This window comes from Anopheles maculipalpis, chromosome 2RL (assembly GCF_943734695.1).
Source record: "Anopheles maculipalpis chromosome 2RL, idAnoMacuDA_375_x, whole genome shotgun sequence".
In the NCBI taxonomy this organism is placed as follows: domain Eukaryota; kingdom Metazoa; phylum Arthropoda; class Insecta; order Diptera; family Culicidae; genus Anopheles; species Anopheles maculipalpis.
Window position 1 is genome coordinate 36,795,718 of NC_064871.1, and position 288,358 is coordinate 37,084,075.

At 41.1% G+C, this 288,358-nt stretch overlaps 11 protein-coding genes across 21 annotated transcripts; 6 read left to right on the plus strand and 5 right to left on the minus strand.

Moving 5' to 3' along the window:
- Positions 1-15,092: 15,092 nt before the first annotated feature.
- On the plus strand, positions 15,093-224,365 carry LOC126556869 (chloride channel protein 2). Of its 7 annotated transcripts, none has more exons than XM_050212410.1 (10): positions 15,093-15,097; positions 211,827-211,954; positions 220,778-220,885; positions 221,105-221,270; positions 221,339-221,969; positions 222,037-222,138; positions 222,215-222,449; positions 222,519-223,865; positions 223,946-224,042; positions 224,112-224,365. In XM_050212410.1, the coding sequence occupies exons 2-10, from the start codon at positions 211,871-211,873 to the stop codon at positions 224,351-224,353; spliced, it is 3,012 nt and encodes a 1,003-aa protein (XP_050068367.1). In that variant the 5' UTR covers positions 15,093-15,097; positions 211,827-211,870; the 3' UTR covers positions 224,354-224,365. The 7 variants fall into 7 exon arrangements, with proteins under 7 accessions (XP_050068367.1, XP_050068366.1, XP_050068368.1 ...); XM_050212408.1 differs by lacking the exons at positions 15,093-15,097; positions 211,827-211,954 and adding exons at positions 213,137-213,328; positions 213,417-213,615; XM_050212409.1 differs by lacking the exons at positions 15,093-15,097; positions 211,827-211,954 and adding an exon at positions 203,681-203,837.
- LOC126567099 (GILT-like protein 2) lies at positions 23,935-29,156 on the minus strand. The gene is made up of 5 exons (XM_050223332.1): positions 29,051-29,156; positions 24,609-24,832; positions 24,371-24,535; positions 24,119-24,265; positions 23,935-24,041 (listed from the first exon to the last, which is right to left on the minus strand). Exons 1-5 carry the CDS (start codon positions 29,154-29,156, stop codon positions 23,949-23,951), a joined length of 735 nt encoding a protein of 244 aa, XP_050079289.1. The 3' UTR covers positions 23,935-23,948.
- On the plus strand, positions 48,566-51,916 carry LOC126558530 (uncharacterized). Its single transcript, XM_050214554.1, has 4 exons — positions 48,566-48,734; positions 50,750-51,181; positions 51,299-51,664; positions 51,762-51,916. The coding sequence occupies exons 1-4, from the start codon at positions 48,647-48,649 to the stop codon at positions 51,863-51,865; spliced, it is 990 nt and encodes a 329-aa protein (XP_050070511.1). The 5' UTR covers positions 48,566-48,646; the 3' UTR covers positions 51,866-51,916.
- On the plus strand, positions 68,094-69,026 carry LOC126559022 (GILT-like protein 2). Its single transcript, XM_050215118.1, has 4 exons — positions 68,094-68,366; positions 68,440-68,604; positions 68,710-68,856; positions 68,934-69,026. Exons 1-4 carry the CDS (start codon positions 68,094-68,096, stop codon positions 69,024-69,026), a joined length of 678 nt encoding a protein of 225 aa, XP_050071075.1.
- Positions 86,966-94,472, minus strand: LOC126567100 (uncharacterized). The gene is made up of 3 exons (XM_050223333.1): positions 90,693-94,472; positions 89,481-90,485; positions 86,966-87,085 (listed from the first exon to the last, which is right to left on the minus strand). The coding sequence occupies exons 1-3, from the start codon at positions 94,470-94,472 to the stop codon at positions 86,966-86,968; spliced, it is 4,905 nt and encodes a 1,634-aa protein (XP_050079290.1).
- Positions 130,766-187,958, minus strand: LOC126558396 (allatostatin-A receptor-like). The gene is made up of 4 exons (XM_050214408.1): positions 187,333-187,958; positions 146,386-146,655; positions 142,974-143,132; positions 130,766-131,001 (listed from the first exon to the last, which is right to left on the minus strand). Exons 1-4 carry the CDS (start codon positions 187,885-187,887, stop codon positions 130,900-130,902), a joined length of 1,086 nt encoding a protein of 361 aa, XP_050070365.1. The 5' UTR covers positions 187,888-187,958; the 3' UTR covers positions 130,766-130,899.
- On the plus strand, positions 189,753-190,432 carry LOC126559881 (28S ribosomal protein S23, mitochondrial). Its single transcript, XM_050216055.1, has 3 exons — positions 189,753-189,808; positions 189,872-190,033; positions 190,101-190,432. Exons 1-3 carry the CDS (start codon positions 189,765-189,767, stop codon positions 190,387-190,389), a joined length of 495 nt encoding a protein of 164 aa, XP_050072012.1. The 5' UTR covers positions 189,753-189,764; the 3' UTR covers positions 190,390-190,432.
- Positions 190,582-195,080, plus strand: LOC126559794 (heterogeneous nuclear ribonucleoprotein H3). The gene is made up of 6 exons (XM_050215968.1): positions 190,582-190,741; positions 191,219-191,714; positions 192,331-192,475; positions 193,814-193,956; positions 194,029-194,244; positions 194,367-195,080. The coding sequence occupies exons 2-6, from the start codon at positions 191,225-191,227 to the stop codon at positions 195,071-195,073; spliced, it is 1,701 nt and encodes a 566-aa protein (XP_050071925.1). The 5' UTR covers positions 190,582-190,741; positions 191,219-191,224; the 3' UTR covers positions 195,074-195,080.
- A 1,661-nt stretch (positions 224,366-226,026) lies between the features above and the next one.
- Positions 226,027-228,294, minus strand: LOC126557837 (lipid storage droplets surface-binding protein 1). 5 transcript variants are annotated; one of them, XM_050213739.1, is made up of 7 exons: positions 228,269-228,294; positions 227,849-228,159; positions 227,567-227,771; positions 227,281-227,451; positions 226,543-227,096; positions 226,297-226,362; positions 226,027-226,158 (listed from the first exon to the last, which is right to left on the minus strand). In XM_050213739.1, the coding sequence occupies exons 1-7, from the start codon at positions 228,270-228,272 to the stop codon at positions 226,027-226,029; spliced, it is 1,443 nt and encodes a 480-aa protein (XP_050069696.1). In that variant the 5' UTR covers positions 228,273-228,294. The 5 variants fall into 5 exon arrangements, with proteins under 5 accessions (XP_050069696.1, XP_050069695.1, XP_050069694.1 ...); XM_050213738.1 differs by lacking the exon at positions 228,269-228,294 and having other exon boundaries at positions 227,879-228,251; XM_050213737.1 differs by lacking the exon at positions 228,269-228,294 and having other exon boundaries at positions 227,849-228,251.
- A 1,270-nt stretch (positions 228,295-229,564) lies between these two features.
- LOC126559463 (NADH dehydrogenase [ubiquinone] 1 subunit C2) lies at positions 229,565-230,211 on the plus strand. The gene is made up of 3 exons (XM_050215626.1): positions 229,565-229,728; positions 229,830-229,973; positions 230,058-230,211. The coding sequence occupies exons 1-3, from the start codon at positions 229,578-229,580 to the stop codon at positions 230,105-230,107; spliced, it is 345 nt and encodes a 114-aa protein (XP_050071583.1). The 5' UTR covers positions 229,565-229,577; the 3' UTR covers positions 230,108-230,211.
- A 54,296-nt stretch (positions 230,212-284,507) lies between these two features.
- LOC126559340 (uncharacterized) lies at positions 284,508-284,967 on the minus strand. Its single transcript, XM_050215485.1, has one exon. It carries the CDS (start codon positions 284,958-284,960, stop codon positions 284,508-284,510), a length of 453 nt encoding a protein of 150 aa, XP_050071442.1. The 5' UTR covers positions 284,961-284,967.
- Between the last annotated feature and the right edge of the window lie 3,391 nt (positions 284,968-288,358).

Consider the following 288,358-nt stretch of genomic DNA (forward strand, 5'->3'; position numbering starts at 1 on the left):
AAATTTACAACATCTCATGCGTATACCAACAATTTGCAAACCGTGCTTCCTTGTTCGACTTGCTTCATAACGAACGAGCTCGGTGGTGTTTTTTGGTCTTATAGCACAACGTTTGCAGACACATTCTCTCCCTGCTCAGTATGATTCACTCGTCGGTGGAAATGTGTAAAAGTAAATGAAAAGGAAAAGGAATATAAATTGGCTCGCATTATCAGCAAAGCCAACAATCGATTGCATTTTGAGCTTATCAATCTTCATTTAAACGATGATTGCGAATTGAAAATGTTGGTTTGTGATTTTGTGTCTTTTTCTTTGAAATCGATTACATTTTTCAATTACCACCTTTCGCTCTTGTCGCTTCGGAGCGAACGATGATGAGCCACTCAGCGAAGGAATATCCAAATTATCTTCATCTCCTTTATTATTTAGATTATGTTTCCACCATCGCCATCATTACCATTATGGCAAGCTTAATTGATTGTAGCGAGTGTTTTGTGTGAATTGAGGAATTTGTTTCACGTAATTTTGTACGGATAATAATATTGAAGAATTAGTTAAACGTGATAAGTGTGAATGTTAACGATAAAATATTTTGCATAGTCAGGAGGATCGATGTAGAATTGCTTATTCACAAGTTTAAAGAGCTAGGGCAAGGACTAAACTATATGATTGGACAGCAAATGGCCTGCTATTTCACCTGCTTACTTGTTGACATGGTGAACGGAGAGATAAATATTCAATGAACATATCACTTCACTAATTGCTGATGACCGAACGATAGCCACTTACCGAAAAGGGGTTCAAACGGATAAGTTGTCCTTTGTGTCAGTCCATTCTCTCTTTCCAATTCACACGGTTCCTTATTGTTTGATCGCTTTCGATAGGGCCCTAATATAGAGCATAAAACACCTCTTGAGCAAATGACCACCCCTCCTTGACGTTATCACTTAAGTGGCTTAGTGACTAGCTTTGAATAAGGACACGGAGCTTCCAACAGCAGACGAACTCAATTCAAACATTACAGCTCTTAAAGTATCTGGGAGAATGAGCAAATCATATGAAAAATATCATGTTTCCTATTTAACCAAACATATGATGTTGGTAAACTCAAGGATCTAAGAAGGTTTGAACTTAAAAATGATGTTCCCGAAGCGCTTTTATTGTTTTAATCTATTTATATTGAATAGTATTTGTAATTATTTGTGTCACAATTCTTGTAGGTTCTGCAATTAAAGCTACCAACAGCAATTCTGGAAAGACGCTACTACTCGCCCATCCGTGTCAAGCGTCAAACGTGTGTGAAACAAGCTGTGAAAGCAACAATCACGTCCTAAATCTGCCCCCTTCCTCGTACGAAAGGAAGTAAAATTAGCAACAGTCACGATTGCTGCACGGAAGAAACTTTGCCTATGATTGTCATTCAGCAATTTCACTCCATGGCGGCTGTAGGAAGCATGGAAACAGGCATGGAACTGAACTGTTCACGAAGAAAGTAGATAAACAAAGATATGCCAAAGTCGGCACGTGCTTCAAGTAAAGGAAGCGGCTGTCGGTCACATGGAACACTTGGAATATTTGGAACCTTGTAGAACAGGAAATAACAAACCGAATGAGTGGCTCGATTTATCCGATCTAGTCGATATTATCCTTACCGTTCCACGGAGGGTCATGTCCAGCATGTTGAGATAGAAAAAACGATGACGATCCGTGATTTGTTTAGCACTAATTAACACCGATCAGTCTAATTAAGTGTAACAAGTTGGGATTATCTAAAAGATTGAACAGAAAACTTATTATTCCATGAGTGTTGTTTGGTACGCTGCAGTCCTTAAAGTTCCTTTGTTATTAGAATATTTATTTCGTGTTCGTTCACGTCCATTTTTGTCACTTAAAGCAGTGTTTCGACTCTTTTATGAGTGTACTTATTATAGGCGCGTGGTTCAAGGCAACCAAAAATAAAATGGTTTACATGGAGAAGCATAAAAGTCCACGACTTCTTCCTTATCTGCCGTATCAACACCACGAACCATGAATTAGAAACCAGTGGTAATGAAACGTTTAATTATTCAAATTACCTGGAACCTTTTGCCTTCCAAGCATAAACCACCCCACACTCGTCGCTCATCCCCATGACCGAAAGTTCGTTTAATATTCGCTGTTATCCTCTGGCTTTTTGATTTGTATCTTTAGATGCTTCATTTCTTCCACCCATAGGTTCGTACCCAACAACAAACAATTGCTTCCTTTGGCTCTCGATATCAATGTTCTTTAAAGCTAATGCTTTACAGAGAATTCTGGAGCAAATTTAGAGGCCCCTGTATGCTCCAGAGCAGCTAGTAAGTATTTCTATTCGCTCGGTAATGCCGTGTGCTAACGATTTGTCTGCGCCACATCCTGAAGCTTAAACTTTAAGCGAAAAAGGTATTATTTTGAAAGCCGCAACACCTACCTCTCCTAGGTGTGAACATCGTGCCACTTTTTGGAAAGCAGCCAAAGAACATGCGAGTAAAAAAGTTTGTGAGACCTCGCGGAAACGGAAAAATTGTGAGTATGCGGTCTGCTTTTCCGGTAACTGGGCAATTGAAGTCGTACTCTGTCCCAGAGGGATTTTTTCTTCCCTTTGCACCCATGAAAAATGGTAAATCCTTAGCGTGGCTCTATTAACGATCAGACTTTTCAACCCAGAGCCCAGGTGGTTGCGAAATCAATGTTTTTTCTGATTTTCTTCTACAAAGCGCGCATTACAATTCTACTTATTTTTAATCGCGATAGTGAAACCGTAGCAGTCCGCTATCTTGACGGTACGAATTAATCGCGCCGTACGAATCATTACTGCAACGATGCAAAGGTGTGGGCGTGGCCTGAGATCGCCCTTTTTCCTTGTGGACTAAACGAGGTCACCTTAAGCTTATGTAAATTGGTCGTCCATTATTGGTGAGAGTCATTTTCTTCCGCTTGAATTTTTCGTCCAATTTGGAAAAAAATCCCTGCCCGACACGATGTATCGCCATGCATGCTTTTTGGGCAGCGAGCACCTTCAAATTCTAGCCTCCACTACGTATCCCTGTTGGCTGAGGTCGTTTGCATGTTAAACGTTGGAAGAACAATGCAGAACATACGAGTGTCTTGACACCTTCTTTGACGATAGCGTGATTCCAGCCGTACAGGAGCAACATTTGCATTTGCGTCTATCTCAAAGACAAATAGCTTATCTTAATTGAGCCTTTGCTTGGTTCTTTCATCCGGGTCGCGGTTTGCTACACACTCATTTCTGGCGTTAACCACACCGTCGACCGGCAGCAGTGTTGTGGTTTGTCTGAAATGAAATCTCACCCAAACGGCTGGTACACGTGATTTAACAATATTCCACGCTTTGGAATGCTCCGAGCATTCTTTTCTGGTGAATTTTCGACAAACCACATAGCCATGCCCACATCTATTTGACATGCACATTTGTATTCATTGTAGGCTTTGTGAGAGATGAGCATTATCTGCACAGATGCAGATTGTGTTTCATGTTTTTTTGTAGTCTGACAATCAGCGTTTAGTACATAAATTGTTAAACAGAAAAGTGATGATTATGAATTCATGTTCCAATTAAACGAGTCCAAGAAGGTATAAACGCTCAGTCGTAGGGCGTATTCATTATTTTGATATCAGTTTTAAGGATATTGCTGCATAAATTGATCCTATTAGGTTAAAATAAATCACGAATTTTAAGAATATTAACATCAAGCTCAAGGGTTTTAATGGAAAAAGTCCTGACCGATTTATTGAAGCATTTAGCATCATATTTTTGTTTTCATTTTCGTTTCAATAATTATGGCCACTTCACTTCTACTTAGCACAGGAACAATTTTTCCAACATATTATCTAATTGCACTGTTCGAACTTGTAGTGCATCATTGAACCATCCCGAAAGCGGATACTCATTATCTCAACCGTCGCTGGAGAACACGCCGGCCATCTATCAATGAACGGCCGCAGTGTTCTGAGAAAGTTTTTCAATTAGAAATTCTGTTAATGCTTATTACGCACGACAACCTCTCAGCTACGTGCCTGGGTGTCCAGGAATCATAACAAGCTAATGGAAATCAAAACTTGTACCGCAGCTCCACGATCGACTCCGGATCGGATTCTGATCCAAACACCGTGCATCCGTTCTACGCTGCGGTTGCAGTACTGCACCATGACATCGCCCTAGGGTTAGCGAGTGCAATGTTTTTTTTTTTTTATTTTGTTTCCACAGTACCGAGTTTGTTTCGTTTTCGAGGTGGTGGTTCAGGTTTATGCCGCTTTTTGTTTTCCTTGTGATGTTCGCATCCATGCACGAACAAGTTCCTCCTTTACTATCCCGTACAGTGAGGCATAAAAACAGCGTGGTGAAAAATCGCGAAACTTCATCCACCGCCGAACCGCAACACTCTTGGATTCGCATATTGGAGCATCTTCGCCAGTCAGTCTTCCGTTTGCATGACACCGCCCGACACGGCGGATAGTGAAAGTTAATAAACTAATTTAAACTAAGAGAAAACTTTACTCCTCCCGTTGCTTGATTCCTGGCCAACCTTTTCGTGTCACACACTCTGGGTTTCTCTGGGTTTTACCAAGCCCCTGAAAAGAGGAAGAATTAGTTCGCCCAGTTGGTGGTGTAAGAACTATGGTGAAATTCAACCCCAACTCTCGTGACATTGTGGTGATAATTTATGAGTGCAGTTTTCATTCGGGTATTATCTTTTTTTTGGTCTATTTTAACTCGCCAAGCATAGCAATGTATGATACTGGTATGTTTTCCCGGCGACCAAGTAAACAAGCAACATAATTTTTGGTCACCTTGTGTCAGCGAAACTAATGGCGATTTGGCGACGCATCCCAGGGCCACCGCACTTAAAACATGTGCTCGATGACAGGTCCACATTAGCTTTAGCGAGATAAAACTGTTGAAGAAGTATAAACCATAACCCATAATAAAGGTTTGTTAAAAGAAGCTAGAAAACATATAATGGTTGTTATATTTCGAGGCCTTTCTTATGGAGCGGTTGAGACAATACTGCTGGAATTGCAATCGTGTTTTGAGGTGTCTTCGATCTGACTTTGCATGATTGACATAAATTGGTCAGTTGATGGATGTATTCACACAAATGCAATCCACTTCATTGCTTCGAACTCTTTTCATTCCCTATCTTGACAGAAAATCCTTACAATTGCATGCATGTCAACTTGTTCCCCAAAACAATTGTCCACAGCCAGAAACGACGATGAAAAGATGCAAGAGAGAATTTTCTAAACCATCATTCCTCGATCATTCTCCAGCTAGCAGCCAGCTTATACACAGTTGATTTCTCGTGTATTTTGTTCGTCCTCTAAGCATCTGACCAGACCACTGTCAGGGCTATTGCTTCACCAACCGTCCGCATAAGTGACCAGACTGGTGGCAGCAAGTGCAGTGCATGAACTTAAGCCTGAATAGATCCGTTCTATTGAAATAGTTGTAGCAGAATGGACGAGGGTGGACAAGTGAGTGTCCTTGCCAGCATTCCATTCAAGGCACAGTTGTAAAAGATTTACAGGAAGATGCCGAAAGAAAGGAGAAGCGAATAAGATGAGCAGATATGCGGTATGAATTTATCCTACCATACATCAACGTCATCAGGGAAATGGATATATACTAGCATGAATATACTATGGAAGCAATAGAACTAAGTACAGCATAATCCATGCCCCTTTATTTAAGGCTCTTTTTGCCAGTGATTTGATATTACTTTGCATAAATTGCACTCCCAATCGTACGACTTATGTCTTTTAAAATAGCTTAAAGAACTGCTGAACGATAAGTCCTGAATGGTAAGGGTATATTTATTCTTCTTTGGAGCATTTATGATTCTTGCAAAACTTTGGATTACCATATCAACCTTTGAAGGTATCGAGAGTAATTCATGCATGCCGTACAAATGCAATTGGGATTATTTGTGCGCTAGGCAGGCTAAACTTTAACTTCGCTTGGACTGAGAGTGGACAGTGAACCAAGTCCTGTGCATAGTTAGTCGAGTCGATAAAGTTCAAGAACAAGGAACAGGGAAACCCTACTGAAGAAATACCGGAGCCGTGCGTTTGTTAGACTAGCCTTAAGGTTTGACGTAACCATGCTCTGATTTTGCAAGGAATTTTATTATTCTGTCAGCATATTACTTTTAATACCCTCATTACCTTCCCACTGCCGCTTCAGTCGCTGCTCTTGTGAAGAAAATATATTTGTTTTTGCTGTCGCGCTTGTCGTCCGCGTTTTATGCTACACTCCACTTTGCACGAGAATCCTCCGCAATGTGAATCACAAAAGCTTCAGCTCGTCCATCTAATCCTTTACTTCATCCCGGTTTGCGTCATGAAACAGTCGTCAGGGTAGGAGGGGGCAGCCAGGCAAGAAGCCCCAAAGTGAGACATTCTTGCTTTCGGCAGCTTTCTTAAGCCGTTTTCAAACAAAACACATGCACAAACACCATGTCTCTCTCTTTTCACAAAAGCTCACACGGTTCAGCCGTTCTGCTAGGGACACTTAATTGCTGATGGCGCGATAACATTCAGTTGATATTAATTGCTTATTTATCGTCCGCTAAGCATCTTATGTCATCTTCTGATAAACGACAGCATTGAAAAGTCTTGTGTCTGACTTTTGATTCCACAATTTTTCGTAACACCTCCAGCTCCGTAACACACCGCCACCAGTTACCAAAAAGTAAAAAAATGTTTTCAAAATCAACTGCTTTGATGAGATGTGTAGTACAAACATGATCGTTTAATTCATGTTTTGTGTAGTTTTTGCTTGTTGGTTTCTTTTAGAAAAGTTTTGCATTTTTAGCAGCAAACAAAAATTACAATCCATTTCCGAATCCAGATTACTGCAGAAATGTGTTGAACCAGTTCTTCATTTTTATATTTTTTATCTGAAATAACTGAAAATTATCTATGAAATAACTGTTTTTACATGCAGCTGTTATTTTTTTTTCATGTTAGCTTATATATTATTATTAACATAATTTTGTTATTATGATTTCTTCATAATTTTATAACATATTTAGTACCTTAGCATTCTTTTGTTGATTACTAAAAATGAATAAAATGAGCAATTTTTTTGTTATTGCTTTTATTATGAATCAAGATTGGATATGCTTTCAACTGAGACGACTGATGCATGCGTGTGAATTAGCTCCGTAATCAACCGAAACGTCCGAGGCACTGGGCGCCTCCATCGATGCTCGGTTGTAGTAGCTGTCGGGTATGGTTTTACCATGGATATGCTGCATCCGGAATGAAATGTCTCGTAAGAAAAAATGTAACGTTCCACTGAACTCCAATCCCGTTCCTCTCCACTTCAGTACGATCATCATTCTTGTACAATAACGAGTCTGCAGGGCTTTGCTAGCTTACAAACGATACTGACCATTGTCAACTTTATAAACTATGATAAAAAAAACCACCCTCTAGTCCAACTTGCTGTTGTTGTTGGTTGGTGTAAATTTGAAAGTATTTCACATGCTGTTCATCCGTTTTCTTGGCACTGCATTGAACTATCCTCAGCTTCAAATCACCGGAATTTAGTTTACAATGAACATTTGCAACGACTCTTTGCATTATTTGGTGTCATGTGGCCAAACTGTCAAGACGTGCAGTGTTGTCCGGTTCTGTGATTGCTCTGTTGAATAGAGTGAAGTTTATTTTTTCAAGGAGAAACATGAATGAAACATAAATCGACATTATTTACGACGCGATCGAAACATTGATTATGTGGCCTTTCGTACGTTTTTCGAGACATGAAAACATGATTCTTTTCCACCAAAATCTACCAAATATACCAGCCAGAGAGACTTCCTCGTGAATGGTGTTTAGTAAAATGACCAACCAAAGATATCCGGTTAGCTTCTCTAATCATCCAGAACTGTTTGTGAAAGTTTTTCTCTCCGGAACGTCATGCACCAGCAAAACGAACACCCAGCAACACGCTGTTCCTTTGCTTGCATCGGATGTTGGTTAAATCCCATAACACAAGAAAAGAAACATCCTTTCCGGTGGTAAGAGATAATTTTACCTTCCGGCATGTGTTTGTGTGTATGTGTGTGACAGGATGCTCACCGGTTGGTCAGAAGGTTGGTCTGCCTTCCGTTGTCCGCACATCACACCTGATACTGAACTGAACGGAACTGTAAGATGTCAAAAAAGTTTTTATGGGTAGCTTCCGTAGAGAAAGTTTTGTAGTCAAACAGACAAAGAGAAGGTGAAAAGTAAAGGGCAGGAACTGTTTGCTACTCTGGTAACCTTTTTAGTGCAAAATCTTTGACCGTATTTGAGCCTGATGCCTTTATCAATATATTAATCTTATGCAGTATTAGTGGTTTTAGCATAAAACGAGAAGAACGTTATTTAGTAGAATGGACAGTGCATTGAGCATCACAATGAATGTAGCCTGGTCGTAATTCATATATGTTTTTAGTAAAGTAGAAAGGTAATATCTTCACGATGACTGTAGTGATGAGAAACCAGTGGAACTATTTGCAAAAATTCCGTTTAGAAAAGAGGATCATAAGATTAATGCTTTATTAGACTCGTTGATCGCAAAAGAGTTCTAGGCGCATCCTTAGACCATATTTATCCCTAAAGATCGCGATAGTTCTTATGTCGACCTGTTAGTTGGCAACAGAACCCTTGAACTGAAAGAAAAAATGTGTGTTTTACGCGTATAATCAAACGCTGTTTACAACAACGCCATAAAAGTATACTTTCACTTTTAAGATTTCTAAGCTATGAGAATTGTTATGGTATGCACGTATCGGTTTGCTAATTATATTTTCACTCTGTGTTCCTTTCTTTTCCTTGTCATTGGTATTGCATTTACCATACACCATAATGAAAACTCCACCGTTTAGATTATTCCTGACATTGCCGGTGACAATTTACGAGCGTCACAGTGAAAATATTTGATTGAAGACGCTCGTTTTGTCCGACGCTCCAACATCAAGGGCTCTTCTTGTAAACGAACGCTTTAGGCCAGGCCACATCCTGGCTGCATGGAATAATATCCTGCGTTTGGTTCGGCCCAAGCGAACGTGAAATGGAAGAAATGTGATGAAAATTTTCGGTGATGATAAAGCTATATTGTCAAACCGTGTGACGCTTGCCAAGGTAGAGCAACGAGCGGTTCGATATTAAACCAGAATGAGAAGGTGACGGGCAGCCGAGGTGAAGTCAGCACGCTCGTTTGCTTCCGTGTGAAGGCTTATACGCTTTTTAGCTACGGCGTCGTTCCATTCCATGATGCTCCGGTAGAAACTGTTGATGCTTGTGCAAAACAAGCTTTACAAAGCGTTGGCTTTAACCTAGCGTGCACTCCTCCATGTCCAGAAGGCGAGCCAACTGCATCTCGGGCTTTTGTGGTGGGTTTGTGGGCTGCGGATATGAAGCATTTTCCTTAAAACCCGTGGATGTATGCTACTTTTCATGTAATGGCAACGCTTTCTCTCCTTCGAAAAAAGCCACTGTGACTAACGGTTGACGAAATATCGGGAGAACTTTTCGTACTCTGTACTTTTCACATAGGATGTAGAGGTACAGCCTGAGTGCCTGCAGTTTTCGTTACTAGATAGGTTTATAGTATACTTGATTTGATGTATTAAGGCAGAAAGCTTTTAGTATTTTTGATTTGTTTCTTATTTCCTTTGATACTTCTTTATGGTTTGTATTTATTTTAAGTTAAATTTATTAGTATTTTTGGCATAAATAGTAGGCACCTTTCAAGCACCTGAAATGAACTTTACTACCTTTTTATGCGGTTAAACTTAAGGATCCCATTCAAGCCTCCGGTCGCTAAACCATCAAAATTTCAAAGCCCAGAGGCTGTTTATTGCGGGACTCAATGAACTTCCGAATCAACTCGCTGGCCTTACTGCCTTCACTTATACGTTTCGCCGTGCAAGATCGATGCTCGAAGTAGAGGATCACTGAACCATATGTTGTGCCTCTGATTTTTTTTAATGTATGAACCGTAAGTTAATTTTTAAACACGTGATCAACTAGGGGCGGCCCTGTGGTATAGGCGAGAGCGGCGCCGGTCTTCAAACGGCAGGACCGGGTTTCAAATCCCAATCGGACCGTCCCCCCGTAGTGAGGTCTGAATAACATACTACGTGGTATCGGCAGTCTAGAAAGCCATTTTGATGGCCGGCATGACCTTAGAGGTCGTTAAGCCAAGAAGAAGAAGAATCAACTAGAAATTTATCTAACTTTGCTTCCGATCGGCCTCTTCCGAAACGTGACCGAAGCATTCTCGCTGTCTTATTTGATCGTGCTTGATTCGCACGCTGATCTTGCCGTTGCCGAAGCCTGAAAGTTGACCCACCACGTGTATCCTGTCTCTCTCGTGCCGAGCGGTGTTTCTGATCAATTGTAGATTAATGACACGGCCTTGGATCACAAAAGTTAAACAGACACCGTAAGCATGAGCACTTGTGCGTGCGCATGTAACGCAACGCCAAGCGATCAATCGCAAAGCTTATTAACGGATTTAACGGAGGACGAAGTAGGTGGCCGCCAACGACCCCAAAAACTGCCTCGTAACAAGGGCCTCGTGTTGGAGTTTTGCTGTGATAGTTTCCTAGCTACTAGCTTTTTCCAAGCCAAAAATATGACGCGCGCTCGTTAACCAACCAATCTGACCAAAGGAAAACTAGAACGTAGAATCGATATGTGCCCGCGTGTTACAGGGAATCCTTGGGCAACTTAATAACCACGTAGAAATCTACAAACACCAAAATGCGTGGTTATCTTTGTGTAAGCATCATTTTCTTCTTTTTGGCTTCAACGGTGGTAAACGCTCGTGCGATGCGTTTTGCACGCAACTCTGCACGAAAAAGAGGTAGTCACTCAACGATCAACGTTGCATTTTTAGCTGTTCTATTATATTTACATAAGCCAAACTCCATTACGAAAACGGATTTTATACGGTTTAACAAAGATATACTTCAAACTAAAACTTAAATCAAAGTAAAGTAAGGGTAACTAGGAGAAAGCGAGAGAATACAAGATTAGAGAAATATGCAGTTGGTATAGCAAGTATCGATCAACTTATTTAAAGAATGTACACATTTCCAATTAACTACTGCCAATCGGCAAACACAAGCGCCTATGTAAAAAAAATATGTTTCTTCAATTTCTATAAATTTTTATAAACGCAACGTATAATGCAGGATCGCTTACCTTTGCCTTAATCATTTTCTAGGTGCCTTATGCCGGTCATCGAATGGCATCGAATAAGGGTAGTTGAATTCAGTAATGATTCCATGAAAACGATCCGTATGGGATTTGAACCTCGGCCCTGCCGTTTGAAGACCGGCGTCGCTGTCGCATATTCTTACCGAATCCCACAAAAGCCTCTGCTTTATAGCATTCCATTTTCTGTAACTACCAGAGAGAATGATATATTAAGGCGATGATTCTGCTTAACCATAGTCTCTTTTTTGCGTCTTGACAAAAAACTATGCAGGTGTGTTTTGGAGAATGTTCGTGTTTGCTTCTTATCTTCATCGCAAATACGAAGCAGGGGTTGTTTTTACGCTTCGACCAGTTTTTCATGCCCTTAATTATACGAAGAACCAATCATGAGACGCAGGTGCCGGATGTCAAGTGGTGCGTATAGAAAACACTGCGTTCACAATATACATAAATAGTAACCTTTAGCAAGGGTACATAATCGTGATTTATCAACTGTTGTTTTGTCACGCATGGTGCAGATTTTTCCGCGTTGATTAACAAGAAGTAATACTTGGTTTATTAATTTATTTAACAGGTAAGTACGTTGTATATTTTTTGTTTAGTAAATTATATTCTTCATAAATCATAGGCAATTGTAGCACCGGGTCGTCACGGTGGTGAGTCAACAATGGCGCCGGTCTTCACACGACACGATAGGAGTTCAAAACTCATCCGGACCGTTCCCCAATAGTGCGGATTGGCGATATATCTAGTAAGTCTAGTAAGCCATTAGATGACCTAGTAGGACGTTAAGACAAGAAGATGAAGTAAGCTCTGATTAAGGCATGAATTTAATTAAATCATTGAGCAATACATTTCACACAAGATATTTTAGCAGAGGTTCACCGTTGGAATTCCTAACACGATTTCTTCATTCTGTTTCGTCTTGATCGTCTTGCTGTGAACGAGAAATATTTCTTTTCAGCGGGACACTAGTAAGAAAAGGGAAATAAAACTCTCTTGTTTTTGAAAAAAGGCTTCAAGCGACATAATCTTGCTACACTGTAGTTCGATCAATCATGTAAAACTGTGTATTACAGTGCATACACTGTATGCAGTAATAAATCAGTAAAATATGCTTCACTTGGAAAACAAGCAACTGGCTGTGTTAAGAAGTTTGATGTTCAAATTGAATTTGAAATTAAATGAAGAGCAGCACACAAAGTACGCTTAAACCAGATTGTTCTACAATACTTTATAATTAAACACAATTCTTGTATAATATTTATGACTTTGCAGTAAGACAGTTCTGCAAAACAAATCTAGTTTCAGAGAAGAAAGAAACCAAATATTTATTCATCATTTCTAGATAGAACAGTAAGTGTTCCACGTATCAGGAACCTAACCTTCACACATTAATACAAGCGCTACCAGAATTAAAATGTATTTTCTGCATCCGTTCGGCGATTCCACCTTCTGTTAATTCCCACCACAGCAACGGTCCTGAAACTATTCAAAATGAATTGTTCGCTCGAAAAGAGAATGTCTCCGCCATCTGTACAGAAGTGTGCTGCTGTTTCCCGCTTAGTACCGTGTTTCATTTCCGGACACATTTGTGAGAACCATTTCGAAACTGGAGCTTGTTGACATATGAGGAAAATTGTATTGAAACAGTTCCATTGTCACTTTGCTGAATCATTAATCTCGCGTAGCGTCTATAGTAATGCTGCAATGTGATGGTTCAACCACGGTATGTGAACATTAGTGCAGCTTGGAACATGCTCCAAATGAGAGAAAATCATCATCAATAAGAGTCTCATACGTATGGTTCACGTTAGACGGGCTATGCCTGTACAAAAGGCTTTCTCAGTTGTTGTTTCTCAGTAATTATGTTACTTTTTAGGGATATGTGAGGTACAAGGTTTATTACAATGTGTACAAACATCATTTAGCTGAGCATGCATTCATCAATTAGTTTCCGTTACGGAACTCACTTCGTATGAAGCGCAAATCAAAATATGATCAACACGGTGCATATAATAGAGCAATTATCCAAGGTTCCTTACTGTTTGTATGATAATAATGCAAGAATTTACACAGATAGTTCAAAGAAAATGATTTTTAAATTTGAAATTTTAAATTTCTTTTTTATAATTTATTTCTTTATTTATAACTTGCAAATGTTTCGTACTATTTGCTACTTTGCAAAGCTATGGATAATTACTTTCAAACCAATGACTTACGAAAAAAGACTTGATTTACTCAAATACTGTTGTATATTACATAACTAATAAAAAAAACATAAGCATGATGAAGATTTATTGATCAGTGTAAAAGTGGAGTCGCTGAAACCCTGATACGGTGCTTTCCAATTGGCTAAGGTGTGGCTTGCACGCAACAACTCTACGTAACCTTACTGTTTGTTTGTTTACGGAACTAGTATTTAATGGACTGTTCTATCGTGTTCCACCATCATTTTCTTTTTACATGTGCCTTTGTAGTATTGCTTGTGACGAGGTATGAACGTATTGCCAAGACTCTGTGCGTTTTGTGCTGATAGTTGATGTAAGGCGGGAATCACGCATAGACGAAAATCAAGATAACAAAACGAAAAATCAATAGACTGCGTTATGCTCATCAACCTCATCAACCCCATCTGGGCAAAATCTTTTGCGAAATTTGTGTGATTGAAGCATAAATTCGTGTTTTGGATTTATATATTGTTCGGAATAACGCAACGCAGATTCTTAAAACATATAAATGAAGAAACATCGCTTGCGTTGCGCTGTCCATGAAACATATAGTTTAAAAAATATTGGGTTAACTATCCCTTGGAATTTGTCAAAAATATGTCCACTTTAAAGAAAAATTAATGTGCTTTTTACAATTTTATGAAACTTTTCTGAACATATGCGATTGTTAAGTGCTCCGTTAAGTGCAATCAGAGATTGTCCCTCCTAATGGTTGTTTTAAACAAAGCTTTATGAAATTTTACGAATGATTTATTTCATTTTGATTTTTAAAGTGACAAAATTCATTAGCAAATAAATGAACCCATTGACAAATGATGTTCTGCGCTTAATGAAGATAGATGTTGAAAGGAGAGGCGAGAATGTTTATAATGACTGCTTTGAATGCGACCTGCTATCCTCGATTCCAAATCCTTTCAAGCCAATGATTTATGGACGCAACGGGTCGCTGTAAAGTCAAACGTTAGCAGCACAGATCATTTCATCGCATCCTATCAGACGGCTTACTGGCGCCATTCTTCCGATTGTTAAACCTCAAAATCTGATACGATCATGAGAACCGAGCAAGATGGATACTACAGGTAACAGTAACGAAGGGAATATTAAATGAATGCATGAAATATGTGGCTTTTATTTGTTCATAAGCTTACAGCTTATGAATGTCGCCTAATCTTAAGTTGAAACTCCAATGATGGTTTGGGGTGGAATTTTTGTAATAGTCTCGTATTTGGTTAGTTTGTTTGAGTTCGTACCAAGCTTTTGTTGTTATTTTTTCGTAAAAGAGTTCATATCAATCAAGACACAAGCTTCTGCTCAATACTGAATCGGACGTTGATTATTCCGTGGTCGATCGTGCGTTTGTCCTTTTATTAACAAATACAAATTACAAATACAAATACAAAGTTTTATTTACAATAAAAATTAGATATTTATGTTACACATTTTCAAAACTGCAAGTTTTTTTTAATATACTAAGAAAGAATAATGCCTTTAATTACCCCTGATTTGTTTTTATTGGAAAGGTTTATGAAAATTCAAAGAATATTAAATATTGTTATAAAAGCTTTTGCATCATTGAACTTGTATCATTGAAGCCATTGCAATTCTTCGTGACAGTTTTACAAATGAGAATTATATTTACGCTTATTGCTCACGACATCTTTACATCTTCTTCTATAAATGTAAAGGAAATATAATAAGTGTAACGGATTTTTAAACGCATACCGTAATCGTCGTCGGTTTTGGAATAAAAAGATTGCTTTAGAAACAGGCTTAAACCATGTGATACGTTGGAAAAAGTTTTTGATTTATTTACATCAAACCGTGCTTGCTGGTAATGTTCAAATGGCGGGACGTGATTATATTACCGATTTTACAATACACTGTATACTAAACGATACATATTTGCGCCCGAGCGCTGTTTAGTGATTTAAAATAAAAAATATTCCAATCTTCTTTTATGTGATTTTATAAATGGCATAAGTTCTAACTTAAACCGAGTGTTCCATTTAAAATATTCACCCTTTTTCCTAGTAGGATTTGTATTGTTTCATAGCTTTTTGTTCTTTTGAATACGTTTCTCAGACCAAATGGTGCTGCCCTGCCAAAAGTTATTAATAATTCAATGGCACCACTGTTAGCGCTGTGGAAGCAATGAGTTCAGCAGTGCAGTGAAAAATGTCCTTTCCTTTAGCTGGAACGAGGATTTGAAATATTATCGCACTTATGAATGTTATACCTCGTGCTTTGTTTAAGTTGAAAAAAAAGTAGTTTTGCTGTAATGATCAAATAGTGAATCGACAATCCATTTGAAATATTTAAACCACTGGCACCAAACGGTACGAAGCATAATGACAATTTATGTTACTACTTGGTACTTGGTACATAAGCTTTCGATGCTTTTGAAGCTTAAAATCTACTACATAAAAATGCTTATCGACTTGTTTCTGGAGAAAAAAGAGAAAAACACGGTTTCTTGAGTTTGTAAGGCTTCGGTGGTTGTGCTGTATACACCGAAACCTGTACAAGTCTCTGCTGATGAACAAGTGAATCAGTGTAGAGTGTTGGCTAACTAAATGACCGTGCTTATCCACGCACATGCTGGGAATGATCATGCAGCCTGGGATAGCTGGAATAGTTTTAGTTTCCTCTCTTGGCAAGGGATGAATGCTTAAAAGTTAACTGTAAGTCTCTAGGGGCGCGACACGATTGGTAGTTTTTGCGGAGCTAGGGTGTTACGGTATAAATTTATGGTTTTACTTTTGGATTGTGTCTTCAAGAGGAACATAATGATGTTTTCAATTATCAAAAGGTTCGGACAGAGCGAAAGACACAAACATTTTAGTTTTTAGGGCATTTCAGGGGCCAAGCATATGTTATGAGTTGCGTTCATGTTGCCCATGGCGATCCTCAAGCTGCAATACTGAATTCTTTCTGATGTTCTTAGATGCGTCTTGGATGCCCAACGAATCTGTGGAGTGTGCTGTCCAACAGAATCTAGAAATGGTTTCTTAAACGTTGATCCTTAAAAATTACTTTTGCACTAAATATCTTTCGTGTTTATACCAGTGAAAATTAATCCCGCAAATCAAACCAAATCCATAGGTATCTAGAACATTTGGTAACGTCCATCTTTTGACCATAGTCCAGAGCGGTTTATAAAGAGTTCTGGACTTTATCAGCGTTCCTATTTCCGAGAGATGAAAAGCCGCCATCAGTCAGTTTTCGTTGGCCACAATTCAAGAATAAGAACGCAAAAGTTGTTTAACAGTGGGCTCAAAAATGACCACTGTGCTAGTCCGTGAAAACAGTTCCTCTCCAGCTGAATATGGTCGTTATCAAAGTTTCATTGCCTTTTCTGAAATTAAGTTGCATAATTAGGTATAATGTTTTGTATTAGTCCAAAACAGAATTTTACCACACAGCTCCAGAAAACAGTTCCAGAATTTTACCACACTTTTTTCCTTACTATTGAAGGATATACTGAATCAAATGCACCCTGTACGTATATGAAAATGGATCTAATGTTCTGTTTTCTAACATGTGCCCAATTCTAGTTGTGACTATTGGCTTTACTGTTGGTGGAATGCGTGCATATGCTACTGTAGCTACACAAAGTTGAATTGAGGGAGAAGGAACTGTCTACCCTGAAAATAGGATATAAGTTTAATGAATTGTTAAGGAAAGCGCTAAGCAGTAATTCGAACCATTACATTTACGAAAATAGAACTGTGTACTTGAGAGAAAGTTATCACATTACAGTTGAACCAAATTGCAGAAGAATATTTTTTTCAAAGAATTTACGAAAGCATGAGAGCACAGCTATTGGCCAATATGACAAATAATCTGATGTTAGTTTGCGCGGTTCACCTATCTCGAATCCGCCAGAACGATATTGTGTTCAAGCTAGCTATTGCGTTCAAGTCTCAATAGGCGTTGCTTGGTTTCACCCGGTAGACTTGTTGACCATATAGCGCTTGATCTGATCTACGCATGGTGAAAAGTTTGAGAGAGTGAATCTAATGTTCTGTTTTCTACCATGTCCCCCAATTTTACCATTTGAGTTACCCAATTTTAGTTGTGACTGTTGGCTTTACTGTTGGCGGAATGCGTGAGTTGTATGCTACTGTTGCTTAAGAGAAAAATCTCAAAAATACAGTAAGACCTCTGATTCAGTTTAAAGGCAAGATTTTTTTTCATAGGAGACATAAAAAATATATGCTTATTTGTACACATTGATTGATAATTTTGTAAAGACAAAACAAGAAACAACCAACCAAAGCTTATTCGAAGTTTTTAAACCCCATGGTAGCCTTGACTTTATGAGCCACCAGAGCGTTGTTTTTTTTTTTGCGCTGAATATAATTGCGTAGCTCGCATTTGCTGTCAAAACAATGTTCCAGTGAACGATTGTGGAATACATAAAAAAAACTACTGCAAAAACCGATAACATGCGAATACGATTTGAAGACATAAAGTTGAACGAGCAAAGGTCGTGTGATGTGTCCGTTGGGAAAATTTAAAATGAGTTTTTACTGAAGCGACACTTCGAGCGTAAATGGAAATTCAATTTTACTAGCATCAAACATTTTATCGAATCGATGAAAATTACGTCAATCCAAACCATTTGATTTTAATGGTTGAAAAAAATAAAAACTAATTAAAATTTCTCGATCATAAATCCCCAAAAGGGGTTTATACGGCCTGGCCGTTGTAACTTGAATGTTTGACACGTTTTCTCAATACAGTTAGTACTATAAAACTCTCTATGCAGTATTCTTTCTTTTTAAAAAAATCGCTACAACAATGAGTTTATTATGGCGAAAATAGAATAGGAAAATAAAGAAAACATGTACATTTACTTATTACTTTTGAAAACATGTTGAAACCGAATGTGTAAAATCTAATGGGTTTTTGTTGAAACAGTTATTTATCTATTTAATTTATTTATAATTGATTATGACGGTCCAGTGCGGTATTTTCAACACCGTTTTTGTTGAATACATTTTATAATCATATTGATAAGGCATTTCCTCCTTATTCTTTGCCTTATCACGGGCATACTCGGTTTGTTGAAACAATTCTGCAATATGAAAAAAATCATCCTAATAGTGTTGTTTTTTTTTTACAAAATAAAATCAATACAGCTATAGGAATTGAGTAGGATTGATGGCGCTCAAACGCATACTCTTATAGGTGGAAGGAAACCAGTCACATGCGGCATTCGGCAAAATTTACTTCGCGGCAGTATCATGAATCATAGTTTGTTGCTTTCCAGGATTTTACCCATGTAAAGCAACGGCAATGTTGGCTAGAAAAACATCGCTTTCGGAGCAGAACGTAGAGCACAGGAAGACAGTTGCAATGGTACCTGGTGTCATATGTGAGCTATAACGACACGGTGCTATAGTGTATGTTTTATTACGATTATACCCATAAACTTCTGTTTATTCTAATAAAGGCAGCAAAAGACAATAAATATTGATTATGGCAATGTGCGATTTCGCTATCCAGTTACACTGCAAAAAAACATCTCGCATCCGACACCGGTGGCAACGAGGAGATCGGAATCTGTTTTGCATTTGCTTTTCCTTTTTATTGCATCTGCACTGTATGAGGTTGCATATCGGCTAGGATAATGCGTAGGAGAGTCTTCATAACATTTAGTTGGAATCATAACTTTTGCAACCAAAGTTATGCATAGTTATTGAAAACAAGAAAACAAAGTTGATAAAACTCTTCACATAGTTTTGTTCGGCGTACACGCATATGTTCTGTGATTGTGAAAGCAATTGTGCAATGATACGATTACAATAGAACAGTGTTGAAGCATCACAGACCACAGCACGGAAGTGGTAGAAAGAAGTTAACGTTATGTCTTTCCACTTCCGGTATAAATGCTTTCAGGGAAGTCTTGTGGCTTTAGTTGTTGATGAAGAATAAAATGTTTAACAGCATTGGCGTTGTGGTGTTGTATTTCGTTCTGATTTCTCATATCCAAGCGTTTGTACTGAACAATTCCCAGTGTCCATCGTACTGGGGTAACAATCTACTGCCCAGTAACGATATAAGCTTCCAAGGTTCGCTGACTTACATGGAGTTGGACAATTTTGGAGTGGAGGATACGATTGAAATCGATCGCAACAATGGATTGTGCATGGAAACATACGTGTCTTATGCGAAAGGTCTGCTCAACGTAACAATAGTGTGCAACGGGTACAAAAGCCGCAAACAGCAAAGTTCTAGCGTACTGCATTTAGGAGCATCGAAAAAACGCGTCAAATATATTCTCTTGGAGGATGCGCTGGAAATTTTGATTTGCGACCCATCTACCAGAACTATGGGAGGCTTAGCGGTGAATGAAAGGTTTCCATTGATGATGGTGAATTATGCGAATATTTCTAGAGTAAAATATACAAATGATTGCAAATGTAATAGTCACGTCGAGATGATAATGTATTTAAACTTTGTCGTTTCGATGCGAAAAGGTGTGACAACAAACACGATAAAGAACAATAAAATGCTGAAACCCACGGCAGTTTGGTTGATCGTCGTATTGGTAATGATGCTGATGGCATTAGGGGTATGTTGGTTTATCTGATGATCTTGCTGATCAATGATAAACGATATTTATTGACGCGAAAAATCAATAAAATATTTTTATCAACTACTTCGTATGATTTTCTACATTTTTAATTAAATGAACTACATTACCTAGTTTTGGATCTTTGTTCTACGTTCTGAAATTTTTAAATTGACAGTATGTGTAGTGTATGTAGTCATACCGCACTGGTATGGGTATGAATCCGACGCCTCTTGAAGAATAAAATAGGTTTTTTCATATCCTACTCCGACTCAATACGTCCACGGCGTACAAAACAGTAATGTATTTCTTCAATTATGTGAGACTGGGTATTACGGGGAAACCGAACCCCTTGGGAGGGATTGTACGGAAGGGGATAGCCAACATCTGTTCTCTTAGTGAGACTTGGCTGGTTGTCCTTCTATCCTGGCATCATAAGTGACTTCAAACAACTAGGAAGCGTAGGCCTCCCGACGAAACAGGAGGTTGTTGGAGAGTTCTTACTGTACCAACGATATCAACCTGATACCAATGTTCGGATGTGCCCTAATTAATTATATTTATTTCATGCATTGTACCAATTCATTACGATAAATGAATAGTTAGACAACTTTTTTTTAAGTTATATATCAAATTCATCCGTAAAAGAAAACCAGAAAATATCTATCTGTTTGTGATGCTCAGAGCACGACATCGTAATGAACGCTCTTAACGACGGATTATTTCATTTACCCATTTTATGTTGCATAACATTCACACTTTGCATCCATCACTCTCTTACCAAACTTGAGCAGCAGCATGTCCTAATTATGTGCAAAGTGGTAAAAGCTTTAGTGAAAATATTGGTATCGTCACATCAGGCTGTATTAATTGGTACCTGCGTGTTAAAAAGGATTCTGCCCACAGCGTGACATGAGCAGACACATTTTATCTGTAATATCGGTTACAACAACGTTTGGTTTGTGAAAAATGTTGCTCAAAAACACCCTGCTATGTTTGGTCACGCTGGCCAACACAGTGCACGGCGGTTGTGATTTATCCATTCGACCGGAAGAAGCTGATGAATATTTAACTCTTTCGGGAACTCTGGCTGCCATTGAGATGGAAAGCATGGATCCTGTATTTCAGCGTATAAACAACGACCTTCTTCAGTGTATCAAAGCTACCCTGCACTTCGAGCGGCCTACAATGCGAATTATGTTCTACTGTCAACACGGTCATAATACGCCGCCCGATAAATCAATCATTACGTGGAATGCCACTGAAGTTAGATCAGCATACCACCGTTCCAATACTCCTACAACACGTGGAGGAGTGTTTCAGTTACAAGTTTGCAATGAAATCGACAACACAAATGGGTCACTGGCCATTCATTATGAGGACGACACTAAGAAAGCAGATTACTCATCGTTGGTCAAGTCTTATAACGCGATGTGTACGTGTAATTTCGTAATTACAGTGATTCTTTCCGTATCCAGTGAATGGCAGAAATATAATGTTAGTACGTTTTTGAACGGTGTTGTAGTGGTACTTGTTTCGCTGTTTGCTGTTGTCGTAATCGGTTTTGCAGTTTATGCTAAATTAAAAAAGTAATTTAGCAAGACATCCTCACATAATATCTATATATTACTTTCCTTGGTGTTTGGTTATAAGATTAAGGGTTTTATTATCAACTTCATTGAAGTTCTCTTAATTAACGATGATTTAGGGGCAAAATTTGAATGTTATTGTCATATTAATTGTTAAAATAATAAACGGTTACTGAATGTCGTAATGAAGTGCGAACGCGAGAATAAAAGAAATCCAATGTAAAACGTGTTTGAGATGCAAAATGTAAATGTAAATGTAAATGTAAACTGTTTCATTGTATGACAAATCAAATAGCAGAAATACTGTCTAAAAACGTTCCTACGCTTGATTTATCGTTCAGCATAGGTATGTAAAGAATGCCAACGCATACACATAAAAAACATGGGCTCGATCGAACGGACTAATGGTCCAGCGAATGTTTTATGCGATCGCTGGACCGATCCAATTGTGGAAGCAGTTCGGGAAGATAGGTGCAATACTTCGAGTTCGGAACCGTCCGGAATCGTCGGAGCCGTTCGGAGCCGTCCAGAGGCACTAGTCGACAGCCGGAGCCGTTGGAGCCTTTGGAACAGTCCGTACCCGCTGGAGCCGTTTGAGCCGTTGGAGCCGTCCTGAGCCGTCCGAAGTCTGAAATGAATTGAAATTCCGAAGCGCTTCAAATAATAAAAACGCACGAAAAGTCTGTTATGAACTAATTGACCAGGAAAAAGCTTATCAAACTCATTCCAGCAGATTTGACAACGCAACTGCTCGAAAGTTTGCAATCGATCAATCCTTCACGTGATCTGCTCAACAATATTATTTGTAAGGTTTTACCTTTGTCTTGCAGACATAATGATGGCGTGGTTGATATGACCGAATTTCATCATCGGCAACGATTATTTCACATAAGAAACATGATCAAAAGGAAAGTATTGCCAGAAACACAAAAAGTGATAATATAATTTCGATCCACTCATAAGGTGAATGTTATTACTAAACCATAAACGTTATTCTGTCTGTTCTGAGGCACTCACAGACCTCTTTCACTATTGATATCAGTTGTAGCGCGAGGCTCAGATGTGCACATGCTAAGAGCTATTTTCCATCCTTTCTACGGAAGAAATGATACTTGTAAAACAACTCATTTTGATAGCCGTCATTACCAGCACAGTGAAAAGTTTTTGTGATGATTCAACAGCACCAAATGCAACTGAATTTGAGTTTAAAGGAAATATAACAAACTTTCAAATGGCTACCATGCACACAATGTATCAGGGAACGTTCAACAGCATTCTTCACTGCATCCGAGCAAATGTGCTATACGGCGCGTCTAAACTGTACTTGACATTTGTCTGCTGTAACACTAATGATAAGGTGCCGTCATTATCAATTATCGAATGGAATTCGTCGCTTGTTAGTTCTATGTTTACTCGCTATGAAGATCCAAACACTCAAGAAGATGTGATTGAACTAAGCGTTTGCAGCAAAGTCAATAATACAAACGGAACGCTTACTATTCATCGTAGCCATTTCGAACAAACAGAAGTGAATTCTACCAACTGTGCGTGTAATTTTGTGAACGCTTTGGTTATTTCCTTTTCAGAAGAAGATTCACAAATAGAATCCGAAATTACAAAATATGTCAATGTAATAGCCTGGCGCCATTTAGCAGAAATAGGAATAATATTGATGTGTTGCGTTTTAGCCATTTTGTTAGCAGTTTATTCAAAATTCAAAACTGCGTGAGTAAACAAAACTTTTCGTACAAATTTTTATAACTAAGCTTTGCGAATCTACCAAGTTTGTTAACAATTGAAAAAGTTTGACACTGATGGTACTAATGTCAATAAACAAATGTCCTGACAAATGTTGATGTCTGAGACGCTGTTGATGTCGTTGTAGCTCATCCTTGTATTTTCGTCGTTGTCCTTGAGGCGGACATTTTTTTACACCACACACAAACACAAGTTTTTTTTTACACAAATACAAAGAGAAAAATTATTTTAAACATCTTAGATTTGGCTTGACACCTAATGGTTTGGGCTGTAAAGAAACTACGGTACACACGGCAGGATCGGGATTCAAATTCGGACCGTTCCTCAGTAGATGAAGACTCACTATCTAACTATGTTCCTAAGAAGTTCACTTTATCAAAAAGGTGAGGACAAAAAAGGGAAGGAGAGAGGAAAACATCCATCCTTCAATGCATGAATATTTATGTTTGAATTCTAACGCTTTTTGAGATCAAACTGTGTCTAACTTTTCATAGAATAACCAGAACAACTAAACCATTTTCAGCTCACATATTATAATTTGACACCTAACTTTGCTTCATACCGCTCAACAAACTTCCTTTCAAAATGCTGAAGCCAATCGTCTTGCTCGTAAAAGTCGTACGGCTGCAAACAAACATAAAAAGGAAACATCGCTTTGCTGTAGTATTCGCATCATTCATTTGACCCCTTCTCGATCTTACCTGATCGTCAACGATAGTCGGTACGAATGGAAGCGGCCGGTGTACGTTGTCTGTTTCGTTGGCAAACTTTTTGAACAAACTGTTTCCCTGTTCCCCCTGGCTGCAATTAACGATGGAGTTTTTGAACGATTCATGTCCTTCGATGCACTTTTGAACGAAAGTGTGGAATATCATCAGAAAGAAACAAACAAAAATAGGGTTAGGGAAACATTTTCCGAAGGTATGCATCAAAGTATTTCTTGCATCTGCTACCTGTTCGAAGGTGGTGCGGAAGTTTTTCATGAGGCATGCCACTACCGCAAATGCCTTTTTCGGAGGCAGTTTTTTAAGAATGCAACCGTGCAAAATGTTCAGCTGACATTCTCGAGGACCGTGTTGGCAATGAAATTTGGGCTGTTCGTTAGGCAGCTCTTCAATCTGCAACGATGCAACGAAATGACATTAACGCTACAGCTGGCTGTGTACGCATAGTTGAGCAGACGATAAATACCCAAGCCTTGCCGAATGGTACCAGGCGCAATTTCATTTCTTTCTCGTGTCGCAACCATGACGGATATAGTTGATGGGTGATGAAAACCATGCTGTCACTGCAAAGCGTTTCGTAGTAGATAGTGATTGGTAACTTATCAGTTTTGTTGAGGGTGTTCGGCCTTTGGCTGGTGACATTTTCGGTCGTTCGATGTTTCAACCTTCCGATATGTCGATCAAGGACAGCTTTGTTAAAAAATCAAATGTATTTGTATTACAGTGAATAATAAATGCAAGGGTTCGTTAAGCAGAGAACATTCTACCTTGAGATAGTTGTTTTTTTTTTTGTTAAAGTTTTATTGCCGTCTTAAAATACGCTGGGCATATGTGAATCGCAAACGCTAAACTAACAGTCATCCGTTCCATCAAGAATGAACTTTTTTGGCTTCAAAGCATCTACACCTTGAATTTTCCACGTGGTGTAAGCTTTTTGCCACAACATTTCGCAGTGCTTTTGCAAACTATCATATTGATCAGGATACTTAAAGCGCATCCCTTTTTTCTGTTCTGCTAAATGTGAGTTTGCTTACAATAACCTATGCTTTACTCCAGTCGCTGTGATGTCTGTCATAAAAAGAATGAAATCCTCCAACAGTACTGAACCTATTGGAGTTCCATCGAGAGTGTTATTAAAATACACTAAAGAGGTATGTGTTTCACTGATGAAACTTCTTCTAGAGGCATGGATATTCATTTATGACTCCAATCCACAAAAAAGGGTCCTTAAAGTGACGTGAATGGAAGCAAGTGAAAGAATTGTACATAACCCATTTGACAAAATCTTTGTAAATCTACCAACTAAGGCGCTGTTAAGGCAAATTTGTGTTGAAAATACTTTAGTAGTGGTGAATAAGGAAATTTTGCCATAAGGGAACTTGGTAAATTATTTTTATTTAATAGCATTTAGGACTCTGAACTCTCATTACTATTCTCAGGAATAACACAAAAATAAAAACTAAATAAAAAGGAGTTGAAATCAACGGACAGCAGCTACTCGAAGTTGTAGTGCTAAAGTAAGAAAAGCTCATGTTGTAAGACACAATAGTACATTCATCAATACAAATAGGTTGTGGTGATGATTGACCAATTACGATTACCCCATATAAGAACCATGATCAAGGGGAAAGTATTGTCAGAAATACAAAAAAGTGTTGATATAATTTCGATCCAACCATAAGGTAACGCGTTGGCTGTTATTACTAAACCATTAACGTTATTCTGTCTGTTCTGAGGCACTCACAGACCTCTTTCAGTATTGATATCAGTTGTAGCGTGGAGCTCAGATGTCCATGGTTTGTGTACGGAAGAAATGTTACTTGTAAAGCAACTCATTTTGATTGCCATCATTACCAGAACAGTAAAAAGTTTTTGTGATGTTTCAACAGCACCAAATGCAACTGAATTTGAGTTTAAAGGAAATATAACAAACTTTCAAATGGATAACATGCACACAATGTATGGAACGTTTCAAAACTTTATTCACTGCATGACAGCAAATGTGCTATACGAAAAGTCTAAATTGTACTTGACATTTGTCTGCTGCCACATTGATGATAAGGTGCCGTCATCATCAATCATCGATTGGAATTCGTCGCTTGTTAGTTCTATGTTTACTCGCTATGAAGATCCAAACACACAAGAAGATGTGATTGAACTAAGCTTTTGCAGCAAAGTCAATAATACAAACGGGACGCTTACTATTCGTCGCAGTCATCTCCAACCTGAGGATAGTAACAAACCGTTAGTGAGTTCTACTAACTGTGCGTGTAATTTTGTAAGCTATTTGGTGATCCACTTTGCAGAAAAACATTCACAAACGGAATATCAAGTAACGAAATTGGTCATTGTATACAACGAAATAGCCTGGCGCCATGTAGTTGAAATGGGATTACTTTTGCTGTGTTGCGTTTCAGTAATTTTGTTAGCAATTTATTCAAAGTTCAAAACTGCATGAGAAAACAAAGCTTTTCAAACAAATATATTTAATTTCGGTGAATATGCTTAGTTTTTTAATTTATTTACAACTGATTTTGACGGTCCAGTAACGGAATCTGCTTAGTTGACTAATGACAATAAAATAATCAATTTTAAACATCATAGTATTGGCTTTACTCCTATCTCACTATATTCCTAGCGGGTGCCTTGGGGTTCGCTAAGTCGAAAAGAAAAGGAAGTTTTACGGATGCAAAAAATCATACAGAAAGATTTCGCTTTGCTTTAAGACTTTGCACAAACAAGATTGGGGAAACATTTTCAATGCATTCAATACAACACCGAATGCTTTCTCAAAGTATTTCTTGCATCTACTACCTGTTCGAAGGTGAGTCAGCTTTTTAAGAAAACAACCGTGCAAAATATTTAGCTGACATTCTCCAGGTCCGTGTTGACTAGAAAATTTGAATATTTTCATTTCTATTGAAACCCTCAATAGTAAACGGGCACCAAACTACACATTCGTTCTCAAGTATCCGCCCAAGACTGCAATATAATGTCCTAAGATAAGTAAAATATCCAAGCGCCTTGATGGCTGTCAGTATAATTTGATCAACATGTTCTTTGAAGTTGAACTTGCCATCTAGTATCACACCAATGTCACGAATAGAAGCAACACGAACAAGAGAAGTGTTTGGACTGTGTATAATTGAAAAAAAAAAAACTACAAAATGGACCAGGACGGCCATGGGGTGTGGGCGCCGGTTTTCACACAACAGGAACGGGGTTCAAAACCCATCTGGATCGTTCCCCCAAAGTGAGAACTGGCTAAGTCTAGTAAGCAATTCAATAGTAGTAGGGAGCAATTCCGGCGTGACCTAGAAGGTCGTTAAGCCAAGTAGAAGAAGACGACGAACGTTGCATCAACATTTAACATTGGATAACATTCGTTGTACATTATTGAGAAAGAGTACATTGAATCTGAATCGATGAATGCAGTAAAATAAGTTTCAATCGTAAAACGAGCCTTGTATTACATAACTACACGCTTGACGATTACCCTCTTGTAAGTAGAACCGAAATTTTAAACTATTTAACCATTTTACAACTCCAAGATGACAGCTCTATGCTGTGATTATCATCTTTCCAAAGAAATCATCGACCGAACGCGCCTTAAATCAATTATTGCCCCGCTTGTTCGCTTAACTTTGGAATTTATCTCCGTGACTTGGTTACCTTATTCATCAGTATGCATTAATGGACTGGAATTGATTTAACTTAGATTTACTAGACTAGCACTTATTATTGAACCGATGTTTTGTCCAACTGTACATATAAGTTATCTTAACTGCTGCTCACTCTTTTTCGACGTCAACGGGTTCGGCGAAATTGTTAGTAAGAAACGTAGTGACGCTCTTTGTCTCAGTATTATTCTACGATGACACTGCACGAAGAGAAGAATCACGAGGAAGTAGGTTATCCTCAATGACGAAAAGTTCATGCCTAAATACGAGTATGAAATTAGAAAAGTGGGCACGATTTAGGACAGGAAAACTCATGCCCATATTAGGGCAGGAGCATAAGAAACACCGTAGGCACGAGCCTGGCGAGGAGAACCAGCCACTACAGAACTGTACAAACCGTTGCCGCGTTAAGATAGGAACTTGAAGTGGGAAATAGACATTTCTTTTAGCCACGACACAGCAATATTAAACATGGGCTGAGAAGTGTATGTGGTATTTCTGTTATCATACATCCGGAAAGGTCTGCACGCGTTAAGAGCAAGTTAAGGCAGCTCAAGCAACGCTCAAAGCTAAAATTTTATCAACTGAAATTGACGGATTCATTAGAGTAAATAAACCTATGTGAACCAGAACGAAAGCTTAGAATAAGGCAGATATAACGAATATCTCACTTGAATAAATCCTGAATAATCCATTAATGCCCCGCTGACAGCGATTAGCAGAAACTTCAATGAATTTAGCGCCCTATACGTCTACAATATTAACATCGCTGTTTTCAAGAACAATAGTTACTGAGATGGACCTGGGTGAGAAAGGTGCAACACGTTGTATTTATAACTATCGATTTTGAATGTTCAATCAGACGTTTTGTCCGTTTAACTAACATAAATAATAATAATTAATCCAGTAGCAACCAACCCCTTAACCGTACTCTTTCAATAAATTCTTTCTATTTTAGTTGTAGCTTACCTCTTATTTATTGTCCTCGAAACACATGCTGCATGAATGTTATTAATGAATGAACTGCTATACACCGGTGATCAATGACACTCCTTATTAAACTTTTGTTTCTATAGTGTCTGCAACAGCTTACAGGGCAGTTTTAACGGTACATCTTATCGGATCCAATTTCTCATTTTTCATCTCTTGTCAGAGAAAACTACACTCCCGGCTGCAACACCATGCCTGTTCAACGGTTAGTAAAGTTATATAAAGCACAGTCAATTACCTCTTTCTGGCAAAAAGTTTCGCATGCGCAGGCTAACAACCTCTGTCCACATCCGGTCAGTATCAGTTCCCCAAAGGCCCTCGGTGACGTCCAGCACCAGCACCATCAAGGATGTCGTATGACAAAGTTGGATAGTTAGGAAGTTATTTTCGTTACAAACGAGATGAAAACTAATATTTGTAATAAATAAACCGACCATGCAGAGAGTCACCAGTTGTGGTACCCCCTGTGGCAAGAAAGCTGTGCTGTAAAATCGGGATAACAATGCCTCGGAGTTATTTTTCACACATATGCGTTACTGCCGAGACCCACGTGTGCTCGTCCACGCTACCGTAGGGCTAGAACAAGTTGGAACTCGTGATAGGAAAACTTTCCTCCACCATCGCTGGAGACGGATGCTTTGTCTGCAACAGTGCAACCAAGAGCGAGGATTAAAAGAATGAGTGCCCCTGTTTCAAAGCCTGCGTCCTGTGTCTATTGATGTGTGCGTATCTTTTTATCTTTACTTCTCGTTATCGCTCCATCATGCGCAGCATTGCTTCTGTTGAAAAACATCTTTTGGTAGACCATCTTCTCCCAAGAATATTTCACTTTTTACTGAAATAAAGTGGAAATGTGGAACGGAGTGTATCATTGACGAGGGAACAAGAAGAACGGGCCTTTTATTGTTTATGGAGTATTAACTGATTAACACAATCAACGTAATTGATGCATATGGAATCAGGTGATCGATGATGAACAAAAATATGATTAGCAAAATATATCCTTTGGAATGGTAATTTTTAATTTATTTTACTAATGAATTTCATAAACAATATTTCTAACAATATTTTACCGCATGCAATTGACAAAGAGCATTAAATTAATTAAAATTATAAATAGATGTTAGAGGGCCAAGGGTTGAGGGTTATTTTTGTTTATTGCACTATCGTACCATTGAACTAAAGAAGGAAAAACAAACAGAAGATACAAGTTGAGGAGTTAATGTATTTTTCTGTGACAAATTTTTGTTATTATTTTTAAAAAATTGTATCAATTTTCGTATTTGAAATACCTCGTTTGCATATTGAATATATGTGAAGGACTCATTTTAAAGCCCTAGATTTTTTAAAGCTGTAACACAATTCCATTTTCAAACTCACATTTAGTAGCCGCGACGGTGTGGAATCGCTCGCTCATTCAATACTTTCCTCGAGGCATTAATTTCACTTGGTTGTGATTATAATTGGATTATAATTGTTTATTGTTCTAATTAACATCGCATTGAGCTAATTTGCCGGCCCAAAACTCGTAACCATGCTGCCCAGCTGAAACTGAATCATTGTTGAGAATTAGATAATCTGGCAGATAGTGGCGGCATCGTCGACTAACGAGTTTATACGGTCGCTCGTACGGAGTGTTGATTTATGCACAGGCGTTGCAGGTGAAAGGCTGCATTCAATTATGGCGGTCATCAAACAAAGACAGCGTCCAAATTGCTTCATGAGAATTTAATGCCACGATTAGACGGGAACGAAAAGTTGTTTGATCTTTGGCCAGCGTCGTTTGTTTTCCATCCCACGTCCTTCCTGCTGGTTGCATTATTTTGATCAAAAATTATTCCATAACTGATTTGGGTGGGGCCGGGCAATATATTTGAAGATGTTGATAACGATTCGGGCAACCTTGTTGAACCAATTGCAACATGATTGGTTTTTAAGCAAAAATAATCATTCGATCCCAAAACGATTCAGTGAAATAAAACTATTAGGATATTTGGGATTATTTCAACCTAAGGATGGGCTCTTATCTGTGCCAACGAATGATTTATTATCTCTTTCAAATAGTTGATTAGCTATCTACGCTTGCAATACGTTTGATATGTGTAATTTTTTCTTGTTGATGATGAAACTTCATTCTGCAGAAGTTAATTCATATCTTTCAGCAAAATATCTGTAGTAGCATATCGTATCGTATCTGTAGTAGTAGTAAATATGTTGTTAGTAGCAGTATAAGCAATTATTAATAGTTATTTTTAGATTGGAAATTTAGACGATCGTTACTTAACCGAAGAATTAATGCTGTATGCTAGGACAAAGCCTCTTCAGTATTAAATGTTAATTTATTAAGTTGATAACCGACCCTACATTCCATTGTAGCATCGTATTGAGCTTCTAACCGAATACTTATGGGGTTGAGGGTACCATAAAAATAAGTTAATAAAACAAATGTCATTTATTGGTTGAACTGCATGAAAAGCTTATTGTGTCCATGCACGATAGAGCTACACTTTACTTTGGGTGAAACACGATACAGTTTTTGCTCTGTTAGATATTTGTAAAACTTTAAGAACTGTCCCAATTAACTAGTTTAAAGGCACCCGTACCGTATCCATTTCCGGGTGATGACTATTCCATCCCTTTTCATTTGCAAAGCCGTCCAACGCACATATAAATGGGCGAAATCAATTGACCGTACTGCTGGCCATGTCTGTCAGCAGGTCATAGAAAATGAAGCTCGATTGCTTCTATTTAATTAAACATTTTTATTGCTTACAGCACTGCACGGATTGAAAGCCTAGCTACACATTGATCAATTCGTTGCCAAAAAAGGTTCAGACGGCTTAGTGTGGTCATTCCACTCGTCCCAGTAGCGGATATTTGCTAACGCAGTGACTAAAAAAAGTTGATCAACACTGGAATGGAGGTTATTCAATTTAACAGGAAACAGGCTTTGTGTGTCACGCACGCCATCGTCCATGTTTTCACATTTCGCTGGGCATGCGGTTGTTTGAGATCAGCTTGAACGGGTGAATAAGTGTGGGTGGTGATGCATACACATACTCACCGACAGACAAATACGCTCGCTTGTAGAGTGCACACCGTGCAGAACTATTCAACCGTAAGTGGATTTGTTTGGATGGACAGGTATTGTAAGGGTGTAAAGCCATGATATAGTGCTGAAATAAAATTAATTTGTTTTTTAACGAATTATAAAAGTATCGTTGTTTCATGTGCTATAAATTCTGTAAGGATACTACATGGCTTAGAGAGTTTAAATTAATTTTTTTTTTCGTTAATGAAGGATAAATAAATGAAATAAAAACAACATTTTTTAGGTAAAGTTTAACGTAATGTTTTGTTATGTTTTTGTTTGCTTTTATTCTTCTTCTTCTTCTTATAAAGTCTCCGACAGACAGACAGATAAAGACGATCCGGATGGGATTTGAACCCCGGTCCTGCAGTTTCAAGACCGGCGCCGCTGACGTCCATACCACGGGGCCGCCATTTATTAGGCTCTATTTAAAAAAAAATCTTTGCTCTCCGAAGAAGGAAAATTTATTACTTTTTTATGTTTGTTAATTATTGGACTGACTTATACGTTGTGAAGCGTTTGTTTCGTCTCCTAAAGTCAGACGTTTTGTGTACATCCGTACACATATCTTTGGATCGGATGAACAATTCGCAATGAATGCATCCGTAGCAGTCGTTATCTTTACCTTGAGAAACCAATCATTCGCTAGATTTACAATTCAAATAAGCCAAATCCACATTCTTGCCAAAGGCAACGCAAGCGCAGGTATTTTCCTCCGTAAACCAACACATCAGGTACAAAGCGAAGCAAACGTTTGTTTCGCATTTGCTTTTTAAATCATTCCCTAGAATCTATTCGGCTGTATTTACATTGGCTCTGGCTTTGAACCACTGTGGAAACACAAAGAAATATTGTTTCGCTTTGTTTCGTAACGCTGTTCGCAACCACAGTGCGTTCGTTCTTTACACTAACTATCACTGGTGAAAGCATTGTTTCAATCCAGGGATGTACTGTGTATGTTATTTGTTTTGGAAATATTTTCACTTGCGACTTATCAGAGATCTTTTAAAATTTTTTGCAAAATTTTAGATTTCTTATATTGAAAATGACTTTTTTATTTCCCTGTTCATCCAATAAACAAAAACAAATGAAAAATGATGTTTGAAAAATGAGATGTACGATTGGAAAAATCTATCTTCCAAAACGGATACGGATTTATCATTTTCTGAACGTACACAAGGGTTACCCAAAATCCACTCTATGGGCAAGTTGAACACAACCGGTCATGTGCTAGAGCTTACGGGAATAGTGAAGTGAGCTTTTATGTTTTTCAGCCTTGAAAAAGACTGAACTATTTCGAAAACATCTTCATATTGTTCGGTTGTACTTTGCTGCACAACCAAATACTTTGTCTGAATAGAGGTTACGGTGGTTGGTATACTTGGGCATCTTAGCACCAGAAGTGGTTGAGCTCTCTAAAAAGTAAAGTTTTCCTCAAAACCACAAATAGTTAGGACGTTTTAGGCATCCTCGCCAAAGCCACTTAAACAAACGAGTTCGTACTATCTATTGCCTTTTGCTTGATAGTGGGTTTGAGGCAAAAATTGTATCATTGTTGCTATTTTAGCAGATAATTTATCGCAAACTAAATGAAAAAATGTAACAAAACTATCAAACTATCGCTTTGGCGTCGTAGATGTTTCATTTTTCGTATAGTTTTGTTTTTTGATCATGAAAAATTCATTGCATTGAACTATGTGTGCAAACAGCATCTTTGCCTTCGTTTGAAGCAACTATGTTCATCATGAAGTACGGCAAATCCTATGAAGAGAACGGGATAAATCAACAGCAGGAAGCTGAGCGTGGTTCAATTGAGCACGAAAACCACGTCTTTGTAGGGCGTGCGGTAACTCGACTACGATCTGTAGACTAACTACACACCATTGTGTCATATTGTATGATTTTCTCTTGTTTGTTACTGGAGGTTTTTACAGATTGAACATAAGAAGTTTGATTGTTGTATTGTTTTTAAGAACTATTGCTATAGCTATTGTAAATAATTATAAGCAACATGGCAGATAAATACACGTATTTAAACATGACTTACTACCATTTAACTTTTAACGGTCTCCACTGTGTGTTACGCAGTGGAGACCAAATGTTTCTCGTGGCGAAAGAATTTGAAAATTTTACCTGATCACGCCATTTCACGATTAGTACACGCTGTGCTAATGCGTATTCCTTTTTTCAGACCTGACCGTGTTGCATAACATAATTTTTTTCGGATTCAAAAACAAATCAATTGCACCTAGATACCAGTGTAATTTTGCAGAAACAACTACAATAGGTCGCTCGAGGGTGTTGATCCCTCTCGTAGGACAATGAAATGATGCAATCAAAGATTTTTTGTATTATCTTATTCTTGGTTTTTCCCAATATTATTGTCTCACTGCCGTATGGTCAACACCGAGTGTGTTAACTTGCTACAAATTCCGCAAGGCATTTCCTTTCGGGTTTGTGCCTTATTTCAATGTATGATGGAGGTGTATGTAATGTTGTTTAAGAATAATGCATTATTTTCAATACGTTCTGTTGGTTTTTTGCAATACTATCTTCTAAACCTTGTTTCGTAACAATGACTTGTGATGATAAAAAATGCCAAGCGTAAAAAGGGTTTTAAAATAGTTTTATTTTCATTATCATTTAGCAAAACTTCGAAAGTAGAATTTCGTTTTCAACTAGTTTAATATAATCGCTCAACTAGCAAACCATACTTTAGCATAATAAGGATAATAATAAGGATTATCCGCTTCAACATTCTATATGAACTATTATACGAGCACAGCATCTTTTACACAATGTCCGCAAAAAGCAAAACGTTTTGCTTGTCCAATCCCGGCTTCATCGTTCAACCAAGATAAGCTTCACTGCTTCCGGCGTTGTTCGCTGAGATGCTTGGCGCACGACAGAAGAGCTTCCACAGTTTCGGCACTGTACTTTTGCTTAGCCAAGCCTATTAAAAAGTTCCTGCCTATTCTATGGTTAGAGGACCGATGTGTTTAAGCCTATTTATTTACTGCTTTCATCGGTCACAATACAGCAACTCGGAGAGTATGGTAATTGGTGCTGTCTAAGTTGGTTGAATGTCTAATAATAATAATTGGATGATAATGATCCCACCTCATTTCGTTGCGGATCAAATAGAAGATGAAGATGTGGAAAACAAATGTCGCGTTAAAGAGTGATAAATATGGCGTTAAGAAAATTAAAGCGATAATGAAAAAAAAAAAACAGCCTATAAATGTTACCCCAATGACTACTGGCAGAGTTATTTCACACTCCAGTGGATGGATAAGTTTTGTGTAAAGATGAATAATAGGCTGTTTCTTGCTGAAGTGAAGAGCGATGAATTGTACAATTGCTTGAAAGGAATATCAACAAATGAAACAACAGATAAAGTCAACTTTACTGTGCAGAACAACTTCGATTGGAAAACTTTGCGTACTACACAAATTAGCGTACCATTGTTGGGAAAGCAGGTGCGAAACACAAAGCTGTCATAAATAAATGCAATAGGTGGTATAGTGTTATCGCATTCTTTTTGATGAGTTCAGCTCATATTTTACAAAATGTATTATTTTTTTATCATTAAGTATGATGGCACGTCGCCGTTTTGGCAGAATTTCAAAACAGTTGGAAAAATAACGTCAGTACTCGGCTGTTACAGCGAACTGTGAATTTTTGTGTTCCAATTTGAACAACATGGTACAAATAGCGATCACTGTAACATATTTGACGCGATTTGTCATATTAAGATACGCATGCAGTTAAAAGTAAACATTTTGAACCATCATCATGTAAAACAAAAATGAAAAGGAAACCGTATAATTGCCTCGTATATATTATCAGCTGAACTTTAAACAGGAATTTAAATGAAATAAATGCTGTTCAATTAATTTAAAGCTATTTCTATAACACACGCTTGGGGGAATATGCTCTTTGTTCCGCTAAAGATAATTACAAACTGATACAGACAGCATTTATGGCGGTTTTACTGTTGCAAAATACGCAACGAGTATTATAACGACGCCGCCCTTGGCATGCTCAAGCCGCATTTACAAAAGGTCTAGCGCTCAAGACGCAACTAGAATAGTACCAACCAGAACGTAAGAGTCGATCTTTTCGTTCACGGCTTGAAGAATACGTTCCAAGAAAGCACCAGCGAACACGTAGCGTATGGGGTAGTATTAAAGCTTAGAAAACTTAATGCCTCGGGGTGCCTTGGGTGTACGGTCTTGTTTGAAGGAACTTATCAGAGCGAACGAGGCAAATAGTACAGTATGTTTCCAAGGTTTTATAGTTTGTGAGGAAGCTTAGCTTTGCTCATAAGTGTTAACATATGCTTTTGCTGTGTAAATTGCGATCCTTCCATTAGCAATTTGGAAAATTATGTTTTGAACAGCAAAGTCTGTTGAAATCAAATAGAATATATCAAAATGAAATTTGGGCAGCAATCATTGAAAATTATTTTGATTTTTTATTTTTGAATCGTTTAGATTCAAAACTGATACTGTGTATTGTGTTTTTTAACTCGAAACTCGAGCAAATTCATCATCGCAGTTTGTGAATATAATTTTCAAGCATTTTAAATATTAAACTAAGAATATTATTTTAATATGCTTTCACCTACTTTCATCACCTAAATTGCTGTACTTGCTGCATTAAAATATGCGGGATTTTTTCAACCACTTCAACGTTCTTACGTTCCGGAATGAACGTGATGTTTTCCGCGTTCCGATCACGGTTACTAAATCGAATGAAATTAGAAACCTGTTACGTGCGATATTTATTCAGGTGTTATTATATTTTCTCTTTTTTTATTATTAAAGTGTGACCGACAGTACGAATTGCATGGCTCGCTGCCAAAGTGCGGAACTAGGTGCAATGTTTTGAACAAACATAGACTACAAGCGCAACTAATTGAAAAGTGTCATGTTTTACTCGGCACTTTATTTTCACCTCGCGTTTTCCCTTCTGCACAATTGCCCTCGCGTAACGAAACGCGCAAAAGTTGTTACGTTTGGGGTTTTTGTAAAGCGGGAGAGCGTTTCGGCAGTAGCGGGCCTTTTTTTAATTACTTTTATTTTTTGTTTTGTTGTATGTGTGTATGTAAGTGTGTGTGTATTGTGTCAGGTAAAACTAAATAAAAATGATCTGAAAACAGAATGTAACTATAAATCGGAAAAATCACATCTGAACTATCGAAGGGATACGTTTGCCTAGCCGCCCGATCGATGTTATCCTCAAGGACAATTAGATTTCACTATCCATTCTGCTCGTGCGGTAAGCATTAGATCAACGTTGCATCTAATTCCAGATTACATAATTTGACTCGTGAATGTTAATTACAACGTGAAGTTGAATGATTTTTTCGATTAGTGTTGGGAAATTGGTTGAAAAAAAAAAGGAGCGGAACTGGCACAAATTGCAAAAGGAACGGAACAGGGCGCTTAAAAATCGGTAAAAACATTAAAACTTAAGCGAGGCGAGTGCGAGTGTGGTTGGTAGGCTTGAACATTGTTTCACACACTACAATTTTTGCAAGGGAAAGCCAGAGTCAACCGGATTTTTGATTAGGGCAAAATGCACTTACTGAAGTGTATTGTCTGCATTCAAAACGGTAAGGATATTCCAAACGGATTGAATGGATAAGAATGATTTTGAAAAAAGAAAGGATCAAATCTACCAAAGAAAGGAATGGTTTATAATTGAAAAATTACAGCTTTAAAAGTTGAGTAAATCAAAACCAGCTTTTGAACACATTTACTTGAATGTTTTGGCCAAAATTACGTTTCTGGACAACCGTTTCTTTGCTTCTTCTTCTTGGCTTAACGACCTCCAAGGTCATGTTGGCTAACGAAATGGGGTACTAGACTGCCGATACCACGTAGTTGGTTTATCAGTCCTCACTACGGGGGGACAGACCCCGGATGGGATTTGAACCTTGGTCCTGCCGCATGAAGACCGGCGCCGCTGTCGCCTACACCACCGGGCCGCCGTTTTTTTTTGCTACGGAAAAGAAATTTGTATGAATGAGGATGATGCACAATTAAAGGGCTTTAAAGGTTGTTTCACAATATCTATTCTTTGAATTAAGTATTTTTTTTCATATGAAATAGCGCATGTTTTGAACTATTTATTGTTTTGAACTGAATTTCCTGTGATATATCAAAGTTGGAAACCTATGATGCACTCACTTCACATCACTCCAAAATTGATGCAACACAGTATCCGGTTCCGGCAATTAAAGACGCACCAGCACTGCAGCCATGAAACAAAGTTGAAACTTTACAATCAAACAATGCGCCGTATAATTATAGTGTCAGACTTTTGCGAAGTTTTAACCGATCTAGCCCACCTTTACACACGTGCTGCAGTTACTTACACGATGCTCGAGATTCATAATTGAATATCCGAGCATCCGTGTATGTTCATCCGTTTTGCACATCAAAATTCCGTATTGCACCTTTGTTGTGGCAGCTTACGTTCATTTTGCAAATGAACATAATTAGCGATAGCTACGAATTACTTTTTTAAACGCTAACAAATTGCTCTATTAGACTGTGGTATAGCAGGAAGCCCATTTTACTTTTGCGATATCCGGCGTTCAGATTCTGCTTTCTATAATCCACTCATTTTTGCGTCTACTTTGGAGCTGCTTTTTCTCATTTTCATAGCAAGCTTCAAGCATTAAGCTTAGAAGTAATGCACGGACAGTGCGATACCCAAAAAAAAAAAGACTCCATGGAAAAGTTTTCCAAAGAAACATTGTCTGGATACTCAAGGCCCAACGCAGCAAAAACAATGCGGTAGTTAATTCTCTATTTCACAAGTTTTTCTCCTTTGTTCGTGTTCGCGTAACAAAGCTTTACCGAACCATACTTCATCACGATGGATGTACTTGGCCGTGTAATGGATATCGTACGACGGTCGGACCTGAGAGCTATTAGTCGTTTGGAAACCGTACAAGCTACGTGCACGTTTTCCGCCTCTACATTAAAAGCTCAACCTGGCCTAGGTACGGCAACACTCCCACACCGCGAACAATATCATTATTTTACTATTCTTGCCTCGGTGGTGTGTTGCGTGTTTTCATGCTCATTTTCATTCTTTTCCACTGTTTTAGTTGCTGCGTTTCCGACTATCGGGTTTCTTTCGCAGAGAAAGAAAAGTTTGATCGTAAGTATTTGCATTGAAGGTGCGTTTCCATGATGCAGGTGAGAATTTTCGTTCTGCTTTGTTATAATGTCTGGTATAAGTACGTCATAATAATAAGTAAGAAATTAGCTTGCTTGTCTGAATTTCGAGAACACTAAAGTGTAGAATGAAGTAAGTCATTTGCTAGTATGAACAGTGGCGGTGTATAAAAATATTTAACAACAATAATGCATTCTTTTAACAAATATGCTCCTTTAATCAAGATATGTAAATTTTTCCTTTGCGAATAAATGTTTACCCTTGCCATGAAGTAGTAATGCCCAAAGCAGAGTACTCGGCAAATTATTCTGCGAACCACAAATTATGCCCAGAGAGCCAAAGTACCGAAGTTACAATCAACCTTACCACATCATGAATCTTGAATGATGTTGGATGAAAGTTACGACGCAAGGTAAGAAAAAGTTCTCCCATTTTTGGCTTTGCAAGAAGCACCACTTTCGGGCGTGAAAATGTGTAAATGATGAGGAGCCTAAGCCTTTGCTAATGTTATGACACAGAAGATAAACACTTACCAATGTTCTTTTGTTTCTGTGTTGCTTTTCTGTGCTGCTTTCTGTGCTGGTGATCTTTCGCGGCTAGGCTGATAGTGAATGTTGCCTTTTTATTCTTCGTTAGATATTTTCTTGCTGAAGTAAAATAGTTGTACAGTATGATAGACTAAAGTGTTGAAGTACATGAAGTGATAAAGGTAGAGTGAAGAGAGGCTTTTTAGAAGATCTTTCTATGCTAACAAGTTTTGATTAATAATTTAATAATTAAATTAATGTAATTAATTTTAAATTATAATATGCTCTTTTTTTCTTAAATCAATGTTATACACTACATTTCGAATATTTTGAAATTACTATTACTTCCATCGCGTACAGGCCACCATGCGCCTCCATTGAAGTTACGCACACATATTTTAAAAGCTCTGGAGTTTCACCAATCTATTTTTATGGTACCACTACCAGCTTACTAGTATTAGCGAGTGCTTCTTATTATTCATATTGTTTCGGCAAATTGTAGTAGAAGGTCAATTTAACAATCCAAGAAAATAGTGTAAAATATTTACGGCCCTACGTAGAGGCTGGCGCAACGTAAAACCCTTTTCCATGCCATTGCGCGACTTTTTCAAAGATTTTCTGGCACTGACATTCTACCTGACAATGGCACCTTGCTACACCTAATAAAGGTTAGAACACGGGTTAGGGTTCATAGCTAGGCATTCACTGCAAGGAAGCATAACCTTTCACAGCTGAACAAAGTAGTAAGCTGTTGCAGGAAGCTTCTACCGTGGAAGATAACATTTACGTAATAGCAATTAGGTAGGTAATGTTATGTGTTGAAGCAGTCTGCAGACGTTTTAACACATGCAGCTTCTTTAAACCATTAAGAAAAAAATCTTTGAAATATTTTTGCAATTTAATTGTTGCAAGGTAAAGTATTCACCTAACGTATCCTGTAAGGCTAAATCAACATAGCAATATTGTAGTGTTAAATTGTTGTTTATATTGGAAATAATTGCAAAAGCCCATAAATGAAACAAATCGTTTACGTTGTATCCTCTTTAAACAACAGTAAAAAAGCGAAAAACACCTATTGTGAAGCTTTTGTTTATCTATTACTAATATTTTCTTCAATTTTCCTCCCTGAGTCACTTCAACCCGAACTGATTCTCAAGGCGATGGAAGGAAAGGTGATGAACGATGTACTTTTACAGGGAGGATCAATGAGCTGGAATTGGGTTCATTTTTTTAGAGCTACACTCCGCTAATTGACGGATGAAAGTGATGGAAGGGTAAAAATAACAGGAGTGTGCGTTTGTTTGAAAGCCAGTCAGTAACACCTTTACCAGCAACCCGCTATGGAAATGACACACTTGCGAGAGCACGATCATCCAATGGAGCATAAGCATTGCTTGAAGATAAATTCGTTAGGTTGATATTTTCCCGAAACCGTTCGAAGACCGTTGGAGCAACCGTCGACGGTAAAGTAAGTTGAGGAAATTTAATTTGCGTGTTAATTTGACGAGGGTCGTTATACGGATATTGCTGCTTTTCAAACGGAAAGCATTGGTTGTGAAACTAAAGCGGTCGGATAGTCAAATTAGGATTTTGTTGGCGTACCGTGTGCAGGGTGCCGGGTCTGCCATTATCGTCAATAGTCCGAAGAAGTTTCTGAAGCGGCTACCACCTGAACCTACGGCGAACAAATGGCAGGAATGGAAAGAAATGGTTACGTTAATTGCGGTAGGATCACTGAACCACTTCTGTCCTTTATAAATGATCCTTAAGAGTTCTATCGGATGAAATCTTTTTCGTTACCAGTAGCAATCAGTGTCCTTAGCGGTTATACAACTGTTAAGAAATCTTTTTCGTCTCTGGAACATTTTCTGTGCTGTGACTGGTGTTTTCGCCTTTCTTTGTTCGTGTAGCTTACAATGGTGAGGTAAAGCCATGTTTAAAGTAGAAAAGTACTTGGTCCTTCCCCTTGTAAATCAGCAGCTCAAAGTTTTACTTAATTTAAACATTTTCTTAGATTATTTACTTCTTATTTTATTCTTATTTTCGAAATTGAATAATTTTTGTATGTGGTAAAATGTGCTGAACAATGTTGAAAAATATGTTAAGCCCAATGGAGTAACAGCTTCCATGGACAAATATTTGTTTTGTATCCCAAACCTGAGACCCTGTTACCTTTTTCACGAAATACTGGCGAATTATAGTCAAACGTCATACCAACCTGTGTAAATACGGAAACCAAACTGCTTAAGTCCTGATGATTTTGGCTCGCCAAATAAAGATGGTTTATTTCTGACCTGCTGCACGGTTAGCTTTTGGTCCTGCCTTATTGTATTAAATCTTTCACATTCTATCTTAATCACCGAAAGATAATTATATTGCAGACGTGCCCACAACTGTTTGTGCGTTTTCTATTTTAAATAAAGTATTTTGATAAATCACGTCTTAATGGATTAAATGTTTTCAAAACATCAACCTCTTTTGAATTTCCTTAATCAAATATCATAGTCGGAACTATGCCATCCGGCAATGATAAATAAGTTTTGTAAGTCATACCATGTGCATCGTGTTTTCAGTAAAACTAATATTAGTTTTGAAAGTTTTTCATGCTTTCAGACGAAAGCTAATAAATGCAGCCCAAGGTAGAATTTTTACTCCCGAGCTTTATTCAATGCTCTTAGATTGGTTGACGCATCGAGAGAAAGAGTGGTTTGTGACACGAATTGGTCATTTGATTGATGGGTTGTACCGATCACTCCATGAACATGTCAATCAGTATGGCGTACAGTAGTGATGCATCCGACGAATTGAATTTACCCATCGAAAGCAACGATGATATTTCTGTTTTTCAATCGTATAGAGACTGAAGTCAATTCAGTTATCAACGCCCGTTATACCGTTGAAGCGAATGCTACACTTGCATATGGAAATTGATTGTTGGTATCTCTTTACTCGATGAAATCCTCAAAATCCTCGACGCTTTTTGGCATCCAGGACAGTGGCAAGATCGGTTCACTTGGAATGGAAGTTTAATGAATTTAAGAATATCTTTGCAATGAAGTTAATCAACCAAAGGAAAGAAGATGTAGATATTATTGAACAGACAAACGTTTCACATATTTCAAGTGCTCTTTTCTATGGAAACCGAGCACTTGCCTGCCTGAGCCTAATTTTATTTATTTTATTACCATGACATGACTCAATGTTTTGTGCCAGGCTGACAGGCTTGTCGGTATTCTCTTCAATCTGGAGAGTTCTATCCATAACCTAGCGACACAAATGTCGGTCACTTTTTACAAATCAATCTACATCCTGCAATATGTTTATGGGGCAAAAGTGATTTGAAGCTCCTATATGTGGCAAAAGCAGAGCAGAAGGACGGATATACTTCGAAATGAATTAATAAGATCCGAAATTTTGGTGATCAAATGCTTGAAGTTTTCACCTTTTTTTTGGAACAAAAACAATTTCACAGACTTTAACGTAGATGTTGAAGTAAGCGCAAGGATTTTCAATGATGTTTGATTTTGATGACGGACTTTACATATAGTCATGCAGCGAAGCATCGAGCATCGTTCCCGCGGGTGATAACGATCGTCATATTGCAGTACTTTTCCGTTGAACGACGTCACGCTACTCCCTGTACTATTCGTCACGTTTGGTAGAGTCTTGCTTCGTCTACAAACAACATAACCTACCCCACTGTGATGCCACATCATGCCAAGCCATTCCCCACAGTACTGTAACGACAGCAGACGCAATCGATATAAAGCGTTATAATTGAGCAGTTGGTTCAAAAGGGTTAAAAGAAAATCAGTCTTTTTTGTACAATTCATCAATTATAATTATACATGCTCATAATTCTCGGAATTATAAAGCTTACTCCCGAAAAGAATTGCAATCACAGTCAAAATACTAAAAACAGTGCTTTACACTTATAGTTGAGACTCATTCAACTGTTTCTAAAAGCAAACCCACATGCTCTATTGGTTCTTTAATTTATGAAATAATCCCAGTTATAAGCTTATCTCCTACACAGTGAAAGATACAAAAAGCTGTTTGTCAATTTGTCTTATTCATGATGTTTGCAAATGGGAAATATTCAGTTAGCTTAATTGAATCGACAGCACAAATGTCACGCAACATCACACAAAAGACCACCAGCCTTCGCTCTCTGTATGTTCATTGCTAATGTGTCCATTACACAGTATCTAATTATTCAATTACAGCATCCATGTTCATTATCGACGCACGACGTGCAAAATCCGTGCTCTTTGGAGAAAAATTGCATAAAGCTGGCGGTTGCTCTTATCGTAAATAAAAGTATCTTAGTGTCACAACATGTCAGCTTGGTAATTATAATGTAATTTATATATGCATTCAACAAATTCATCATCAGCTGCATGCAATGCGTAAAAGAGGGAAAACTTAGATTATTAGTTTATTTTAACAACGTTTACATTTTAGAATTGCAGAATAGCTCTCTACTTTTTGAATGAAGGCATTGGAAAAAAGGGTTTTGAATATAAGATTACGATTTTGGCATAGTGATTTGTTATATTCCCTTTATTGGGCTTCCATTTCCTGTTGGGAAAAACCTGTTTGGAACAAAACAATGCTTTAAATATGAACTTGCCTGTGATGAAAGAAATCCTTACGAATTTTAACTATCCTTCAAGCTGTCCCTAAAATATTACTAGTAAGTGAATTCGTACCCAGTCCGAACGTTACAGGTAGTCGATGTTTGATAGAAAAAGAGCACTCCTAACACCAATGACACATCAATGTTTGAAAGCGTGTAAACGACCCATTAATCATTCCGCTTCACGGGAACGCCATCACTTCGAAATTGTGGATTACGCGAGGTAACGCTGAATATAATCCGAACATTCAGAAAGTGTCATCGTGATTTTGTGCAGCGTGACAAAATTGAGACAAAATGACTAAACTATTTATTCATCAGCAATTGGAGGGAACGCCCGCCATTTCATTTTTAAATAAGCTGGTGTATAACAGCAATTCCGAACAAACACTTAACACACTGGGTAAGAAGTTTCATTTGATAACAATTGATGAGTTTTTTATCTTTTTTAATGGTGCTTTTATACGTAACTCGTTGAAACATTTGAATAGCTTGAAATAAATTCACAAATTAAATAATTTTGTTTTATTTCTTTACAACGACCTGGTAATATTGCCGAATATAAAACATTATTAGATTATATGATTGATTAAACGAATTTTTAAACATAATCATATCATGATGATTTGCAGTATCATTCCTGTTATTCTTCTTGCAACTATCTCTGTGAAAGTTCTAAACCTGCTAATGGCTTCCCGTTGCTTTCTAATTCGTCCAACGTAGAGAGAGATGGTCCGAATAGGATTTGATGGCGCCATTATACCCTTAGGTCCCGGCTTGCTCCTTTGTTTTGTTTGCTAAAAAGCATCAGAAGAAGAGTGCAATATAAATAAAAATCCAAAAGATATTAATTTCCATCGTAAGAAAACTACATTAAATGAAAGTATCGCCTCATCAAATCACCGCTCATCATGCCATAAACAGGCGACATTTGCAGCTATAATTCAATCAAAAATCAACCATAAAAACTCCAGGCACACGCATTCAATGTAACCAACAACATATGTATATGGCATGATGAATTTACGATCCAAGTCCAAATTAATGGCGACTTTAAATGTACACCATGTGTGTTCCGAAAATCAGAGATTTTTTTCCCTCTTGGTGTATGCACTCTTGAAGATTCTAATGACTTTTGTTAAACGAACTTAAAGCGTCGTAAAATATAAAAATGAACTCTAAACTTCCAAACAGGACCTTAAATGGAGCCCATAAATACTAAAGATTTTATTTTGTTTGAAAATTCCATAATAATAATAATTTTTGTTTTGTTTTGTAAAAAAAAAAAATTATAATTTTTGTTTGAGCGTTTTCTCATAACATCAGAAATAAATTTACTCCCTTCTTCTTGGCTTAACGACCTCTACGGTCCCGCCTGCAATTTAATGGCTTACTAGACTTACCACGCAGTTGATTAATTCGCTCTCAAAATGGAGGAACGGTCTGGATGGGATTTGAACTTTATTCCTGCTGTATGAAGACCGGCTGACTGAAAGAAACGAATAATGTGATTCTAAAGAGAGTAACAAACATTTAATACCAAAATATATTAATATCAGAGGTTTGTTGAAATAAAGTTTTATGATCAAGTCAATTTTACTGCTAACTGCTATTCAATATTAAAACATTTTCATCAAGATAAATGAATAGACAAAATAGTTTATTTTCATGAATACTTCGTAATGATTACGAAGGAGAAAACAAACGGAAAAATTGTATTCCTTATAAGTGGCATCCCAATTCCATCCACACCACAGAAATTTTTTTTCAATATTTGCAAACTTCAGTAAAATTAAGTGACATGTTTTTTAATTAGTCATCCATGCTACGATCATAAAAAAAAAAACAGTTATCCGCTAAACAAAGTTGACTTTATGGCATTGTAGCGTCATAATCAATTATAAATAAATATTACCACGAAGTCAAAACATTCCTATCTTGATTGTTTACAAACCGAATTTCGTTTCATAGGTATGAGATACGTATTTGCTGTATTTAACGGTCCATTGAGTTGTGCATTTGAGGTCATTACAATTTTCTATCACACAGTGCATGATGCGTTTATCTACAGGAAGCAGTGAATCCTTGCTGCTAGGTGCTAATGAACATTTCGCGCTGTATTGAATGCAGTATCCGTTGGGGAATAGACAATGTATGTTACGGAAAATCGAATGTTTTCGAATCGAATCGAATTGAATAACACATACGGGTAATTGAAACACAGGATGCACAGAGTAGTATATCTCAACGTATTTTGTAGAAGAAAAAATTCAATCTTTTTAACCTTATCCAAAACATATTTTTAACCTTAAAATCAGCATTTTGATGGTTTGGTTTCTGTTCAAACGACATTTTTGTGAAAATCAACTCCAGTGCACCATAATGTATAAAATCAAGACAAGAAAAAGCTGCATTTTCCACACATTTCCAACGATGCAGTGAGTTACTCAAGAGAGCATTCTAATCGCTCTTTGAAAAAGCAGAGATCTCTCCCTATTATGCTGGAAATCAGATCTCTCACGTTCTTATTTACAATAGTGCGAACATTTCGTCCTGTTTTTCGTTTTACCGTCGGTAAAAAAACCGAGCAAACAGCGACGATATCCGAAGAGCCACGGACAACGTCGCGATGGCTGCGTGAGTGCCTCGTGTGTACGCAATCCGGGAAATCTGAGTCATTCATATTTCATTCGTCAGTTTTGTCTGAAACGTGGTGCAGAAAGGACAAGTGTTTGATTGTTGCCGAGACTTGTGACTGCTGAGGAATATCGTCCCACGGCATGTTGATCACACGCTCGTCTCCCCATGCGTGATTCGTGGTTCCAGCTCGGGGAAAAGTTGTTGTGTGACATAAAGTAGGTCCTGTTTATGACAAATGACCGCGTAGTGATGTAAGAGTGTAGTGCCCCGTTATAGTAGCACTGCAGTGTTAATGCCAGTAACGCCAGTAAATCATTGCTGTCGAGTTTGGTGCAAGCGAAAAAGGTTGACTGCGACTGTAGGAATATGTGAGTTTTCCTTCTGCCGGTAAATGAGTCTGGGATTTTCCAGGCTGCTTTAAAGGCTTGACGGTGGAGCAAATGTGAAACGACTTGCGTTACGGATTCAGAAACAATTTGAAACCCTTCCTTTCTGCAATGTGAAAAGTGCTTCCAGTCCGAACACTTATTGATGCTACGGAACGGTTCCACTGTTTGTGTGCAATGGTGCGGTTGTGATTCTAATTAGCCAACACTCACAATCATGCCACCTGGGTTGGCAAAAGGTCAGCAACGGACTTTCAATTGATTATGCCGAAGGGTGCAAGTAGCCTTCTTCCACCAGTTCGATAGCTGCTTTGCTCACCATATGCAGGCAACTCAGCAGAACCGGAAACACTTTTCGATCGTTTGAGTTTCCCCTTTTCCTGGCGTCGAGGATTATTGAGGACTGAAGGAACAATAATTAAAATCAAACGAAACGGAAGGTGCTTCAATGCTACGTGAGCATACTAACTGGTTACCATGCTGACAGCCAGGGACTTAGCCCAGTGACACGCTGCTCGACGCTGATGCGTTGGCAACCGGCATCGTCAAACGCATGACGATGAGTTCCACTCACTTCTTCATCATCGTGGTGCTACAGAGATGCTCATAAAAGGCTTCGTGCGATAGTCATACTTCTTCGAAATGATAATCCATTTGACACAGTTCCTGCCAGCGATGGTGACGTGTGCTTTTGCTGCGTATGCAAAACAAAGACAATCGGTCTTTGTTTCTACTAGCGTCAACACTTATGTTCATTTTCACACAATACTAAGACGTGAAATGTGTGCGTGAGCTCAAAACAATTATGGTGTGCGTGTTTATGGTTAGAAGAGTTGCTGGTTGTTGTTTTGACCTGCTTCCAGTACTATGTGCTAAAATAAACGTGGTGTTTAACGTTTGTTTTTGAAGTATCTCATTTCTCCGATTTTTCATTAAATAAATATTCTCAAAAGTACTTTTGTTTCCTTAAAGATTACATGTTTTTTTGTCAACTGCGTTAAGCTTATGGATTAATATGTTGTTTGTTTTGAATTCAAGACCCATCACGAGAATAAATCAAACGTAAAATTTTTACTGAACGATATTAAGATACAATTCAAATCAAAATAATAAATATTAAAACTTATCATCAATTTTTTTAAAAAGTATTTAGCCTAGAAGTGCAGTGAAACGAGCATATTCAATGTTCGAAAGTGAACACAAGAATACCAAAAACCGGAAAACAGAGCAATCTTGAGTAGGAAAATTTAAAAAAAATGTGCAAAGTGATAAGTGACATAGTGAAATATTGAAGCGTTCCATGTATAGAAGTGACGCAAAGAAAGTTGATGAAAATTGAAAGCGAGCCAAATTGATGTTCGAATCGACACAGGAAACGGATACAATGCTGCTGGTGTTGAACAGTTGGATCGGGCTCCTCCTTGGAGTTCTCTCGATTTCAGGTAATGTCATTTAACGCCCTGTTTTTACTTCTTGGTCCCCTTTATCCTTGCTGAAACCCTCCCCCAACAACAGTCATTGCCCTTTGGTGCGTTCGTTCTGCTTTATAGATTTTTGTTCATCGTTTTACTGCGATCCTTTGGGATGGTTTGACACTGAAGGGTGCTCCGAATGGATATCCGTAAGAGCATTTCCGTTCACTTTAGCCATTGGAACTTTTTATCTTGTGCTCAAAAAACTGTCACCATTCAAGTGGTGTCCCCAAAGACGGACAGAAAAAAAGTATCCCTGCTTTTCAGTTTATCTGGTCCCTTTTTTTTCGTCATTTCATTCCTTGTTGCTGCTTCAGATCGCTCATATGACACTTTTCAAACCTTAATTGGGTATTTGATGTCCGACGTTCGATAGTGAGACGACCAGATGCCATCCGCCTACTGGAAAGGGAACTTTTCTTATTCTTTTGTTTAAAAGAACGTAACATTGCATGGTGACTGAAGACAATTTAAAAAACGGAACATTAAGTCAACTTTTGCTAGTTTGAAGCGTTTATAAAATAAATAAGAATGCTGAGTTCTGTTTATTTAGAATTGTAATGAGTGTTTTAGACGAATACTTTATATAGTTTGTTTCTTTCAATAAATTTTTTTTTATTTATTTACAATTGAATATGACGGTCCAGTGCCGTATTGTCTTCTTTTAATAAATACAGCACTCAAAATTTAAACTGTATTCAACATTTCCTTAAGATCTTTTGACTTTTCATTGCTTTTAATTTATTTAAAATTTAATACAAGGTTCTGTTCGATAAATAGAAGAACTACAGAACTACCGGACCAGTCATTTTAACTGGTCGCGGCAGAGTTGCACGCATAAGAATCGCGGTAGACCTTTTTTTAATGGTCTCTCCTTCTTGGCTTAACGAGCTACTAGGCAACGCTGTCCATGCAATGGCTTACTACTTGCTGATACCACGTAGCTGTAGGGTCTGTCCTCACTACATACATTTACAATAACGCAAATACGATTGCAATTTTTCAATAATTTAAAATGACTAGTTACATCCATGCGGCGGAGCTTTTTTACCGTTTTTTTTTAAATACAGAGAGATTTTATTTTACTAATAACAATCAGCTGTTCTCGTAGATTCGAGCATTGGTCATTTTTGCAGGTTCTAATACTTCTCTAGAGCTCAATAGAAAATTCCATCATTCAAATTTCGAATCTTGCGTTTTTGATGGACTCATGGCCTACACAATGTATGCTATTTGTTTTTATGCACCTTTTTTGGCACCTGCGTGTGAGAGCTCTTTTACACATTACTACTAGACTTAATCGTTTCGAACAGGCTTTCAGTATTTGTTAAAAAAGCATACCCCGTTACCACTTCCTTTTCCTTTTATTTCCGTTAAAGTTAGCTTAAAGATACATTGTTAACCGTACCCCCGTAGTTTGGACGTGGTATCTACCAGGGCGATGCGAGGCACAGTTAGCCATTAGATGGCCGGCTAACTGTTCTAGGATAAAAGGTCGTTAAGCCAAGAAGAAGAAGAAGATTACGTAGTCGTTTTTTTAAGTGTCTTCCACCCAAGAGGGTAGCTCTTGGGCTTCGCTGTACGAGTAGAATGATTCTCAACGTTTTGAGGCTTGTCAAACATTGAAACTTGTTTAGGAGCAATAGTTCTTGTCTGTTATTGTTTATTTCACTTCACATTTCGCATGACTGCTCAACCTTCGATGCTCAACCGATAATATTCGATGTTTCACGGGACTTGACATCGTAAGAAAGTTGCCGATAGTTAAAACCACATGTAAACTAAAACTTTTAACTCATAAAACCCAATCCAAACCATACATTATGTTTACTATGCAAAGTTATAGCATATTTGAAGCCTTCTAGGAGGATCTCACTTCAACAATGACATTTGAAACTTTATCCATGATAATCTATTTCACAAAAAAACATGTGTCACAAGCATTTCCCCTTTAAAATAAAAAGTCAACTTCATATGTTTTGCAGCATCGCTCGGTCTGAAACTCAAAACGGTACGTATACCACCGTACAAGTTTCGCACTGAATCCGCTCTCCTGGAATGTCACTACGAGCTGAACGGTCAACGGAAAGGGCACAGTTCACTAGACGGCACTAATCGACGACACCATGCCTATCAGAGTGACTATCTAAGTGAACGTTACGAAGAGGAGGAAAAGCTCTACTCCATCAAATGGTACAAAGACAACGAGGAGTTCTATCGTTACGTGCCGTCCGCTTCGCAACCGATTAAGAGCTACAAAATCGAGGGTATCCGGGTTGATCCGAACCATTCTGACGGGACGAAGGTGTTGCTGCGTGGTTTAACACTCAAATCCTCCGGTATCTATCGTTGTGAGATCTCGGCGGAAGCGCCAAACTTTGATTCGGTTCAAGGCGAAGGTCGGATGGATGTGATATGTGAGTAGCGGTTCAATTTTATAATACGAATTGAATCCTTCTATGAAGCCGATCTTGTGAAACTGTTTTTGCGTGTTTCCTGTTTTTTTTTGTTTCTGCCCGCCCATCATATACCAGATGTTCCCAAAGACGGACCTCACATAAGCGATAATGAAGTTAAAAGTTATCAAATAGGGGAAACGATGGAGCTGAACTGCACTTCTGGCCGTTCCTATCCAGCCTCAACGCTCCAGTGGTTCCTCAACGATCTGCTCGTTACAGACCCGAACAACATCATTCACTACCCATCGGTACAAAATCAACATGGGTTGATTACCACCTTTCTTGGGCTGAGTATGGTCGTCAACCATCGGCACTACATCGATGGAATGATTCGGATAAAGTGTGTGGCAAGCTTATCGCCCGTCTTATGGCGCGGCGGACAGGAGAGTATCGTCCAGTGGGAGCAGCCGACGATCGACAATCGTGTTGCAATGCTTTTGGGTGAGTTCGTGAGTTGTCATTGAAGCAGTTAGGCTTCCAACCGTAGAATGCGTAGTATTAACTTGTCTGTTTTGAATTCTTGTCTTGTTTCTTCCAGTTAAAAGTTCTGGGAACTTGCATAGCCAAAATCGTTGCTTGTACATCATATTAGTAAGTCTGTTACTTTATCTACAAAGCGTTATAAGTACACGAATAGAATAAAAGAGAGCGAAGAGTAAGGATCATATTCACCGTGTACATTCAAATCATGATTAGTGATAATTAGTATGGTATTTTGTTTACACATCTTTAAACTCCGTAAACAACAACACACACATTCACACCAATCTTGTTACACATGATTCGTAGAGTGAGGAAAATGGCAGAACCTTTCTCAAGAGCTTATTGTGACGGAACTAAACCAATCTGCAATCCATGCTATTTTCAAGCGGCATGCGTACTTAAAGTATTCCAGTTTTCCAGAATGCAGTGTAAAACATTCTACATCGAATCAATTTTGTAAATATTACACGAATCACGAATAAGTTAAATATTTACTATAGTACGCCATAGTACTGTCCAAAGCTTAAAGGTATCGGGATACCTGCTAGGGAAAGCGTTTGTTGTGCACGTATGGCAATCGTCTCGCACTAAACAGAGGTGCAATCAAAAACAAACGAAATGTAGCATTCGCAAGCGGAACAATAAATTATATAACGTTCAGATAGGGATACAAGTAGAACCTGAATTCAAATAGTACGTTTGCTGCAGTTGGTCACTACACAGGCGAAGGTGAAGAAAATAACTGGCGGGTTGTTTATGCGAAGAAACGAAAAAAAAAATGCAAGTAAAAGTAAATAAACTTGTTTTTTGGGGAAATGAGTGTATGGTGATTTGTTTTGCTTTGCTTGTTTTGATTGATGTTGTTAGTTTATTTTAATTCTGATAATTGTTTACATCTACAAATTTACTATCTTACAACACACCTTTGTTAAGCAATGCGACGAATTGGCCGTTATAAATGGAAAAAACACATCTTTCATTTTATTATCTGTATCGCACCACGAAATAGCATGTACCAATTTAATTTTTCATATGCATACATCGTTGCAAAATAGGCCATAATAGGTTCAGTTGGTTTCTATAAAGTTGGTTTCTACAAAAGTCATAAATTTGGAATATTTTACTTCTAATCAGTGATCAAAAACAGGCTATTTTGAAGCTTCTTTACCTAGAAGAGCACAGTTACATGTTTTTTTCCTCGAAAAATTACTTTAAAATGACTATCCCATTTAACATTGAATAACTTTTAATGAATATAATTACATTTTTAATAATCAAGCTAATTTTGTGATCTTCATCCTTAATAGAATCATTTTGTCTTTATTCTATCTAAAACTTTGATTTGATTTCAGATAAACCTTTGATTGTTTCGTCTTTAATAATAACGCCTTTATCACATGTCATCGTTCTCATTGATTTCCATGTTCATCAAACATATATCACGTAGTTATTCCCTATTTTAGACAGCACAGCTCCTTTGGCACGTTTCCTGCAGCTTGCTGCTTGTAAAATGCTTCTCACACATTCGTCCCACCAGCTCCCCGTTCATCGGCATTTGTGTGTTCTGTGAATGAAGCAAAACGACGTTATTGCATTATGTGCTGTATGCCCCCTTTGTTTTGCGTGCTTACCCTTAAGCTATCCACTTGATTCGGATATTGCTCGCAGAAGGTAGGTGTACACGTATCGTGGTGCGGAGTAAGTACATTACAGCTCAAATAACAGTAGGATAAATCTCTGCACTGATATTGCATTCTCGCTGCGGTTGCTATTTGATACTGGAATCATCTGTCCTTCGGCTGTGGTAGTCTGCATGGTATCAACAAATATTAAGTTCGACAGTGGGCTACAGCTTCAGCAATCAGACGGGAATGAATGAAACAGCAGCTATTATCGCTCTGGAGGGAAGCTTTATTCATTCATGTTTGCGGTTTACGGTTTACATTCGAGATGGACAACTACGCAGTGTGGTTCTAAAAGAGTTTCTGTTGAAAAAATCATTTCCATATCAATCGAATGAAGTGAGTCTTCATATTGACTCTTTTCGCATTTGTCAGTTCATTTAAAAGCTCCATATTGACAGTTTTTAGATTGGTCAGTTCATTTACTACCTCGAAATACAAATCAAATGCTTGAACTCAACTTGGACAGACGAAGAAGAATCGAATCTCGTCCGAAAAAGTTCTAAGCTTGGTTTGTGTACGGTTCTCACGTATTAAATGGTTGTTTCAGGATTGGCTCTTGTGCTATGTGTTAACCGTACGGATCTGCTCGCTTGTTCGTTTTCGACCGATTATAATTTATTTCAGCCTTGATAAGTGACTCGCTTGTAGTTTCAAAAACTCAAAGCCTCTTTAAATACATGAGAAATGTTTTTAAAATTTCTTAAGAATTTCCTAACAACTCATCGGGACACATGGTGTCAAACTCTGGGCATAGATGTTGGCGTAACAGATTGTCTTTTTATAGTAGTTTAGTCCATATTTCTTTCTAGTTATATGTTCTATCTACTTCATCAAATCGTATTAAATTCTTACAGTTCTACGAAAATAATAAGCAATTTACCACAGTTGAATTTCATTTGGCTTACATGTAACAACGCTAGTAATACTTGGTTTATTTGCAAGAAATGATATAAATTGTAATATTAATATGTAACACACTTAAACACCATGAAAGAGGAAAAATGTAGTGTGAAAATTCAACACAGGTTCAAGGATTAATCTGCCAGTGGAACACATCATCATGCGGTAAATTGGAATATGGTTTCATCCAACCAAACACTCCCATTTTACACGATGCTACACACCACACCACGATGATTCAAACATCTTTGACGCGCCGTCATTCGGATATGGTTCAAGAAATATTAATGAGCTAGAAGCATCTTCGAACGTTGGCGCATTTGTGTCACAGTTTATCTACATGTACACACACACACACACACACACACACACAAACGCCTAATCTCTGGTGATGTTCTCTTCAACAACTTTCACCGTCAGCATACGTCTCTCATGCTCGAAACCGCTTCAACAGCGTGTTGAATTCTTTATGGATCGTTAGGTGTTTAATTGCTTTACATTTGGTAAGTTCTATAATGAAAGACTGTTAAAAGAGGAACAGCCCTTTGAACCGTACAGTGATTTTTTTAAAAATATTAGATGATAAGCATTCAGGAGAGTGAATCAGTGAAGTGAACTTATGAAATTGTTATTGGTAAATAATTAATGTTACAATGATAAAGATTCATTTCGAAATGTGTGCTATGGCAAAATAAGATTTAAAAATTAATGCTCAAATTAAAGACCCGATTTGTTACGCTTAATTCGTTGGGAATTACTTAATATATTACTTGACATTCAGCTAAACTTTTTGTTTTGAACATTTACCCACATTGATGTAAGAAATGATTCTTTCCTTTCTTTTAGATAAACATTCTTTTGTTAATTGAAAAAATAATGCGCGTTGGTTTTTTCATTGGCAGGCCCGGAGTTCAAATTCCATCCGGACCGTCCCTTCGTAGTGAGGACTTGACTATCAAACTAGTTGTTTTCGAAAGTCTGGTAAGATATTTTATGGCTGGCGTGAAAGGACGTTAGAAAGGTCGTTAAGCCAAGAAAAAGAATGTCAACATTGTATTACTTGTTTTTAGTACTATTTTCTGTAGTACTGCTGTTGTTCAAATATATTTGTAGCATTTATGACTTGTTAATAGCTATAAAGGTGCTGATTTTGTAATTCATTTTTATTCTTTGGTTATTTTGTTTTACATCATGCAAAATAAGAAATTGGAGATATCCTATTGAACATTGATTTTTCTAGAAGAATTTTGAGTAAGGTTCCAACTTCCTGTCATACGTAAAATGCTTAAGAAAGTAGGAAGTCCGCGAAAGAGAGGAAGAAGAAAGAGCGCAAAAGGGCAGGAAGCGCCGGCCCTGGGCACAGTCAAGGTTGTAAACAAAAGCCTGTTTGCATACTAATTTTTTGGACCTATAAATTAACGAATTTCAAAAAAAACTCCACGGCGTTTTCAACACATTTCTTTGTTATTTGTTTCTTCTCTCCTGAAAAATCGCAAAGAAAAAATCCTGTCTTCTATATGACATTGAGGAAGGTTCAACGATAATAGCACCGACAGCGACGGTCGTCACACGGCAGGACCGGAGTTTAAATCTCATCCTGACTGACTATAGACTGTCTATTCAACTACGTGGTACCAATAAGTCTAGTAAGACGTTAGATGGCCGGCGTAACCTAGCATGTCGTTAAGCCAGGAAGAAGGAGAAGAAGAAGATATGAGACTATAGTTTCCATCTTTGCTGTCATCTGTTGTTCTTGGATTTTACTATCACTTTTTTTTCTCAACAAACCAAACAAATAAAGAATTATTTATTAAGCACAATGAAAGCACTAGGAAAACCTAGAAACCGCTACTAAAAAGACACATATTTGCCCTCAGGATTCGATTGAATTGTCCGTACTTTTCGCCTCAGAAGCGCAAACCAAACCATTCCAAGAATTCAAGTAAAAGGTGAACAACTTTTCGCTGGTGCAATTTTTTCTCTATCATCCAACATTATACTTTTTAAATAGTTTCCGCCTGCGAATGCTCGTTTGCCGTCTTCGTCAGCAGCAAACAACCGAAAGCTCGCCCGTTGTTTGCTCGTTTACCTCAATAAAGTGTCCTCCTTTTGCACTCTTTTGTCGATGCGCTGAAGCCGATCGTCGCCTTGCTAAACCATCCCTATCTCAAGTATAAGAATTATGTGACAACAGATTAAGGGTGTGGAAGGGTGTGGGTATGGGCCGTGATGCAACGAGCCTTTGGCTTCTTTGTGTTTAGAGCAGTGGGCACTAAAGTTTCTGTTTTGTCTCTTGACTACTTTGGATGGAAAAAAATTCTCTTCCCTCTTGGTTGTCCTTTGTCCTGTGCTAGCAAAAAAAAAAAAACGTGCATCTGGCACGTGCAAGTTCGGTGTGCGCTTTCAACCGGTGCAAGTACGTGAAAGTGCCGCATTCGGGAAAATGTTAACACATGGCTGTACTGCAGCTGTACGGCCCACCAGGAACCTTTTGCTGGTGAGTATTGGAGAGACTGGATCAGCCAAAGGTAGAACGTAGTAGAAGAAAAAAAAAAAAGATCCAATGCTCAAACATCAATTTCATTTTGCTGATGCATGCATCATGTGTACCTGATTTTGCGCCCGGAAGACATTTTTCACCGAAAGAATGCTTCACTAAGTTCGAAACAGTAATGCAATCTACGTTTCGATAGCTCCTTTTTTAGCACGATTTTTCCTTTTGTTAATATGTGTCACCAATTCTGGGAAAATTGGTTTGTTTTGCATTCAGATTGATATTGCGTATTTTCAAAAATTTGTCTGTGTTATTACACTGCTGTGATAAATATTTCTTTTTACCTCTATTTTGGTACACTCTTGTTGAATTGTGTGCTTTAAGTTAATGTTCCTAGATTTTTTGAACATTACATATACATACGCCCAAAGATCTTTACGCTTTTACGATGCACATTTGAAATCAAAACCAAACACGAGTGGTGAATCTTTGAACTGTTTTTATCTAGCCATTCTCCTTCCAGTACCAGAACAATACCATACGATTGCAATTTTCCACTGCACTTCAACTTACCAACATCCATAAAAATAAACCCCCAACTGCAAATGCTTATCGTGTGCAAACTACTTATCGCTAAGGAAGAAACTTTCTCCTTTTACAAAACTTTATTGCGACCTACACCAACCCGTCGAACCGTCCCATACCATTACTAAGACGCCCACTTTCCGAAATCGCTCGTACACTGCAACACTACTACCGTTTCATAAACACATACCGTGCTTGATCCTCCGCAAAGCCTCCCTAGCCTGTGGCGAGCGAAAGTTCATCCGAAACGATATGAAGATGTTCTCGAAACGGTTCAGTCTCGTTCGTGCCTTGGAAAACCGAACACCAACCAACCCGGCACACTCACACATCACGATTTCCGTAAACTCCACCACCCCGTCTGACCGTTCTCGTTTCGTGCCACTTTCTCCTCGTCGTAGAGTGGATTTCGGGACAAACCCCTTATGAACTTTTGGCTTTCTGGTACTGGTAAATCTATATCTCACTTGAGCTTTCTTTGAGGTTTTCTTTTGTTTTTTTTTATGGTCTGATCTTTTCTTAAACCATTTCCACTCGGTTCGAACGATCATAAATTGAGCGATGGTTTAGTACTTTGCCAGAAAGGAAAGAGTGCTGTGTATGAGAAAATAATTGCAGTAGCTTTGTGTAGAAAGGAGTACTGAAGTTGTGTTCTTAGAAGATCTTCTTCTTGTTATTCTTATCCTTTTTGGGTTTACGGTATGCTAGGTCACGCTGGTCATCAAATGGCTTAGTCTTAGACTTATCGATACCACGTTAGATAGTCAGTCCTCACTACGGGGGAAATGTCCAGAAGGGATTGACGGTTAAATGTACTAGCCAGTAGCTTACACAGCTTAGAGTGTATCTTACTTTTTTTTGTTATTTGCATGTAGACTAACAGGTTGGCTGATAAGTCTCCGGTCTAACAAAGAAAAACACATTTTTTTTGTCAAAATTCGTTTTTATTATTCAACATAGTTCCCTTCAAGAGCGATACAACGATTATAACGACCTTCCAATTTTTTTATACCATTTTGGTAGTACTTCTTCGGTTTTGCCTCAAAATAGGCCTCAGTTTCGGCGACCATCTCTTCATTGCAGCCAAATTTTTTCCCTGCGAGCATCCTTTTGAGGTCTGAGAACAAGAAAAAGTCGCTGGGGGCCAGATCTGGAGAATACGGTGGGTAAGGAAGCAATTCGAAGCCCAATTCATGAATTTTTGCCATCGTTCTCAATGACTTGTGGCACGGTGCGTTGTCTTGGTGGAACAACACTTTTTTCTTCTTCGTTCTTTTTTCGATCGTCAAGCAACCAAAAGTTGCTTGACAAAAGACGCTCTGTCTCACAAACTAATTGACATACAGACGTCAAATTTTGACACGAATCATTTGAAGGTTGGTGCTGTATAAAAATAATATGCATTTAATACTAGTGGCGCCATCTATGTGTCAGACCGGGGACTTATCAGCCAACCTGTTACTCATGAGGAATAAGAAATTCGATTGCACCTGATAATTACGATTCCAGAGAGTAATAAGAAATTTATTTGTATAAAACGGCATGGCCGTATTGCTAATAAATAAAGGCTTAAAGATTATTTTATTCTAGATTCATGTACTTTAAATAACAAATTATGTTTGTACAACCGAGTATGCCCGATATAAGGCAAAGAATAAAGAGGAAAGGCCTTATCGTTATGTTCATATAAATTAGTCACCACAATCGGTGTCGACAGTACGACATACTTCGGTCAAAAATAATTATAATTAATAAATAAAATAAATAAAAGGGGTGGATTGGTGGTTCAGGCGACAGCAACACCAGTTTTCAAACGGCAGGACCGTGGTTCAATTCCCATCCGGACCGTCCCCACGTAGTGAGGACTGACTGAAATACACAGTGTGGGACCTACGTGGATTTTCACCTTATGTGTACAATGCTCTGAATCAAATTATGTTTGAAGCTGTTCCAACAAATTTTGGAAATCTAAAGAATCCAAGGTTGAGGACTGATGAGTGCAAAGTGTCCCCATAGAAAAGGGCTAGTGAACGAGAGCAAGCTTCTCATCTCTCATCTGAAACTTTTGTTTCTAGTGACTGAAAGTTTCTGATCTCGTGCTTTCTATACACGACATACAAAAATTGTACTGGTTGTTAAGAACTGTCAAATGTTTATATGTAAAAGCGTTTAAAAACGGTAAAAAGTTGGATTATTTAGGTAAAATATCGCAATAAAAAATTTTTGTATTTTTAATAATCGATTGAAACTCTAGAATCGAAAAATAACACGCAAAACATAATTAAAACGAAAGCTCCCCTCTCATTAACGGCAAAAATTCAAAACTTCCATCCATTGGCAACCGAATCAACAGCAAACTTTCACAGCTGTGAAATATTAACGAGCCATCGTCATTAATGGTAATTTTAGTTGCACTAAGAAAAACTTCTACCTCTGACCAGATCTTTACTATGCGGCAGATCTTGGAAAAGATGACTGAACAGCGGTTGAACACCTACCATTTCTTCATAGATTTCAAGGCTGTATATGATAGTATAGCCAGGGTAAAACTCTACGAGGTTATGAGCTCATTTGGAATCCCGGCCAAACTGATCGGGCTTGTTTAGAATGTCCATGACCAACGTCACATGCCAGGTGAAGGTGGATGGAAAACTCTCAGGGTCCTTTGCAACCACCAAAGGCCTACGTCAGGAAGATAGGCTCGCCTGTCTCCTTTTCAATCTGGTGCTAGAGAAGGTCATCCGTGACTCGGAGGTGGAGACTTCGGGAACCATCTTCTATTCTATTCAACTACCATTCTTCTAAGTCAATCCAGATCCTGGCATACGCTGATGATATAGACATCATTGGTTTGCGGCTCTCCCAGGTAGCAAAAGCCTTCCAAAGGATCGAGCATGCGGCAGAAAACCTCGGGTTGCAGATTAACGAGGCAAAGACCAAATTGATGGTGGCACCATCAGGTGACTGATAGGTGACCGCAAATTTGAAGTCGTCCAAAACTTCACCTATCTCGAGTCACAAGTCAGCACCGAAAACAACATAGAGACGGAGTTGTGCGCTAGGATGCTGGCGGCCAGCCGCTCATTCTACAGCCTGAGGAAACATCTCACCTCAAAAAACCGCGACGGTCGAAGCTGGGACTGTATCATACCTTTATAGTCCCAGTGCTCACATACGCCTCTGAGACATGGACCATGTCCAAAACAGACGAAGCCCTCTTAGCCGCGTTCGAGAGGAAGATGCTCAGAAGGATCGTTGGCTCCGTAGGTGTGGAAGGACAATGGAGGAGCCGCTACAACACCGTCGTGCAGCGAATTAGGCTCGTCAGGCTCCGTTGGGCTGACCATGTTATACGCATGGCACCAGACGACACATCTCTGAAAGTCCTTTTAGGCCGTCCACACGGACAGAGGAGGCCTGGTAGGTCCAGATTAAGGTGGGAGGATGGCGTGGAATCATATGAAATTGGCGGACGACGACGCGGGACCGCGACCGGTTTCGGATTCTGCTGCGGCATGCCAAGACCGCAAAGCGGTTGTAGCGCCTGATAAGTAAGTAAGAAAGAAAAACTTAATCCCAACAGCGCGTTTGGACGGGTTCAGTTCAGTTACACTCTGGTGAGATGCGATTTGACGATTCGGTTAGTGAAACACCTAGCTTGAATGAAAATCTCAAAGCCGAGATTATGTTATATAAGAGCGAGAGCTCAAGATTTTTATCGCGAAGAACAATCATTCATCAATCAGCCAATATGCACTACCTACATAAAATTTTGTGTATTGATAGACCAATGCTGTTGAAAAACATTCGATTCCCTGTTTGAAATACAAAACTTAAAAAAAAACGAATAAACGAATTTAGTTTCGGACAGTAAAAAGTTAATGCAGCTGAATTTGCAACGCGACAGTGACAATTAACACGTGATCAAATTTGCTATCTGAATGGTGCCATCAACTACCGATACTCTATTAGTGCGTTATATCATTTATCGTTATCCTTTTTACGATCGGACTCATGGAGGAGCACTTAAACCAAGCTTTAAAAAAAGCACAATGCGAACGAATACACACGCATCACCGGGTGAAATTTTCATACTCCCTCCAATAAGTACACTTTGTCGCTGAACTATATTGAGCCCGTACACTCTACTCACCCGTTAACCCATCCAAATCCACTTATGGTTGAATATGTGAGCGCTGTATGTGCGTATATGAACACCACTTGCACTCGTTCACTCGTTCAAGCCGATCTCAAACAAGCGAATGCCCAGCGAAATGTGAAAACATGGACGATGGCGTGCGTGACACACAAAGCCTGTTTCCTGTTAAATTGAATAACCTCCATCCCAGTGTTGATCTACTTTTTTTTAGTCACTGCGTTAGCAAATATCCGCTACTGGGAATGAGTGGAATGGCCACACTAAGCCGTCTGAACCTTTTTTGGCAACGAATTGATCAATGTGTAGCTAGGCTTTCAATCCGTACAGTGCTGTAAGCAATAAAAATGTTTAATTAAATAGAAGCAATCGAGCTTCATTTTCTATGACCTGCTGACAGACATGGCCAGCAGTACGGTCAATTGATTTCGCGCATTGATATGTGCATTGAGCGGCTTTACAAATGAAAAGGGATGGCTCAGTCATTATCGGTACAATCGAGTTATGCATTTGAAAGATTTAAATTCATCACAAACAACTGATACCTTTACAGAGCACACCTTTACTGAGCTGTAGGCAAAGTTTTACTGGGTTTTACTTTAAAAAAACTTATGCAACGTCCATCATTTTCTTCTTGGCTAGCTTCTTAGCTCTTGCCCTCAACTTGTGAAGTCTTCGTCAGCTAGTTTGTGGTTTCCATTTTCCCACGATTGCTGGTGCGCTTTACCCACACCAGGCTAGAAAGTGTGGAGAGGCAGCAAAGTTTCCGGTACTTGGAAAGTGCTTAAACTTTGATTGGAAGTTAATCGACGGCTAAAGTGAATCAGCCAAGGTTGGCCAAAAGGTGAAAGAAGCGACTGTTTGTACTCAAAGTATCGACTTTCACGGCATACCGACGGAAACAAGGTTTTTTTTTTGCGTTGTGTGTGTGTGTTGTGTTCTGTTGTGAAGTTTGTGGTTGAAGTGGCTGCCAGTAAGAACGTGAACGAGCATCAACGTTCATCAACATGGGAAGGACAAGGCATCGGTCGAGATCAAAGATTGAAGCATTTAGCCGACCCGTCGTAAAAGCGCAAAGTGAATAAGCGATTCAGATACTTTAAGTGGACGACCACTTCGGCGACATGCTGCGGTCGGTATCGGGAGTCTTTTTGACTGTAATATTATGTAGGAACCCAAAGTAAAATCGTCGTAAAGTCGAGCCATGCAATCGATGAACCAGCACTTATACTATTTAATAAATTTCACGATAAGAAGCAATGGATGAAATGTTTAATTATATAATTTTAGGTACCAGCAATACGGCCTGGCCGTCCCTGATGAATAAAAAAAAAAAAAATTATTTTAGGTACATTTTGTTTTACTACTACTAGAAGTTTTTCTTTCATTAAACGTACATTAAAAATGAATACAATATATCACAGAAGTTTTATTTAAATTTATTAAGCTAATATCACAGTCAAATAAAAAATTCTCATTAGATAATAGATTATAAATAGAACCCCTCAGTGAGTCGCAGTAAGAGTGAGTCAGAACTATACTATGAAGAGAATCAAAGGTAGATACGTGTGAAAGAAATGTAGAATCAGACAAAAACTTCACAGTGTACGAGTGTACGTATTTAACAATAAATGAACCTCAACTTTAACGTAACTGTACACCAAAATTCTGCAATTTAATGTCGACTTACACATTGCATTTTAACACATTCGTAATCTTAAACCGAAAACAACCAACTAACTACGTGTAAAATCCAGCTCAGGAAACAAGAAAATGCCTCTAACGATTAAAGTGCCAAAGTAGATACAAGGGTTTTCTCAACTATGATTTACTTTTTTTATTGTAGAGTCATTATCGTTCTACGATAAATTGCTTCAGCATTTAATCCGATAAATATGTTATTATTTAAGCTGTTTTTAAGCTTCTTTTTGGCTTAACGACTTATTTGGCCACGCCGGCCATTGAATGGCTTACAGGACTTGCTGATACCACGTAATGGGATACTCAATCCTCACTACGGAAAAACGGTCCGGATGGGACTTGAACCCCAGCCGTATCGTGTCAAGACCGGCGTCCGTGTCGCCACACCACATCGGGCTGCCATTCTTTAAAGCTGAATTATAGCACTTTCTGCACACAACTGTAAGCTAAAGAGAAATATCTCACAAGCACGATATACTCTTTAATTTTTCAGCGAAACCATTAGAATCAATCTACTGTGGTAACGATAGCCGGAAATTGAGACGCTAACAGAAACCTAGATTTCCCGGAATTGAAAATCTATAATGAAAAAAAAACCCTCCACCAGAACATCCTGCCCCAGTGTGTTGCAAAAGGTCAAACAGCAGTTTTGTTTGTGATGAATGTGTCACATGAAACCCATCATTTGCAAAGGGCAGAAATAACACGAAAACCCAAACATCTGCCCACCTTACTGCTGAGTATTGAACACGCCTCCCAAATGTCCAATTAAGGTAAAAATCGTTTCACGATCGGTCAAGCAGTACCAGGGACGGAACGTTGCAAAAGGCACCAGATAAACTGACAATAAGGGATCTTCGTTCGTTCGTCCTTTGGGGACACCACTTGAATGGTGACAGTTTTTTGAGCACAAGATAAAAAGTTCGAATGGCTAAAGTGAACGGAAATGTTCTTGCGGATATCCATTTTGAGCACCCTTGAGCGTCAAACCATTTCAAAGTATCGCAGTAAATCGATGAGCATAGTTCTTTGGAACAGAACAATATAAAAGAAGGTCAGAATCGTCGATTGGTAAGGTTTTAGATAAAATTACGATAGATATTTTACCCATAATCGGTATGATGTATTTGTTAGTTTTTTAGCTGTTTAAAAAAACGATTCTGCTGGTATTAATTTCGTTCAAGTACTACAAATATTTCATCGCTTTATTTATTGCTTGAAACATTACCAGATATTTGTAATTGATAACAACTTAAATGTTGTTATCGCGTTTTTTACACTTGCATAAAACTTAACTCATCACTTTGCGCGCATCCAAATAGAAGTAATGAGTTTACCCAGCCCCAGTTCGTTCCGAGTGCAAACAAGAACTGTGTCAAATGGATTATCATTTCGAAGAAGTATGACTATCGCACGAAGCCTTTTATGAGCATCTCTGTAGCACCACGATGATGAAGAAGTGAGTGGAACTCATCGTCATGCGTTTGACGATGCTGGTTGCCAACGCATCAGCGTCGAGCAGCGTGTCACTGGGCTAAGTCCCTGGCTGTCAGCATGGTAACCAGTCGGTATGCTCACGTAGCATTGAAGCACCTTCCGTTTCGTTTGATTTTAATTATTGTTCCTTCAGTCCTCAATAATCCTCGACGCCAGGAAAAGGGGAAACTCAAACGATGGAAAAGTGTTTCCGGTTCTGCTGAGTTGTCTGCATATGGTGAGCAAAGCAGCTCTCGAACTGGTGGAAGAAGGCTACTTGCACCCTTCGGCATAATCAATTGAAAGTCCGTTGCTGACCTTTTGCCAACCCAGGTGGCATGATTGTGAGTGTTGGCTAATTAGAATCACAACCGCACCATTGCACACAAACAGTGGAACCGTTCCGTAGCATCAAGAAGTGTTCGGACTGGAAGCACTTTTCACATTGCAGAAAGGAAGGGTTTCAAATTGTTTCTGAATCCGTAACGCAAGTCGTTTCACATTTGCTCCACCGTCAAGCCTTTAAAGCAGCCTGGAAAATCCCATACTCATTTACCGGCAGAAGGAAAACTCACATTTTTCCTACAGTCGCAGTCAACCTTTTCCGCTTGCACCAAACTCGACAGCAATGATTTACTGGCGTTACTGGCATTAACACTGCAGTGCTACTATAACGGGGCACTACACTCTTACATCACTACGCGGTCATTTGTCATAAACAGGACCTACTTTATGTCACACAACAACTTTTCCCCGAGCTGGAACCACGAATCACGCATGGGGAGACGAGCGTGTGATCAACATGCCGTGGGACGATATTCCACAGCAGTCACAAGTCTCGGCAACAATCAAACACTTGTCCTTTCTGCACCACGGATCAGACAAAACTGACGAATGAAATATGAATGACTCAGATTTCCCGGATTGCGTACACACGAGGCACTCACGCAGCCATCGCGACGTTGTCCGTGGCTCTTCGGATATCGTCGCTGTTTGCTCGGTGTTTTCCCCGACGGTAAAACGAAAAACAGGACGAAATGTTCTCCATATTGTAAATGAGAACGTGAGTGATCAGATTTCCAGCATAATAGGGAGAGATCTCTGATTTTCCTGAGAGCGGTCAGAATGCTCTCTTAAGTAACTCACTGCATCGATGGAAAAGTTGGGAAAATGCAGCTTTTTTTTGTCTTTATTGCATATATCATGGTGCACAGGAGTATTTTTCAAAAAAATGTCGTTTGAACGGAAACCAAATCATCAATATGCTGTATTGTAAGTCAAAAGTTAGCTTTGGATAAGGTTAAAAAGATTGATTTTTTTCTTCTACAAAATACGTTGAGATATCTTCTCTGTGCATCCTGTGTTTCAATTACCCGTATGTGTTATCCAATTCGATTCGATTCGAAAACATTCGATTTTCCGTAACATACAATGTCTATTCCCAAACGGATACTGCATTCAATACAGCGCGAAATGTCCATTAGCACCTAGCAGCAAGGATTCACTGCTTCCTGTAGATAAACGCATCATGCACTGTGTGATAGAAAATTGTAATGACCTCAAATGCACAACTCAATGGACCGTTAAATACAGCAAATACGGAACTCATACCCATATAAGAGACAAAATTCGGTTTATGAACGATGGCAATGAGGATTTATGAATATTGCGCGTAAATATACAACCATGCCATTGGCTGGTCTTAGTCGTGTAGCAACTGGACATCGGTCCACGGTATCGTGGACAGTGAAATAGTCAGCAGACATTGACTGCCGGTTACAACTATGAACATGTCTCCAGATTAGTGTGGGAGCATTATCAAATACATTTCGCTCCCCTTGGAATACATTTCCGCGAATACTGGTTAGAAGTATGCTTCCAACATTATCCGATACGGTCTCACGAGCTCTTATTGAGAATGATGAGTGAGCTGGATTACGATGTACGCTGTATACGTATGAAACAACAATAATGTTGATAATGTGCTTGAAAAATTGTACTTTTGGGAACAATTAGAAACTACCTCAAATTTGTAAAAGGCAGAGAACAACTCCTACCTTATGTCAGCAAAGCGTTGGGTGACAATAATTCCAATTTTATCGCAATCTAATGCCCTAGCGTATGTAAAGAGTGGTAACCAAATTCATGATATATGAACATAATTTAAAAAAAATACAGTTACAGTTTGTTAGTCAGTTATTACCTGTCTAATTACAGCTGAAAGGAGAAAAACTGTATAAATCAAGTGTCGAGCCAAAACAGTTGTGTGATCAATCGTTTTACTGCTGTGCATAATAATATAGGGAACTCCTGTTCTGTCTCTTGTTCTGAAAGAACCCCACCTGCAGCACGTTATTTATAATCTTCTTCTTATTGGCTTAATGACCCCTAAGGTCACTCCAGCCATCGAATGACTTACTAGACTTGCCGGTACCTCATAGTGTGATAGTTAGTCCTTACTACGTTGGGACGGTCCGGATGGGATTTGAACCCCGTTCCTGCCGTATAAAGATCGGTACCGTTGTCACCTGTACCACCGGGCCGCCCGGGTTATTAACAATATTTCGCCTATTACTGTAGAAAGTAAGGTTCTTCATAATATGTTTTCTTAAAGTATTGATCTCAAAAATTTTATTTGAATCATCAAGAATTGTTGTGTGGCTGTTTAGCAAGCTGGTAAATAAATGTGGTCTATTTCTATAACCACATAGAAGGGCGGTTTCCCATGACGCAACAAATAACAACAATGCTTCGTGCCAGGGAAGTTGCGCCTAGTCCGGGGTAGTGCCACAACATGAGAACATGATAACGAGTTTCGTTAACGATCGAAAGGTCAACTCAGGCACAGAAGACATTTTACACATTACACAGATAATGAAATCATGGTCTTTTGACGAACACTGTTGACTGCAGCAGTGACTCATATTGGTAACAATTTTTATTTATTTTCAGAAAAAATGTGTTTTGAAATAATTCTGTAGATAATGAGCGTAATCATTGTTAGTAAGTGAATCTAGATTTGTTCATTGAAAATTCATTGCAAATAAAAATATATTTTGATTTTGAAACTGGATGTGCAATACTCAAAGTGCAAGACAATCACTCTGAAAAATGACTCCATCTTCATATGCTCATGACAGCATGTATTCACAACGTGTGATTCATTAGCTCACAACTGGTGTCGGTTTGAGGTTTGCAGCAAAAGGGTGATTTGGTTGTGGTTTCATCTTAGCTTCTGGTATTTTCATACTATCTGGAATTGTAAACATTTCTTACCTTTAAGTTATAGTAGTGCTTTTTACATAAAGCTCGATAGGTTGTAGCAATACATAAAGGATTTGGCATAATTTCTTACGGCTCTCACAGTTTTCAGGTGGCGTGTTACATAAAATGGGTTTCAATGAAATTGTCTCTTCAGTGATGCTGTTAGTGATAGCAATAGTGATGGTGTGTAGTTCGAGTTTTGCCGAAGCATCGTCAACCGAAAATGTCACCAGCCAAAGGCCGAACACCCTCAACAAAACTGATAAGTTACCAATCACTATCTACTACGAAACGCTTTGCAGTGACAGCATGGTTTTCATCACCCACCAACTATACCCGTCATGGTTGCGACACGAGAAAGAAATGAAATTGCGCCTTGTACCATTCGGCAAGGCTTGGGTATTTATCGTCTGCTCAACTATGCGTACACAGCCAGCTGTAGCGTTAATGTCATTCCGTTGCATCGTTGCAGATTGAAGAGCTGCCTAACGAACAGCCCAAATTTCATTGCCAACACGGTCCTCGAGAATGTCAGCTGAACATTTTGCACGGTTGCATTCTTAAAAAACTGCCTCCGAAAAAGGCATTTGCGGTAGTGGCATGCCTCATGAAAAACTTCCGCACCACCTTCGAACAGGTAGCAGATGCAAGAAATACTTTGATGCATGCCTTCGGAAAATGTTTCCCTAACCCTATTTTTGTTTGTTTCTTTCTGATGATATTCCACACTTTCGTTCAAAAGTGCATCGAAGGACATGAATCGTTCAAAAACTCCATCGTTAATTGCAGCCAGGGGGAACAGGGAAACAGTTTGTTCAAAAAGTTTGCCAACGAAACAGACAACGTACACCGGCCGCTTCCATTCGTACCGACTATCGTTGACGATCAGGTAAGATCGAGAAGGGGTCAAATGAATGATGCGAATACTACAGCAAAGCGATGTTTCCTTTTTATGTTTGTTTGCAGCCGTACGACTTTTACGAGCAAGACGATTGGCTTCAGCATTTTGAAAGGAAGTTTGTTGAGCGGTATGAAGCAAAGTTTGGTGTGAAATTATAATATGTGAGCTGAAAATGGTTAGTTTTAGTTGTTCTGGTTATGCTGTTGATAGTGAAAAAATTGATATATGTTTATTGTAATAGTGCATTCAGTCTTTGCAATAAATATATGAGATTCAAAAAGCTTGATTTCTAAAGACCCTGTTCTCAAGATTGTTTTAAAGATGAGTTATTAGCATTTTAATTTGAAAATTTATCATATTTTAATAGTATGATTGTGAAGTTGGTGCTTGATTTTTCTACTTTTGAAACAAACTTCCAAATAATACCAATAATTATAATAAAATCCAAATAACAATAATAAATAGGGTTACAGAAACATTTTCTGTGGGCATGCTCAACGTATTTCTTGCATCTGCTACCTGTTCAAAGGTGGTGCGGAAGTTCCAAACAAATAATAATAATAATTTAAAAAATAATCAATTATGATTTCGAATGATTTCTTTTTAACAGTTTTAATACTTTACTTCTAGTTTTTGTACATGTTTTGGTTTATTTTAGTGCCTTTAATTCAAGTGCTTAACTTTTTTCCACCAAAGCAACAGATAATGAGCTGCTTAGCATTATTTTAGAAATTTATTGCCACGAATCTTGTTTGAGGTGCTTAATTAGATAAAAATGTTTTAAATTTTAAATAAATTGCAAAAACGAAAACCGCAACAACTAACATTGCTACTGTTCCCAAAAATACAGCATGTCGCCAAGATGTTACTTTGCTGTACTCTATGGCTAGCGCATTTTCCGGGAACATAATGACCAAATAGTGTTGAAAGTTACACAGACATGGTGAAGAATTCAGCGATTTGTACTGTTCGTCTTCGAGGTAACCTGGATTGTATTGAATTGCTAACGAACCGAGAGTGTTATTGCTGCAAACGATTAGTTCAATCACATCTTGCTCTGTGCTGCTAGAGTATGGTTCTTTGCGATGAGAATACACAGGTCTAACAGTAGATGCATTCCATATTAAACCTGCTGATTCACGGACCTTTACATGACCGTGATTGCAGAAAAATTCAATTGTTAACCCAGGCCTCACATAGCGTACATCAACTGCTATGCAGTGAAGAGGTATGTACTTCATTTGTTGAAACATTGAGTGCATATTGGTCATTTGGAAGGTGGTTATAATTCCCATAAATCCATAATCAGGTTCATTCGGTGCTACTACTTCTTTCACTACATTGAAATCGTCACAATCACTGTGCACTGTGTGGGCGGTGATGGCTATTAAGATGAGTTTCTTTAAAAGCAACATTCGTTTGGTATGGGCCATGGCAACTTGTTATGCACGTTGAGTACAACTGTTTTTAATGATGATTTTTGTCTACGGAGGTCACGCATAAGACAGAAACATTTTTACTCGTAATGAACAAAAGTGTTGCTACATCGTTTATTCGTACTTTAATCGTCACATTCGTTTTATTCAACACTTACCCCGTTAACGCTTTTAGGGTAATCACAATCGGGCCTTATTTGAATGCGCTAATAAAAGTAATATATTATGTTACAACATAAACGTAAAAATGTTAATGATATATTGCTCAATGATAAGATTCCTAAAGTACTGCTGCAATAGCTTTTAGTTGCCTTCTTTTCTATAAAATAATATGAGTTGAGTTTCATCATTCAAGATCAAATATGATCCTGGGAGATTTCAACTCCCTTGGAGTTGACTGGGGCTGCGATAAGGATGACATTCGCGCTCCTATTATCCGAGACATCTGCGACAGATTTGGGTTTTCAATTCTCAACGCAGGGGAGGCAACTAGGATGCAGACACCTAAGAGCAGGGCGATTGCACTGGACCTGTCTCTATGTCCATCAGCGATGGCCCTGGATTTTAGTTGGAAGGTGATCCAGGACCCTATCGGCAGTGACCACCTGCCGATAGAAATTTCCCACATCAAGGGAGGATGTCCAGGAGGTGAAATCCCCATTAAATGTGCCTTAACGAGGAATATCGAATGCACGAGATGCGGTGAATTAGTAGCTCCGCTTTCTATTGTCTTGGAAGATTTGTGTCCAGTTCAGGAGTACGAAAAACTTATTTCATTTAAAAACAAGTGCGCTCTTGAAGTCCAATCAAGGTGCTTCCACCAAGCAAGGACGTTCAAAAAACCTCAAAGTTAACGCTAAGCGGCTGTTAACAAGAAGTGGGAAGCGTTCAAAGCATTCCGGGCACACGGGCTCGAGGTCTTTATATGAAAAATATAAAGGACAGCACAAGCTTCTTCTTCTTCTCCTTGGCCCAACGACCACTAAGGTTATGCCGGCCATCGAAATGGCTTATAAGGCTGTCAGATACCACGTAGTTGGTTTGTCAGTCCTGTCTACGGGGGAACGGTACGGATAGAAGTTGAACCTTGTTCTCGCCGTTTGAAGACCGGCGCCGCTGTCGCATACACCAATGGGCCGCCCCTGCATAAACTTTTGTAGTTATTGAAGCACTGATATCCCTGCAGGATGTTAAGACTCAGGATTTCCTCATCATCAAAATCATTGAATTTTTTGACTCAATGTTCGATAAGGTATTCAGGATTTCGCTAATTTGGGTCCCTTCTCATTGTGGAATTCCCTGCAATGAGAAGGTTGACTCACTGACCAAAACAGGCGTCAAGAAGGTGCTTTTTACGACCAACCTATTTCGGTCCAGGAGTTCCTTCGTTTGCCACAGCAGCTTTTCCTGTCTCGCTGGCAGAGCATGTGGGAGGCGTATGCACTCGGGCGTTTTCTCTTCTCGATCTCTCCGCAAGTGTCCCTACGGCCTTTGGTTCGATGGGCTCTCTGTAGATCGGGCTTTCCTACGAATGATGTCTCGACTGATGTCGAATCATTTTGCATTGAATGGTTTTCTAAAGTGCATAACTCTCGCTGAGACGAGAGTGTGGTGACGGATTCCACAATGTGGAACACCTTCTGTGGTCCTGCGTGGAATTTGAAACTACCAGACCCGCTTTGGTAAGCGCTCTCCCCTACATGATCTTGATATTGATCTTGCGCAGGTGATCTCCGCTACATGAGAATCATTTACTGATCTGCCAGAGACAACGGTCTTGTTCTTTGATTCCACGTCCCCATTACAGTTTTTCTCAGGTCATAGAGCGGGAGTCTCCATGTTTGGAACAGTGAGCGATGTTATACTGAATAATAATAATAAGACGTATTGTTCGGAGACACCTGTTCTGTGACCAGAGAAAAACTGTATCCTTCCATTCCTTATTCGTTTTCCACCATTTTTCTTTTTGGTTATTTGTAGTGTTGTTTATGCTTAAGTGTTTTTTGAAGTGCCACGGGTGATGCGATGACAGGGTTCAGGCCAGGTAGAACTGGAACTGTCATTGAAAGACTGTTTGCTAAACACTGTACGGAGGCAAATAATTATTTGTGCCGTTCTAACAAAGTCTTGGTTTGCTACAGTCCAACGCCTGGAGAAGTTCTAAATAGCAATCAAAGCACAATGGGCAATCCAGATATGTTCAACGTTCATTGCTGCAATAATTATACCAATAGTACCAGCAATAAAACAACTACATCTATCCGAGGAATACAGTACACAACAACAAATATATCTCGACAACAACCACACAACCGCCACAAATGAGCATGCCCGGGATAAGGCAAAGAATAAGAAGGAAATGCCTTATTATTAATGTTCATTGCTTCAATCGCACATGGTGTTGACTATACGGCGTTGGGCGGTCATTCTTGATAATAAATAAATAACTAAATAAATCAAACACTTGTCATGCAACAAGTCTAATTAATCATTCTAGTTTGTAGAAACTCTTATAATCGTGCTACTTGATGATTTTACTGGTGTAAAAACGCCTTAAAGCACTTTCAATTAGTTTTATTATACAACACTGTTATCCGAATCCAATCGTTTCGATTGTGCAACGCTTCTCCTTCATAATTGCTGTTATGAATGATCAAATGCACAATTTTCAAAGCTTTTCATTCCACGTGTGCGCTCTCCGCTTTGCTTGGGATAAAGTGAAACCGTAAATAAAACAATTAAATTTGATAAATCAAAAAGCACTTGAAATGATTTATCCGACGCCAACTATCGGATGGCACTCGATAAAACGGAAAACCATCGATAAAAGCTGATTAAAAAATACTGCCACCAGGTTGCTAATTAGTGTCGCACTTGTGTTATCGGTTGAGAAAATTGCCATTATGAAACGCGCCCTCGGACACTCTGTACGATAACTCGAAATAATGATTGTTGTTTGGATTGTTTGATACTCGTACCATTATAAAAGCTTTAAGTTTTTATTCGAAAAAATGGGACAAAGGGCACTATTCTATTTGTTAATTTTAATTTTTGAGCAATTTAAGCTAAGATTTGGGTTCTTATTTTTTCTTGACCTAACGAACTGCTAGGTCACACTGGCCATCGAATGGTTTACTAGACTTACTATCTTTACGTAGCCTTGTCTGTGAAGGCAGGTGCCTCCATCGCGTTTTACACCGAACCGCCCCAAATGTGTTAAGTTTTTAAAGTAACAATTCATGTGGCTTTTTTGGATGAAAGGTAATACAAAACACACTAAAATAAATGTCAAACACGCTTCATTAGTCATTGCTACAATGCATGAGTAACCTCAAAAAACAGTCCAAAATATCACTCCATTTGCTGGGTGCGAGTTTTAAAACAGGAGGCATTAAACAACAATTCTTCGGAGGACATCATTTGCATGAGTTTGAATATTCAAAATGTGATGAAAACGCTAAACTCACAATTAGCAATGAATATTCATACTACAAAGATGTTAGCGTACTTCATCGGTTGCCGAGTAGCCGCAAGCTCGTTACTAGAGGATTAAACCATGGCAGATACATGGTAGTAAACGAAGCTATGTAACGCAAGCGGATTACTGTACAAGAATTCTGGGAAACGACACGATTATGGTTGTCGCTTACCCACAACCAGGAGTTGAAGCTTGCCGAATGAGGGGCGAATGAATCTATCGAACCGTGTGTTTCTGCTAGTTTTAATTCATTCTAGTTTTAACAATTCATCCCGCCGATTGATCAATAGCTAAATTGCTTATATATTTTGGAAACAAATATTAATGAACAATAAAAGAGGAGTTTGAAAAAAAATGGGATGCCTGAAAATTTGGTGGGATTTTGTGTAAAAGTTCAAGTTTTATGTGAGTCATTGTTAATTAATGTGTATTACAATGCCCGACAACCTGACGAGTGCGTGTATGTGTGTGTGTGTGAGTGTTACCCCATGAAAACAAGGAAAACAAAAACCTCCCTTATGAAATAAATTAAGATGCTCATTTGTTGGCATTACCTTAAATAATGCGAATGGGACTCTACTTACGCTCATCCAGTAATGCCCATGACGAGCGCTCAGCCAACGACTTTTTCGATCCGGTTTCGATACGGCGCTGTCAAGAATGGATTGTGGAACAGACGCAACGTTAATTAATTTTAAAGTGAGTCCTTCAACGCATTCCCGACCATTCCGTGCCAATGCAAAAGTGGTATTACCGGGTGGGTTTTATAAAAGCCAACCATAATGCTTTTCAATGGTAACGAATTGTTCGTTAATAGTAACCGAGGTGACTAGAGGGATTACGGCGGTTACGGCAAAGGACACGGGCGGCGGGAACCAAGAGCACCATAGCAGACGGGTAAAGAATGTACAAACGACTGTGGATAGGGCTTAAATTCGCAACATCAGTGGGAGATATTCTCGACGGATCGAGCGCTAACGTAATAAAGCGTGGTAACATCCGGGAGAAAAACATGACACTTTTCAATTAGCATCGTTCGTTGGTCGAGTTAATGCCAAACATGCTGTCGTCCAGGTATAAGGTGAATCGAAACGCAGAGAGTGTGAATCCTCTTCAGGTTGGTTTATTTATTGTTCGTTCTTCGGTCACTTGTGCGTAAGCTTACAGTTATTTTTACTTAATTTTAAGCTATTCTCACCGTTTGAAACATGAAAAGGCTTATAAAATGATACATTCTTTCGCAAACTACTAACTATAAAGCTCTTTTTATAATTATTTTCAACTACTGATTTTACCAACTCGAATCAAACTGTGTTTACATTTTTCAACACTAAACCAATGCCAGCATGACACGAATAAGCTGCTGTTGGAAAATTCATTCCACGTAATGTGCTTAGAACTGGAGTACCTTAGATATATTTAAACTCTTTCCTGCGATGTACAAACAGCAAAAGCAGCTAGCAAGAAAGAAAAAAGCAATTTGCACACAGGCTTACGCATTCGTAATTTTACTTTGTCTCTTTACACGAGCCCCTTTCGCTAAATTGTTCAAATATTGATCTGACCCTTGCTTCTTGCGCCATCAGTTAGGGTAAGTGAACCTTTGCAAACAAGCGAAATCCTATCAAAAACTAAAAGAAACTCTGGGCTTTTTTTCCCCTGGATCATGAGAGCACCAGAAATAATGTTGGTAAAGGACGTTCTAAATGTTTAATGAACGTAAAATACACCATGTACAAACGACTTTCGGATGCTGCCGGATGTGTTTTTCTTTTGCGTTTGGTGGCGTTATTTTCTTTGCAACCTAATCACTACAGTGTAAGCTTCGAAAACTTTGAGATGGTTGACGCTTTGGTAAATATGATACAATAATCTTTAGCAAACTAGTTTTTGAAAATGAAACGTACAGACTTATGCAGCTCGTAGATGATAGTCGATCTGTAGACGTTTCCAATGACCAGAATTTTTGGTACAGCAGAAAATTTGTTGTCGTTGTTGCCGATGCATCATTTTAGTAGTATCGTAGCAATAATTACCTGGATATGTATTGTCACGAGAAAGCTAATGTTACACCCAGTCATCTTTGCTATCCATAAAAGCATGCAGTTTTATTCATCTGAACGCTCTTTCACAACCGGTTGACCGATTAATCCCTTGGCGTTTTTCTATTGCCGCGTTTTTCCTTTCCCTTAGAGTGAAAGGAAATAAAAGCGGAGCGTAAATTTGTTATAAAACACCTTATATCTTCATATTATACAAATCGCAATAATAAACCCATAAATTTTACAGCCCACAGCCAAGAACCTCGAGAGTATTTCCGTAGGAATGGTTTCCTTTCTTGTTTTTTTTTTTTTGCTTTCCATTCGTCTAACCGCAGCCGGCAGTGTGGTTGGGATAGGAGCATATACACACGCAAACCATGCACTCGTAAATACTCATTCGATGCCAGCCAGCATGGTGCAAGCCTCGCTTTTCCAAGCAAACCCCGACTACAGTAAAACGGATCAACACCCAACAACCAGACACCAAAGTTCACAATGTTCGCACTCAAAACAACCGGTTTGCAGCAGGAATATGGGGTGAACGACGACGCGTAGCTCCATCTGTACTCGGCTCGGCTCAGCCAAGGTGTGTTTCGCACGCAAGAAACCTGCATCGGTCCGTTGTGGAGCGTTTTATACTAAAGGTGGAAAGGTTCACGTAACGTAACGCAAACCCTCGTGTGTGACTTCTTGACGAAGGTCCTACCATTTTTCCTTGTTTCGTCGATTACTTACCACGATTGACTTAGAACTATTCGGTGATCCTGTGGGTCATAGCGGGAAAAGGAAACAGAGCCACGACAACCCCCCCCCCCCTCCCCGTCATCACACAACCGTGTGTACCAGTAGAGCGAATGCTTGCTTGATCGCCAACACCATCGTCATGCAATAGTTTTATGACCTCCGCCAGATCCTGCGTGACTTTAATAAAATGCTCCGAGTCTGGGGTTACTGCTCCCACCATACATTAGCAGTGGGTTTGCCTGGCCTTCCCAGCCCACTTTACGACACTCGTGCCGGTGCAGCTAATCTGTTTTATGCTTTTATGGGCAGGCATGACTTCACTTGGGGCCACTTTCCTTCGCCTATGTTGTTGGGTACACCCGGCGAGTAGCGTGCGTTTGTTTGTGCTTGTCTCTTTCTTGTAGCATTTTAGCGTAATTTTATTTTTATTTTTTTCATACCGGTGGATTGGCCCAATGCCTGTTTTTCACTGCGATGGAACAATTAGGAGCGTATGTTTATGGCACGAAAACAGGAGTGAGTTTATATTGCGATATCTGCTTGCTGAGGGAAATTATTATGATGAAGCATAAAACTGCAGGTGAGAGTCTAGCTGGTGAGCTAATGATTGCTGTATGGTGCGTCATAATGTCCCATTTTGTTTTGTGCTGAAAGGGTGCAAAAGTGGCACATTATGAAACTATTTTTTGTCGAAATAAAACTTTGCGAGTATGTCCTCTAATGGCTGTGTTATTGAAAGTTGGTTTCGAAATTTGTGTAACAGAAATGCGACAGTCACAAACAACGCACCGAGGAGCTTCTCTCTTGAGATTTTATTATTTTTTCCTGGTGTAATATTATGTTATTTTCATTTGTTATGTAAATCGTTTATTTATTTACAATTTTTATTTTTTATTTACTCATTGTAAGCCTTCCCTAATTTTTTTATGAATACAAATAGTTAGAAAAAGTATTTTTTTTCCATTCCAGCGATGGTTCCTTTTATCAAACTACCCCAGTTCTCGCTTTTTAATAGATTCATACGGAAAATTGATTCGTTAACGTTCAGTTTTTTAGCTGATCAACGTTGGTTTGTGTTTCGATTTGGATTCTCGCTTCGCTTCGCACTACCTCCCCCTACACTAAGCTCGTTATTTGTCCATTCAGCTCAGTGCTGGCATCCTATTTCAGGTATTCGTCAAAGGATCGATTTTCCAAAAAAGCGCACTGCACGGGCACTAGCCGTGGTAGAAGAGCTAGTGTGAAACAAAATCCGAATCTATTTTTCTGTTTTTTTTTGTGAGTTGTTTTGTTCCTGCTACTATCCTTCATTTCGTAGGCTATGCTATATACACACACACACACACATACCCATAAAAACAGAGGCGATGGCTTCGTATGAATCTTCGAGCGGAAACTTCAATAGCTGCCGGGGTTTTTCCACGTCGGTCAGTTGGTGCCGTCCAATGAATCAGTTAACGAATGTAGCCGGACCCAGTGAATTGGATTCTAAAACCTTCGTTACTAAAATAAAAAGGAGAGCTTCAGTGCCACTATTGTGAGCAGTTCAGGCTGAAGGGGGAAAAAAATAATTCAACGTGCTGATACACTTGCTATTCGCTCGTGGTGAGCACAATTTCGGTACAGTTATGCATTACCACAAACAAAAAAAAAAAAAAAAGATGGGAGCCATTTCTCAAGCCAGTGGTACTCGCAAAAAAGGAAACTCATATCAAACGGTGTGTCGTAGTGTACAAAAGCATCGCAGGGACATGGCAATTTGGGCAGAAAAGTTGTACATTCGAAATGGGCGTATGTGCATGTGTTTCTCGTTGCCATCGGGTCCGATAAGCCGTAAAAACTAGCATAAAAATTATCGATGATCAAACGGATGCGATAAACTGGTCCGCAGTTCGGCAGCGGATGATAGAACGCGGTGTAAAAAGTTAGGTTTTTTGCATTGCAGCGGGATGTATACAATGTGCAACAGTACAAGTCATGTAACGATTTTTCTAATGCAATTGACTTTAAAACCTTGTATGTTGTTATTTAAAAAAAAAGCAGCAGCTTTAAGCAAATATAACTAGAAATTATGGGATCGTAAAACTATTTTGTGTTTATTTTTGAAAGCTGCTTTTGTCGATCTATTTTATGCAACATGCAAAGTATTTTATCCAGTTTTATTTTACCAATTAACTCCACAATTGTAAACGTTTTGTTTTCCTTACATACTATGGCAAGATATTTTACACTGGTAACATAATATTGGTCGTAGTCAATGTTACCAATACCAATATTTGTAAAATGTTTCTCACAGGCGACGCACGATTTTGAATCAAATTATTTACGATGAAATATGACACCACTCACATATTTTATTGTTGTGCCGTGTTCGATTGTTCCAGCTGCACAGACAATAGCATTAAGACGCAGCAGGAACTTCACTTCCCTGGTAGGTATTTCCAATCGAACTACTCGGCGCACGTTTATGGTGATGGTATGGGAATGGATAAATCAAATTTATTGTTATTCGACCGATAAAGTTCAATAAAAATCAACCGGCATCATCGTTTTCAATGAACTGTGCCATGGAAGAACCGGGCAGGTCCGAGTTCGATTATCGATCGACCACTAACGGGGTCCAATTTCCATTCCCGTGCCCGTCTAAGATTTCCCCACGGATATGTGCCGTGAAAATTGGTCATTTTACTCGAACGCTACTGAACGCAGGCACAATCTTTTCGACCCGTGGTGGATGTGTGTGTGATTTTTTGTTGTTTGCTAGCAGCTAGGACTCTATCAGATTATGCCGATTGTCTCGCAGTCATTTATGTGATTGCAGATACGGCTGGCTGCAGCATCAACTGCAAGGCAAGCAACAAACGTAGATAAAATTGTTATCTTCAGCAATAAATTCTTGAAGAACGCTTCATGTTACTGGCGCTTGTGGCATTTTCTATTTGAAAATACAAAAATATAAAATAATTGTCTTACTGCAATTTTTATCATATTCAATCATAATAATTTTTAAACAAACAAATGATTAGTTTAACCAGTTAAGAGGATGTACATTTTAAGTTAAAGGGAGATATTCTAATGGACTTAACGACCAGTTAAGTCACGCAAAATTAATGATGAAACAAATACAAGGATTAGAAGGATGGTGTGGATGCTGAATCATAGGACCAGACTGTTGTCTCTGGCGAGTCAGTAGATGGACCTCATTTAAGGGAGGGCTCTGGAAGCCAACACTTTGCTGATTTCAGTCTGCCGATGAGCTCGACTGTGCTCAACAAGGATGTGAATCAGAAGATGATCTACTTCGTGGAATCCATCGCCGTAGTCACTTTATATCATTCAATGGACAATTATTCGACATCAGTCGAGGCATCTTTCTTATGAATGCTCTATCTACAGAGAGCCTATCGAACCAAGGCCACAGGGACGCTGCAAAATGCGTCTTCTTGGACGCCTGTTTTGACCGGTGATCCAAATTAGCGAGTCCATGTCGAACATCGAGCCAAATAGTTCATTGATTTTGATGGTAAGGAAATTCTGACTCTTAACGGTCTGTAGGGATCGCAATGCTTCAATAGCACTCTGGCTACTTGTAAAAATGAAATACTGGTCCAAAGGGTTCGCTGCTATAACCAATAAAAGAATTCGGCTAGCTATGCGGTGTTCAATTCTTCACGGCTGCATTATTTGAAACAAAAAAAGCTTCTCAGAACTCCGCAAAAACACCGAGGTCAGCGCCCTCCTCAGAGAAAGATCCATTAGTGTAGTACTGACTTGATACTTGTTCATGAAAATGCCGGGAGAAACCCTCGAGTCAAGATCATTCGGTATGGTCTAAGTTTCCGGTCTCAGGAAGGGCAGCACGATTTAAGATGTGGACTTGTAGGGTAACAAAATCTTATTAGATCTTCAAGATTTTACACTCAGAATCTGCCCCTGGAAGCGCTTCAAAATTTGCTATTATCAAGGAATTTGGTACTGAACAACGGACTAGAAGGCCAAGCGACAGCAATTCCAAACGCAGTTTGAGCGGCATCACTTCTAGGGACATGGGTGTAGATTTAATGCTCGCTAGTGCGAGTCTAAGACAGCGATACTGGAGCCTTTCAGGCTTGAGTATAGGCGTATTGAATGCCCAATGGAAGCATATGCTTTCATATTCCACTACGGAGACTACCGTTGTCTTACACAGTCTCAGGACGTCTGATGGATGTGCGCCCCACCAAAATCCTGTGACTGTCCTTAGAATACCTGCAACTCTCGAATTACTAGTCGATCTTTACTTAATTCGTACGTTTATTGCCACAATTTCCGTGCGAATATCGAAGAAACATGGAAACTCCGATTAGTGGGTCAAGGGTAATCACGTTGATAACGCAGTCGCATTCGAGAACGATGATCCCTATCTACCGTATGCTTATAATCTGTAGAGACGCTTCCACGCGAAACACGCTTTCTCGCTGCGTAAGCTTAAGGAAGAATGATTAAATAACAGAATAAATAAAAACAGAATAGAATAATTTCAACTATTGGAACCCATTCAACTTGGAAATCACACAATGCAAAATCAATTTACATCATCGTTTACTTTTCTGATGATAACAAAGATCTAAAACTTGGCTTACCATCTGTAGGAAGGTTTTTTTCACTCAACATTCCATTCAGTCTTTGGAAAAACAAAGCAGAAAAAACAACCATTACAAAGGATATCCCACGTATTCGGTATAATTCATTTAAAAGATCTTGCACAACGGTTTGACCTCATGCATTGATCTATTGTATTGAGCAGGGATTCTTCTTGCTTAGAAATGTATTGTGCTAAGCGTGCTGGCGGGATAGTGTAATATAAAAGCCTGAACATAAAAAAAACATTGTCCTGTTTATGTATAAAGACATTCCAGCTGAGGATAAACCATAAGAATGAAGGTTTCAATTGATTGTTCGTTTCTTTTTAATTGTGTACACAATCAGTAAGAATCTTTTTGATCAATTGAATTCTGATGCATTGCCATGTTGAACTATGAAATTCTTCGTACCCGAGGCTGAAGGGTGTTGGGATTTCTAAGTCACAAACCGTATTATGAATTAAAATGATTAGCTAAGTTGATTCATTATGACGGTACAAAGCCATATTGTCAACCGATGTTCAAGCTTGTGATGACTAACTTATATAAACATAATGATAAGGTATTTCCTTCTTATTATTTTCTACTTTGCTCCTAATAAAATAAATTACGTTTTGGTATCCAATTACTCCATTTCTTGATGAAACATAACGGATGAAATTAATTTGATTTTATGCTTAATAACCAGATCGACCATTACTGTAACTATATTAATATTTTTTACTCCAATAATATCTTCTTTTCTTTTAGGCTTAAGGACACCAGACATGCTGATTTTAGCCGGTCCTGTCCCGGTCCTGTCGTATGAAGACCGGTGCCGCAGTCGCCTGTACCACTGGGCAGCCCTCATACCATTGGTTATACAACAATATTATTGGTTGTGAAACTAAACAACATAAGAACCAAAAAGGTAACGAATAGTTTTATGCGTGACCAACTTATTAAATATTTTCCTGGTGCTGATTTAGCTGATCTGTTTCTTATTAATTGGACATCGAAAAATTTAAAATATTTCAGTTAGGCATATTTTGTTGTTAATTTATATTTTATATGATAAATACCAGGTCTTCAAAATTTCAAAACAGTACCAAAGTTTATCAGAAATAGTTTTCTAAATTCCTAAAACATTGCCTGTTTCCATTTTATTTTAGTAGGATAAACGCAAACGGATTCAGATACAACACTATCAGCATTGTGACAGCAAGCTTTCGACGACTTCTGTCGACAAAGCACCGATTTGTGAGTGTACGAATCCGTAAAACAAACAAAAATTATAATTTATTCACCAACACCAAACCATTGTTGTGCAGGTGTGCTGTCATGGCACCCATTTGCCACGTGATGAACATAAAAATGAAAGAACCAAGCATTCGTTAACAGCCTCGCACCGTCCGGTGAAAGAATTATTATCTCCAATTTCGTTTCACCCCAACCTCGGGAGGGAGGTGTTTGTTCGTTAAAACTTTGAGCGTTTTTCCTTGCGCGCTGAGTTGAGTTTGGGTCGCTCCGCAAACTCGCAGAAAGCAATCGCTTATAGTCGCCGGCTTTAAGTATTTAGTCATAATGTCAAAATATCTTTCAATCCTTTATAAAGACGAAAAATGGTTCATTGCCTCATCACTGCCACCATGGATTCCGAGAACCGGAGTTGGAGCTAATTTGACTGATATTAAGCTGATAAAATTAAGTACAGCGCTCGCTATGATTTGCCGCACTAAACGATGAAGGACGACAGCGATGAGCACGAAATAATCGATACGAACTGCTTTATATTCGTCGTAGCGATTTACATCGTCCTAAATTTAATCCAGTGCTTATCGTAACAATCCTCATCGCAGACTGTTTCTCTCCGCCACACGGTGTGCTGGGAACGCTGGGGTGAATTTTTGGCAGGGATTATGAATTAATTTATTTTGCTAAACCATTTTCCATGCGAACGACGAGCTTAAATAATGCTTGACATTTTGACTTCGAAACGATGGTTTATTTTTAATAAGCTATTTTACGTCGTTTGATAGTATTAATGTAGCCAGATTTTGAAGACAGATTTAAGGTCTTGCGTATTTGAAGCAGAAGCATTGAAGCCTTTTATTACAAACCATAATAAGCTGGTTGTATGAATCTAAAATAATCATCAATTTCCTAAAACCTTTTTGATTTTTTTCAAAATTCCTCAAATACAGTTCTTGAATAGCTTCATTGCTTATAAATGCATTCATTCCAATGCCAACGGTCTCAGTCTAAATCACTGAGTGCTGCATGTTTCTCACGCTCGTGAGAACTCACCATCTCACTATACATCTTCCAGTAACCTACCCAAAATAGCTTCCAGTCAAGACTGTGGCGATTTGCTTCAGTACTATCCATTCGTTTTTGCTACTCAGTACTGTGTTTGGAGTGATTGTATCCTAGACACTTGAATTGTCCGTCGGAGCTAACAAAGGCAGTACACCAGATAGCACCAGACACCAGTAGCTTGCATTTGTTGTGAATTGTTTGGTACACTCGTACGCTATTATTAACACCAAATCAATCCGGTCAACCTTATTTGTTGTACGATATATACGTTTCGTACTGTATTAAAATTGTGTCAATAAAACTCAATAATATACCAGTTTTATAAAACCAGTTTCTTCTCTCTTTAATGCTAAAGAACAATCAATACAATCACACAAGTGTGAAGTAAGTGCAGCGGCTCGAATTTATTTATATTTTAAACCCAGCATTGAAACCGACCATTTGTGAGCTTCGATGGTCGAGAAGCTATTTTTCACATAAAGTGATATAAATTTTTCCTCACATTCTGCTCCCTGGCGATGGTTTTGAATATTTCAACAGGAATGTCGCTCCACTTTTATGCTTTTCAGGGCAACGACACACCTCTCAGTTTCCTGCCTGCCGTCCCTTTGCTGCCCTCCAGCAACGAGAGGTTCCTGAAGGTTTTTGGCAAATGCTACAAAAACAAAAAAAAAGGGAAAAAAGAAACGATAAAGGAGTGAACTTTCGAAGAACCGTTACAGTACCGGCAATGGACACTTTTCACCGCACGAATATCAGCCGTGGGTAGCCGTTGCATTATTAACAGGATTTGCCCTCAGTGCACCATTTAGATACCAGTGCCAAGATGAAGCGCGCTGAGCCATCCAACCCCAAGCCCGGGTACGGGATAGAAAGTGAAACTAGAGGGTAGAGTGACGCTTTTTAATGCAAATCTACCCCATTTACTAGCACGCTGATGGTGCGGCTGGCGGTAAAGCGAGGAGGAAATGTTTGGCTCGACAATTTGCTTAAATCCCCCAATTGCTAATGGAATGACTATTCGATGGCTTGTGACAGTTTGAGCGTTGTTCTGAAAACTGTTGTACGGTTATTTTTTGTGTTTGTGTGTGTGTGTGTGTGTGTGTGTGTGTGTGTGTGTGTGTGTGTGTGTCTTTTACTCAAGCTGCAGTCTATAGCTTCGTGAATTTCGACAGCCACCAGTTTCAGTAATTCGCATGATAATGTGATGAAGATATCTTAGTGGAAAAGATAATTATTTTTACTGTCCATTGTTTTGTTTTGAACTTTATTCCATTGCTTTCTACTATTACTTAATAGTAAGGCAAAAGTCGACTAATATTTTAAATGTTTATTTATTGAAATGATCAGGGTTGAAATGATCAATCCATATACTTCCAAATTAAATGTTTTTTAATCTTTCATATGCTTTTTAATGTTCTTTTCAAATTGGTATAATTTATTTAACGTTCCACTCAGCATTATGTTTTGGCCAGCTTTACTTAATTATTCACTCTAAGCATAATTATGCGTTCATTTCCTTTTCGTAACGTCGTAATCTCATTCCTTCCCTAAAACAGATCGATTTCAAACATCAAAATGTAAATAAAACCTCTTACATGAAGATAGCTTAACGAGCAGAACAGTACACTAAAGCAAAGGGAAACATACCTTGCGAATTGTGCGCAAGGAAGGCATGATTCGAGTACACCTTCCTTTGTCCACCGTGAGTCGATTGTTTTTATATGCCCCCGTTTTTACTCCGCCAACTCCGTTCGTCCCATCCTCCTGTTATCGAGAATGCGGTAGCATAGCATGTTCCTGGTAGTAATGAAAATAAGCAACATCTTCACGGAAAATTCATTAAAAATAATGAGGTATATCATATTATTACGCATTCCTTGCGTGCTTCCTATTCATCATTGTTGTACGAGTCTTTGGAATTATGGCAGATGTTTGTTTGTGAGCGTTTTTGTTTTACATTCCTTGTGAAAGACAGCTTAACCACGGATTAGGAGTAATATAAACATTGACCTTAATGTTTAGGTTTTTACTCTTAAAGGACTTATTTGTATTTTTTGCTTTTAACCATGAGAAAAATATGTTTCAAGTGATTGCTTTGGAATGTAATTCGTCTTCACAATTGATTTAATTTAATATGCATTAATACAAGTTAAGAAAACCTTCAGAAAAGTTGAGGTTTTTAACTTGAGTTCCCTTTGAAACATGGATAATGCTTGGTATTGAAATTACGTTTGTTTGCCACATTTTAAAGTATTATTGCTCATTATGGAGTCTATCTAAGCATCTTATTTATAACGAAGAGAAAACATAATTTTTATCATCTGTCTGATTGAGCGATTTTTCTCGTCGTTTGCTAATTATTAACATCGCCATGGTGTTTACTTTTGTAGCACATAAATGTGTGCCAGGAATGTGTTGTGCAGGAAAAGATGCTTCGCTTGCTGGAAGTTACCATCAAGAATAATTCTGGAACGGTTACATCAATAAGCATCTAAACGTAACGCATGGCACCCAGAATAGTTTGGCTTTCTGAGCTTCTAAAGCTCAAGAGCAAAACAAATTGACACCTAGCACAACTGTCATCATGTCTTGTCAGATATCGAAAAGGTTTTTGATAATGTGTAGCATGCTGGAGTGTTACACAAGCTTTTGGTTTATGATGCAGACCATTAAACGTCGTCTCAGAAAGGTATTGCATTCTGCTCTGTCTTACTCAACCGACGTTCCAGCAGGCATCTCTCAGGGTAGTCTTTAGACCCATCCCCCCCCCCCCCCCCCCCCCGCAAACCCAAAATCTTTCATGTGGTTTCTAGCTATTTCTATTCGCGGAAGATACCACCATAGTGATAAGAGATAGTACACTAATTGCCCTTAAAAGTAAGACAATTACGCTTTACTTAGGACCGTGGAACCTGGACGTTCTACTGAGCTGCGCTACAGATTGAAAGATATAAATTAATCTTAGCAAAACTCAAACGATGATATTTGCACATCGCTACGAACGATCGCATATCGCTCACTTGCGTCCAGAACATATGATGGATGGAATTTTTGGCTCGTGGTCACCATCGGTAAGATAGCTAGGACTTATCAGCCGTTTACGGTGCTCTTTCGCCGTAGGGTAGTTTGCTGTATGGTAGTTTATATCCCAATTTTTCCCAATGTTTTCCCAACCGTTTTGCGGCTTCTCACAATATATGTGATTAACTATAAGGTTTAAACAAACTGTAACATCGCCGTGTAGTAGGACACTCTGACTGTGTACAAGAAGTTACAAGTTAGGATTAAAATTGTTGTTGCGTCCAGCAACAGAGCTTCTCCTGTTCGCCTTTCGGATGTCAAAGATTTGCCAATTTTACACCAGAATAAATTCCGATACAAAAAAAATTCAAATTTAATGTGAACACTCAATCCGATGCGCGTTGAAGAAGGGCTGGTCCTTGCGCGCACCTGCTTTTTATCTCCTCTTAGCGGTCAGTGCCCTCCGACCGATCCGAACACGATTTCGTCCGTCAGCTTCTTCGGTTCGGATCGGTTTCGCCCTGGTTTCGTCGCGTTGCTGTCCGCAACTGATCCGATCCGCTCCGCTGACACCTGACGTGGACCGGTGCGTACGCGACAAATGTTGTAAATGTAAAATAGAGTTAAATGAAATATAACAACTGCAAAAATGAAGCGTAATGCCGAGATTGCGTAAACCATTGCAAATATTTACCAGTTTTGCACCATCCATCCATTAAGGCGTAAGCCTACGCATTGCTTGAAGGGCGTGTGGATTTTTCCTAAAAATAAGGGCCGACCGAAAGGTTTGAAACAAGCGGTAAAAAATTTTAAATTTCATTAATGATTCAAATTTTTACATTGATTTCATTTACTCGGAACAAGACTTTCTTCGTTCGACCTCGAACAATCTTATCTTGATTAATAATTAATGCACGATACGCTCATTACAAATGTTTCAATAAAATAACAATAAACACACCTCATCCAATTCTACTCAAAAAAAAATCTGTTGGTTAAGGCAATGCTGCCTCGAAATTGCGTAATAACATTAAGAGCAATCTCGAAAATGTATCACCAAACATAAGCACATAAAAACAAGCATTAGCACCACGCGAATTGCGTTTTTGCTTGTCACTGTGACTATTTCAATGGATCTTCAGTTTTCGTTTGCATTTGTTGATACTCGGTTTCAAACGTAGCGGTACGTAAGAAAAGCAATAAAGGATGTGAAGTGGCACTTTAATTTTACGGCAATTGGAATCTGCTTTGGAATAACCGACATTTTTGGGTTTTCGAACGAAGGACACCGATGTCAGTTTCTTACCTGTTTTGGAGTTGTTTCTAAAATATGTTCGCTCAAAATGTATCATGCAGTTGGTAGTAGTTTTTTTTTAACACAACTTGTTTATTATATTTTCATTAATTATTATTCATATAAAGTATGTTTAATCTATAACATGTGAAAACTTTTCAGTGTCATAAATTAAGTGCATTAAACAACTGCAAAGCATAGTTCATATTTGAAGCCTTTGAGAATTACCATGACCTCAGTTCGCTCCGGAATGTAGAACAAAACCGCGGCAGTGGATGCTGGTGTCGTTTATTACGGCATCATTTGGCTGTACAAGGTTTATTACACAACAAGTGAACATCCCGAAACCTACCAGACCGACGGCAAACATGCAACAACACGGCAAAGAGGCGCCTGCCGTTCCGTTTCCACAGAAAAGAAAATCAACGTTACCGCAAATCTGTCTAGCGACTGATGACTGAAACCGGCAACGCCTGCTAGCCTCTTTATCAACCACAGTCAAAAATGTTGAACAGAAGCAGTTTCCTACCGGAACTTCTACAGCTGCAGCTACCTTCTGGGAAGCTTAGAGAATGGTGCTATTAAGTGAAAGTGGCATGCATCCGGTTTTTTGAAGAATGCTTCAACATCCGCCTGTACCTCGCTGGGCGAACCTTTGGCGCCTTTCTGGACCAACAGCTATTGGTAGGTTTCACCAAGCATCAAGCAGTTGTTGCCACAAAATGGTACGCTAGGATAGTAACACCACCTCCAAGATTTTCATTCCGACGACCAATACAGTCAGTTTCTCTCACGAGTATGGTGTGGAATACTGCTGCTGAAAGCCATGTTTACTTGAGTGTATTGAAAAGAATAGCCACAAAAAAATGTTGATATTGGAAATTATCAATTGTGCAACAGCTTACCATGCGATCGATCGTTATTTGAGATTAATCTTTGATAAGCAAGTATTGCAAATTTGTTGAATTTTATATTTATTTATTTATTATTAAGTATGACGGCACATAGCCGTATTTGTCAGCACCGTGTGTGACTGAAAATTTGTAGAATTTTCTGAATGTTTTCATCCGTGATTTTGTTCTTCAATCAGCCATTGTAGATGTTGTCACAACTTCCAAATGAATAGCACGGAGAATACTTGGTGATGGTTTTAGTTATTTATTTTCGTCCAAAATTTTAAAACGGTGCCACCTATTCCCCGTTTATCTCGCTACTGCCGGGTTGACCCATCTTTGACCGCTACCTGTCCCAACCATTGTTCTGACAGCTGTCCCTCGTACGTCAGTTCCCCAACTGTCATTTTCCTTCCTTACATTCCCCCAGCCCGTGACCAACTATGTATGGTCACCCTGTATTTATGTCGAGTAATGCTAGTTTCGCTACCGGTCTTCTTAGCGTTCCTGTGGTGGTGCGAACCCACGCTTGTCGCACATGCCCATCAACTCCTGTAATAACTCCTTCTACCATACCCCTCTTCCAGTTGTTCCTAATTGTCCCTCCTACTATCAGTACCAAATCCCCTGTCCTTACCTCTCGGACATTTTCAAACCACTTACATCGACGCGTGATTACTGGAAGGTACTCCTTAATCCACCTTCTCCACATCCTATCTAGGATATGTTGCGCTAACTTCCAATTCCCCCTTAGGCTGTCTCTATAGTTAGTGGGTAGTACCGGCCGTTGTTTAACTCCCGAAGAACTTCCCAACAGGAAGTGATTTGGTGTAATCGCCTCTCGGTTCTCCGGATCTAACGGTACGTACGTCAACGGTCTAGAGTTGATCATGGCCTCAGCATCGTACAATATGGTCTCGAATGTCTCGTCATTCGGTAAATTCCTCACCTCCATTACCGTGCTGATCGCAGCCTTCACTGAGCGCACCATACGCTCCCATGCGCCTCCCATATGGGGAGCACCAGGCGGGTTGAAGTTCCGAAGGGTGTGTTCATTGGTGAAAGTCGTTGCCAGGATTTCATTACGTTGCTCGATTTCTTTTCGAAGTTGTCTGCTAGCGCCCACGAAGTTGGTCCCGTTGTCACTGAAGATTTCTATCGGTGCACCTCGCCTCGCCACGAATCGCCTGACCGCCATTATGCATGATTCTGTCGCTAGGCTATGCACTACCTCCAAATGGATCGCTCGTATGGTCAAACAGGTGAATACGGCAACCCATCTCTTTTCATTCGACCTTCCTCTCTTTACCAATACCGGGCCAAAGTAGTCGAGTCCAACGAAGGTAAACGCCCGGACGAACGGTGCCAGTCTCTCCTTTGGTAGCGGTGCCATTGGTGGTACTTGTGGTAGTGCCCGCCGGATTGCACAGAACACACAATTCCTCACCGTTTTCGCAACCAACGCTCGCAGCCTCGGGATCTGGAACTGTTGTCGTACCTCGTTCACTACTGTTTCGTTATTGGCGTGGCGATAGACTCGATGATAACGCTCCACTATTAGCTCAGCCAATTTAGAGTTCCCCGGTAGAATTACTGGATACTTTGCGGAATAGGGTACTTCCGCCGCTTCTCCTATTCTTCCTCGCATCCGTAAAACGCCTTCTTCATCCAGAAATGGCAATAGCTTGTATATACGGCTTTGTTTAGCTACCGTCCCGCGGGGTACTTCATCGCCATTTTGGGTGCTCAGGACACGAATTTCCTCCGAGTAGAATGTCCACTGGGTCTGTTTCCACAAGATGATATTAGCCTTATAGAGTTCCTCGTGGCTAAGAACTCCTTCCAGAACTGGCTCGCTTCTCCTCTTCTTGTCCAGGTTGCCTACATAACGCACAAGCCACCCAATTGTCCGTTGCAGTCTCTCCAGCCTGCTAAACCGTTCATAAGGTATGAGTAACAGTCTGGTATCAGGGCCCTCGGTGTGAAGATTTACCCGCCGTATTTCTTCTCCCGTGCCTGTGTCGGTCGATCTTTGTTGCGGCCAGTCGTCCTCTCCAATCAGCAAGAATTCCGGCCCTTGAAACCAGATTCCGTCGTAGTCGAAGTTCGGCCTACCCTTCCACTTCGTTGCCTCATCCGCTGGGTTGTGGTCTGTCGGCACCCATCGCCACTCATCCACTGCCGTGCTCTCCAGAATCTCGACTACTCTATGGGCAACGAAGGGTTTGTAGTTTCGGGGATCCGCTCTTATCCATGACAGAGCGACCGTGCTATCAGTCCAGAGCACTCGTCGTGTCACACGAATTGGATGGTGTTCCTGCGTGTAGCGCAAGAACCGTGCGCCTAACACGCAACCTTGGAGTTCTAGCTTCGGTATCGTAAGGGGCTTTAATGGCGCCACCTTAGCCTTTCCTCCAACCAGGGTGCACTGCGGTTCACCGGACTCATCGATCGTGCGAAGATAAAGAGCGCATGCATATGCGTGCTGGCTGGCATCGACGAACACATGCCATTCGGCATTCTCGTACGTTTTCTTCGATGCTTCGGTAAAGTAACAACGCGGAATGCGTATGTCGCCAATCGTTGGGAGAAGTTCTATCCATCTGCGCCATTCGCTGTATTGGATGCCATTTATTTCTTCATCCCACTGCGTGCCGGTTCGCCATAGATCTTGTATCAGGATTTTGCCGTGAATCACGAATATCGCCAACAACCCAAGAGGATCATACAATGACATCACACATCGTAATACCTCTCTCTTCGTTGGAATCCGCTCTGCCTTTAGGAAGTCAGCTATCACCGTACACGCCCGTGTGCAGAATCCCAATGTATCGGATGCAGGATGCCAACGCATTCCTAATACGCGTTCGATATCATCCCCCATGGTTGATAAATATTTGATGTTTCCGCTGTTCTGCTCACCGAGGTGTTTAATTACCTCTGCACTATTCGAGCTCCAATTCCTTAGCTCGAATCCGCCATTGCTGAATACTTTCCGGACCTCGTTAGACACTCGACACGCCTCCTCCGTCGTCCCAAAGCTGTCTAAGAAATCGTCCACATATGTGCTCTCAAGGATTCCCTCAACCGCACGTGGGAATTTCTCGGCATGCTCTTTCGCGTTCCGGTTCTTGACATACTGCGCTGTCGCGGGTGAACATGTAGAGCCAAATGTCACAACGTCCACGATGTAGGTATCCAGCTCGTCCGAAGGATTGTACCGCCATAAGAAGCGCTGTGCATGCTTGTCCTCTCTCCGCACTCTTATCTGTAGAAACATCTCCTTTACGTCTGCACACACCGCCACTGCATACAGACGAAAACGGAATAGTACTCCAAGTAAAGACATAACCTCGTCAGGACCCTTAAGCAGCATGTCGTTAAGTGATGTGCCATGTGCCTTAGCTGCAGCGTCCCAAATCAAACGCACCTTTCCAGGTTTGTTTGGGTTAGTAACCACTCCTATTGGTAAATACCAAATTCGTTTCGGGTTAGCCTCCGACAGTTCCTGTTTCGTTGCCTTGTGCACATACTGTTTGTCCAGCAGCTCGCGAATCTGACGGTGTACCTGCAGCTTGAGCTGACCATCTCGTTCCATCCTTTTCTCCAAACAATCGAACCTACGTTTCGCCATAGCGAGGCTTGAAGGAAGCTCTGAATGATCCACCTTCCACAATAAACCCGACTCGAAACGTCTTCCAACACGAACCGTGGTAACCTCCAATAGATGTTGAGCACGTTGGGTATCCGGGTCATCCTGAACGTGTGTGTACGCCACCCCCATTTGCTCCAGTTCGTAGAATTTGCCAATCGCGTCGTGAAGATTGTTTGGGCTATTGCACTCGCAGATGTGCAGTAGTCTATCACCCCCCTGGTTCGTCGACTTCCCGTAGATACACCATCCTAAACGCGTTTTGACTGCGATTGGATCACCATCTCCGCCCTCTACCGTCCTGAGGGGAACCGTCAGCCTCAGGTTGTCTAACCCAATAAGCATCTTGGGTTCCGCATCCTTATATTCCTGTATCGGCAGCTGCTTCAGATGTTCCCACCTCCCTTCGTCCTGTACGAAGGATTGCCGCGGTAGGTTCATGGCTGGAACCGTACGTACCGAATTGACCGCAAAACGCCTTGTAGAACCAATCGGACCCACCTCGAGATTTACGCGTCTGGACCCAGCCTCGACCCTTGTTGTATTGCCGGTCCAACGAATGCAAAGAGGCTCCACCACACCCTTGACACCTAATTTCTCTGCCAAATCCTCGTCAACCAACGTCATGGATGAACCTTCATCCAAAAAGGCAAACGTTGCCACCGCTCCAGCCGGACCATACACGGTGACAGGCACAATCCGGAAGAGTGCCTTCGACGAAGACGATGCGTACTGATGATGGTTGCTTTCCGCAATAGCACCACCATTGTTCCTTCCAACCCCGGGTTCCGAAGCGCCGATCTCATTGCTGACTCGCCGAGACTCCTCCACTCCGTGCAGCAACGCATGATGTCGGTACGTACACCCTTCTTTGCCACACACTGGCCTGTTGCGGCACGTCCGCCAGTTGTGCTTGCCCAGGCAGCCGAAGCACAAAGAATGTGCACGAGCCTTATTCCACCGTTCCTTAACCGACATTGCTACAAACTCAAAACATTTTCCCACATCGTGTCCCCTTTTATCGCAAATAAAACAACGCAATGATTTCCCTACCTGCGTTGAGTTATTCCCAGATGTTGTTGATTCCTGATGATCGACATGTGCGTGCACATAAGCCTTGGTGCTGGGCTTCTTCCTTTCCGCCGCCTTCCACGATGGTAACTCCCGGTTGGTTAACGTCTCCGCAGCGCTCTGCAACTCGGCCATGTACTCTGCAAACATCCGGAGGTCTGGTTCGTCGATGTGCCGTACAAATCGCACCCAATTATATTTCTCGGTCATCGGTAGCTTGTCCACGATCTCCTGTAGCAGCAACGGGTTAGTCAGATGCGCCTCTCGTCCAGCGGCCTTCATATGGTCCACCATGCTTTGCACCGCTTCACCGAACGCCACGATGGTGTCGGGCTTCTCCATGCAGGGTGCAGCCATCCTACGCACTTTCTCGATTAACGCCGAGATGAGATGCGTTGGCCGACCATAACGTGAGCGCAGCGTTGCTATCACTTGCGGTACCACTTCCGGCAAAAGTAAACGGCTACGCACTGCCTCTAGAGCGGGACCCTTCAGCGCCTTTTGCAAACGCAACATATTTTCCCAGTTGGAAAAGCCGAATTTGTCCGTAGTATACTCATAATGCGCGATGAATATTGGCCAGTCCGCCGGGTCCCCGGCAAACACGGGTAATTCGGTTGGTATGTTGCGATGCACATTCACCTCCTGCTGGGCATAACCGCGCTCCTCACGTCTCACACGTTCCATCGAACCACCCTCCGCACAGGATGGTATCACTGTCGATGTCTCAGCGGTCACTTGCACGCCCAGTTCCTCAGCCAAAATCTGCTCCTCTTCCTTCACGAACCGCAGCTGCAACTCCAGTTCCACCCGTTTCTTCTCCGCTTCTTGCCGTCGCTTCATTATGGCTAGCCTGTTTGCCATACTGTCGGATCCCTTAGCAAGAGTGAGGTTAGAATTTGCCGCCACGCTGTCGGTTGTATTCCGTGAGTGCAGGTTGAAGCCTTCCGCCAAGTGTTTCGTAACCTCAACCAACTTGAGGTTAGGATTTTCCAACACGCCGTCGCTTGTTTCACGCGGAGAAAGATTCACGCTTTCTACCGTGGGCATCATAACCTCAACCCGTTTGAGGTTATGTGTTGCTGGACCTGTTGGTGCCGCCACGTGCTTGATCGGCGTCCTTTTTACCGCTCCAGAACGCTCTCTGCCCGTGCACGCGACGCACAACCACTTCCGCTTTTCCACGGCTTCCGGCGATTCCGTTATACCGACGCACGAAAAATGCCACCATGAGTCGCAACTATCACACGCCACCAAAGTTGCATCGTCCACTTGATCACTGCAAGCCTGGCAGCAATCCTTCCGATCCACTTCCATTTCACCTTTTTACCGTTTTAAAGGCTTTTATGTTGTCACAACTTCCAAATGAATAGCACGGAGAATACTTGGTGATGGTTTTAGTTATTTATTTTCGTCCAAAATTTTAAAACGGTGCCACCTATTCCCCGTTTATCTCGCTACTGCCGGGTTGACCCATCTTTGACCGCTACCTGTCCCAACCATTGTTCTGACAGCTGTCCCTCGTACGTCAGTTCCCCAACTGTCATTTTCCTTCCTAACAGTAGATAAAAATAAAATTTGCTGCAACTTTTTTCTGAAATTACTTTTAACCATCAACATTTGAAACTGCGTACTCTTTTTCAGAAACTGTGAAATAATTAGACGAACAACAACACTGTACACCATTCACCAGTTCCTGCACGGTGCTCAATCAATCACTCCAGACAGTGCTAACTCATTTCAACTACACTTCATAACAAGTCATAGGGCCTAACCAACGGTAAACAAAACCATTACAACCTGTGCGGAAACGCTGCACATGGACGTTGCACACCAGTGGTCCTCTCGGATGTATAAGCAGTTGGCAACCACCGGGAGCACTATAATTAACCGATTTACATTTCAGTCAGGTATCTATGCTTTCCGGCAAACACTGCTGGTAAAATGAGCTTTCCAGGTTCGAAGTATTTCAATTGTAAGGATACGTTTGTACTGTGAGGGTACGCCAACCCTTTTGCACCTGCTATCCTTTGGCACCAGGCAACAACTTTTGGGCAGGTTAGTATTACTCGTCATTTGATTCTTCTATGCTGAATCTCACACCAGCCAAACGTGGTGCATGTGCGTGTATGTTTTGTGGGAACCTATGCTCCTTACCAGTAAGCTCACTACATGAATAACTCCAGCACAATTCACCCTAACTCATGTCCTTGTGCTGTGTGCTTTGTGCAAGGGATTGATTTTCAATGTGCTCTACGTAAAAGCGCTGGCAAACATTTACGAAAACAGACAACAAAGCTCCTCGAGCTAACATTGGTGCTATGCCGTCTTGTTGCACGCACGTAGTTTCCGCGACTAACCATTTGAAGTAGCGGCTGACTGAAAGCGGCAACTGCTTAAAACTATCATACCACCTCAAAACGTATGCAAACGAGAAAATCCCATGATAAATAGAGCAAAGTTTGCGCACCCCACTAGCACCACAATTACCGCGCGTTTCGGAGCGGTGAAATTAAACCACCCTTCGGTGAATATGAACCACAGGTATCACTTCGCGTGTGTGTAGTGGTTGCAGCGAAGACATTGCAGTTACGGTATTGCCCTGTCGAGAACAAGGCAAAGTTTCACCGTCAAGCGTGAAAGTTTCATCTTCGGAAGTTGTGATTTTAGCTCGTAATAGTCATCATAGAATTAGTGCCCATTCCTGTACACTTGGAGCATGGTCCAATCAAAGATAGGAAACTTTACCCAAAACTAATCTGCTTTCGTTGGGTAAGGTGGGTTCGCGGCGGAATGTTAAAGCTAGAAAATGTGGTTGTGATTTAACCTTTAAAAACTGGCACACCACGCACAATGCAAACACGAATGAAATTGGTTTGATAAATGGGGAGACGTTTTACAAATTTTTGATACTTAAGAAATTTGTTCTAAAATTTCATTTTCCAGATTTTTGTCAAAAGTTTTTTGAAATAATTGAAAATTCTTCAAATGAAAATGGAAAAAAGCAATAGACTCTAAACGTTGGTCGCGTACGTACACATCGCGGAAGAGTGGATCAATATTGGTTTACACCTGACTCGTTCATCGCATTGGTTTTCCAACGCAAACGAACCCCTGCACCAGGTGCAGCCTGCAATGTGTACCGAAATTCTTCTCTGCTAGTCATGGTGGTCATTTACAGCTGTCCCGGGTCTAGGGTTTGATTGGATGCGATCTGTGGCAAACTGTGGTACGCTGACCAACACGTCCGACACTATCCGGTAGTCATCTTGGCACACACACAAAACCGGAAGGTAAAATCATTCCTAACCACCGGAAAGAGGATATGTTGAAATTTCACCTACATCCTCTGGATGCACAAACAAGCCAAGTTTTTTTTCTGTCAGGACCTTGCATGACGCTTTCAATTCCAAGCATACTAAAAAAGGTGGAAAAAAAACTCGCCCTGGATGTTTTTTTTTTTTATTTTCAAGAATTGCACCAAGGATAAAAAACTACAAAATTCTTGTTCAACTCTTCTCCACACTTTTGTTAATGTATTCTGTTACACTCAGGGCCGGTCAACCGAAGCGAACATTTTGAAACGAAGAATTACGGCTTCGTTTGCTATCGTGTGCCATTTCAAAGCCACCGGCAGCAGATAATAAGTGTTCTGGTCACGTTATATATATTGTTGATTTATTTTCCTTTCATATTCCCCATTCAACAGCGCAATCACCGAACCGGACACTGCCCTTCAAGCTTGTTAACACCATCTTTCGTTGCACCGGCTGATGCAACGAGTTGTTAGCACATTTCAATCGAAAGTGTAATGCAGCCGGGTCAACGTTGAATGACTTTTTCAATTACGAGTTTGCTGTTGATTTGAAGGTCTAGTGGTGACGGTCTGTGTATTTTTAACCATGGCCAGTCATCAACATTAGGCCCAAGGAAGTCGTTGTAAAAAAACGATCCATTTCTATCTATGCCGATGGAGACGCCTGGTGCTTTTCAAAAAAACATTATTTTGTGTACAGCTGCCTTTTTTCATTATTTATTATTAAAAAGATTCCATTTTTTAAGCCATGCTTTACTACATTTTAAAAGTTTCAAATCTGTACTTTGTAGCCTAATTTCATGCATTCAGAATTTTATTTGAGCTTGAGATTGAAATAATTTAGACTATGGCTAATGTCATACAACCTAGCGTTTCTGAAAGAGGATCTCATAAGTTAGAAAATCATAAATAAGAGAAAAAAATCGATAAAATAAGAGCAAACAAACCTATTTAAATGTTCAAAATGTAAAATAAACCAATAAAAAACAGAAACATAAATAATTTTTTGGAACAGTAGGTTTCAGTATTTCAACTACCATGTGTTTTTCAAAAAAAAAAAAATGGGGTGAATAACCATCCATGATATAGACGCCGTTCCGAGGCTCCCCTGCAGTCGATCTAAATTAAGCCCAAAGACTTCAAATTGAAAATGGTTCATGTTTCATCGTAACCAGATTTTGCACTCATTTCGCACGAATTGCGTGAACCGTGCACCAATATTGTTTATTCCGAGTAGCTTTAAATTGATTTAAAATCAGCAATTTATTTTGTTGTACCATTTTCTTCCCTCATGACGAACAGCATCCTCATTGAGGTGTCTGAATAAATTGTCTTTAATAATCTAAATAAATTGTCTTTAAATAATGGTGCTCTTTATTGTTATCATTTGTGTTTCTTTCAGTAATGATAGTCTGTAGGGATTTCGTTTCCGTGATATTTCAATCATTTCATTTTTTAAAGCTAAAAGCTTGTGCAAATTGAGTGGTATTCTATGTCAATTTGATATTATATCAAAGACAACCATTAATGCTGTGGTTGCACTTAATGCGTGATAGGTTCGCACTTAAGATTCGAATGTGATAGAATTGATTGACATGGTACATGATATTTTAACGATAAGCGAATAAAAGAAAATGTCTCAACATTCCCCAAATAAGGCAGAATACGGAGAGGAAATGCCTTATGGAATTTGTTCATGAATAGAATGAGATCAGAAAAACAGGATGAATCAGAGCATGATCGAATTAGAAAGTTTGTGAGATTGGTACTTAAAGCTAGAATTTCGAAGTTACAAAAGTAGGGACTGAACTATCACCAACCGAGCACCGATTCAGAACTTGTAAGCGAGCTAACCCTTTAATATTTGCTTTTAGGCGAACAAAATTTGTTATTATACAAAATATGCAGTGTTTTAAGATCGGTCAAGGCTATTGAGAGTTGCAGTATTGCCGACAATGAAAAGGCAGACCAATTAGCCAAAAAGAGTACCTCAGAAAGGTCCTTTTTCAACAGGCTTATGGTACCTCAGTAACACATGCATGCTCCACAGTCTCTACATCGCTCATTGGCAGATTTTGTGGGACACCGATGAGCTCGAGAGGTTCTTATATTCGACCACTCCTTAAGTGTTTTTGATGCCTTGGTTCCACGACATCTCCGTGCGATCGTGCATCCATTCGAATAATGTCTAGCCTTAGGTCTTATCAATTCATATTTGGCGCACATCCCTAGCGTATACAAGTCGGATAACTAGCGACCGACTTGGATACCATGATATAGATCGTCTTTTATGGTTTTAAGGAGAGAACGAGGCTATTCGTTCCTTCCTTGTTAGACGCAGTCCAGGACATGGTAAAGTTTCCGAATATTCCGACGCCGAACCTGCTTGGACATTTTGAGGAGGTTTACCTGAGAACCATCTTCAGTGTTGGCCGTGGTGACGGATTAGTAGTGTAATCCTCGCTCCTCTCGGTCCTTCAACTCCTAATGTTTATCTATTTTATATGTGATATCGGGGCGGCCCGGTGGTGTAGGCGACAGCAGTGCTTGTCTTCAAACGGCAAGTCCGGGCTTCTAGGACAGGGACCGGGGTGACACGAGCTGAGTGGCATGTTTAACGGCAGTGGCATGGTGGGGCTCCTCGCAGCCCCGTATACTAATAAATAATCGATGAAAACAAACTACATGACCTGAGCTGAGAAAGAGAGTAAGCTTTGCACCAAAGTGACTGAAATTTAAAATGTTTTTTTTTTTTGAAAATTAAAAATACATATGTGTGCAGTGTATCCGTATAAAAGTACGCAACGTTGAGATAGAATAAAAACTATCTGCCTATCACTACCACAATTCGATTTCTAATGCATTCGTAGTCTTTCCACAAGCAAATGTGACACACGAAAATAAAATAAATTATATTTTTCCCTCCCTTTTAAACCAATCGCTGCTGAGCAGCCGAATACCTTTAAACGATCAGTCGGTAGGAAAAGAATTCTTGTGGTTATACAAACGAAAATGCCCCGTGATGCCGGCGCACATACACACAAACAGGGGTGGAAAAAAGGCACCCTCCACGCTTCAAATCAACGCCGTGCGAAGAAACATTTTTAACCATAAAAGAAGGAAACGGCTCAACGAAATTGAATCTGACGTGAATTTAAATTAACGTTCACGGCATTCACTGCTTGCGGGAGGTGGCTTTTTTTTTCATTCATTTATCGTCTCTTCCACCAATCAAGAAGGCCGCTGCACCAGGAACTCAAGAAGAACTTGTGTGTGTTTTTTGCTACCCATCGCTGCCGGTCTGTTTCACACAGCCAGACGGGCAGGATTGTACAAATGTGCTTGCAAAGTGGCAGAATGAAATGCTTCAGCCCACGCGAAACACGTAAATGAGGAGGGAACTGATTTTTTATGATACCACCGAGAAAACCGATTCTGGATGCATTTAGATCTTTCTGTTCGTACCCACACCCAATCTCATGGGAGAATAAGAGACAGAGAGGCTTTGCATAAAAATGTTATTCTTATGGCCAATTATTTCAAGGACTGTTTCGTCTTTTTTTTTTTTTTTTTTTGCTTTTCGCTGCCATCACTTTTCGCTTTCAGTGAAGCTGCTGTAGCGTTGTATGCGTTCAAGTGTGGTGTGAATTGGGAGCCAAAATGTTCACAAGTGGATTGGGCGGGCAGGCGATTTTGTGTCGCACAGTTCCAGCTTCTCGTAAAGCACCAAAATAAATACAAATCTCTTCAGCCATAAAGCATACGCAAGCAAATTCCGACCGGATGGAGTTAAAACGATAAACAAAATGCAAATAAAACGACACCGTCGGTCGTGCCGTGGTTACTCAATGCCGAGTGTTTGTTGTTGGTTTTTGGCGCCTCTTTCGTGCCACCGTGGTTTTTTTTTTTTTTTGTGGCACATTTTGTTGTTGTTTTGTTGTTCTACTTCAGCAACATTAGCCATTTCATTTAAGGTCAATAGGTTTGCAGCCGGTGGCTGGTTTTTATTTTTCCAAGGAGAAAGCTTTTTCCTCCCAGTTGTAGGTGGACTGCTGCTGCTGCTGCTGGGACGATAACGGAGCGTAGAGGAGGCTGTGGGGAACGGAGATCGTTTGTTCTGTTTGCCTTATCATCAGCGAAACACCCTTGCGCCTGATGACCGCTCGTGGCATTCCGGTTTGCTGCCGTGCCGGTGACGTTAATGTCCCCACATAAAACATCTTTTTACGATTACCGATGACACGATGGCCGGTGGGTGAGTTTGTTTGTTTATTTTATTTTGTGTATGTTGTTTGTTCTTCTGTTTCTTGTTGGTTTTAAGAACGGTCTCTTTAAAGAATTTATATATTTTCTCTAAATCACCATGCCCAAAGGCCCACCATTCTTTCACGTATGGACTAAATGTTGTAGTAAAGGTTGTAAAACATCAATCGCAAGCATTAATCAACCAGGCGATGAACGCGTTCTCCGTAATCATTACTTCATCAAAAAGCACGTTGAGATTAGATATCCTGCCAGTGATCTTTTTGGCCGTAACCGCCTGTCACATTGCAGCTATACTTTTTTTTAGAGGCCGCTTTTATGTGCTTCACCAACATTTGGCCAACGGCACATCATCGTTTAATTAGCATTTTTTAAAGGCAAATCTCAACACCCGCCAAAGGCCACGGCGTACAATATCGTTACCGATTCAACGTCACTTGCCACTGCCAAAAGGACACTTTACCATTTTCATCATCGTTTGAAGTGTGCTCATTATGTCACCCACAACTCCCAGGCCAACGCCCAACCCACGAAACGACCAAAAATACGAGCACGTCTCACGATCGTGCAATATCTCACTCGCCAAAACACTTCATCAGTGAAGATTCGAAATGGAATTTCACGGCTCGATTGGTGCGTGTTTTTGCGTTCTTTTCTTTTTCGCCCCCATTTCGCGCACCCACTTAAAATAACTGTCGGTTATTGCATTGCACTAGAAAGCAAACTGGAGTTTGTGGCACCCCAAAGGAAGCCTCTTAAAACCACTTCACGAGTAGTTCATTCAAAATGGTACTCTTGGGCGGATTTTTCATCCCTTCGGCTCGAGAACTCCAGCACGTTCACAAATGAAATAAGAAAGTGGGCTCGAAACGATGTAACACTTGTATTCGCGGAGCCGGTGCCGGTGCATGCATCCAATGTTCCGCCAGCAAATAAGATTACAATTGTGACACGCTAAAAAGAGCTCTTTAATCGCATCGCAAAGCTCATTGTGCCAGCTGTGGGCAGAAAACTAAGGTGAGCAGGTGTGTACGACGATGCAGAATTGAAATTATTTCCGCAAAAATGCATTCTTCGCTCATTGCTGTCCAATTTTTCTTTAATTTAACATCTTGCTTTCACTGGATTTTGACGCTCTACACTTTTCTTTTCTCGTCGGATCGCTTTCCCTAACGCTTCAGTAATACTTTTTACCAGCGAATGATCTGCCAAAAAAAACTCTATCCCTAAAATGGTATTGTCGCCGATCTTTCCGATGGCTGGTGGCTGGGGCAGGCAGTAGAATTTTTTGTTCTTGTGCCCGGCAGGAAAAGTTTAAAGAGAAGTTCTGTGCGAAAACGGTAACACCACAATTCTTGCCAATTGAAAACGAACTGGAAAAATCTCATCGCGAAATTTCAATCGTTTCAAATGACGAACGAGCAACTTTTCTCGCCCAACTTATCCCATTTCGTTTTGGTTTGTCTCTTTTCTGTTGGTGTGTGTGTGTGTTCGCTTACAAGAAGATCCTTTGTGATGCGTTCTCCACTTGAAGGAAATTCACGTCCTCCCTCGTTTCCCTCACCTCCCCCCGATTGCATTCCATGACCGCTACTGCCGAAGGATGTGCTAAAGAATGATTTCAACAGAACCGCGTAAAGACACTTGTACAATGGTGCTGCACGCTACTGAGTGGGCACCTGCCAAGTGTGCGGTGTGTCGGGGATGGCAGCACGATTTCAAAAGCAACTATAGAGCTTCTGCTATCCAGCATCCCCGGTGTGCCACTGTGAAACATTTTTGGAGTGCTTTATGCGATCATTTTCCGTGCACTATCGCTAAATTGTTCGCAATGCTTCTTGACGGTTACTGCTGTAGTGATTATTTCTAAAGAATAAGCGCACCTCTTTTTTATGAATATAAAAAAAGTAATAGCACCTCCTTTGAGGTGAACCAATTTCCTGCAAAGCATTTTTTGTTCTTCACCCAAATGTGTCTGTTGGTGCTAGTCGATGCTTGTCTTTTTTTCTTCCTCTATTGTATGCAAAACTTTACATTTCTTCCATTTTCAACAAAAAGAAAACGTAATTGTCATTTTGAAAGCTCGTTTGCAGGCGACCAAGAAATGAATCAATTGGTTGGAAAAAGGCATCTTTCATACCTTTTCTGTACTAAAACACCTGAGAGAAAAATGTTTCGAAATGTTTGTTGTAATGTACAGTTTTCGTTTTCCAGCCAAAATTATTCACCATTATTTGATAGAAACTGTTGGTTCTAGTTTTGATTTGAGTTGGTCCAGGTTATAACAGCGACAGTATTTGGACACCACGTATCGGATCCCGTCCGGACCGCAAGACTGACTATTCAGCTACCGATTAAATTATGTTATGGGAAGCCAGAAATGGAAGATATAAAGTTGATTGGATTATGTTAAAATTATGATACAACTTTTCGTGCCATTCATGTTGATGCTTACAGATACTTGTAAGAGTATTATAGCAAGATATCGAAATACATTTTTGTAACTATGAAGTGTTCGAGCAATCATTATTTTTTGTAGAAACAATTACAAATTTTGAATTCAGAGCGTGGGTGTGCTGGTGGTAGAAGCAACAGTGACGTCTGTCTTCACACGACAGGAAGATCCGGGGTTCAAATTCCATCCGGAGTTTCTCCGATGTCTCACTCACTATCCTCACTCACTCGATGAGGAATCACTATCCAACTACGTGGTAACGGCGAGACCTAGCAGGTCTTTAAGCCAATTAGAAGGAGAAGAAATCAAGAGCATAGCATTTATTCTACTCAAGTTGTCAGCCGGTTGTTGTTAACAGTGTTTTGATTAAAATAATTGAAAGAAACTTAAGTACATTCGTGAAAATGATGGTAAAAATCGATAACTATGTCTACAGACAAACAATTAAACAGACTTTTATAGTGTTATCATATTTTATAAGCGCATGAAAGGCTGTATTAGCAGGAGAGCCGTAAATAATGCTAAAGTAATTGAAGCTTTTGTTGTTGCCTCATTACTGAATTTCAACCCGTGTTGTTTAAAACATCCACCCAACCAGTGGCGGATTTAACGATACGTGAAGTGAGCGGCCGTGGAGCTCTCGAGCTGGTAGAGGGCTAAATCAGCCACTGTACTCTATTCAGGTTACTGCATTAGTTCTATTACGAGACGTTTCTTCGCATCATAATCAAATTTGAGATTTCTCATCCCTGCACCTGTAGACGAACTTAAAGTTTTCCCAGCTATATGCTAGCGGTGAAACTTGATATCAAAGTATCAACGGTGCAAGATTGTGTGAGGTTAGCAACAGATGGCGCTTTGACGGAATTTGATGCACAAACCGAAGCTTAACAGGTTCGCGTGGGGATCAACGAGGGACGCTCAAACATTCGATTTTTCAAAAGCGCACCACGTAAACGGTAGCTTTTTTTAAAAATCGCCGAGTAAAGTAGGACAATTTACTATTGTCCTACTTTACTAACGATAGCCAAACGATTCTTGGAACTGAAAGAAATGCTTTTCTGCAGCATGCATCAAAAGTTTGGTATTCGGTTGCAGGATTGTAATGCAGCCATGCTTTGTTTTCCACACAAAGCACACTTGCGCACAAAGTGCCCTGCTGTAAAATACTTGCACGCAATTTTAGGAAAAACTTGCAGAAGCTTACTGATGGTGGTGAAAGTTCAGTTTCGTTTGTTGAACCAAATAAAAACCATTTTGACGATACGGTTTTTATTTACTGCAAGGTTACAAATAGCCACAGTGGTTTGGATCTCTTTTCTTTTAAAGTTGGTTTGATTATATTTTTATTTTCTGGGCAGAAACAAAAACGGAATGAGGCTAACAGTGAGATGCTTCAAAAAACTATGACTTCTTCTTCATTACCTAGTCACATGTAATTAATAGACATGGCAAGTGTTGCTCAGATTTTAATCTGAGGTATCCTATAGCTCAATCTACCATAAGATGCAAGAACGGAAAGAACAACCAGACCCTTCTAACATGGCAAACAAACGCTTGCTTTTCTCTTTATTTGGCCAAAATAATCATCTTCCAAACATGCTAAGTTTCCCCGTATCACCCAAGCTCAGATATTCGAAGGGTAATAATACCGTTCCATACATCGTTAACGTAGGCAAAAGTGAGCAAAAGATTGTTAAATGGTTAACCCATCTACTAAATTCCATTTACATTAGCAATACTGGAAAGGGGCTAAAGAGTAATAAAGGCCCTCAAGTTGTACGGGATTCATCTCATGGAAGCTTGTGTGAAATATCACGGTAGATTGTGATCATTATGCCTAGGACATAAAAATATTATTTAAATAATTCATTATTAAAATGAGAAAAGTTATTTTGAATTATTGTTAAGTGTCGCAAAAGCTAGTTCATGTTTAAGACTAATTTATAAAAACATTTCACTAACTTCTTTCATCCTTAAAGCCAGACAGTTCATACTGTAATTGAAATAATTCTATAGTGAGTCATATTTTTTAATTTAAATGGCTCAATGTTCGGAAAAAAATAATATTTAAACATGATTTGAGTAAAAAGTTTATTGAATTACTTAAATTTTATTAAAACTAGTTAAAATAAGATTGTTTTGGATTTTATATTATTTTTTTATAATTTTTAATATTTTATAATATTTGGAATAGTTTAAATATTTTCAATATGTCCTACTCAGTCATGTTCACAAACGACTGTGGAGCTTGCATGTGAGTTTGCTGCGTGCAGCTTAAGGGCCTATATTACTCTTTAGCCTGGAAAGGTTATACAATAGCAATACCGGGAAGACAACAATGCTCGTAGCGTTGTGGTTATTGGAATATGGATGGTTTAATTTTATGCAGACAACGTTAAAATGTTATTTGTTTTATTATGACAAAAAAAAAATACTGTAACTAGGTAACACTACACTCGATGTGCTGAAATATCACTGCTAATTGAGAATATCTTTCGATCATTTTGGAAGAAGCTTCACACATTTCGGTTTACCTCGTATGCAGGAAAACTTTGCATGCAATGTTTCAAACACGGTAACAATGTGCGACTCTACAGCTTTTTCACGTTGCTTTTGCCCTTTCATCTGCCCGTTGATGTCAATAAAATACAAAAACATCAATACTTTCACGTTTTCCGTTCCGTTGTGAGCAGTCTTTAATTAAAAGGAAAGAAAAACAGAAAACTGTCAATGTTGGATGTGGTTAATGCTATGCATCGGTGACCACGCCTCAAAACAGTTACCATAATTTTTATCCCTCTTTGTGGCGAACGAGACTATTTGTTCATCAATCGTTAAATTAAGTGTTGCTCTTTTGCATTACCTTGCACGAAATGGGAAAAATTTAATGCAACCATTCATTTGCACAATTGCCATGCAGACATGTGCTCAGGCTCATGCGTGTGCCTGGATTAATTACGATTTTTCTTTTTATGTTTTGTACGGACAACTTGCCATGCAACTGGCACGAGAAGGTTATTGCGGTTGGCTTGTGCAATGAGATGGATTCCTTTTAATGTTTGGTCATAAAACTGTGATCACTATTGGCGCAGTTCGAATGAAGTTTTTGTAATGTTGTGGTAAAAAGGAACATTGACAGCAGATTGAACATGACGCGGGTTGCATTGAGCATGTTTCGTGATTCATACAATTTTTCAAAGCGTTTTGGGTAGGAAATCCTAGACCTCTGTTACTATATTGCGTGAAGCGTTCAGAGAGGTAATTGATATTTATGTTTATATTCAAAAAGTCTTCCATTTTGTTGTTTTCCAGACAAAACGTCTTCAAGAAAAAATGTTTCCAGTGATTATGAATGTAGAATAATTGATTCTCCGTTTTACAATTTTTTGCTTCTCTAAACTACAAATGTTTGCAACTCTACAACAAACTCACAAAACCCTATTTTGCAAATATTTTTTGCAGGATATGTATATATTAATACTTAGTGGTTGTAAAGCTATATTGGCAAGGCGCAAGAATCCCCTTCTAAGTGCATTTGATCTTACCAACCCAATACATAACAAGTATACCATAAAAAGTCCCCATCTATTTCAAGTGACAAAATTAAAATAAAAGCGATACATTCACGTTCGTTTTCATCGTTACTTTCGAGCCATAAATTTGATTATCAACCGCCGGTATGATCAACGACGCGGCCAGACAGCAAACAATAACCCCTTCCCACCGCCCCGATTCCACCTCACTGTAAGATTCGTACCATGTGTCAGGATAACCGATGCTGCACCGAAAGTGCATTGCGTTCGTTACAAGGTGTAGTAAATTTTATTGTTCACTATCGCCAATTTGATTCTTGCCTTTCCTGTCAACGGCATGGATGGCGGTCGTGCGTCGATCGTAAATTTAAACGTGCTATGTGCTGCTTATTCTGGCTCGCTCAATATTAAATTTGTAACATTTTATGAAAACTATGGTGACACCACGACGACGACATTTTAGCCCACCGGATAAAGGTGGCCCTACACAACAAAACAAACTTCCGGCACCGTTCGGTTCGATGTTAGTGTCGGGTGGCCAAAGTTAGCACTGGTGACACTACGGTCACAAAATGCTGTGAGTTTTACGGCGAACCAGGAATACTTTCTTTATTGCATTACTTTGTTGTATTGATGAATTTAACGCATATTGGTCTTGTGGTTAGTGCGTGTCGATGTGGGTAGAACAGGCACCATGCTTTAAAATGGTTCAAGTAGGAAAGCATTCGCTTTTTTCTGTGTTTGATACATGCAACAGCAATGCATTCAATCTAATATTCCTTAAATTTCATGGAATTCAATGAGAAATAAATGGATACCCAAGTTTTAGGAAGCCATAATGTCTTATTCCACCTTAATATAAGGAAGAATCCATTTTGTTCTACTCAGTAAGGTTCTTTGAAACTAAATCAGCTTTCTCAGATTTATTACTTTATTTTACATTTTAAATATTGCTTGAAGAGTTTAATAGCATGAAATAGTTTAAAAGTTTCATGGTGTAATCAAACATTACCATTAAACTTCAAGTCGTTGCTCTGTACCAACAATTGTGTAAACTATGTACTAAAACTAAAAATATTTTTTTGAATAATTTTTACTTAAAAACCCTCTACCAAGTCCACAAATACTGAGAAAGTTGCTGCCTGCAACGTTCCTGCATGGCAAAAACCATTGGTAACTTTTGAACCTAAGACGTAATAGTTGATGTAAACTATGATTTTTGGTGCATTGTGAAAAAAGTTGACGAACAGGTCAACATATCGGTCTTGGATTGAAATTGCACTTCTGCAACAACGTTTCATAGTTCAATTTTTCAGAGAGTGATTTGTTGTGGCAGTTCTTCCAAATAACAAATAAAATTATCAAAAAGGGTAAAAATCATCCCTGATTTTGATTTTCCAAACAGTGCTTTAAAACTTAATGCATTCAAACCAAAAGGATGGTATCGTTCCTGGAAGCTTAATAAGAAACTGTAGCTTCCATCAAAATGTACTGATTTATAAAACTCATCGCTGTATAATAAAGCAGCGCATAGTGTGTACATAGAGCTCATTCGGTCGTAAAGCATTCGCGATGATCTGCTGTACCCGAGACGCTGCTTGGAGGTGAGTGACGGAAGTAAAATTAAATTTAGATGCCGCCATTAGTTGTGCCAGGCAATTTCTCGCTTGAACACCCGATCCAGCAGGAGTATCCAACAGGATATCCAACAGGAAATTGTAGGAAATGCAGCTGCATCCGATTAGACAGCTTCTGCAGCTTCATGTAGCACCTAGCCATTATTTTATGGTACGAAATACTTACCGGGCATAATGAATCAAAAAGCACATAATCAGGATGCTTAAAAGTGAAAAAAAATTACAAAGCGCCTTCAGCAAATCATTATTGGATTAGCATCCTATGCCCGGTCCCAAGAACTGCTTTGTTAAAGATTATAAGGATTTTAAAGGTTATATCACAGGCATTGGTTTTGCCATTATACAATCTTGATCTTGAAACGCTACCATCTTTGTATGTTGAACATGAATTGAAGAGCAATCCAAACAATATGAAGTAAAATATAACGATTATGTTTATGTTTTCAAGGACGATAATGAGATTGCCAGACACAGACTTTAATTTCATGCGTTTTGCGTTTTCTTCTACAGCAATAAGGTCAGGCCGTTATAACAAAATAAAAATATGTATATAAATGACCAATATGTACCTCAATAATTCCGGTTGCAGAACAACATATCGATATCAGCTTCAACTCCAGTATTTTCCTGCCCAGCCAACATTCATCCTTAAAACGAGCATGATCTATTTCTTACATAAACACTACAACTAATCGATTTTACAACGGTGACAAACTTTCGCTTCCATTCACGGCATGGGAGTTGTCTCAAACGATACATGTATTTCCGCAAGCGGTATGACATGCTCCATCAACAACTTTCTTCCATTCGTGTTAACTTCACCTTCTCCACCTTTCAAAAACCCATCAAAACAATATCTTTTGATCCTTTTCTCCTGGAACCACATCCAGGGTATGGGAAAACGGATGCAAGGAACAAAAACGCACAACAGTTTTATGTCCGTATGTCTTCGCCACCGAGGGAATGTTTTTCCTTATCACCAAACTCCATCCAATGCTGAGTGCAATGGATGGATTTTGTCTATTTTTAGCTAGAACCGTGGGTGCTACGTTTGCTTGTTTGTACACAATATTTGTTTCGGTGACTTTGCGCGTATGAATTGCAATTCCGTCATGTTTGTGTGGATAGCAGGTTTAAGGGTTCGGTTCGCTTATCGCAACGATAGTAATCAGCAACGCCATCGCGAGCGGGGAAAGCTAAAGCGGCCATGCACGGGTTACTGTTCCGTCAACGGAACCAGTGGTGTTTGCTTGGATTGCGTTAGGTAAATCGTACCAGCATAAACTTTAATGGCATGCATTGTTTGAAGAAAACAACTTTACCGGGTAAGGGCAAAAAACATAAGTTCTTTTGACTTTCAAGCAAACGATTAAGACGGTTGGAAGAGGAATATTCCTTTGGCCAAGTTTCTTTGCTACCATTGTTAATCGACGTTTAATTTCCATTTTTCTTTGTTATACTTCGTATCATCTTTTATTTCTAAGTCATGTGACAAAATTTATTCGAAACATGCACAATATTTTAAAAAATCCGAAATTTTATGGATGACTTTGCTCTTTCATTGTAATGGTTTTGAATCATATATTTTAATATATATTTTAATAATAACGTAATGTACTTTTATTCCCGAAAGTACATATATTGACTGGGAAAGGTTGGAAGCAATGTTCAAACACACATTTCGGCGTAACAGCTGACAAATATCGCAACCCACTGGTTTACTGCAATTCCATTGTATGGCTTGTCGGGCCGCAACCCTTCAACTGTTTTTAAAATCCTCTACCAGTTGTTCCATCTGTATTCCATACAATCCTACAACCTTTCAGTTTCGGCAGCCAAACACATCCTACGCGATATCAAAACCATCGCCATGCTACCAACTTCGTGGTCATACATGTGTCGCCACCCTAGCAAGCGCTTCCCATTATCGGGCCATATCGCGAGTGTTTCCATTTTCGTGGAAATTGTTGTCAGACCACATTCATCTTCGGCTAAATCCAGCTTTCTCGTTGCCCCACATGCGTAACGCGGAGACAACTTTTGCAACGATTGCTTCCCATGCTCGGGTTGAAGGTTTTCCCGGCAGCCCAAGTTGATGCTGTCGATTGAAAATGAAACACGCCTTGCTTCAGTTTTCCATCTGCATATCGTGTACTTCCCGCCCGTGTGCAAAACCAACGTTCAAATCTCAATCAGCTAACACCAAATTAGAGGGAAAAGGAGCGAGTACGTTTTCAGGTTGGATCGATCCAATCTAGCGATTTAACTATTTGATTGGAAATTGATATGCACGATGCTTCAATTCCAAGTCCTCGCTTCTTCGGCCCGGTCTACAGCCATGTTGGAAATTCAAAACCAGCATCACGAAGCATCGTCTACGGCTATCGGTCGCCAAGTACGGGACGTTGATTCGATGTGTTAATTTGAGTGATGAGGGTACGGGTTCTTCGTAGACACTAGTCTTGACCCGAAACAGTAATGTCTCATACGTCTCAAGACCCTTTTACACACTATCGGAGCTGTCGGTGATGTGTACAAACAGGGTCAATAGTACACTGTGGCTGTCTACGAATGGATGATATCTCGATGAAAATGATATCATTAGTTGACCTTTGCCAGCTACCTTCGAAAATTTGCCGTTATTTCCAAGAAAATTAGTTTGATATAACTTGATACAGTTTATATATTGATGGAACGTTTAAACAAACTAGTTAATAAGTGGCAAACAATAAAAAAACTTTAAGGATTTCCTTAAGTCATTCTGTAGCCCAGTGCATGTGCAAATGCATAGAAAATTGTTCAAACTATATTTATGTAGCTTCTTCATCTGAGCCAGTTGATGTCTGGCAGTAAGATCATTCGATTTTTCCAATTCACTGCCATGTGCCAGCAGTTGATAAAACAAGTTACCCGCCACAGCCGGCATACGGGGCCACTTGGAGGAATGAGATTGTCTGGCAGACAAGTGACAACATAAACGCAAACAGCTGCCAGCGATTTAGTCAATTCCCTCTGCAACTAACGGCGATGATATACTTAAACCTCGCTGTCGCTCAGTGATATCTATCTTATGTTTTCCGCTTTAAACGAGCCGCTTCTTGTGCCCACTTCGACAGGCTTCTGCAGTTCCTTTCCAGACTGACCTTCGGCCATCGTACCAGCTGACGTTCGTTAACAATCGCCGAGAAGTAACGCCACCAAGCATGATATCCCTAGGGCATGACAGGCCTAGTATTTGCAATCAATACGCTCTGCGAGTCACGAATGAAAAAAGGGCAAGAGAAACACCCCTGCTGTTGGTGGAATGGAAATTGTTACGATGGACAAAGGAGTTTTTGGGCAAACGAAACAGTACAACCGTCGAAGGATTTCAAGACAAATCCACGCCACGCGATATTTCCTTGCCCCAGCGGGTGCATCAGAGAGCAGAGTATGCCGTGAAAGTGTTTTGCTAAGCTTCAACCATCGCTCGGGAAAAGGGCGCACGCCGGAACGAGCTTTCAGATTACGTGCTGGATTTTTGGCGATAGTCAAAAAGCGTTAGTCGGCGAAAATGATGATGTTCCATCGAACAAGGAAGTATGGAAACCCTTCAACGATGATGACGGTAGGCAGTTTGAGCACGACCAAACCATTGCCAAAATCCAGACCCAGTTACAGACTCGTTCTGTGGTACATTTCCAATCCCAAGGGCGACGAAGCGCAAAAGGGAACACGAAGTGGGCGCAGAGTTTGAATTTTAAAGACGTACAACATTTGCATAACAAACAGCGAAAAGCGTATTAGATCGTTTTCTTTCACATTCGTTTTGAAGGCTGCGTGTGAAATATACACAATTTTGAATGTAATTTTCACACTTTCCCTCCTGTTCAAATGTGCCGTTATCTTGGGTCTTTTTCCCTTTCGGCTTGCATAAACAACTGAAAGCGGCTCCCGAGCAATTACCGCTCCAGCCATCCCCAGGGAATCTAGCTGAATGTCTGACGTTCGCCGTGCTGCTCATGTTTGGTAGGTAAATATGGCCACCGAAAATCGGTGGCAACACACCGAGCTTTCGGCGTAGTAAGGGGCATCGTAAGTCGAGAGTTGGCTGCTAATTAAACAAATTAATTGTTGTTGTGTCTTCTGTCAACGATCGTCTACGCTGGCGTGATTGTGTCAACAGATTGCTTCTGCCCATTGAGCCTTAATCAGTTTTCATACCACGCTGGTGGGCTGGAAACAGGGCATGTGTGTGTGTGTCCGTGTTGACGAAGGGCAACGCGTTCCCAGACCGCGGGTGTAGAAGGAAAACCAAAGCAAAACCTAATGGAATTATCCACTTGTACGCATCCCCTACTCCATTGTCACTAATGTAGGTTTCCGTTCTTCTTGGTATGACAGGGAAGCAGGAAGTTTCCCATGGGGGAAGGAGGTTCTTTCCCATTGAGCTCACCCGAGTGCCATCTTCTTGGTGTGCTTGCAAGTGTTTGTGCTCGTGCGTACTTCTGTCATTTGCAGTCTGTTGCAACGGTTATGGCTTTTTGCATTTGTTCCTGTCGTTCCCCATTTTGTCGTTAGCGTTTTCTGCTGATAAGAGATTTAATTAAAAAAATACACATACAATGACAAAACCATTGTTCCTTTCGCTCCACACGCTCAAACTGTCTCTCTGTGTTGTTTGGGTTGGGAGGAAAAACTTTTTCCCCAAACAGAATGGTGGTTCCTGGTATTGTTGGATTGGTAATGAATGTGGGATTGACTGTACTGTGCTTTTGACGGAGAAAAGATTTTTCGGAACAATACAGATAGTTTTCCTACACAATGATGTTCTGTGACTGTAGCGTTGAGTGATAGTTGATTTTATTTTCACTCATCAATATAACTAGCTTAAATCTGACTGTTACCTGATTCGTTTATCTATCTTTTAGGCGAAAATCACGCCATGATGTCGTATAATTTCAGCAACACGTCTTTAAAGCAAGGCTTGTTAAACCACATCCTACACTAGATTGGTATCACAATGCCTTTTGCACGCTCTGATACGTTTCACTTTAACAGTTTCGACATTGTGTATGATCACGGAACACTTTCGTTTGCTCAGTCACGCGCACCGTAAGGCGTTACGATGTACGCGTAGCGTATCACAACAATCAGGCAACAGCAGAACTTGCCGCTGATCCCATCAAGTATGCCTCGTACGTACCGGTAGAAAGTTTGAATGATATAAGCACAGCGTTGGGCTAGCGTTTCCTCCTCTGTCATAAGGTAGATTCCATTCTCATCTCACGGCACAGCAGCAGTAGCGTTAGATACGAGAAAAAGGAAGATTTTACCTTCTACTTCTTTTGTGTACCCATTCGCTTAGTATTTGCAAACGAACAAACTTTTCCGTGTTGCTTACTTCTACTGAAATCATCCATTTTTTCGGAATGAAGTAAAACACAACACAAAACAGAGGATCCAACAGGATGGCTGTGTTGAATGAAATTGTGTGGAACGAAGAAAACAACTTGATGAGTAACTCGCACACGATGCTAACATAGAAATTCAAATTGTTTTTTAGTTAAAAACTGAAAGAAGGTGTTTAAATCAAAGTACATTAATTACACATACGAACAATTTGCTTTGTGTATGTTTCATGAAGTAGTGCATTTATTTTGACATAATAATTACAGTCTCATTTTACTGTCGTTTATAACCGGAATCCGTGACTATGGCTGCATTCGCTTATGTTTCATCGCTTTCAACCGTTCATCGCGCACAACGTCGCTGCAGATTCGTGAATCTGCAGAGCAGCACGAAAATTGTAACTCACAGATTAGAAAGCCGGATAGAAAAAGAACCGAAAGTCTTAGCAAGAGACTAAGCTGAAACACTCTTCGATAAACTGATAAAATGTTCTCGTGCGGCACGCATTCGCACACAACCTTCAAAATTTACTGATGTTGGAAATGCAAGTTGCTTCGTTACCTTTCGCCGATTTAATTGCCTGTAGGAAAGAAGTTTGAAATTGGAATTTATTTCCCAAACTATGCCATAAATGCTTTTTGCGGTGCTTTGAGATACAGGTCGAAATCCCAAAGGGTATAAAATTCAACACGATACCGATCAATCCTTTGTTCAATGGGTTAGAGAACAACCTTGTTGATGTATTGTTTGGGATTATTCCACTAATATTGGTGAGTTTGTCAGTTCTAGTAAATATTGAAAGTAAATGTTGAAATAAAAAGGCATTTCGTACTCATAATTAACAAATAAGTGAGCATATCGTAGTTATCTTCCTGTTAAACCTGTTAACTTCCTGTTAAATCTGTTAATTAGATGTCTAGTGGTGGATCTACCAGTGGCAGCATACAGTAAGATTAGAGACGACGTTTCTTTCCTTGGCGTAACTACTTAAACATCAAGCGAATAAATATATTAGGTTCAAAGGTGTGCAAACATTATGCTTAGATACGAGATGATTTTTTTTAATTCATTTACTTATTCCTCCAAAAATGGCTTAGCAAAAAATTACATTCTTAAGTAACTAATGGGCAGTGGGGCTAGAGGGTGCTAGGAAAGATTGTGAAGAAAGAAAGTAAGATTCACGAAGACGAACACGAAAGCAAGACAGAGCGACATTGTAGTGAAACAGGTGGTAAGTGTTGTTGAAGGCCGATAGAGCCCTGATAGATGTTTAAAGGAGGTCTATCGCGAAGGCGACCAGAAGGAGGTAAAGAGGGATAGCAGACAGGAGAGACGAGATATCTAGTTCATTTAGAAGAAGCCCTGCAATGAAGCTAGCATAGATATGGAAATGTCTTTCTTCCATGGGCTCAAGCCCAAGAAGGCGACAGCGGACAGGATAGGGAGGGAGAGCCAGATGATAACTGGAGTAAGAAAGCGCCGAACAGCTACAAACATAAATTTAGTTTGAATAATCTCCAGTTTGGTTGATCGTGGAGCAGGCCAGACCACCAGCTGCTTATTCCAGGGAAGATCGAACTCCAGAACAGTAGAGGGACTACAGACAGACAAAATACCTATAAGGACATGTACCTGCCCAAGAAAAAAGAGTTATTTTATGAGCGTGAGTTCCGATCACACCATTTCGAATAATATAGCATTAATAATAGCATTTCTATTGTAAAAAGTTATGATTTCGAAAACATGGACAGAAGAAAACGCATTCTGTAAGCCCCCAAACATTCATTTTGATACATGTTTTCGATTTGATACAATTTAATAGTTCTCTCGACTGACAAAATTGCTTTTCTCAATTACCCAGAACCACGGTGTAAATGATAATGTCGCAACAAACTGTACGGTTACAACCGTTCAAACCTTAAAGGGTAATTCCTCGCTAGACAACACGATGACAGGAAGAACTTTATTATCCTTTTGTCACTTTGTTATGGGTTAAGTAACTTATGCCCGAAATCCATGACCACAAAAAAAAAATCAGCATCCCTCACTGACAACCCAAAATCTCGCTTGAAAAGAATGTTGTGTACAATAAATGCATTGAAGAGTGGACCACAAAAGCACGAAGCACGAGACTGAACCGCTGCAAACGAGCGCGGTGCGGCTCAGGGTACAAGGAAATATACATAAACATGAGCAATCCTCGATTTTCTTTTGCCGCAGGGCCGTAACGTTTGCCTCCAAACGGTAAATGGCTCGGGGTAAAGCTACAAAAAATCGGTTCTTGGCTTAGGTGATAAATCATGCACCCCCGTAGTACGGGGACGGCAAAGTTCATAAATCACCGCCAAAAGACGGAACCATGTTGGGTTGATTCTCACATCTACCCCCTCAAAACTGATGCCCACATGCACCGGGAAAGATGTGCGGAAAAAGTAAAACCATGCTCAAATGTTTACATCTTATTATGACCTACCACCGTCTCAATTCGGTACAGTGCCAACTAGAAACGAGCCCGGCTGAGACGCTCACCGGTTTCAGTCGCGCCATAAAGATGTACGTTTATTTACTCTGTCCACATACGAGGTGAATATTTCGAAGTGTATATGGTGGTTTGTTATTTTTTGGTCATTTGTTGAATATTGTTTATAAGTGCCTTAAGGATGATGGATGGATCGTCTCGTACGATACGTTTTAATTTCTTTAAAGTAATGTTTCTTTTACCACATTCGAGGTAATCGCAGATTTGTATCCTTCATTTATTTATTTATTTTTATTTATAATTAATTATGACGGCACAATCCCATGGTCTAACAAGGCATGTGATGAGTAAATTATATAAACATAAAGATAAGGCATTTCCTCTTTATTTTTTGCCTTATTCCGGGCGTAATCGATTGCATTTTTCATTCTTGTTTAATACAAAAAAAGCAAGATGTTGACTAAGGATATAGAGAGTGAAAATTCTTTAGATTTTGCTCAAATAAATTTAAAAAAGCTTCAGTTACAAGTCTCGTAATCACAAAGAAAAAGAAATCCTAGAAAAGAGATAAATAAAAAGCCTCAAACCACAATAAAAATAAGCTTCATGTTCAAGTATGCAGAATCAATCAAATCAATTTTCTTTCAAAAGAGACTATCTGCATATGATCTCGCATGCACTGTGTATGCTGGCCAGCAAATGGTACTGCTTGTTTTATTCATTGCACAAAAAAGGGAGTAAAAAATGTATCCTGCTGTGCTCAAACTTCGCTCAGCTTTCTTTCTTGCAAACCGAAGAAGAGAAGCAATATCAAGAAGCGAATGGGTAAAATACTTTACAGAAGAGTTGGTACGACCGAACTCCGTTCAGTTAGTGCTCGAGTGATATATTTGAGCCGTATCCCAGCAGTATGTAACTTTGGTTTGACTTTTGCTCCGGATGCTGAAATAAAGCATGAAATTGACCTTGGTAAAAGTTTACCTCCGTGGAAAATGCTCCGATGGCCGAACGAACTCGGTGCACAATGTACCTGTGAGCGTGCGTGTGTGTGTGTGCATGTATGTGTGTCGCTACTGGTGTGTGGTGTGGTTCATAAATAATCTTCTTTGCTGTAAGGTTTGTTGGTACATGTACAGGGGATTGAAGATTACGGAGGCAAAGCGTTGCCGATCGTGTGAATGTTGCTTGATGGAGAATGAACGTTCGATGGAGACGCCTGGTTAGGGATGAATAATGGATCAAAATGTGATATGAACGATAAAGAAAACAAACGTATTGGTTGAAGATAAACATAAAATTTGATTTGGAAGGAATAAAATGCTAATAAATCGATTGAAGCAGCCAATTTAAACATACGAATTCCAAATACATTTTAAAAGCACCTGAGATACTTTAAAAATACACGTAGTCCACGATGGAAATAGCAATATTTTACCTTCAACCAGGAAGTTCAGCTGCATCTCCCGAATGCTCTCAGTGCGTTCCAGTCCTGGTACTGTACGAATGGCTTGGAGATATGCGTCGATAAGTGCGTTGTGGTTACGTTTGCCAGAAAGCGTATTCTCTTCATATTAACTGCGTCAGAGATCTAGGAGTGCTCCTTGACGATAAGTTGAGCTTCCATGACCAGCTAGGGCACATCGTCACTAAGGGTAATCAACTAGTTGGCATTCTGAAGAAGCTTGCGCGCGATCTTATCGACCCGATTATCGCTAAGATGCTGTACTCCTCCTTAGTTCGGTCTGTGGTGGAATATTCATCCGTGATGTGGTGGCTCATACCGGCACGCTCGTTCTATCCCCTGAAATCCATCCAGCGTAAATTTACACGATTTGCGCTGCGTGGCTGGAGTGTCCAGGTGGACTGCAATCGACGTTGCGCGTTATTTGGCCTGGAGTCGCCGAAACAGCGGAATTGCAACGCACAGAGACTTTTTGTCGCAGGTCTAGTTGACAGTCGCATTTTACGCCCTGGCTAGATCGCTCAGTGCTAGATCACTTCTTGACGTAGGAGAACGTCGTACTGATCGTCGTGTAAGATCGTTTTGAACCAGAGCGGCTAAAGAGTAATAAAGGCACTCAAGTTGTACGGGATTCATCTCATGCAAGATTGTGTGAAAAATCACGGTAGATTGTGACCATTATGCGTAGGACATAAAAATATTATTTAAATAATTCATTATTAAAATGAGGAAAGTTATTTTAAATTATTGTTAAGTGTCGGAAAAGCTAGTTTATGTATAAGACTAATTTATAAAAACATTTCACTAACTTATTTCATCATTTCAACCAGATAGTTCATATTGTAATTGAAATAATTCTATAGTGAGTCATATTTTTTAATTTAAATGGCTCAATGTACGGCAAAAATAATATTGAAAGATGATTTGAGTAGAAAACTGATTGAATTACTAAAACTTAATTAAAACTAGTTCAAATAAGATTGTTTTGGATTTTATAAACCAATACTTTAAATATTTTCAATATTTCCTACTCAGTCATGTTCACAAACGACTATGGAGTGAGTTTGCTGCGTGCAACTGAACCTTTATTACTCTTTAGCCACCAGGCCTGTCGCACTCTGCGTTCCTTAGTTGTATTCCATCAGTGCGGCCCATTACTTGTTGAATGTAAAAATGTAAATGTTAATTGTAAATGTAAAACTTAAAAAAATCGCCTCAACGGGGGCCACATATCCGTTGAATTCAACAATATAAAATAACAAAATAATTATCGTATCTCCTTTCAAATTATTCAAGTTTTTAACAAATAAAAGTTTATCGGAATCTAGTTAAATCACCTTGAACGTACCACAGTAACAAAAATCAACCACATGATCACATGATGCTTTTGAGGCAAATTTATTCTCTCAACTGTAAGATGGATTTTAAAAATGGTTTATCATACATCATTCAATCGATGACCGGCTCCGAAAGCGATCGTATTAGTAATTTGACGTGGCTAAGATAAAACAGTATTTTTTGTTCGTTTTATTTATTTTTTTCTTTCTATCCGAATCGGTAGTTCCAATCATTTAAACCCTGTACGGTTGCAGTTTGTTAAAAGTTTGTTTGATTTGTGGTATCATTAGTTGTATCGCCTAAAGTATGCCTGTTGGCTTGATAATATGCATTAGTCATTGGATTTGGATTTTACACAAACACACACGCGCGCTTGTTTTCTGGTAGTGTTAACTTACCGCTCCTGTGTTCGGTTCGTTAATGGCGCTGAATATTAAAACACGTGACAGAGCTAAATTAAATTGCGAACTGATATTGATCCCTATCATTTCACGTGTTCATGTTGTTCGTTCGTCACACATGTTTTTCGTTTCTCAGTGCGTTTAAAATCATCATGAAAATATTATTCTTTATGCATTTCACACATATGGGAATACAGCAGTACTGCATTACCACATATGACCTGCCTTGTTTTATGTGTATAGTAATGCTCGTTTTTTAAAGGTTTTGTGGGTAAAAGTATTGAACAGTGTAAATAAAACAGTGCATATTTATAACTCTCTCTCGCTCGATCTTTGTTGAGATGTACTGGAGCTAATAGAATAAATATATTTATGCGTCTCAATTCTATAACCATTCCTCCCACAACCATTAGCTTTACGGTACTTTTTATTGGTTATTGTATTTTTTCTCCATACGGCAAGATACGCTTGCCAAAGTAGATTTTTTTTATTATTCTTCCTAGCAACGAAACCTGGCTTTGTGTTTTTTTACGGAAAAAAATGTTTTAATTACTTTCCGCTTCAACGAGCTGTATTTTACCCGAATATTCTTCGAACGCTCTAGAATCACTAGCTGCATATTACATTTAGCTTTTGCACTGTTTTTTTTTTAGGAAGCTGTCGTTGATAAGTAGCGTTACCCAAAGAGTACAGTACTATTTACAGATCATGCACTAGCAAAACCTTCACAATGGAAACCGAATCCTAATACAGGTATTTTTTTGACGTTCAGTTCTCTTCACTAATTGAACCGTAAAACTGTATACCTCATATATCGAACAAGCTCTTTTGTTTCCCTGGTACAATCATCATTATGCTACTTCGTTACTAGGAACGAGCTGTTGTACCTTTGCTGCAACAATTCATTTCTAATAAATTCTTAAACTTGGCGTTTTAAAATAACATTTTTCACTATTTGACTGTTTATAATTTTCCTAACGTGCATTCCTTCTTATACAACTACAACGATCTTAGCCTATAATCTATCAATTTTGAAGGACCACCATGCACATTAGCGTATTCGTTGAAGGATTTTAGCATTAGTTAGCTCGTTCGCTTGCTCTTTTAATACTAGACATTATTTTTGGTTTCATTTGCGTAATTTGTATCTGATGCTTATAATTAGTAAGATACAATTTCTAGCCTAACATCGATACCAGGGCTCGGATGATTCAGATACTGTTATTTGTATAGAATGTTAATCTACCCACACCAGCGAATCAATTAGCATTATCGTGTATTCTTGTTCGTAAGAATCTGAAGGTACCGTTGCCGTAGAGTGCCACAGCGATAACAAGCATATGCAGTTACAGAGTTACATTCTAAAGCATTGGTTTGAGCGTGGATTCGTTTCCGGCTGGGGCATAAATAGAGAGATATTCTGCGAAGATGAGTGCATCGAATGGTTTGCTGATTGGAACGGATCAGAAAACGAAAACAAAACACGCCCATCGCTGCTAATCAGCAGGCAGATTAGCTATCGATGCTAGCGGGAACTGTCTTGGAGGAAAAAATAAAAAAAGCACGGGAAACATGTGTTCATATTTTTCACACAAACTTTTCATTTCCCGAGCCAAACAGAATGAAATGAGAATTTGCCAGCATACTACTAGCAGCTTCCACCGCATTCCCGGTGAGTGTACAAATATTTGCACCAATGTTTGGCTTGTTGATGGATGGGAAAGTTCACGCAACGCTCACCCACCAGTCGTGTCTGCCAGTGTGAAATAAGTTCGTGCCACATTCTGCAAGCTGCTGCTCTCGTTGTCATTCTTTCCCCTTTTCCCTACCCATCTCCACGGGACGCACATTTGTGTTCTGTGTGGTTGATAGAGGGAATTTTTCAGCTTACGACGGCGACGGTGATTTATGACGCTTTGAGTACTGCGCTCCGGAACGCGCTTCGTGACCGTGATATGCGTCTCGATCTCACTCACAAGGTGAACTTTTTAGCAGAACTTTGTGTTGCTTGCAGAAGTTTCCAAATTCCTCCAGCATCAAAAGCGTACGTATGCAGATGTTGATCACGGGTGATGATGAAAATAGCTTTGTGACAGCTTTCTCTTTAGTGCGCTGTCAGAATGCGTGACTTTTGGTAGCGGGCGCACAAACAAGCCGAAAGTGGTGCCAGGCAAAATTCCAACATTAACTGCACGAAACGAATGTGGAATGCAGTAAACATCAGCTCAAACTGGCACCTCTTTTGGGGTGCTCGGGTGTTCGCGTGTGTGTGTGTGTTGATTGCTTTGTCTGATAGTACCCTTCTCAACACGTACAACATCAAGCTGGTCACTACGATTCTTTCCCGTAGCCTATTTTTCGGAACAAAAACGCGTCAAGCGAGAGCGCTACTGCCGGGATCGTTCCACAAGTGCCACGATATGATTGATGTCACGTACTTATCTGAAATGGTGACCCGAAACAATCCGAATCGATTTTATCAACAGCACGTACCAGCAGGGAGAAACAACACAACAGATGATATCAGCAAGCAGTGCGTTGAAAGAACAAACCAAGCGAAAGGATACACAACGGTTCCCTTTTTTTTTTCTCCCGGCCCCATCAAACCTTTCATCACCGGATCTTGGCAGAACACCGAAAGGGGCTCATTTGTGTGTATGACCAAACCAGCTGGAAACAATCCACACCACAAGCAATGTACCTTCTATGTTAAGTTGCAAATTGGGATTTTTCTATTCTTTGCTATACATTCTAACATTTGCTTAAGGTTGCTCTTAGTGTAGGTTAGAAGAAATGAAACCAACTACACGATATTTTCCTAACACTGTACTACAAAGCCACTTCCTCATTAGGAAATGGCATTCACCACGAGCAGGGTTTATTATTTGTTTTTATGTTCTCGTACAGATTCACTACATAAAATATTATTCTTCAAGCATCCGAATTCGATTGCGAAATAAGTTGTCCTTGCTGTTTCGTTTTCGAATGATATTTCGCTACATTATTAACAAGAACCACAGCACAGCTCATTTTGCTTCTTTTTTCTAATCGCCTATCGTAATTTATTCTGCCCTACCGCCCTAATATGTTCAGTTCGTTGCTTTATATTTTATTTTTACATGTTGGAAACAGATCAATGCAAATTATTCATAACTCTCCACACCGTCTGTTGACCTTAAAAAAAAATCGTTGTGCAGGTGTGGTCGCTTATGTTTGTGTGTGAGAAAAATATCGAAACACAACCACCAATGCTAATGTTTCTGTAAAATCATTCAGATAGCTATTTTCTCATCAATTTCTTGTATGATTTATAGAGCATTGGACTTCTCTTGGGAAAATTGTTGCAGCTAAATTATTGAATATGTGCATTAGAAATCATACAAAAAGAAACATAAATATTCAAGTGTAATTTAAAACCATTTTTAGTAGTTACTGTTTGCATCAGGAAATTTGTATTTATCGATTTGTCGAACGTGATAAAGTACATCAGCAGCTGCCGATCGATGATCGATGAAGAGGGAAAATGATGAGAGTGATTGTTTAGAAACGATTTTGTTGGTTCGATTTTTATTGTTGTTGGACCTTCATTATATGCTCTATCTGAAAATATATTTGAAAAACAAAAACATAGAAATGTGTTAGAAAACAGATCAATTTCTATTGACGCATTTACAAAAATTATACCATCATTGGGTGCATGTAACATTTTTTTATTTGCATGATCTAAATTAAAAAAAGTATGTTCGAAAATCATGTTCCATTAGCTTAGTTGTGGAGATACGGCCATATTTGTGTTCTCAGGTTTCAGATACTATGCAAATTTAGCCACCAAAACCGTGACGGACAAGCAGTTGACGTCGTAATGTGTAAACTAACTTTTATTCGGTGAACAACGCCCTAGAGAATATGGTTTAGTTTACTTCGGTTTACCCGTACGGTGAAAAGTTTAAAATAAATTGCAAAACTTTTGCCGTTTCAATGTACCCTTCACTTTAATTTCATGTCAGTGTTGATCAATGTAAGGGACGGCGAATGAATGATTTCAAATTGTTACAAAACAAGAAAAACTGTTTTGTTATCATTCTCATCTGAGTCATGTTTGTGTTGGTTTAGTTTAAGCATTTTAATAACAAACATCAAACATCAAACAAACGTGGAGATTCCGATTCATGGCGGTACACATTTTAAATGATTGTTGCATTTCTAATCTGCTATGAAGCGAGCTGCACAAAAAGCAAAATGATAATAATTTCAATCCGTTAAATATGATCAAAACCAGAGCAAACTTTTTAACAATTGATTTGCGGACAATGTCACAGCCGCAATTCTTAAGTTGATAATAGTGGGGGTAGGAAAAACTGACTGTTACTGGTTGCCCTGATTCCGCTGAATCGTCCTGCGTATTGTTTTAAACTTAGGTTTGTCATTCTGATTCTTATTCGTGGAAGCGGAAACTTGTTTTTTCAAGCGAAAACGAGAAGGACACTTGAAGCAGACTGTTGAGATAACAACGGTGCTAGTTCCATTGTAGAAGTTGTTTCCCTGTAGATGTGAAAGTTTTGTTTTACTTTGCCAAATAAATTCTTATCAATTTAGTTTAACTTACAGAACATCTAAGGATGGTTAAAAAAACATGAGTGTAGGAAAATATCATCGAAGAAATAGTTTAACGTAACAATAAATATGCATCTTGACTTGTAGATGAAAGTTAAAAAACAACAATCCTTAATCTTCTGATGGCAATGTAAAGTTCAACAATACCGTCAAATTAAACGATTGGTTGGAAAACCACACTTTATCATTTGGTGTCTGACTGTACAGGTAGTATTGATTAGTTTTATTACTTCAACGCTATTAAACCTTCAACGTTCAGCCAATGTGCGATCAGATCTCGCTTTACCGCCTGGGGCGTGATGAGTAATTCTGCCACTTCACTCAGCAGAGTGATCCATTAAATTCACTTCCGGATTAGTCGTGCCTCACTGAACCAATTTTAAATGGATTGCTTCACAACGAACATCGTGCGGTTAATGAGTGCCAGGCGAACTAGTTTCCTTTGGCTGCAATGTACAGCACCGAATAGATGCGCTGGTTCAACGGCTAGATGAACAAAAACTATCTGACCTAATCAATTCTCAATTTCCCGCGTGATTCAATTGCAAAAGTTCTATTATCGAGATTGAGCATCGCGGAGCAAGCGATTGGAATGAAAGGAAAGTTTTTATGGATGAATCGTTATTTAATTTTAGTTTAGGTTTAGTGTGTAAGTTGTAGTCTTTTTCTTACGCTGTTGCTAAAAAATATTAAAAAAGTAAATCAATTTCACACATCAGGACTTCCAATGCTGAAACAAATAATTTCAGCTTCTTAGAAGTCATGAAAAACACAGATTTATAAGTTTTTGTTACAGTGAACCTTTCGACAGCGTTAAAGTGCTGTCTCATAAGTCAGAAATTGTACGTCTCGGTGATGTACTCGAAAAAGTTTCGCTTTATTTGTGTGTTGTGCACCACGAAGCGCGTAATCTGGTCCATCCGCATATTCGTTTGCATTAGAACGTTATGAAGGATTGAAAGTAGCAACTACCTATCAACCAGCGTGAACGAACATTAGCCTAGTCTCATAGAAGGATAAACAAATGCGTAACCAGATCACGAACGAATTTTGCCCAAGCTCCGTCTCATCGGTGTCGGTTCATAAACTTTGGATAAAAGAACACACAATTTCACTTACGCTCCATGTAGCCCAGTAATCTCGCACTCATCTCCGACCGGTTATCCATCCATATTAATCTAAGCCGGAAATGGAACTTATCATCCAGCTGGACGTCATGAACACGTACCCGCAAAACCCAAAAGAACTGGTGATTCGATGATTATGTGGAAAAAGGCACAGTCCGTTGCTTCCTTACTTTCGTTCCAGTGTTTTATTTTCTGTACGTAGGCTTTCTTTCTTACTTTTTTCCCTTGCCCCCGTACAATCTCTATTACACTGAATGATTCGTTGACGTGCCTTTGGTTTCAGCGGCTGGCAACGTCTACTTAAGTGTAGCGTGCATACTGATACACGTGACTACATGTACAGTTCGGAACGTAAGCCGTCTCACCACGTTGGTTTGTCTATTTTTATTTTGCTATAAACTTTTACCCACTTCCGGTTGGGCACAAATTTTTCGTTTTAGTTTTTGATGTTTATGTGGGTCGGTGGTTCTTGCCCGGGCACGCAAGCAGTAAAATGCGAAACGAGTAGCTGTGGAAAATGAGCTGAGCTGTACGCTCGCACAACACATCACGGGTGGAAAATTGTCCTAAAACGAACCTTTACGTTAGGTCTTCAGTATGGCTAGGTACGTAACTCTTCACTGAATTTAATTTTCCCTGTGCTTTTGTGGTGTTTTTCTTGCTTCCTGAGATGAGCTTTTTCTAGCTTTTGTCACTTTACTGGATCGCCAAAAACGACCTATAAACTATGACAAAGTGACAGTTTAAAGTTTCGTGCACTGTCGATCGAAAAAATTGCTTGCAAAAGGGTAAGCTGTTCTTGTCGCCTCAAGTATTTTTATCATTCTTGTTGAGGATATTTTTAATACAAAAAAAAAAATCTATCAAAAACATTGACGAAAATTGTGAACATTTTCTATTTTGTTTAGCTACAATCGATTTTTTATATACCAATATGGGGAAGCTACTTTCATAGAATTTGTTTTACGTTAATCACGACCGTCCTGTGGCGATGTTTTTTCTGTATTATTCCTATATTCATATTTTACCGAATTGGCGAGTTGTTTCGTTTTGAATCGAACATGAAGGTAAAAAAACATTTATTTATAATGATAAAATAAATATCGACATCTGATAGCCCTATCTAAACTGCAGTTGTTATTGCTGATCAATAAAATATCTATATCGAAATTTCACACAACAAATATCGTTTGAAAATGCATTTATATGGAACCAAACACGGTGCCAAAATTCTGTTGCGCTCTCGAAGCACGTCACAATGAAATATGGTACCATAAATACCAGCCCAGGCAGCTGTTCCATGGTTACCAATAAAAAGGCTGATAAATTTACCAAAGAAATAACGTTATAAACAATGGTGCATTCAATTTATTTATTTCTAGCATGACGGCCCTTTGCCGTATGTTCAGTGGTGCTTTCAATAATAATCAATTTTTAAGCTCTTCGAACTAAAACCCTAACCTTGATTAGATTCTAAAAATGATTTTATAGCTATAGCTACATGAATATCAAAAGGAGATTTTTTTCTAACATTTTTTAACTCAACAAAAGAAAAGTGTATTCTAAAAACGAAATGTTAAACAATTAAAGGCGTTATAAACGGCTAAATGCCTGTTATAACGCTAAAGGCTGATAAGGCTAAATGAATAGAAATGGACTACTAGAAAGAAAATAAAAAATTGCACCATAATCATTTGTGATGAGAGCTTCTTAAGTAACACTTTTGATAATCAGCCTCATTACTCGTACTGCAGAGCATCCATCAAGACAGTTAACCATTTAAAAAAAAAGAACTCTTACATACAAACGTTAAGATTTCGTTGCAACTTTTCTTTTCCCATTTCTTTTCAAACCATTTTGCTAAACGAAACGTTTGTAAGTTTAAGCTATTAATTTTCTTTAGCTATTTCGTAGCAGGCAAGATCTTGCCCATTTTTTGTACCGAGTATTTTGTAAGCACCGAGTTCATCCGGTACTGGCACTGCCAGCGGGGATGAGCCGGAGATGAGCTTGCAAAAGTGGAGATTTTCAACTTTCCTTCTCTTCATTTGTGTTTGTTTTAAGTAGCTTTCCCACCACCACCACCACCCCCACCAACGCAACCGAACGCTCCGTTGCGCACGGGTACAGCATACAAGGTCCAAGGAAATAAAAGTCTCTTCGTGTGCGCCAGCTGATGACCGGAAATGAGAAAATGCTTTTGATTAAAGGATAGCCAAGCTTGCCTGCGCAGTTCAATTATGTTAGCACAAAGCCCTGTGACAGTAGAAAGTACGCTGCCATTCGTTTTGTAGCACTAAATGCATTGTCCCTTTAAGCACTGCATTTAAAGCAAAATGCTCTTGGGTGTGTCAACTTCAAGCAGTTAATTAATTTTCCTTTTACTTACATTATGGATTATGATGCAGTTGATGTGTGAGTTGAGCAAACGCACAAGCGTAACTTGAAATGGAATTGTTTTATTTTATTTTCCTAGGAAATAAAATACTTTAAATTGCTATCTGTCGTTTTGTTTTCGTTATTCATAAAGAATGGACTGGCAGTATTGCTGCAAGCTGTAATTCGTTCGTGGATATGAAAATATTAAATTTACAGTACCCAACCAATTGCTGCAAGGTTTTAGTTCTTAAAGCTATTTTCAGAGTGGCATCGTAGAAGTGATAAATTTTTTCAACCGCCCCTTTATTGTATTTATGTCACTGGCTGTCAAACAAATGGGTATATTTTGACACATCAGCTTGTTTACTATTTATGTGCAAAACATGCAGTTAGTGATCAGTTCAGATTTGTAGTAATCTACAATGCATTCCAGCCATGAACAAATAAAAAATATTGTATTTACAAGGTTTGTCAACTGTCAACTTCTCAACTGTCTCATCTCAATTCGAACCGATTATTCGCCTAACGGACCATCACAAGCTACGAGGAAACAGGCACGATTGTTCCAAAAAAGAAACCAAGCAAAAAACGAAGTGTCTGGACTTCAGCAGTAGTAAAAGCGGTAAAGGAACGTATCCGGTGGAATCCAGTTCGCTCGGGAAGAAAGATGGCGCGTGAAATGAACATGAGCCACTTTGCCATGCTAAAATTTCTGAAAAAGGATCGTTTAATGCGTTTAAAAAGTAGAACATCCACGGTTAAACCAGCAAAAATATTGCCGACAGGGTGACCAGGTATCGCTTGCTGCTGAAGCCGCACGCAGGTCACAACATCATCTTTTCGGACGAGAAACTGTACACTCCGCAGGTATCGTTGAATAAGCAGAATGATCGTGTTTAAGGAGCATTTACTCGGGATATACCAGCCGATAAAAGCGCAGCTGAGCGTTATCAAATCAAAGTGAAAATCAACAAGGAGTACTATTATGAACACGTTCTCCACGGCCACTTGAAACCATACGCTATAAAGCTTTTTGGAAACGAAAGCTTTTGCTTCCATCAGGATTAAGCTACAGCTCGTAAGGCTTCGATCGTTCAGGAGTGGTGCAAGGAGCATTTGCCATGTTTCAGTAGCGCATCGGAATGGCCTGCTTCATCTCTGGATCCGTTGGACTTCAGCGTATGGGGATCCATGCTTGGAAACTTGGGCGACGTCAAGTGTTTGAATTAGAACGAACACAAGAGACGGTTGTTAAGGGTATGGGACGAAATGCCGGATGAAGTTGTGTGTGCGGCCTGCAACAATATCCAAAAGCGTCTACGGGCCGTTAGCAAATGCAAAAATTTGAAATAAATTAAGTGAAATGCAAGTTCATAACTAATTGTTGTTATTTAATTCAATTCCGAAGCGAAATCAAACCTGGTTTCGATTTTATGACATGCCACCCTGTATAATAGAGTAAATGAAATTCAAAAATAAAGTAAACAAAATTTTCGAACAAAACTTTAAAATGTTATCTTAAAGATATGACTACAAAAATCAAATCTTATACAAACAAGACGTAACTTGTAGCATTACGGCCTGGCCATTCTTTATGAATAAAAAAAAAGTCGTAACTTTTGCAGTGTTAACCTTTGCAGGTTTTAATCTTCTCAAATCTCAAGCATTCTTTGGGATGCAGAAGCCTGTCTTCAGGCGCCATACCTCAGAGAGGTAAATTTAGTTTTAGAAACTCAAAGTTTATATAAAAAAATGAAAAAAAGCTGACTCCATGCCTAAGGGAGTTTACTTTACTTAACCGCTTACCTTGCTTTGTACAACACGTTTTGATTCGAATGACAGTCGCACACACACAACAACCAGAACCCAAACCGCTTCTGTTTCGGCAAAATTCCTCCACAGATGGGAATGGGCGGGACCGACAGTTTAAATTTGAGTCGAAATTTGTTACAACTTTGCAAGATTTGTATGGTTTGGATCAGTAAGTTCCCTACGGGACACGTTGTGCGGAGAAAGTTCGCCCAAAAGAACAAAATAACAATCACAGAAGAAACTTTTAGCTTCAGCTATGTGTGTCTGCGATATTTTCCTTCATTTTCTAGCTATGGCAAACTTGTTAACCAAGCTGTCTCGATGAAGGCCACAGCACCGTCTGGCTACGAAAAAAAAATTCTCCAAACTTCACTCACTTCGTACGTAACCAATTTTGATGTTTAACCAACAAGCAACCGTTCTATTTGGCAAGGTTCTTCCGTTTGTGTAAACTTTAGCCACAACAAATTTGACCGTTTCCAGGAAGGCCGAACAAAAAAAAAATCACTTAATTGCGAGGCCTACCGGATGCGGATCGCTACAGGCTAAATCGGATTAATGGTTTTCGAAGCGAGTTAATAATTAGCTTTCGTGTTTAGTGGCTGCAAGGCGGCTCGCCGCGCTCTTCTTTTTATCTAACTCACTTCGTAATTTACTCTTCGTCAATCTATTTTGCTGTAAGGAAGGATGCTTTTTCCTGACTGGTGGTACTTGGCCGAAATTTTCCTCGTGCTGCGAAATGATTTATTGGTGTTTGCGTCGTACAATTTACTTTTCCTGTAATCCTTTTATGCTTTGATCGCTGAACGAGCTGTACACTCAGTGGAAAGATGCATGAAGTATTATCATTTCATCATTTTTCTATATTAAGTCAACGGATTCTAGCGAACGGATTTAAGTGTGACGGATTCTACCAAACATAAGGATGCAGGTACGGGTTTGTTACTATTAACATTAAGTTGTATCGTTTGATGTTTCATGTTGACCAAACTAACACAAACAATCGTCGAGAGAAATATTCAACATATACACTAAGCACTCAAGCAACAGCTGCCCAAAGCCATCCAACTTCGGGTCACCAAAGTCGGCAGAATATTTATATAAAGCTCCAAAAACTCTTACCTTCTGTGTATTCCCATGCTATCGATCTATTGATGTTTGCGATGTGTTTGAAGGTGGGAGACGAAGGAACTGAAGCACTACGGTAGAGTGTGAAACGGAGAGTGCATTAAACGAAAGTGACGGACGTTTCCTCGATTGCTTCCGGTTATAAAATGTCTGGACAGCTGCCGGTTCGTGTCGTTTTCGTTGGCAGTGGCATATGTCTCTGGCTTCCCTGCCGGCGGCTTCCTGGACCACAGTAGACAATCTAGCAGAGGGACAAACAGAAGAAAAAAATACACAAAAATGAAACACATACAACGTGTTGGTGAAAAGATACAAAATCCCCTGTGAGAGCAAAGTAAACGAGCCAAGTACAGCCTAAGAGTGTCCCTCCGGGCAAGCGAACCTCCTGGCATGTTGCCCTCCATTACTCAAACAATTTCTGGCATGTGAAGGTGGTTGTTTTTTGCCCGAGCGGATGGTACGTGATGTTTGAGCTTGTTTATTGCGAATACTTTACCGAAACAATAATCCATAACCTCACAGAATCGTGCCCAAACGTCCGGCTAAACAACACATATAGAACCGTAGAGGGAAGGAGCGGCGGTGTAGGATTATGTTTGTATGTTTATGAGGAATGCAGCGAATGATAAATTGGATAAACCAGGCCTGGTTGGGATACAGTGCAAATTAACAGATGTTTGAGCGATTTGTTTATAATTTAATACAAGCAGTGACTCCACACCTGAAACTGTGCCGTAGCAAAACGTAATTGTCTGATTCAATAATAAACCCTTTCTCGGTTTACTAATGGAGCGATACATGATAACCATTCTGTAGTTATCTGGGTGATTTGTGCGGTTTAATGATTAATACGGCGAATGGAAATTGTATCCTTTGATAATTATAATATCACGTCAGGCTAATGAGTCACAAAGCCTTTATTCAAATGATTATTTTTCAATGATTTTACAATGATTCAGTGATTTGATGCTATGGAGATTTTGACATCGGCATTAGAACAATAAATCTCGCTTTACTAAATGGTTTACTAAATCACAGGTGGTAATTACTCCCATCACGACAGGTGGTCCATTAACTTCAAACCTTCAGCATTCATCTGCATGGATGAGTGAAAAACAAACTTCATGTAAATTAGGTCAAGAAAGTAAAGGAAGGGGAGCCATGGCCTGTTACCTAAAGTATGGTACAGCATGATACTGGTTCTTCCGCGCGATTCAAATTCCGTCTCTTAAAGCACCAGCCCTTCTATGCAATCGCTATGTGACACATAGGAAAAGCATGTGTTTTGGATCAAAATTCATCACGGACCCAAGCCAATCTCTCTTACCGTTAAACTACGCATGTTTGAAAATTGTGGTGCAACACCTGGCAACTCTTCCAAGTAAATATCGAACAACAACATCATTCAAAGCAATGATAGCTGAATCGACGAAATGTTTACCCGATTCCAAGGTTGCGTTGGAAACTCCTTCCATACCGTGGAAAAAGGTTTGGAAAAACATCAGAAGCAGGAGGCTTTCTTCCGAGTAAAGATCATGCGTGTTACTGCTCACTAACAACAAAATAACTCATGCAACTCATCTATTCGACACGCAAAGAATATCGTATCTGAAGTGCGCGTACTGTCCTTTGGATTAAACTTTCTAGCATAAGTACGCCTCATGTCCTAGAGTCGCTCCAGCATGGATGATGCAATAAAAATCGCAGTTCGAAATGTGAAACTTAGTTGGAACGATTTGCATACTCCTATTCTAGACGGAATAAGACCGTCGCATAGAACAATAGTTTTAAAGATTTTTGCAAGCTATATCATCCACATCGCTGGAAACAACCATGCTGGGATTGGTGTAAATATACTGAACTGTTATTTGTAATTCTGTTGTTTCTTTAACAACTTCAATTTGTATGAATTGTGCTATTAAGGAACTGCTGGGCCACTTTCAAACTCTTTTTATGAATTGTTATGAACAGTCTTTGTAGTACACAAAGTTATAGAAGAACTTATAGAAAAACAGTCATATACCTCAACAATAATCAAAGATATCTTCACCAGCTTTTTTGTTTAGTTTTATATTTAACACACGCATGCAGTTTATGAAATCTTTTAAATTCTTCCATGCTTCATAGTCCCTGTTAAAGATTGTTTCATATTAAAAAACAATCCACCACTGCAAACTCCTTCATCTAAATCGTAGCTACATCATTACGCATTGTACCCAAGCGACTGCATCACAACTGCAACACCATAAAAGAAAGGAACAACAGTAAACATTGCTATGCTCTTGCGTCTACAATGTCTGCCCTTCGAAGCTCGCTGGTATAGCGCTCCCCAGTGGAAAATGCGTCAGATGCGAAGAAAATACAAATTACCGTTCCTTTCTGTACTGCTGAGCTTGCACGCAAAAGAATGGCCACCGTAACCACATTGGCAGCAGAATGATGTGGATGGTGCGGAAGTGTTTATGAAAAAAGTATGCAATTTATGATGATGAATGCACCGAGCGTGATTTCCTAGTTGGTAGAAGAAGCAAGAAGAGCGAAACGTGTTAACACTGCACCGCGCAATGCAGTGCTCAAAGCGCACGAAGCAATCATGGCACAGGGCCTTGGATGTGTCCTGTCTGTTACGCATAGAACAGAGGGGAGAGAGAGAGAGAAATATTACTGTAAGCTTTTCACCGGTCAATTTGATCCCATTCTGATTTTGAAGGGCTGAACATTTATCATTCAAATTAGTCACATTTAAGCTTAGCCCAATGGTGCGCAATGTGGGTGTAATAAATCATTAGACTTTTTTTTAAATATCTCTCCACCTCTATTTGTATCACTCGTTCTCTCTTACTACCACAAGTTTTGAAGCTGAGTTGTTTGCTTTTAAAATAGTGCGTTCTAATTTTATTGTTGATTAAGGTAAATCAATCTGCAATCAGTACGATTCAGTGAATTCTATAAATAATAAATTTCAATAAACAAATTTATTTCTGCATCGTAGAAAATTAATTAAATTAATTTGCTTCATGCGCAATTAAATTGGAAGCGCATTGCTCTCCACCTATAGGTTTATTATTTGATTTTTTACAATATATGGAATTTTCATTCATCCTTTTGATCGTGTTTCAATTCTTTTAATTCAATAAGGATGCCCTTTCCTTATTGCTATTATGTTTTTAATTAATTTAATCAAAATAAAAACTGATTCAGAGATGTACATACTAATTATCATGGATGGTTCAAGCGCATAAAAAAACTTTGTTTGCTCAATTGAACACAATTATTAACAACCATATCAAAACCAATGCTTGCACATGTACAACGAATAAAAACGATCATTTCTCTTGCTTTTTTAACTGTTCCAGAACACTTTTGACCTGTGTTAACATTTAACGTTCGTAATCATTTATTGTTATTTTTCAGACGATTCGGCAATTTTCGCAGCGTTTTGCTGCGCTCCTAAAATCTACCATTTAACAACAGCACACAGCAGCACTTTGCAGCACTCTAAACCTTAAGTGAACATCGGACAATCTAGCGTATGCTCGGAAGAACGTTAAATAAATTGTACCACCATAATGCATCGCTGCAGCCACAATTCCTTACAGTTTCATTCGCAACGATCGTACTGCAATGTACGCGCAACATAAAGCGAAAACATTTAGACAAAACATCCCCCTTTCAATCTTGCGCGGTAATCATCCGTTGGCATTCAGCCTCACCCTAATTCTTCCCAACCTTGTACACTGCTTCTTTTTTTTGTTTTACTTGTCTCCACCACGAAAACCCTTAATGTCTTTTATCACCAGCTGTTTCATGTTGCGGTAGTGTAGTTGCATGTCTTGATGGAATCTGATCGCACGAAGCACGAGCCGCCGGTTCGTACGCAGAGCACAAAGATTGCAACCAAGGGGGACACGCTCGTGCAGCACGTGCACTATCTCACTGAAGAAAGTGCTGCTGCAATTAGTTCACTGGAGCACATGAGCCAACATTCTCATCAGCGCGACCCTTCGTGTCTTCCTAGCGCCTGCACATTCCCCTGCCTAATTTATGCACATGCTACCCGGCGGGAAGTCTATTGTGGCATTGTATTAAAGTTGGACCAGCGCTGGGGAGCCGTGGCGTCAAAGTCAAGGCGCACAAACAGTCGTACGAGTGTGCCGTGTGATATATGCGTTCGCTCGAAGAAACTGTAGAAAAGCTATCAAAAATCAGGAAATGTTGCCCCGCGCTTCCCGTTGGCCCTGGAAGGAAACTGGGAAACCATTTTACATTACCCTAACCGCGAACTTGTTTGTCAACTCGCTATCAAAAGAAAACTCAACGTATCGTAGCACGTAAGCATATGTGCCTTGCATCAGGACAGTTTGAGTAACATGGAGATGCGTTTACCACAGCAACTTTTTCCGATGCAAAATGTTTCACTCACCATCTATTGGCACTCCCGCTTCTGCACACCATTGACAAGCTGGGGTATGCAACATGCTCGAAGAAAATTGCCAGCATTAAACTACCCCGACGCAGTCGAACTGTTGAATTGATTGTACTCGTTTTGGGAGAAACGGCTGTGTATCTGGCATGTTTGGTATAATTTTATGAACCTTTTCGAACTACGTACTACACACATCGAACGCTTCATCCTTCATTCTATCTTGAGTACCCACCCAGTAGCAACTGTAACAGAGTTGAGCTCTCCGATGTTATGTGCCGCAAACTCTGGCACATAACAAACCACGCTGCAGTTGCTCTTTTAACTGTCATTATTTTTGTCGGTACCGCATTGGAAGGTTTCGATTGTCTGTAGGACCTGCAATATCTCTTACTCATCCACCCACCGTACCCGAAAGATCGTTCCCTTTGTGTTCGATTGTGGTTGCTTGCTATCGCTTCTTTTCATTTATTTCTGCTCCCTTTTATCGTTTGCTGTCCACAGAAAAAGGAAACCATCTCGAATGATGGCTGAACTTTGACGAGGGTGCAGTGAAACAACGGATGAAATCTCAAAGGATAGCTTGCGGAAACGGTACCTTCCTGTGGAGCATAATTTCGTAAGGTGTGCTACCGAAGGACTGCTGAATGTGCAGGAAAAGTCGTTATTCAATATATTCCGCAGTATTTGTCACATCGCTTCTGGTCGCATTTAACATGACGCTATCATGTCCCCGGTGGGCATAAAACTGTCCAACTTTTGTTTTCAAACAATTTGCAACAGATATGACAAATTGTGTCTGTGTATATTGTTTCAGTGGGATAGCAGGTGTGTTTCAGTTACTGTTTTTTTTTCTGGTGTATTTGTTCGATTCTGGCTTTAAATGTTCAAGAAAATGTTTCGTAAAAGGATTTGCTACAGCGTTCCTCACTGCGAACTACTTTAATTATGTGGATGAAGCATACAATATATTTTAAAGGGCTTAGTTTATCATATTTATGATTTCTTTTCAACATGTTGATAAGTTTACGATATTATTTAGTTCAGAATAGACAACAATATTTTCTTGATTTATTCGGCATCGGCCCTAGCATCATCTGTCTTCACACGACAGGCGCGGATATATAATCCCTTCCGGGCCATACAAGTCAGACTATCCTGCTAAATGAAGTCAAAGGAAGCCAGTGAAACCACTGGACAAAGTCGTACAACCTCTCAAATACGTACAGCCAAACAAAGACAATTTATTCTATGAGTGATGTTGAACTTCTTCCCAAAATGTAGCTGAATTTTCTTAGATGTCCGTCTTAATAATTTAGATCTTAGTATCTACGTACATGCCCTTGTGTGCCATTTGGAGTGTCGCTAACGTCATAAAAGCATTATTGTAATTAAACATTTAATGGACGGGTATATGAAACAAACTTTTTAGCCATTGCGCATTGCGAGCATCGGTGACAAGAATGCCTACATCCCAAATAAGCTTAACTGAAACTGGAGTCTTCTAAGTGGTGTCTGCAGTATCCCTTAAACCATCCAGCATAGGCCTAACCACGACCGGCGAGGCTCAAGCTTTAGCCTTGTTCGTAAATAATCCAAACGATGGTATCCCGCTGAGTGCAGCATGAAGTACTTTAGAGTTCTTCCCCATCCAACCATTGGGCCGTCCCAACACTTGCTGAGGATGATTTTCAGTCCAATGAAACCGATTTAGCGAACCATCGCCACCTTGGAGCCGTGGTAGAGAAACGACCAACGCGTGAGGTCTTGTTCCAGCATTCTGTCACTACCACCGCTCTCCTGAGGTTTCGCGTGAGTGGCTACAGCTAGACACATTGACACACGTAAGCCTACACTTACTTGGCGCGCTTCGACCATTTCTGCTCAGGCTTGCTATTCCATGGTAAATGACAATCCTCACATACCGTGCCTCATAGTCACATCACAGTCCACCCGGTTTTAACATTATGGGCGCTGAAATGACTCTCGTATTAAATATTTATCAGGTTAAACATCGTTTCACCGTCGGCCGCCCGTGTGGTGTGTGCTCTATCCACGAGGACATCTCTCACAACGGTGACTTTCAAAGTCAACCAAAGTGTCCTGCAGCACGGTGCTACTGTGTCTATTAGGAATTCTATCCTACAGGCAAAACCGGCCGGATGGTAGCCGGAGGAACAATGTGGAAGTAAGGTAATGACTCTCGAGAATGAGAAATAGCTTATCGAAAAGTAGGTCACTCAAAGACCACCCCATCGTGAACACGACTCCGATGATGGACACTTGCATGGATTTCGAGTGTGCTCGAGGCCTTGGAGCGTTGATGTATCACAAATTTGCGATAATTTTTATTGAGGAAGTATGTTGGACATTGTTCAAATTACGAAAAAGTTGACTATTTTTCGGCTATGTTGTAACCACATTGTGGAATTTGAGTGAAGCTCCCACTCATGGAAAAGAACAACTCTAACTCACATTTGATTAAGGAAGTGCACTCAGGTTCTCTAGCTGGGTAATGGTTTAGAAAAAATACCAAACCATTTCTAGGTATTTCTATTACTTCTCCTACTTTCATAAAACATCGTCAAAGCTTTTGATTTGATCAAACGTTGTTGATGTTTGTTTTGATTTTTTAAGCATACTTGAAGCATATCGCAATTTCAGTTCCACTCTTTGTAAAATGCACAAGCATATTCTTGGAATTTATTTATTTAACGTTCTATGAAAATGGAAACCTTTCATACGGTTGACGAAAAAGTTTGGATTGACACTCACGCACTCAGAACGTGTCATTAAAGCCAGGATTGAAACAGAGCCTGAGTATATTTTACGCCATAAATTGTTCGAGCAAAAACATTTTCTACAAATTTATGAATGTTTCAATTACAGTTTTAATTTCAATTCAATGTATTTGTTTGTCTAATGGCTTAAAAAAATTGCTTAAAAACTAATGCAACTTAAGAATACCCTAACCTAACTTGACCTCATCTAGCGTAACGAACGACAGGATATTAAGGAAAGATGAAAGCCAAAAACGTGAAGACCACATTTGTGGGGATGTGGGAGTGAATGTTGTGTGAGTTTAGTGAAAGATGTATAAAAGTCTTCTAAAAACATATCAAACGTTATGCTAGCAGTTCCTTAAACAGTCACAAGCGAACATTAAGTTTTCAAAACGGGATAGTGTTGTCAAAAAGGAATAGTGTGTAGGGTGTAGCGTTGTCCCAAAGCAAAGCATTCCCAATGGGTTAATAAAACTGGTTCTTCCTTTGCTTGCTTAGAGATCTTTCCCATTCTGGATGAACCATCACCATAGAAAACATCTATTTGCTCTTATTTGCACTGACCTTACCCGTAACGATACATTCGTACCGTTGAAACACCCAGCAAGCAAACTTCCGACCATTCCGAAAGGTGTAAACTCATCCACCAGAAAACACTTGCTTTATCCTATGTCCCGTAGTTTCCATTAACCTTTAATCGTTGGGAAATCATCTGACAACGGACCACTTGCACGACATTCGCTTCCGGCCAGTACACCTTAATTCACACCGGCGCTAGTGTGCCTTTTTCCACCTGACTGGCATGCGGACCAGATGATGACGAGGATGCCTTGTAGCGTTTGGTCGCTGTCAACGAATCGTTTTCCCTTTTTCCAGTGCAATAAAATCGTATCTCTTGTTGTGCCAGTGGTGCACAAATATAGCTGCCGCTTGACGCTACCTCGTGCTGCATTGAGATGTTGACGATGAGCATGAATACATTTGGCATCCTCGTGTCTTTGGCCCTTGATTGTACGTCTGCCGTGAATGCACGCGTCAGATACGTCGCAAATTTCACAGAGAGTGAGAACTTGAAACAGTGAGTTTTCAGAGGAGTTCATTCGGCGTAGTGAAGATGTTACCATTCTGAACTGAATTAAAACCATAACCTTTACCACCGAAACGAGAAGTCTCGCAAATTCTATGAATAACAAAATGAATAGCTTTTTTACAAAAAAATAAACCTGTCAATATGGTATTGCATTTTTTTGTAAAAAAAAAATGTAAGTTGGATTCAGCGATAACTTACTAAAGCGCTGTATTTCCAGCATCGAAAGTGTTAAGGTACGTCTAAGAACTATTCAATCCACTCACTGTGACCCGGTCACATCATACATCAACTCTTTTCGATGACAGAAGCAGCTTCGTTGGCATTTTCTCACCAGTTTTTATCCATTGATGGCAACACTTGCATCGTCTTCATCCGTGTGGCAAGCAATTCCAAGCAAGCGTGTTTGCCCTTGGGGATATTTTCCTCCAAAAAGAACACAACAACATCGAATAAAACATAAGCAATGTACGAAATAAAGCTGTACGAAAGCAGGGATTGTTACAGGGAAATGATCTCAAATCTCAACCCAGTCGGACTGGCACCAGAGAAATTCCGCCAGTCTGGAGGCAACCGTTTGAAGTTACGTCTTTATTTATACGCCCCGTCCGCCATAAACAGAGCGTCAGTTAAGTACGATCGGTGGCGTAAGTTCACACCTCACAACGCGTCGCTTCCGTTGCCCATTAGGCGGATTTCAAATAAACAATATTGTGTCGTAAGAAATACCGCACCGCACTAACAGTGTGGTAAGTGTGGTGCGTCCTGTTTCATTTTTACCTCTGAATATTGCGCCAAACGCACTGGACAAAAATAGCGCTTTGCAAATAATCATCGACCCAGAGTTCGGTTTAGGAATGATCGTTTGCTCGTATCGGAATAAAGTTTGCACAATTCTTCCACACTTCGCAAATTCTGTTTTTCAAAGCAAAAATGTATAATTAGATCTGTGTAATACCGACGCACTAATGCGTGACGTGATCTTGAACGATTAAACTTTTGAAAAAAAAAATGATTCTTGTGCAATAGGTGTGCTTACGATATAAACCAGGCTTAGTTGATCTGTAAGAATCATGGCTTTCGATTACTTGTCTCTGACATCCCTGTGTTCTCTGCACAAGGATGCAAACAATCAGAGCCAATAAACACACCTCGCTGTTTGAAAAGAGAGAATTTAAATTATTTTTCTCTTCCCCTCTCTTGAAAGTGAAATGGTTCTTGCATCATTTATGTCTATCGATGGACAAAACCCTTATTCTTCTGTTCGACAAGCATAAACAATGTCGGTCAGCGTACACAAATTATGCCCATTCGCCTGATTTACCGTAATAATGTCACTTCCAGCAGCAGCACCGGAAATGAAAACATCAGGAACTTATGGCCCATTCCCAATTGGAGATAACATACCTGTTGTATTGCAAAATAAACTGCCACATGCATACCTATGAAGATGTGTTTCTTCTGCTAGCGCATTCAAGTCGGAAACGACAATTGTTCATCGCAGCGGAACGTGGTACGCTCAGGGAAATGGAAATCAAAGCGAATTTCTTCGAATGAAAGCTATATAATTGCATTGGACCAAAGCATCATCTCGTACAGTGCTGCTATTTCCGGTTTGTGACATTTTGCTTAACAAAAACAGTCCATCATTCATACTGCTAGTTATCCGACGTACGCCGGATGTACATGTAATTGAAATTTCTTGTAACTTTGACAACTTTTCTGCAGATGGAATATACACGGTTTTTATGCGTTATTTATGGTAGCTACACAGGTTTTATTTATCGTGCGTTCGATCTTTCTTTCATATTTTAGCTATTAAACTGTTAGTTGATTTTTAGTTTTGCAGTTATAATGGCTCTTAATTTATGATTTATATTTTTCTTCAACAGTATGTGATAAACGCCATGTCTAAATAACTCTTGTCTTTTATATTCTTTTGGTACTGGTCATGTTTACGTATATATACCCAAAACATTAAGTTTTTCTTATATGTAAATCAATATCAATATAAAATCTACTGATTTCCCTAATTTTAACTATCAAATTGGCAGCTTTTCCTTGTTTACTCAAACACTAGCACTATTCAAACACAATATTGCTTTCTCAAATGTAGCTTCTTCAAATACCACGAGGCACTTTTGTCCGTTAACGTAATATATCACTCCTTTTACAGAAGGTAGGTTGTTTACTTCCTCATAACACCAATGGTCACGTGGCGATTCTAGCAACGGTTGCCAATAAAACACAATACGTCGAATGGTGTGTTTGCATAGGTTACGACCGGCAGTGCTACGGTTTGCAAAATGCAAATTAGCACCTTGGACTGGCTAGATACTTCAAGATGACCTGCTTCATCGATGAAAATCAATTCTGTTTCCGATCACGTCAACCGGAACGCTCATCAAGCCCGGTCGTTCGTATCGCATCAAACACGTAAGCAAGTCGTTTGAACCAACCACCAAACTCAAGATTGTAACCAAGTGTAGCTTCGTCCAAACCCTTGATTCGGAGGAAATGGGCATTGGAAAAGGCAAGTTATCAACCCGTTAGTTCACTGGGTTGATGTTTATGATTTCTAAACATTATAGATTCTGAAGGGACCATGATGAATGATTAGAATAGGGAATATATGTACATGTTTGTAACCAAAATAGAACTATTAAGTAAAATTTAAATCACGTAAAATGATGCATTGTAAGTATTTTGGATGGTTACATTTTGCCATCGGACAAGAGTAGAGCTGTGGCAAAACAACACGCTATCCATAGTCTGCTTACCCCTTTAGTCTTTTGTTTTCCCAATGTGATTGAATTTCGAAACAGAAGCTTATTTTTATTTAATTTAAAACGAAAACTCTCTCCATTTGGGAATCGCCCATTATACCAAATATTTAAAAAAAAATGCTTTACTTTTTGTAAAGCTCTAGCACAAAAACAGATTGCTAATGATTTCAAACTGTAACGCAAAACGTACCATATCAGGCTTAGCAGCACAAAGGAAACAATATCCTGAGGCATGTAATGCATCGTTGGTACAACATTTGTTATTCATCATTGAATACATTAATCTTAATGTATTCAGTGCCGAATGAGAAACATAAAACAAATCATATGCCTTTTTATCAGCACGCCCTCGCTAAATGTAAATGGATATTTCTTCATTAAATCAAACCATAACAAAGCCAACCTAATGTGAAGCTATTCACGCAGAATGTACAGCTTCAAATTATTTTATCTTATCGAATTTCTCACAACGCATTACGTCGGTTAGATTTAATAAGGATTTCTCAAAACAATTGCGTAGGGTCTCATTAAAAGAAAACACACACGTACGCTTGTTGCACTGACTAGTTTTATCAGTAAAATTTACTTTAGAAAATGATATTTACAATGATATTTAAATTTACAGGGAAACCTAAAAGATTAACAAGCTTCGGTAAAATAATTTCTAAAAAAGTTATCAGTGTTTGCGGTGTACATAAAGAAAACCAGAGAAAATGTTTTCAAATCACTAGTGTTCTTCAGAAATGAGAAATACGCTGTGACCGGTGAACAAGCAAACAAAAACTGTAGAAAAAAAAGATGACTGTACTAGGCCAAGATGAAAGTAACCACAAACCAGCAAACCAAAGTCTAGAAAACATTGTTTTCCCACACAAGGTAACAAGAATGACACAATATCGGTACGGTAGGTAGGCAAAACAAAAAGCAGAGTGCCAAAGAGCAATAATACCGACAAACATAATGGAATGACAAACGGCTCCCCATGGTAAGATGACTCAGTCACGACAGCTAAACCACGACGATGAAAATAACAATGCTGACGCAGAACATGGAGCTAGCACGCTTGCTCTCACAGTGAGGAAGGATAGACAAAAAAAATCACAGTGGTTCTATTCTATTGAAGCGTGTACTTACCTTACGGAATGCTTTCCGAAAGTTTTCCGACAGAAATGCGTACAGCAGTGGATTTATACAGGAGCTCGTGTAGGCCAGAACGTGTGATACGATTTGTAGTGAAATTTTAAAATGTGAATCGGCCACGAATACGTCCACACTCTTCAGTACCAAGATGACCTGCAAAAACAAAGAGATTTTCCATTAATATTATCTTGGAAAAAAGACATAAGCTTTTCAAATGGACAAACATTAATTTTTTTGTAATTTAAACTACAGTACAGTACATTTGAGTGTAAATAGGTGACTTATACTTTTTGCCATTGAGTTGGATTGCTTTTCATTGCAGAATTATACAAAAGTAAGTCATTTGTTTCGCTTATAAATACGTGAATAAAATGCAACGATCAAAAGGTTTACACGTCGTAGGCGTTTGCTCAGTTAAGCTTTATACGAGTTATTTCATGAATTGCATACTGCTTCGAAGCCTTATCATAACCAAGCAACTCCGGCTGTAAAAACAGTTCCATCCACCGGTACTGAAGCTGCAAAGCAATTATCATTTTAATGAGATTAAATTTACGGCATGATGTGGAGTAACATGTTGACCCGTTTTTGCATGGTGTCCGATGCACTAGTGCCGCGAAGCATAAAATTGAAATTGGGATAATGGTTGACTCGGTAAAGTACCAAGTACCGGCAGATATGTGCTGCAGATGACGAGGACCGAAAGTTTCCTCATAACGCAAAATGGCTCTTGGGAGTGTGCGTGTGTGTGTGTGTGGTTAGAAAATTTCCCCAACAGTCAACAGAGCACAGGGCCAGCACATTAGCCACGCCTAACCAGTGAATGGATTTACTTCATACAAACAAAATAAAATACACATTTGCAAACTGGGGACCAATTTGTTGCTTGCAACACACCGTTCGTGTACTAATGAATTCTCGTCTAACGCATTATGGATGATATTATATTAGTTGATACAACGCTTTTGCTATACCTCTGTTTCAACGCTGCTCGCAAAGCATATTTGCTCGGCAACCAACACGTTTGACCTAGTTAAGAACATCCAAAACAGCATCGAAAATTAGTTTTCCACGTAGCTATGGTGGTTAAATAAATTGAATGTCTCGTGATTTTGCATCTCAGCAAAATTGATTCATTTCGGGCAACAGAACAGTTCAAAGGGTACGAATAGAGCGCATAAATACTGCATGTAGAATGCGGTTTCCTAAACCTGACCTAGCATTATAGCCACAGCCGTACACAGAATTTGCACATTTCGCAAAGCTGTTAATGGATTTTGGTTTTAGAGGGCCACGATTTCAAATGGAACGAGCTTTACCAGTGTATTTTGTGTTGCAGACATCCCAACACGAACCGGCAAAACGACTGCAAAACAGAACGGAGAATCAAGGCATACAACTCTTAAACGCGAACGTAATTTCATGCATACACATTTTACACTACGATTTTTTCAAAACTTATTTAGTGCTGAATGCCGTAGTGTTTTGAATTCTGAACTCTGATGCACACTTAAGGCGAGATCATAAATATTTTTTCATTCTCCATACTAAAGAGCACATCTTTAGTCCAAACATCTCAACTATTTTCATAGATCCAATACGAAAAGCATGAGCATACTCCTACAATGGATATGGTTCCACAGGAATGTTTGCAAACAATTTCATTTAACCATTGTGCTCGAAAGGAAACATATGTTCGTTGATAGCTGGATATCTTTCTTTGAACGATCAAAGACTTTTGTATGATGCCAGCACTGATGAATCATGGCTTGCAGTTTCAGCTATTTCATGCACTAGCAACATCCACCATTACCGTTACACTGAACAATTCGATTAGAGACAGTAAATCCCTTGTATTCGATTAATAACGCAGACAACAATCGGCAAACAACGGCCGAAATGGTGAATGATTATGAATTTAACTCCACCCGCGTTTCTCACATCGCTCGGTCCCTGCCCGGTTGGGACTCCTACACATCCCTCGCCGAAATATCAATCAAACGTAATCGGGGTCAGTTCATACGCGTGCCAGCACTAATGCTTACTAACATTTCGGGTCATCAATCAATCACAGTCCATCTGTTTCGCACCGTCACGCTACGGCCAATCGAGCCCTGATTTGATTTGCTACAATTTATTAAACACATTGCGTACCACCAAACCATGCCTGCACGGATTCGGCACGATACCAGCACGAGACAACGGGCGCTTCTAGGTCAAAGGGATGTTCACAATACCATAAAATGGCTCGACCCGGGCTAGAGCAAGCCTGACTGGTCAGTTTTGCAATTTGGAGCGCAAGTTACACCGTCCGTTTGCCTCGGCTATGCTACATTTTACTACCCTTTACATTACGGATGCCGATGAGAGCAATTGAAATGAAACCGTTTTGTGGCAGAGACGCCACCGTGGTAGGTGGTGTTATGTTTTACAGCCCTAAAAGCAACCCATCGGGCTAGGGCTGGGAAAATGTTTTCCCTGCAGACTCTCTATTTGGTATGGTAAACAAGGAATTTATGGGCAGAATTTATGGCATTTTTTGTGGCAGAAACCATTTTGATGACCCGGAGCCGGCATTCTCATTTATGATTATGGGGTGGGTGCAAGCGCTGGAATGATGATAAGAATTACTTTAATCATGGCCGTTTGTTGATCGAATGTTTAAAACATGAAAGACTAGTTTGATTAAAAGTTGCTACAAGAACATGAATTAAATTGACAACATTATTCGCATTTCAATCGATTAACCAATAAAAAAACCACTCGCCTTTGATCAATGCCACGAACGGTGAGTGATATCGGTTAACCTCATAAATATGCTATTGAAATCAACAAATTTTTCTTTCTGGTAGGGATGTTTAAGATTATATCTATCTACGGCCCTATATTCAACTATTTTTGTGACTGTATTCTACCGCAAAAACAACTCCAATGCTCGCCCCGATTCTTCCGGTTCAAAACGTTCAGCGTCCTGTTGTTGCTACTAAGCTCTAAATGCTCACTAATACCAACAATTCGGCACTTTCAAAACGAGGTACGCTACGACCTATTACACGCTGACAATTTGGTCATATATGTTGACGTCACTTATCGCTACGACCTGTGCCACGTGTGTCCCTGACAGTAAAGACACTCTCACAACGACTTACTATTTTGTCCCCGAAATAGCTGCCGTTTCCTTCCTTGAGCGCGCTACGTAGTGTGCTATCATTAACAAGGCAGCAATGAAGTAGCAGTAACAGGAAAAATCCTCAACAAAAGCGTTCCTGTTGCTGTTGTGACTCCCATTGTCGTACGCGGCACAGTTGACGCCCCCCCCCCCCCCCCCCCCCTTCACTACCTAATACTCTTATGTCATGGTAACAACGTTTCAATCGGTTTGCTCCCACCGACTCCGACAACTTACCTGGATGGGAAACCATAATGAAGCAAACGCCGCCACCACGATCACTACCAGCCGGGTAACGCGCTTTTTGCCCTTTTTCGACTCGGCCGATCGTCCACCGACCGAACTTCGCCATAACCGTGACAGCATCCACATGTACAGGACGCTGATCAGTATTAGCGGCACCACGTACGAGCTGAGGAAGAACGCGATATGAAAGGCGGGCCAGGAGGGACTATCCTTTTCGAGGAATCCGCACTGCTCTACCACCTGGTCGAGGTGTTTGTATCGCTGCGAAAGAGATGAAAAATATGAAAAAATCAATTTTTGTAGGGTAAAGCTTTTCATAATACATTAAACACATTAAACTCTTGCCAATGTTTATTAAAGTTCTTTATGTTGCTTACAATGAAGTAAAAAAGGGGGTGTGTTTTTTCACTCTATACAACAAGTTTATCCATTTTTTAAAACTGTAAGCGATTTAAACGTAATTTACTTTTTATTGTTGTTTTATTATGACTGTTTTAATCTTGGAGACACGTTTTTTTTGCCAGAGAAACAGTGTAAGGAGAAATTTATACGATTTTTTACAACCTCTAAGGAAGCAATAGAAATTCTCATTGTTCATCGTGTTCTGCGTATTGTTGTGGCAACAATGTTGTTTCCGTTTCGTCTTAAAAGCTCTGTTCAATTCACAGTACACAACTGTATAGAAAAACATTTTCCGTGAGGTGAATCCTTCAAAGTGAGTAAAAGAAAACAACTGGAAATTTGTTTTTTTTTGTCTAAATCATGCTACCGTCTTGGTGACACAATGGCAATAAGTTTTTTTACGGAAAAAAAATCCTATAACCAGCTGCAGCCATACGCTACGTTCAACGGAATGGGGTAATGATTGTGCAAATATTTTACCCTGCGTCAAGCATTGCAATTGCAACGTGCCGTTTATTGTGTCGAAAGAATTGATCTTAAAACTGTAAAACAAACATTTAGCATTATTTTTGTTTTAAATAAATACCATAAGAAAGCTGTACCATGACAACACACGTGTAGCTACGCTATTCGACAAATTTCGTATCATTGTCAACCAGTTGCTATCCAGAGAGGAGTGTATTTCTGTGCATTCAATTCCCTTCCTTCTACGTGTCATCTGGATCAGAACCGTGCGACACCAACTTGTCGGTAGTTAATATCCGTCGCTAGCAGAGATTTTTGACCACAGAGACAAATCGTTCGCTCGCGGTTTCCTTACCCCGCTTCAGTAACAGCAACAATAATCATCATCACCATCATCATTATCGCCCTCTTCGCCACGGCCATCAACATCACTCAACGAGCAGTGGCAAGTAGTGGATGCGCACTACACCGCACCGACCATTCGGGACACCGGCCCACAGGACGTAAATTAATTAATCAACACTTAATATATTTAATTACTGGGCAATAATTCCGTTACCTCCGAAACTCGATCGCACTGTCATGGCAACGGGTGATGTATCTCTTGGCAGTTTTGCTGCCCGTTTCGCTGCGAAAGGTTACCCGCGAACTTTGGTTTTGGCCGTAAATCAAAAAAGGGTCATAAATTTTAACCACTGCATTTAATATCTAGGTCCTGTGCTGCACTCGTGTGTTGCCCTTATGCGTATTGATGCTGGCGCCTGATGGTGTGAAAGTGTTTGCGTTTTAATAAGGTTCAAACACTAAGAAGATAGTGTTATGAGATAGGTTATGCTTTCATTTTGAATCGTTTTATCTCGATACTTATGACCACATTTGAGCGATGCGTTGGTACATTAATCAAAATTTTTACATCAATTTATGTTTTACATTATGTTATCATACAAACATGAGCCCATGTTTTATGAAAAACGATAAGAAAATTCAACTAAACCTAACTAATAAACCCGCTTTCGTTACAAAAGTCTCTAGCCTGTACAAACGTTAAGTCATTGTTGGAACATAAAAAAAATTTGGAGGCTTGATTGAAATTGATTCCAATTTCTTAAATTGTCATCCAATTTTCTACGTTCACGTTGTAAAGAACTTCACGTAACCATGCCTCCAAATGTCGATACGGAAAAGCAAACAACCGTTCACCAAGCGTCTTCAATTTCAATTCAATTTACCACCAAAAGCTGTACGCTAAGTTGTGTGAATTCGCACGAAACGGTCGCTGTAAAAGCTGCCCACTCGGCATGACTGCTGTGGAATGGAACTGATCTTGAACACGTCAAAACCATGCTGTCACGCCCGAATGGCTATCAATCAGTTGGACTGTTTTCGTTTTTTTTTTTTCTCATCCAAAATTGATCCTTCACAGCTTAGTGTCTTGTGCTGCGGTGCTATGTTCTTGGCGCTTTTTAGATAAACTTATGGATAATGTGATGCTGTGGTGTTTAAACTGCTTTGATGTTTAATGTAACTTTAGATAATTATAATTAGTTGTATGACAAAATAAATTCAGGCATGTGTGTCGTTTATCTGTGTTAGTTTAAGTAAAGATCAACTAAATATTAAGATATCTTGCCAATGAAAGAAAGCATTCTTTTGCTTTGAATTTGATTTCTCGGAAGGAACTGCATTCATAAGCGCCTATACGGACATTATCTTCTGCTTGGAATTTCGACCCAACGTCTTGGTTTTGTTTGCATGAGATAACACACCCACACAGCAAACCACCCACGTGATAAAGGAAATTATACAAATGGGTGGGCAGTGCAACAACGTTGCGTAGTTTTTGCGTGTTTCATAATTTTCGTGGGCCTCATTTTCTTGTAAAGTTTTGATGATTTCATGGAGCAACAACAATCCGTAGAACCTTTGGCTTCCAGTATGTACAATTTTGGGCATTACTTTGGGACAATAATGGTTATGTTATTGTGTTTCTCAATTTTTTCTACAAAGATTTATGTAATGTGTTGAACGCAATTGTTCAGATTGGGATAACAACAATCGACCATATAGCTTTGTTTAAAAAAATCTTAAGAAAAGCTCTCTCCCGGCTCTCACCATCAACAATTATTTGATAATTAAATCAAATATTCATAAACAACAACCAGGAAAAACAATTTAGCTTCTCCCCTGCCACCGATAATACGAGGATCTTAATTATGAAATTGTGGCAAACATTCTCACCGCTATGCGTTATTTATCTTCATCTTTTGATCTTAGCGAAAAAAGTTTCACACAATTGCTAAACAATCTATAAATTCCTATCTTCCACACGAAGGATCAAAGACGGGATTTTCCACATTTAAAAAATCAAACACCCTTTCTATCATGCTTTGTTTTCGCTTTATCGACAGAAAATCAGGACATGCATGCTAACATTTCCTTTTACACGGAGTGTGATTGTGTTGAAAGGTTGTTTACGGTTGTGCGGATGAGAAACTATAATCGATATCGTCCAGGGATGTACCATTTCTTTTTTACTACCGTGCTACCGTCAACACCACTAGCGAAATAATGAAAAAAACGAATAGAAGAAAAAAAAACTCCCTATACAATTGTCGTTCCTATCGCAAAGCAGCAAATCTTCACGACATCGCAACCGGTGAACCGAAGAAAAATCAAAGAGAAATTCTTTTGTCGTGTTGCTTCCAATGGAGGTACCACCAATTCCATTGCCAGCAGCAGGGAATTGTATCGGAATGTTGGAACTTCATCAAAACGGATAGGTAATAAAGTAACTTCCCCAGCGAACCGCCACCGCCAGTTGAAGTTCATTCAATTAATGTAGCTGAACTGTTGAATTCAGTAGGAATTCGAAAATTGGAATTTTCTGTTTGAGCTCAAAATTTGATTCCGTTCCAACGGTAACACTAATGTGCCGAACACATTTTTACACCACCCAAAGCGAAAGTTTCGTAAGAGGATTGATTTTCAATTCGCCAAAAATCGAAACGGTCGACTGAGACCAATAAAGGAAGGATGCGCCATTTTTTTTAAACACCCATCCAGATCCGACCCTCGGCGAACGTGTGAAGAATTTGGATCGATCAATACGAAAAATCTCGAAAACCAGAAACAGCTCATCCGAGTAAAATCAAGTTACACAGCATGGAAAGCTTTGTGTATCGGTTTTTTTTCCAACCCCCAATGCACACACAGCCACTTTACGTAAATAACACACAAAAAGCGATTCAACCACATCGCTTCCAGAAGAAGCAACAAAAAAAGGATGGAGGAACAACAGAATCCCTTTGAATCATTCGTTCCGAATGTGAACATCGATAAGTGGCAAATAGTTCGCAAACACACCAATGAGAGCCATGCACATGCCTGCTGCCCAACCACAATCGTTCTTGGACGTTGGTCCCTGGTAACAGACACGACATTCGATTTCACATAAATACTCGCTTTGCAAACGATGCAGCGAATCTCTTACGAAATAAATCGTACAGCTTACGATCTACCCTTTATCCCTCACCTTACCACACACACTCTACACGCGTACTTCCCTTGATGCGTACTTGTGATCCAAGCACGGTGGCGGCTGTGTTGCATTGCACCGTCCGTGTTGCATGGTGAGAAATGTTAAGTAAAACTACATGCAAGTGCAGCAAACAAGCACAATCATCGAGTACGATGCAAACAGAACGAAGCGTAAATCCCATTGCGACACGTTCCCGACGGGTAGTTTTTAGCAATGCGCTTAAAGTGAATGACGAGCTGATCGTACCTTTAGCAGAATCCTGCTCCCCGTGGGAGGAAACATGGGAAGATGGTAAAATATATTTCAATTTCCGAACCGCAGAATGTAATCTTTTGCATTTTGTGCGGTTTACGGCGGGAAAGCACATGCCACTTGTATGCATGTGTATATGAAACAAAATGTCCGAACAAAACGGGATACAGGAACAATCCAAACGGGCAATTCATTCAGCGGAAGTTAGTGCAACACGAGCTGTCATTTGTGTGCTTCGTACAAACTGTGCCCCTTTCGGAACAAAACATTGACCATAGCTTTTGATGCACAAGCATGTGCAAATTGTAGCATTGTGTTACCATATCAACATAATGGCCGGCTTTTGGCACACTGGCAATATGGCCAAAGTGTTGCAGCAAACATTCTTATGCGTCTGGCACGTTCTAGCAATGTTATCGCCAAACATCTCACATAAAAACAGGCTAAATGAACGCAACACATGCCGACTATTTGCTTTCACACGTCATCATCATTTACACTCACACACGCGGCCTAATTCCTTCGCTAGAAAAAAGAAACAACACTACTAATCCACTGGTTAATTAGTATGGCCTGAGCAGCTGAACCGGATCCGGGATGAATTGTACGCGTACATGTTTATTTACTGTTCACCGCAAGCCACGCGTGCAAGTCCTCAACATTGGATTTCATTAGCTGCGTCATTACCATCGGGCATATGTTGGAGATATTGTAGCCCAACCAAACCATGCACCAGCAAGCAGTTATTGTTTATCACTGTTCACCTGAAATGATGCCAGTTGCTACTTATCTACATTTTCTCTGGTGCTACAAAGCACCATTGTGATGGTAATTCGTGTATTTACCTTTCAAAATTCCTCCTTCATCTAAATTGGTTGTCGAAACGACCCTCTTCACTGCAGGGTAACGATATCAGATCAAACGCAAGCATGAGTATTCATGATCGAATTTCATTGAGTCGTTGCTAGCTGCCAAAGCTACTTGACGATGGAAATTGCCCAGCCAGTCAAATACGCCCACGTGATATAGCGCGGGATATTGTGGAAATTTAATCTTTTGCAGAATAATATCAGTATCAATATTATTTTTAATCCATCCAAAGCATTTCAACACGATCCCGTAAAACATGGCACAGCATACCGATGCTACCGATGGAAAGCATCCTGTATCTTTTCAATTACAAAAGGCTTGTAAACTAGCTCTGAACACTATCGCATTGTCTAAGCTCCATAAGCTCTATTCAAACTAACAGACACACACTTTACAGCCTAAAATCAAGTAGGACATCTTCACTGCACAGTGTGTAATGTATGCGTAAGTAAATAGGCTCCCTTGCCTCTCAAGCTCTACCAGCAATCGGTTGGCAAGGCTCACACACTCACAGGGCAACGCGCAGATAAGGATGCACCGAGCAGCGAAGACAAAAGAGCCATTTAGCGAAACCAGACCCTCCAGGCTCGAACGGCTAGGCTAATGCTAGAATTTATACATTAAAGTGTGGGCAGCTCCTTCCATTATCGCTCCGTACGATCCCAGAACTTTGGCTATTGTATTCTGCCCTGCTGCCTGCTGCTCCAGTAGCATGTGTCGGCCAGCCAGAAGTGAGCAGCGTGGTTGGGTGAGGAAATTTGCAATGCAGATTAGCTTCACTCCATTTGCGCAAGCATAAACTCAACGACAAGTGAAATTTCATCCTACCGGATCGTACTGCAGGGAAGGCATCCGTATCGCAGTGTACTGGCGGGCCACAAGACTAAACGACAAAAGGGGTGACACGCGACGGTGGCCAATGCTTTAATAAAATTCACCATAATTTACTTGTCAGGAACTTCCCCATGAATAATACACACCAAGTGTTAGTGATGTTTGCTGGGGTAACGCTCGGCGGAAACGGGAACCGAACGGAAAACGCATGCTTAGCTTCTAGATCGAGAAATAAGGGGTGCGCGGCGCAACAAGGCGATGATGCAAGAGGCACTTGGCTTCCTTTACAGTCTCGTTAAAGGACATGTCGGTGCGCTTCAAGATGCTCCTACCGAACACCACATAATGTGATGGTAAGCGTGCGGAAAGCTAGCTCAATTATAAAGAATTGATTGCATTATATGCCGGGAAAGATGATGAAGGTTCCGTAGCAGAAGTCCCAACTACTTACCCATCTATCACGCATGATGAATTACCTTTTTTTTCTACGCCCTATTTTTCTTCGACAAAAAGTTACAAAATGCTCACAAAGAGTACAACCTCCAGCTCAACGGACACTTACCATTCGTGTGTCGTGACAGGAAATAACCATCATTAAACCTTATGAAAATGTAATGCAATTTCACAGAACCACAACACACCACCGACCATATGAATCAATTAAATGGATATCACATTAGCGCACACCTTCTCTACGACCAAAGCAGATAATAAATTATGGATTAAGCGCAACACATTGTTGTGTGATTCAATCGCCCGTGCTACAACAGCCAAGTTGCCGAGCGGCCGAGTTTAGATTACATTGCCCAGCTCGGCGGAATCACTAGCTGGCACTAATCACCAGCTGTTGAAGCTATCCTCGTCATAGTCGTTGGCTGGGTAAATGTGCTGTCGACAAGACGCAAAAACAATCGATACTAATTAACACTAACAAAATGAGTGTGCAGATAGAATGGACAAAACACTAGGTAACGGCCTAGGTAGTACACGAACCACTATCCCCTTAAATTACCTTTCCCACCGTTCGGCATTGGAAAGACAGTCCCCATACGTTGTAGCGGTTTGCTGTATGGAAAATCAATTACCCTTTCCTTCGACCACCAATGGTGACATTAATCGTTTCTTGTGAAATCTCTAATTTAATTAACAGTGTCGAAGTGTAACATTTCTGCTTTCGATTGTGTATCCATGCCACATACACATACATAGCACCCAGCACAACTTCGCACTCACTATACGATGGTCACTGTCGACAGCAGTGTGCAACAGTGGAAACTTGATTTCCTTCTCGTTTTCCAGCAATCCGGAGCGATACTAAGTTGCAAGCCTAGCCCTTGCTTCCGGTGGCGTATTCTTTCCTTCAAAAACTGCTTTAGGATCCCAGGCCAACTAAATTGCTCGAGGCATTTGCAACAACTCACAAGGCATGAGAAAATAAACACTGTCCAATTTCCGGCACGGATACCGACCGGGTCTGGGGCACTTCCTACGCAACTTTCTCAGCAGCATAGTTTCCCTTCGCAATCTAGTTCGTTATGTTTTTCCTCTTTTTATTTCCGTCACTTAAACACTCAAGCTTAAAGCTTGAGTTGTTCGTGATGTGACTCATGTCATCACACGAAGTATTTTTATACCGATCAAGTTTTGAGATAAGATACAGCCATCCTATTTTTCTTCCGTTTAATTTGCAATCGTTTCTAAGCTACAAAAACGAAACAGAATTTTCTTATTTTTTTTTAGAAACGGCTGATGTATTAAATTCATTGTAACAAAGAAAAATTTATAAAAATCATCTTCAGCTCTTTAACCTCAAGCGGCTTTCAATTATTATTGGCTCACTTGACTAGATTTACTCGAAGATGAAATGTCAATACCGTTTTTAACGAACCAGGCAGTATTTGTTAAGCGTTTCTGGCTTGTGAATGTCGTTCTTATCAGGCACAACAAACATTTTACGCTTATGAACAGCTGTATAAGCCATCGATACCATAGTCAAGCGTCGTCTTTTACCAATTCCATATCCTGGCCTTTTTGGCGGGCGTATTAAGGCTATCATTCCATTCTCAACTTGGACCTAACCAAACGGACTTCCTTGACTTGGTTTACCCTCAAGCGGATAGCCAAGTAACAGGTTGGCTGATAAGTCCCCGGTCTGACACATAGAATGCGCCGCTAGTATTATTTATTTATAATTAATTATGACGGTCCAGTGCCGTATTGTTGCCGCCGCTAGTATTAAATGCATATTATTTTTATATAGCACCAACCTTCAAATGATTCGTGTCAAAATTTGACGTCTGTATGTCAATTAGTTTGTGAGACAGAGCGTCTTTTGTCAAGCAACTTTTGGTTGCTTGACGAACGAAAAAAGAACGAAGAAGAAAAAAGTGTTGTTCCACCAAGACAACGCACCGTGCCACAAGTCATTGAGAACGATGGCAAAAATTCATGAATTGGGCTTCGAATTGCTTCCCCACCCACCGTATTCTCCAGATCTGGCCCCCAGCGATTTTTTCTTGTTCTCAGACCTCAAAAGGATGCTCGCAGGGAAAAAATTTGGCTGCAATGAAGAGATGGTCGCCGAAACTGAGGCCTGTTTTGAGGCAAAACCGAAGGAGTACTACCAAAATGGTATCAAACAATTGGAAGGTCGTTATAATCGTTGTATCGCTCTTGAAGGGAACTATGTTGAATAATAAAAACGAATTTTGAGCAAAAAAATGTGTTTTTCTTTGTTAGACCGGGGACTTATCAGCCAACCTGTTAGTGGATACTGGGAGATTTTCTAGACGGGATCCCACCCTGCACACCCCTATTTGATTTTTAACGTAAGATAAGCACAATTTTGGATGACTTCGAAGGAGCAATCATATAGCTACGATGACGAAACAGCAACATCCACGAAATACGAAACCACCCTGTGGACACCTGCACTCAACTTCGTTCGCATCGGAAACCGCCACGTGGACACGCGGACTCTACTTCGATCGAATCGGATACCGACGCGTGGAAACGCGCACCTGGCAACAGCCTCACCAACGGTACGAGTAAACGTGGACACGCGCTGGCCGGATACGCCAAGTAAGCGACTTTAGGGAAGAAGCTAGGGTTAAGCTTAGGAACGATTGAAGAACGATAAATCAGTTGTAATTTGTTTCAGCTCCGTGCACGACGCGCTAGCACTTAGGAAATAGAGTTTTGTTTTTCTAAAACGCAAACCGTGTGCGTATAATCATACAACTGTTCTTCACCTCTACATCTACCAATATTGCTACTCACAAAAATTGCGTACTTCGTAACTGAAACGATAACAATATTTTTGAATAATTCGTCTTCTTACAGCCAGACGGCAAATTCTCTATCAGCAATGGATATTTGAAAGACATATAAAAATGTACAACTACTCAACGAAAAAGGATTGCATCAGCATGTAAAAGCATTATGACATCAACCGTTTCCTATCCATTAAAGTTTTACCTCGTTTCGTTAAATTGTAATCTTAAACCTCTGAAGTAACCTCACCCCAATCATCCTTCGGCCGTACTTATTGATAGCAAAGGCTACAGTTTCCAGCCCGTCTAAAGCATTTTCCAATTAGCAAACACCTGTTTTTAGCACTTTCGGCTTAGAAGCACCTAAACCTTAAATAAACTACCGCCGCTTGCCATCATCGTTCGGTTTTCACAAAAAACGAAAACAAAAAAAAAACCCTAGCCCACGCCTATCCCCTCGTTGTTTTGCCACTAATCTGTTTTCCCGTCCGATGTTACAAAATGGATGTTTAATGCACCCATTTCTCAACCGAAGCCCTTTCACTAATAACCATCACAACCGTTTTCTGTTCGCTTTTGGATGGCACCTTCGCGTCCTCGTGCCGCTTACCGGTCCAGAAATGGTGATGGTTTCCCGCCATTACATCATCGAATTCGGGGCTTTTCCCGCACCGCAACTCTGTCCCAGCCACACCTCTGTTTGTTTCCGAGAAATTGTGTTGCCACCCTTTCGGGTTTTTGCTTCCATTTTTTTTTTTTTTGTCGAACGTCGGTGGGACCCAGCATCGTCACTACTTAACCCTCAATTTTACTGCGTACAACAAAAAAAATCGAGCTCATCGTGTGACGAGTAGCGAGGAGCGAAAAAAAAAGAGGTAGAGAAAGAGCAAAACCTTCCAATTTGATTACATTGTGCCTAATTTATCTTGTCCCTGTTAGGTTCGAAGAACCACCCATAAGAAGCACGCTTCTGTCGATGCAAAAACCGTTCTTCCACCGAAGGACTGAAAGTTCTAGCAGTCCCTAGATGAAAATAAATGCGTTTCATTTCAGCAAACAGCACACACACACACACAAAAACCCAAATTCTATGCGATCAACTTTAGCCAACACGTGGCCATTGGCCACACCTGTCCTATTTCTGGGGTGACCATTTCAAATGAAACGGTACCCTGCCTCGCAATCATTGCACCACCATTCATGCTTTCATTTTAAGCAAACGGCTCCATTCGAGAGCGACTAAATCGAAGAGGATAAAATCTTTTCACCGGCAAATGATGTTCCTACACCACTGCTGAAAGGAAATATATTTTTTGCGCTCACCGTAGCTGGTGTTCTTAAACCAACAAAAAAAAAGTTCTCAACCCTGTTCGAAGTTCATCCTTCACTCTTTATCCATCTATGGTCTAAGACAAATTACTTTATCCCAATCTTTTCCGATTTACTTGCGGCCCAGAAGTGCGACTATCGTCTGCTCCTACAACCGAGCAGCAGCATTGTAGCGAAGCATAAAATGTAACCGTCAACCGGGTGACGGCGATCGTCGCATGACCGTGAACCTTTCATTACCTTTCGCGTTTTCCGGAACGGGGTTTAATTTAATCAGCATCGTTTGAGTTTTTCATCCGCACGCTACCGAGAACTCGGTGCGCGGCGATCAGTACGCGGATTCGAGTGGGAAGGGCATTTTCAATTAAGATTCGCATCCATTCAAATCGAGAAGCAAACAACTGCCTCCTCCAAGCCACAGCACCGGGTGGACGGGATGAACCGAAACAAGCGTGCTCGAAGCCCGTGGCGCGTTCGACGCACTTGTCTTTGTGATGGTGGATGCGTACACTGCTTTTGATAAACTAATTAGATGCTGCTCTGTAAGCAAACGGTCGACATCCGAAGTCGCGTGAGCTGTCACTTGCAGCGCTAGTGGAGCAATCTAGTTGTAGCATTTTCATTCCGGCACTCTGCTCACTGCCATCAACTTGGCACGATTCATGAGCGTATCGAACAGAAACATCTCCTCGAAGCAGAGGTTAACCAGAGAGTTAATCATGAGTTGATGAAGCACTCGGCGAATTGCAATGCATTTATTTCTCAACCTTTCAAACGCACGTGGCTTTTCCATCTCATTCGAGGTTATGTCTGCACTCAAAAATTGACCTTTGATGTTATATCGAGAACTTTGGACCTCTCTCGGCAGTGTTAAACTTTCTGTTCGTGACATGAATTATTCAAGTTTTCAGCGTCGGAAAATTATTCTACCATCCTACCACCGCACGCTCGGCATCATTTCTATCCATCACCACAGTTGTTTCTGTACCAACCGTGGAGGAGGAAAATCAATAATTTTTCACCAACACTTTGTCATTTGACCTCCGCCTCCAAAAACACTCATCTATGTATCATAGCTCAATGATAACTCGAAAACAAACAACACCCAAAACACAACACGAATAAGAAACGATACGATCCCCAATACGGTGTCGCTACTTTGCGTAGCAAACATTTGCGATCATAAATCATTAATATATTATCGATTATCGTCACGCCGTGCCACCAATTCGTCGGCCGTCTGGCCAAGCTATCGGGCAAGAACCCGCGCTATTGTGAGTGGGAAGCATCGCCCACCCAAAATTCCTTGCAGCGAAGATCTTTTGCTCGGAAATGGGTTAATCGAATTATGAATTACGGTAGCGCGGTGATCGCCTGCAGTGAACGCACGGTGTAAACTTTGGCATGAAACTCTCCGAGGGCAGGATCAATTATGTCACTGTAATGAACTCTCATTTGCATGGCTTTCCTTTCGCACTGGAAGGCAGGGGTGAGCTGATTATGTCGTGGAGGAATGTTGCGTCATCGCAATATAATCGCAGCTTTTGAAAATTGTGCAACTTCTTGCCGCGATGCTGGCAACGGTTTTAAGGGCTGCACAGCGGATAAATCAACTAATTACATTGCGTTTGGCGTAAGCATAAAATGAATGGATGTTTGTTATTGCTATTAAACACTAATAAAAACAGAAACACTGTATCGCCATTAGAGTACATATCAATGAAATTGAAATTTATGGCTTAAACGTGTACGAAAGGTAGCAGTATCAAATGCAAAACCAAAAATGCGTCGAATAATAATGATCTTCAAAAAGAGCCTCGAAAAATTCTTGTTGAAATAAATAATACGACGTGCCTCAATCATCCAGCCTATATTCGGTCTAAAACTGTCATAAGCCAAACACGTGACTGACATTCAAATGGCAACTTTCGTTGTGCCTGTCTGCGCGAAAGTATTGGAAAAAGTAAAACCAATTCAAAAAACTTGCCAACAGAACGCGCGTTTACTTTCTTTGCGTGCTTCTGTACTCGCGTACAGGCCAGGTCAGGTTTTTGCTACGAAGACAGATTTTATGCCTCTGTAGCTAATGCCAAAACAAAAGCATACTTGCGGGAAAAAAGGGTGCTTTGAACAATATGAAGTCAAACCTTCGCCACAATCCGCCACCAACAAATAGAAAGAAGATCTAGAAGGAAGAGTGCGAGCAAATACTCATAAGCTAAACGGTCCATGGTTTCAGCACCGAAGGCTACGGCTAGCGTACCACAAAAAAAACAGGGATACGAAATGGAGCAAAGTGCCGTAATTTATAATTTTATTGCTTCGGGAGTAAAGCGAAGCCTTTCAACGATTCTTAATCCTAATGCTATACTGGCAGTCGGTGGGTGGATAATCCCACCAAACGGTAGAAACGCAATCGACCGAAACAATCTATCGCGTTTTAATGTTGGGAAAGAAGATGATGCAGCGATAATAAAACAAACAATCTCATAGTCTGCCCACTGTGCCATCCTTGGTAGAAACAGGATCCTCCTCTTTTATCTCACGAGATTAATGTCGGAAACGATCGAAACGCCACACCACATTCGGTAAACACTGATACTCCGCGCAAAGTGTCCCTCCGGGAGTCATCAACGAGTATCGAAATGTGGTGCTGTACGATCCAATCGCCACCAATCGCTGACGATCATAAAGTTACGATTTCCATTAAAGGCCTGTATTGGTAATCTGTCGCTTCGACAATATGCCCAGCCAACGATTACGGCGACGGATGGATCTAGCTATAACTGTGCACATTTTATGCTAGACACGTAAGCCGCCAGACCAACGCCCACAAATGGACCTGTTGGATTAAGAAGACAAACACTGCTTAGCTTTTGCAAAATCCTATCGAAAAATCATTTTACACGCTAAACACATTTACCAAGATTTTCATTCGAACCTCTTGAGAATTATTATCGTTACGCTATCAAACTGTTGCGTGTCTTAATTGGATTATGTGCTAATGTCAGCAACAAGATGAACTCCTTTTGACGCAATAAAAATTTACTTAGAACATTTCAAGAGCTTTAAAGGTTGCTCTTCTTTATAAAATATAAAAAAATATCGACTGAATGAACACACTAATCTTAGATTTTTGATTATGTTTGGTATTCATTTACCAAACTTAATTAAGATGAGATACCAAACATAATTTTGATGAGTATAATTCAAACTAATCAGACTACAACCATTCTCAAATTTTGTTCTATCATATCCATCCTTACCAAAAGCCTTTTCAATGTCAGAGTATTTGTGAAACAACACAAAATTTGAAGCAAACCAGCTACCGCCTTGCAGCAATGAACAAAATCGTTATTCAAACAAAACGTCCGCAAAACCCAACTGCACTTATGCACTGGAATATAAACCACCTGTGGTTTGCCTCACTGTGGCTCACTGGACTGTTGTTATTTTTCGAACAAACTGCTCCTGCACTGCACAACTACCAACTACCGGGATCACATCGATGCATGGTCAACAGTAGTAGCGCTAACTGCTTGCCTGTACCTTGTACCTGGCTGTGCATAAACACGTCTCGCCGGACCTAAGTCGCCCGATACCGTGGCCCAATTTGTCGGTTTTAATGCAAAGCAAACATGATAAAATGGTGTACGATATTGCATTCATCTAATTCCTCGATGGGTTCGGTAGCGATATGAGAGCAGCAAGTGCAACTGGAGTTTCGAGTTAGCCTGCTGGAAGGGCTGTAAGCCAGATTGTGGTGTAAGCTACCATCCACAGCAGCTCGACTTTACGGTACATTTTAACTGTTAACTTTATCTATGAGGTACACGATACGCTTCATGAAAGCACGTACGTACGCACCATGCTCCGATGCATAATTTCCCTTGATAGCCGTCTTGCATAACTGATCCGAGTAAACTCATTAAGTTTTCTTTTGTGTGATAAAAACGTATGCTCTTGACTTTATTGCTAACCCTTCAGTGTTCCTAATAAAAGGCAAAATCAATAAAATTACAATTGCTCATTCAGTTTGTTCATCTTCTGCATGTAACGTATTCTCAAATGTGTTCGCACAGCTTCATCAAATCTCGTAGCGAGTATTGTACAAAAAAGGGCCCGTATTAATTAAACAACTTCATCTAAGTAACATGAAAAAATCAAAGCAGAAACTTTGAGCCTTTTTTACCGCATGAACTACAAATCACACCAACACAAATGATGTGTTATAACGCTCTGCCCAACCTGAGCCAAAGAATGTGATGAAGTGTGTTTGCAAATTTAATCCAAACCACTGCCCCTCTTTGTCTGAATGTTTGTTTTGGCTTTACATCACCTACGGTTACGGTAGCTTCAGAGCGTCCATGCGCAATAAATGTCCATCCGTTCCAGGTGGCGAACGTATTGGTACCAGCTGTGTAACCAGCCCGGCAGGATTTTCTACACCCATGGAGTGGAGTGGGGTGAAAAAAATTTCTGCACGCTTTTTCTCTGCACTTCCAAAGCAAACTTCTTCAATCGCTTCCGCTTCGTCAGCCCACTTGTGCTAACATACACTTTGGAAAAATGTTACTTGTCTTGTTTTGCACATGCAAGAGCACATGCTTCGATTATTGCATGTAATGCGGCACGTTTATGCCTACCCTGCTGCTGAAGCTCAACAGTAAAGCACCGGTTGGTGGGAAAGATTGACTGTAATTGAATTCTTCAACAACGCTCATTGCCGTTCGTTGCAAGAAGAATTTTGCCGCGTGGAAATACATTACTCGGTACTGCAAGCATGCTCTCATAACGTTAGCCAACACCTTCGTTACGGCATATTTGTTTAAAGCTGCATACTATAACCGCCGTCCCGGCTCGCTTGTTTCCTTAAGTTGGTACGAAACGCGCAGTATGGTCAACTAGCTTAAGTGGTGAACGAGACGAACGCTTAAACAAGCAGAAAATTATGTTCATGTACGTTATATTGCATGTACGTTAGCATGCGAAAGAAAATCGCATGTGTGGTTATTTAAATTAGCTAATTTACTTAGTGGCTTACACTAATTATGGGTACCGAGATTCCATGATGAATTTCTAATACTATGAGAAATGATTTGTTTCTGCTAAACAGGACCGCCTGGTAAAAAATCATATTGGCACGATATTTGCTCGCAGTGAATGGAGACGCATGGTGTTTTATAAAACATAATGGAGACGCATGATGGTTGACCTTTCACATTTCAAATTGTTTTTAGTTTGAAATCAAGCACCTTTTAATCGAATCAAAACGAAAAAATGTATTTTTATTCTATGTTTTTTTTTATTTTCCGTTTGCTGACAGCATAGATTGCTGAAATTTACAGCTCTTTTTTATCTCAATGCACATTTTCAATGAAGGAAAAACAATAATTTTACGTCATTATTAATTATAAATAAACAAATAAAAAATAAACAATAATTTTAGTTTTTTATAATACTATGAGAAATGATTTGTTTCTGCTAAACAGGACCGCCTGGTAGAAAATCATATTGGCACGATATTTGCTCGCAGCGAATGGAGACGCATGGTATTTTATAAAACATAATGGAGACGCATGGTGGTTGACCTTACACATTTCAAATTGTTTTTATTTATATTGTAATTTTTATATTTCGTACTATTCAAGCAGCTTTTAATCTAATTGTATCGAAAATAATGTACATATTATGTGTTATTATTCTATGTTTTTCATTTTCCGTTTTGCTGACAGCTTAAATTGCTCAAATTTACAGCTCTTTTTTATATCAATGCACATTTTCAACGAAGGAAAAACAATAATTTTAGTTTGAGTGGTTCTCTTAGAATAGGTAAATGCTTTTCACCATTACACTTTGCCGCTTTTCACTGGCTTTGTCATAAAAAAAAACATCCAAATTCGCATAAAATCAGCGAAAACCAAAACCATGACCAACGATGATGAATTCACAATCGTATCCTTTCGCTTAGAGAACAAGGTTTCCCTTGAGTCGTTACTTATGCTCTTAAATCTTAGCCACACTACCCTCAAACACCACCATCATCTCATGCCACCGCATAGAAGCGCTTCCCTTATCGATATGCAAGGTGTTCTTGGTACTTTTGTGCACCGTCATCTTCGCAACGTAATCAAAGTCACGTTTCGCTGTCCACTGTCATACTGAACGTCGTTCTGGTGTCCTATTCTAACGATGCCGCTTCCAGAACGTTGAAAATCAACAGCGGCACACGGAAGTTACTGTTTCGGTAAGAAAAACGAAGCCAACCACGCCAAGACGGCCATGCAACAGCAAAAAATCATCATTATTCTGCCAGCTCGCTGAGCAAATTGATTCTTCCTCGGGCCCTCAGCCCAACGACTAGTACACTTCTTTCAGGCTTGCTGGCGTTTCCCGTCCACCAATCAAACGCTTCATTGAAAGCATCCATTTTCTGTTGCTTGTGCAGAAGTTGGCGCGTCTCTTCCCAAGTTTTTTTTTTTCAACTCAGAAGAAAATTCACGCAAACACTGCTCATTTTGTACACAACCACCCCCCCAAGAGACAGGAATTCGCCAGCGGTCACGAACGGTTGGTAGTAACGGGCACTGCCAGCGACAGCAATTCATTTGATGTTGTTTGTTTTCGCTATTTCGGTCACCACATTTTGTAACATCATTCCATCCCGGTTCCGGTCGCTGGAAAATGTGGTGCACCGAGATGGGGTGGGTGGGCGTGGGCAGGAGATTAGTGGCAGAAGTAAGTGGCAAACGCAGCGCGTTGCCGTAGCTGTCAAAATTAACAGCTTCGCTACACATAAACACACCACCACCACGATCACCCTCATTGGTCCCCTAGCCGGCGCACATAGCATTTGTTACATTCGCCCGATCGCTGAAGGTTAATCTTCCGTCGCATGCTTCCGGGTAACACTAACGATCTGAAAATTTTCCACCAAGTTACTCGACCCATCTCACCCGCTACGCTACAACCCCGAAGATAGGCAATGGGCGAGGGTAACGGCAAAAAAATGGAAACGAAAAACAAGCGTTACAATCCGTCGCGGAACGATGCCGTAAGCTTGATGCGATGCGAAACCTTCCCATTGCCGCATGACCCATAAGTAGGAAAAACAGGCAGCCCAAGGCTGGGATCAATTTCGATTGAAATGTGCTCGAGCGTAAGGAGAAAATCGGAAGAAAATGAAATTTCCGCTCAGTGTGCAACAAGGCGCAGACAAATGTCCACCCATCCGAAACAAACCGTGGGAAACTTCATGTCCCGCCAGGAGCACGGCACCAGAACACCGAGCCATTGCAAGATACTGCAAAGGCATTAAAAACAACAAGGACCAGCCGCCCCGTGGTGGGGATTTGAATTCCAAACCTTCTTTACCGTTCGTTCTCGGTCATACAGCCAATACACCTGATGGCAAACATCTGGTTGAAATCGTCATATTTAAAGGTAGTACGGAATTCCAACCGATCGGCTACAATTTTTTTATGGCATCGCCAGTTAAAGTATACGCTTATCGACGATTTTCAACCCGAATAATATTTCAGCACCAACATGGGATACAAAACAACGGTATGCAAATAAAATATCATCTTGTTTACAGCGCACAAATCAAAGTGAAACGTTAGCCTCCGCTGACATGAAGACATTGTCGAATCAAAAGTAGCAAAAAGTAGAAGTTATTTTTAACGGCCAGAGGATTGAGCTGGCCTGACCGTACCACGAGCACCGTAAAAGGATACAAAGTGAGATGAAAAATATGTTACAACGCCCGTGTGTCAAAGACCATTTGGTGCGTTACGAAGGTTTTGGGGGGGATTTTTTTGTCGTGCTCACAAGTCGACATACCCTCCCGAAGCCCCGTCATTGGACAAGATTGGCCTCATTCCTTGGATCAAGTCTACGGTCGGATGGATTCGTGCATATCACAGTTCAAAGGAATCCCGAAAAATGCCCAAAAGGCTCGCAAATGCTCCACGCCCAACCGGTTCCTCGAAGTGACGCTATACTATTTCGGAATAAAAGGTCCGCACGAGTGGGGAAAAGTGGCCGTCTCAAGTGAGAAACCCAGTATGTCAACTTTTCAATCACCGACGATTACCTCCGTTTCGACCAGTGAGCCTCCTCCAATCGGGCGGTCGTAAGACGATCGGTTCAATTTTGCAAGAATGGTGACGGCTTAACAGATTGCCCCGGGCCATCTACTGCTAGGTAGAAATATTCATTCGTGTGCTACATGTGCTGCGTGAAATGGCCGGAAACGGTTTAGCCAAACACTTTTCAATCTTTCATTCCCGGGAATCGAATCACGAACCATCTGGCTGAGCTTGACTGGCCTGTTCGACCCTCCTTATGCGTATAATCGTTTCCAAACGATTCTTTTCTCGGGTTTCATCGCCGATTTTTATTAGCTCCTACCCAAATGGGACACGTTTTCAATATATTGTATTTACATTTTCAATTGTCCAACCAGCGAACGATAAATCAGCGCTTCACAATGTGCTGCTGGAGCATACAGACACTAGGTGTAGATTTATACATCTAGAATGTTGCGAATAATGGTACAATTCCTTTTGATATGTCGGGCATACCATTTGTCGGTGGTGAAATATGGAATTTTGAATTTGGTGCTCAATGGCCACTTCAATACTGAAACGTCGCAATTTTATTTATTGCAAAAAAAAAAAAAAAACAAAAAACAGCATTTATTTTAAAAAACAGTTAAATTTGTGTGTTGAAGTAAGTCAACAATCATGTGTTTGAGAATTGAAGTATGGAATATAATTATTATTTTAGTATTTATTGTCATGCAATAAGATAACATAAGCTGAAGCGTTATATTATTGATATAATTTAGGCGTTTCATTTAATCGTTTGTTATATTTGCTTGAGTATTTCCCCAAATGAGCAATACTTTGAATTAAAAAGCTCCTGTGTTGATAACCTATTAGATTTATTGCATATTTTGTAAATAGTCATTGACGTTAACTCAAATAAATTCTTTTCTACGAAACAAAAATCACTCTTCAAAAACACTTGTTTATTCAATTTCGAGCAAACAACCCGTGTCACTCTTGCGAAAATTAAGATTACTAATATTCCTCATGTACAGGCATGTTTTTGTTTGCAGTGTAATCTTTTCTCAAAGCACAATACAGTACCATTTCAAAAAGTGTTTCCCAAAAAAGCCAGACAAAAAAAAATACAAAACAAGATCAAAAAGATTGACGATTACCTAGAAGCACCATTATCTTTGTTCCTCTATCTCATCGCCATCTGTCATCGTAAGCTCTGCTAAAAGCTTAAGCGCTCAGCAGTGCGCGTTGCTCAGGGGTGAAAAGCAAAAACAACATCTTTCGGGAAGCAAACATTAGCATTACAGGTCCCAGTATTTGCAGTGCTTGCCTGCAGTACAGGCGTACCCGTCGCGTGTTGCGTTTATGAAACCTTCCGTGCCCAGCAGTGTCGCAATCGAAAAAGGGCAAATTAAAAACAGAAAAACGACCCAAAACGATAAGTCCCACAAAGCTCTGCATTTGATTGCCCCAAGACAGTTGGCTGAGGCTAGCCCAGATAAGTACATCTGCCTCTGGATAGGATAGGTTTCGTGGTGCACAGGGCAAAGCACACACACACTCAGGTCCGGGAAATCGTACAAGACGTTTAGGAAAACTCATTTCGCATTTCCCGCCGGATCGCTTTGATGTTTGATGAGCCTGGTTGGCAGTGCGATTGTGTGGATGCGTGTGTTTCCCCTCATACGTATGTGCAAAACATATCAAAAGGGGATTTGGTTTTGATCCGTTAAATCGAAATCCCTCAACCCATCGTCATGAAGCGATCGGAGTGAAATTTCCTCGATGTCACTGCGGCAGAATGCGCCTTGGTCTGCACGTATCTTGTGTGGCCACGAGTAGGGTACGTTGACAGAATATTGCGATAATTCACAATGGCAGCCCTGTTTGTCGTGTTGTCGACTGTGCGTGTGTGTGTGTGGATAGATTTCGCCATTTCCCAAACCAAAAAGAAGGGATCTCGTACGATTCGTACGTACGTACGTGCCACGTTAGGTTTGGCTAAAAGTAAATCATGAATTTTAAATATGTATCCTGTGTTGACAATCCGATAGGATTTACGTTTGTACCGGCATCCGTTTGTCGGCTGTTCAATTTTTCATGGCAATGTATTAGCTGAATGGTTGGCTTAACTGCTTCTCTCGACCCACGTAAATTGCTGCTTCAAGGATCATTGAAAGTGGTCGTGTTCAAGCCCCCTCTCCCCACAGAAAGAAAAGAATTGACTTTGAATAACTTGTTTTCTGAAAAGCTATTTGACTTCAAAGTCACGTTTTCTAACTGGTTGCGTCAGTAAACATTGCAGCTCGTTATAATCTATATTTTACAAGCAAAGGTAGTGAACATATTGTAAAACATTCAAAGAGACTGAGTAGAAATCGCAACATTTTCAGCTACCGATAACAGTTCATGGCTTTTATAATAGATTTGATTTGACTCTTGAAGTGGTTTAATAAACATAAATTACGAGTTGTTTTCTGGTACAATTGGGAAACAAACTATAACAAAATACAGTGAAATGTTTGTAAGAAAATAAAACGGACGCACGTCTAACGACCGACAGAATGGTAAAGAGAGCTAGATTGGCATTTCTCACAAAATGGAGATAAAAAACTTTATTCAATTTATTTCATCAATCCCTTCAAGCTGTGCTTACCATCATGGGAAGAAGCAACGATGGAAAGAATTGTCATTCAAATGAATAATGAGCATGTATACTCTTCTCAACAATAAAAGCACCAATATTTCCATTCTTTCGTCTCTAATAAGACACTCAAAAAAATAAATAAACCATATTCGACCATTACTCCTCAAAAGCCATGGCCATTCGAATCAACCTTAGCTACCTTGCGCTCCTTTCTTTCTTCCGTAGCACAAATTCATTTCCCAGAAAATGGTTCTGATATTCAAATAACTTTCACGATTGGCAATCCCCGCAAAGGCCATCCTTCCGCACGTACAACGTCGTCACAAATTCTGGGAATGGTTTTATTTTCCTTTTTTATTACTTTGTCGTAGTAACAAATCAAACAAACTGTAAAACGAACAACAACAACAAAAAAACATTTGCCATCGTTTAACGCATCACTGCACCTTACGGGTGCTTCTAGCAAGTCTGTTATTTTTAAGGCAATTCGGACATTCGACGTCCCCTTCAAGTAGTTGTTGATCCTTAATATTCCGCAAAAAAAAACATCGAATCGATTTGCGCTGCATACTCGAAAACAGACTAATGACCGAGCTGACATTTTTTTCGTTATAATTTCCCAATTTCTACAAAATAGCGTTACGAATCTCGAGCCATCCGCAACCACCCATACAATCACTGGGCGCATGCTTTTACACTCGTTGAGTTTTCCATTCGCTTTGCAGTGTAGGCGAATATGCACCAGCAAGCGGATGAAAGCGTTTCCGTTTCGGGGAAAAAAAAACTGCAACTCTCACCATATTCCTTCCTATATCCGCTTTGTTGACCTCATTTTATACTGCCACGTTGTACGAAACGAACGCCACCAAACAGGGGGGGGGGGACCTCTGGCCCCATCAAAGCTATATCTTCTTCCGCCTCATTGACGGTCTTATCATGGCGGCATGTACGTGTGCACTCTGACCCGTTGATCCGGCACACCCACTCCAGCAGTTCCCGGGGGTATCTGATTACTCATCTCCACACACACACACACCTATCATGACACACCCTTACAGGAGTTTCCCTCCCATAGGGTTTAGTTGTAGCAACAGCATACTCACACACACACACACACTTGAACATCGTTTGGTGCTTCCTGAGCGCTTCCAGCACAGGAAAGTATAAAACTTCATCAACTCGCACTAGGTCATGGACGCTGGGCGAATCTAACTAACGGGGCGAGAAAATTTTCGAGGAAAAATAGCAACGGGCATATGTTGTTTGGTGAACCCTTTTTGCCTGCCAGGGAACTTCCGGGTGCTATTCTGAGTAGGCAGCTGTGCTGACAAACAAACTATTTTTTATGTATGTAAATGTCCCATAACCAATTTGATGTTTTTCTCACGTTACATAAACCTGCAATGATCATAGCTGAAATCACTCTAAATATTAAAAAAAACAATAATTGTACGATGTTAAAGCATTCTACTTTACACACCAGCTTCATTCTTTCCCTTTCTTGATTGATTTTAAAGCACAGTCAGGATAACACGTCTAGACACTATTAACTCATTTGGAATCCTGGAATCGCTCACGGACTTGTAAGAATGACAATTATCAATGGAAAACTCTCAGGAATGGAAGCTTTGGTGACTATATTTGCAAGTACAACAAGCTCTGTACACGATCTGTATTGCACAAGTCACAGACTCTGGCATACAGTGATGGCATAGACAACATTGATTTAAGTCTCTCCTACGTAGTAGAGGCTTAAAAAATGGATACAAGCAGCACTAAACCTCGGGTTGAAGACTAACGGGATAAAAAAAAAGTGGTGGAACGATGACACATTTAAAGTAGTCCAAAATTTTTGCCAAACGACTAGACTACAGCCTGATTTATCATCTCTACTTAAAAAAACCTGTTGCAATGGACAATTATAGATCCAGATGTCATACATAGGACTTATTAAATGTCATGGAGGATCAGATAAATTTATTAGCTGTAAGAGCCGTACGGTGATCTTACGAAACTGCAGTAGTCTTTTCATGTTATGAACATGGCATCGAACGACAGATCCCGTGATTCGATTTTAGGCCATCTACATGGACAAAGGAAATGTGAAAGGCCGTAACTGAGTTCGAGCGATGGTGTTAACATTCCATTCAGAATATCCGGGATATTAGATTGACAGACCCTGGTGCTCGACCCGGAGCAATATCGAAGTGTTCTCAAACAAACCAAGACCATCATCAAACAGGCAGGAATCGATTGTATTGCCAGATAAGTAAATAATAATGCTCTTAAATTTAACGATCGATTCACACTATTTTCTTTAAAACTCACAAAATATATTTCAGGTTAGCTGCACAACACGCAAGCGTATCGAAAAACTCATTATCAACAGTTATATCCATTGCTTTCCACAACACCTTTCCCACCAGATGAACTTATTTTGTCTGGTGTGAAACTTCTTGTGCCTTTCGTTATCGAATGATTGATGACCAATCGATGGTATACGATCCACTTTTTCCACTTATACTTTTACCCTAGATCTTTTCAATTTCTAACCTATCTTGCGTCAAAAGCATAGCGAGTCTTTCACGGTCCACAGTATCCATTTTCATCCAACATGTTTGAGCTATTCACAAAGAAATTTTGAAAAATATTTGCTCTCTTAATGTTTCTAACACGTAGTGGCACTGGTGGTGTCTTTTTTGGGAAGCTCAATACGTCCCGTGATACCTTTCCCCAGTGTGCATAGCATAGGAAAATGAAAAAAGAAACGGACAAAATGCTTTTTAACACGGAGGTAAAAAAAGTAAACGAAAAAACGAACCAACGATCAATACGATCCAACATGCCGGCATTTCTCCGCCCAATGTGAAACTTTACCGTGAGGTTTTTTTTTTTTGCTCTGTTAGGTAGCCATTAATAATGCACACAATCCTGCTCAATTTACTACCCTGGCCGGGCTGGTTGGGAGTTGGTTGCTTTAGTTCAATTTTTAATTTTACCCCCATCGAAAAACTGACGACCGGCTTATCACACCACGAATAAATAATCCTTCCCGAAGAAGCATTTCCTGCTCGAGCATTCTCTCTCTCTTTTTCTGTTTGAGTTTCTCTTTTTCTGTTTGAGTTTGACACTTTTCCGGACGGTATTGAAAGAAAACATTTCAATTTACTCCAGCACTCCAGCCTGCCAACAGTGTTACCGAACGGGAAATAAGTGCATAACTTTAAGAAGCGAACTTTCCAATTTCCCACTGCACCATGAAGAAGTTGGCAGCCTCAAAAATCCCCCTGGCAACGATGACGTCAAGCGGCTAGAAATCATTATCGGATTCGCTACCGTAAAGTTCCCGCAAAAGTTTCCTCTACCGTACGGGGTCACATATTCTGGGAAGGTGGCGGTTTCCCTTCCTTTTTTCTGCGCGTCCCGCGCGCCCAGCCATGTCACTTCATAAACCAACACGTTCTTCATCCGGCGGAAGAAGTATATTTGTCCAGGCGGGTGAACAACAACCTGGAAGCTGTGCTGTTTGTACGTTTGTGCTGGGCGTCGAAAATTGAAAAGCGGTTAAGCAATATGTTGACGATCAGACTTTCCATGTCGCATGGTGCAGGGCTTCTTCGTGAGTGGGTGTCATTCAATTTGCTGTCACGGAGGTGTTGTGCTGACGAATAGCTTTACGGCTGATACCAGTGTCTGTGTGTGTGTGTGTGTGTGTGTGTGTGTGTGTGTGTGTGTGTGTGTGTGTGTGTGTGTGTGTGTGTGTGTGTGTGTGTGTGTGTGTGTGTGTGTGTGTGTGTGTGTGTGTGTGTGTGTGTGTGTGTGTGTGTGTGTGTGTGTGTGTGTGTGTGTGTGTGTGTGTGTGTGTGTGTGTGTGTGTGTGTGTGTGTGTGTGTGTGTGTGTGTGTGTGTGTGTGTGTGTGTGTGTGTGTGTGTGTGTGTGTGTGTGTGTGTGTGTGTGTGTGTGTGTGTGTGTGTGCGTGTGGGAAGGGGGTGGCTGGGAAGTGGCATCGATGACACGTGCAGGCGAGTACATAAATTTTCTTCTTATGCTATTCGCTTCGGCGCTGTGTGCATTTATTCATGCAGAGAATGGAAACTCATTGTTGCCAAAAGTACCATCACCACCAACACTACAACGCTCGAGTGGTACGCGATGGATATAATTTTGCGTAATTAAACAATCACTTCCATACTCTTCCAGACGCCATGATCGATGATGATACATTCATCACAAACATGATTCTCCCTTACACCGGGAAGCACCCTGGTGTTTTATCACACTTTCATGCAAAAACGCATTCTCCCCGATGTTGATGACCCATTGGGGTCGTCTCGCAGAAGTGTGTATGTGTGATAAAAAATGAGATCTTTATTCGAGCGGCACCCAAACATTTACCCTGAACACTGAGCCCACAAAGATTTACGACGACGGTTTAAGCCACCCGGCATAATCACATACCCGTGTGTGATGTTGATCACTATCCAACCCACAATCTCGTTCCGTGAAAAAGCAGGAAAATTCCATATAAGTAAGCGATGGTGGCTGTGCAGCGTGTACTATGTATGGACGGGACGTGTAAGATTGAATATTTTACGGCATCCGCGTTGTGATAGCGTCCCTGTCTTGGTGGAACGATGCTGCTCTATATTGGTGCAAAAGTTTTTGCCCTTTTCAATCGCAGAGTTTAATTAAAATAAGAGCTTCGATATTAACCACTAGCCGTTAGCAGGCCCGGAAGCTTGTTCAAAGCGGCAAAAGTGTTGTGTGTGTATGTATGAAGATGAAAAATGTTTGCTGACTGTGTATCTTTTATCGTTTTCATGAAAGCGCTTGTCGATAGGAATTTTATGTTTGCACCTACCGTTTTACTAAACGGGGATATTTTCCTTCATAATTTTCCACTTTTTTTGTGCCATCATCACAAACACCACCATTACCGCTGGAAGTAAATTGAATTTTGTGTAACAATAACGCCAAAGGCATTTTCATTATTGCCTCACCACCCGCCACACGCTTCCCTGCTTTTGCGCTAATCCCAAGTTTCTCTAATGCGGTCCCGATCTCTGACAAGCAAAAACTCTCAGTACGCGGCAAACGCGTAGCGCCGGTCGTAATCGAAATTAATTCACATCAAAGCACCAACACTTGCCGCCCTAACAAAATAAGGCAGGAAACGGTGTACTTACCCGGTGTACGTGCAATGTTTTAAACCAATAAGACAGACAACCAAACAAAACGCGTAAAATCAGTTCAACAAATATGGTGTTTTGCTGCCACACACTTCACTGTTGGGTGAGTAGTTGCGATGGACCATCATCAGCCGGATTCTCCCCTGTAAGTTCACGAGTGGTGGTAAGGCGAGTAAAAGTAATGAGTAAACAAAACATCGCTACCGGCAGCATACTCACGAGGAGGATCTCTTTGATGCGTAACGTTAAAGCAACGATCTTTCGCTTTTGTCTAGAGTATTGGCAAGCGCTTGCTTGAGGCCTAGAAGGAATTCTTCGCAAACAATTGCCCGATAAATAATCGCTTGGTGTTTGAAACCTTGGATGATGTCGAATAATAGGGTAAAAACCGTAATGGTGGTGGAAGCACAAGCTGCTAACAAACACTGATTTACGTACGGAGGTTATTCATATAGTAGGACCTTTGAAGTCGTCCAAAACTATTCCAATCTTGGATCTGTCGCGGCGAATTTTGGACTTCAGAGAGCATTCAACGTTCCAGTTAGTACTGGGACATACCTCTGAGGTACAGACTCTGTCCGAAACTTACTAAACTCTCCTTCATCTTGACTTAAAGAACTCCTAAGGGGACTCCGGCCATCAAATGGCTTCCTAGATTTGCCGATACCACGTAGTTGGATAGTCAAGTCCTCACTACGAGGGGTTGGTCCGGATGGGATTTGAACCACAGTCCGGCCGTTTGAAGACCGGCAGAATGGACCGGTAGAATGGACAATTGGCAAAAACATAAGGAGAAACAGATACAACGACGAGCTCTAAAAGCTGTACGATGTAGCGTTCGCCGTTCTGGTTAAGTTGTTCGAACGTAGCTAAATCCTTTCGTTTTGTTGGCCGTTCCGTTTCGATAGTTCCTTTCAAAAATTGTTTACTTCCAATACGTTAATTTCGTTCCGTTGTTCTTTCGATTTCTTTTCGAATATTCTTCCCATTTTTTGTATGATTTCAGTAGGGTTTGTGGGTTTCGTCCACAATCCCATTGAAAACCGGCTTTTAATTTCACGATATTTATAAAAACGTTTGTCTATTCTCTCACCAGTAGTCGAACCAGCAGTATAGGCTCAGGTGGGCTGCTCGTCTGGCTGTCAATGTGATGTCATTGACACCAGACGAATCAGACATTAAACTCCTTTTAGACCCTCCACAACGTCAAAGTATACGTATGATAGGCCCCGGCCTATATTGGAATGGTAGATAATGGTGCCTGACTGAGTGTTATCGAGGATTTCTTTAGCAATTCAAGAGCTTAAATCAGTTTTAATCCTGTTGTGTAAATTATTCTTTTTCTTCTTTGGTTTTTCAATTTAAATAATCTTGAAGGACTAGTCCTGCGTACTAGGATAAAGTTTAGATAAACTAAGCTTCGATAATCGGGTCTGTCGTGTGAGGACCAGGGCCACCAAAACACCCCATCTAAGAAATTTTGTTAATTTTAAAGCTGCATTTGTTTTTATCTTCATCCATATCTTTCCCTTTAAAAATATTACTCGCTACGTACATCCTAACTCTTAGGATCGTAGCGCTTCACGAACAGCTACGATCCTACAAGTGCTGAAGATTGAATCTAATTATGAGCATTTTAATTAGCCTAATATTACCGCTCTGACAAATCAGCCTAATTGACTAGTGCACAGCCATCGCGAGGAAAATTTCACATTCGTGCCCAAGAACGTGTCATCCAAAACCGCAAACACATACATGCCTCACAGGAAAATCGTATGTTGCCGGCTCTTGACTTCGTACAACTTCACCCGAAAGGACTCTGCCACGGGTAAAGGTAGTTTCGGTGTTATGCTGATTACGGCACCGATTACGGTTCCCAATTGGCCAATTTGAGCCAAGGCAAAGCACCAAACCCGTTTTCGACTTCCGAGCACCGAGCCGCACCGACACAAAAATTAGGTTAATCCGACGACTACCAGCGACACTCTTCTGCCCCAAAATACCCCGTTCCGGTTCATTTCGTACCCCGTTTTGCAGTGGAAAAAAAATTATGCATCCGATAGGAAGTGGTGGGAGCGAGATAGAAAGCAAAAGAAGTAACAACCAGAAAAAAAAACGCTTGAAAACTCTTCATCTCTTCATTTACAGTAAACATTCAGCGGCACTTTAGAACGGTTACCGGCTCGTTCTACAACGGTCTTTGATTTTCACCCGCCGTAGCGTTTTAGATCACGGGACGAAAGGATAGGATATGGTATTTGAGGGCCTTTTTATCTTTTACTTTTTCAACCATCTGACCTGTCGACCGAAATGGCCCATCAGTTTCATCAGGCCTGTTCACTGCGTGTGTGTGTGTGTTTCAGATGCCTGTTGAGAAGAATAAAAAATGCGTCAACTATTAACAACATTATCAGGGGACAGATTTTTTGTTCTCCGTTCTCCTTTTACGCTTTCTGCACAAATCTCTGGCCATCCGGGAGAGTTGAGCCCTGGGGCTCGGATGAGTTGGTTGGTATGGTAATGAAGTTCAACAGCAGCAACAGAACACAGGAGAAAAAAAAGTTTTGCACCAATCCCAAACTAAAATAACAGGTTCCATTTTCAGGACAACATTTCTTCCTTTGAGGGAGGATCAGTTCGAAATGGATGTTTGTAATAAATTTAAATGAAGCCTGAAAAATAAGATACGAAGCAAACCCTTTTTTCTGTTGGTTGTTAAGCATTACATCTGCATGGTTTAGCACGTTTGCTGCAGAAACACAAGATAGGAAATAATTTATTACAATTAAAAGCTTTTATTACCTGCTTTTGAAGGCAATAAGCATAACGTTAAGCTTGCAAAATAACTTCTACATAATCACCGACGAAATCTTTACTTAACTATTCAAATATATCCACTTTTTCAGTGAACTTTCCACTCAAAACATCGTACAAGAAGGTGATTGATTGCTAGTGGTTATTTATTTGTTTATCTGTAGCAAAACACGAGACCTCTATCTTTCGATCAAACGGTACCAAGAGGTTCAAAAATGGTCCAATTTCCGGATTCACTAAAACATCACCAGCCTCGCACTCCACATCGTTCCCACCGTGTCAGATGCAATGGACGCAACGAATAAATCACACCGATTAGAAAACTAACAACAAAAATGCCGAAACAACCAGCGTCGGCAATAATGGAGATTTATGGATGCTGAGCAAATAATAACTCACTCCGGTCGGAAAGTAAGCGCACCCATACAGTTGGGAAAAGCTGATTAAATTATTTGTTCTAGCTAAGCATACATATCACCCGATTCGAGGATTGCTGCGAGCGGCGGTGGCACGATGGTGGTTGGTGAAATTTGCGAAACTGTTCTGTCTAAGGCAGCCCCACCACCTACCATAGACGCACCATATACGCAAGATACATATCGTAATGGAGGTTAGAAGATATGGGCCAGAAATTGAGCAATCATTCAGAGCGCGTTGGGAGCAGCAAGGGTATCGATTTCCTTTCGAACAAACAGAAGCTAACAAGCTTCTTAGTCCCGTTTTCGCAGCACGATGATGCATGAAGTTCTCACCGTCTCCGATGGGCGTAAGCAGGAGGTCAAGCTGGACTCGATAAGCCAACAGTGTTTTGCTAATTTATCACCCCGGCTTGAACAATGCATTCAAGCAAATCCACCTCCTTTGATGAAATCGTCCCTCCGAAGTGTCGGTTCGTCAGGACGAATTAAGAATTATTATTTCATTAGAGCCATGTACCCAATCGACTACCATCGCATCACGCTCCCGATCGCATCACGGGCATTCAACATAGCATCTACATTTTCGAACGGAAATTACCCAACAGAACCGTACTAGATTCGTAACAACTCAAAAGGCAACAGACCAAGAATAATGATTTCCTTCGCTCTCAAACCCAAGCTCTTTTGCAGCCAAATTTTGCCCTACGGCTGGATGAAGTTTGTCCAGTTGTCGGCGCCGAGATAATTCAACTACCGCTCCCGGCTACTCTCGAGAAAGACAAACACCAGGGTAAATGATTTGGGTAGGGCAAGGTTGTGGTGGCAGATCCTAAAAATGAGCATTCGTAAAGTCGTAGAACAAAAAAAAAACACACACACACGCACAAGAATATCACGACCAAAAAGACAGCAACAAAGTAAGGGAAGCTAATTATTCGACAAGTTTTCGAAGCATCCGGTGCGCTGCGAAAAAGTAACATGCTATCCAGATTTGGCTCGAGAGTATTAAGCGGCGTGTTTAAGTTTCCACGGTTCGGCCGTGTATTAATTGTGCCCTGATACAGGAAGCTGGTCATTATCAACAGCTACCCTAGCTAGGGTAATATATTGCACAGCGATTCGTTTCAGTGCCGCTTTGCACTCCGACTTCCGTGCAGCTGCTCCGGAAGGTAAGCTTTATTCGCACTAGGGCGGTGAGCCCGCCAACGGGCCGAAGGTTGATCGTTAATAAAAAAAGGAAACGAAAACAGGAGCAAAAAAATAAACAAGTTCATTCGCATACCAGCAGCCTAATCGTAAGGCGTGCTGCGTAAATTAATTCAAACTTTTGGCCTTCTGAACAGCTTCTGAGCACAGTTTCCCACACTGGTGAGGTCAGTGAGTCTGAGGGTGGTGGAGAAAATGTGGCCCCAAAATGTGAGCAGAATAATTGGAAGCTGCTGTATGGGCAGTCGGTCCTGCAGCATGTAGAAAGCATTCGCTGAATTTAAGATTTTTTAGTTACTATGCGTTATCATATTATCTTCATTTTTTGGAAGGTGGAAGGCAAACAGAGGGGAGAAGGTTAAGCGAATGCCACCATGCGGGCATTCGCGACAGAACAGTTCTTCTATTGACAAGACCGCCAGCTACCAGCAGGCACGTTTTGCGTTGGGTCACTTCTCGGTATCAGCAGATAGCCGCCGGTAGGAATGTCAAAGGGACGAACGCACGTTATATCCGCACATCCTGAAGCCGGAAGGCATTAAGGCAGCACAGTAAGCTTCTGCAAGGAGCAACAACCAAAAAAGAAAAGAAACCTTCAAACAGTCTAAACCACCCTACGTGCGTGGAGCCGAGAGTTGTACATTTTGTTATTATTATTTTGTTTCTACTGCAAGCTTCACTTTTCGGTGGCATCCTGTTGTCCCTGAGGAAAGGCGAAAGCGGCAGAAAGAACAGCGAAACTCATACCCAGCTGTAGCTGAATGATATAAATATAGGGCTCATAACAATTCAAGCTATTGAAGGGAGAAAAAAACGCAAAATTCCCATCGCTTTGGTCCTCATCCCAAAGATGGAAGCCAGATCGCGCGGCGTGGAACTTTAGAGCAGCAAAAATCAGCGAGCTGAAGAAGTAATGGAGCGGGTGGAATGCGCTGTGCTTTGGTAAGCGAAAGCAACCATTTGCTACCACAACCACGAACTGCGACCTTCTGGCCTTCACGATCTCGAAAGGTCTAGCGGATTTTGTAAAGTATTATAATTTCGACGAACCTTCCGTCGCCGGAAAGCCTGACGAACTTCGCTATGGAACGTTTTAATGCGATCAAAAGTACTTCCTTTCTTTCGTACGCGCTTTGCCGTTCGGATGCGGCTATTCATGCGCACCACCAAGCCCACCCCGGCGTAATGATGTATGTATGTAGCGTTTTGAGATAATTTCATATTATTGTGGCATTTCCCGTTCGTTTGTTTTATTTCAATACCCATTTGGAGAATGCTGCGGCAGGGAGGAATTGTTTCGTTCATTTAAGTTAGTTACGTCGTTAGATAAATAAAGCGGAATGACAAGTTTGAAAGTAATGTCAAAAAATTAAGCAAGAATAAAGAGCTCCATTAGGATTTTTTTTTTGCTTACTGTGAAGAGTGAAATAAGCTCACGTGACAGTAGAAAATATAATTGATTTTTGAGTATTTGACTGAAAATATGTATGCATGTGTTGGTAGGATACAAGCGATAAAGTGCCTAAAAATTCCAGCGAATGTAAAATGTTCTCAAAATAAACATAGCTCGAAAAGGCCTTCTTGGTACTTGATATCAAATTAAGATTTAAATTGTACCATCCAAAAATCGTTACGCCCGATAAAATGTCTACCGGAGATACATTAAGATAAAGACGGCGTAACCCCAAAGGAACATTGGACGTTTAGCCTTCCATGAACCGATTCCGAATAAAATGCAGACCAACCAATACAATGCCACAATTTTGACGAGCTATCCAGAAAACTGTTCAAGCTAAACAGCTTTGGCCGGTTTACGCCCGGCTGAACGCCACGCTGACAACATTCAAGTTTAATTATCATTCAACATACTTTCGATCTGCTCGACCTACACCGATTCGGTTAGCTAAGGTTAACGACGATAAAGAAAGTCATCTGGACCCCCTCTCCCCCCCCCCCCCCCCCTAACCCCCGCGGCTATTCACATCTCACCCCCCCAATGTCCATATTAAGCCTTTACCGCCGCAGCCCTCAAAACGCAGACAGAGCGAACAATTAGCTTTGATCTGAAAGCAGATTCCATCGGAAAAGCCATTAAAATCTGATTATAACCGATACGCTCACTTGAGCCGACCATCGTGTCAACGGCGGTAATTAACATTTGCACGAAGAAAACGAACCAAATCGTGCCATTTAAATAGACATTTTGCGTTCTTCCTTTCGAAGGCACGCACTTTTAATGTTTCCTCCCGGTGCCAAATAAAGCCATTTTCCCTTGCCGGAGACAGCGCTCGCTTGCCGGAAAATTCCGCAAATGGACAGCTAATTAGTATTCGCGCCGGGCAATCTCAGCCTGTACGGTGCTGTTAACATTTTCATATCTTACTACCGGGGGGTTTGTTGTGTTTGTTCACTGGGAAAAATAGGCTAAATTTGTGTCGTGCATTTGTCATGCTATTCTTTGGCAGCACCTGCGACGCACGATGACGTTGTTTGGGACGTGCTGATCTCGCACCGTACCGGTTTTGGTCAGTTTTTCCACGCTTCTTACGCTTCTAACATAAACGCAATCTAGGGCCCGGGATGAGGGTGGATTATGTTAATTATGAGTGATTGGAAACAGCAAAACGTCAACATAATTTCATCAAACCAATCTCAATAAGCTGTTCCGGCGAAGGAAATCAAATTATGGTCATGTTCAATGGCCGTACAATCGGGAGAATGTACTAGTTGAAACTTTGCATGATGGAACGAAGGTTCGTTCATTTTGCAAGCACAAGCAATCTTCGCTGGGGATGTTTGCTTCTAATGCAAATTATCGTTAATATTGCAAATTGATGAACTCTATTATTTAAGTGAATTAATCGAAAAATTGCGGTTCAGCCAGATATTGCTGAAAAGACCGTTCATCAATAACAGCACTAGTTTTGTAGATTGGTAATTAAAATAAGTTTGGGATCCGAGGTAAAATAAAATTCTTATAAACCGTGTAATTAAATGATTCTATAGACTTTTAATGCCATTTCATTGGAACAAACGTAAAATTCTCTTAAATATTTGCAAGAATTCCCCGTATAATTTTTCATGTTCGTGTGTTCTTTAGCATCATTGTCTTAGTTAGCCTTTTGTATTTTGTATTCTAAAATAAGAAAGCTTTATGGTAATGGTGATAAATAATAAATCAACAAATTATAAAATAGTTACAAATTTCCAACGAAGGACAACAGACCGACCGACCGAACGTCATCTTCACTGACAGTGCTAGTGTTCTGGCTGCCTTGGAACACGGCACCTCAAAAGACCCCCACATTCAATTCCTTGACGACATCCCTTGCTCACCCGAAATCGTTTTATGTTGCATTCCGGGTCACTCCGGAATTCGCGGTAACGAAAAAGCCGATCAGCTTGCCAACAATGGTCGGCTTCGTCCTGACGAACCATACAACACCCTTTCACGCCGAGATGCCATCCGCTTCACCAACACCCTTATCTGCCAAAGCTGGAACTCCACATGGCACAACCTAGACCTCAGCAACAAACTCCGTCCCATCAAGTACAACACCTCTTCATGGGAAGATACCGAATCCAGTCACATTCAACGAGTCCTTTCCCGCCTTCGTAGGTCATACCCACCTTACACACTCCTACCTCCTAGAAAAGTATAGCCACCACTCCCCACTCTGCAGCTTCTATGGTGCTGACATCACCGTCCGCCACATCCTCACCGATTGCCATGGATATACGATACACCGAACCACCTGCCAACTAGACACCGATTACACGAAAATTCTATCACCCGACAAACTTCATCAGAACCGCCTTGTTCAATTTTTACAGAGCAGTCATTTAAATAGAGAAATTTAAGCAGCAGCTTTAACATATCCATTATCATATGCCATAATCGCAATAACATTTCATAATATTTAAGCCACTCCTGCAATACTTTTGTATTAGATTATTCTACTTATTTACACAGTAGAGAGGCGAATGTAGTCTCTAGGACTCAAAGCTTTTTTAAATAAATGAAGAAAAAAAATCCAAATTTCCACAACAAGCTTGTCAAGTTTCACTATTCATTTGAATTCGTCCACTTAGTGATGTGCTTCCAGTTCTATTGTTTGTATTGAAATTGTAATTTAAAAGAAGAGCGTTGTAAGGCTCAATGAAACCGCTATTGAGTTGGATATTATTATATGCAAAAATCGATATCGATTTCACACTCTGGCTATCAAAGCAAGAGAACAATAAATTGTTTAAGTAAATTCATTGCTCACACGTCTGCTGCTCCAAATGTCCTTCGATGCATATCAACGCATATATCCATCTGCATCTACTTAAGGCAAACACTTTCACCAAGACCGTACCGTGAGCTTTACAAACCCAGAAGCCTTTTTTCCAACTCGCTGCTAGGTGCAACAACTGCAACTACTCGACGATTCCATATTCGCAACACAAGTGCACGTAAACCCCGCTATTAGATGAATTGCATTCGTATGTCAATCACACGAGAACGTTTAGTTCACATTGTTTACCTCAACGCTTCAACTGAAAATATCTTCGCTGACCAGCGCAACGGCAAAGAAAAACTTCCAACGGTTGTTGATGCAGCAAAACAAATGCAGTTCATCACCCGCTGTGTTCTACTTCTGGAGCATGCTTCTTCAAGTGTACACCTTTTCTACGTACGTATCTCTTGCATCGGGACTGGGTAAAGCATTTTTGTTTATTTAGAAGCACCCCATACTCTAAACCTGACCGGTGCTGCTGCTGGAAATTATACTTCACACTCCAAGCTTTTCACCTGAATGGTTCTTGTGTGTGTGTGTGTTGTAGGAAGGTTGGCACTGTTCGCCAGGTAAAGAAAATGGAAAGCGAATGCAATACGGTTAATGCAATTTCCAATACGGTATCAGCATTGATGAAACTGATTGAATTGAATAGTGCCACAATGCACTTCCACTCATTTGCATCCTTGTTTGCTGTGTTTTTCATTCGAAGTGTTGTTTTTTTATGTCTTCGCTGATCCTCCTACTGTACTGCAGTTCGTTGCTTTCAACCAAACCAAACAAAATCTCATTAACACTTGAGAGCATGATGACGCCGTTACCGTTGGAAGCGATTCAATTTCCTACACCAACGCTTCAGGTGTGTGTTTACGCTTCGTTAACAAAGTGAAGGAAAATGTCAATATTTTTGTCTCGCTCAATTCACATACTTGTTGCAATAGTCGAGTACAGTTCGCTAACAGGTAAATGGAAACCGTACCCGGCATGATGTATGCGAAATTCAATATAACTCATGCACAATTCACCACCGGATACCGGAATCGATAAGGACGAATTGAATTAAAAATAGCGTCCTATCTCCGTACGATCCGTACGGTTAAATTGCTCGGTTCTAGCAGTTCCGAATCGTACACAATGCACGGCAGGTTTCCCTAGCGATCTTCACGTGCCACACAACTCGGAACAGTTTCCCGTGACTGCCAGCAGAACTAATTGGGTTGCCACCGTCCGGGGAAATGCGCTAGACGATGTGCCCTTGACAGTCGGCTTGCCTCCTTCCTCGTACTAGGAAAACACCGCATTGGCTTTGATCTCGCGGAACTCAAATGTGGCGCGTGTACATTATTTTTCGGCTGCGACAAAATTCGTTTGGACTGGGTAACAAAATTAAACAGCAGCAGCCCATGTCGAACCATTAGCTCCAGGGCTAGAACAGCTCTACAGGGCAGCAGAGGAAGACGCACTGACATACATGCATAAGGAAAAAGAAAACAGTCAACAACCTTGTTGACACACTCGAGTTAAAAGCAAACGAATACTATTAACCAAAGAAATCTCCCGTCCCGTCGCGTTGTGCATCAGCAAGAGCGTCATTAGAAAGAAAATTGGAGAAAATATAATGGAAAAAAAGTAAAGAACGGAATATTTTTACTTCTAAATGACGTGCGCTAGGAGATGCTAAGTGACGAATTGATTCAATTGCTTTGCAGACAAAAATCTCCATTTACCGTTCAACTCGCTTCGGCAAAGACGCGCGTATTTAAAGCAAAACATCTCTTTTTTTATGGATGTTAAAAAAGAATTGAATGTTTTACCTGACAAGAACAGGAAAGGCAAACATTAATCAATTATCTTTATTAAAATTGCATTATCAAAACGATCGTTACGCGCATCCATTTGGAAGGACCGAATTTAATTCCATCTTTGCACAGACAAAATAGCATTCGAATATAATTTTATTTCAAATTTTTCGACGTCATTTAAAGTAGATTGCATTTCGAGGTAATTCAACATTTGTTTTGGAGTCTTTAATAAATACTCGTCCGTCATTTGTTTTTGACCATTTGTCAAAACATTTACCACAAACGAACACTCATAACACAATCCATATGTGCATACGCCTTACGATGTTTGTATTTTATTTTGAGTAGGAAGTAACTCGAACTAGATTGAAGCCAAAGTAAATGTACATCGTGCGACTGTGACGATTGCGTGGCCCGGCAACACGAAGAATAGGGGCCACCAGTACTAGACCATTGCTAAAGAGCTTTTAATACGGGGACCGTTATACGAGGTAACTATCGGGGTAGACAAACGCTTACTCTGCCACTTTTTCCGACCAATTTGTTTGGTGCTTCCAAATTGGTGCGGGGCCAGATCTGCCTTTGATGGTACCGTATGATTATCTCATGGACATTTTAAGTTAAGTTATATATTTGAGCCATACTCCATCGTGTATCGAACACATGCAAAAATACCAGCACAAATGCAAATATATTAATCGAACGTTATATGAAGTCGTTATCGTGATTGCATGAAGTCTCTCTCTGAGTGAATATATTAAAGAACCTTTTGCCTTCTATTTTCTTGATAACTATGAAGTCAGAAACTGTTTTGACATCAAGAAGGATTTGTATGTTTTTTGATGATGTTTTTAAATGCTTATGTTGCTGATGCTGTAGAAGCATCAATCGTTCTAGATGAAAAAGGTAATAGATAGGGAACGAGGGGCGGCCCGGCGGTTTAGGGTGACAGTGAAGCCGATCTTCAAACGGCAGGACCGAGGATCAAATCTCATCCGGACCGTTCCCCCGTAGAGAGGATTGACTATTCAACTACGTGGTATCGGTAAGTCTAGTAAGCCATTCTATGACCGGTGTGACCTCAAAGGTCGTTAAGCCAAGAAAAAGAACAAGAATGATAGATAGGGATTAATCATAGATAAAAATTCTTAGCTAATTACCTTATTAACAATATCGATGTAAATCCGCCAACGAAAGCACTACTAAGGAAAATTTGTATTGAAAAGAACCTTAATAACAGGTTGGCTGATAAGTCCCCGGTCTGATACATAGATGGCGCCGCTAGTATTAAATGCATATTATTTTTATATAGCACCAACCTTCAAATGATTCGTGTCAAAATTTGACGTCTGTATGTCAATTAGTTTGTGAGACAGAGCGTCTTTTGTCAAGCAACTTTTGGTTGCTTGACGAACGAAAAAAGAACGAAGAAGAAAAAAGTGTTGTTCCACCAAGACAACGCACCGTGCCGCAAGTCATTGAGAACGATGGCAAAAATTCATGAATTGGGCTTCGAATTGCTTCCCCACCCACCGTATTCTCCAGATCTGGCCCCCAGTGACTTTTTTTTGTTCTCAGACCTCAAAAGGATGCTCGCAGGGAAAAAATTTGGCTGCAATGAAGAGGTGGTCGCCGAAACTGAGGCCTATTTTGAGGCAAAACCGAAGGAGTACTACCAAAATGGTATCAAAAAATTGGAAGGTCGTTATAATCGTTGAATCGCTCTTGAAGGGAACTATGTTGAATAATAAAAACGAATTTTGACAAAAAAATGTGTTTTTCTTTGTTAGACCGGGGACTTATCAGCCAACCTGTTAGTAGTGATTAAGGCCATTTTGTCAATAGGGCAGTTACATACCCGTAAAAAAGGAAACAATAATTTGACAAAAGTCCACCGAAAATTCTGTCTAACTCTTCCAAGTTGTAGGTTATCAGAATATTTCTTTTGCATTCTTTACTTGGCTTAAGATAGTGATCATAACCAAATGACCGAAAGAGATACTAACATTAAAAAATACACCTATGAATACCATTACACAACTCATTGGTAGTAAAACAACATGCCATCTAGCATAATAATATGCTTATCCCAATGAAGAACAACACGTCTAAAAGGAAAAACAAACATGTTTTTGATGTTATTTTCAGCCTGAAGTAGATGCACCAATCAACTGCGGTTGGAACAAATTGAACACTACTTAACGAAATCGATACAACAAACGCACCGCACACCAATATACCAGTTTTAATTATGCATAATCTGACCACCAGTGTTCATCACACGCATCTACGACCAACGAATGGAAAATACATACATATTTGAGCAGCTAATTAACATACTAACGCATTAATACGATCCCGACTGCAATGGCAAGGTCGGTGCAAAGGTGCGAAGGTCTAATCACAAAATCTATAACATACAGTTGAAAGAAAAATAACATTTGCTTTACAATAACAAAAATAACATTTGCATATAAGTTTTATCCAGGTTTCGTTGACACACCACAAAACATTAAAATATTCATCCAACCTAAAAATATGCTGCTATAATTAAGGATATCCTAGGATTAGAAATCTCAAAAAGGACCTCTTTATTCCATAGCATCAGACGCACTAGCTATGACCATAAAATAAAATGGTTAGTACAGCCAATATGGTGATCCCAGTCACAAAAACTTCGTTTGACGATGAATAGACATAACATACTTCCCTCCGAAACCGTCACCCGTTTCGGTACCATGAACATTTCTAATCAAAAGACCGGTTTATTGCATCCTCCAAACCCCCAAAAACATTTTTGCAATTGTACCATCCGCCAGATGGTCCACGTCCTGGAGTCCCGGGACGCGAGCTCCGTCCGCGGCTTTAGTGCATCCGTCTTATTTATCTATGACGGGTGGCGAAACGCTTGTTTCCGGCGAATTAATGGATAGCGGCATGCGGAATGGCACTGAAATAAAACCACCAAACAAACTCTTCCACCGAAGTGAAGATGAGAAACCCACATTCCATCACCATCGCCATCATCCACGCAGAATGTGTCGGCTGGGAGTGTACGAAAAAGAAGAGAGAAAAAAATACATGCCCAACCATTAATAAACAAACCAACAAAAAACGGCCCCACGACCGATACGGCACGCCTGGAGCGCGACATGAAACACACAACGCTACCAATTGCTGGTAGCGCGTGCTGATGGTATCGATTTACGTCGATCGGATTGTGGTTTCTCTACCCGCTTTTTTTTCCAGATTGTTCTTATCAAACTGAGCCACTATAGCGATACAGCGCTACTTTTCCGATTTCCTTATCATCGGCGTTGTTGTCCCGGTCGAGTACCAGGATGAAATTACAGGCCAATAAAATTCCATCCATTATCTAGCCACTCAACGCTACACAAATACCTAATTCGTTGGATCATGCTTTCGGATGAATAGTGGTTAAGGAAAGTGTTTCGTATATGATGGTAGCTTCTTTAGAAGCCTATCAGTAAGAGAGTTTCAAGAAGGGAAAATGTAACAAGAAAGAAAAACAACAACCAAACTCACAATGATTCCATGCGCGAAGGATACGGGTAGCCCGGTGGTGATGATCACCACCCAGAGGATCGTAATCGCAAGAACGGTGTTCTTCTCTGTGCGAATGACCATGCTGGCGATCGGATGCACAACCGCCAGAAACCGGTCCAGTGACATCAGCACAAGCGTGTAGATGCTGGCATGTGCCGTCACCACGATCAAATACTGCACAGTTTTGCACCAGAGTTCGCCGAATGGCCAGGACGCGAGCACGTAATCGGTGGCAGTGAAGGGTATGCAAAATACCACAAACAGTAGATCCGCTATGGCAAGGTTGATGATGAGCAGGTTTGTCGTCGAGCGCATCTGTGGATTCGATAGGACGACGAGCACGACCAGTGCATTACCGAGCAGTCCCGTAATGCCTATAAATCCGAAAAAGATCGCCACAATCGTCGATACCATCATCTGCGTTTGAAGGTCCTCCTCGAGGGACATGGTCGGCCCGGCTGCGGTACTGAACGCGGACAGGTTGAACCTGCTCGTACCGTCCAGCAGCAACTGGGTATAGTTTTCGCTCACCATGATCGTGTCTTGTTTCTGCCACTTCGCACTGAACAATTCACGCTCACTACAAACAATCAGTCACACTCAGTAGCACACAGCTTATCAAAAGACTTCCATTCTCGGAAAAACATCAGACCGCACTACACTCACACAAACACATAGTTATTTCATGATCACTCGAGATACTCAAAGCACATCTCTAAAACACCAGATAGAGCTATTCTACCAATGTGCAACAGGTTGAAAGTTAAGCAAACCCGCCCATGCACAATAAATCACACAGCTCGTAACATTTTTTGCTCCGATTTCGACCGATCCGTTAACGGACTCATCACTATCATAAGTTGTTGCTCGCTCCATAGGAACTACCAACACGAGCTGACCACATGCTTCCAAAAGCCTAACACCTCAACCAAAGGATACGATTTTAAACGCTCCTGTCTCAGCTACGACCGCAAGCAACCAATGTCGACCATGAACTGAAAGAAACCGTCGCGAAACGCAACTCCGAACGTGCCGAACTCTAGCGCCGTGAGAAAGGTCCACTTCAGGTCGCTCTCCTGGTGAGCGTAACACGAAAACGGTATGCGTGGAACAAGCACAAGCATGAGAGCGGACCGAATATAGATAGCATCCATCGCGATAAACCACATTTTCCGCTCCGGAAGGGAAACACTAAAGGGAGCCACACGGATCAACTGGTGCCGCGAGTTGTGATGCGATGCTCTCCATTCAGTTGGAAGGAGCGCTGTCTATCCTGCTACCGTTACTACTCATCCGTTTTCATGAATGAATTCGACGCTCGGTGGCGCACATACGAGCGTGTCCTTTTTAGGTGGTTCTGTCTGCCACGCGTGTCTACCGATCGCTGTAGGTTTCGGTTGGCATGTGGCGTGTCAATCATCAGCGTGTGGTTTTTCTTGCGCCTGGCACGATTCTAGGCTGTAGCGAGCAGCACGCCGTAACCGAACGATACCGACTTTCCCTCTCGGGTTGAGTGGCATTGCATTACTTTAAAGGGCCGTAAGCACTACCGCAATGTATGATTGAACAGTTTAATATGGTGATTGAATTTTGTGGCTTCAATTAGTATGTTTGAGTCTTTCGATACTAAACTGACTAATTCAACCTAAACAATTCTTTGGCGGGTGCTATTGAATCGATTTGAAACTTTCAATTAAGAAAACATCACACAAAGAACCACCAATACTCAAAAGCACCAGGCGCCTCCATCGATTAGAATTATTTAAAAAATCACCGTTTATTGTTGATTGAAATGTATGATGAAGGAGCAAATTAAGTGTTTCAAATTTAGCTCATGAAAGCTCATGGAAGCTTAAATTACATCATTTGAAATTTCCTAATTTGATTGCGTGTAAGTAGTAAAAACAGCCTTAGAATCCTAAAGTTGGTGTTTTATGGCAATTTAAACTTGTGAAAAGTACAATATATTTTCGGAAGCTGCTCGGTAGTTGATGCTTTAGCGACGCTAGTCTTTACACGATAGGAACGGGTAGCGAATCTTTTCCAAACTATTTTGTAAACTAAGTCAGGACAGGCAGCGATAGCAGGCAATGTCCTGTTGGTGCGTTTATCGTAGAGTCCCATCAACCCCTTAATTTGTTATTAATTAAAGTGGTAGAAAGTTCTAAAATGTGGTCAAAAATGTTCAAGGGAAAAAATATAATATTTAAAATATAATATAAGCATTCTCTAAAAGTAATTCATTATTTTCGTTTTTAAACATGTAAATCTGGCAACACGGCTCTTACCACAGTTGATAAGGCCCGCTGTCAAAACATCTAACCAGTTCAGCGTGTTTTGATTTCATAACAAATTTCACTAGCCGCACGAAAGCAAAACAGCATTGTTAGATAGCGTGAAAATACATCAGCATGGCTAACAGCAGGTTGGAAAAAATCGGAACCATCATAACAAGGTAATTGTACGTTCATTCAGTATCCAGTTCCAGTGTTAATAACAATGGTACCAAATGTTTCAGGACCCAAGGGCTGCTCAGGTCAGGTGCCATGAAGTTCGATGAACGACCACTTTGGTATGATATAGTGACCGCTTTTCCTCCCCTCGACGAACCACGTTACGATCGTCCCGCTCCGAATGTTCCCGTACGACAAATATTCTATCAAGAAGATACCGTACGAGCGTGAGTATTATTTGCCGGTAGCGTGTGCAGTATGGAAAGCATTCAGCAGTTGTTTATCCATTAACAGCAAATTTCACAAATCCGGCAAAGCTACATTCGCCACAAACTTGCTGGATACGAACAACCTAACGCCCACCCAGCAATTCATTGGAATTTATCAGAACCTTTCCACGCAAGGTGCATTAGACGAGCAGAAGGTGTTCGAAACAGCAATTGATCTTCTGGAAGATAAAATGCGCCAGCAAAGAGCCGACAAACGACCGGCTGAAAATGCGTCAATGGAGCAGCCTAAGCTCTCGTCGAAACCTGAGGATAGTGGCAAAACTGTGCAATTGCAAGATATATTTAAAGATTGATAACTTTGTTCATTTAGGAGTGTAATTCAATAAAATGAAATCGTGTCCAAAGTAGTGAAATTTTTTGTTTACATTAAAACCAAGTTACATCGATACTGTTTCTAGCCACCTTGACATTGACTTCGTTTGCAGCTGTCAATCTTCGGATCACGTGTTTACAAACGCTCGCATCGAGTTCAGTTCTTCACACACCTTGAAGACGGCGTGACACACACACTCACGTCTCCGTTCATTTTTGGTGCGAATTTTAGTGAAAGTGGAACTGTGATACCGTGAAAAACGCACCAGAATCTTGCAGTCTCGGTCCTCCGTGCAAAGAAGTTCGAATTGATTGCGTATCGTGTACAGTACGGTATGTTTTTTGCATTGTCCCCGACTGCTGCGGCTAGAATGATGCTTGCAAAAGAGAACAGTCGTTGTAGCTATTGCCAGATTTTGCACGAATTTCCCAGCAAGAATCTAATGTGTAGTTAGCGAAACGTTGTGTTACTGTGGTTATTGTGTGTGGCTTTTGCTAAGTTTGGTTCCAAATTTGGTGTTTTAGTTGCATTGCTACAGTACACCGTGTCACGATGCTTTCCTTTTCCAGCGCCAATATGGCGTCCTCTCGCAAGTACCTTTTGAATCCGTGAAATGGGCGTAAAAGAGCGCGCGAAAGCGGCTTGTGCTGCTGTCTTTCTCACACCGCTAGTACCCAATGCAACCGTACGGGGCGCTGGTGGTGTATTGTTTTCTGGCTCTCATCTCTATTCCGTCTCTTTCGTTCGGCAAGCGTCGTTTGGTCGTTTTTTGCGATTGAATCTTTTTTGTTTACAATCCTCACTCACAGCACAATATGACGGATATCGCTAATCTACAGCAACAGGATAGCAGCAGCTATAGTGGTGGCGACGGTGACGCTGACTTGGCCAGTGGCACGATGAGCGGGTTTGATCAAAATCAAGGCTCGGTTGCGGGCGATGAAACCAACTTTTCGCTGTTAATACGGCTTCGCGGGCTGCCGTGGAGCGTCACCGAGGAGGAGATTCGCAACTTTCTGCACGGCGTCAACATTGTGCACGTGCACATTGGCGTGAATCCCCTGACAAAGCGACAAACTGGCGAAGCTTACGTTCGTGTCGCAACCATCGCCGATCGCCACAAAGCATTCTCCCGGAACAAGCAAACGATCGGTCACCGGTACATCGAGTTCTTTAGCGCCAGCGAGGAGCAGTACGAATTGTCGCTTCAGGAGATGGAAGACGTCGAGGACGGTGGTCCGGTGGTGAAGCTGCGCGGTCTACCCTGGACCAGCACCAAGGACGATGTGAAAGCATTTTTCCAGAGTGAGTATAAAACGGTGGAACGGTGCTCTATCCGAAGGTGTCCCCTCCAACCAACAATCTTACCCCCCCACCTCCGTTGCACCGATTTTACGATCCGTAACGACTGGTAACAAAGGAAAACCCAGAAGAAAGCATCCGTGCTCATGGGCGCCCGTACATGCGTCACTCATCTTGAACAGAGCCTGTGCCTGTCTGACCGCAAGATTCCAGTCACACGTCCTGGCCAGCACATTTCGGTTCGGGAGAAGCGGATGGGTTTATGGGGTTGTGGGTCAGTCTGCGAAGTGGTATTGCATGCGCTTGTGTGCGCTTTTCAAATCCGGTGCAAGACTCCGGCGATAGTTACAATCCTTAGTCTCCATCTTCCTTCTTCTATCTTTTGTCCCTCTTTCCATACCATTCATTCATTAAAATTTTGTCACAAAACAATCAGAACATACGCAATACTATCAGCTGGTATCACTATCCTGACCCATTCCATTTCCGTTGATCCTTTTCATGAAATCATTTTCATTTTCTATCCTTACACACCAACCAATTCTGTGGAAATGTAATGAAAAATCGAAACCAAACAACAAACAAAATCAACGAAAAAAAACTAACCACACTCCCGCAGGCTTGACGATTAAGAATGGCTATAATGGGATACTTTTGCTACTGGACAACCTGGGACGGGCATCTGGGGAGGCGATTGTAGAGTTTGCATCTGAGGCCGATGCTGAAGCGGCCATGGGAAAGCACAAAGAGAAGATTGGGAACAGGTGGGTGGTTCGTTCTTGTTACAACTTTTTTTTTTTTTCATTAAAAATTGAAGCAAAACCGTTGACTATAAGAGCAGCTAAAAAGTTGAAAGCTATAGAACTATAGATAAGGATGTCCTAAAGACATGCGGCTGTAGGGCCGCATGAGTTTAGTGTTTATCACACACATGCTTTATGTTTGAATGAGAAGAATCTTGCATCAAATAACCAAAAGATGTTTATGCTTACGTTGACTATTAATTTAATTTGCCCTAAAATTTGATCAAAAGTTAAAAGAATTCAGGTTACGAATTAGTGAAATACATTGCTTCCTGCGTTACATGAAATTATAGATTTTTGCATTCGCGATCAGCTTCAAGATTTAGTATTTCGGCATCTCGATTGCTCGTTATTGTTGCTCCCTATCTATTTTTTCGTTTCTAAACAGTTAAGTTACGGTAGGATTTTGCGTATGCGCTTCTAAATTGGGCTATGTTTTGGGTTTCCTGTACTCGGGTTCATGCTGATACCTGTAAAAACGAAACAAGGTTTTGGGTATTCAATGTGTTACACCTCCTGTGCATTCGCAGTTTAGTCGGCTGCCGTTGCTAATGGTGGGGTAAACGGTCAAAAATGGGTTTCAATTGACGGTGGAATGTGTGGATGTACGAATAAGCAAAAGGGATTTGTCGGGAATAATGTCAAAATATGAAAAATACTATTATTTGCATCGATGGTGCATTTTCTAATTACTCTCGGTAAATATGGCTGTTGAAATCGTAAATGCAGTCCACTGGCACTCATCGCTTACTGATGCCTTAAACTATGTTGTATATTGCAAGCACTTACAAATTAATCTCGTGAAAAAAGATTTTACATACCGTCGGCCGGATTTGAGTCAAGGACATCAAGGAAACGCCGTCCGATGAATCCCGCTCACGAGTAAAGTGTAAGAGCATTCATTGCCAAAAAATCCTCATCTGCCAGCATTGTAAATAATATGTTAAAATGAAATTACCGCACACATACAGACCACTGGCGGTTCATGTACTTGCCGCGCATCACTCCTCCGCCACAAATTGATTCACCTTGACGACAGCATCTCAAGTATGGAAATTAAAGAGCCCCAAACAAAAATAAATCTTGTATATTAACAGAAACAACGACAGAATGCGGCTGTCGTTTTGACAAACGCTTGGTTTAAAGTTAAGCTAATAATTTTTTTTGTATTTGATTCTTTTATTTTTACTATTTCTTCCATTCCTCGTGCCACAATGTTGTGTATGTGTGTGTGTGTGTGTGTTGTTTGTATCCCTTCAAACGTCCTGTTCCTTCCTACCTTTACGGTGCAATACACAGATACATCGAGCTTTTCCGCAGCAGCACTCGCGAGATGAAACGGGCAGAAAAGCGCCTTCGACGCATGACACCATATGGACGCAACGATCGCAACTCGGCCGGTGGTGGCTACTCGCAGATGTCTGATCAAAGCTATGGTCAAGGTAAGATTGCTAGTTCAACATAGGTTTTTTCGGTCCGTTTAGTAATACAAAACATCCTCTTTCTTTGTGCAGATTATTCCGATAATACAATGGGCTCGGGAGGTAACATGGGCGGTGGTTGGAATGATCGTTCCAATGGGGGCTATGGCAATGGGGGCAGTGGCTACAACACCAGCTCGAACAGCATGGGTCAAATGTACTCTCCGGGGAACAATGGCAATTCGGGTTCGGGTATGTCCAACAATTTGGGTAACATTGACATCTTGCGCCTGCTACAGGACCAGCTAAGTAAGTAACTCCTTACCTTAGTTCTTGGGCGCTCGGAGCAGGCGCACGAACGCCTGTCGGCAAAAGGACATGAATGTAACTTTCCACCTATCTTTCCTCTTTTCACTGTTGACGTTCACAAGTAGATCGAGGTGGAGGTACCAACTACGGTTCGGGACGTAGCGGCAGTCCTGCGGGTGGTGGTATGAGCAGTGGCGGTGTTAGTGTCGGCACCAACAGCTACAACGCCAGCGCTGGCTACGGTTCCGGATCGGGTGGCAATACGGGTGGTGGAGATATGCAGTCGATGATGGGCATGGACCGCGGCGGTGGCAGCAGTGGCAGCTACCGTACTTCCGGACCGATGTCCAACAGCTACGGTAGTTACTCGTCCGGCATGGGAAGCAGTAATAATTCCAACATGGGATCATACAGCAACAGCAGCTACGGGTACGGATCTGGCGGTGGAGGCGGCAGTTACGGTTCGATGAACAATTACGCCAACATTGACTTTGCCGGCGACGAACCGAACCTGTACTGTGTGCATATGCGTGGTATGCCGTTCAGCTGCGACGAGCAGGATATGCACGATTTCTTCATGCCTCTGCGGCCAGTGAAATGTGTGGTACAGCTGAACAGCCGCAAACGTCCGTCGGGCGAGGGAGATGCGTACTTCGAAACGAAGGAGGAAGCAATCAAGGCGATGCGAAAGGATAAGGAAAAGATGGGCTCCCGGTACATCGAACTGTTTGCTGGACAGCGTCACTTTGGTAGCCCGAGCGGTAACGTTGGTGGCGGTGGACTTAGCGGTATGGGAGGTAATCAATTCCCGAAGAAGTACTTTAACTGAGACCGTTTTTCAAAGGATGCGCGGGAGACCGGTTTGAGATGAGATTTTTTATATATGTCCTCACTTTCATTATTCAATCCATTATCGTTTACCAACGCTCGTGTTGTCGTGCATGTTCGACCGAGCTACGCGGAGGCTTTGATTGTGTGTTCCATCGTGAACGTTTTGCTTGAACTCAACAATATTACGATCCGTCTGTGTACCATTGTGCTGTGTAACGCTTTCCCTGAATGGAGATCCGCACAGGATAATGATACCATCTAATTACATCTAGTACGACAAACCTTATGTTATTTTAACCCACTGACCAGGCGTACGCCGCTTGCGTTGGGATAGCGTTCGTTCTTTTTCGTTGAGAGCACTTGTTTCGCTAATGTCTCGTGTAAAAAAAAATATAACAAAAGAAACACAACATTTGACAGATGATAATCAGAATTACTTTAATAATCCCAAGAATAATGTGCGGGAGAAGCCTCAAGCAAGGTATGCTGATGAACCATATTAACAAAACAAAAAACCCGCTTCTTACACAGTAAGCCTAACCTGATAACGGTGGTGGTGGTAGTGATTATGATGATCATGATGTTAATACTTTCTGCATATGCTGCGGTTTGTGGGTAGCTGATTGCGAAGGACTATGTATAGCTCTTAAGACACATCGTTTAGCGAGAAAGAGAGAGAGAGAGAGGGACAACTCAATTCTTATAATGCACTGTAGACACGTGGACAAACTGCAGCAACACTGGAACAGGAGGAAAAAAGCATACTCTCTACATAAAAAAAAGCAAAAATAAAACATTAGCTAATCAGAAACTCGTATTGCGGAAGAGATCTTTTGTTTCGTTTGTTTGTGGCAGTAGAATAATTCGTCTTATGCTTTACTATTAATAAAAACTTTCATCAACACAGACAGACCGAGTATGCTCTAAAGGTGTACTGACATGGCAAAGGGTAAATAGAGGTGGCGCGTGTGTTCCGGAACACACCCAAGAAACGGAAGATAGAGCTGTAAGTTAAGAGCTATCGAGATATGAAATAATAACGACGAGGGAAGGCCAAAAGGGCAAAAACCACACATGGAGTAAATAAACTGACACCCAATTAAAAACCGATCCGACGTTTGTGGTTTGTGCATTCCGCGGGAAAGAAATAATTGCGCACGTGCGAATACATCCGGGAGACTCAGGCCGAATAACTGAGGTTAGGATTTGTGTTTTTTTTTTTTTTTTGCTAAAGTAAACGTGTCAAATTCTTTACCTGATTGCAACACTCGTTTTGGAATGTGTTCGGTGCGAGTATTTGATTGAGAATTTCCAGACATACGCTAGAGAAAATCTAGTAAAATTTTCCTACATTAAAAACTCCTCAAAACTCTGTTTACGTTTCGAATGATCAGGGATTTCTAGCGACTTCGTCGAAGGCTGTAAAGCGCATTGAACTTACCGCATACTGATGCGTTGAACACGTATTCAAAATGACACCGAACAACCAAAACCGTAATCCCAACAACGAAACCGATTATTATGCTAATTATGTATTTGTTGAATATTTTAATTCCCACCAGCCCCCAAAGCTATTAAAGTACGTCATGAAACCCTTTTCATATTCTTGGGCTTTTTGATAATTTTCGATTCTTTACACAATATTGCGAAATAATCTGAAACGATAGAATTTAAAAAAAAACCTTCTTTATTCTACTGTAGAATGCAATTTTCCTGTGCATAGCATATTTTGGTAAGATAGAGAAAAAAAATCACAACTAAAATATCTCGCAAACGGTGACGTCCATGCGTCGTCGTAGCATAAACATCTTTTCATTCCTTTTCGCTATGTCCCATCTTTTTTTTTTGCTTTTGATGATGCCTTCCCAACCGGAACGCGAACAAAGTGGAGCATCTCACGCGCACCTTTCTTTCTACCGTATTTGTGAGCGTTTTTTTTTTTTTTACACCACCCCTATTACCACAACCGCACAATTACGTCCTACACCAACTTCCTCCCCTTATGCTCGGTTGTCTTTTGTTGTGTGTGCATTTTTTGGTTCTTTTTACTTCCTTTTTACACAATCCTTCTCTCGTCGTGATCGTCTTCATGAATCAAATCACCCTGGCATGCCGGGGTCTAGAGGGAAGCATTCGATCGCATTCGATGTTTGTCAGTTGTTGGTTACATTTCGATACGAACGGTTCGATCTTGTTCGGTAGGTGCTGTGATCGTTAGTGGTGTTTCGTGTTCTTTGAGCGGAATGTTTTAATTGCATTGTACCGAACGCGGTTGTGCGTCAGTTTAGCACGGTAGCCGGTAATTTTATGCTACCGAGGAGGCGCTCTCCTGATGCGTGCTGCACGTTGTGGTAGATGATCCGCCATGTTAGTGAATGAAGTGAAAATTTCAGCGCACCGGAGGGCTTTACATTTGCGAAATTTGATAATGTCTTGAACAATGGTTAGATTGATTTCGTTAAAACGTGGATAGAATTATTTAATTGATGTGCATTTATTGCCTATTAACAACTCATGATCCACAAAGGCTGACGCTTCTAGAACATTCGCGATCGATTTTCTTTTTCCACGGGTTCTCACGATCACCTGTACCTTCATTTCGTTGGTGCACTTTTTCCTTGCACAAATAGTATCATTTTTCTTGCATAGAGCAACATCATAGCACAACAATTACCACATGTCAATCGCGCAAAAGGTGAAGTGGTCAAAGTGTTTTAGCCTAGCGAATGATCACTAATTAGTGTCCGGCATAGTGTGAAGAATTTGCAAAAACCAGCACAGAAAAAAAAGACCGCTCCCAGAGAACGTGAAACTCGTGCAGCTCAGAAGTGATCTGTTGCAGCGTGATGCGAAACCGTGACGTAGCATCATCATCACCGCTACCGATCGTCCTCGGAATCAGCTGGCGAAACGAAGCCGGCCTGTAAGCGAAATACGATCGCAGTTATTTAGCAAAAAAGAAGGGCAAAACTCGCAAGCGCTACACGACACCCTCCCAACATAGGCAGCTCGCTTTAAGGTGAGGATCGCGTAGAATTATTAGCGCTATTTCCGCTCTCTGAGTCTGCTGTGCATTTCGAGCTAAAAATTCGCGTGTGACACTGAACTTGTCACTTTTCGGTGGAGTTTTGCTTCAAAGATCGCACGCACCCCGAACGAGTGTGTGCCGTTCCTGCCGTACGAAACACACGTGGGCAAAAGGGGGGAAAAAGTGTCCAATTTCTGGACGACTCGTGGTACGTGCCAGCGTTGACGGCTTTGAAAAAGGGGGAAGTAGGAAAAAGGAAGCGTGAAATTGCATCACATCAAGTGTTTAGGAGGTGTCACACGCTAGACGACTTCGGAGTGCTGATTTCAAGGTAAGATCGATTCCTTGCGTCAACGTTTCTATCGCTGCGGGCGGAATTTCCAGAGCGGATTGCCGTGATGTGACGCGATCAGAATATTAGCTTTTTGCCCGATTTGTGGGAATCTGCGGTTTAGAAATGGAGCTCAGATATTATCCTGTTGCCCATTTTCCCATAATGCGAACCAGACGATGTCGTCTGGCAATCATACATAATGGCACGCGGCAGCTCCATTTAAACTCCACCTAATTGACTACATCGTGGGAAGCTATCTTAGCAGCTTTATCTATGTCGTTATCTATCATGCATGGGTTAACGGTGATCAATCAACCAAGCGCTCGAGTGGGAGGCTTTAGCACCCACCTAGACTGAAACTGTTCCGTAACTGGTTGCTTCCACATTTCCACTATCGCTTGTCGACGATCGCAATTTGTTATCGTCTAGATAGAGAGCAGTGGATGGCGTGTAAATTAAGCTAAACACGATAATCCGGATAATCAGACTTCGAGAGATGATTAGCAAGATAGTTTTGTTTTTTATTGATAGTTTTGTTGATCAATATTGTTTCCACACTTGAAAGTCGATGAGTCGTGAGAATTCCTTCATTTTGTTCTCTGTGCCTTTGCATGTTTTTTTTTTTATTCGAAACGCAAACGTTGAAGCACTGCAAAGGTCATTTTGTTTGCTGATGCTTATTGGGGTTCCTGCTCGAGTGACTGTTTTCGATACGCTGGTTTAGGACGGCAAAGTGACCTACCTGAGGGATTTTTTTTTCTGCTGACGACATCACAAACAAGTAATCTCCGGCCCGGGGGGTTTTCGAGCGATGTCTGGAGCAAACTAGTTTTCGGCGCATCGGCCGACAATCCGGATCGGGCTGGAAGGTAGTACAACGTGGGTGATTTGTATGTTTTGAGGCTCATCGATGACATCAATTTGGTTGGTGCGCGCGGTGGCTCGAAGAAAGTGAGACTCGTTTGCAAACGTAGCGTTTTAAGGAGGACGATAACCTCTCAGGGACCGTCGTTGGACGCTGATAAAGTCGTCGATACCAAGGTTGGTGGGTATTTGCTGCGCTAAGGATAACCACTTTGGTGGGTTGAAGCTGATAGAATAATATCTGTTACCTTCTCAAACTTACTGTCATGATTTGTGCTCATTGAAAAGCATAGTTATACATGTACATGTTGAAAAGCATAGATATACATGTAAGTTCTTGAAGGTTATAAAAACTTAAAATTGTTTAAATTGTTATAAATTGGGTTTTTAAACAGATTTTGCCATAGTTTTATTGGTCTCCTAAAAGTTTTAATGACATAATGCTGATTTTAAGTTCTTTCTGCTTAGTTTTGCTTTAGAGCGAGATTTTTCTTTTTCTAGTTTCGTATAAGTATGCCATAACAGATTTTATTAGACTTGTTCCCGATAAGCTTTAAATGTACACAAATATAAAAGTGTATTGCTTGAAGCCAGTCCGAAGTTTTTCTAGCTAATAGTTTCTAAGATATTTCACGATACATTCTATGATATGCTTAACTGGGGATTGAGATTCAAATCCTATCCGAACCGTTCTCCTGTGTTGAGGACTGATTATTCATCTACGTGGTATCAGCAAGTCTAGAAGTGTGTCATTCGATGACCGGCATGGCTTTAGAAGGTCATTAAAGATCTAAGGCATGGCATGGCTTGGCATGGCTTTAGAAGGTCATTAAAGGTCTAGAAGATGAAGTAAGAATCAATCCCTCTACCTTAATTCCTCACGAGTACTACAACATATCCAACGATATTAAGCCAAGAACGAGAAAGGAAGTAAAATTTGCATTTGCTAATGTAAACCTCACGCTTATAATCATTTGATAATAGTTGATGCAGCAATTCAATTTAGAGCTAATCCGTTAACCACTCACCGCTAATTGAAGAACTACAAACAGAAACCAATTGGACGAGCAGAAAGAATCATTTTGAATGCACGACGCCATTATAAATTAAATCTTAACTGACAAGCAATACTGCAGACGAAGAAAGCCTCTTTAGAGATAGCTGAGACACGCAAATGTTGCTGAGCAGATGATCTGTAGATAAAATGATCTAAATGTCATACTTATTTCTCTAACATGCAAGAGCCCTTGCCCGTGACACTGTGCGTAGTTTCGACCGCTTGTCGAAATCGTTGTCACTATCATCGTACTTTTCAGCTCGGGTTCTCGTCATGGGCCGTAACTTGAACTGGCCCAAGCGATAAGGCTGCACTGGTTTTGCCACAAGACTCACATGTGTCCCTTGCCTGCTATCACTCATCTCAAGTCGTTCATCGTACGCTCTCTGTTGGCTCAGCTGGCATTGGGTTGTTCCAACATTTCTGGAACTTATGATTGTGAAAGAATTTAAGTATGAAGTGGATTTATATTTTACCTATCAATCATACGGGAAAAAAATTATTGTAGAAATAACGTTCGAATTTGAATCTTCTATGGAATTATTAATTATTTATTTTCAAATATAATTATAGCACACTGAAAAGCAACACCTGTTGAACATAAAAAAGGTGAATTTTATGCATTAACCTAATCAAACACACGCGTCTTCTAAAGTCTTTCGTTACACTGGAGCGTCAAACTTCATGCCTTGCGTTATATTTATACTTTCTTATTGTAGAAATAAAAATCTACAAGAGCCAACAGCAATTAAGAGCACCTATTCAAGTTAAAATAAATATTCGCTCCCAAGGCCTCAGTCTCAGCAGCCCTTTTGCCTTCCCTGCTTACAAGGAGGCCACATTTAGCAAGCGGCACACCTGGCACAAACAATAAATACGGTTCCGTTTTCGCGACACGCGCGCTTCACATTTGGTTCCAGCCCAGTGTGGGGTTTTTTTTTTTTGTGCGTTGCATTGTGTTGTTGGTGTGTCGTTAAAATGTGTTAATCACACCTCATATCACCATCAGGCGCCCTAATGTTGTCGTCGTTGTCGTCGTCCCGTTGCTTGACGAGCACCACACAGTCTTAGTGAGAGTAAATCGCGAGACGTACGAGGGCTTTAACGCGTGCGTCTCAGAGTTTGTGTAAAGGTACGGGTGGAAGGGCAGACCTGATCAGCTGCGGATCGCATACCGGCCTTTGCCAATATGTGCGGGGAGTGCGAAGGAAGGACACAGAAACGATGTAAACAGATGGAATCAGTCAGCCCGTCGTCGTCGTCGTCGTCGTCGTCGCTAGTAATCACTGGGGGTGTCTGACAAACCGATCCAGTCAGTCAGTGAGTCGTTGTCGGTCGAACAGTGTTGGTGGTGAAGTGTGTACATCAAGCGTACAGAACAGCTGACCTGGCGTATAGGGCTTGTGGTAGGAGGGCTCGAACAGTAGTTACCCGATAGCTGGCTCGTTCGTGCACTGCATCATCCGCCGACGGATGCTTCTGGCTGATAACTAGGTGTGATAGTTTGCTCGCTTCTGACCCCAAACTTGCTTCCGGTATAGACGAACTGGTCCCAAGTTTTTTACGATTCCCGATGAGTTTCGGATGCTCCGGTGATATGAAATGTGAGTGAAAGTTGCAGAAGCGCATCGAAGCACGTTTCCACGGTCTCGTGTTGGACAACGGTTTAGGCTGAACAGTCCGGAATTTAGGTTAGCAAAACAATGAATTTTTAATTCTCCTCCTCGTTTATATTCGATGCATTCCGACATGGTATAGTGTGTTTTACAAGTTAATTAGTCGATTTCCCCACGAGAATGTTCGAGAATTAAGTGCGAGCGTGATTGATTTACTCGTTACTGATTAGCAATGTGGAGCGATTTTATAATCAACGCGAGGGTTTGCCTGACGTGATTGGGGGGAGGGGAAAAAAAAAGCTATTCAAAACTATCCAATTTGCAGTTGACAAGGACGACGTGTGCCTCAATGGACATTGTTTTCTCAAAAAGAATAGAGCAGCAAACTAATTGCTGTAAAGATTAAACGCTCAAAGACAGGCCCATCAAGAGTCTTACCAGGGCTCGGCGTCACCCGGTATCTTATCTGTCGGACAACCGATTGCCTCGAGCATTCTCAGGGCTGTTAGAAGCGAGCAGCATGTGCAAGTGCGTGGCACTGCAATCGTCGTGGCTCTCTTTTGACGCCTACTACATTCGTCGCCGTTGCCATCATCGCACTTAAAGGTCGCTATAGGAAATGCATCCAGCAATGTGCGCCCAGCCCTTTTCCCTGCGCGCTATCGGATTAAAGGCTAACGGGTGGTTCGTATGGTTTGAGCGTAAGCAAATCAATAGCGGTCCTTCATTGTAGTACACAGGGACAGTAGCTTGGCTTTATCAACGAGCTTTGCCACAAAATAATGCATTTAATTGTGCCTCCGTTGGCTCGGTTGGCTACGGCATTAAATCAATCAGTTAACCGTAAGATCACGTTTTTTTTGTGTAAGTCACCCACCCATATAGCGAGAGACAAAGTTCCCAATGGGGTAATATCACTAGCTTATGGATTATAATTACACTCCAGGCTTGTTCTGTAGTGAGATTGGAGAGAAATCCCTTTTCTACTCGGGGGATTTCACTAGAACTTGTTTAGCGCACTATAAAGAAAAACCACAAATTTTCAAAGCAAACATCTACAAATGGATCTTAGACACGTGAAGCTTTAATTGAGGCTTCGGTCCTGACTTTATGATACGGAAAACTGGGTCCAAAGACGGGAATTCTGAAACACATTAATGCCAGATATTTTGCAGCAATTTTAGCTCCAAATTTCTAGCTTCTAGCTTCTAGCCCTGTCTGCAGCATAGCACAAAGGTTGTACAACATATTGCTATTTTCGCATATGGTCGCTAAATGTGGAGGCTTGAGCGTTTCATTATCACTCAACCATAAGGGTAGCCGCGTTATCATCTGATGTGAAGAACGTCACCGAACCGTCACCAACACCACGCATCACGTGTGGCACATCATTGACCGATCTGATTGACACTTTGCTATTTCGTACTTATTTTTTCCTCGTACATTAATTTGTTTCCCTCTTTGCCTTTTCTCTCCTCTATACCTGCAGGTGCCGTACGACCAAGACGAGCTGGTTTAGCTGGTTCGGTGTGTTTCTAAACCGTGACCCATATGTGCCATTCCCACTGACTAGTAGATTGAAAAGATCAAAAGATTCGTTCGGTGTGTGTTAATGTGTCTGAAGTGTTTCCGGATAACCTTATGACACCAAGAGTGTGAGATTTGGGTTAGGTTTTGTACGGTGCGAATATATCAAAAACCCGAAAACTCACCATGAAGAACAGAAAGTTTGGTATGGCGGGTAGCGGTAGCAGCGAGATGGATTTTCTCACCGTGCCGACGAAGATCACGCCGGTGAAACAAATGCTTGCGGACATACAGAGCGACGACGAAGAACCGGGACTGGGTTACACGCATACGCTGGTAAGTACAAACGGCACGACTGTGCCTATTTACCCTTTCAATGTTCCTTAGTAATGCTTTGGTACGGATCTAAATATACTCCGGAGGGAAGATTTCTGGAGCAGCTTCTTTTAACCATGTCGTGAATAAATTGTGCGCTCCGCGGTTTACCGCTAAGTGGCAAACGGCGTGCGTTTGTGTAAACTCGCGCTTTTCCCCCACAGTATTGCTGTTGACAGTTTGGTTTGGATAATCAAACAAAGCTATCAGTAAACATCGAGACGCCAGATACGTTGGCGAAGCTGCCGTCGACCTGTAGCACGTTATACGGCAAGTGCGAGGAATTAATAATGCGCCGATGTATCAGTCGAAGGTAGTAAGTTTTCGCGAACCTTGGTACAATGAGGTTATGTTTGGCCATTTTGTTTTTAGTGGTAGCTTTCTACGTTCGTACGCGTACGTTTGGCCGTGCAATCAATGCAACGTACTATCCTTGAGGAATAATTAAAAAGCTTATACAGCGTTACTAGAGATGGAATCGTTTTCGGGAAGGTTACCATGCTTTATGCATATTTTTAAAGCGAAAACATTTATTACTACCAATTTCACTTTAATGACTGTACTGCGTTGAAAATTATGATGTTGACAGCCTTATGACGTATAAAGCAAAGCAAAAGTATTATTAAACTAGCCGGTAGCAGACGAAAGCTATGCAAAGGGACGCTTACAATCTATTGCTTCTACCTTTTTGGCGATAAGCCTTATCGTCTTGTTTTGTGTCTCCGTTGGACGGCCAAAATTGTCCAAGAATTAGACGAAAGCAGCGCCATGAAGCCTGTTGTTATGCGCACTGCTTGTAATAGTGAATGGATGCGTGATGGCAGGCAGATCTTATCTATCGAGAGTGATGGTTCATTGTTTTATTATTCGGTAGCGTCCAGCGTCTGCAAGCCAAACTTTCTGTATGTTTGCACACGTGGCACACATACCATATTATCTCGAAGTTATCCATGTTCAACCATAACAAATAAAGCATCGTCTATTAGCATCTGATTCGGCTGGATTTTGTTTGTAGTATCAGTGAAATGTTGACTCACCTAGTGGCCTAAGAAAGAATCAGAATTTAATGGGAATAGAATTCCTTGAGAGGTTGTTGGATGTACTGCTGTGCTATATGGCAATAACGGGTCTCTGGACCCCGCAGAAACCCCATGCAGAACTTACTATCTAGCTATGGGCAATCACGAAGAAATCATGTTTGTAAAGCTATGTACAATATTATGCTTTAATTCTTAATGTTTTGTTCACCAAGAACTCTAATTGCACTTAAGCAAACGGTTTTGTCGCAATTTTTGTGAGAGTAAATGATCTTCTTGGACGTAAATTCTTTTTTATCTTTGAATATATCTCATAGATCTGGAAAAGAGTCGGACCAATGTATATCTGAATAAGACAGCTGACAGAGAAGAGAGCCTTAAGTCAAAATATTTGGGATGGGTTGGTCAGAATTTTTAGTATTTGTATTGTAAAACACTCAGGGCCGGCCTGGTGGTACAGGCGACAGAGTCGCTGATCTTCGCACGGCAGGTCCGTGGTTCAAATCCCATCCAAACCGTACTCCCTAATAGAGGACTTCAACTACGTGGTATCGATACAGATTGACCAAAAATAGTTATGGAAGCGCGTGCAGTTGATAAGAAATTTGTTACAATTACAACTAAAATTTCCATATCAATTGCGCGTGCTTTCATAACTATTTTTGCTGTTTCACCAATGTTTCTTCCGAGTGTTTCTATAGCATTGTTTCTATGAAGTTGGCTCGTCGCACTCTATCTTTTGCATTTCCCTGTAACATCTTAAATGTTGAGCGTCTGATAAAAACCTGCTGTATTGCTAGCTTTGCCAAAGGTGAATGTGAGACCTTTGAGATCCCCAGCAAAGTCTCTAAAATAACCTAAAATATGTTTGTATCGCTGTCTAAATTTAAACGGGATGATATAGCTTCCAGTTTTCTCACGGCAGAACTGGAGTTCAAATCCTATGCTCACCGATCCTCCCGTAATGGGGGCTGACTATCCCAAGACAGGGTATCGATATGTCTAGTGACCTAGTAGGTCATTAAGCCAAGTAGTTAGAGCCACATTTATCACGAGAAATAATAATTTGATGCATTCAGTTCCTAAGCATTGCTTCATAAATTATAAGCTATTCACATATTTACCACTGAGCATCACTACACTAAGCACTAAGCCCAAAACTCGTACTCTACGGGAGACCAGTACGGCTGTCACTGGGTATATTAGAGCATTTCTGCGCTGAACTGTAACCACCAGCAACCTGCCACGTATCGCTATCGTTTGATCGAAAAATCCATGACCGTGAGATACACACATTTGATAAGAAGCAGTTAAGGGCTTACCTTAACTGATTTCCGCCCAGGCCACCGATGCTCTAGGGTAAGATCAAAATTCAATCTTGCGATAGCACACCAACCAACCGGCTGGCATCGAAATGCTTTTACCGGTGAGTGCAGATTTTATCAACGGTGGAGACATTTATATCTTTTTTTTCGCTGTTGAAGGAGGAAAAAAAACACCCCAAAATAACAGCAGAACTTTGATTTCGCACTGTCCCCACAGTCACTTTTGGATCGCTTGGGTCGGTTCACTTGAACGCTTGCCCACCTAGTAAAGAGAGTTGCTAGAAGTTAAAATTTCGCGATGAAAATCGATGGAAAACCTCCGTACAATCCGCGCCGGCTTAATCGCTATACTACGGCACTGCTACAGGAAGTCGGTTACCAGGGCAAAGGCGACGGTGAGGACAGCAATGAAAATACGGTAAGCGCAAGGAGACACGCGTTTCGTGGCGAATGCTAATCGGTCAGGAATGTGTGTGTGTGTGCGTCGCATGCGTGCACGTGACTGCTGCATTTTTGCGCTGCACACCTCCGACGACAACTACGGCGCACGCGCCATTTAGTCGACCGATGCGCCAACAGGGGTAGGGCAATTGGCCGGGTGTAGTAGGTTGACGCAGTTGATGCATCAACACCACGATCGAATGGCCGCGTTTGCCATGCTTCCTTCGGCTTGCGTTGGAACCGGTTTCTACGCAATCAATGAATGCACCGAACCGATCGTGGCGCGGCACTGGGAGGAGGGCAAACTAGTGTTTACGTATGTGGTGTGGGCAACGCTAAAACAGCCGTGCATTTGCAACGACACTATGCGGCGGTTCGGCAGTGGTTCCGGGAGGCCTCGGGTTAGCCACTGCAGTGGCCTTGACGTTGACCTCAATGATGCAAGCGCATCCAAGCGCAGTGACATGCAATCGCAACGAATTACCAGTGCAGTGTGATTAGTGCACGGTTGTTAGTCAGGCGGTGACGTTTCATTGGACCGATTATGTCGTCAACCGATCATGGACACTGTGGAGCTTAATTTTTGTGACAGTGAAAAGAGTTTAGTATCTGAGAAAATAAATCGTATAAAAGTTGAAGCTCTAACGGAATCTTCCATAAAACAGCCCTTAAGTTCACCCTTTCTTATTGGCTTAGAGACCTACTAGGGTCACGATGGCCATCGAATGTCTAACTAGACTTGTTGGTGCCACGTTGTTCAATAGTCAGTCCTCATTACGAGGGGACGGTTCGAATGGAATTTGAACCCCGGGTCTGCCGTGTCACCACTATCACTACACCGCCCTGTTCAAAGCAAAGCAGTTCAATTATTTTGGATAATCAAACTTTAAATCAGAAAAAAACATGCTACCGTGTCCAAAGCTTCAGTTATTTTTGCTCTGCTTATCGCATCTTCCATTGTAAAACTTCCGACAAGAAACCCTCCACAAATCTACAATAATTAAAGCAATAAATGTATTAACGTCCATAACATGATATTCTCTTTCCCTTATCGTACTGTCCTCGTCCCAATGCGGTCCGTATCTTTATGGAGCATACAGGCGAATCTATCTGCTCTATTTTCGTTTCTTTTTCGTAAAACTGTACGCGGATAAAAACATCGAAGCATAAGATTTGTGGCTGCTTGTCACATTGAAGCTTGATGAGTTCATCGACACTTCTGGTATCGGCTTCCGCGCGACAGTTAATGGGAACCGGGATTAGGGGTGGAATTATATTTTATCAAATTCAATTAGTTGTGTGTGCACGTGTGTTTGCTGTTGCTAGCGATGCATTGATACCCATGGGCAAAGCATGGCAGCCAAAAATATCTGGAATAAATAAGTCAAATGGGAGGTGGTGTGATTGTACTGGGTGCTAGTCCCCTTGTTGTAATGATTCACTCGTGTAATAAAGTAAACATAAACACCCATCTCTTATATAAAACATTTCAATTCACACACCTCTTGAATGCCAGATTCATGTCCAAAAGATCAACTTCCACTAACCTAATGTGTTGATGGTGTTTAAACCGATTTCAATTCTGAATTTGATCGTATCCCCCACTAACTCCTCATATCCAAATAAGCCTGTCTTGGCATCCATACCTTCTTACTTGCCTTGGTGCAGTAAGGTCCTTACTTGGTGCAGGCGTACCTCAAGGATATGACTTAAGTCCACTTTTATTTGTTTTGTATATCAATGATGTCAGTACTATCCTTCCTTGGTGTGATCACAACCGTCTTTCCCTCCGTTCGACAAAATGTAGTGTTATTACGTTTGCCCGGTCCCGCAACCCTTTTTGTTCATCCTTATTCCCTTGACCAGGCTCTAGTTGAGCGTGTTTTGATCGTTAAGTTCTTGGGCATCTTGCTCGACACGGGGCTCACTTTCTCACACCAGATTTACTCCATAGTCGGTAAGTCGAGGAGGACTCTTGGTGTACTTAAACGTACGGCTTGTGACTTCTCCGATGCTTGTTGTTTGAAGACTTTGTTCTGTTCACTGATCAGATCGATGCTGGAGTATGGCTCGGTGTCCGTCGGCAAGAATCCACATTGATCGAATAGAGCGGGTGCAGAGGTCCTTCACCAGGTAGCAAACCTTCGGAAAATTCTTGGCGATCGAGCTCTGCCTTGTTACGAGGACAGATGCCTGTTGCCCTTCGAAATCGTTCACCAATTTTTGTTGCCTCGCGTCGCACTGCGGTGGGCCGTAAAGATCTCCTCCTTATTGCCATCAAAATGTTTAATTCCTCGCCCCATCCCTTTGATTTCAACATATCCCTACCTTCTTTCCTTTCCCGGTTGTTATCCACTTCCTAAACTTTCCTTTAACAGGTCGGCTGATAATTGTCTGGCCTGTCACATAGAGGGCACTTGTAAATTCAAATCCATATTTTTTTTTTGTTAGTATTAACTTTGAAACGAGTTTTGTCAAAATTTGACAGCACTCGGACAATAACCTAGTGAGCTAGTGCATTTTGTGTGACGCAACTTTCGTGTTTTGAGTAAACATGGACAAGAAGGAATTTCGCGTGTTGATAAAATATTGTTTTTTGAAGGTGAAAAATACAGTTGAAGCCAAAAATTGGCTTGATAAGGAGTTTTTGGACTCTGCTCCACCAAAATCAACTGTAAAATATTGGTATGTTAAATTTAAACATGGTGAAATGAGCACTGAAGACGGTGAACACAATGGACGCCCAAAAGAAGTCGTTACAGAGGAAAACGTTAAAAAAAATATACAAAATTATCAAAAGCAACCGAACCATTAAGTTGATCGAGGTAGCTGACACAATAAAGATATCCAAGGAACGTGTTGGACATATCGTTCACGAATATTTGGGTATGAGAAAGCACTGTGCAAAATGGGTGCTGCGCGAGCTCACATTTGACCAAAAACAACAACGAGTTGATGATTCGGAGCAGTGTTTGGAGCTGTTTGGAGCGAAATTCTAGCGAGTTTGTGGGTCGGTATGTTACCCTGGATGAGACTTGGCTTCATCACTACACTCCAAAGTCAAAAAGACAATCATCTGAGTGGACTGGACGCGATGAACCTGCTTCAAAGCGAGGAAAAACGCAACAATCAGCTGGCAAGGTTATGGCGTCAGTTTTTTGGGATTCGCCAGGAATAATCTTCATCGACTATCTTAAAAAAGTAAAGACCATTAATAGCGACTACTATATCAAGTTATTGGAGCGTATAAAGGACGAAATCGCTAAAAAACGGCCACATTTGAAGAAAAAACAAATGTTTTGTTTCATCATGACAACTCACCGTGCCACAAATCAGTGAAAACAATGGCAAAAATTCGCGAATTAGGCTACGAATTGCTTCCCCACCCACCGTATTCCCCAGATCTGGCCCCCAGCGACTTTTTGCTTTTCTCAAAAGGATGCTCGCTGGGAAGAAATTTTCGCCAGATGAAGAGGTGATCGCCGTAACGGAGACCTTTTTTGACGGAAAAAGAAAATTCCTTTTTCAAAAATGGCATAGAAAAATTGAAAGACCGCTATTATCGGTGTATCACCCTTCAAGGGAGGTTCCCCACCCGTTACTTCCCTATTTTCTGTTTTCTTTTCTTTTTGTTTGTCTAATGCTACAACTTATTTTGCGTTCCGTTTAGGTTTAGTTTAGTTTAAGATTAGATATTAGACTATTTGTATAGCCAAGGGCTGAAATATATGAAATATATGAAATGAAATGAAATGAAATGCCAGATGAAGTCTGGTTTTGGCACGCATTTTTTCACTTTTTTTTATTTTTTGGCGCAAACACATATTAGCACACCTGCCAACTGCCTATAGCTATTATTCTAACGAATGCTATACCATACAAACAATTCGAAACAGATGCCAAAAATAAGCTAAGAATCGGTTACTGGTTTCTGCTGTATCTATACAGCTTGCTACAACAACGTATTGTGAATGACATTGAGAGATGGCGCGTTTGGTGATGGAAACCAAACGTTGAACCTGACCTAGGTCAAGCTGCATTAAAGCGTGTTATGGATGCATGGCGCACGAAAGGGAAATTTGTATACTGGTCAATTCCCACCAAACGCGCGTCAAGTTGATGAATGAATGAGTGAAACGCACACCCCTGTTGAATTTTTAACAAAAATGGAGCTGTTTTGCATTAAAAAATTAGTTTTTAAATTTTTCCATTTCGGGAGCCTCGGTGACAGGCGATTTTTTCAAACAAAAAACTGGTTTAAATTTAATTATGAAAGTAATCCACCCAATCAAATACAAATTAGTATTATCTGTTTATTCAATTGACCGTAATTTTAGTCAGTGTATTTACTGGAACAACTATTTCGCTTTGTGGTTCCTCGATCATGGAAAATCATCAACAGTCGATGATTATAGAATAATGTTATTTTAATGTGATTCGTCAAATAAAAATATAGTTTCATCATTTTAATAAATGATGAGATATTCTTTTGAGTCCAATTTTTTTTTAAAATAAATTGTTATGAAACGATCATTACCCTTTTTTGCATATACAGGAGTCGTTTGCTTAGTGTGCCGGTAACTCCAACCCAAATGCGTTTTCAGTTGTAATCAAGGTCACACCAGGATTGTTATTGTTACACATACTTGTTGTGGTATTACTTTATTTTACGTGATATTACGTTACACGTTCTTGTTGTGCTTTATTTCACTTATGCTTTAGTCTCAGTACAATCGCTTTAATTGTTTTTTGTTTTCGGTTAAATTTAACCCTTTGAACACTGAAGGAGAAAACAGCGATTGTCGACCTTCACATTCTACGAATATTTTTTAACCGTGCAAGAAGATATGCTACTGTTGACAAAAGCTTTTAATGATCGTAATGACCGACGCACTATCTTAGCAGTGGTCTATTGAATGTGTTCCATGACGTAATAGCAACGGGGCGAACACGTTCTTCCTGTGCTACAGGTAATGCTAGTTCGACCGTTAATTAAAACACTCGATGCCAAATATTGAAACATCGATAAGAAGCAACATGTTTTTGCTAGCCCTTTTTTTTTTTTGAGTAAATGTAAAAGATGCTCCGGAAGTCTATAAAAGAACTTTACCCTGATTGGTTTCACGACTAGTGTTGCTGCAATTTAGTGCCCAATCACAGCCGTACCGGTGCTAACTGGTACGGGGGTAAGATGGTTCGCACGGAAACTCTAAAGAAGGAGCGCACCAGACGGCCGCATCCGCTGCTATGGGACAGCCAGTACGCCACGGTCGAGGTAACTACATCACTCTTGCGCAAGCATTCTCTCGACACATTCCGATAGAACACACGGACCGTTTGCATTCATTCGTTGAGTTCCGGCAACAGTCAGTCTGGTGTCGAGCTGTGGAGGCTGAGCTCCACCACCTGCCGACGTACTGACTCATCCGGACTCGCAGAGACAGTCAGGGCTAACCGTCAATGTGCGAGGTGTTTCGGTGCGTCTTCTTCCCGGACGGCGCCTTCGTTTTGCAACACGCTCCGAGCACTAATTTTCCCATTAAAATCCATCAATTTAAATACATTTCTCACTGCGGCGAGTCGTGCAATGCAGTAGTCGACGACAGCGATGCAAAACGAGCGAAGAAAGTCACACTCGCTTGCCATGACGATGCTGCCGGCTGCGAGGGAAAAGATTCCCGTTCTGCAGATGATCAGTTCCAGCGCGATCGCCGTGTTAGCAAGACGTTATCAGTGTGTTTTTTTTTTTGGTTCTGTGCTGTGCCGTTGGCGTTGGCTAAGTGCGAGAAGTGTCGATGAAAGCCATTAAGTGATCATCATAGTCCGTGCCGTACGGAGATGTCTTTTGATGCACAAAGGTGTATCTTATGTTGTGCGAAGGAAGATGGTCTGAGCTGACAGCAAATAGTAACGTGGGCTGCCGTGTGCGCTACCGGTGGTTTAAAAAGCGTTTTGGTGCCCGTAATTCATCAAAAATCAAAACATTCGATTGAGTTAACGTGTGGCATCCGGATAAGTCCAACAAACTGACAAGCGAATACCTGTGGATGATTTGACCTAATTCGTGCTGCTCGCCGAAACGCAGTCTTCACGCTACCGAACGACGTCAGACGTCAGAGTGTTAAGCTTCTTCTTGTTAAGCCAATCGCCGCTCTGCTTTCGCTGATACTCACTCCCGCTCTGATCGTTGCTAGAGACACGAATTGAGCTCTAAATTGTATCAAATTAAATAAGTTCCTGTCTTTTATTCGCGTTGTACTTGGTGTGCTGGTTGATACGTGTTTTGTGTCCCGGTCAGCACCGGGAGACGTCATTCGGCGCCTGTTAGGCTGAGCATATTATCTTCGTGCCTGCCTGGCCAACCTTCCCAAAACGTACAGCTCCATCAACCCATTCGCAAGGATACTTTTTTTTTCTTTTTGTTTGCAAACAACAACATTGAACGGGACACGATGTGGCGTAAATCCGGTACAGATCGTGCGGGAAAGATGCGAGACCGGGCGGGACATCGAACGCCCGGTGGTGGTTTGGAACGCTTACGATCGAATAGCACCGATTACACCGAACGGATCTTTCACGATGAAGAGTTCGGCGAGGAAAATGTGGAGCTGGTCGACGAGGAATGGGCCAGCTTCGAGCGTGTGCTAAGGTAATTTGCATGCTTTCAGATGTCGAACTTTCCCCAAAAGAATGGTGAGGTTAAACTCGTAAACTATCTTTCGACAACGTGTCAAAAGGGAGTTTCGTGAGCGCCGGCTGCTTAAAGCCTCGATGGACAATATGCCGCGGCAGAAGAAATCGCGCAAACGGCGTGCCCAAGCATTCTATCCGATGCCGATGCCTAGCATGAGCGATACTGTCGATCAGGACAGCAGCTCGGTCAGCAGCAGCGATGAGGCGTACGAAACGGACGAGGATGGATACATACGCACGCTTGTAAGCTACTACCGTTTAACCTCTCTACAGCATGTGCACGTAGAAAGATGCTCGCATGACTTAGCTTGCCGCCTGCGTAAATGAAAATATCGTTAAAAATTGTTTTGCTCCATTTATCTATGGCGACCTGAACGTATCTCCGAGAGTTGAATCGATTGTCGGTAAGATAATTACAGGAAATTAGAAATGATAATTGAATCGTGCACTGTGGAAAAATGACGTTACTGTTTAAGTATTGCTTATGGTTTATGGTTTTGGTTTTTTCTTTAGAGATTTATCTTTCCGAGCCGGTCTTCACACGGCAGGACCGGAATTCAAATCCCATTTGTGCCTTTTTCCCGTAGTGAGGACTGACTATCCAACTACGTGGTATCAGCAAGTCTAGTAAGCCATTAGATGGCTGACCTAGAAGGTCGTCAAGCCAAGAAGCGGAAGCGAATGTCTGGATCTTAAGTCTTTGTGTCTCCATCCAGTCAAACGATTTGCAAATAGTGCGTCCGTGTGTATGCTCTGACATGGCGATTTACTTGACTGGAACTCTGATATTGATATACTTTGCTCGAGACACTAATGTGCTAAATGCTTGATTAATGCGGCAATTAACGAACTTGATTGACTGGCAAATTGAGCGAGCATAATTTTCGCGATAATGGACTTGCTCGTGAAACCTGTTTTAGTAGAGCAGCCGGAGAATATTGCCATGACACGTAATTTAAATATTTGATGCTATTTTATGGGGTTTTTACATTCTGATTTTTCCTCTTCTTTGGCTTTTAAAGACCTCAAAAGGTCTTGGTCTGCCATTAGGTTTCCTTCCAAGATTATACCAGATACGGGCTCATTTCTATTAACAGCTGGTACTATAGAGTTTTGAAGCTAGAACTTCCCGAACAAACTATGTTCACTTGGTTATTCTGAAGATCTAACTTTTTTTTAATTTTAACCCAAAATGCAAAATAACGACCTAAAAGTATTTTTGATAAAACGAATAAAACTATTATACTACTTCTAAAATGTTCCTTCGATATTTCGCTGCGATTTTTCTATTTTTTGAAGCTTAAATTAAGTGATTACTTACTTTAAATGTTCTGCAACTAATGTGGAACCAAACTTTACAAATTTGCATCTCCTTATTCGGCATACAATGTTCACCGGCTGTTGGCTACTGCCACCGTCGTAAATCATCCGTACTGCTATTAGTGCTCACGGCAGGAATGAGTGGAAAACAAAACGCCACACACACACACACACACCACATACACATTGACAAGTCTACTCGGATCAGCTGTGTCCCGCCCGGCAAAAAAGTGGTTTTATGCACAAGTTGCATGCTAGCGCATTGAAGAGTCGTAATAATGCTCGCATCCCCTACCACCGACTCACCCGGCTTTGTCCATGTATTAACTGTAGTGCACCAGGTGCAAGCCAGGGTGGCGATAGATGATTGATAGATTCACCGTGTGGTATGAATGACGCGGCCGCTCTTACACTCGCATACACACCGTTCGTATGGATTCAAGTCGGTGCATAAATCGGTCTACAAAATGGCAGGAAGTAGTAAACTGCTGCCTTCGTATGATAGAGACCAGTACGATCGTTTGACTCGTACTGTTCTTTTCCTCCCTCATTTTTACCATTTATTGCTATCGATGTATGCCGGCAGTGATGGTGCATAACGACCGACGGGAATGGATTAGCAAGCGGATAATTAAATTGCAGACAAACATCGTGCCGTTCTTTACGATCGCTTATCAGTTTACAGTGTTTGAAAAAGTTGAGGCTTTTGACTTCTAAAAATGTAATTTCTTGTTTATTTATTGAATCGTATATTTATTACCACACTGATCAATATCATGATAGTTTACTTTTATCGTTTTCCTTTCAATAAAATTATTCAACCCACCTAGCGCTTATCATCCTGCTTCAACGTAAATGTCAAGCCCTCCTTCACCAAAAAACCGAGGTAGCGCTGCAAGCTATTCTCGCACACGCGGAAAAAAACCGCGGGAAAACCGGTCATCTAAAACGATCCATCGCCCGACCGGCGTCATCATCATCGGCGCTACTCATTCAGACAATGGGGCAGCGTGTCGTTTGAGACGTATAAACACACACACACACTCACACACACACACACACTGTTCCTCACCACACGTGAGTGACAGTGAACTTGGCGATTTTTCATTTTTCATCCACTGCAATGACGAGGAAAGCGGCCAGTGGCAATGGTTCGCGAGTTCTGTGTCCTTCACTCCCGAAAAAATCGCTCAAAGAAGCGAACGACCATCACCATCACGCTCGGTAGTAGACGCCGTTAAGGGAGTGTGCTACACGGTGTCGGTATGGATGTATTGTGCGATTAGTAGCACCGTACCGATCCCGATTGTATGGTGTCGGGAAAATTTAAACCGTTTTTCCGCCCGCTCAGTCGGGTCGCGAATGTCATTTCGGGCTGGCCGCTGGTGACAGTTCGTGCTCGCGAATCGAACCTCCCGGGGAGCCGTGTGCCGTGTATTCTGTGTGCAGTGCAATTAGGGTCGAATATTCTTGATCGATGATTTAAATTGCAGGGCGATAGAAAAACGAATTTACGCGCGTTTAAACATCCAATGCAGAAGCAGCAGCAGCAGCAGCAGCATGAAATCGAACGAAATATTGTGATCACAGTGCCAGAAGGTAATGGTGGTGCTAGGTGGTGGTGTGAAAAGCAGGAAAATTTGCCTTTCGATAATGCTCAGCCATTCAAGTGATTTACACATCCCGCTGCGGGTCAATAGCACCGAGTGAAAATACGCTACCGCACGGTCCCATTCACCCCCATCACCTTTTTCGGTGAACGTGAACTTGATCTTGATCTGGGCACAAAAGCGCACCCAGCACCAGCGTAGGGTTGCTAGTTTAAACAAAAATGTTCAAATGTGAAGGTCGTTACGAGTTTGTGAGAAATTTGAAGTACAGCATAGAAAGATCGTTACCGTTTCAAGAACAGCGTCACATTCCCTGTACCCTCCCCATCATCACCTTTGCTCATCATCACCGGGATCAACACAGTTGTATGTTTGCGACGCAAAGCAGGAAAAAGAGTATGTCGCTGTAAAAATAAACCCCACCGGTCTACGGTGGCCAACAGCACAATAATGGTTTCGGGACGGATTGTGAGCACAACAGAGTTTTCCACTGCACGTCGGCCAATCGCCGGTTTCACCCCCGATCGTAACGCAACCAGATGGTCGGTCAAGCTATTCCGCCATCGTCAGTGGTCCACTAGAGCCGTGATAATTGTTAAGTTACCTTCATTGTTCTGAGCAGTAAGGGTGGTTCGATCCGGAGAACGACGGCATACCGAAACGCCGAATGCCAAGTGTTGACAGAAAGCGAAAGTGGACGTTCGAGATTATAGTAATCCAATGCCAAGCAGAGGACCGATCGTCGATAATGACGACAACGAATGGTGTTGGTGATGTGACATTTCATTCGTTAGATTGAGTTGTTTGGTGGTGGTTTGTTTGCTTTTTTCGGTTTTTCAGTTTTGGCAGCGACATTTCTATCAACGCACGTTATGCGCCCTACTGCTGACGGGTTTGAGTGGCAAGCGTTCTACAGCCACAAGCGCTTCGTAAGGGTGCATCATCAATGACGTCAAGCGTATCCTTTCGAGCAATAGTTATACTGGAACTTTTGGTTCTAAAGGCCTAGAGTGTGGATGTATGTGAATAGCGCTGAAGAAGTGGCTTTCGTATTAAACAGCGAATCATTCAGAACATTGTGAAAGTGCTCTTCTTAACAAGGATATAACCCAACTACTTCACTTCCAACGCCCAACCGACCTTTCCCCTTCTTACTGAAGACAGCTGAATATTATGTGAGTTCGAAAGTGTGCGAAATGTTGTTGCGCTTGTGGTCTGTATCTACTGCTCTGTAGTTAGAATCTACTGCACCAGCCATAGTTGTTGCAGTCGTCTCCGTTGCGTATTTAGATCGCTGCCATATGCGTGTACAGCACTGTATTTTTATCCGTCTGTTCTAATTCTAACCCAAAATCCGACAAACTTTGGCCGTGTATTATTCTGTTGTGATTTATGTATGTGCTCCATTGTAACCCCTCAAGCGTTCTTTGTAGTATCTAATACTTGGCGCATTGTAAGTGCAACATTTCTGTATTAATCCGTAGTTAGAATTCTAATTTGCAAGCAGTTTCTTTTTAATTTCATCTTGGCTGAGCAGTACTCTTACCTCAACGATACGCTTTCTTATGCAAATAAGGCAGAAGCAAATGCTATTTATGAGCTTCTCGTATCGTATTTATGATGGCATTGTTTGTTTATTTGAAGTGAAACACAACTGCACGGCGTAATGATAGATTTATTTCGAAAACCCCCCAATGCACTTGACTATCCGACGGACATTCTACGGCTAGAAAATGTACATCCACGCCTCAGTGTCGGACAGGAAATGAGTTACAACACGTCATGGTGGTAAAGACAATAGGATCGCATTTTGCAATGCTCAGGAAGTGTGCGAGTGTGTGCTTGAGCGTTATACAAATTTGTATTTTTAGTACTGTTTTCCTCTATTATTAAAAAAAAACAAAGATACAAACACTTAGAACTGGGTCGTAACGCCCTTCGTCAGTTGTTTTTTTGTCACGGTCTCGGATTACCCGTAGGTTCGTTCCGTGCCATTTGGTGACACTATACACCGTGACCGGATGGGATACCTGTCTACTGACAAGGTTTTCGATATGAATCATGAATTTTCGATTGCCAAATTGTGTGCAGCTGATTGTGCACATACTTGTTGTGTTTTACTTTTTAGAAATGTGATCCAAAGTTCGAGTCTTTTCGTACAGAGCAAATCCTCCCTTTGTACAGAACGTTATCGCTCGGTTCACTAGCTGTGAAGCCACCCAATGCATATACCGATCAAGGATGAGTACGTGCGAGATTTTTCCTTCGAGCCGGAAATTATCCTACGTCGCAAGGATTCGCTAGACATACAGCGTGACAAGTACCACCGGAAGCGCCTCAACAGCCGGCGAAAGCGCCTAAAGCAGAACGCAATGCTGGTGTTGACAAAGACTGCTGCAGCTTCGACGCCACCACCTCACTGTCCAGCAAAATCGGACCATGGTGAGGAGGGTGGTGTCGTTGGTGAGGTACACGACAAATCTACAAGTGGTAGCAACAGTGAGACGAGTGCATGTATTCCGAGCAGCATGTCCAACGCAACGCTGATCGATGCATCGTCGTCCGATGCCTGCCCGGCTGGGACTGGACTGGACGATCTCGATCCGGCGGATAAGGAAGAGATTCGACGTAGTATCGTTGACATCGAGATAGAAGAGTTTTACTACGTAAGTGCGGAAGCACAGACTCTGCTGGCGATGAGATTGACACCTCCACACGTACATAATCAGACATTCTACAGCAATCCTTATGTTCGCTCTAAGTGAATTAGTTTACTCTTTGTTGCTTTCATTGCTCTTAATTTGTTTCTTGTTCCCTGGCGAATAATTTTCCAAAATAGAGGCGTTGGTTATGCGGAACAAACATGCTTTTAGTACAGAAACCCGCAAAAATTGTAGATAGTCCTTAGGATTACATTATACCTAGGCCTATCATACAAAGAAATAGCAAACTAACAAATGGGATTCTTTAAGTTCATGTTTTGCATATTCGTTTAGTTAATGCTGAATGCTTCTGGACAGCTGTTTGTTGTTTCAGTCGAAAACATCATCGACACATCAAGCTTTTTCTAATGTGCGTTCGTTTTTCGTTTTGAGTTCCATTGACAACCAGTCAATACCAACAGTCCCTCATGCTCAGTTCCTAGTACACACCTCACCTTTAACATAACCAAACAGCGTTCAAACATTTCCGTTGCCGTTGATCGTTACGCACCACAATAAGATTATATTTTTAAATAGATTGTTGTGCCATGTAGAAGCTACACATTTTAGTTTTTATGAGTTTTTTTTTTGTTTTTCCTTATTTTCTTGGTACGATGTGAGTCAGCCACAATGGAGTCGTATTGTCCGTTAAGCAGTCTGATTTCGTCCATTTTTTTAGTTTTTCTAGGTTTATGTTTTATTCATATTTGTCAGGATGTCTTGCGTATTGTCAGGATGCTTTGCGTTTCTATTTATTGTTTGCGTTATTTCATGAAATTTTCAACAATGTTTTAAATTATTTAATTTTTTCTAGTCGATTTTCAACTCTTCTATGATTTTCTATGACAATTTTTTATAATAATTATTATCTTATAGTTATGAAAGTTCTTGGTTTTCTCTGATATGTGTTTTAATTCTATAGCTGTAATTCTTATACAGTTTTCCGTAGTAAAAGTACTTCAACATACTTTTTTAAAAATAAACCCAACTTTTTTCAAGCATCTTCTATTATTCACTTGGCGCCAACTAACAAAGGTTCAAGTGCAATGTAACAATTAATTATTGTAGAGTTAGATCCTGTTTCGTACGCTGATGTCCTCGCCCGTTTGTTTGATGACATTTCTATTGGGGTACGGTGGTTGATTGCTTTTGCACAATTACGACATCGTAATGTGCCCTGGGCGCTGTGTCTGTCTGGTGTAATGCTATGTTGCTTAGCTCACGCCATCCGGTAGAGTGATGCGATGACGATGCTGATGCTCTTTAACGCTATTCTTAGCCTGCAAAGCTTCGCAACAAATTTGTTGTGTTTCCATACCCCAGCCAGACGGTTATTGTTGTAGGGGCTAACGGGTTTGAAGTGCAGAAAGTCTCTGTCATCAGTCAAATTTTTCTTTGCAGATCTCAGACGGTTAGGTTAAATGAAATTGGCCACTGTTTGCGATGGAACGCATCAAGGCGTACAACACGTTTTGTCACTTTTATTTATCGTTTCAGCAAAAAAAAAAAACACATACCTTCATTATGCTTCCTTTGATAATCATTCCCTATCCGGAGTTCATTCGCAAAACAGAAATAGGAACAATGTGTAAGCATTATTTCAGCTCCTATACTTCCATTACAGCTGCTCGATCATCATGTTGCATGTATTTTGTTTTAAAATATATTATTTCTGCTAATGGAAAACTGTAATGATGCATGCTTTGCATGTAAATAATCCTTCTGCGCAAGTAATTTAGTTATAACTGGCAAATCTTCATTTTCCCTTCACAGATGTATGGTCGCTATACGAAGGACTTAGGAGAATACGCCAAAGATGAAGCGCGAAGACTCAGGCTTCTTGAACGACGAAGAAAAAAAGATGATAAAGCAAGAAACAAGGTAATCAAAAACCGTTCCGAACGACGGCTCACAATCCTTTTTTTTCCTACACTAGATTGCTTAGTCCCTGGACATAAAGCCTCCCCCGAGATTTTGCGAACCTTATATAAATTTCCAAATCCTTCGCTCCTATCCACCTTCGCCTATGGTTTGGTAACGGTGCAGAATGATGAACCACGTTTCAAAAATTATAAAACAACTAGATGGAAATCGTTGCAGGAACTGTTGGACGTGCGAGACAACAAGTTCTTCAAGGCCGCTTCCTGGCTGTGGCGCAACACATTCGCCCGGCTGGGTGAGGACTGGGTGTTCCTGGCACTGTTGGGCATCATCATGGCAATGCTATCCTACGTGATGGATAAGGGCATCTCGATGTGCACAAACTGTAAGTATCTGATGTCTGTAACTTCTCTACGAATCCTTTACATTTGGAACACTTTCGATTTTCCGCAGCGCGCGTCTGGTTGTACCGCGATCTCACCAACCATCCGGTGGCACAGTATCTTGCCTGGGTTTCGCTCCCCGTGTGCCTAATCCTCTTTTCGGCCGGCTTTGTACATCTGGTCGCACCGCAGAGCATCGGTTCGGGTATCCCGGAGATGAAAACCATCCTGCGTGGTGTAGCGCTTAAGGAGTACCTTACCTTCAAAACGCTGGTCGCGAAGGTGATCGGTCTCACGGCCACACTCGGCAGTGGGATGCCGCTCGGCAAGGAAGGTCCCTTTGTACATATAGCTAGTATAGTATCACAGCTGCTTAGTAAGATCATCACATCATTCCAATCGATCTACGAAAATGAATCGCGCAACACGGAAATGTTGGCGGCGGCGTGTGCGGTCGGTGTTGGAGCCTGTTTTGCGGCCCCGATCGGTGGTGTACTATTCAGCATCGAGGTAACGACGACGTACTTTGCGGTACGCAACTACTGGCGAGGATTTTTCGCTGCCGTCTGTGGAGCCACTGTCTTCCGGTTGTTGGCTGTTTGGTTCCAAAAAGCGGACACCGTTACGGCCATGTTCTCGACCAACTTTACGTCGGATTTTCCCTTCGATCCGCAGGAACTGTTCGTGTTTGCGTTGATTGGGTGAGTTTTGGAGGGTTCTGCGTAACTTTGAGTGAATAACTGATGGACACACCTTTCCTTTTTCTAGCCTCGTCTGTGGCCTTGGTGGTGCTTTGTACGTGTGGGTACATCGAAAGTACGTCCTGTTTATGCGGTCGAACAAAAAGATGAACAAATTCTTACAAAAAAAGTAAGCATCGGAAAATCCTCTTTTTTGGTAAATGATTTCCGGATTCTAACAATATGGTACTACCCTACCATTGCAGCCGCTTTTTGTATCCCGGAATAGTGGCACTGATTGTAGCCACACTTTCATTTCCGCTAGGCTTTGGCAAGTATATTGCCGGTGAGCTGAGCACTCACGATCAGGTCCACCAGCTGTTCTCAAACTTCACCTGGACCAAACACGAGCTCACTGTCGAACAAGCTGCCATCGTATCGAACTGGCGCACGCCAGAAACGAACGTGTTTGCTAACCTCATTATTTATTTGCTGTACACGGTAAGATTCTTCGGCAGTCTGATTCGCTGCAAATTTACTCAAGCAAGTTTCGTACCTTTCGCCCAACAGTTCTTCCTGTCGATCATTGCCTCAACCATTCCCGTGCCATCCGGTATGTTCATACCAGTGTTCAAAATCGGCGCCGCCTTCGGTCGAATAATCGGTGAAGCGATGCACCTTTGGTTCCCGCATGGCGTCCGGTACGGCGGCATGCTTGCACCGATCATTCCCGGCGGTTACTCCGTCGTTGGGGCGGCCGCTTTCTCCGGTGCCGTCACACACACCGTCTCCGTCGGTGTGATCGTGTTCGAGATGACGGGTCAAATAACGCACATCGTGCCGGTCATGATAGCTGCTCTCATTTCGAACGCCGTAGCGGCACTCCTCCAACCGTCCATGTACGATAGCATTATTCTCATCAAAAAGTTACCCTACCTGCCCGACCTGCTGCCATCCGGTTCGGGCATGTACAACATCTACGTCGAGGACTTTATGGTGCGCGACGTGCGCTACATCTGGAAGGGAATCTCTTACCAGCAGTTGAAGGAAATCCTGAAAGCGAACAAAGGCCTGCGCAGCTTGCCGATCGTCGACAGCCCGGACAATAAGGTGCTGCTCGGTAGCGTGCAGCGCTATGAACTGATCAAAATGATCGACAAACACATTGGGCGGGAGAAACGGCTCGAAGTAGCGGCGAAGCTGATGAAAGAAGCGGAAGAGAAAGCACGCGAGGAACAGGAGCGCCAGAAACGTGAAGCGGCAGAAGCACTGAAAACACGCCGCCCATCTCGGTTCGAAGTCGTTCCAGCGCCGGATATTTTGAAGCTGCGGGAGCGTGCGAACAATGAGATGCTGCCACCACAAGCGCGCCGTGAATCGAACGCATCGGTTACGGGCGGCCCAGTGTTCGGTGGTACGCAGCCGAAAAAATCGATCCTCAAGAAAACGAACTCGTTCACGCTGAAGGGCTTCAGTCCGCTGTCTCCACACAGTCCAGTGCACACACCGTACACGACGATCACTGGTACTGAGAGTCGTATCCGATCAGCTTTTGATATCATCTTCCGCAAGTCGGCTACGCTGCAAGATGTCACGCCAGATCCGGAGATTGGTTCGATCGGAACGCCAAGCATTGTGGGATCGGAGGTTGCACCGCTAACGCCCGGTATCTCGAAGAAGGTGCAATTGCCTCGGGAACGCGTCATCGACATGTCACCAGAGGATCAGAAAGCTTGGGAGATGGAAGAGATGGCAAAGGCGATCGATGTTGATCATCTGCATATCGATCCGGCGCCATTCCAGCTGGTCGAGCGTACTTCCATCCTGAAGGTTCACTCGCTGTTCTCGATGGTTGGCATTAATCACGCTTACGTCACCAACGTTGGTCGGCTGGTTGGTGTTGTGGCTCTCAAGGAGGTAACACAGCGGTTTTTCCTCAAAGTCTCGTTATATGTTTGGTTACCATCTAATCGCTATTTACCTCATCATACTTACAGCTACGAACGGCAATCGAGAGCGTAAACAATGGCACATTAACGCCCGAATCGGTTAAAGCGAAACAGGAAGAGGAAGCAAGGGCACTTGCTCAAAAAGGTAATTTCGTGGAGATGACATCTTAATGGCGTCACCAGTAACATGCCGATCTGCTTGCTCATTTTACAGAATCCGACAACAATAACGGCATTTCGGCGGAAGATCCTCTCCTCCCAAAGAGACCCGGTGATACGTTCAGTGACAAAAAAGTAAATAACACAATCACCTCGATGGATTCGGCACTGTCCAACTCGGACAACTGTTCGGACATCGAGCTAGATAATATACACATTGATCACGGTGATACTTCGACCACTAATGGTACCACCAAACACACCAACAACAACAACCATTCCAGCCAACAGCAGTAGTGGTTGATAATGATGAGAGGTGGCAAACGTTGTACATGTTGCAAGATTAGGCAAAAGCTATTGGGACGCAACATATAGAAAGACTCAACAACATTTTGTGTACAATCTCAAAGCGCCAAAAAAACAAAGAAGAAAGACACTACGATCACACAACACATATACAAATACCACGGCACTACTGCAAGATAAAAATTGGAAAGGATCTCATTATGCCACGCGATTTTTCGCAAAACATCGAACTTGATGTTCCATGAACAACAACAAACACCCTAGGCATCATCAAAAGTGCACTGTGAGCATAAGGTTTGTGAGCAAAGCCGCTTGTCGAGTAGAGGATGTACCGGTGGGTTGTATGTCCTTTGCGTAGTTTTTTATTTGTACGCAACAATCCCACTAGGTAGAATGTATTTTCTAAGCATGGTGATGCTACAGAAGTTTGAACTAAATGGTTTAAACTGAAATTCACTAATACGGGAAGGTTTGTTAGTTATAACATCATATGTTGCTTGCTTGATTAACCGCTTTGGAACATTTTTTCGTTGGCTGTAGTGCGCTATTTCCTTTTTGTTTGAGCTCATTTATTACCAATACGCATGATCTGCTTAAGTTTTATGAAAATTTTAATTCATATTACATGTAGTTATCCTGTTGCTTTACCAGTCTTTTTTCTTGATATATTATTATATTTGAAATGATATAATTTTTCTTTCTCCTTCCCTCAGAATCGAAACTGATGGAGAAACGCCATCCAAAGCCTGGAATCAAAGGGAAAGGCTAATCGTCTGATCCCAGCCCAGACCATCTCACTGACCACGGGAATATTGTCGAAAAAGCGCGCTAAGATTTCTTTCAATGTGATTGTACTTTAAGTGACAGTGTCTTTTTCCAGCGTGTTTAGTCCTTTGATTATAAAATAATCGAACATCAAGCAGTCAGTGTATGCCAATGTGTGATGAGGTATCCAACCTAAAGATGGCACTTCCTGTGGTATTGGTCGTAGTGATTATAGTGCCAAATTTAAAAGAGGATATAACGTGAAGCCGTCCTGCAACGTACGCTTCACTCTTTTTTTTTTCAGTAAGGCAAAAGCAGTCAGAGCTGAGCTATGTTTTAGCAGTGTTTCCTGTTGACTACTTTTCATTAAGTTTGTCGCTTTATCGTTTCATAATTTTAAATACAAAACCCGTAAATTATTTTACATTTCCGTGCTCCGTTCGTAGAATTAGCCGACACGAAACAGAGAGCAAGAACACGTGTTAATGCATGCGTTACATCCTGGCGGCAATTGGTCACTGTCAATTCGTCTCGATCGGTGGTACATCGGTTTGGAATCGGAATTCTCCTATCGCGTTGTGAAAGATGCTAGTTATATGCAGATAATATAAGCGAAAGTTGTAAAAAGATGAACAAAATAAAAGACATTAAGGATAGTCAAAAGATTGACAGTAAAGAAGCTTTGTTAATCCATCAATTTAACAAAACAAATATAACACTTTTAAACAAAAACGTATTCCACTTATATTAAGAAGTAGCTAACTGGAAACACCATCAGATTTCCTCCCGTCGAGGGTATCACGGTGTCATCAGGTCCCACGGAAAATTGGGGCTATGCAGGGGAAAAGTTTGTTTTACATATCTAATCAGACTCAAGCTATCAACGGCACAGGCTCTAGTTAGTACACGCCGTTAATATTCGAGTTCATGGGATTGCTGTTCGTTCGCGGTTGAATACGGCGGCGTGGGTTTCCGCTGGTGGTGATTTTTTCCGCTTCGAGACGACCCGAAAGAAAGACTGCCAAACGTTCCTAAAACGAGGAGTTGGCGAAACATTTCAGTTGACTTTTAAAATTGCTTTCAAACCTGAAATTCGTTTCAATGTCCCACACGTCAAGTACGCAGTAGAGAGACCAATTTTTGTATGGAATTTTGTAACACCCACTTACCACTTTCAACAAAAGCCAATGGATAAAATCGTGCCGATCTATGTTTGCCAGCGATAACTGACCATGCTGAGGGCGAAAAGGCATGAGAAGGCGAAGAAATTTTGGACGACCGATCAGAAAATGATGCAAAGTTCTTGATTTCTTTGGTAAAAATTTTGGCAGGACCAACCCAATCCCACTAGGATGCTCGCAGAACGGGATTTCTTCGGACTAGTACCCTCAAGCTTCTCGTACAGTCCCACTTACCAATGCCAGGTTCGTTTGATTCTGCAGATCATCGTAAGTATGTTGAATTCTGTGTACCAATCCACTCGCTTCCGACAGCGTTGCAGCCTTAGCCTTCTCCAGATGGACGGTCTTCATGAGTTGCTCCGTCGCGAACAGAAAGTGGTGTACAATTTCACGAGTCTGCGCACGGATGGCCTTTGGGACGCGTGTAACCGCACCGGTAACGAAATTGATCAAGTGTACCATCTTGCGGGCAGATTCGCGGGTTAGCAGCACGGCCAGCTGTTCGAGAGTGTCGGGACGGGCTTGATTTTCGGGCTCATCTTTGCTAAGGTAACGCCAGAGTTCAACCGCTTTTTGCATCGCTTCCCGGGGGTTGGTTGCAATCAGTTCGGCCGCATAAGCAACCACGTGCACCGCCTCGGTACTTTGCTTCTTGAGTGCGCTCAGCTCCTGACGGGTGCGGAACGTGAGCCGGCGCTTAAGCTTGCGCGATAGCTGCTGACCGCGGTGGAACGTTTGCACCACGTGCATCTGGTTCGAATCGACTGCTTGCATTCCGGCACTGCATGCTGTGGATCGAAAGGCGGGAAAAATATATGTTGGAGCGTTGAGTGAGTCAAAACAAATTCAATCAATGATATACACCACATTTTCAATCTCAATATAAAAATCACATAAAAAAAACTCGCCACAACAATACAATCACAAAAGCAAAACAAATTGTTTTAAAACATCGAAACTACAAATACCAACCGATACCAATGCTGCTGTTGGCCAGGGCCCTTCGAGCAATACGTTTGGGCGAACAATCAGCATGCAACGATTGGTGGCGTGCAGTCCTATCATGCCGTTTGGGGTCACGCAGGTCACCAGAATCGGATGATAGTCGTGCTGCTCGGTACGTGCCTGCATAAGCGATACCAGCTGATAACCGACAACAGCTTTATATTGTACGTTAACGTACGCGTGGATGTGTGTTTGTGTCATACTTCGTCTTTGTCCTTCCCCCCCCCCCCCCCCCCCCCAACACTGTACTTACAATCCGGCTGATCCTGCGGTTCTGTCGGAAGGTATCGCTCAACATATTTGTCACAAACGACTAGCGCTCCATCGATCCGGCCGGCGGCATAGTTGGACACGCGGGATTCCAACACAGCGTGGCCCAAATTTTTCATCGAATTCGCTCGCGACAGGACCGGTTTCATCAGACGATCCGACATGTATTCTTTCGTGTTCCAAAACATCTGCCAACGAGGGAACGAAAAAAAAACAATGGTGGATTTGTGCCGCCAACGTAAATAAACCATCGCATCAACCGTACCATCTCCGGCGGAAGATACATCGAAGGTACCTTCTGCTCCACCAGATCCAGGCTCTTGCACATGATGCTGTCCAGCTGGTGCAGTGGCCCCTGTATCATCTTCGTCGCCGGGCGTAACGAATCGATCAGCGCATACGTAAGCGATTCGGCTGTTTCGAAGCCCCAGGTCAACAGGCCGTTGCTCGTTTTGACCCGTTCGTACACATTACCGGCAGTTTTGATGCCGGTCTCTACCACTGGTATGCTGCTGAAACGCGACAATGATTCCATCTGTGGCAGACCGGAATGTTGTCGCTTTAGCTGACGTTGTACTGAAACGATAAATTTGACCGACAGTAAGAAAACCGTACTGCGTATCACCACCATCACGGTGTTGGCACGTGCACTCTCGATCGTTACACCGATCCACCCAATACTAACCCATCGTTTCTCGGATGGCTGTACTTCTGACACTAAAACGGTGTAACGGCCCTCAATCACCTGCAAGCACACGCACACACACACACTTATCCAATTCACCCACCGAGGGGCACAACGATCGTATGGAACCGCGCAGATTTTAAGTGACGATCGCCAACGTTTCGCGGTATGCACCGACTGGGCTGAAATTTGAACCACTTGCCACAAACGCTCAGCAACGACTGGCGTTCCTAAACCGTGGTACGGCGATGATCACCCCTCATTATCGCAGCGGGCCTCCAGAAGCAACCATTAATTAAATTGATAAGCTATGAATTCAGTCGGCGAATGCACAGCGGATGCGATAGGTTGAGGCGCGTTCCGGAAAGATCATACGGGATCAACCGCAGCCGCGCGCGGCTATCTTGGAAGTGAATCAGTCCCAGACACTCGGCTTCAAGTGGATCCTCCGGTCCAAAGTACGCGGATGATCCTCACCGTGAACGATTGGTTTATAGAATACGTTGCCCTGGTTGGCCTTGCTCAGCATTATCCGATGTTGTGCCGGGGGAAACGAATTTTGAATGTGTTTTGACGAGATTACATGGCTTACATAGTAGCGTCTATCGTAGATAGTAAATGACTGACTGTAACTATGAAGGGAAATGATTGTTAAAGTTCATTAGCGAAAAGAAAGCATTATTCAATTGCCACCATTTAACATTTTGTGTTTTCTCCTTGATTAGAAACCATACGTAGCGAATTATAGGCATACAGTTGAACATGTGCTAGGCTAGGTTATAAGTTCAGTGGAAGTGGTACCGAGAGATAACAACTAGTACGGACTTCATAAATTGCATTTTTACTGCACGTGAAACATTCTACGAAAGAGAGTACGCTATAGTTGCTATCATTTTACGTAAAATATTTAAACTTGTTGTTAATGAGATTCGGTGACCGAATTATAACAGTTTACACCAAATGTCCAACCAAAATTACAATTTTCTTAAAATACTACAACAAAATGTTTTTTTTAGTTCACTCCAAGATGACGGCTCTTTCTCGTATGGTCAACACCGCATATTTAGATTAATTATAAATTTTCCAAGGCGATGCAAATCTTGTTTTTGAAATAACGGCTTTTATAGCGATTTGAATTTATAGCACACTTGTTGCCAAGAAGTTCAAACATAAAACACAGTACTGAACGTTACACAATAAACGGATAGCAGCGAAAGCTGTCAGCTGTGTTTGGCACATTGCGTCAAAGACGGTGTTGTTGGTCGATCGGTACGAAAAAGTCCGCACCGTATACACAGAAAAAACAAAAATGTACGGCGGAAAATCTCCCCAGGAGTTGCTTTCGGGGTCGTTCTCCAAGACCTGGCTGCACGACAAGTGGGCCCCGTTGGTGGGTGGTGCGTTTGGATTCCTGGGCGCGTGCTACGTTAACTATGGCACCGGTCGTCCTGCGTTCAGCGGTAATGTTGTGCATTCCGTTTAGGGTGGTTGTGATGTAACGTTCCCGACTTGATGGGATGAATCTCTAATCTCCGGGTTTGTTGGCATTGCGTCTTTGCAGGTATTCAGAAACACATTGCAGCTATGCTAGCGGTCGGTGCTGCTGCCACAATGGTCGACAAGTGGCGCAATGCTTACTTCGCCGAGAAAGATGCTACCCTCCGCCACTACATTGAACTCCATCCGGAAGATTTCCCTACCTCTGGTAAGTAGTGGCCATGGGACCTGTTTACAATCTGAATCATGTGAATCAGGTTACTAAATATTACGAATTTCCCTCTGTTTTTAGAACGCAAAAAGTTCGCCGATGTACTGGAGTACTGGCAACCCATCCGTTAGGCTTACTATCTCGTTACATTGACCCGTGTGGCAATGGAATGACTCTGCTGGTGACTAGTGTGTAGCGTGGATGTAAATAAAACGCCCAAAAAATCACTTCTCAATCCACTCTCGTCTGTAATCAACTTGTGTAGATTATACGGGAACGACGCCAGTCTTCACAAGGACTGGATCGAGGTTCAAATCTCATCAGGAGCATTCCACCGTATTGAGAACTGATTATCCAACAATAATCAAGTCTAGCAAGCCATTAGATGACCGACGTGGCCTAGCAGGTCGTAGTTGAACTCAATTGGTGGACGGGTGTGAACCATTCGTCTCCGTAATTCCAGCACCTACAAGAGAAATTGAAAACGAAAATCAATAATGTTACGTAGCCACAGTCAGCAACCCGTTCTGTTAGTAAGTAGCATTTAAAAGATTCGTATGTATGGTGGTAGCCGTATATACCTCTTCCGAGTGTGTACAAGAAACAGATTGTCCTAATTGCTAAAGAGCTCAATTATAGCCATCGTTTGATTGGTGGCTTTATTGGCAACCAGGGGTCATCAGCCGAATGCGTGCTGATGGGTGGAGAGTATGCCCCACCCGATACATACTCTCCACCCATCAGCAGCAATACATCCAACTGATGGTCCGGTTATTTCGCACACTTCGCAGCATCGTCCCAAATTCAACGATCCGAAACAAATCGTAACGACGATCATAAACGAGATCGTTAACACCAAACTTGATAGCATCTCTTCTTCTTTTTGTTCTTTTCATTCAAACGGTAGAACGGCAATGCTTTCTTTTTTCCCCTGTAGTCAAGAGCATCGATATGAAAAGAACGAACATAAACAAGCAACGGGTGCGATCCTCTGCTGTGACGAAGATTCAATCTCCGTTGCCTTCTTTGATTCTATGTTCGTCTAGCAAAAAAAAAAAAAAAGGGAAACGCCGCATAAGTTCCAAGTTTTCTGGTGCGTACGCGAACGCACAATATACACGCACCATGCTTTAGCGGAAGGTGCGTGTGTGTGCGCGGTTTTTTTTTTCGTGTTGAAGCGTTTGGGGTACCGGGCGAGGGGGGTGGATGCGTATTCTCCCATTTCTTCTTCTTAATAAATTCTCAAGCACGACCATGATTCGCTCTGGCCGCGATGTACACATGATTAGTTCCAGCTGAAACAGGAACGCCACCCCACCCGGTTGGCAGGCGACGCTCGCAGGTTGATGAACCCGCGGCTCGCGAATAGAAGAAACACGCAAAAAATTACTGACCGCGGCTCGCGGGTACTCAGGAAACGGGTCCTTTCGGCGTACAGAATGGCCCGTACTATTTTCTTTGACCGAAGATTCACACCGGAAGAGGCGGCTTGGTGGTGGCTGCGAAGTGGAGGAGGCACAAAAGCCCAAGCAATTGCGGTTACACATGAAACATGCCCACCACCATATGAGGAGAGAATTGAAATTTAAAACCCATTGCTAGCGTTTAAAGGCCTCCACGCAGTCATCATTCGTTGCTCATCATGAACGACCCAGCCCTTTGAAGCGGCGCGGAGTGAAGAGCATCACCACCCTGCACAAAGATTAACTGTGGGATGCCTGACTGTGTGCGGATTAAATCGCTCAGCCCAGTTAATGTACAAGTTAAACGCACAGATATCGGTACGAAATAGGGTTTGCTGTATTGCGATCGTAAACCAAGGCGCTTTTTTGTGTGTAATGGTCCTCCTAAGGAAGCGAGATTTTATATGCCTTCCGTAGATAGCAGAGACCAGTGGGCAGTGTGAATCGTGACGCTAATTTTGAGAGAAGGAGACATGGTGGTGTCTGGGGTGGCTTACTATAAGCTAGAGAAAGAGGCCGTCCGCCGTTGTTCGTTGTTCTTCAAGGTGAACTGCATTCTGCAATAAAACATTTAACAACTACTTTTAGTGCTATTGCACCTGGGGAATAGAATCTGGAATCACGCTGGGTGTAGAATCTGGTACTTAAAATTTCATTACATTCTGTTTTAGTACTTACGATGAACTTTACAATATTCTTCCAATTATGGAACATTTATAGCACTTAAATGTATAAGCCTAATCGTCATCTCGCAGCATAATAAAATTTAATAACTTCCAAATAAGTAAAAGATGCTTAGTACATCACTTCTGTCGCATCAGAATCGCTTTACCAAGAGCGCCGGGAGCATAGCGAATTAAATGCATGCACATGCACCGAATAATGGTTAAAATTAGCTGCTCCCCGGTAATTTCGCTAGAGTGCAAAGGCCAATTCCCTGCGGTACGATTTATGGCGTCATTTTTGTAGCATTCCTTTCCCGCACTCACTCACCTAGGCTCTGATACATAACTCAAACCATTCCATCCACCATAACACAGCGTTCCAGCGATCATTCATCAGCCGAAAACACGTTCCTCATTCCGGTGCATGAGCAGGCCACTAGCGAACGGAAGAGACGCTTAACTGATTTACTGCAACGCAATGTTATGCTGCACCGCAAACAGGCTGTTTCTAGGGAATTCGATCGAAAGGTATGCTGTATTTTTAGAACCTAGCAGAACAGCTACGAATCGCAAGATGATGCTGGGTGTTGGGACAGTTTTTTCCAACATTTATGACCCAGCGTTATAAATCTTTCCGAATGAAAAGGGAATGGTGTAAAGGGAGGTACCACTTTATATCTTTATCCAGTTAGGCTCACCGCTATAAGAAGCACTGAAGCACAGAATTTCATATTGTGCCTGATTTTGAGACCAGCTCTTACTCTTTTGACTGAGAATGAGACGGAGAGACTGTAAGATCATGATGCCAAAGGCCCTTTTAATTTCGAATGCTCAACCTCCTTCCAAAGGGCTCAAGCTGCTGACGATGAGGCCCCCTAGCTGGAGGTCCTTTTTACGAAGTAGCCGATAGAGTCCTGGGCGATCACCTACTCCACCCGCCATTAGATCCAACACTTATGAAGCATATACACAAAAAAAAAAAAGAATCGAAATACCTTAACAAGACGACGAAAACTGGAACATGGCATAAACTGTCCAACAACCTCCTCACTTGCCTCACTTACCTTGCAAAAATTGAAATTAAAAACATTTTTTCAAACAAAATATTTTCTGCCCATGCCGACAAAGCCAACATACTGTAGGATGTGAATCTCTTGAGTGAAATATTTTATATAAAAAATAGGCAATTGTAGGCAATTTAGTAAGTGTTCGAGTTCCCGTTTGAAGCACTGTATCAAAAAAATGCAAATTTTGCGAACAACCCTCGTCTGTTGATGAACTCCTTTAGCGACATTGGAAATTCGACACCGACTCAAACTCGTGCTCTAATCCTTGTTGTCCTCGGTCGATGATAGTATCAAACGTATCATTAGCAAACTTGCTAACTACCCGAAACGATACGGATCAAGTTACGCGCGGAATCTACATAAAAGCCTTCGGAAGCACAGTCTCCTTCACGCTCGGCAGCCCACATTGATGAATACGCCTGTTGACACTTGATGCAGTTGCACTCACCACCTCACCATCCGCCTCACGGTTCTGCGACTAACAGAGAGGGCAGACAAGTTCCTTGCAATCGACCATACGCCGTCTTCCGCGAGCCCAACAGCTTGTGTGCAGACAATAATTCCTTAATTTATGACATTGGCCTCACGCCGTCATAATTCACGCACAAAGCAAGCGAATACCATTCGTCCGCCAACAGACGCCAGAGAGCGTCGATTGCTCGAGATACCGGGCCGGGTGTTAAGACGACGATTCCATTATTCATGATCGGAATGGATCACCTTTTTTGCTGCACTGGTTGGTTTGGTAGAAAATTTGAGTTTTGAGGGTGCAGCTTGTAATTGCTCGCACATGCTCTCACCTCACCTACACCAGCACAGACCCCTTGCGAAGGAATGTTAAGCGAAGGAGGTTGCTTTTGGGCCAATTGCGAAAGAATTTTCCAGTTCCAGTTCAGTGCTCGTTTTGCCGCCCGAATGTACACGAGCTGGTCGCTAAAAATAGAATGCAATATTGTTCTCCGCCTTGGCCAGGTTCCGCACCGTTTGCAACAGCTTTTGAACTGCAACACGCTCGCGCTCTTTGCTAGTGAGAAGTCGCCCTCCGGAGACTCCCACCCACGGATTATGGGCACGCGGGATTTCAAGGTTGCAGGCGTGACTACGTCTCCTGCATCGTCTGTAAGCGCATTTGCGGTTTTCTATGCACAGCAAACTCACTTCTTGATCTTCTGATTCGGCTACGGATCGGATGGCCTTGATTATGGCTTGGGCATCGTTTCTTCGCCATTGTGAATGATCAATAATGATCAGGAATCGAAAACGGACCGAAGTAATCGGATTTAAAAGAAGGGAAGAGTTTTACTACTTTCACATTTAACATATTACACTTAAAAGATGTTACATTCAAATTTTACTTTATAAAGCAATTTTTTTGCAACAAGTTTTTTGATACTACATAAATTAAAACATAAATTTAAAATTAGGAATTCCTAAAAAATCCAGTTTAGAAAAGTCTTTAACGACTAACGCAAATAAATAATTCTGCAATTTAATGGACATTCAAATTTAAAAAGCCATCAATTGAAAAGTTGCTGTTTAGATTAAAAATACCTAACCAACGCTTTAAAAATTCGGCAATCATACGAATAGCCATCCTGCTGTACAGGATACGCGCGGCAAGTACCTACCGACGCACAGGAAAGCCGCCGAAAATCCGCTAATTTATTGACGCTACCGGAATTCGCGACGACCGGACCCAGCGAAACAGGAGCTTAGTGTGGCATGTTTGCTTGTCTCGTCGATGGCTACCGAATTTGGTAGCCATACATGGTCGTTTCTTTTTTTTTTTTGTGCACCATGTTTCATTGAGCAGCTGGGCAATTTGGTGGCAGACAGGTTAAAAACGGTAGACATTTGTTTGAGTCCACGATTAAAGTGTTCGTTATGTTGGTTTGTTCTTGCTTTCGTTTGGAGTTTTGGGCAGGATTGTTTGTTCGTTTAATTTCAGCGCGTTTGGGCCGAGATCGAGGCTGTGCACACAACAGTACGTGTTTTGTATCTGTCTAGAGCTGACTACGGCAGTTCGAATGTCCATTGGATTCGGACAGTGGCCAACCGGTGGCTGTTCGGTGCTAATGAATGTGATCATTAAGACGTCGCTAGCTACCGAAATACATAAACTATTCACTCTTGTTTTCTTCGTTCGACAGCATGCGATGGGGTTGTCCCCGTTGCCGAGACGGACTAAGTGGCTGGCAGGCTCGACAACGAGCTGAAGAGACGATTGAGTTGGGTTTAACGAGGGAATTTAGAAAAAAAATGTGTTGATGGTATATGGGAAAGAAGGAAGCTGTAGTAAAATGTGCAGGAATCTTGCTTGACAGATTAAAATCGGTAGAAGAAATAAGAATTAATTTCTTTTGTGAATCTTCTTCAAAGAATCCGTAAAACATTTCGATTAGGAATGGGCAAAATAATATTAATCAAAATTTATAAAAACTGCATTTCAACATGTCAAATTCAATTTTTAATTCAATTTAATGTTAACTTATTTATTTATTGTTGGCACAAATAATAAATATAAATAATTTGCACCTTGCAATATTGCAGACTGCTAGAAACTCTATCACGCTTAATTCTAAGCTCTTCGGAGACGCCACGATAAGGTTAATGAATATCTATTGTTAGGCCTTTCTTATCCTCCACCATCAAATATCAAGTGGCAAATCCTCATGATAATAAAGTTAAAACAAAACTGTAAAATCTCCTTCCAACACCGCAACCTATTGCTCAAGGCCACACAGTGCTCCGATCGTTGCATTTGCCGTCTGAAAACACTAGAAAGCAATACCAATATCAATTGCAGCCTTTCCACTCGCTCGTATGCAAATAAATCGGAACTGATCATGCCAAAACGCCACACGGCCGCATGTGAGGGGCTACAAATGGCACAAGTCGGGTTCGGTCGCAACATTGCAGAACGCGAGAGGTCCACTGATTGACGGGTGTGTGTGTATACAATCAATTAGCAACCGTACGGTGATGGGATTTATAAGGGGCTCAAGAATAGCAAACAAAAACGCGGTGCTAAAGCGAAGTAAATGAAAAAAAAAAAACAACCCCAATTCCCCACATGAGGTTTGGGCGAATAACGGGTGAGTTCGCCATCTTGAGTGGTGAGCAACGAGCACGCCCAACCCTTTAAAAAACCGCGTTCTACTTTCACTCGTGTGGAAATTGATAAACAAATCACTCATCAAGCTGGATATGGTGTGAAATTTTTAAGTCTCTTTTTTCTTTCGTCGCATGGAGGTCTAAGCTTCGAAGAAAAGGAATAACAACCAACAGACGGCAACTCGATTTATTACTGAACGCCTTATTGTCTGGAGCATATCATGGTGACGAGACGGCCGAACAATGAAGTCTTGCTGTACCGATTGGCCTAACTAATATCTGTCTCGAAGACGATTTTGAAGTTTACTTTCCCGTGCAGTGTCTTTAGAAGGTTTATTGATGACCTCATTTTGCAACTTGGGCCCATGAATTATATGACACTTTCAATTGATTTGAGACGAGTAAAACCAAACATTCAATTACCTTTTTTTATGAACTTTTTATTTCAATCGTACTGCAAACAAGAATGCATCGTAAACATGTAAAGATACGTAAAGACAATACGTACGTGCATGTGGATACTTCTATTCATGGGGACGTTTGAAAAGATCCCAACCCTTATTTGCATTTCGTTGCATTCCGCCTGCAATCAACATTCACCGCAGGTTATCACTTTAAGCACACAATGGTATTGCTTACGGCATCGAAATTGTCACCATAAAAGATTACCACTGCCAGCTTCTCTGTTTGAGAGTGGACTTTTTTATTTTTTAAACGGTCCAGTAAAATGGACGATGGCTAAATATTAATTCGGGGTAGCCATAAAAGCATCCATAAAATGTTCATATCCTTTGTGGGATATTTTCGGATAGAATCCTTCCGAATCCGAATATTGTAACATTTTTGTCCGGAGGCAAATGGAGCGACTAATGCACACTTTAATAGCAATAAAATTGAGTATTTGCATAATGCGAACGGCCGATTGGACAGCACGCCGGTTGCGTATTGTGTCGCGAAGAATTGGCGCATTGCTTTCGCCTTTAAGGTTCGCCTCGCCAGTGTTAATAATGGTTGGCTTGGCCGAAGACACAGCGTTAGAAGCAGCTGATATAACTGATAAATTGATGAGACCAGCCGGTTTTTGGCTACGATAAGGTGTAGTTCGACACCGATTCCGTGAGCGGTTTAGTTGCTTATGCCTCTTCGTAGTTGGGCCACAATGGCGCCTGTAGTAGCCAGCGTAAGCCAGAAAGCGGAATCCATCGATTATCTTGCAGGGGATGTTTGAGCGAGACTGGTCCAATGTGGGTAATTTTTTCGGGAAATTTTAGAAACGATTAGATTAGATTTTAGAAACTACACTGAAAACATGAATATTAAATATATTGTCAAAGCATTGAGTCCACCAGGTACAAGCTGTCTTTTCATGGTTTGGAGAAAGAAATGTTACCAAAGCATAGTTGATTGGATCTAGTTAGTAAATTAGTTCTTAGCGACACATCCAGGCTCCTTAAGAAATAATGAATCCAAAATATATACAAAAAAGCACAACTTTTCATCTTTAATCGCACTTTTGTTCCGCTCTGCACCGATAAGGCCTGTGAAGATAAAGAGAAAAGTATTATCAAAGATGCCCTGCACAAAACGGCAAGGATTTCTGATTGCGCAGCATTTGTTTCTGCTTCTGGTCCAACTTTATCCACCTTCCGATGGCTCTCGTCTGCTCCAAAGGACTCCTCACAAAATACGCGATAAAATCCGCAAGGGTTGATTTCTTTTTCTCCGTTTTTTCCCCTATCCCATCGCAATCATCGCTGCGCCGTTCTGCACCCGTTCATACCCCACTGGGGTGTTTTGCGAATGTGTGTGAAAAGTTCGTAAAAAAAAAGTGGTAAGAGAAGAGAGATTAACAACAAACTGTACACAAATTCGACCTCGCGCTTCATGCCAGTGATTCCGTTCCGTGCTGTTCCGTTTCGGTCCGAAGCCAGTTGTTGAAGCCGATTAAGCTACCGGTTTTAAACTCACCCTTACGTATGCCCTCCACCGACCCGGTTCCGCCCCCCCCCCCCCCCTGGTGGTACTCGTCTTAATCCGGCAACTCCCCATCTGGTCAGAGCCGGGGGGACGCACTCATTTTGTCATCGCAAGACAGGGACGGGCGTTCGATCGTATCAGAAGGGCTTTCGAAGGGCACAAGTGCCACGGCACTCCAGATGGGGCCGTTTCGGTTTTTTCGAACAGTGGAAAAGCAACAAAAAAAAAAAAGTTAATTTGAGCGTACCTTTGCATTACCTCAGCCCAGGTTCTTGGGTTCGTTACGCGGACTATTATTTGTCGTTTTTCTGTTACAATCGCCCGGTGGAAAGGGAATTTGCTGCCCCCTAATGCAATTGGCCACGGAAGAGCGAAGGCGAACAACGGCAAACGAGCAAACTCACATAAGTTACGCGCTACGGTCGCTTTTCAAAGTCGTTCTTCTACTGCTTCAGCTCCTCTTCTTTCCATCTCTCAAAAAGGGCTGCCCCTGCGGGATAAGAAAATTCTAAAGCAACGGAAAGATTTGGAGGCTGAAGGGCATGCGCGAAGAAGAAACCTCGAAGGTTACAACTCGTACAGTGACCCTGACAGGTTGGTTGTTAACAGTGGATGTGTATGATCGTTTTCCTCTGGCTGGATCGTTTTTTCTCCCTTTTTTTTAAATCTGCTACCTATGCGGGGAGATTTGTTGAAGGGCTTTACCGAGGGCTTTACATGGTATTAACTCGCTCACCAGTGAGCACGATGCCACAGTGCTTTTCTTGTGATGAACAGTAAAATATGAGTACTTCCGATGAAATGCAGTGAGGTCAGAGAATATTGATGAGACTTGCAAATCGCGCTGTTTGAGTCCAAAAACCTTATGTACAATGCAAGCTTATGACGACAAACAAAAATAATATAAAATATTGATCATCGAGTCGAGTCGAGTAGCCGATGGTCAGCTAACTCTCTCACATTAATGTCTTACCGGAAATATTTGCCACAGTTCGAACAACCGATTAAGTAACGCGCCCAATTCAACAGTTGGCGAGATAATCCTTGTGCAACCAATTCGGCAAAAAAAAAACACACTCAAACCCCGAAAAAAAAAGTAACAAAACAATAAAGCAAAGCCAGCAACACCTTCTCGATTATCACGAGGCCCTCCGGCAATCTACGCCACCGATGATCGGGCGTGTACATGTTTGATAGAAGGCGAAAATTGCGACCTCTTTCCGTACCAAAAGTACGCCATCAAATTGCCTACCTCTAGAGAGATCATTTTCCTTTTTGCACCACGCTGTCGTTTGGAGCTAACGATTCGTTCTCGGTGCTAGGGCGAGAACCACTTGAGAAAGGCTTTTTTTTTATTCTACCTTCTCGGAGGGAAAAATAATTATCTTCCTACCTGTGCCAAAAACAAAACTCCCGGTCACTGCACCACAAAATGCTCCCTCCCCCAAAGACCAGAAGAGCTGGGATCCGTTTCGCTCGAGGGCATTTGACGAGCGGGCTTACGGGTTGGTTCTGTGTTACTTTTTCGTTGTTTTTTATATCTCTTTCTTTTTGTGAAGTTGTGATGAGAAATTTGTTCTGTGTTATTTGCCCTAAATTCGAAAAAAGCCTTTTGTTTTACGCTTCCCAAAACGCGATCGGTTCGATTGGACTTTTTTGTGTGTACGGTGGCGCTGTAAGCTACTCTTTCTTTCATTTTAGAACCATACCCTGCTGGGTTGGGTGGTGTTTTTTTATTTGTTATTTTTGTTTTGCAATATCTCCATGCAATCCGTTGTTACTTTCTTAATTTATTTATTTTTTTGTTGTGCTTTGAAGTTGGGTTGGTTTCTTCTTAGATGTCCTTCTTGGCATGTTTCGTAAGCCACAAGTTTGTCGGTGGAAATGGTTGTAGTTGGGTCTTTCGTTCCTGCAGCCGGAGCATCGCAATATTATTATTTTTTGAAGCTGTTACCACCATTTCTGGTACCGTCAAAGTTAATCACGATCAGCACCGGTAGCAATTCGCTAAAATCTGTTCTACCTTATTATTTCCTTTTTTTCATGCTTCGTATCTTCAAGGTGTGGTTCCTCCCCGTTGGATGCTCTGAACAAAAAATGGAGGAAATTAAAAATGCATCACTTTACTGGGAAAGTCTTTTTTTCTCCCACAACCTTGAAACAGGAAGTTTCGCATAAAAATCGAAATTAGAACTAAATTACTCGAAACAACGGAGGTTGCCTTGGTGTTAATAAGCGTGATCAAAACGATCATTTTAAACTAGAGGTTTTTGATGTTTTGTGTAGAAGATGCTTTTATTTTTCAACTTAATATATAGAGTTATATTTAGACGATCTTTTCCAGTTCTTCTTTTAAGAATCTTTAAAAAATAAGAGGCATCCCTCATAACGTACATATTATACGTCTTCAAACAATCTACGATAAAACATATTAAAGGATCCACAGTCTACAATGCTAAGCTCCTAAAATCCTTTTATGCTTGTTTTCGACACGAGCGACGAGACCACATTTCGCGCCAAAATTCGGTACACACAACCGTTCTCCCGTTCTCCCGGGAAATCGCGCTACAATGTTGTCAATCCGGGGTGAGATAATGATCTCTGCCAAGGCTTCTGGAAACGATCGTCCACGATCACGACCGGTTACCCACACGACCCTTCCCAACATGCTCAGGATATGTAGAGACCTATTGAGCAGTAGCAGCAGCAGCAGCAGCAGCAGCAACACCAGCTTGGACGCCATTCACACAAATGCTAATATGCGCGAAAAAAGGAACATACCACAAAAACTGAGTACAGCCTCGCGGCGTATAGACGGACACGACGTCTACGACGATATCCTCCGTTACGATGAAGCCTTTTTTCTTCGTCCACCGAGACGAAACGATCCCTCGACAGCCCAATGATTAATTGGGTGTTTCGCTAAACAAAGTATCATTAGTTATGTATGCTCCTGCTGCGTCGACACTGTCAAGCTGGAGGAAGGGTTCGGATGTCTGAGAGCGAATGAGACAGCTGAAGGGTGTGTGTGATGTGTGAAGGCGTTGCTGTATCGCATTCGGTCGAATATATTCCGAACGGCGACAAGTCTCTACCCAAAGGACAGGACCTATGTGCGTGTCATCTGTCTGACTTGGTTGATATAACTCTTTCGAGAGGAATTATCTACCACATCCACGAGCCTTCGTTTGCCGTGTTCTGTTTGGAATAATGATCGCGTGAAAAGGTTTCAAACTGAAAGGCCCCTCGTGGCATATTCATGTTCCTAGAAGATAAAGTATTATTTTTCATACTTTTAGTTTTTACTTTTCATTTGACATTTCTTATAGAAAATGATGTTTCATTATTGCCACACTTTAGGTAATAAGAGATGGTAGCGAGTTGCATTTAATAATCACCATCCCCTAGAGATACATTGTAGCCCAACAACACTGATTTATTCAGTGATCCTTTGGTGATCTTTCCATAATTTTTGATAGTGGCAATACATTAAGATGCACAGGAAGATTAAAATTTATGCTGCTTTTTTAAAAGTAATTGTTTTAAAGTCAGTCGTTACAATCAAACGTCCATATTGTCTTAAAAAACCAACACCTGTCTAGATATTGAAAAGCTTTACAAAAAATCAGCCACAACCTTCACAATTTACAATTTTAAATTTCAAATCCCTCCGTTGACGATTCGGTACGGTCAAAATCTTTCAACCTTTTCTATGATGAATTAACGCAAAACAACTAAGACACGATCATTTCTACCGTGCGGTATCGAACATATTTTAAACCAAAGCCGTCATCATCTGTGTACGAATGCCATACACTGTCTTCGGATTGTTGCTTTGGTCGTAACGCTCGGATTAATCCGGCCAGGCGATGCGTATCACTGGTACGAACATTATGATTAACTTCAATCATACGAACACGCCATCCATTTGCACAGGGAAGCCAGCGCAAGTTGCTGGACCGTGTAATAGGTGCCCTTTGTAAGGTGCGAATAACGCAAAAAAAAACGAAAGAATATTGTTTTTAAAGGTAATAAATACGAAACAGGAATTTGATCCACTCTCTTCCGCGGTGTGTGGCGTGTACGGTAACATAAATCTTGTGGAAAGTACGAATAAATTCAAGCAATCGTCGAGCAAAACACAGTAACGCTTATCCTTAAGAGGCACGTGACGGCCGACTCAGTAGCCGACTGAGTGTAGATTGAACCCTAAACGAACCGTATAATCGCGTAATGTGTGCATGTAGTCTTGCTTCAAAACAAATTGTTGTGTTGAATGGTTTGAAGGTCGATAAAAAGAAAAATGATGATCGTTAAATGGATTTGGTTCAATTAATTATTTTACAACTATCGATTTATATTACAAAAAATTTGCTACTTTTCATTAACTTTTTTAAAATATTTTTATTCTTCTAAACAGTTTTAAATAAGTCTATGTTCTCTATTTAAATTCCATAAATATTTAGAATTTATCTATTCTAAGACATTTATACATATTCCGATTCCTATCATAAATTACCGATCTGTTTACACTGCCAAAGATAATTATTATTCGCATCAATTCAAATGACAAATCGAAATCATAATCCAGCGCAATACTTTTCTTTCTAACTGATGAGCAACGTCATACAAGAAATTCTTCAGAATGTCCAAAAAAGGACGTAAGATCGAATGATCCTCTTATGCTGCTACGTGTTGCAGTCTGTCTTATGTCGAACGTATACGAAGCTTGTGATGGGTGGACAGTGGATCTCATCCAGCTTTACCAAATCCCAGAAGCATTACCCACGCCAATCTTCGCATCCCACCATTATGCTGTAGCATTAAGCACGAGCCAAAAATCAGCATAAGAAATAAAACCAAAATAAAAATACTTTCAAATAGTAGGAGCCCTTCCAGGATTTGCGCAGCTTCTCTCTTTCTCTCTTTCTCTCTCTTTTTACAATCCTTTACTTGATCTCCTCCCAACAACAGACACTCTCGATGGTTTGTTCCGAAGAAGGTGAGGTGAAATTTAAATATTAATCTAATCATTCAAACTGTCAAGCATTTCATACATTAAGCGAACTTGTTCGACGCGCGAAACGTGAGGTACGAGTGCCGGAAGCATGAGGAGGTTTGAGTTTTGTGAAAAGAAAGAGGTCATGCAAACGACAATAAAGTAATCCCTACCGTCAGGACAGACGGGTCGGACGGGTTCGCGAATCATATTACGGGTAGGTTAAGCAAGGAAAAAAGGGACTCGTTAGCGTTGGATGCTTGCGGAAGAAAACCGGCATCGATGGAACGTTGGATGGTAGTGGAGCCCAAAACCACCAAGATCAACGGGGACCCCCTGGGTATGGTGCGGAGCGGTGACAACCTGTAAGCCAGAAGGGTAAAATACAACTTGTGCCTCACGCCAATGAAGAAACGAATTCACTGGCGCGCGCCAAACTCTTCTGCCGTGTTCTGCTGCTTGTTTGGATCGTTCTCATATGTATGACGCGGTGGTTTAACGATCACCTCTAGTGAAGCTGGTGGTTGGAGCTCCTCCTGCTTTTTTTGTTTTGTTACTTCTGATCTACCAACAAGCAAGCAGAGGAAAAGGTTTCGAAAAGATACTTCACGCCACTTGCCACGTCCCCATCAAATGAGCGCTTTGTTCAAGGTGCAGCCGGGTGCCACAATTCGTTGTGAATTTGTTTTGCGTGCGCAGATTCGCTGTGCCCGCCGAGACTGTGCAGCACGCCGACACGCCGGCGCGGGATTCCGGTAGCTGCTAAACTGGGCCGCCAGCCAGCGAAGCGCGGACCGAATCAGGCATATCTAATTTTTATCGCCGACCGACCATCTTTATCCTTTGGCTCTGTGCTGCCCATCGACCTTACTTTGTGGGCTTTTATGTATGTTTGGATTGGATAAAGGTTTTTCTTTGGAGGTTGTTTTTTTTTCTAAAACTTATTCATTTTGATGCACGTCTAGCTAGAGTTGATGCTTTTTTATTGTGTTCTTCTGCTTGGTGCTTTCATTTTATTGTGAAGCTTATCTTATCGCTTTATAGAACATCTCACCAAAACTGGTGTTTCGTTACGGTTTGATGAGATTTTTGATTCGATGTTTGTTATGCTGCGTTTATGGTGGCTGTTGTAAAAGACCAGAAGGAGCAGAGCGCTTTCGCTACGGCTACGGGTTTAGGCAATTCGCAAGATCATAAAACATGGAACAGAGCAGTGTTCAGAGGAAAAGCAAACATAAAATCGTTTTAAAACAGATTTTGAAATTCACGATTTTATTTATTATTAATAATAGCTTGATATTTATTATTTATTGTAATTACTACGCACATGCCGTATTGCCAAGATTGTTCCACACCGGGTGTAACAGCTGGATAAATATTAGCAAAAGCAAACATTGAAAAGAAAAAAGCATGAAAGCTAGTACAAATTAACCGATGTACAAATAATCGAAGAAACTACTCTTATCATGCAAGCGACAATAATTGAAGGTCAAGAGCACAATGTTGCGCTGTTTATCGTTACGGTCTATGTAGATCAAAGACATGATTTGACACAGCGTTTGAAAAACCTCCAAAAGATAAGGTTCATTCACATTTTATTCTTTTCCTTATCAGCTACACAAAGTACATATGTGCAATAATGAAACGACCATACAATCGCGGTGGAAATAGGGTGTAGGTGATAGATATTTGCGACCTAAATTATTATTTTTTTTTTTTACATCGTTAACCTTTATTTCAATTTTCTTTTAAGTGATTTGTATTGTCTAAATAAGAAAGAAGAGTATGGTCAGGCCATTCCTTTCGAATTATTAAAAATAGCAAGAAGTCAACTACAACATTTGCAATGATTTAAAATTTACTCATTGATTTAAAAATTTTAATTTTTTATTTTTGAGTTTGACGGTACGTCGCCGTATTGTCACTTTCCAAGCTTGTTGGAGCATAAATTTCTTACGGCATTTTTACATGTTTTAGATGGAATTTAAGGATCCTGGAAAGTGTTTGTCCGACGTTCGTCTAATGTTATAACAACCGCATTCTTCACTACATCAATGGAACATGGAACATTAATAAGGACTACTTTTTAGTAAGGGCTTTAGATCTTCTGTATTGAAGTTCTCTAAATTTTGAAAATTTGAATTTACAGGGCGTTCGGGATAATTTTGACAGTCACCTACGGAGAAAGAAAAAAATGTTTTATGACAAAATTAATCATCGGGGAATTTTTTGTTTTTGTTTTAGAAATAGTAGCTTACCATGTATGTTATTCATTTTATTCAAAATATCCGCCCTCGGCTTCTATTACGGCCTCCACCTGTCTCCGGAACCGGGAACAAGCCCTGGCGACAGTTTCGCGGGGTAGGGCCGCGAAAACGGACCTGAGCTCCGCTTTGGTGTTGCTGGAGTTTCTGTTGGTATCCCGTTCTACCGCGCCCCACACGAAATAATCCGTTGGATTAAGATCCGGGGAGCTGGGAGGCCACACATTCGGAACGGTGAAGTCGTTGATATTGACCGCCAACCACTTTATCGTTTTGGAGGCTGTATGGCACGGAGCGGAATCCTGCTGGAACACGTACGTTCTGCCGTTGGCCACTCTCGTGATCCAAGGCTTTACGACGGTGTCCAGCATGGAAATGTACCCTTCCAATGACACGCAGGAAAACACCATCACCGTCTAGGGGAACTTGGTTTGCGGCACCCGTGGCACGTCCGCCGGGCAGTAAGCCAGGCACCGGTTGTTCTGGGTGTTAACCGTGTCGGCGGTTGTCGCGTCCGGCGCGGATCATCATGATGCATGTGATCCGCTTCCACAATGTACTCTTTTTTGGCATTTTTTTTTCATCACGGGATGTTCGCGCCGCTTGTTCCGTACACTTTTAGCCGTCGAATGACGTATTGCTTGTTTTCCTATGAAAACTCCATCACGAGTTATAAACAAAAATGTAACTGTCAAAAGTATCCCGAACGCCGAAATTTTAAAGTTTCAAATCCGATCCGGGCTATCCTCCCGTAGTGAGCACTGACTATCCCACTACGTGGTATTGGAGAGTTTAGTAAGCGAATTCAAGCGAGTCTAGGAGGTCTTCAAGCCAAATAAGAAGTAGAAGTTTTTTTATAATATTAATCTATTGTTTTTTTTACATTTTTTATTATTTAATTTATTGGCCGAGTATGCCCGGGATTAATGCAAAGCATAAGAAGGAAATTCCTTATCAATATGTTCATATAATTTAGTCATCACAAGCGGTGTTGACCATACGGCATTTTACTGTCATAATAAATTGTGATTAAATAAGTAAATAAATAAATAATTTTATTTATTATAATTGTTTCTTCTAGCATTAGCAATGCAGTTTCTCACGAATACAAAAAATAATTGGTTCATTTATTTGCAGACTTGTGCGGACTTTGACTTGGAAAAGATACTCTTCAATTGGCATTATTGAACTCTACAGCTTTTTGAACTTGATTGGAATTCTTAATAAGAAAACATTCTATGATCATGGTAAACCGTTATCATAATCATAATAATCAATTATATGTTGTACTGGAAGAACATCTATTAACTTACAACCCATTTTTTTAAACATCACATGGTCCTGTATCAGCAGGACAATAAATCATTTAGCATTCATTTCCCACCGCTTTGCGTAACCTAAATGTAGTTGAGAACGTAATAAAAACCACAAAAAAGTCCACACGTTACACAAAAAAGAAGAAATTTACTGGACCTAATCAAAGGCATGTATTGTACGATGGTGGATAAAATGGAACGTAGATACGAATGGGATTAAAAAAAAGAAGAGGCAACACACAGTGTCAACAGTGCAGCCAATTGCCCTGGACCTGGACCACGCGTAAGTAAGTGCGCAAAAATGTGACGCCTGGTTAAAAGAGCAAAATGCCGACACATGTGCATGAGAGTGGTGGGGTGCAATGGCAGCAGCAGCCGTGGTGGTAACGCAAAATGGGGTTAGGGAAGTAGAAAGCAGCGTCATTATGGCTCACGAGACTGCACTAGTATCTGTATCAGCGGCGTGCCTTGTGCAGCCGCGTAGACTTGATGGAGTAATCGCATATTTGACCTCTTTTCTGTCGGACCACGTCAATGCGGAAGTGATGCGTGTTTTGTCGGTGGTTGGAATCTAAAGTAAAGCAAAGCATGCGCAAAAAAAAACATAATTTCAAAATAAGAAACAAGCAAGAAGGTGGACTGCTCAACAATATTTGTACATAAAAAACTTACTTAAACACTTTTAATCTGTAACTTTTGTACAGTAAAATGAAAATATACTTATTTCACAACAACACTGCACACGCCAACCGACCAAAACTCAATCGACCAAAACGGAAAGCATCCACCGTCTTACCGAGCAAACGCCCGCGTCGCTTGGGTTGGAAATTTGAATTTTTGTCCGTTACAAAACAGGGCCGTGCGCTTGGTTCGCGCGTCCAGATTTGAAATCGCACCAACACAATCGTGCACCGGCGGTGCGCGATGCGCGCGGAACTCCGAAGGGACGGACAAGGACGACCAATCCTGGGGAGCCGGGGTGAAGGATTGAGTGACGATGCTGAAGCATCGGCCGCCAGTGCGTCGGGACGTAAAGCGCGCGGGGATCGTTTGGACGAGGAGCAACATTAATCGCGTCACTCTTTATGTACTGTCCTACAGAGCTTGCTCCACTCGGGGGTTTTTTTTTGCGTTGTGTTGTGTTTTTCTCTTTCGTTTCATCACAGTGAGGGTATATTGGTTTTTATTAGGATAAAATTATGTTTTAGGAGATCGAAATACAATGCAATAGAACGGTTGTACATGTTTGGAGGTTAATATCTTATTTTTCTAATAAGTAAAAAATGCATAGCTTATTTACAGAAACTTGGACAAGAAAATCAAAGATGTTGCTGTTGTTTATGACTTTTTGCCTCAAAGTATTTATTCTTTTCTTTTTATAACGTAGCTGTAATCGTAAAAAAGTCGATTTGTGACTTAATTGCCATGACACGAATAATTGTAAATACTTTATAGGCTTGTAAGATTAGTGAAATGCTTTCAAATTCCAGTTAATAAGTTATTTGGTTATTTGCAGTCAAATAGTTTTTTAATGTTATAATTTAATTTTTATATTTTATAAATGTTTAAAGTACAACGCAGTACGTTGAAATTAATAATAATTTGTAACCAGTTTTATACAATTTTCATTTTTTTTTAATGTCAGAAAGAGTATAAAATTACAAATTTTTTTGGCACATCAGTGTAGAAATTTATAGTTGAAATTAAAAATTCATAATTATAATTATTTTTAAAATAGTTTACACTACCATCCTAGACAACTTTTAGCCACATAATGCTTGAAGATCGCCGTTATTGTCGTTCGTCAAGAAGAACAACATCATCGTCTCCACCATCATCATCATCATCGTCGTCGTCGTCGTCGTCGGCGGCAAATCAACCCCCAAAAGTGACTCTCAGAATAGCAGCGGGGGTTTGCGGTGTGTTGTTTTGATTTTCATTTTCGTACCCTTACCCACACATACACATTCTATGCCACATCCACATGATATGTGTATGCTTTTTTTTTTTGTTGCGAGTGACACCCTTTTCGTCTCAATTACTCGCTCTCTCGCTCGTACCGTTCTTTCTTGCATGCTTCATCGTTCCTAACGCGCCGTATCCAACGTCGCAGTCATTTGGTATGTTTCTTATTCTTCTCTCTGTTATCTCTTTACACAGTGCCACCCTCCATTCCACCCGGTCCATTCTTTTCTTTCGCTATCGCGAAAGCGTGTACATTTGTTGACGCTTCGTTGTCGTTTCTTCATCTTCTTACGAGTACTACGACCCTACACACCTACCCCTTAACACGCCTGCCCTCCCCTGGTGGGGTGGTTTGCCGACCTCCGAGTTTCAAGCTACCCTACCCCACCGTTTCTTTAAAGCCCTTTTGAAACTCCTTCCACTTCCTTCGTCCCAAATGCTCCACTCTTTCTTATCCTGAGGTTCCTGACAAGGCTTCACGATTCGCGCGCGCTTCTCCAAAAAAAAAAAAAAAAAACCGCATCTACACGATCGTATCCTTCTTGGTGGTGTTCTTGATTATGCTACCCCATCGCCCGTCATCGAATCGTAGTAGCCGCATCGCTCGTAACGTACCGCGCGAGTAGCGTTTTTCTTGCGGAGGCCTGATGTTTACGTTTTGCTCCTTCTTTCGCGTCTTCTTGCGGTGGAACGGCAAAGATGACGAGGTAGTTTCGGGTTTCTTCCTTCTTCTGTCAATCGCTTGTTTGTTATGTTTTGCGACCCATCGCTCTCCACCCGAACGCCCCAGACAGAGCCACCTTCCTCGTGGATGTTTTTCTTTTTTTGTGTACAGTATACGGTGATCGCGTGTTCGCGTTTTTTAAACTACAACCCCAAGCTCTGGCTTACTTCCTCGCCCCGGCGCACCCTACCTTCGCACTGTGGGTGAAGCTAAGGTCTCCTCAATGCGAGGTTTAATTTTTCCTCCCGTTTTTCAAACAATTTTGCTCTCTGTTTTGCAAACGATCCGCTTCTTTCCGCTTTCTCCGGGTGTGACACAAGCTCACACTGCAGGATTGGGAGTGTATTTTCGTACGACACTACGTCCCAGATGTGCGTTTTTTTTTTTTCAAAAAGTTGAGGTTCATTTGCATGCAGGAGAAAAAGATTTGATGGGTTTGTTTGTGCGGACAGACAAATGAGAGACTGCTCTGCTTGATATTTTTCACTTGGACGTTTTGCGCCCTTCATGGCACCAGCATCCAGCACCAGTGATTGGTACGCTTTCGCGCACCAAATGTTACCAACAACCTCGACAAACATGACCCCTTATCAATCGGTAGACTGAGGGAGAAAGACGGAAGGAGGCGGTTGTTTAACGAGACGTTACTTGTGGCTTGTCTGTGTGTTGCTAATAACACGTCGGACTTTTCTCATCGGCTCACATGTTACTGATGCTTGTTTAATGAAGAGTTTAATCACTCCTTTATTAGTTTTATTGTTACAAATGTACGAAGACAACGTCTTGCTGATGGGCAGACACGTCAAAGTGCTGTGCTCCCTTACCCTGTCGAAGCTGTTGGTGTTTCTTCCGTTGGCGGGCACGAGTTCAGCACGAGCAAAGAAATGTGTAGAATGTTGAGTGGAGAATATATTGGATTTATGATAAATTAATGCAATGATTTTTGTTTCAACAAAAATTATCCATTATCAGGCGCTACCCCCGCTTTGCGGTCTTGGCCTGCCGCAGCAGTGTCTGGAACCGCTCACGGTCCCGCACCGTCGTCTGCCAATCCGTTATGATTCCATGCCATCCTCCCACCTAAATCTGGGCCTATCACGTCTTCTCTGTCCGTGTGGACGTCCTGAAAAGACTATCTGAGCTGGGTCTTCCGGTACAATGCGTATGACATGGCCAGCCCATCGGAGCCTGGCGAGCTTAATTCGCTGCACGCAGCTCGTACAGCTCGTCGTTGTAGCGGCTCCTCCATTGTCCTTGGACAGAGTCCATGTCTCAGAGGCGTATGTGAACACTGGGACTATAAAGGTAGATACAGTCCCAGCTTCGACCGTCGCTACAAGTTTTTTGAGGTGAGATGTTTTTTTAGCCTGTCGAATGACCGGCTGGCCGCCAGCATCCTAGCACGCAACTCCGTCTCTATGCTGTATTCGGTGCTGAATTTTGACCCGAAATAGGTAAAGTTTTCGACGACTTCAAATTTGGGATCACCTATCTGTACATCACCCCCACGTAGTTCCGGATTTCTTAGTAGAGTCGCTGATGGTGCCACCATCAATGTGGTCTTTGCCTCGTTATTCTGCAACTCGAGGTTTTCTGCCGCATGCTCGATCCTTTGGTAGGCCTCTGCTACCTGGGAGAGCCGCAGACCAATGATGTCTATATCATCAGCGTATGCCAGGAACTGGATTGACTTATAGAAGATGGTACCCGAAGTCTTCACCTCCGAGTCACGCATGGCCCTCTCTAGCGCCAAGTTATTTGGTGGTCGCAAAGGACCCTGAGAGTTTTCCAACCACCTTCACCTGGAATGTGACGTTGGTCATGGTCATTCTAACAAGCCTGATCAGTTTGGCCGGGATTGCCAAAGAGCTTATGGCCTCGTAAAGTTTCACCCTGGCTATGCTATGATACGCGGCCTTCAAATCTATGTAGCTATGGTACGTGTTTAACTGCTTTTCAGCCAGCTTCTACAAGATTTGCCGCAGATCTGATAAGATTTTCCGTTTCGGAATCCTCTTTGATTCAACACCGTAATACCCCTGTAGTTGTTGCAGGGCAACATTAAATTTAAAAAAAAATTATATAATTTTATTTTATTCTGATGGAGCAGCCGGACATCACAGAATTTACCAGCCCATAGAACAAGGGTAAGAATAGCCTCAACAATCCAGGATTCAAGATGCACAAAATTTTTTGATCAGATTCGATAGATTCGCATTTTGCTATCAGATTACCGAATCAGATAGCAAATTGCGAATCTCATACCTTGATCATGGTTATCGGGCCTTATTATTCAAAATGCCGTTCGGATGTTTCGTTTAGCATTTACGATTCATTTTTCAAGATGCTTGGATTGTTAATCACTCGGTATACAAAATTCTAGTCTAAAAATTCACCTTTGTATGATAAACATAGCTATCGTAAATGTAAATATTAGTGCCAAAACAGACGATGTTCTTAAATAATCGGAAATTGTGTTATCGATTTAAACAGCGTAGCTAAACAGTTTTGATGTGTGTTGTAGACGGATAAGGATGTGAAAATTAAATTCTACACTGTTCTGGCCATTTGTAATGCTTGTAATATCAACTGATAAAGCCTGTATTGCTGAATTAAAAGATGAAGGTTTTCCACCGTGTTGTGATATCTTTATTGTGTTTAAAACACTAATGTTTCTCTGACAAATAATTTAAATTTTATCTGCACCAAGCAATTTGTTGTGTTCTACTTCAAAGAATGACAAAAACTTTCCCATGTTCTCATAGTCATGCAGCTTAACATACATTTCGAGTGCAAAAAGAAGATAAAAAATCCCAAATACCACACATGGCACATCGGGTGAGAAAAACAACCCATTTTTCTTCCACAACAACCATTCCTGCACCATTAGTTGCGAAGGTCGTGTGATGCTAGTAGCGTGCGTATTTTTTCGTTTGCATTTTTGCTGTCTTGCCTTTATCGAAATGAATGCTAAACAAAACTAAGCGTGGCATACAGCTGAAGAACCCGGTGAGAGGAATAAAGCAACACATTCGTCAAATGGTAGCAGTTCTCTGCAGCTTTTGCTAGTATTCTACCGTAAACTGTACGATTGATGATTCGTTCTGACACGTGAAATGCAACCAGTCTGCCAACCAGGCCCTCGTATGTGTTGGCTGTTTGCTGCACAAGCCACAATGCCACAATGATGATACGGTACGCGCTAAGAATACAATCTGCTTTTCTTTGTGGACTGTGGAGTCAGCTAAGGTTTGCAAATGCACTGCGTACGATGCCATGCATCGGTCACTAGATAACGTGAAAGGTCAAGAATGTGCACATTTGCACAATAACGGTACTGAGTGCTGCCATTGATTTGTTTTTATTTTTGCATGATGAGTTTGAATTATGATGGAAGAAACAAATGGAAGTAAATAACCGACAAAATGGGGACAGCTTGCAGCTACAAGCTGGTGTGGTCACGTCCACTGCCGGGTGGTTTGTGGCAGGTTGGCAAATCATGACGAGAATTTAAAACAGTTACACAATTCAAAATAAACAATATTAAAGGCAATACTTCGATAGATTCGTTGCATATTCAGCCATACGTCGAGGGACATAGCTACGGATCATACCCGAGAGACCGGTGGAATGAATAAAGGTTAGGTAAGGATTTTCTAGTAAAGTTGTTTCAACATTTTTTTTTGTTCAAATGGCGGCTGAATGGTACATCAATTCGAACAAGAATCCCTCCGCTTCATCACTTTGCAAAACCGACACTTCAAACTGCAAGTGGCCACTTGAAGTAAGTTCGTTGACCGTTCTTAGTACAAAGGCATGTTGAAGATATATGCTTTCGATAAAGAAAGCATATGAAAATTTTGTTATTCCTTTTTCATTTATTGAGGAAAGTTGGATAAACACAACAAACACGCGCAACAATCTTCAAAAATAAAAATAAATCGATTTCTTTATGTAAATAAAGATGGTGAAGAATTTGAAAAACATTAAATAAACGATTTATTTAGTCTACCCTGGACGAAGGCTGCAAGCTGCTTCTGGTTTCACCTCTAATAAACATTTCTATCAATGACTAAACTCCCTTAACCGAAAACCACCGTTTCTGCTGTTACCTGTTGACTCCCGATGTTGGGAAAGAAGAAAGCGCCAAGAACCTTTTTAAAGTTTCCGCTATTCGTAAACAAAACGGCGCGGTAACGGTTTCGGACACGCGAAACACACCAACCAAATAAACCGAAACACCGAATCGCAACAAAGCGTAACCATCATTCGCTGGTTCATGTTGTCGCATTACGTCATGTGCAGTGTCTGGTGTTTTTACTGTTTAGTGAAACCCGCGTTGAATGTTCTTCCATTTCATATTACACCCGAGTGACTCGAAACCCGTCCAAGAGAGCACTTGATAAACGATAAGTTTAGGTGATATTTTGCCTTTTTTGAAGTAAAAATTTGATTAAATACTTTACTTTTATATATTCCTTTCACATTATCTTGTTTTACTCCCGACTACATGCGCTTCTAGTAAGGGATTTAGAGAGAATTCCCATCCTACCTTCTTCAGTTGCGATTCTTTCTTTGTCCCAGTACCGAAAGGAAGCTGCCGTAGGGCATAAAAAAGGCATTGACCTTTGACAAAAAAAGGGGACCAACACAAAACACTAGCCAGAGAATCATGTTGGCGTGTGCTAGCAAGCGAACGTGTAACGCTGAGAAGCATAATCAAAGCGAATGCGAAATCCTAGCTCACATCATCGTCACACCGTGCTGACCGGAGATTAGGCTTTAGCCTTGGCTCAGAAGACGGGACAGCGGTGTGTGGAGCGTACGGAAGATGGAAGGCTTTCCAGGTGCGTTTTCGTCTCCTTTCTTCGCCAAACACTCGTATCATCGAGATCGAACGATGAGGCTGAGATATGACATCTGGCACGCATCCTTCCCCAAGCTTTACTTCACCAAATTTCCGCCACTAACCCATGCTGTCAAAGTTCATCCACACCAGAACTTCATGCGATCATGCCAATCAACCGAAAGATGAAACAGTTGTGAAGCACGATCACGAGATCACGAGTCAAGAGATACGGATAGAATGGTGGGTGGTATTGGGCAGAGAAGAGGCGTACGAACAAAACAACACCTTTTCGCAGTTTACTATGAGTATGCTGGACATACATAATAAGAATGCTACTTCATGCCAGGTATAGCTTAAGCTTGCTGTCAAAGCTCTTAATTCGAGTTGCTTTGTTGAGCAGCGAAGCTCAAGAAGATCGCTAAACTGTGTCTTAAAGTTAAATAGCTTAAAGGTAATATAGCTTTTCACTCCATCTCATATTTACACTTTCTTTCCCGTGGTTTGCTTCTGTTTCTTTCTTACCTTTGCTTTGCTTCATTTCACGTGTATTCAAAAACGGACATCGATGCCATCCCATACCCCACCTATTTCGCCCACCCGGTCCAACACGCAACGCCCGCAGGGTTTTCTAGGATTGAGATTTTTCTATCGATTGTAGGCCAATGCCCTCTGTCTCTCTTTCTCTCGGGACCGTCGGCCCGGCTTGCGGTCGCAGAAAACCGATGGGCCAATGAACCCGTTCGCTCCTTACCGTGGTCGCTTCCGCAAACTTGTTCCCCATGCTCGCTGGCTGGCTCGCTCCACCAAAGGCAGAAAAGGATTGTCTCTTTATTTAACGAGAATTTCACGACCAACCTTTATGCTGCCTTTTGTTCGGTTTCTAGTGCTGCCTGGCCGCAGCATAAGCTCCGTCCCTGCTCGGTCTACGGTGAATTTATAATTTACTGGTTCGGTTCTTGATGGGCCCTGTGATCGCAGGGCTTCGGTCGGGTTATGCTATGGTGGGGGAGAAGCTGTTATGCAAAACGTACAAACATACATAATGAAGTTTGCTCTTGATGCTTTCAGTTTTTGTTGCGGAGCTAAAGAGCTGAAGAATATTTAATATAAAATAAAATGAATAAACTTTCTGCAAGTCGAATTATAACTATAACTAAAGCCAAGTGATAGCAAATAATGATTGCAAAATAAAAATTTACCAAAAACAACACCGAATATCTGGAATAAATGCGCAAATCTGTTGCCTCCTTCTATCAATTTTTCCCATTAGCACCGGCCAGACAATAATGGTGATCTTATTTGCAAAACAAGGTCAATTAATACGCTCCTGTTATCGCTTTTATAATGCCAAACCTTCCTATCATTTATTACCGTGTCTGTTCATTCTAACCTCGAAAATTAGCATTCACCACATCGTATGGTCCATTTCAAACACCCGAAACAGATCATTTGCAAAATCCGACCCCTGAATCGCTAATCAAAGTTGTGCGTAAAATTTGCCAAATATTTCCCTTACCCAGCGCGGTGGCACGCATAACAATTATGCAAATGAATGCGTGCGTAGAACGATGCAAAGAAGGCTAAGCAAAAACGGGGCAATAAAATGAAAAAAAAAAAACACCGCAATCGGGCCTTTAAATGGCGCGATTTGTTTTTGAGGAGACATTTTTGCGCTCCATTATGGGCGCCAATATTTTGCGTGATCGTACACGTATTAAGAACGATCGTGCGTAGCGTTCTAGGACGCGCTGGCTGGCGTTTGTTTTGCGGTGCTTAATGTGTGATCGTCTCTTCTCTTCTTAGCGTAGCGACGAGAATACCTCACGCTTATTAGAGAAACGCATCAAAACGGCTATTATGTTGATTGCTGGATTACCATCAAGCGTAACCTACATTGCGTAGAGAAATAAAATCTGTGAGTTGCGAGGAATAATACGAAAGTAGAAGTGGATGATGGGGGAATAAATACTTTTTTGTAGTTGAAGACGCGTGCTGCTAAAAGCTAGCAGTAAGAGATTCCTTTTATTGAAGAACAAGCATCAGCACTCAGACGTAACTAAAAAGACTTATTTTCTTTCCTCAATAGCAACAGCGACATTTCTAGAACAAATATTGACACAAAAATTAAATGATGGGAAAGCATTGGGTTCCCCAAGAAGGGCGGCAAAAGAAAGCACACAACAGTAGAAGCAAGCATTAGAGTACAAGCGTTCGCGAGCGTTCGCCTCAACAGCATATGGCGTTAAGAAAGTAAATACGTTTATTGACGAAAAGGTAGAGGGAAAGCAAGCAGGCCCAAACGGTAGAACGCGAACCAAACAAGCATACGCACATATGACGCCAGAAACGATCGTACGCACTCGCAGCAGCGCATGTATTCCTCATTCGCGCTCGATCGCACAGAGCACCGATTGAAACGAAGTAAATGTAAGACTTTTAAGTAACAAACCATCAGCATTAAGATAGAAATGTAAAAAGTAAAACTCAAAAGAAGGGTAAAAAAACCTTCACACGTGGAAAAGAAAGTGCACCTACGGAAAAGAAAAGGGTCGGGGAATTGTTTGTATGACAAAATCGAACAAACGAACAGAACAAAACAACACACACACACACACAAAATGCGAGATAAAGTGAAATAAATTTAAAAAAAAATCCCACTCATCGCTTGCTTCTTTTCTTTGCCAAAAATCTATACTGCCGAGCCGAATCATTGCGCGCTATGTTCAACATAAAACCAAAGCACGCACACACAAACACAGCCGGAGAGGGCCCAGCACTGGGGCCACTTGGAGAGATACGCGATGCACAAACGCAACGGTTTCAGTGTGCACTAGGTACAGCGTCCGATCGATGATGATGATGGGTGGTGACCGTGGATTGCGGTGCGCGCACGGGAGCGTGCGAGTAGACGGGGCGATTGGGTGGTTCGTCGGTGTTGTGGTTCTTGCGTCGTCGCATGGCAAGAGTCATCCACCCTGACCGGTCGTTCACCCCCCGATGCGAATCGCGCGAGCGCGCTGCCAATCGTTACGTTTATCTCTCTCCCTTTGCATGTGGGTCCGATGGTTGGACAAAATGCTTTTTGTAAGAATTGGGCTATAAATCGATTTAAAAAGATTTAACATGTTCAATACTCAGGAAAATAAATGAGTACTGAGTTGGTTACTATAAAAAATAAAATACATATTTTTGCACGATGTTGTTGAAATTTATATATTTTTCATGTACGGATTTACAACCGAGAATGCCCGGAATGAGAAAAAAAAAACAGGGAGGAAATGCCCCATTAACCTAGTTTACAAAAATAGTCGACATATGCGGTGTTGATAATACGGCGCAAGCTGTCATACTTTAAAATAAATAAAAATAAATAAAATGTAAGGATTTACGCTCAATTTAGGCTGGGCATTTTTAAAACATGTTGTTTTAAACATATTAGCTTCTGGTAAATCACAAAAAAACAGTTACAAATAATACAAATGTTTTTAAACAATTGACAAATTTTGACATTACGCCAAAGAGCCGTACATAAAAAAATAGAGAAAAAATCAAAATCAATAGACAAAAAATAAATAAAAGAAAACATAAAAGTAGACAAATATTGCTTCATCTTCCTAAGCGTCTATTTCACCCACAGCGGAAGCCTTCAGAGGCGGATCATAGTATAAGCGAACTGAGCTGCTGAGTTTCGACGTATCAAGGTGCGGTAAATCTTATATTTCATGTGTTGTTGGGGTCTTCTGGATCGCAGGAGTTTGTGGAGTCCATAGTAGGTACAATTCCCTTGAGCAATGTGCCTTCGTATTTCGCTGCTTACGTTGTTGTCCGAAGTTACGATCGTACCAAGGTAGCAGAACTCCTCTACCACGTCGAGATCGTCGCCGTCAACTGATACCTTGCTTCCGAGTCGTATTGAGGTTCACCATTATTTTCCTTTCTTCTTTGTCTGTACAATATCAAGAGCTGTTGGAATGCCATTACTGACTTTCATCACTTGGTTCCACTCGTAGTAAGACAGTTGGTCCTGTGTACGGAGAGTAGGGTCCGTACGGGATCTGATTCTGTTGTGTGGAGATCGAAGCAACTGCCGCCTCAAATATACGCCACTGATCGGTTGTCGAGGACGACGTCTTCTAAGACATGATTTCAGTTTTGCATAATGGTGTCCATTATATTTTTTTGCTCAAAGGTGGAAACTATAAGCTCTGAATTACAGATTCTTAAGTATGATAAAGCCTATGTTTTACCCAACAGATTTTATTACAAATCTTTGGAGTTCCCGGAATATATCCTCCAATAGATAAGATGTATTTACTGATCTGTTTCTCGATTGATTGGATCAAAGTTATATTTTGTCTGTACTTAAAAGACGTCCCACAAAAACTACATTAGACGATAAGATACACCCTTAGAACACAATGTTATTAAATGAACAGTTGTTTGAATACTTTTATATTTCGCTATGTCCATGAAACTGATGAAAATGAAATATTGTGCATTTGAACGTTTTGCTCACAGTTCATCCGAACCTTCAATCGAACAACCGGGCTCCCCGCACCCATCGTGCCCTCGTTCGGTGCCATCACCCCGGTATCTCACCCTGCATTACCCCACGTCACCGATCCTGATCGACCAAAAACGATCCAAACAATCATCCGATGTCATGTCTCCTCCACCATAGTGACACTCAATCCCATGGATCTTTCCGTTCAAGATGCGCCCAACAGTAATGATTGTAGCTGAATGTTGTGCCATTTTTTTTATTGCTCAAATGATGGTTTACGTTATTGTTTTTTTCCATTTTTTGTTAGCATTACTATGAACTGTTATCACCGATTTCGTTTCCAAACTCACTCGAAGGCTCGTTGTGCTGGTCCCTTTGCAGCGTAAGGCCAAAAGTGGGGAGGAAAATGATCAGTCGGTTGGGAACAGGGACACACATTTAAGTACCGAGGTCGCATGGATCACGCTTCGCGTTTGTAATCATGTGCCGTTTTTTTATCCCCTTCAACCTCTTTTTTTCACATGCTAACGACTATGATCATGTATGTAACTTTGGCCTTCTAACCTCACCCAAGACGACATGTATCCTTCCACGAGTGGTCTCTCACTGACGCACCCCCGTATGTGCCACGGGTTCGGTTTGATTGAGTGATGGATTCAACGTTTTGAAGCAACTTTGATTGCAGAGATTTACGATACAATGTACACCAAACAGGGGACGGCAAGTCGATGGGCGCCTGTAAGCCTCGAGGGCGAAGTCATTCCTTTCTTTCTTCACTCACGCGCAACGTCCCCCGGCAAGGATAACGAACGATCACCGTCGATTTGTTGCTCCGGGATCGGGGAACCGGATTTGGAATGACAAATTAAATCCCTTACTCCGGTTTCTGAGGCAGAGGGGGTATGCGTGTGTGAGTGTGTGTGTGGGGCATTCCCTTACCCTTCCCATTCCCAGAGGGATGGTTGACAGATCCTGATGGTTTGCTGTTGAGTTCGTGCTGCTTGTGGAACCAGGGAGAAAGGTTTTGGACGATTGTTGTGCATTAATAGTGTTATAACGCCCCTGCTGTTTGCAACAAAGTATGGTGCTTTGGCTGGTCGCTTGAAAGCGTAGGAAAAGTCGTGATGGTACGCGCAGTAATGGGTTGAACAACGTTAAATCAACAGCTTTTTTGTGAGGTAAAATTGTTATCAATTTATTTATTTTCATTGATTGAAGAGTGTTGTGATCTTCGTTCATTTCTTGTAGTTTTTAAGGGCATTCAATTAAAATAAAAGAACTTAAGATTGACATGACACCACATCGACAAAACGGTAGCTTTTTACCACACGAGTCGCTGATGTGATCAATCGTCGCTAAGTATTGATATAATTTGATGATTTAAATTTTGTATTCATCGTATTTCGCTTCCAACAACACAAAACTCATCACATGAATAATCAGATAAAGATGCAAACTACTGCAGCCTCCACCGACTAACCAAACAACCTCCCTCCTCCACTTTGCGTGTCTGCCTGCTCAACTGCAATCGAACTTCCATTTCCTGGCCGACTGCTTGCCCCACAAGGCAATCAATCAAGTTCGTTAGCTTATAATTTGATTGTGTCGATCGAAAGAAGAAGAAAAAAAAGCCTCCCTTGCCCGATGTTCCTCAGCACCCAGCAACGCAAATTACTAGACCGACGCTTTCTGGCGGATGCACCGCAACAGCAACAACAACAAAATGGAAAGGAACCACTTCAGCTGCAATAGAATGCACACGGGACGGAAACGCGCAGTCCGATAGTTTATTATTGACAGTGCGATAAATACACACGGGACGCGATTCAAGATTCGATGCACACGAGGGCACCACAACAAGGCAAGAAATCAAAATCATCGATACCGAAGGCCCCCTCTTGTGGGGTTCTCGGTTGCTGCGGTGGATTCCGCCGGTTGTGTAGAAGGGGCGAATCGATTTACGGCAGGAAAAAGGTCATTCAAATTGGTTTCTCGATTTCGGTTTTCCAAAGCATTACGACTTGTCTGTCTGTGTGTGTGTTTTTGCTGAAGTTGAAATTCGTTGCTTTTTTTGTTTGGGACTTATTTTAAAACCCCGCGACACATAAGCGAATTGGATGCACATGCACAATCGGAGGACGATCCTAACATAAATCGACAGCAGGGGGTTATTTGATACTGTCCGTTTATAAATCATCACGCTCACGCTGCTTGGGTCTTTTGGGTAAGGTTAGTCGGGATGTGTAGCTTTCGGGGCATAAAATATCCCGCAGCCATGGCAGAGCATTAGGCAGAAGCCAAATTAGAATCCAACCCAACCTAGCAGCGATCGGGTGCAGAAGCAGAAGTAGTCCTGGAAACGACAGTATAATAAAAAAAGTAAGCAAATGTAAGAGAAAGAGGAAATGATGCAAAACACAGGGTTGAAAATAAAACACGCCTTGCACCGATGCAGACGGATGGACGCTGCACCTTCGGAAGACGCGGATGCAAACAACGCACACAACAGTGCGTTCGCCCAAATGAATCCCGAACGTGGCACGGCGTAAAAAATGAGGCTTTAAAAGGGTATGGTAATAATAACTCTTCACTGTCGGATGGGGTTTGGCACAAGAAGGGTAAGGTACGATGGGGATGTTCTTACCATTGGTTTGGCATATTTTTCCATCGAAAACGGCAGGCTGGCCGGTTGCCACGGAGCAGGACTATGGGGAGAAAACGAGGACGCAGAGCGTGGAGCATTGTGCATACAAACCTAAGCTTTTTTTTACTGTTCTGCAATGTGAAGGAATATTAAGGAAGAGTTAGTTTTTAACTTAGAAGAAATGGAATAAATTAATATCAAATATTTAATCCTTACATAAATGCTGGTTATAAAATCCCCGTTTCATCCGGAGAATGCTTATTAACAGCAGCTAAGCGTGACTCGTACACTTTTCGAACAACCCACGCCCGATTCCTTGCACGGCCCTTGCAGCCACGATCGTCCTCGATCGCTATAAAACGAACTCAAACTCGTAGGATGCGGCCCTGCAAGAAGGAAGATGGTGTCCCCGATAGACACCGACGGGCTGAGCCGAGCCGGGCACAGGTAGGAGCGGCAAGCACAACGGGCCGCGATGCGGAAGGTCATGATGAACCGCACGAACGATGCGAAACGAGCGAAGGAAGAGGCTCGAAAAGAATAACAACATTATGAATCATAAAATTCAACTTACCGTATTACACCTTCCCTACGGGTTCGTTGCTTACGGCCAGCAGCATCTGCAGCCGCCCTGACGATCGATCGACGGATCGTACCGTTGCGCAGAAGCCAATGTCAAGGCCCGTGTCCGTCGTGGGACGTGATTGGGCTCGCTTGTTATTCTCGCATTTCTTCGCGAGTGGTTTTAAGTGTTTTTTTCTTTTTATTTTGCCTTTTTTGTATATGTTCTGCACCATATCATTTCGTTCCTTGAAGCGTGAGGAGAAAGGTCGTACGAAACGACATAAAAAAGGGTTCAGCAAACAGCAAAAAAAAAAAACGATGACAAAAAAAGTGCAGAGTTATCGTGGCGAGTGAAAATGGAACAGAAAATTTGACTCCAGATCGAACTCGGGATTGAAGCGCAGGTCTTCTCGATTGGGGTAAAGATCGAGCCAGTACAAGGAGGTCGGCTAATAAACGATGAATGTTTCTGTGGGTAAAGCTTGTCAACAGCATCCGTGAGCGAAGTTAGTGGGAAACAGTGGACTCCAACAGGTGTGGAAAGTATGATTTTTTTCTTCAAATTTTCCATTTTCACATACATCGGTAAGGAACTTTGCATGTCCTGTGAATCATCTTTCTCATAAATTACTTACTTAAGGGCCAATTATAAAGCAATACTGGTTATTTATGTTTCTTCGACTGCTTCCATCGGTTTCCGTGGCAGGTTGAGTAGAATGTTATTTATTCCTCGTTGTAAATGTAATAACTTTTTTACAACAACTGTAAAAACGCTCAAACACTTATTTTATATCCCAATAGTACTTTGACGTCAAGTGCTGCAGCGTGTAAACGTGCCCTTCAATTGATTCGTCGTGACCGAGAGACGAGAAAAAAAGAGTGGGAAAAAAAAGAAAAGAAGCCATCGTCCCATGTAAACGAACAAAGCACATGAGCTTAAATTCAAAATAAAGTTGGAGGAGGCAAAACAAAACAAAACAAAAAAAAACCCCATCACAAATGCAATCGCAAATGCTGCACTTGGAAACTGCAAAGTCACACAGGTGGTTCATGGCGCGTGATTTTCGTTCGGTGGCGGCGCACTCTCGCGTATTGCGGCCAGACAAAATTTTGCACCACCTTAGCAATGCGTATTGTTACCGACCGTAGAAGAAGACACAACGAAGGGTCGATTCGGTTGGAAATAGTGCTGAAAACAAAACGAATATCCAGATCGATGCCAAGTTAATGGTTGATGACGAACCTCACAAATGACGAACTCCAAGACGAAAGTTTAACCCGGAAACAAATGGCACCAGCATGCAGCGGGTTGCGGTGAACCAATTTGCAGGCAGGCAATTAAAATGATATTACCTAAGATGAATTACCAGCAATTTGGTTTGCAGAAAAGGAATGGAGGGGTACTGATCGTGCGGGTTTTGGTATTTTGTTGCAAAATAATTGAAGAGGAAAAAGATGCTTTGATTTTGCCAGGGCATTTTATGCTTATTATTGGAATAAACGTGAGAAATTTGGTAGAAGTATTAACACGAGTTGTACAAAATATTTTCAATTTTGTTGTACTTCCAACGAAATAATTAACAAATTTGATCATTAAACATGAAGTAAACTTAAAATATTGCAAATTTCCCTTGAATCGTTGCATCTTGGAAATGTCACTGGCTGACTTCATCTTGTTCTTGACTTAAAGAACTGCAAAATCATTTTTTTTTATTTCAACTCCAAGATGATGGTTCCTTGCCGTATGGTCAACTGCAAGTTTATGGTGGTCATAAAATGGTTTACTAGACTTAAATCCAGAGATAATAATTTAATACTCGTTTGCAGTATCTCTCTTACTCTTAAGCTTGCATCGTTAATTGAAGCGCAAGCATTTGTTTTCAAATACTAACGATGTTTTGATTTGATAATGCATTTTATTCTATCAAAAACCAACGTTCCCCCTTTGGGGCTGACCGTACTGTGTTTTTATTAAACAGAATTTAAACAATTTACAATGAACATAATATTTTTAGTTTTACAAGCATATTACTCTACAACTTTCTCTGAAAATAGTACAACTTCAAAGCACCTCATTGGTACAAGTATTCAAGAACTTGAGATTATCGCACTATCTCCACAAATCAAGATATTTAAATCAATATTAATTTTCCAAATTTTTCAACACAACTTCTTAGCAAAACTATGTTTTCTTATGCTTATTGTTTAATGAATTATAATGAAACAAAACTTACTTACGAGGGCTGACAATAAAGTAAGGTCTCCAATTTTTTTTTCATAGAAAATTACATTTATTTACAAAAAGCGATACACCGTTGGAAAGGCCAAGGTCTTGCCTACTTTTCTACATAATCGCCATTTTTTTCCAACACCTTGCGCATCCGCACGATGAACTTGTCTATACCGGCAGAATACCACTCTCCGTCCGCCTCGCGCAGCCAGGTGTTGATCTCTTTCTGAGCTGTTTCGGCACCCATCGGGCAGAAACTTTGTGATACTGCAAGTTGTTCACAAGGATATGACGGATTGTTTCGCTGCTACACACTCCTCCAAGTTTCTCTTCCAAGTCCCTAATTGTCGCACGGCGGTTTTTGAGCATTTCTGCCTCCACTGCTTGAACAATCGCATCCGAGACCGACGGTCGGCCACTTCTCTCCTCGTCGTGAACATTAGTGCGCCCGGAATTGAACTCGCGGCTCCAATTACGCACGTTTTTTTATGTCCATACACTTCTCCCCGTAAACTTCAACTAGTTGACGATGGATTTCAATAGGTGTCACCTTTTTCGCACTCAAAAAACGTATTACAGAACGCAATTCGCACTTGGACGCTGACGCGAGGGGTACCTCCATCGTTGACGGCTGCTCAGCCAAGACGGAGCGGTCGGGGAAGCCTCACCCAGCAGCAAAGTGGTAGTGGGGGAACCAAGGAACACGGCGGTGTTGCCAGATTTCGCCTAGCGCGTGATCCGGCGAAGTTGCAGCGTTGGAGACCTTTCTTTATTGTCAGCCCTCGTACTTATCAAGCGCTACAACCGTTTTGCGGTCTTGGTCAGCCGCAGCAGATGCTGCAGTGCTGCGCTAACGGTTCCGCGCCGTCGTCCGCCAATCCGTTATCCTGGCCTTGATGGCGGATGATTCTACGCCATCCTCTCACCTCAATCTGGTCTCAGCCTACCACGCCTCCTCTGTGCGTGTGGATGGCCTAAAAGAACTTTCTGAGCTGGGTCGTCCGGTGCCATGCGTATAACATGGCCAGCCTATCGCAGCCTGGCGATCCTAATTCGCTGCACGACGGTGAGGTCGTCATACAGCTCGTACAGCTCGTCGTTGTAGCGGCTCCTCCATTGTCCTTGGACAGAGTCCATGTCTAAGAGGCGCATGTGAACACTGGGACTATAAAGGTACGATACAGTCTCAGTCCCAGAAAAAAAACTATTTACCTTTAATATGAGTAACTAAAGCTTGGATTGTGTTATAAAGAACAAGTGTTTTGCTTCGTCATTTGATAACACAGTCAAGAAGAAATTAAAAAAAAAACAAAATCATTTAATTATTTAAGTTATTCGTTGTAACGTGTTGGGGAAAAGGAACTGCATCAGGCGATCGCAATATACACTGAGACTTAAAATAGTATATGTTCACGCACAACGGTGAGACAGAAACTTAACGAAAAGTAATTCATCAAGTGAGTAGTGAGTTCACTACAGAGAGTAATGCATTAGTGTTACTCACATGAGTGACACTTCTGAAAAACTGGTAATAACTTTCCTCGTGCAAAACAAGTCCTAAAGATCCGCCATTGAACAGCATATAAGTCAATGAAATGGTTAATTGTGCTTATTGGTCTGTAAATCATTGAACCAGCTGATAGCCAGATCAAGCCTTAACGTACAACAGTCCAATATAATATAATGTTCAAGTACAGGAACTGCCTATTTTACCACACATTATGAATATTTTAAATTTGAGAATTTTAGCTTAATACGTAAAAATCTTTATGATTTTATGACAATTTAACGAACAATACTTTTCAGTCAGTAAAACATGTTTCGAAAAAGTCCAAATCAACGCAACAACACCAATATGTCCCTTTTAAGGGCAAGTTATTAACACAAACCCATACACACCCTATAAGCCTCCGGTTCGGTATGCAAGTAAAATCTGTTCCAAAAATCATTTGTGCATGATGGTTTCTCCACCTTTTGCGGTTCCTCGATCACCTAATGTGGTCACCTACGGGCACAGAGCACGGCACGTTCCCGCCTTTTTGGAGCCCGGTTGTCGCGCCGGTTCCACACCGTTTGGCCAGTTGGCGCTGTCCTGCGCACGTGTTCAAAATGTGCAGTTTTACCATTTTACATGATAACTCTTTCGGGAGCACAGCCGTTTGGCAAGCCCGTTTGCAGCTCGTGCGCGCCAACGCTTTTCACTGCCGCTTTTGCTTCCTCTTGAGCAAAGGAAGAAGCAAAATAGAAAAATCATTCCCAAGAGGATTGCAAAAATATTCCTGTTGCTGCATTTAAGGTTTCGCGTACATATCAGCGGTCCCGCTACGAAGGCTCCATCTGGCTGTTTGGCTCCAAAAATAAAAATAAAACCAGCATAATGGGGAGCATAGCAAGAAGCGAGTACCGCTTGGAGGAAGAAGAACCAAACATCGCCACACATCGCTACTCCTCACCGGGCTCTCCCCTTTCCGATAAAAAAAAAAAACACTCCAAAATCGATCCTTTTTTCTACATCCCACACTTCCCGCCCCTCCCTACACGGCTCCCTCCCTGGTGAACCGGTTTTCGATGAGGTGTTTTTGTTTTGTTTATTCGGTGGAAGGATTTTGGGATTGTGCACGAAACGCACCAGAAAGGAAAACAAAAATCCAAAAAGCGATTTTTGCGCCAAAACGTGATGCGCGAATATGCGCGCCAAAATTTGCCGAACAGTTTTGTGGCATCCAGTCGTTCAAGGGGAATGGATACTGATAAGCGGAAACTGTGAAGAACGGAGGAGCAAGGTTTATCCAAAAGGTTGGGAAAGAAAATCAAAACTTTTAGCCCGAAAAAAGGAAACATAATTTGAACATTTTTGTATTTGATTTTTAAATATTTTGATTTTCGTATCACTTGCTTGCTTGCTTAGCAAATTCAGCAATAGTTTTTAACAGTTTTTATCGCTAATATCCTAAAGTACCAGTTTAAAGGGGTATTTTATTCGCTCCTGGTAAGCGTTGATCAGGCAACAAAAAGTCAAGGATTGTTATCAATTCTCAACACTTTGCCGTACATAACTTTGGTTGCAATAAAGACGATGTTTTACGATGGCTTAGAAGGTGGCGCGCGATCGGTAGCCGCCTAAAGAACAACAAATCACCATGGAACGAAGCGAACGATAAAAAAAGGCAATCACAACAGGCGAATGCAACGAAGAAGACGGAACCCGAACGCAACAAATCCTTGCCACGCAACGTGACACAACGAATCAACCGAAAGCATCGTTGCCGAAAAAATAAAAACAAAATTCATGCCAAAAAACAGAAAAAAAAACCCGCCCAACAAAAAGGAACCCACTTCTCTTCCTACTTGGAGATAAAAAAGAGCCAGCAGCATACATCCACACACACACACACATTCGCATACATATGCTTACCACGCACACCGAATATGCAGGCAAATGCGCGGGCAAACCTGTTTCGTGCGACACGGCACCGTCGTCGCGATCTTGCGTTTGGCGCGCATTTTTTTTGTTGTTGTTCGGCCTGTGTCGTTGGGATCGCGCGGATCGCGCGCTCACCGTCTTGGGTCACCTTTGCGCGGTCCGCGTTTGGCGCGCTGTTGTTATTCCCCAGATCAATGTGTGTGTGTGTGTGTGTGTATGTGCCTGCGGTTACGATTATTTGAATACGACGTGCCCAGAGTGAAAGGTACGTGATCGTTCGAGGGAGAAAGAATACCAAATCCAACCCACGGCGTTTGGGGCAGAAAAACCGATGGGTGTGAAGAAGGAATGGAGGAAAAGGGGGATGGGGGGACACTTGGAAACGGGATCGGTTTGCGAAAAAAGAAGAAAGAAATGATGCGGCCCCGCCGAGACACACACACACACTGTACACACTGTACAATTGGTAGGTGAAGGAGGTAGGGGACGGGAACTCATAAAGGGGTTGTGAGACAAGAGAGCATAAGAAAAGCAAACCAAGCACGCTGTTAGAGGGTTTGGGTGTGCGTAGAGGTGGGTTGTGATGCATGTGGAACTCCGAATTACGCTCGTAGTAAGCGAGATACGATCTCGCTTCCAACACAACCACACACCCTTCAACCGCTCCTCCCCCTTCCTCCCCCCTTCAAAGATCGTGTATCGTCACCGTTTTACGACCACTGGCGCGTCACTATAGTGTGTGTTTGGTGTGTAAGGTTTATGCTCATTTTATTTGCTTTATCTGTTGTGTTGCACACATCCGAGTCCTAATACACCACCTACGCCGGGAATCCTTTTCGTTCTCTTCTTATTTCCATCTTCTCTTCTTTTGCACAATCCTTCTTGGCAGCTCCCGAAGACAGATATTCGGATGCTGTATCTTGCACGTCGCAGCGTTTCCAAAGATTTAATGTCGATCAGATTTAAGTCCATGCTGTGGTTGTTTTTTTTGTGCAGGTAGAAGGATAATCGACACACACACACACGTGTGTGAAAGGAACCGGTTGGACCACGGCACTTGCTCGATGCTCGATCGATAAGATCCTGCAACAATCGGAGCAGTAAGGATCGGCAGTACAAAATGGGTACGGTGCAAAGAATAGCCAGCAGCGACAGAAAGGAAAGAAGCTGCCCAGCAGCACAGGTAGATATGTAGGACGATGTACGGATCCTGGTAAGAAGGTTCGAATGCTGTGCGAGTAAAACTAGCAAGAAAGAGGGATGAAAGAAGGAACGCAGCATAAAGAAAGAGCACGGAAAGGAAGAAGCATACGATGCGACGCGTTCGTACGAACATGATATTTGATTTTCTTCAACGCGATGCACACGTGTTCCGTTTCAACCAACTGGAAACGGGAGTAAAAGGGGTTTCTTTGCGTTTGCGCTGTTCCTTCCGCGCCCACCCTTACCTTTGAGTGTGGTATTATTTTCCATTTTTGTTTTTTCTCGCGCTCAACGCTTGCAATAACAACCCAAGAAAAGCTACTTAATCTACCTTTTTATTTGTGTAAGATTTGTGAAGGGAAGGTGCAACATGAGCAGATTTAAAAGGAGAAGCAACTTGTTTACATTACACCACAATTTGATCGGAAGCACACTTCTTCTTGAGCGAGATAAATCGGAACGATATTTGTGCGAAGAGGCGCGCAATTGATTTTAAAATGTCCGTTATTTTTCGTTTTCGCCCTAACCACGTGCTTTGTGTCGCGCCAAATCAGGATCAAAGCAGCTCAAGAACAGTACTTGCTAAAAAAGAAGCCAGGGTGCCATTTAACTTCGGACGAATAAATAGAATTATAGACCTGAATGTGCCCCGAACGTAATCATTGTCACCAAACGAGCCAAATTAATATGGACCAGTTTTGGTGACGCGCTACAGTTACGGACTGGTGCATTGTGACGATGTCGTGTTGTGCGTGGTAGTTGTGGCTTGCTGATGGCGTATATTGAAGCAAACTGTCCGGCGATGGGGCCCGTCCCGGCAAGGGGGCTAATTCGACCACGCACGCAATCGTTCGTCGGGATGGTTTTGGTGATACTGCTAGAGGCGAAGAGGAGAACGGCTAAACGCTTCTAAATAAGGCGAATAGTTGTTGTGATAAGCGTAAAGCTTGCTTGGGGGGATAGTGTCAGATTAGCGGTAGGAGTGATAGTGTGGAGCGAGATGAACAAGCCAAAACACGTCTGGCGAATAAGGAAGAAACGCATGATCGCTTCAATTATGCCTGAACGATGATGTTGAAGCAATAGCAGTGATGAATTTTATTTTGATTGTACTCAACAGCATGATTTATTTTTAAACACTACTTCAAAAGTAGATAACGTCACAATTGAGAAAAATAAAACTTAAAACATGGTTGTAATCATAAAACATGTAAGCCCTGGTAATTAAAATTAAAAGTAAGTCGTCTTACTAACATATAAATCAAATGAATGTATTCTGTTGTTCCAATTTCGTCCAGAACGTAGCATTCTTATCGCAATTGTGACCCTAAAGCAACTATAAAATTTAAACTGCAAATTTAATGATGTCTAAAATCTAACTTTATACCCGTTTAATGCAAAACTTTTGAAAGTGAAAAATCACCTTAATGTAATTGACAAATAATTTCGCTTCGGGCTGATTCTTTTCCGACAAGGTTAAATGCGTAATTTAACGCTCTTTGGACTTGTTTTGGCTAATTTTATTTAAATTGCCGCATTACACAACACGACAACACGTGTCGCGCTGATGCATTTTCATGGTCAAGGTTAATGATAGTAATTTGTTATTCTACTGGTCTGGAAATGTATTACCAACAGCTAACTGTCTGTCACACACTGTGCCCTCATCTGCATCATCTCCGATGCGTCGCTACTGTACTCCTACTGATCTAGTAGGTGGTGAAGCAAGGGCCGACTTCACATCTTTGTTCCTTGATCTCTCAGTTGCTTTGGCTCTCGATGACGCTCTTAGCATTCGGGCACGATGCAGTGTGGGGAGGAATAGGGGTACAGATTGGTCGGTTGATTTGTGAACATTACTCCAACGAAGCGAAGCGATAAGAACGCGAGCAACGGCATAGGTCTGGCCGCTTCTGGCACACTGCCTCCAACGCGATGGCGGCTTTCGCTTGCACACGTCACCATTTTTTTTTTTAAAGATTTTAAATTCCATTTCGTAGCCTTGTACTTCCACCAACCCAGCCGGTTAGACGCATGCTGCAGCATTCCCCGAACCGGATTCTGTAGTGATTTGGACTTTTTTTTTTTGTGTGTCAGTCGGACTCCATTAGTTTCGCGCCATTTTGTCCGCTAGAAAACAGTAGCAGGGGGAGAAAAAAAAGCACGCGCTCGTAAATATTTTAAAAATAATAAAGACACAAATAAAGCTATGTTCAACACGCCAATGTTCAGTGGATGATGATTGGCGCATAAGAAAAATGGCGGCGATCTATCCGTATCACGCACGGGTAAGAATGGCCATTTTATCCGCAATCTCCTGAACCGGCATCTAGTCGCGAGTAAAAGACAGCTCGGCACCGGGCCGGGTTTCAACATTACGCGCACAATCACCAGCACCAGTTGCAAAACCCAAGCCCGAACTGATAAGATAACGCGCCACTAACCGTTCGTCCCGAGGGCGAGATGTGTGCCTACCCTGCGGCTGTTGGACATTCTCATTCCCTTTGGCTCTGATGATAAATGCGTCCAATCCGTAGTACGCAAGACAGCCGCGGGTTGATTGGGTTGGGCGTGTGTTGGGTGGCAAAGGAGAGAGAGTGAGAGAGGCCTGACCGTTTGCTAAATAGAAACAAACAAAATCTGCACGCTGTTTGCCATCACTTGTTCTCCGTTTCGTGAATACGCTCGTCTGCCGCAACATAACGCGACATTGGTTTGCGTTTTCCAAACCAATCAGTTTTCTTATCACGCTGCTCGCCCATACCAATACGGAGTTTGATTCCGTAGAGTGTGTGAGTGTGCGTTTTGATTGCGATGGTAGCACTTGACGTGAACTTGACGCGCAACCCCCTAGCAAGCCCTTTAAGTCGTTTTGTTTGACTAGTGTTATGCAGATTGTTTTTGAAGGGATCTACACAAATTTGGCCCTTTAATTCATCAGCGTACCGAATCGCAGCTCTAAGAAAGAGAAGCGAGCTTTATATGATGGGTTTTAAATTAGCATTTAGGTATTTAGAAATATAGATTTGCCACTGCATTATTCTACATTTACACACCCCAAGGGAAGAAACAAAAAAATGGCGCGCAGTGATTTATCCCACCAGCATCACCGATCGATCGACGAGCCATGCTGCAAATCCCTTTTTCTTCCAACATTCCCGTTCATTTTCTGATGGCGCGCGTTTGCTTGCATAACAATTGACACTCGCGAGCGGGATCTTCGTAGACACGGACCGAGCACGGCCACGATCATCATGCTCGCGATCAACACATTGAAAACGGTTTGTGTGTGCGTTTTGGGGGTAGAAGGTGGAGATGTGTGTTTTTTTTTTTGCTGCGTTCCTCACCTCTTTGTTCCATTCCTTGTGTGTCGTGTGTTTTTTTTTGCTTGTTTGTTATTTTAGCATAAGTCCTTGAAATTATTTTTGTCGTTTTTTTTTTTAATGCGCGAGTTGTGCCTCTGCTCCTTGCAACTTGGGCCTTTCTCGTGCTCGCTCGCTCGCTCGCTGGCCTATTATATATCAGTCGCTTCTTAGCAGTATGGTTCCGCGCACCAGTATTGACACTGCATGGTTTGATCGACGCAACAAAATACCCCCATCGTTTTCAAAACGCCACCCCTTGGCCGGACTCGCATCCCCAAGAACGCGAGTTGGGGAGTATATTTCGCGCGCTTTTTTTTTCAAATCTCCCCTCGCAAACCTCTTCTCCTTTCTTCTCGCTTCTCGTTGATAATGTTCTCGTTCTTTCGTACGCATACTATCGTGGATTCGTTTTTTTGATGTTGTTGTTTGTTGTTTGCTGTAAGATGTCGTCGCGCTCCCGTTTCGATCCCAACCCACCCGATCCGCAGTCGAATGTGTCGCGCGTTGCGTTGTTATCTCCCGCGAGTGTACCACGAGTTTAGCACGCGGTGTGTGTGTGTGTGTGCGTTTTGTAGGGTTTATAATTTTATTTTAGAAATCGACGACGACGTCGCGATGGATGAAGAATGTTGTTGTCATATAATGGTGTTAGTCCGGACTTGATGGGGGTTTCTTCTCGCCATCTTGCTCCCGAGTGTGATGTAGCGTGGCCTTTTTTTTTTTCTCTTGCCGCTCATGTTTTGTTTGTTGCGTGCGTACGTTCCAATGTTTTCGTCTAAATCGCGCCCGTACGGTGTTCGACGACCAAATTTGGCTGGTCGCGGTTTTTTGGCGCCAAAAATCTTTAACCATGGAGTTTGCGTTTTATTTTTGCGCTTTAGCATTGTGGCGCTGTGCGGAGTGTCCTTGACGTGTGGATGGTTGGTTGTATCACGCTGAGGATTCGCGTAGTGTGCTGCTAGCATAGAATGAAGATTCGAGCGTTGTTGCAATGATCGCAACTCGAAAACGTACTAATTAATGCATTAAATTGAATCTAAAAATTCAAAACAATTGCGATTACGATTGAAATATGTTCGATAAGGTATTTGCTCCAATTTCTTATGAAATTTGCAACAATTCTTCTTCTTCTTCTTCTTCTTGGCTTAACGACCTTCTAGGTCACGGTGGCCATCAATGCCACCATACCTGCCGTATGAAGATCGCCATCGCTGTCGCCAAACCACCGAGCAGTCCCTGATAATTATTTGTGATATCTTTTGATCATGCAAAGCTGGATGGACGGAGGTGGACTGTCCATCACACGACAGGGCCACTTATCGAAACCTATCTGGATAGTTCTTCCGTATCAAGAATCCTGGCTTCCCGGTATCAATAAATCTAGTAAACAACCACAGCTTTAGAGGTCTTTTTACCGAGAATAATTAGGAAAAGAAATCTATTTTCCACTTGCGATAATCTCTTGCTATTTTCGTGATAATTGGTAAGAAACCACCCAAAACCAGTACGACTTTTTCACAGTTGTATCGTCTACACTTACAGAATTGCGAAATCAAAACGTCACACAAAGCAATAAAAGTGAAAAACAGCCACAACAAGATTCTACATTCAGGGTTCAGGTACCGCGCATGCCAGTGGGGCCTGCATAATAAGTATACAATTATCACACGTGACCCACATGGTTTGAATGAAAACTTGGTTCACAACCCAAATGCAATGAATTCCACTCGAAAACCAAAGGAAGTTCCACGCGGAACACAGGCGACAACATGTCATGCAATTATACAACGAAATAGATAACCGGAAAGATATGATACGAGTGCGTTATGCTGAAGGAAGGAATGTCATTTGCTCTCACTTCACTTTCCCCGCATCCACCAACCGTGTGGTCGTTCAATTTTTTCGCTCGGTTCGCCGTTTCGCCGCACGCATGATGACGCACCCGCCATTACCGCACGGCGTTAGTTTAGGTGCGTTATCGCGTGTATACACACCTTACGCAGTTTGTTTAGCAAGATAGTTGCTTCGGTTCAGGTGAATTCCGGTTGCCTGGGTGGAGGGCGGATCGAAGGATACAGAATAAATAACTTACCAAACGTACTGAAATTCATTGCGAGTTTTTTTTCCCCGTATCAGCACACGCTTTCCCGTGGCATGCAGCGTGGAGGTCGGCATAGATTAAGCGAAGTTAACTTTCTTACGGTTTGTTGTTTTCCCCCCTTAACCTTGTCTATCTTGCTTGCCAGTGAACGCCACTTCCTCGACACATGCACCGGAACACCACGCACTGACTGTTTGGTGTCAATGACACTGCATTTGACCACGTGTTGGACCCGCGCGACCAACCAGCTGCTTACCGAAACGAGTGCTTTCACCAAAGGGGTAAATAACCTCCAAAACTCCATTAAAGCGCATGAATCAGACCTTTGTTCTTTGTCGGTTTGGCCGTCTTTTTTGGAAACGGTACTTTCGGATAAAATTTCTTTTTTTTTCTCATGAAGGGAAAAGACGCGTCTCGTGGTTTTTACATATTAAGGTTCTATACGTTCACTTTTATTGTAATTTTTTGTGTAGCATTTTTCCAGTTTTTTCTTCAATTCATTTTACACGTGATTGGTAGGCTTGTTGTTCGCATATTTAATGAAATAGAAGTTTTTTAGTTGATAGTATAGCTAGGTTGGTATTGGGGTGTGTTTTTTTCTTCATTTTTTTTTTCGTTTTTTTTGCTTTCCATCCATCGAACGGAAAGGAAATGTTTTCGACAGAGTAAACACTTACTGCAATTCTCTTTAACTTTCATTTCGTTTCCATTCTTATATTCGATGTAGTACATCCTAAACAATAGTAACATTTTGGTAGAAGGATAAATAATTAACTAAACCTTCGTTTCGTTTCATTGAATGATCATCTGTTGATGGGTTGTGTGTACGCAACTGCAGGCTATTGTTTTGCTGTAAAATTTTTAGGGTGCATAATTTAAGGCCAAAGAGGCACAAAAATTTGTCGGCAGACATTGAAGCAGAGCTCTTATTATCAATCAATTAAATTAGCTTCACGTGTAGTACACGGGTTGGCAATTGAACTTGGAAAAAGCTTTCTTAAGAAACACAAAGTAAGGAAATGTTGGTTGAAAAACAAACTTACACTTATGCCTTCCTGCAACGGAGGCAAATCCCTAATGCTATGCAAAACGTTTATCTATATAAGTAATGGTGAAGTTGAGTTCTAGTTTTATTTACCATCTGCATTAAGTGTTGCGTGTAATGCCGTTGCGCACACGGTCACGTCTCTACTCTCGTATGGCAAATTTATAGATCAATTTTACTAATCTCAAAAGTAGCTGACAAAACGTAAAAACAAGAAATGAAAAAAAAACAGTTCTAAAACAAACACAACATAATAAAACACCTTTCTACTAATGGATAAATTGCTCGATCACATTCATTTGGTACAACGAACGCACAAGGTTGAAGAAATGTTTTGCTGTTATTTGTGATTTTTTTGTCTATCTGAAGGAGGGGGAAAAAAAGTGAATTGACACAGACTGTAAGGCACACTAAATCTCTCTGGAAGACGATCGTTTTCTGCGTGCAGGATTGTTTTGTTCTTTAATTATACGCCGCTTATTATAATCGTACTCTGTTTACAGTTGTATTGCCGAACCATACTTCTAGCTTTCGTGTCAACTCAAAGCTGCATGTGGGGAGAAATGAGTTCAAACCCACCGCTCTACAGAAAACGAAAAGAAAACTACACACTTATCCAAGGCTAGTTTACTTAGCATTATAACAATAGGGAACTGGGGGATAAAGAAATAAAAAAGAGGGGAGTTTTTCGTATGGTTTTTGTTTTTGTTTTTTTTTTTTTGGGAGAAAGGAGCTACAATAAACAAAAAAATAATTATTAAACTGAGATCGGAACTTTGATTAACATTTTCCTTCACTTCACTGCAATTTTCCTGTACCATCTGACGACACGCTGTGCGCCTGTGACGCCCGGTGGTGCGTCAAGCAGCCCATAATGCCGTCAGACCGTGCACATTGCAGCGATACAACAAACAAGCAAAAATTAAAAAAAATAATATTAGTTAATAAAGAATTAAACGAGCTACGATACAAAATATAAACATGATAATTTAACGATTACTTTTTAAACCCTCCCTATACCCCTCTTCTACACGACTCACGCACCGGAGTGTTGCTTATGTCTAGGAGCGCTAAAACTTAAACTGCCACACTGAACTCATCCTCTAACCGGGGACACCCCCGATGGGTTGCGGTGAGAAAAAAAAAATCGACAAACAGAGCGGGGTGTAAGTTAGAAAAAAAAATTAAAAGAAAAACATGATATTTTACTTTAATTAAATTAAACCGATACACTGAGAAAAGGAAGTAGTTTAACTCAACATTAAATGCGAAAAGCGAAAATAAAAAGCATTCAAAATCAACAAAAAATTGATACAAAATTTAAGTGTACAGAAATAATTTCTATCACGCTAATAACGAGCTGTCAGTGAGCAGTGCACCCTGTTTACACTTACTAATTAAATGGGCTTCAGATAAGATCGTTCTGATGATGATGATGGATGATGGTTTGGTAAAGTAGAAATCGACAAACTTTGAGGTGATGCTTTATGCGAGAAGTTAAAAGTATAATATTTACTGTCAGAACTAAACAAAGTGACCATTATTTAACTGGATATAGAAAAGGAAGAAACAAGGTTCGTTTTGGATGGTAATTTACACATCATTTCACCTTATTGATTTTTGTTTGTTTTGTTTTGTTTTGCTACATTTTATCTAACATACTTCCACAGCTCTCCACATTACATCTCACGGACAAAGAACGAGAGAATACGAAAAAAAAAAACGAAAAACTATACACATACACTCGCTTTGAAAATATCACATGAGATCGCGTTCATTTTTATATGCTTTGTATTTTCTCATCTCTTGCTCTGTTTTCTTGCGTTTGATTTTTTTTTCTTTTTTCAGTTTGTCTTAAGGAAACGGTACTGTCAATTCTCTACGCGCCACCACTGCTATTACTGCCTTTTTCTGCTATCTCCAATTGAATTCTTCCAGTGTCGGCTCCATGGTCGATAAGTGTACCACTATCCATAGGAATTAAAAATTGAAATTGCCGATTTCTCTGGTTAGCTGACCACATATTTGAGGTACTGAAATATTTAATTCACTCGTCAGTACGATTTTTACTTTGATGATCATATCCTTTTGTCGTTCTTTCTGCCCGTTCTGCTTCTTTTGAGGTTCGTATCGGTGAAATAAAAATTTGCACCACTCGGACAGGACAAACTTCGAGCATCATTGTAACAGGATCGGTAAGAATTACTTCCATTACAAAGAAGTAACACAAAGTTCTTCGTACAGCAAAGACCAACATGCGGCAAGTTGGGCGCGTGTCGTTCTCGCACATTCGTGTGAAGCTTGCCGATCAACGGGGGTGCATTTAACGGTGTGTTTATGTTGCGTTGGTGTTTACTGCAATACGAATACGGTTGTGATCTGCGTTTGAAAAGAAGATACAAGAATAAGAATACGTTAGTATTGGATTAATTTAGCTTCTATTCACTAGTGCAATAGTGCAATACATTAATAATAAAGAAAACAATAAAGAAAACTGCATTAAATATGCTGTTCTCTCCGCGACCAAGTGCAAAGCGCCATTCGCGCCATTTTCTGCGCGCCAAAAAACGTCCCCATCGAGTGAGGTGTGCGTCTTATTTGCGTTTTCTTGCCGCCGCATTGATATCGGGCGAGCATCGCTTTTCGATGATTGCGATGATGCGCGCTCGTTTCGATTGCGGTAACAGACACATATAGGCAAAACACCAGTTAACAATACATTCGTAGGTTCCGAGGTGTCTGTTATCACTGTACGGTGAGAAAGAAATAAATAAAGCAAAATTCGCACACATACAAAAAACGGCATCAACCCGCACCAATGTCTGAGGGGTTGAGTTTGAGCGTTTTTCACCCTCGATTCACCCTACCACCCCTTTACACATACGCACACAGAGAGTTGGTCTCAAGACGGTTTCATACACAGATATAGAGTACAATTTGCAGTGTTCGAGCAGAGGTTTGGCGAGCTTCTGCCACTACGGACCTCGCACACGGAGAATCTACTAATGGTGTGCGTGTGGATGTGTGGAGCTCGACCACCGAGGGCGTACACGTTTTTTAAAAACGATCTTAGGCGAGAGAGAAGAACAAATCTGCAAACCACCTCCCACCACCACCACCACCACCGTACGATTTGGCCAGCTGGACGACAGGCGGGAACGTGCTCCTGGCGCAACGGCGACGGGAAGGGGCGTGGTACGATGGTGCGATGGAGCCACAACCTTCAGTGTCCCCGGGGGGATTTCGTGTGTGTGTCCTTTTTGGCGCGCGCGTTCGAAAACAGCGTTAGAGAGAAGGCGTGTAATCGCGCGTAAAAAGGTTACCTTCGTGCGTTTTTATTTGTTGGATTCTTCTTTCGCAACAAAACCGATTTTGGCAGCGCGTGCGCGTGCGCGCGCTTTTTAGATGCATTTCAGATGTGGTTTCGTTTTTCCGTGGCTTCGCTTCGCTGTCTTCGCGTGACCTGATCTTGCCATTTAGCGAGACATGGAGGGCATAAAAAAATTCACATTTGAATTTGAGGGCGAGAGCTTGGTTCGCGAGGTGTTAAAGGTGACCACTAAAGATTGCCTTTATGAGCTTGTTATTTTACGAAGAATATTATCACGCTTCGAGGAAAAGATTTAAGATCATAGCAATTAAAATGATGGCAATGCATCAAGAAAATGGTTTGCAAATGCGCTTATCATATTGAATTCTTTTTTTTTTTTTTTCAACACCAGCAGTTACTGAGAAACCCTGCAAATGTTGTCTTAATTTTCCCACCCCAGAAGTAGATGCAAATACAAAGATCAATGCCTCTCGTGCTTGCATCAATCCGACACCGATAGTAGTGGAATATAATTTTGGAAGGTAAAACAGTGAATGAAAGAAGGGCAAATGAATAATTCTCCCTCATGATTGAATTGAAATTCGGAATGATATGCTAAACTTTGCCCTCCTAAGTTTGAGTCAACCGATTCACCTCGAACAAGATTACACACACACGTACGTTTCGATTTATTGTAACAAGCAGCAGTAGTAACATAGATTGTAGAGAGTGTGTAACAATTTTTAACCTTTTTAAAATACTTTTTTCTTCGTTCAATTGTGTTTTTTCCACCCCCCGGAAGTCATTTAATGCAGAGGCATGCATTATGCAATTCCCAAATCAGTTCGATGATGCATTTCAACAACGGAACGGATCATTAAGTTTGCCCTCCTTCTTCTTCGAGCCCCAAACCATGCCTTGTCACAATTAAAAATTTTTTCGTTTCAACACTTCAAGAAATCCAATACAGCAAAAGACAGAACTGAAGTGCACGCCCGGGCGGTTTTGGTACATTTTTGAATGGTTAAAAAGAAACCGTCCAAAAGCAACTGCATCACCCCAAATCCACGCTGATGCTCTTACGCCCCGGTATCAGTGCAGTTCAAACTTTACCGTTGCGAAGGAAAAATGACCATCCGAAAAGCTTACTCACCAACCGCGTGTTCGCGTGCATTCACGTGTAAAATGTTGCATTAATGATATCCACTAAGAATAGGAAACAATTTAATGGAGTAGAGGAGAGTACAGATGAAGAAAAAAGCCTCACACTACAGTAAACTGCTAATTGCTCACGTTTCCGATGCTCCGAGTGTGTAAAGTTATTGCTCCCAGGGTTTTCCTTAGTGGAGTTTCCGTTTTTAACAACCATTATTACTTTCTTTTTCAACCTTTTATGCTAGAGATTTTAGTTGCCAGTCAACTGTTACCAATTTGTGATGGTTCGAAGTCCCCGGGAATATTTGCGGGCATTATGGGTAGAATATTAATTGCAGATTTAGATAACTCAGGTGTTGAATTATTTGAAGTTAACATGAAACAATGCAACGCAAGGTTTCATTAAGACATTAAATAGTTTCAAATGGGCAATATTAAAAATTTTCTCTGCTACATAAGTAAATCGATAAAAAAGCATTTTCTTTACATTCTTTCAAGTGTAGTAGTCGTGATTTGAAATACGTTAAACCGTTTTTTTTTTGTTTATTCACCAATGTACGCAACGCCCGGAATGCCGACGGCCGATGGCGCCATCAATTCATCGCAAGTCGATCGGCGAATCAATCATCAATCCGTACCACGTTCATGGCGGGAAAGACAAATACGTCGTTCTTAAATTAATTTACCAGCTCACACTTGAAGCGACAAAAAAGGTGTAAAATTCATGGTGCAATACGGACTGCAGCCGTCTTCTTGGGCCAGAGCAACCGCACGTCAGCACGCGTTGTGCCGAGCGGGAAAAATAGCGGATGAAACGAAGTGAAGCTCTCATGACTTCATTCCGTCCACATTCTACAGCAACAGCAACAGTGCTGGGTCGAGACGGCCGCCGTCACTGTCGGCTTCCGTTTTATTTTTCCACGCCACTTACCACACCGAGCCGGCAAACTCTCGGGCAAAATACATTGCTGCAGATGCAAGTGGAATGCATGATCGTTTCCGTGTTGCTGTGTGTGTGTTTGAAGTAAAAAAAAAAAAATCACTTGTTATACGGTAAGGTTCAAGTGTCAGTGTTTTTACTCGTTTTGTTTTAGTTCCTCAATGATTTTAGCTTCGTTTTAATATGCCTATTTTTATCTTATTATAAAAAAAATCACTTTCAAAAGAACTTCTGAATGTCATTTAATAGTTCGAAAACTTTAAACGAACTTTTTTTCGACGCGTCATACCCTGCAACGCTGGATGGAGCCGCGAAACGACGCTTTTAATTTATTTCTATTTATTTTATGATGGCGTAAAGTGACTCGGATCATGCACGTTCCATCGCTTTTAATGGCAAACAACGATCATCATCATCATCGTCAACTTCATTGCCGACGGCGTATTTAATCGAAAATGCATTTTAAGTAGCGTTGCGTCTTTGTATGCAGTTCAGAATGCATATAAGTAACCGTGAGCAAAGAAACGTTTCATCCTTTTTTTTTTCACCAATAAAATTCAACCAATGGATCGTTCGAGGATGAAGTGTAAACTAACCAAAGTGCTTTTGGGGTCACCGTTAAATTGCCACACTGGGCCAAACATTTTAACGCACTCATTTCAGCGCCAGTCGCCGATTGCAATTAATTGCCGCACCGCAGCTACACCGAGCCCGTGTGGAATTGCAGTGCAAAGTTTGTGCGAGCCAAAAATGCTATTTTTGGACTAGTTGCAAACCACCGTCATCGTTTGTGCCCGTTTGCGGCAAAGGTCAGCCAGAGGTTTGCTACAATTAGCGATTCAAAATGATTGCATCCGCTGACTGGTTGAGACGCACATTTTCGGGGTGCGGTCCGATGTTTTTTGTTCTGCAGGAAACGGTTGAAGGTAGCGGAAGGCTTTGGAAGGTTGAAGGTTCGTTTGATGGTAATTATACTTTAAACAATCTTTGGCTTAGAAGCTGCAAGTGTTCAGAATATAAGAATTCGAATAAAATGTAACTTCTTTAGGCGATTGGTACGAATAGATACTAAATATGAATTTTTAATACAATCAATTCAATTCGAATCGAGTTTTACGACACAAATTTTGAGGAAAATTATGTACAGATAAGATAAACTTTCCCCCGAACTTTACCCGTTCAATGGACGACCTTCACCTTGACTAGATCGCTGCCACGAACAGCACAATCATCTTTGCAAATGTATTTATTCTTTTCATCCAGAAGAGATCCTTACACACACAAAATGCTGCGAAAACAAACGCAGTGGCAAAATAATGCTTCTGTTTTTTGCATCGCTTCAGAACACCTTTCAAAGCAAGAAAAACGAAACTGTGCTTGCTGTTGGTGACGAATGATATTGTTGTGCTTCATTTCGCAGATGAGACTCTCGTTGTTGCATCTGTTTAAATATATACATTTTTTCACACCACCACCACTACCACCAAGCTGTTATCACCTCAATCCGTAGGAAGAATATGTAAGACATTTTCAAAAGACAGCGAAGGTGGTAATTAGATCGTTGGGCACCGATCGTCTTTCAAATCGACACGACCAATGCCTCAAAAAAGAAGTTCAATATCTATGTTCTTGGCTGCAAAGTTTTTCGCGCCAATTCTTCCCGCACAGAGCAGACATGGTGGCTACAAAATACGCTTGCCAACTTCCACGGAACCACGCACACTTAGGCAAGGGTCGCGAACGTGTTTCGCGTTCGCGACGCCCGCTCTCGCTCGCTATCAATGATCTCGCGCTTTGCAGGTACGCGGCGCACCACTTTGGGTTCATCAAAATTCGGCACCGAACCATTTGCGCGGGTGGGTATGGCTTTACGTGTGTTTCTAAGCATATTTGGTACAAGAAATTCAACTTGTATCACACATAGCAACACAAAGCGGATGGAAACGCGAGATGCTGACAGAAAGATTACGAATAAGAGAAATTCGTGGTGAAAGATGAAGAGACGGCTAACCACGGCTAACTGAATCCATTCTTCCTTAGAGAAATGAAAGAAAAGGGAAAAAAACGTTCCAAAAGGAGTCTTTATTTTCCCATCCTTTTAAGAATCAAAAGGAAAGAGAATGTTTTTTTTTTTTCTGTTTGATCTCCGAAAATGGGAGCTTGGAGTAAAAAAAAAGCACTCGAAAAGGCGCGCGCGCGCGCGATCAACCACATGCCTTCAAACGGGAAAATGGGTGACGTCAATGAAAAGTGCACTCCCGCCGAAAATCCCGTTCAAACGGTACGCGTGCCTGCCCCTGTGTGTGTGTGTGTCGATCCCAAAAGCAATGGAAAGCAAGGAGAACGAAAAGCAAAATAGATTGCCATTTTTTTCTCAAGACGATCCTGCACATGATTTTTCGTTCCCACCAGCAGTATCGATCGTAGCATATTTCGATCATGTCCGACCGGTGCCGGAGAGAGCGAGCATATGTTGGCGCGAGAAAATGATTTCCCGCCATCTAAGCGCGCGCAGCGGGCAATGACAGGTAAAACGACGTTTTCGGCGGGATTTTTCGGGATGTTCCAAAAGCGGACGGATCAGGTGTTTAGTGGTGTTGGTGTAGGTGAATCACTGGGCCAAAATGAAGGTCACCAGCGATGTGCAACACGCACACGGTCTTTCTTTTGGCACGGTTTGTTGGCTCTCTTTGAATCTCTGAATGTTATCTCTTTTCTCTCTCCCGCTCAAAAACGTGCCCTTTTGGGCGCGAATTCATAGAATTTACATGACTTAATGCGAGGACTTAATGTGGAGCCATTTTTTTTTCAACAAAGACGATTTAATGTATTTATGTTGTAGAAGAATGAAACAAACGTTCAGGTAAGTGAAGCATTTGCGAGAGAAACCACATGACAGTTGACAAAGCAAGAGAGTGTGGAAGAGACGGAGAAAGCGCGCCCTCCAACACAGATGATCGATTTGCGCGCGCATCCTTTTCGTCAGGTGTGATGGCGCAAAAAACGCACACACACACACACCTGAGCAAGCCATTGCAGGGAAAGCCCTCTCGCTCTATCCCGGCTCTTCCGCTCTTTCTTCCACACATAAGCGTGCGCATTGCATTGTCACACACTCAATCATACAGCTGAGAGCATAAGGGCGGCAAGTTGCATTTTTGGCGCGAAAAGACACTCTTTCATGAGTTAAGAAGTTGGATGGAAAATAGAAATTGGTTCGTTTTGTTACCAATGGCTTACCTGTATTGGATTGTATTAGAATGGTTTCTAGTTGTTTGTTCGGCCGATTTTTCTCATTCCGCTACTGTATTCACTTCTCACGAACGAAGGAAGATTTATTTACGTACAGTTTCTGTTTGTCAGTTCTTTAGCTTGTAGTTTATAAAACGTTATCCTTTTTTTTTTCTTTATCAAACTTTCATTTCGCTTTCTTCTTGCTTTAACACAGCCCACGATGTTTGGCGGTATTGCACTCTTTTGGTGGCGCGCGCGCGCGCGCTCGTCTTTTTTTTTCTACACTGCGACCGTGCGTTTCGCGGGGCATTTTGGTGATGATGACGGACGGGCTTCACTGCTATTTTGTGCATTGCTGGCTCCTGGAGCCAGTGGCCTTTAGCGCCTTTTTTTCTGGGATGGGTTTGTTTCACTGGTGATGAAGATGATGATGCAGTCCGCCCGACGATGACGAACTGCTGACGCTGGTAAGACCGTGTCCCGTTTTCGGATCAAATGCGTACTGTGCGATGACGCGCTGCCGTTCGGCTTTCACATGCTCTTCGTATATTCGCCGGGTGTCGTTTGGGTCGGGCCGGCCGAACAGCGTCCGTATGGTTGAGGAGCGCATCATACCGAAGGTTGTGGAGCTGGTGGCCGATGAATGGTGACTGATGCGGCCACTGCCGGCGGTACCGTTCGTTCGTAGGCTGCCGGCACCGTGTGCAAGGGTGCCGCTGATGCCACCACCACTAGAACCGGTGCCTGGGTAGTCGTAGGCAGCCGCCACGCGGGCAGTGGAAGCCGCGGCCGGCTGGGGCAACACGTTCGGGTGTTTCACGCTTCCGACGGTCATCGTTTCACGATTGCAGCAGGGAGGCATGGGAAGTTCACGGGCACACTACGGAAAAGGGGGGGTATCTCACAGCCACTGTAGGTGAGGTTCTAGTTTCGGTGGGATTCCAAAGCCTGCTGCCTGATTCACCCTTGCCTGAATGCTTTGGACAGCTCAAGCGGACCGCTCACTGGAACACACAGTAGAATCTTCGCTCTTTTGTACTTCGTTTCACAACACGCTTTTCGTGACTTGTAACGCACGAAAGAAGTTTTCACATAATTTCCTTAACCAAACACACAAACGCTCTTACACGCACAAACACATGCACTCTTATGCGCACACACAACACATGCGTTGCTCTTTCGGTGGGATCGGGATAGATCGAGCTCTTGGCACACTTTGAATGCAGCGAGTAGAGAAATGTAAGCTTACACTTTCTTGAAACACATACACGCGGCACACACACACACACACAGCACAATTTGCTTACGCTTCTGTCACGCTTCTATTTTCTATCGTTAATGGCAACCGTTTTCACCACGGGGCGAGAGATCTTTCCACTTGGAAGCTGGGGGGGAAAAAAACCACAACGGACACGGAGAGCAAAGACGCGGCCGACGACGACGACACACATTCACTTATGTGTACGGGGGTACGCCCATTCACGAAGAAAACGATCACGAACGCGGAAGAAGTGTCGCTATAGTGGACCTTGCCCCTAGGAATGATTATATTCCAGACATAGGCGGCCTTTAAACATTGGTCACAGCTTTGTGGAGGTTTTTTAAAAATTTCATGCAGACAATGATCTTTGGTTCTTTTGTTATAATGCGCGATTCTTGTGTTGTGTGATTACCAAACGTTGAACTCCTTTGATCGTAGCTTGCAACAAACACACATACACACCCGTGCACACTTTAAACGAAATTAAATCTTCTTTAAATCGCCCTATCGGTCAGCTCACGATTCACATAGTTCACGGAATCTTGGATAAATTGGTTGGCTTGCTTGGGACAAGGAGAAGAAAGAAAAAAAAACAAAACTTTCACACAACTTTTCGTTTTGTCACGCGAGCACAGTTACGGCGGAGTACGCGATCGTCGCTAATAGGTGGGTGGAAATATTCACGCGGAACAGCCTTCGGGCGGAGCGCGCGCCAGACACGTCCGTTCGACTCGAGAGATTGATCGTGTTGTGAGAGCTGCTGCTGGCGCGCTCTGCCCGTACACTGCCGATGGTTTTCGCGGTTTCATTCCTGTCCAGGCCTGGCGGACTCGATTCACTTTAAAGAAGCATGTCTAATGCTGAAGACAAAAACAACTTCGGTAAGTTTTTTCAAAGTTTTTTTTTAATTTGATGGTTTAACTACAAACATATAAATAATTATTGCGTTTAGCAATTGCATTTATTATTTACAGAAATATTGAGGGGTTTTTTATAAACGTACGTAGATAATCACAACTCCAGATATCTTGAGGATTTTATATACTGAGTACAGTTGAACATAATTCATTAAAGAAGGATACAAAAAAAAAATATTTCGATGCTTACGAACCGTATAGCTTGGTGATTTGACATGCCTGTAGCATGCTGTGTTAAGTTTGAACAAGTGGCGCTCACACATACACTTGCAAACTATCAGGGGTGAGAAAGCATAACAACATGAAGAATGTTATTGAGTTCCTTGAATAATGTTATTGTATGTTCTGGTTCTCCTACTGGTCATCAATTAATTGATATTGTTTAAGTAAACAATATATTTCGAATAACAACATATTTTCTGATCAGTTTCACGAATTATCTTTTTAATAGCAACCAATGGGGCGACCTGGTGGTAGGATGACAACGGCGTCGGTCTTCACACGGCACGTCCGCGGTTCAAATTCCATCCGGACTGTTCCGGGTCTGCAGCCTGCGGGACCTAGGAGATCGTAACGCCAAGAAAAAGTTCTATAATTCTATTCTACTCGGCCTGACCTGGCCGATCTCTAGTGAATTAAAAAATCTAGTGGCCATTCTTCATAAATAAAATAAAAATAAAATAATATCATTACGATCAGGCCACTCTTCATGACTAAAAGAAAAAAAAAATATTATTTTCAATTCCGAACTGGTATAAAAACTGTGTTTTAAAGTTAAGGCACGCTTGATTGTAGATTACCTGAAAATATTATGAATGATTTGCTTTATTTTTTTGTCGTTGTATCATAAGTCCTGTTTTCAAAAAAAAAATCTCTTATTGTTAACATCCAGAAATTGCTTTAAAACACTCACACACTTCTCCAGAAACTTACACTTCAAGGAGGTACACTATTGTCATTTTATCAACTATAGTGTTAGTGTTATAAGTGTGAAAATAAAAAGGATTTTCATTATCATTATTGTTATTGAATTCAGTCATCACAAGTGGTTTCGATGTGGTACTTTGATAATCAATTATAAATAAATTTATAAATAAATTATAAATAAAAATATATGTTTTATATATTGTTTCGCATTACGGACCATATCACCAGCGCTTCTTGTAGTTTAGACCATGGTCAGCAACATTCATCATTACAAATTAAACTAAATTCTGTCGATATCTGACGTCACCGAATGCATGACCTCGAAACAGAACTCACGTGCCCCGTTTGTGACGGGAAAGGCCATCGACGCCACGTTTGTTACAGTTTAACCGTCTCCGTCTGACCGCTGACATCAACGACCTTGGGAGTGCTTTTGTCCTTTGGCTTCCACCACCAACCGGAATGCGTGCTCTGTTTGTGGTTCATCCTATTTGATGCTGTCCCGTTGTGGATGGTGCAGATGGGAAAAGAGAGACGCCCAGCAGACGTGTAGTTAGCTTCATTTACATTGCTGAAACGGTCCTAGTGTCAGATGAGAAAGTTTTGCGTGTTCATTCGATTTAAGCAGTCTTTTGTAGATGTCAATTGGCAGGATGTACGACAAACGCGACACGGCTTTGAACGGTCTTACGCTGGTAGGATGAATTTTCTTGCACGATAGCTGGAAGTGTTCATCCGATACCGGACATAAACGATCGTTAGTGTGCACGGGTCGCTTACCTCGGAACGAAAGAGGAGCTAAATTTCAAATTCCACAAGGCGCTTTCTTTCTTACGCTCCGAGTCACAGCCGACGCAAACCGTCTGTCTATCAAACGTCCTTTTTGTGATTCCAAGCGAGACTACTGTATTGCGCAAGTGCGCTCTTGGCGCTGGTTTATAGGAGAACTTTGTGAAGCTTTCCTATCGTAGTGCCATGAAGTGGGGATAAGGAAAAAAAATGTGAGCAGCAGATGTGCTGCAAGCAGGCAAGAGTGGAGAATCTGTCGATACTGTAGGAAATAGGACCATTTCGACCCTCGCGGAAGCAGAGCTGAACGGAAAATCAAGATACTGATGACACGTGCTTAACGACGACCGGAACGAACCCACGAAG

What these genes read in the sequence shown, in the direction of transcription:
- LOC126559340 (XM_050215485.1), bottom strand. Translation starts at nt 284,960, where the DNA reads ATGCCTCCCTGCTGCAATCGTGAAACGATGACCGTCGGAAGCGTGAAA.
- LOC126556869 (XM_050212414.1), top strand. Translation starts at nt 218,525, where the DNA reads ATGCATATACCGATCAAGGATGAGTACGTGCGAGATTTTTCCTTCGAG. An exon ending in ATGATAAAGCAAGAAACAAG is followed by an intron (nt 220,886 to 221,104) that starts GTAATCAAAAAC and finishes AAATCGTTGCAG; the next exon opens with GAACTGTTGGACGTGCGAGA. An exon ending in TTATTTATTTGCTGTACACG is followed by an intron (nt 222,450 to 222,518) that starts GTAAGATTCTTC and finishes TTCGCCCAACAG; the next exon opens with TTCTTCCTGTCGATCATTGC.
- LOC126567099 (XM_050223332.1), bottom strand. Translation starts at nt 29,156, where the DNA reads ATGGTGCTGGTGCTGGACGTCACCGAGGGCCTTTGGGGAACTGATACT. An exon ending in AAACTTTTTGCCAGAAAGAG is followed by an intron (nt 24,833 to 29,050) that starts GTAATTGACTGT and finishes TTTTTAACAAAG; the next exon opens with CTGTCCTTGATCGACATATC. An exon ending in TACCATTCGGCAAGGCTTGG is followed by an intron (nt 24,536 to 24,608) that starts GTATTTATCGTC and finishes GCATCGTTGCAG; the next exon opens with ATTGAAGAGCTGCCTAACGA.
- LOC126559022 (XM_050215118.1), top strand. Translation starts at nt 68,094, where the DNA reads ATGGGTTTCAATGAAATTGTCTCTTCAGTGATGCTGTTAGTGATAGCA. An exon ending in TACCATTCGGCAAGGCTTGG is followed by an intron (nt 68,367 to 68,439) that starts GTATTTATCGTC and finishes GCATCGTTGCAG; the next exon opens with ATTGAAGAGCTGCCTAACGA. An exon ending in TCCGCACCACCTTCGAACAG is followed by an intron (nt 68,605 to 68,709) that starts GTAGCAGATGCA and finishes TTCGTTCAAAAG; the next exon opens with TGCATCGAAGGACATGAATC.
- LOC126558530 (XM_050214554.1), top strand. Translation starts at nt 48,647, where the DNA reads ATGTTCGAATCGACACAGGAAACGGATACAATGCTGCTGGTGTTGAAC. An exon ending in AGGTCGGATGGATGTGATAT is followed by an intron (nt 51,182 to 51,298) that starts GTGAGTAGCGGT and finishes ATCATATACCAG; the next exon opens with ATGTTCCCAAAGACGGACCT. An exon ending in TCGTGTTGCAATGCTTTTGG is followed by an intron (nt 51,665 to 51,761) that starts GTGAGTTCGTGA and finishes TGTTTCTTCCAG; the next exon opens with TTAAAAGTTCTGGGAACTTG.
- LOC126558396 (XM_050214408.1), bottom strand. Translation starts at nt 187,887, where the DNA reads ATGGTGAGCGAAAACTATACCCAGTTGCTGCTGGACGGTACGAGCAGG. An exon ending in CCTTCGCGCATGGAATCATT is followed by an intron (nt 146,656 to 187,332) that starts GTGAGTTTGGTT and finishes TCTCTTTCGCAG; the next exon opens with CGATACAAACACCTCGACCA. An exon ending in CATTATGGTTTCCCATCCAG is followed by an intron (nt 143,133 to 146,385) that starts GTAAGTTGTCGG and finishes TTGTTTTTGCAG; the next exon opens with GTCATCTTGGTACTGAAGAG.
- LOC126559463 (XM_050215626.1), top strand. Translation starts at nt 229,578, where the DNA reads ATGTACGGCGGAAAATCTCCCCAGGAGTTGCTTTCGGGGTCGTTCTCC. An exon ending in CGGTCGTCCTGCGTTCAGCG is followed by an intron (nt 229,729 to 229,829) that starts GTAATGTTGTGC and finishes GCGTCTTTGCAG; the next exon opens with GTATTCAGAAACACATTGCA. An exon ending in GGAAGATTTCCCTACCTCTG is followed by an intron (nt 229,974 to 230,057) that starts GTAAGTAGTGGC and finishes CTCTGTTTTTAG; the next exon opens with AACGCAAAAAGTTCGCCGAT.
- LOC126559794 (XM_050215968.1), top strand. Translation starts at nt 191,225, where the DNA reads ATGACGGATATCGCTAATCTACAGCAACAGGATAGCAGCAGCTATAGT. An exon ending in AAAGAGAAGATTGGGAACAG is followed by an intron (nt 192,476 to 193,813) that starts GTGGGTGGTTCG and finishes TGCAATACACAG; the next exon opens with ATACATCGAGCTTTTCCGCA. An exon ending in CCTGCTACAGGACCAGCTAA is followed by an intron (nt 194,245 to 194,366) that starts GTAAGTAACTCC and finishes GACGTTCACAAG; the next exon opens with TAGATCGAGGTGGAGGTACC.
- LOC126567100 (XM_050223333.1), bottom strand. Translation starts at nt 94,472, where the DNA reads ATGCCCACGGTAGAAAGCGTGAATCTTTCTCCGCGTGAAACAAGCGAC. An exon ending in CGGGAGAAGAAATACGGCGG is followed by an intron (nt 90,486 to 90,692) that starts GTAAATCTTCAC and finishes TTGTGGAAACAG; the next exon opens with ACCCAGTGGACATTCTACTC. An exon ending in CGGGAGTTAAACAACGGCCG is followed by an intron (nt 87,086 to 89,480) that starts GTACTACCCACT and finishes GGTCCACGTCAG; the next exon opens with GTGTCAGCGGAGCGGATCGG.
- LOC126559881 (XM_050216055.1), top strand. Translation starts at nt 189,765, where the DNA reads ATGGCTAACAGCAGGTTGGAAAAAATCGGAACCATCATAACAAG. An exon ending in ATCGGAACCATCATAACAAG is followed by an intron (nt 189,809 to 189,871) that starts GTAATTGTACGT and finishes CAAATGTTTCAG; the next exon opens with GACCCAAGGGCTGCTCAGGT. An exon ending in CAAGAAGATACCGTACGAGC is followed by an intron (nt 190,034 to 190,100) that starts GTGAGTATTATT and finishes ATCCATTAACAG; the next exon opens with CAAATTTCACAAATCCGGCA.
- LOC126557837 (XM_050213737.1), bottom strand. Translation starts at nt 228,214, where the DNA reads ATGGTGGTGATACGCAGTACGGTTTTCTTACTGTCGGTCAAATTTATC. An exon ending in CAACAGCAGCATTGGTATCG is followed by an intron (nt 227,097 to 227,280) that starts GTTGGTATTTGT and finishes TTCGATCCACAG; the next exon opens with CATGCAGTGCCGGAATGCAA. An exon ending in ATCAAACGAACCTGGCATTG is followed by an intron (nt 226,363 to 226,542) that starts GTAAGTGGGACT and finishes TTTCGCCCTCAG; the next exon opens with CATGGTCAGTTATCGCTGGC.